Here is a 234,502-nt window from a genome sequence, read left to right on the forward strand (position 1 = left end):
TAGACCTCCCCGGACACAGCTTCAGACTGTGTCCCCTTCTTCTGTTGCTGCTTGCCTGGCAGCAGAGCCCAACCCCACCTGGCTACAGCCTCCCTGCAGGCAGCTGTAGAGAGCAATGAGCTCTGCCCTGAGCCTCCTCTGCTGCAGGCTGCACACCCCCAGCTCCCTCAGCCTCTCCTCACAGGGCTCTGCTCCAGGCCCCTCACCAGCTTTGGCGCCCTCCTGTGGACACCTTCCAGCACTGCAACATCTCTCTTCAATTGAGGGGCCCAGAACTGGACACAGCACTCAAGGGGTGGCCTGAGCAGTGCTGAGCACAGGGGCACAAGAACCTCCCTTGTCCTGCTGCCCACACTGCTCCTGAGCCAGCCCAGGATGCCATTGGCTCTGCTGCCCACCTGGGCACACTGCTGCAGTGTAAAGGAAAGACAGAAAAGCTTCACTCCATCCTTGTAGTCCTTTGCTGTATTTTATGCTGTTAGCAGGTGTCAGTACATTAATGACCTTTCTTCAAGTCACAGTTCAGTAGCTGGAAAAGAAGATTTAGCATAACATTGCTCCTCTTCTTAATTTTACAGACCCAAACCTGCTGGGTAGGCTAAAGGAGTATCTGAAAGGCTTCCAGAGGCAGCTTGTTGTTAGCAGCTGTGCAGTAATGATGGCAAGAATGTTCTTAGAGTCCGGAGATGCTGATTCCAGTGTCAGAGGTTGGTAAGGAAAAGCAGGAGGCAGGTGGTGGGAATGTTTACCTCTTGGTTTGCTTGGGCTGGGGGGTGTGTATGTGTGTTTCACTTGCAGTGTTTTGAGGCTTGCTAGTTACCAAACACAAGAATTCAGGTGGTTCTTTGCCCTCCAGAGTCCCTGTCGACATTGCTGCGAGCATAATGCAACACTTTGGTTTGTATACAGCAAAATATTTGGGGTTAGAGGGGAAAGTGGTTGGGAATGGACAGAACTAATGTAAATCAAAGCACCTAAATAACAACGACCTGTGGTGATGACTTAGATCTTCCTGAGCTCTGCTTTCCAGGGAAAAGCTTAACACTTCTCCAGTGTTCACTTTCCTTCTTTCAGTCAAAATACTCAGCTGTGAAGAAGCATTTTTAGCTTGCTGTTATACAAGAGTAGATGGTTTCTGTTGACAGTCAGATGATATGAATCACATTACTGCCTCCTGAGTAAGGCCATAGAAGCAACAATTTATCTCACATCAAAATTTCACCCAGAGGTCAAACATTTTGACTCAACAGTGTCATGGCAGCATCTCAGAAGGCAGCTATTAGGGTTCTTGCTGCATTTCATCTCCTCATGGATCTACTCATTGGATGTGGAAGCCAGCTCCCAGCCAAAACTGGCATGGTCAGTTCTTACTCAGGAACAAATGTGTTCAGAGCTGTCCCTAAAACTTTGGCCAGCTGGCTTTTTGAGCACAGGAAGGAGGAAACTCATACTCCTTGCTGGTTTGGTCGTAGCATCATAGAATCAAGCAGGCTAGAAGAGACCTCCAAGCTCATCCAGTCCAGCCTAGCACCCAGCCCTAGCCAAGCAACCAGACCATGGCACTAAGTGCCCCAGCCAGGCTTGGCTTCAACACCTCCAGACACAGTGACTCCACCACCTCCCTGGGCAGCCCATTCCAATGCCAGTCACTCTCTCTGCCAACAGCTTCCTCCTGACATCCAGCCTTGTCACTTGTCAGTGATCATTTTATCTCTGCCCACTGCAGACTGGCTCCCAGGCATAAAACCTTTGGCTGAACTGTTTGGGTTTCAGAGGAGCTGTCAGGCAGCCATTTAATTTCACCCTCTTGACTTAAGTTAATCAGGCTGACCACAGTGGAGTCACCCACAGCACAGCAAGGGCAAGGCAGGAAATACACTTCCAGCTGGTACTCAGCTGGGTCCTTTGCCCAGAAACATCCTTAAAGGGAGCTGTGCTCAGGGTGGGGATATCACAAACGATGGCAAATGCAGCCCTGCCTGTATGTCTAGGAGCTAGGGAAGGATTTTGAAGAGGGATTGCACTGTGATGCTCTTTTGTGTGGTCGTGGGGGGTCCACAGGTTGCCACGGGAAGAGGCAGGGTGCTAGCCTCGAGGTGGGGGGGGAGATGCTTCTTACACATCTCCCTGCTGTGGCCTTTCAAAAGAGTCATCTTAGCACATCTGGGTCAGGAATCTTCCTGCTTTTGTTTTCCCCCTTCCACCTGCGGGTTTCACTCAGGAGAGATGTTTTTGCATCCCTGCCCTCAGGTGTTCTACAGCTGCCAGCAGTGTTAAGTGATAATGAGTGCTAAGCCAGTTTGCACAGCACTGGAGCCAGAACTTAGACAAGCACTTAAGCAAATGTTTTATTCCGTCCTCCTTCAGAAAAGCACTTAGGGCTCATGTTGAACTGGCACCAAAACTCACATTCTTTTCAACAGGCCTGCTATGAGCATATTGAAGCCCCAGTGTCAAAGGGGAAAGCTTTCTTAAAGCAGGACCTGCCTGACAATATTCTGTGTCTGGTGCTTCATAAATGTTAAGACACCCACACACACACCAGGTGTATGCTTGTGACATGTATGAAAGCCTTAATTGTGCAGATCTGCCTGGCTGTCCACACTGCTGCTCACCTCTCTCTCTCTTACGTGACCTCAGTGCTGTCTGCAGCTACCTGAAGGGAGGCTGTAGCCAGGTGGGGTTGGGCTCCTCTCCCAGGCAAGCAGCAACAGAGGGAGGGGACACAGTCTGAAGCTGTCTGTGTCAGGGGAGGTCTAGGCTGGATGTTAGGAGGAAGTTCCTGGCAGAGAGAGTGATTGGCATTGGAATGGGCTGCCCAGGGAGGTGGTGGAGTCGCTGTGCCTGGAGGTGTTGAAGCCAAGCCTGGCTGGGGCACTTAGTGCCATGGTCTGGTTGCTTGGCCAGGGCTGGGTGCTAGGTTGGACTGGCTGAGCCTGGAGGTCTCTTCCAGCCTGCTTGATTCTGTGATTCTGTGATTCCAACGAGTAAGATTAAACCTCCTAGTTTGTAGCTTTGAGCCAAACGAGTCCCATCCTGAGCATTCTGCCAGCCCTCGGTACTGCTGTCTGCTAAGCTTGGGTTCTGGAATGAAATATGCGGGATTCAGATGGCAGGGATGCAGCAGAGAAGGGAAAAGCAGCCTGCAGGGAGCAGACAAGGAAAACCAAAACCCTCTGGTGCCCTCTGACGAACAAGAGCTCACACACATGGTTGCACAGGCTCGCACCGTGACTGCCACCCGCAGCACCTCCTGCGCAGGGACGGTGGCCGCAGGATGGTGAAGCTGTGAGAAGGGCACCCTTGGCAGTGAGCTGATCTGGTGTCTCTCCAAGTTCTTCCTGTCCTGTCACCTCTGGCTTTTTCTCTTCCCATAGGGAGTAGTAGAAGGGGGAAGTGTTCACCTTGCTGAGACTCATCTTCACTCAGACTGTGCTGCAGGATGAAGCTTGGCCAGATGTAGCCTGTGCTCCGAGTGGCCTTTGGTTCTCAGAGCTTTCACTCAGCTGCCTGCCCAAAGGTCTGGTCAAAAGGTAGGGCACAGAAAAATGTTACATGGGCAGAATTTTGCACTCACAGGTGACCTGATGTGTGCATGCAGCTGTGCAAGGCACCAGCTCTGTATCCATTCCCACAGCTGACCCATTCTGGTGGGCCCCCAGATCTGGCACTTAGAGTCATGGAATAGAATCATAGAATCAAGTAGGTTGGAAGAGAGCTCCAAGCTCATCCAGTCCAACCTAGCACCCAGCCCTAGCCAGTCAACCAGACCATGGCACTCAGTGCCTCATCCAAGCTTTGCTTCAACATCTCCAGGGACTGCAACTCCAGCACCTCCCTGGGCAGCCCATTCCAATGCCAATCACTCTCTCTGCCAGCAACTTCCTCCTGACATCCAGCCTAGACCTCCCCTGCCACAACTGGAGACTCTGTCCCCGTGTTCTGTAGCTGCTTGCCTGGCAGAAGAGACCAACCCCACCTGGCTACAGCCTCCAGGTAGTTGCAGACAGCAATGAGCTCTGCCCTGAGCCTTCTCTACTGCAGGCTGCACACCCCCAGCTCCCTTAGCCTCCACACTGTGTCCTGCTGGCCACACTGTTCCTGAGCCAGCCCAGGATGCCATTGGCTCTGCTGCCCACCTGGGCACACTGCTGCCTCATCTTCAGCTACTCCCTGCCAGCACCCCCAGGTGTCTCTCTGCCTGGCTGCTCTCAGCCACTCTGTGCCTAGCCTGTAGTGCTGCTTGGGGTTGTTGTGGCCAAGATGTAGAACCCTGCATCTAGCCTTGTTCAGTCTCATCTCATTGGCACTTGCCAAGGTTGAGGGGACCTCTTGTTTTCTGACTGCTTTAGATGCTCAAAAGCAGCAGGATCAGAAGCACCATGGCACTGCAGTTGACTCTTCAAGCACTGTCTGGGATTAAATTGCCATGTGTGCATAGAAAAATACCTTGGTTTGGCTATGGAGACTGCATTGTAGTGAAGAGAGAAGCAGGGGCTATTTTTAGGGATTTTATGTGAGGAGGAGTGTGGCACTGAAGAAAAAGACTTTACAGAGGCAGCTTGAAAGAAAATGTTATTGAACTCACATCTGATGAGAGGCCCCTCAGATCTCACTGCTTTAATGACCCCTGGATCAGATCCAGAGGAAGTCATTGGCAGAAGGGCAGTGCTTCATCTCCTGCTGAATGACTCGTTTGGGACACCTTCTTATTTTAGTAACAAAATGAAACTGAGCACCAGAGATGGATCCAGCTCTACATTAATTCCTTCTCAGAGAATGTGCACTTTGTGACTCAAGCCTGGCATTGGTTTAAGCACCACCCCTTTTCCCCACCTGCTAAGTACAAAGAAGTGCTCATCCAATTTGGAAGAGGTGGTGGAGTTACCATCCCTGGAGGTGCTGAAGCAAAGCCTGGCTGGGGCACTTAGTGCCATGGTTTGGTTGATTGGCTAGGGCTGGGTGCTAGGTTGGGCTGGATGAGCTTGGAGGTCTCTTCCAACCTGGATGAGGCACTTAGTGCCATGGTCTGGTTGCTTGGCCAGGGCTGGGGTGCTAGGTTGGGCTGGCTGAGCTTGGAGCGCTCTTCCAACCTGCTTGATTCTATGATTCTATGTCTAGCTCAGAAGCTGCTGCCTACAGCCAGGTAGCCCTGGCAAGTCTCTGCAGATCAGCTCACACTTCTCTGTACTTTTAGTCACCAGTACAAGACAGGAGTGTTTTATTTGCCATTCTTGTTAAACCCAGAGAGCAGCCATCATAGAGCTTTTGCCATGGTTTTTGCCTTACAGTTTTCTTCCTCTGACTACATGCCACAGCCTTTTGAGTAGAATATGTGATTAAAAGGCAAAGCTTGGGGCACAGGGCTTTCTACATTCATCTCTGGACTGCAAGTCCTTGCTGTGACAATTGGTCTGTACTGAAGTGATGGCAGTGATTCTGTGTAACAGCCAGCTGGGGATCTCCCAGGCTTTGCTTATAAGAGGCTTGTTCCTTCATGGGCTCTGCCTTTGAAAAAGCTCCTGACTAAGCATCCAGTTAGAAGTCAGCCAGAAATAGGAACTTATAAGCAGTGCAAACTAAGAAAACTGGGAGTCGTTTCTGGATTTCTGTTTGTTAGCAATAACAGATTTATTTTTAACCATTGGTTGTGGATCCCTGTCTTGGGGCCAGAGTTACCACTCTGCTAGGAGTAGAGGCCAGGACAAGCTGGCTCCCAAAACAGAAGAGGGAAGAGTTGTTTTGCTGTTGGGATGCACCATTTTGCAGGACTGTACCTGCAGAGAGATCCAGCCCCTCTCGTGAGTGTTTGTTTTAGTGTTGCAGGAGAAGGAGACTGTGGGATCAGACTACAGTTGTGCTGTTTCCTCATTTGCATTTCATAGAATGATAGAATCAAGCAGGTTGGAAGAGACCTCCAAGCTCAGCCAGCCCAACCTAGCACCCAGCCCTAGCCAATCAACCAGACCATGGCACTAAGTGCCCCAGCCAGGCTTGGCTTTAACATCTCCAGGGATGGTGTCTCCACCACCTCCCTGGGCAGCCCATTCCAATGCCAATCACTCTCTCTGACAACAACTTCCTCCTCACATCCAGCCTAGACCTCCCCTGACACAACTTTAGACTGTGTCCCCTTCTTCTGTTGCTGCTTGCCTGGCAGAAGAGCCTAACCCCACCTGGCTACAGCCTCCCTGCAGGGAGTTGCAGACAGCAATGAGCTCTGCCCTGAGCCTCCTCTGCTGCAGGCTGCACACCCTCAGCTCCCTCAGCCTCTCCTCACAGGGCTCTGCTCCAGGCCCCTCACCAGCTTTGTTGTCCTCCTCTCTGGACACAGCACCTCCTCTCTGGACACAGCACCAGCACCTCAACATCTCTCTTGAATGGAGGAGCCCAGAACTGGACACAGTACTCGAGGTGTGGCCAGAGCAGTGCAAAGTCCAGGGGCAGAAGAACCTCCCTTGTCCTGAAGTGTTTTAGGGCCAAGAGGAAAGGAGAGGGGAGGTGGAGTTCTCACAGAGCTTTTTAAGCAGGCACAATTGATCCAACCCAAGCACTTCTGTCATTTTATCAAGCTGTTACCTGAACTAATTGATAGTCTCTCAGTTGAAAGAGGAATGCCAGATGGACTTTTTAGTCTGGATTTGTTTGTGTAGCAGATGGCAGCTGCGGGCTGGGATGGAGAGTAAGGGAGAAGGTTGTCCTCTGCCATGCAGCTTCCCCCACTGGGCTGGAAACCTGCTCAGCTCCTTTGCTTTTCTTTGGCACTGCGTTCCCAAGGGAAAACAATCCACAAAAACCCAAACAACCGAGCAGGAGCTACACTTCAAAGGCAGAAACAGAGAAGAACAATGACTGAGAGATGTGGATTTTGAATGAAAATCCACATCTGAAATGTGTCTTGTCTCAACTGTTTCCACTGTGAATCAGGGCAAGGTATTTATTTCTGGAGTGAATTAAGGAGTGTATGAAGGAGGATGGTAAAAAAGGGAAAGAAAACACAGTCATAGAATCAAGCAGGTTCAAAGAGACCTCCAAGATCATCAAGCCCAACCTAGCACCCAGTTCTATCCAATCAACTAGATTATGGCACTAAGTGCCTCATCCAGTCTCCTGTTGACCACCTCCAGGAATGGTGACTCCACCACCTCCCTGGGCAGCCCATTCCAATGCCAATCACTCTCTCTGACAGCAACTTCCTCCTAACATCCAGCCTAGACCTCCCCTGACACAACTTGAGGCTGTGTCCCCTTCTTCTGTTGCTACTTGCCTGGCAGAAGAGCCCAACCCCACCTGGCTACGGCCTCCCTTCAGGTAGTTGTAGACAGCAACGAGGTCTTGAAGAGCTGTGACTCTGTCTCATGTCCGGAATGGTGATGATGATGTTATCCCTTCATGCTGCAGGATGTTTTAAGACAGGGAACGTCGTCTTTGGCTGTTTTCCATCAAGAGATGCTGCATGTTCTCCCTACATACATCCTACAGGGAGATTAAGGGAGGGAAGTGTATTGCCTTTTCACTCAGAAGAGAGTGGTCTGCCCTGAGCCTCCTCTGCTGCAGGCTGCACACCCCCAGCTCCCTCAGCCTCTCCTCACAGGGCTGTGCTCCAGGCCCCTCACCAGCTTTGGCGCCCTCCTGTGGACACCTTCCAGCACCTCAACATCTCTCTTGACTTGAGGAGCCCAGAAGAAGAAATAATAACATTTCCCCTTATTTGTTTCCTGATTCTTCAGGCCTATGTGGCAGTGACAACAAGAGGAAGATGCTTGTTGGCTCTGAATGTATCCCCCTATTTCAGCTGTCAAGTGGCTCCATGTTTGGCATGTGCACGTAATCCCATCCCTCTTGTTTCACATTGGGAACCTGAAATGGCTGTACCATTTTATAATTAGCCATGTAAAGAAGAGGACAGTGGGTGGGAGGGTCTGTTATTTTTGTAGCAAAATGTTCCTTGTATCTTGTGAACATTTGAAATGGTTTTGTACTTGTCAAAAAACCCAAACCAAACCAAAAACCACACACACACACACAACACAACCTCCAAACAAACATTCCATCCATTTCCAGAAGAGAATTATTCTTTATTTAGAGTAGTTGATAAGATAGATAAGTAAATAAATGTAGCATACCAATTGTAGGCAGTTCATGGACAGAGCAGAAGTGTCCTGCCTGTCAGTGATGTCCTCAACAGAGCAGAAGTGTCCTGGTTAAGCAAAGCCTGGATGAGGCATTTAGTGCCATGGTCTGGTTAACTGGACAGGGCTGGGTGCTAGGTTGGCCTGGAGGAGCTTGGAGGTCTCTTCCAACCTACTTGATTCTATGATTCTGTGATTGTAAATGATCACCTGAACAGAGCAGAAGTGTTGTGGCTGACAGTGATTTCCTCAACAGAGCAGAAGTGTCCTGGTTAAGAAAAACCTGGATAAGGCACTTAGTGCCATGGTCAAGTTAATTGGACAGGGCTTGGTGCTAATTTGGACTGGAGGAGCTTGGAGGTCTCCTCCAACCTTCTGATTCTATGATTCTATGGTTGTCAGTGATCTCCTGAACAGAGCAGAAGTGTTGTGGTTGTCAGTGATTTCCTCAACAGAGAACTGTCCTGGTTGTCAGTGATTTCCTCAACAGAGCAGAAGTGTCCTGGTTAAGAAAAGCCTGGATGAGGCACTTAGTGCCATGGTCTGGTTAACTGGACAGGGCTGGGTGCTAGGTTGGACTGGAGAAGCTTGGAGGTCTCCTCCAACCTGCTGATTCTATGATTCTATGGTTGTCAATGATCACCTGAACAGAGCAGAAGTGTCTTGCCTGTCAGTGATTTCCTCAACAGAGCAGAAGTGTCCTGGTTGTCAGTGGTGGCTCCAAAGCTTTTTTTTTTCCCAGCCACGCCAGCAAATGCCAGTGTTAAAAAGGGAGGAAAGCTCTCAGACTGAATAGAATCATAGAATCAACCAGGTTGGAAGAGACCTCCAAGAAATAAGTACCATACAGCTCAGTGCACAGCTTTCCCCAATCACTTCAGTCCACAGACAATGGTACTGCCCCATGGAAATTCTCCCCCTGCTCTGGCCACCAGGAGTGGGTTTACTGAGAGGCCTTCAGCCCTGCCTCTCCCTTGCCTCTGCAAGCTGGGGAGTGACAAGCTTGTCACACCTGCAGTGTCTCTGGTTGTGCTGCAGCTCCCTCCAGAGAGGAGCCTGGTTTTGGCTGATGCTGTTTTGCTGGTTAAAGCAGTCACTGGCTGCAAGAACTTCCTCCTAACATCCAGCCTAGACCTCCCCCAGCACAGCTTGAGACTGTGTCCCCTTGTTCTGTTGCTGCTTGCCTGGCAGAAGAGACCAACCCTGGCTTGTGTTTCTTCTGCCTGTTGGAAGCCAAGACTTCATCTCCATGCTGACAGAGTTCCTTTCTGCAGACAGCTGCACTTTGGTTAGTGAACCACCTAGTGAAAACCCTGCCCCAACCACGCAGTGGCGTTTGCACAGGCACTTCTTTTTCTTGCAGTTAGCTTCCCCCTTTTTGTTGCCCCCACCTGTGAGATGCTGCCAAAGCAGTGCAGTAGCAGTCTGTGAAGCCAGCCTGTTTTGCTAGCATAACTTTCTGTGCAGCATTTGCAAGTACACTTTAACTCCTTGCTGATGTTTTCTAACGCATCCATCTGCCCCTCCAATGCACTTTATCTCTCGTGGGACTCGGAGAACTGAGCATCTTAAAAGGGATTGGCCTGGAATCATGAGGCACACACTTTTAGTTCTCTTTCTTTTTCTTCTTTCCCTTTCCTTCTTGCTTTGTTCTATCCTGTAAATGCTAAAGAGCATGGACAGTGACTCAGCTGGGGGAGGGGGGGGCTCCCCAAAACGTTGAGGCTAACGTTTGGAAGCATTATTCAGTAGTACAACACGGCTATTTTTGTTATATAGAGGATTATAATGTAAATATGTGAGACTGTGTTGCTATGTACTAGTAAAATATTGCAGCTCCTCAACTCAAAAGGTGGTGAATTCCAACGAATTCTATTGCAAGGTTTGGGGTTTGGTTTTTTTTTTCTAATAAAATGAATCTGGTTACTGTGTGGTACATCATTTCTGACACAGAATCCTGGGATGGTTTAGGCTGGAAGGGACCTCAAGGATCATCCTGTTCAAATCCCCTGCCATAGGCAGGGACACCTCCCACTAGAACAGGTCTCTCAAGGCCTCATCCAGCCTGGCCTTGAACACCTCAAGGTGTGAAGTTCAAGGTCATCCAGTCCAACCTAGCACCCAGTCCTATCCAATCAGCTAGACTATGGCACTAAGCTCTGAGATGGGCTTTTGGGATGCCTCAGTGAGAAGGAGGATGAGCATCCGTACAAGATGGATTGAGCATCCCTTTCCTTGTTCCTCCCAGACAGGGGCAGGCTGCAGAGCCATATGGCAAAGCAGTGCTGCTGTGCAGGTGGGGTCATCAGAGATCTGCAGTCCTAAGAAGGAGCTATCAGAGAATCAACCAGGTAGGAAGAGACCTCTAAGAAATACCTCCCGTGATGATAGATGAGTCCAGTTGCTCAGCTTCAGACAATCAAAGAATCAAGCAGGTTGGAAGAGACCTTCAAGCTCATCCAGCCCAACCTAGCACCCAGCCCTAGCCAGTCAGCCAGACCATGGCACTAAGTGCCCCAGCCAGGCTTGGCTTCAACACTTCCAGGGACGGCGACTCCACCACCTCCCTGGGCAGCCCATTCCAATGCCAGTCACTCTCTCTGACAACAACTTCCTAACAACATCCAGCCTAGACCTGCCCTGGCACAGCTTGAGACTGTCCCCTTCTTCTGTTGCTGCTTGCCTGGCAGCAGAGCCCAACCCCACCTGGCTACAGCCTCCCTTCAGGGAGCTGCAGACAGCAATGAGCTCTGCCCTGAGCCTCCTCTGCTGCAGGCTGCACACCCCCAGCTCCCTCAGCCTCTCCTCACAGGGCTCTGCTCCAGGCCCCTCACCAGCTTTGGCGCCCTCCTGTGGACACCTTCCAGCACCTCAACAGCAGCTATGGGCAAAATCACACCCAGCTCCCCCAGCCTCCCTGTGTCTTCTGCTGCAGCCCTCCCACCGCTGACGGTGCAGGGACAGCTCAGTGCAGGAGATCCACGTGTGATCGAAAGTGGCTTCAGCAGAGACCCCTTCCCAAGCCTTGTCAGCCAGTTGGCGGCACAGTGTGGAGCTCCCAGTCCCACCAGCTCTTCTCCAGGGGCACCAAGACAACCCCCGGGCTGCTGTCCGAAGCAGTTTTCAGGGGCTGCTAGCCAGGGAACGTGGCCTCGCTCTTCCCGGCATCGCTTCCCTCCCTGCCCGCTGCTGCGTGCCCTGCCCTGGCCGAAGCGGCAGGCGGCGGAGCGAGCGGGGTCGGCTCTCCTTGGCAGGCAGCTGTGCGCCGTTGCTATGTGAGCTGCACACACAACACAGCTGCCGCCGGGGCTGCAGCTCTGGCGGCAGGCAGCAGGCTCAGCCGGCAGCAGCAGGAGCGCAGCGTGGAGCTGCTGGGAACGGCATCGGGCTATAAATAAGGAGGGGCGTAAGGCAATTCATTCCAGGATGCAAGCGCATTCTTAGGGCTTGGGTTACATCACTCACTGCTCTACTGTATAGAAGGTTCCTTTCTGCTCAGGATACAGGGGGGAAAAAGCTGGGTTGCTCTATGATCTTTGGGGTTTTTCTTCTCCAGAAGGAATAAGGCAAATCATACTCCTGCAACTCAAGGAGGTGACTCTAGAACCCATCACAGTCAATGGAGAGGGCTTGAGATTCAAAGGGAATTCATCTAGATTTAAACTGTGCAGTGATTTGTGCAGCCTGCAGAAGAGGAGGCTGTAGCCAGGTGGGGTTAGGCTCTTATGCCAGGCAAGCAGCAACAGAAGAAGGGGACAGAGTCTGAAGCTGTGTCAGGGGAGGTCTAGGCTGGATGTTAGGAGGAAGTTGTTGTCAGAGAGAGTGATTGGCATTGGAATGGGCTGCCCAGGGAGGTGGTGGAGTTGCCGTGCCTGGAGGTGTTGAAGCCAAGCCTGGCTGGGGCACTTAGTGCCATGGTCTGGTTGATTGTCTAGGGCTGGGTGCTAGGTTGGGCTGGATGAGCTTGGAGCTCTCTTCCAACCTGCTTGATTCTATGTTTCTCTCCCGTGGTACTCAAGCTGTGCTAGGAAAGACAGCAAGCTTTGTGCTGCACACTTGAGGGTACCTGAAAGGGAGCTGCAGTTGTCTGTGATGGGTCTTGGAAAGCCACTCTGGAAAAAAAGTACTCTGAGAAGGCAGTTGTCATGGGGGAATCAGGCCTGGAGGCAGGCCAGAGCAAATAAGAGGACTTCATGTCCCAGGAGAAGTGTAATGGCTCGGTGTGTTTGTCATAGATAAGCCATAGGAAATCAGTGCTGGGTAAGCCAGGGTGTAATTTTGCAACACACTCGTTCCCCAGTGCCTCATCCCTGTGCAAACAAGCTGCCAGCAAGCCCTGGCAGCGACAGAAGTGGGCAAAGGGTCACTGCACTCATGTGCCTGGGCCACTCTGCTGCAGGCTATCACATTGCTCCCCTGTGTACCCTGCCGGACATCTGCATCCCAGCGGCTTGGCTTTATGGTGCATTGTCTCACCTGAAAGCAAAGAGAGGCTTGCCCTGGAAGTCCAGAAAGGCAAGCAGTGACTAGTGGTGGCTGAAGCCCAAACAAATGTCCCCCCTGCTCCAGCTAGGAAGTGTGGTAGCTCCTGGCACAGGGACAGAGCAGACATCTGGGAGCGGCAACGCCTTAGATGTGTTGGCAGAGCACCAGAGCTCATCTGTCAGAGCCCACAGCTCAGATGAAGTTGTTGCTCACAGTCCCTCTTTGGGGCAGGAATGCTGGCTCAGCCCAGCAGCCTGGCCAGCCTGTGTCTGACTCAGCTGAGACTGGAAGCAGACACCCACAGAGGAGCAACAGCAGGGCAGTAGCTCCCCTCCATGGCCTTCCTGGGTTTGCAGAGGGCTCTTAGAGCCCTGTGGTGTCAGCACTTCCCTGCTCCACAGGGCAAGTTCAGTCACTCATGGAAAAAGCATGCTCAGAGGGCTCTTAGAGCCCTGTGGTGTCAGCACTTCCCTGCTCCACAGGGCAAGTTCAGTCACTCATGGAAAAAGCATGCTCAGAGGGCTGCAGCAGCTCCGCTATGAGGACAGGCTACAAGAGGTGGGGCTGTGCAGCCTGGAGAAGAGAAGGCTTCAAGGAGACCTTATAGTGGCCTTCCAGTATCTGAAGGGGGCTACAGGAGGGCTTGGGGGGGACTATTGACAAGGTCCTGTAATGAGAGGATGAGGAGGAATGGGTTTGAACTGGCAGAGGGGAGATTGAAACTGGATGTTAGGAAGAAGTTGTTTGCAGTGAGGGTGGTGAGACACTGGCACAGGTTGCCCAGGGGGGTTGCGGAGCACAGAAGCACAGAGGTTGTGTGATCACATTGGGTGATTCTGTGCTCTACAACCTCCCTGGAGGTGTTCAGGTCCAGGTTGGATGAGGCCTTGATCAACCTGTGGTAGTGGGAGGTGTCCCTGCCTATGGTGGGGGTTTGGAACTGGCTGATGCTTGAGGTCCCTTCCAACCTAAACCATTCCATGATTCTGTGTTGTGTGGGACACTGCTCCACACCTCAGCATATGCTCACTGCCTTTCTCCAGACCTCACCTATCTCTCCTAAGCCACATGGCACGGCAGGGGGTCCCAGCCAGAGCATTTGGCCAGGAAGGGAGGATGGAGACAAGCCCCATGGCAGGAGCACAGCCAAGGCATCACCCGGCACTGTGTCAGGAAACATTTCCAGCTCACAAGAGTTTGAAATGTTACAGAATCCGTCACAGAATTCCAGAACGATGGGGGTTGGAAGGAACCCCTGAAAATCATCTAGTCCAGCCCCCCCTGCTAGAGGAGGATCAGCTGGATTCAATCACACAGAAACACATCCAGGTGGGTTTAGAATGCACTGAAAGATGGAGACCACACAACCTGTCCTGGCAGCCTGTTCCAGTGCCCTGCCACCGTCAAAGGGACGAGTTTTAAACTCGTGTGGTGGAACGGCCTGTGTTCTTGTTTGTGTCCGTTGTCCCCTGCCTTGTCACTGGCTGCCACCGACAAGAGCCTGGCGCCGTCCTCCTGACATCCTTGCCGCTTCCCCCGCGGCCCGAGGTGCCAGCCCCTGTGCCGCCCGTTCTGAGGGTTGCGACCTTTGGCGTTTTCTGCCGTGCCTCAGCTTCTCGGGAGGCAGGAGCGAGGGTCAGGGGAGGCGAGGGCGGGGGCAGGTGGCAGCCCGGGTGGCTGAGGAGGTGTTTGCGTAGAGGGCGCTTGCGGCTGGGTGCTGCCGGCAGCCCGCACCTCCCCTCCCTTCCAGCAGGGGGCTCCCGGGCTCCGCGCATGCATCGCCCGCCCCGTCCGGGCGCCGCCGAGCGCCCGCGGCCTCTGCCCGCACCCCCCGTCCGGAACAAAACCTCCTCTGTTTGCTTAGGCTCAGGGAACTCCGAACGCCAGCAGCTGCCCGACGTCCCCAGGCCCGTCCGAAGAGTCCTTAGCACCGGCCGGGGGCGGCCCCGCCGAGCCGGCTGCGGCATGCTCCGCGGGCGGGGAGGGCAGGGGCTGCCCCTGGGTCTGGGCGTACAGAGCAAACCCGCTGGGGCTGCCTCAGGGAAGTGCTGCTTGTTTGGTTTCTTTGGTTTGCTACTCCCCAGGGGCTTGCTTTGCTGCCCTTTTGGTGACTGCAAAGGACTCGGAGCTGCTCTTCAGGGTGTGAAGAAAGGACTTGCCTGTGCTTTGGTAGGAAAAGATATTTGCCATAGAGCCATGGAATGCACTGGGATGGAAGGGACCTGTAACGATCACCTACTCCCACCCCTCTCCAATAAGAAGGGACATACTCCATTCAGTCAGCTTGCTCAGAGCCTGACCTGCAGTGTGTCCAGGGATGGGGCCACCACCACCTCCCTGGGCCACCTGTTCCAGCATTCCAGCACCCTCACAGCAAATCACTTCCTCCTAATGTCCAGCCTAAGTCTACTCTGCTCTGATTTCAAACCGTTGTCCTTTGTCCTGTTGCTACATGTCCTTGTAAACAGCCCCTCCCCAGCTTTCTTGTAGGTCCCCTCCACGTACTGGAAGGCTGCTATAAGGTCTGCCCAAAATCTTATCTTCTCCCCCAGCCTGCCATTGAAGGAGAGGTGTTCCAGCCCTATGGACACTCTCCAACCAATCCATATCCTTCTTGTGTTGTGGACTCCAAATTGGACACAGTACTCCAGGTGAGGTCTGGCCAGAGCAGAGTGGCAGAATCACCTCCCCTGCCCTGCTGGCCGTGCATCTTTTTGCCCAGGATATGATTGCTCTTCTGGGCTGTAAGAGCACATTGTTTGCAGCAACACATTTGTGCATCGTTGAACAAATGAGCTGTGAGGCTCGTTTGCCCTGCAGCTGGGTGTCCTGGCTGGGCTGGGCTGGGCTGCTCAGCTCGTGGTCTGAGATGTTCCTTGGGAGCACCTGCTGCATTGCTACCTGGAGCCCTGCACTTCACTTGGCTTTGGTGTGCACCTCCTGCTAAAAGGTGAGCCTTTTTTTCTCCAAAATTACTTTGCATGGGGGACTTTGTGGCACTGTTCAGGCCACACCTTGAGTGTTGTGTCCCGTTTTGGGCTCCTCAATTCAAGAGAGATGTTGAGGTGCTGGAAGGTGTCCACAGGAGGGCGCCAAAGCTGGTGAGGGGCCTGGAGCAGAGCCCTGTGAGGAGAGGCTGAGGGAGCTGGGGGTGTGCAGCCTGCAGCAGAGGAGGCTCAGGGCAGAGCTCATTGCTGTCTGCAACTGCCTGAAGGGAGGCTGTAGCCAGGTGGGGTTGGGCTCTGCTGCCAGGCAAGCAGCAACAGAACAAGGGGACACAGTCTGAAGCTGTGCCAGGACAGCTCTTGGCTGGATGTGAGGAGGAAGTTGTTGTCAGAGAGAGTGATTGGCATTGGAATGGGCTGCCCAGGGAGGTGGTGGAGTTGCTGTGTCTGGAGGTGTTGAAGCCAAGCTTGGCTGGGGTACTTAGTGCCATGGTCTGGTTGATCGTCTAGGGCTGGGTGCTAGGTTGGGCTGGCTGAGCTTGGAGCTCTCTTGAACCTGTCTGATTCTGTGCTTTAGTCAATCAGAAGGGTTAGGTGCTGGGCTGGACTCGATGATCCTAGAGGTCTCTTCCCCCCCGGTTAATTCTGTGGTTCTGCGAATCCCTGAGCGCAGGTGTGGGGCACAGCAACAGCGAAGCAGTGCGGGGGGTGGAAGCTGCTGGCAGGGCGCTGCAGGCAGGCTCCGCCACCGGCAGCCTCGCTTCGCTCTGACCGCCAGAGCTTCTCTCCGCCGTGCTGGCGATAACCGTATGCGGGGGTGAGATCATCTCCCTTGAGCTGGAACCTCGCCAGCCAGCGAGCGAAGCCGCGCTGCTGAGTGTCGCTCCTCAGGCGGCTGAGGGGTTGAATGGGGCTGTTCATAGCTGCAGTGACCCGCTCAGGGGCGGCAGCGCTGACTGCCGCACAAGCCGCACCATTGAGTGCAGCCTGCCTGGGGAGCCCAGACCTGATTCTGGCTTTCTAGTGGTTTGCCCTTGAGTGTGATGCCAAAACCTTCCTAAATGCTGTTTACTCTCGCAGGTGCCAGGAAATGTCCTCCCTCTTGTTTGTGCTCTGACTGGAGTGGAAGCAAAGATGACTCCTGCTCTTTTTGCTTTGCAGAATGCTTGCTGGTAGCCCAGGAGAGTCAAATGCTTTTCTGTTGCTTTAAATACCTGATGGTAAATGCGGTCATCCTTGTTACTCCTTTCTCCCTCAGGATCCCATTCCTCAGGTTGCACTTAGGTTTTCTTTCATTGCTTTACTTCTGCAGAAGCCCTGATGCTCCTCTCCCCACCTCCTCTGCCTGCCTTTTCTCTGCTGTAGTTCTTTGTGCTGACCTGAGCTTGTCATGTGAGAATGGATTATCACATGGAAAGAGCTGCAAATGAGTTCTGTCTTAAAGGAATGCTCCTTGTAAAATAGCTGCAATGGAGGAGGATAGTCAGAAAAATCCAATACATTCATTTTCTGATGTGGTCCAACCTGTGAAGCATTAAAAATGAGGAGAGGAAAAGGGAACAGGGCATGCAAATGGCAGAGAGGTGATGCTGTTGTACATGAGCTGCCTGGGAGGAAGATCAGGGTGTGATCTTGTGCAACCTGCTCCATGTGAACCTGGTTTAGCAGGAGAGTTGGACTGGATGATGCCCAGAGGTCCCTTCCAACCCCTACCATTCTATGACTCTGTAATGTCTTTGTGTGCACAACAGCTTCAGCAGGGAATATGTCTGATATCATATCACAGGATGTTAGGGGTTGGAAGAGACCCAAGGAGGTCATTGAGTCCAACCCCCCTGACAGAGCAGGACTCATACAATCTAGCTCAGGTCACACAGGAACACATCCAGACAGGCCTTGAAAGTCTCCAGAGAAGGAGACTCCACAACCTCTCCAGGGAGCCTGTTCCTGTGCTCTGGGACCCTTACAGTAAAGAAGTTTCCTCTTGTGTTGAGGTGGAACCTGCTGTGCTGCAGCTTCCATCCATTGCTCCTTGTCCTATCTCAGGGAGCAGTGAGCAGAGCCTGTCCCCTCTCTCCTGACCCCCATCCCTCAGATAGTTATAATCATTGATTAAATCCCCTCTCAGTCTTCTCCAGACTAAACAGCCCCAGGTCCCTCAGCCTCTCCTCATCAGGCAGTGCTCCAGTCCCCTCATCATCCTTGCAGCCCTCTGTTGGACCCTCTCCAGCAGATCCCTGTCCCTCTTAAACTGGGGAGCCCAAAACCACGACCACCATCTGGTGGTCAGGGCTGAGACTCAAACAGATTGTTCACCCATCCCTGAGGGTACTTGAAGTCTGGGACTGCCATATTCATCTTCCTACTGGTGTCCCAGCCCAAGGGAAAACATTCCCTGTTAGTCAGGCCTCCTGCTGCTGGGACACCAGATATATGTGAGCATCATCCAAACCAGTCCAGCAGGATGTGTGTATGAGCCTCCCTTTTCCCAGTCCCTTTTCCTTGCAGGGAGCAATCCCTGGAAAGCATTTTCTTTGATACCTGAAGGCAGAGGGCAGGCATTCTCTCTGTGGTGTCCCTCTGAGCTATCCTGGCCAGGAGCTGGCAGCAAATTGCCAGTAAAAGGCAGCGTGGTTGCTCTGATGTGTTTCTGCACTGCCTTTCTTTCTCCTACCATCTCATTACAGATTCTCAGCTGCTGAAGGAGGAGCTGTTTTCTGCAGCAACCCCTTTCTGTGTCAGCTGTGCTGATGTAGCTTTGGCCTGGTTTCTGCTCATCACAGAAAAGGTGGAGGAGAAGGTGGTTCCTGGTGGCTGGGGTGCACATGAAGGAGCTGGAAGTGTGTGGGGGGGGTTGGTTTCCTGTGACTGGGGTGCACATGAAGGAGGTTGAAGTGTAGGGGGTTGATTCCCTATGTGTGGGGTGCACATGAAGGAGGCTGAAGTGTGGGGGCCTGGTTCCCAGTGTCTGGGGTGCACATGTACATGCACATCCACAGCTAACAAATGTTCCTCATGGCACCACTGTCTTAGGCAGCAGCAAAAAGGCACAGCTCAATAGGATGCTGCCTAATGCTATTTCCTTTCCTTGCTTTTAGGCTCCAGATCTTTCATGCCTTTAGGTCAGGCAGGGGTGAACAACTGCAGGACAGTGGTGCCATGAGGAACATTTGTTAGCTGTGGATGTGCATGTACATGTGCACCCCAGACACTGGGAACCAGCCCCCCACACTTTAAGCTCATTCATATGCACCCCAGACACTGGGAACCAGCCCCCCACACTTCAGCCTCCTTCATGTGCACCCCAGACACTGGGAACCAGCCCCCCACACTTTAAGCTCATTCATGTGCACCCCAGACACTGGGAACCAGCCCCCCACACTTTGAGCTCATTCATGTGCACCCCAACCACACACTAGAATGAAAATAATGGCAGGATGGAAGCAGACAAACTCCTGAGGCTTAAAGCTTTCTACTGATCAATCGTTGGCTGGTGTGGTTCAGGAGAAAGCTTTCTGCCATCCCTGTGCACTGCTGCAGTGCCCACTCATACATGCCAGGAATGGTTTATGCTTTGCTCTAGAGCTGCCTGTAAGCTCTCCTCAGGAAAGCTGATGGAAATGGATGTAATGCTGCTGACTTTGGAGGCTGCTTGCCTGTGCTGGGGGTTCAGGCAGGTCCCTCCCAGCACAGCACTGGGAGGGATCTCATGCAGGCAGTGAAAACAGAGAATGTGCAAGGAACAGGGTGAGAAGTGAAGGAAAAGTCTGCTCTTGTTAGGGGGGAAAACAGCAGGCTGGAATCCTGGTCAGTGTCTTTACTGATGATCTGGAGCAGGGGATTGAGTGCAGCATCAGTAAGTTTGTGGTGACACCAAGCCAGGAGCAGGTGTGGAGCTGTTGGAGGGTAGGAGAGCCCTGCAGAGGGACCTGGCCAGGCTGGGTGGGTGGGCAGAGGCCAAGGGGATGAGACTGAACAAGGCCAAGTGCAGGGTTCTGCACTTTGGCTACAACAACCCCAAGCAGACACTGGCACAGGCTGCCCAGGGAGTTTGTGTCTGCTCCCTCCCTGGAGATGTTCAAGGCCAGGTTAGATGAGGCCTTGAGTGACCTGTTCTAGTGGGAAGTGTCCCTGCCTAAGGCAGGGGGTTGGGACTGGATGCTCCTTGAGGTCCCTACCAACCTAACACCCTCTCTGATGTGTTAGCTGTAGTTTAAAGTCTTGTTCTCAGTTTCAAGCCCTCATGAATAGCAACCAAGCAGAGCCACTAATTGGGTCTGTGAGTGTTTTCTTCATGGCAACAACTCACAGGTGAGAGCAATAAACTTTGACACAGGTGGGGAAGCAGGGGCTTCATTTCCCCACAGAACTGGCTGTGATAAAAACCCTCAGCGTTTCTCTCTCACTTGTTTGTTCAGGAGTGTGGGCACTGGTCAGGCTCCAGTTTCCTTCTACCTGCCCAGCAATGGGTGAAGAAAATGTTCCTGTGACAGCCAGGTAAGAGACTTTCCTTTCCAGTTCCTAGTATCCCCCTACATTGCTGTATCATCTTGTGTCACAGGAGGGCTCAGGCTGAAAGAGACCTCAGAGATCATCTAATCCAGCCCCTGTGCCATGGGCAGGGACACCTCTCAGCTAGCCCAAGTCACTTGAGGCCACATCCAACCTGGCCTTGAAGATCTGCAGGGAGGGGACACCCACAACCCCTCTGGATAATCCATTCAAGAGTCTTCACCCTCCTAGTGAAGAATTTCTTCCTCAGACCCAATCTAAACCTGTTCTCCTTCCATTTAAATCCTTTCCTCCTGCCAGTGGCCACCCTTTGTAAAAAGTCCCTCTGCAGCCTGCCTGGAGGATCTCCTCAGCTCTGAGGTCTCTCTGGAATCTTCTCCAGACTGAACACCCCCAGCTCCCTCAGCCTGTACTCATAGCAGAGGTGTTCCAGCTCCTGGCAGAGCTGGGCTTGGTTGTGTTCAATATCGTTATTGATGAGTGGGGACAGGGGATTGAGTCCAGCATCAGTAAGTTTGCATATGGCAGCAAGCTAGGAGCAGCTGTGGAGCTGTTGGAGGTAGGAGAGCCCTGCAGAGGGACCTGGCCAGGCTGGATGGGTGGGCAGAGGCCAAGGGGATGAGACTGAACACGGCTAAGTGCAAGGTTCTACACTTTGGCTGCAGAGCACTGGGGGTGTTGGTAGAGAGTAGCTGAACTAGCAGTGTGCCCAGGTGGGCAGCAGAGCCAATGGCATCCTGGGCTGGCTCAGGAGCAGTGTGGGCAGCAGGACAAGGGAGGTTCTTGTGCCCCTGTGCTCAGCACTGCTCAGGCCACCCCTTGAGTGCTGTGTCCAGTTCTGGGCTCCTCCATTCAAGAGAGATGTTGAGGTGCTGGAAGGTGTCCACAGGAGGGCGCCAAAGCTGGTGAGGGACCTGGAGCAGAGCCCTGTGAGGAGAGGCTGAGGGAGCTGGGGGGGTGCAGCCTGCAGCAGAGAAGGTGTATAGGGTTAACACTCCTGGGGGAGTGACCCTGAACCTGACCCTAGGGGTCTTGGCCCCTCCTCAGGGGTGGGCCACACTCCAGGTGATGGTTAGCCCACTCCCCCCACTTCCTGTGGTATAAAAGACAGGAGTTCTCCTGTCTCTTCCTCTTTTCGCCCTCTTGCTCACTACCTGCGTTCATGACCGCACACACACACTGATACTGTATACCAGCCACGAGGCAGAGACACCATCACACTACTCGGGTTGTATCCATCCCTGTTTTGTATTTTGCTGTTTTCCCTTCCTCATCCTTTGTAAACTCCCCTACCTCCAATCCCTTTTTTCTAAGTTATTGTTAAACTTTTCCCTTTTTAACTTCCAAAATCGAGTGAGATTGATTTATTCGGGGTGTCCCTACCTTTTATCTCTCTCCCTGTCTTTTGGGGAAAGGAGGGGGAGGAGGGGAGGGCACTCTATAAACTCTATAAATTCTATAAATTGTCATTGGGTCTACCAAATTTATAAGAGTCTCTGGGAACTTGCATTTGAACCCAAGACAATTTATTTGGCGTCTCAACGTGGGGCTAGGTAGAAAGAATTCTTTCAGAGAAGATTTGGAAGTTAAAAAAATGGATATTCTGAAAGTCTTAATCATTAACGCTTTTGGATGTCTGTTTTGGGGCTGGCTGTTAAAGTTTATAAGTTACCATGTCTTCTGGATTGTCATTGATATGCTCTGGGAATATTCTAAGCATTTGCCTGCCCGAGTCTATGCCTATTTCCTGAATTCTGTTAGTAATATCACTGTGTTTAGAAATGTTTCTGGAACATGGAATCAATCTGAGTATATGCATTGGAGCACAGAAGCTCCAGATATTTTGGGCGAGAAATGGTACTGGATAGCTGTTATTTCACTGTGTGTAAATTTGGGTTTGGGAATTAATAAGATAGCGGTGAACTGGGACACGTGGAAATATCGAGTGGGCGCCGCCATTAGGGTGCTTAGGGGGAGGGGTAGTCCTCACTGCCCGAGCTGCAGTTGCGGGGGTTGGGCGACAGGGCAGACCGGGCAGACCGCCCCTAGCGCGGCTCCGCCCCGAACTCCGCCTCCGGTCCCGCCCAGGGCAGCCCCCCGGACCCTGCCCCCTCAGCCCAGCTCCCTTCACCTGGCGCCAATTACGACGCGGCCAGCAAGATCAAACGCAAATCCTCCCGCAGATACCGATCCAGGGCAAGGGACCTCTTCGGGAACCAGCACCCCCCAGCAACAGCAACCAGCTGGAAATGGACCTGATAATGGAGTGATCCTTATCAGCTCCACGCCCAGAAAGGAAATCAGGCACATAAGGCAGGAGTATGCAAGGGCAAACGGACAGTCCCTTTTAGCCTGGCTTTTGAAATGCTGGGATGCAGGAGCAGAAACAGTGGACCTAGATCACAGGGAGGCGAAACAGCTGGGATCCTTGTCGAGGGATGGAGGTGTGGATAAGGAGCTGGGAAGGCTCGATGGTACCCACTCACTTTGGGCCAGGCTTCTGATAGCTGTGAGGTACAGGTACCCGACTAAGGATGACATGATTTTCCATCCCCTTAGATGGACAGATATGGAACAGGGTATCTCATACCTGAGGCAAATGGCGGTTCAAGAGATAATTTATGGAGCCGACCAGAGGCCCTCGGACCCTGATGATGTCCGCATGAAGCCAGCCCTCTTAAAGAAACTGACTCAGTGTGCCCCTTCCACATATGCCCCCACATTGGGAGCACTGCTGCTGGGCAGAGACCCCAACAACCTTCCCACAATCAGGGAGTTTGTGAATGACCTAAGACAGTTTGAAGACAGTTTGTCGAGGAAAACCTTAATTGCCACTGTAGAGACCCTCACCCAAGAAATGAACGAGCTGAAAGCCTCTTTCTCTGAAATGCAGAAGGCAGAGGATGACTGCTCTTCACCTTCAGAATGGGTGCAAGTCTCAGCTGTAAGGAACACACGCCGCCGTGCTCCTCCTCCTCCCCGCAGGAGACCAGCCCAGAGCAGACAGGGTACACACAGGGGGTCACTCTGGAGAACACTGTGTGACCATGGGGAAAACATGGATAGATGGCATGGCCAGCCCACCTCAGCTCTATCAGCCAGGGTAAGGGAACTGCAGGGGACAAACACAGGGAATAACTCCTCCAGAAGAGGGGTTGCCCCAGTGTCCCGCAGGCAGCGCTCTCGCTCAAGGGGTGGTGAAGCCAGTAACTCAGGTCCATGTGCCTCATGCAGCCACACTGCTCAGAATTAGAGGTGCCCTGTCTCCAGCCAGGCGGAGGCCAGGGATAACAGAGTATATTGGGACGTGTTTGTGAAATGGCCTGGCACTTCTGAAGCCGAGAAGTACAGAGCGTTGGTAGACACCGGTGCCCAATGCACTCTGATCCCCTCCAGCCACAGGGGGACAGATACTGTTACAATTGCAGGAGTCACAGGGGGGTCTCAGGAGTTGACTGTGCTGCAGGCTGAGATAAGCCTCACCGGGAATGTGTGGGAGAAGCACTCCATAGTAACTGGCCCTGATGCACCTTGCATCCTGGGGATTGACTTTCTCCGGGAAGGGTACTTTAAAGATCCGAAGGGAAACAAGTGGGCTTTTGGCATAGCAGCTGTAGAGACTGCAGACAAAGAGCAGCTGTCTATCATGCCTGGCTTGTCAGATGACCCTTCCGTGGTTGGTACCCACAAGGTGGAAGATGTCAAGTTACCTATTGCTTCTCGTGTAGTTCATCGCAGGCAATACCGCACCAACAGAGACTCCCTGCTACCCATACAGCAGCTGATTCGCCGCCTGGAGCAGCAGCTTGTCATCAGCAAGAGCCACTCGCCCTTCAACAGCCCGATATGGCCAGTGCGAAAGGAGACGGGGGAGTGGAGACTCACGGTGGATTTCCGAGGCCTGAATGAAGTGACTCCTCCAATCAGCGCAGCCGTGCCTGACATGTTGGAGCTGCAGTATGAACTGGAAACAAAGGAGGCCAAATGGTATGCCACAATTGACATTGCTAATGCTTTCTTCTCCATCCCCATTGCAGAAGAATGTAGGCCGCAGTTTGCCTTCACCTGGAGAGGAGTCCAGTACCACTGGAACAGACTGCCTCAAGGGTGGAAGCACAGCCCTACAATCTGCCACAGCATCATCCAGACTGCACTGGAGAAGGGTGGAGCTCCGGAACATCTGCAGTACATCGATGACATCATTGTATGGGGTGAGACAGCAGAGGAGGTCTTCCAGAAGGGTGAGAAGATCATTAATATCCTGTTGGATGCAGGTTTTGCCATTAAGAGAAGCAAAGTGAAAGGGCCTGCCAGAGAGATCCAGTTCCTGGGAGTTCGATGGCAGGATGGCCGACGCCACATCCCTATGGATGTGGTGAATAAAGTGGCCACTATGGTGGAACCCACTAACCGGAAGGAGACACAATCCTTCCTGGGGTTTGTGGGCTTTTGGAAGATGCACATTCCCGGGTACAGTCAAATTGTGAAACCCCTTTTTGACGTTACAAGAAAGAGGAATAACTTTGGGTGGGGACCTGAGCAGCAGGTGGCATTTGACCAGATCAAACGAGAGGTGGTCCATGCCATGGCCTTGGGACCAGTCCGAACCGGCCCAGAGATTAAGAACATTCTCTACACAGCAGCCGGAGAGAATGGTCCTAGCTGGAGCCTATGGCAGAAAGCTCCTGATGAGACAAGAGGCCGCCCACTCGGGTTCTGGAGCAAGGCGTACAAAGGCTCAGAGGCCAATTATACCCCCACAGAGAAAGAAATCCTAGCTGCCTATGAGGGAGTCAGAGCTGCCTCTGAGGTGATTGGGACGGAGTCACCACTCCTTTTAGCTCCAAGGCTTCCAGTCCTGACTTGGATGTTTAAAGGGAAGGGTTCGACTCCGCACCATGCCACAGATGCCACTTGGAGTAAGTGGATGGCTCTGATAACTCAGAGGGCTAGGATGGGGACTCTCGAACGTCCAGGCATTGTAGAGGTCATCACCAACTGGCCAGAGGGCACTGACTTTGGAAAGCCAGCAGAAGAGAAGGCAGTGACCCGTGCCGAGGAAGCCCCCCCATACAGTGACCTCCCTGAGGAGGAAAAGGCATATGCTCTCTTCACAGATGGATCCTGCCGCCTGGTAGGCAGCAAGCGAAGATGGAAGGCTGCCGTCTGGAACCCCACACGCAGGGTTGCAGAGGCAAGAGATGGAGAGGGTGAATCCAGCCAGTATGCTGAGGTGAAAGCCATCCAGCTGGCCCTGGACATTGCAGAACGAGAGCAGTGGCCAATGCTATACATCTACACTGACTCATGGATGGTAGCAAATGCCTTATGGGGGTGGCTGAAGGAGTGGAAGAGAAATGATTGGCAGAGAAAAGGGAAGCCTATTTGGGCTGCTGATCTCTGGCAAGACATTTCTGCACGCCTGGACAAACTGCCAGTTAAAATCCGCCACATCAGTGCTCACATCCCAAAGAGCAGAGCCACTGAAGAGCAGCAGCATAACCACCAAGCTGACCAGGCTGCCCACATCTGCCAGATTGACCTGGACTGGAAGCACAAAGGTGAACTGTTCTTAGCTCGGTGGGCACATGACTCTTCTGGTCACCAAGGAAGAGATGCCACATACCAATGGGCCCGAGACAGGTCCGTGGACATATCCATGGAGGCCATAACTCAGGTTATCCATGAATGTGACATCTGTGCCACCATAAAGCAAGCCAAGCGCATGAAGCCTTTGTGGTATGGGGGAAGGTGGTCAAAGTACAGGTATGGGGAGGCCTGGCAGATTGATTACATCACTCTGCCTCGGTCTCGTAGTGGCAAGCAGTATGTGTTAACCATGGTGGAGGGAAGCACGGGGTGGCTGGAAACCTACCCAGTACCTCATGCTACTGCCCGTAACACCATTCTGGGCCTGCAGAGCCACATCCTGTGGAGACACGGTACCCCAGAGAGAATTGAGTCAGACAATGGGACCCATTTCAAGAACCACCTTGTAAGCAACTGGGCAAAAGAGCATGGGATAGAATGGGTTTATCACATCCCATACTACCCACAGGCTGCAGGAAAGATTGAGCGACACAATGGTCTGCTGAAAACCACCCTGAAGGCTATGGGAGGTGGAACTCTCAGAAACTGGGAGAAGCACCTTGCAGAAGCCACTTGGCTGGTGAACAGCAGGGGATCAGTTAACAGAGCTGGTCCTGCTCAGTCTGCCCTACTGCCCATAGTTGAGGGAGATGGAGTTCCTGTAGTCTGTGAAAGGAATCTACTGGGAAAGACTGTGTGGGTTGCTCCTGCCTCTGGTGGGGGAAAACCTATCAAAGGGGTGGTATCTGCAGAGGGTCCTGGTCACACATACTGGGTGATGATGGAAACTGGTGTTATCGAGTGTGTCCCTCAGAGAAATCTCTCTTTAGCTGAAAAGGTTTTGAAATCTCAGAGTTGATTCCATGTGTTCCAGATACTTTCAGGTTATCTTGTATAATAGTTGTATCATAGTTGTGCAATACTTGTATCATAGTTGTGCAATACTTGTATTATAGTTCATAAGGGGTTACAAGTTGTTTTTGTAGTTATACCCTCACCACTACACGGCGTCCAACAGAACCTACATCACAGCAGCAGCTATCCAGAGTCCTACAACATCGCATCACACCACGGCGTCCAACCAGAACCCTGCATCTGATTTGTCACTGATGCCCTGCAGTGAGAGACTGTTCCTGATTTCCCTCCAGAGGATGTCTACAGCCAGCTCATCTACACCTGTTCCCCTGATGCCAGACACCAAGAGAGACTGTTCCTGATGTTTTTTTTCTTCACAGAGGAAAAAGACTTTCCTGAGTTCCAACAGGAACTGTTCCTGTTTCACTGACTTTTCTTCCGTTCCTGCCCTGCTCACATCTCAGCAACCTGCACCGGGCCAGAGGAGCACATCGCCTTGAGATACAGCCGGGGACCAAGAAGGACTTCACGAACTCTTAACCCATGGACACTTTTCCCATCTTTGGAGAAGAAGACTGTTCTTAGGAAGGTGGAAGTGGTCTAACCAAGGGGTGGAATGTATAGGGTTAACACTCCTGGGGGAGTGACCCTGAACCTGACCCTAGGGGTCTTGGCCCCTCCTCAGGGGTGGGCCACACTCCAGGTGATGGTTAGCCCACTCCCCCCACTTCCTGTGGTATAAAAGACAGGAGTTCTCCTGTCTCTTCCTCTTTTCGCCCTCTTGCTCACTACCTGCGTTCATGACCGCACACACACACTGATACTGTATACCAGCCACGAGGCAGAGACACCATCACACTACTCGGGTTGTATCCATCCCTGTTTTGTATTTTGCTGTTTTCCCTTCCTCATCCTTTGTAAACTCCCCTACCTCCAATCCCTTTTTTCTAAGTTATTGTTAAACTTTTCCCTTTTTAACTTCCAAAATCGAGTGAGATTGATTTATTGGGGTGTCCCTACCTTTTATCTCTCTCCCTGTCTTTTGGGGAAAGGAGGGGGAGGAGGGGAGGGCACTCTATAAACTCTATAAATTCTATAAATTGTCATTGGGTCTACCAAATTTATAAGAGTCTCTGGGAACTTGCATTTGAACCCAAGACAGAAGGCTCAGGGCAGAGCTCATTGCTGTCTGCAGCTCCCTGAAGGGAGGCTGTAGCCAGGTGGGGTTGGGCTCTTCTGCCAGGCAAGCAGCAACAGAAGAAGGGGACACAGTCTCCAGTTGTGCCAGGGGAGGTCTAGGCTGGATGTTAGGAGGAAGTTGTTAGCAGAGAGTGATTGGCATTGGAATGGGCTGCCCAGAGAGGTGGTGGAGTGGCTGTGCCTGGAGGTGTTGAAGCCAAGCCTGGCTGGGGCACTTAGTGCCATGGTCTGGTTGCTTGGCCAGGGCTGGGTGCTAGGTTGGACTGGCTGAGCTTGGAGGTCTCTTCCACCCTGGTTGCTTCTGTGATTTTTGTGGACTTGTTCCATGTTTACTTGCTTTCTGAAGGGCAGCCCTGACAGCAGGTGAACAAAAAGCCTTTGCCTGCTTTAACTCCCTTCCCCTCTCATCTGGTGCTTCAGCACAGCTTTGAATGAGGCTCCAGTATCAGCCCACAGGGACTTTGCAGGCTCCGTAGTGCAGTGCCTGAGTCATACTCTAAAAATAGGCAGGAAAATGTCAGTCCAGCCAAAGTCACTGGCTGGTTAACAATGAAGTTTCATGAATCCAGCTGCCTCCAGGTGAGCTCCAGATCTCAACTACATAGCTGAGCTTTTAAAAGGGAGCAGAAGGTGAAAATAAATTATGGGTAGGGACTTTGAAAGGGGGGAGAAAAACGATGGAGGGACTGCAGGAGCAGCTTTCTCTGGTCCTTTCCAGGGAGATTTGGAGCTTGTTGCAGGGATTAGGGAGCTGGCTGGCTGGAAATGCAGCGTGTCCCTTAGAGAAAGAAATGAAGAACCAGACAGGGCCAAAGATGAAGCAAATCTCTGGTGCTTGGAGTCTGTGCAGTGCTGTGGCTACAGTCTGCCATGCGAGTAGCAAGTGGTCTGAGGTGGTATGGGGCAAGCAGAGGCTCTGGCATCTGGTAGAGGAGCAGCCATGGTGTCTGTCTCCAGGCACAGCTGGGTGGGAGGGACTGGGCTTGCCCCAAGGGGCAGCTCTGCTTTACAAAGACCCAGTTAAAGTCTCCCTCCAGCACTGGTGTGCAGTGGATTTGTGGTGCCAGCTGGCAAACAGCTGGTCTCTAAGCTGGGTTAGACACAGGAGCATGCTCAGAGGTGCTGGTGGAGACAGAAGAGGACACCCCAGCACCCAGAATGTGTCTGCTGCAGTGGCTGAGAGCATACCAGAAAGAACATCTGGCAACAGCTCCTGCAAGAGCTTGGGAAAGAAATAAGCTGAAGCTAATAGCTCTGACAGCTGACGTAGTGCCAGTGCAGAGGCTGCAGTGCTGCAGCAGCACCTTGTGACAGCCACACGGCCCTTGGGCCAGGCACACTGAGGGGCTTACAGTCCAAACGTGGTACAGACAGGGCCCTGGGGAAAGGAGCTGACATGCCTCATCTGGAGAAGCACAGCAGTGAGTCACCAGTGAGCAGGTTGGGCACCAGTGCCTGGCAGCTGTTGCCAGATAGCTCTGCTGGCTGAGGTCCCTGCTCCTGGTTTAGTGCTCCTGCTTGTGGATGTCTCACGTGGAGGTTCAACCAAAGGCAGCTGTCTTTGTGGTGAAAGAAGAGGAGGAGGGCTCCAAGGGTGGTTAGGGGACTGGAGCTCTGCCTGATGAGGAGAGGCTGAGGGACCTGGGGCTGCTTAGTCTGGAGAAGACTGAGAGGGGATTTAGTCAGTGTTTTTAAACACCTGAGGGCTGGGGGTCAGGAGGGGGGGACAGGCTCTGCTCACTTGATCCCTGGGATAGGACAAGGAGCAATGGATAGAAGCTGCAGCACAGCAGGTTCCACCTCAACTCAAGGGAGAACTTCTTTACTGTAAGGGTCCCAGAGCACTGGCACAGGCTGCCCAGAGAGGTTGCAGAGTCTCCTCTGGAGACTTCCAAGGCCTGTCTGGATGTGTTCCTGTGTGACCTGAGCTGGATTGTGTGATCCTGTTCTGGCAGGGGGGTTGGACTGGATGATCTCTTTGTGTCCCTTCCAGGCCCTGACATGCTGTGCTCCTATGCTCAGGCATAACCAAGCTGTTGGAGACAGCAAGGACAAAGGTAGTGGTGGTGCTGACACTGCCCAGTAACCAATCTGCTTTGTGTGCCAGAGAGACTTGTTTTACTTTGGCAGTCCCATCACATCCCTCCGTGAGCTCACCACCAGTGCAGGGCCCAAACTAGGTACACTGGGAGCCAGGACCACAACAACAGAGGCATGAATGGACACACTGCCCCTGTGAGCAGTCCTTTAGTCATGCAGTCAAGTGAGTGTGCTGTCCTACAGCTTCTTTTGCAGGCAGTGAGTGCAGTAAGTGACAACAAAATATATCTGCTTGGGGTGAGGTGCTAAACCAAATTGGTATGCATGGCAAGGGAAGGCTGAGGGGAAGCTTTTAAGCTGATAGTTCTGAGGAGCTCTCCTTCAAAAGAGGAAGGAGCTGCACCTCCCTGCCAGACCTCATCACACCTGATACAGCCCAGCAGGATGCTTTCTACAGCAGCACACTGCAAATAGCTTTCCACCTCGGAAGTCATCACCTTCCTCCTGCACATCACGGCTCTGGTGGCCACAGGGGGCTGAAACAGCACAGAAGAAACAGTGCTGGAGTGGGATGCCCCTGTGAGAGGTTCTGGTGCTTCCAGGGTGTGAAAGTGCCTCTGCATCCAGGTGATGCTGGCATCACTGCCAGTGCTCACCCTTCAAAGCTGGGCCAGTGGCACTGCTGGGCTGGGCTGCAGCCACTGGGGAGGGAGCCTCATGGTGCTGCAGAGGTGTCCTGACAATGCCACAATGTCTGGGATGCAAATGCCAGTCCATGTTTTGAGCTGCAAACATCCTCTGCTGCCAACGTGGGAGCTTCTCCTTCCTCCTGAGCTCACTTCCTTGCTGCTTTGGCACTTAAGGTCACTGACACATGCAGGAGCTACCTCAGCCTTGTGGGCAAACCAGCACTGCCTCCAAGGCTTGGGGTGGGAAATTGCATTGTGCAGCACTTCTCTTTTATTGGGTTTTATTTAACCATAGAATCAGTCAGGGTTGGAAGGGACCACAAGGAGCAGCCAGTTCCAACCCCCCTGCCATGCCCAGGGACACCCTACCCAAGAGCAGGCTGCTCACAGCCTCATCCAGCCTGGCCTTAAACACCTCCAGCCATGGGGCCTCAACCACCTCCCTGGGCAACCCATTCCAGCCTCTCACCACTCTCATGCTCAACAACTTCCTCCTCACCTCCAGCTTTGTTCCATTCCCCCCAGTCCTGGCACTCCCTCACAGCCTCAAAAGTCCCTCCCCAGATTTTTTGTAGCCCCCTTCAGATCCTGGAAGGCCACAAGAAGGTCACCTGGGAGCCTCCTCTGCTCCAGCCTGCACAGCCCCAACTCTTTCAGTCTGTGCTCACAGCAGAGCTGCTGCAGCCTCTGAGCATCCTCCTGGCCCTGCTCTGGACACTCTCCAGCATCTCCACATCCCTCTTCTAATGGGGGCTCCAGAGCTGGATGCAGTACTCCAGGTGGGGTCTCAGCAGAGCACAGCAGAGGGGCAGAATCACCTCCCTGGCCCTGCTGGCCACACTTCTGCTGCTGCAGCCCAGGCTCTGCTTGGCTTTCTGGGCTGCAAGTGCACACTGCTGGCTCCTGCTGAGCTTCTCCTCCAGCAGCACCCCCCATTTCACTCTCTTTTTGTTATCTCCCTTTTCATTACAATAAGTACTGCTGTTGTTGTTGTATTTTAACTAATATTCCAGTTATTAAACTGTTCATTGCTCATCCCATGAGGTTTACTTTCATCCAGTTCCTCTCCTCATCCCACTGGGTGGATGGGGTGGGGAGAGAGGAGTGAGGAGCTGCCTGGTGCTCAGTTGCTGGCTGAGGTTAAACCATAAATGAAACAGAAATTATTAGGGAGAGGTTTAAATGTTCACAGGGCTATGAAATATTTAAACCTCTCCCTGCTGCTGCTTACCACTGAAAGGCATGCTATGAAACAGAAAGTATTTCTACCCAAGGACTTGTAAACATTCTTCCATGACCTCTGAGCTTCAGCAGAAGCAATTTTTGTCAGCTGGATGCATGCAAATTAGCAATAATGTTCCCCTGATTTGGCAGTCCTTCCTCTTGCACTGAGGACAACAGAGCCCCAGCAGATAGCAGGGTTATGTTTATCAGCATAAGGCCTCTTCCTTCTCACTAGTCAATGATTTCATGCCCTCTTGGTGTGGTAGTATGCTCTCAGCAGCTCTCAGCTTTCCCCTGCCCTGCAACCCCATCTGTCAACCCTCATAAATAAGTTTGAACAATGCCATCAGTGAAGCAGGCAGGGCAGCTGTGTCAAAGAAGTGTTTCAGGGGCACAGATAAGAGAGGCAGAGGGGAAGAAAATCTGCATGATGGGTCTCTCTTCTGGCTGTTTCCAAACCACCTTCCTGCTCAAACTAGATGTTAGGAAAGGGTTCTTTGCAGTGAGGGTGGTGAGACACTGGCACAGGTTGCCCAGGGAGGTTGTGGAGCCCTAGCCAGTCAACCAGACCATGGCACTAAGTGCCCCAGCCAGGCTTGGCTTCAACACCTCCAGGCACAGCAACTCCACCACCTCCCTGGGCAGCCCATTCCAATGCCAATCACTCTCTCTGACAACAACTTCCTCCTAACATCCAGCCTGACCCTGTCCTGGTTCAGGCTGAGACTGTGTCCCCTTCTTCTGTTGCTACTTGCCTGGCAGAAGAGCCCAACCCCACCTGGCTACAGCCTCCCTGCAGGCAGCTGCAGGCAGCAATGAGCTCTGCCCTGAGCCTCCTCTGCTGCAGGCTGCACACCCCCAGCTCCCTCAGCCTCTCCTCACAGGGCTCTGCTCCAGGCCCCTCACCAGCTTTGGCGCTCTCCTGTGGACACCTTCCAGCACTGCAACATCTCTCTTGGACTGAGGAGCCCAGAACTGGACACAGCACTCAGCATAGGTGTAAAATGAGAAAGGCCTTGGGTGCTCTATCTGTTGTGAAACCATTTCACACTAAGTCATACCTAGAAGAAAAATAATGAGAGTAGTGAAAGTGGCTTCCTGTTGTGGTTTGGTGCCACTAAAAACTCTCCTTCCAGGCTGCTGCGAGGTACAAGCAGCAGCACAGAAGCAGCGCTTTTGTGTGATAATGGAGCATAATCTATTAGTGTAGCTTAGTACAATACTGCTTTAAATGTGTATTTCTTTACAAATGGTTGTGAAAGGTTCATTTAATTCATCCCTCTCTTTTCTTCCTGTTTTCTTTCTTTTCATTCGCATGACAAGACAGAGATTTTAACAACAAGTGATTCAAGCAAGCCTGGATGAGGCACTTAGTGCCATGGTCTAGTTGACTGGATAGGGCTGGGTGCTAGGTTAGACTGGATGATCTTGGAGGTCTCTTCCAACCTGGTTGATTCTATGACAGCTATGGTATGCACATGGATCTTTTTGCTGCCTGTGAGCTAATGACTTCTCTCCATAGAATGGTTTAGGTTGGAAGGGACCTCAAGGATCAGCCAGTTCCAACCCCATGCCATAGGCAGGGACACCTCCCACTAGAACAGGTGGCTCAAGGCCTCATCCAACCTGGTCCTAAACACCTCCATGGAGGTTGTGGAGCACAGAATCACCCAATGTGATTAAAGATCACATTGAGTGATTCTGTGCTCCACAACCTCCCTGGGCAACCTGTGCCAGTGTCTCACCACCCTCACTGCAAAGAACCCTTTCCTGACATCCAGTTTGAATCTTCTCTCTGCCAGTTTAAACCCATTCCTCCTCATCCTGTCATTACAAGACCTTGTCAATAGTCCCTCCCCAGCCTTCCTGTAGCCCCCTTCAGATACTGGAAGGCCACTCTAAGGTCTTCTCAAAGCCTTCTCCTCTCCAGGCTGAAAAGGCCCAACTCTTGTAGCCTGTCCTCAGAGCAGAGCTGATGCAGCCCTCTGAGCATTTTTGTGGCCCTCCTCCGGACTGGCTCCAACATTTCCATGTCCTTCTTGTGCTGGGGGCTCCAGAACTGCACCCAGGACTGCAGGTGGGGTGTGAGGAGAGCAGAGCCAAGGGGCAGAATCTCCTCCCTTGCATTGCTGCCCACACTGCAATTGCTGCAGCCTAGCACAGGGTTGTGTCTGGGCTGCACTCACACTGCAGGCTCATGCTGAGCTTTTCATCAGTCAAGACCTCCAGGTCCTTTTCCTCAGGGCTGCTCTCAGCCGCTCCCCACCCAACCTGGAGCTGTGCTTGGGATTGCATGAGTTTAAGTAAGTTCTCCCACCACCAATCTGTCCTACTGGCTGCTTTTATTCCCTTCTTTCATCAGTTTCTTTCCAGCCATGCTTTTATCCATCCTGATACAAAACTCCTCTTGCACTGGTTCCTTTAATTCTTTGTTCTTCTGGTGCCTCTTCACCACCCTCAGTCGTACTCAAGCCCTCATCCAATCTATTTTTCTTACTTCAGTGCAATGACTCCTCCTCCAAACTCTGAGTTATGTATGCTGTCCAGATCACATTGTTTAACTGCTCTTGATGGATTGGTTTGGCTTTTCCCTTAGCCAGTATCATGTCTCTCATTCCTTTCTCTGCAATGGGCCAAGGATTATGCTGCTCAGATGAGGCTGATGCTGAACTGCAGGATTAATGGGGATAAGGCTTTCCCTGTGTGAAGTGATCTGTCATCAGAAGCTGTTTAGGGCTCTCTGGTTCATTTTGTGGTGGTTTTTGTCACTTTGGATTTGTGCACGTGGAGTGAGCCTGACCCTGCTGACAAGCAGCTGCTGTGCGAAGACATTAGGACCTTTAAGAGTGCCCAGAAGGCAGGCAAGTTGTGAGCTGAGTTCACCTGGAGCCTATGCAGCTCACAAGCACTTTGCCTGGGCTGGTTATAGCTCAGAACCAGGGGCTGGCTGTGGGATAGGAAGGAGGCTGGTGGAGAAGCTGGCCGAGTGCCCAGGCTGGCACAGCAGCCAGTCAAAGCAGGCATTTTGTGTGGAGACAGAAACCCTGACTCCAGATCCTCAGCAGCTGCTTGGTGGGCAGCCAGGAGGAGTGGGGTGGACAGAAAGCAGCAGGCAGGAGTCTGCCAAAGCGCTGCTGTTGTCTGGGCTGCTCAAGTCCTGTAACTTACTGTGGCTGAATTAACAATGCAGCTCAAATGAAGCTGAGCTCCCTGCAGCACCTGGGCTGCAGCAGCAGGACTTCACCCCCCTCACAAACAATGGTGGGAGTTGGCAGGGGCAGCAGGGTAGCACAGGCTGAGGCTGTGCTGCTTGTAAGCAGAACAAAATATCAGTGTTAGCTTTTTAACTGGTTGTTACCTTAAAATGAGAGCTTTCATTCTACCTTGGGGATACCTCAGTTGCAGCAGTAGCATGCATAGCTCAGAAGCCTCCCAATTCTTCCTTTCTTCTCTTACATCTGAACTTTGACCTTCCTCTTTTGTCTCAGTTTTTCTGAGGCAGCTAAAGCTGCAAGTGTCTCCTCCAAGTGTTGCAATTTAGGACTGCTGGAAATTCTGTCATGGGAGTGTGACCATAAGATGTGTAGTAATCGGTTCCTTCCAAAGTAGCAAATGATTCACTAGATATTCCTGTGCCTGGGTCGAGGCAATGCCAGGCACAAGTGCAGGCTGGGCAGTGAGTGGCTGGAGAGCAGCCCTCAGGAAAGAGACCTGGGGGTGCTGCTGGAGGAGAAGCTCAGCAGGAGCCAGCACTGTGCACTTGCAGCCCAGAAAGCCAAACAGAGCCTGGGCTGCAGCAGCAGAAGTGTGGCCAGCAGGGCCAGGGAAGTGATTCTCCTCCTCTACTGTGCTCTGCTCAGACTCCACCTGGAGTACTGCATCCAGCTCTGGAGCCCCCATTAGAAGAGGGATGTGGAGATGCTGGAGAGTGTCCAGAGCAGGGCCAGGAGGATGCTCAGAGGCTGCAGCAGCTCTGCTGTGAGCACAGACTGAAAGAGTTGGGGCTGTGCAGGCTGGAGCAGAGGAGGCTCCCAGGTGACCTTCTTGTGGCCTTCCAGGATCTGAAGGGGGCTAAAAAAAATCTGGGGAGGGACTTTTTAGGCTGTCAGGGAGTGCCAGGACTGAGGGGAATGGAGCAAAGCTGGAGGTGGGGAAAGTGAGGCTGGAGGTGAGGAGGAAGTTGTTGAGCAGGAGAGTGGCGAGAGGCTGGAATGGGTTGCCCAGGGAGGTGGTTGGGGCCCCAGAGGTGTTTGAGGCCAGGCTGGCTGAGGCTGTGTGCAGCCTGCTCTAGGGTAGGGTGTCCCTGGGCATGGCAGGGGGGTTGGAACTGGATACTTCTGGTGCCTTCCAGCTCTGACTGATTCTGTGATTCTATGATATTGGTTGTCACCTTTTGTTGTTGGCAAATGCCTCACCTGCAGATAAACTAATCCAACATAGGCATCTTCACAAATGTTCACGATATTTCAGTCTGAACTTTGCACAAGTTGCTGCAGCTCAAAACAGGGTATTCTGACCTCATCCAGGCTTTGCTTGAACACCTCCAGGCACAGCGACTCCACCACCTCCCTGGGCAGCCCATTCCAATGCCAATCACTCTCTCTGCCAACAACTTCCTCCTAACATCCAGCCTAGACCTCCCCTGCCACAGCTTGAGACTATGGTAATGATTGGGCTTGATCATCTTATCTCCCAACCAAAACGACTCCATCATGTTGTGATTCTATCTTTAAGCATCCCCTTCTGTGCTGAAACCACACTGAGCTTCCACCCTGCTCCAGTGTTTGCCAACAGACTCTTACAAAAAGACCTGGGCAAACTATTTCTTCATTGTACATTTTGGAGGTGGTTTTCTTTTTAACTCCTGTTCTCACTCACAGAAGTTCTGTGTCTTGTTCCCAAAATGCAGGATGAAAAAAGAAACTTCTGTTACAGAGGTGAACGTTTTGCATGGGGGATGAAAACCATGTTGGGTGTGCAGGAGGGAAGATTTGCCTTGTCTCCACCACAAAGGTCAGCTGTGATTGCACACCACTTACTTTTCATTACTGTGGGAGCAGATCTCTGTTCCATTTGAAGAATATCTTGATATTGTCCACCACACAGCAGCAAAAAGGACACAAAACAGCCTTGCTGGAAATGCCTTTTACTGGAGCAATGACATTTTGTTTCTTTCCAGTTTTAGCCAGACATTCTAGAATGCCTAATGGAAGAGAAATAGGAAGGATGTTAGAAGTTAGGCTTTTGGTGTTCTTTGTGCCAGTAACGTATGTCGCTCTAGTTGCATCTAAAATTGGCTAATTGGCACTAATAAGGCCTGGCAGCTGGGTTTGGTGCTCACACTTTCGCTTGCAGAACTGTGCCTGCTGCTGAAAAGCAAGTGAGGAACTGGGAAGCAGGAGGAGTTTCCAGCTTCTCATAATGCTCTCTCTCATAGAATCAGCAAGGTTGGAAGAGACCTCCAAGCTCATCCAGTCCAACCTAGCACCCAGTCCTAGCCAATCAACCAGACCATGGCACTAAGTGCCCCAGCCAGGCTTTGCTTCAACACCTCCAGGCACAGCAACTCCACCACCTCCCTGGGCAGCCCATTCCAATCCAACAGTGTTCAGAGCTCCAAGGGTACGAAACTTTGTTACCTTTAAATGTTTTTGGCATACCTGCCAAATACTCCATTTCTTTAATTTAGGCGCTCAAAAATTCCTCCAGCTATTAAGCAGCAGAGGTGAACTTTAGTTGTGGCACAGCAGGGAAGATGTAAATCAAGGAGGGGCTGGGGCAAGAGTGCAGTTCCCCCCACCTCTGGAACACAAGCAGAGCCCTCTCTCTTCAGCACCCAATTTCAGTCTTCTCTGAGCCATGGAAATGAAAAGGTCAGGCAACATAATTCCATTGCAGAATAGCTGAGGCTTAGAAGAGCCCTTTAAGGTCACCATCAGCCCTTTAAAAGTCCAACCATCAACCTAACACTGCCCTGTCCACCACTAAACCATGTCCCCAAGTGCCACATCTACCCATCTTTTAAATGCCTCCACCACTTCCCTGGGCTTAACAACACTTTCGGTGATGATTTTTTTTCCTGTTATTTAACCTGAACTTCCCTTGTCGCGACTTGAGGCTGTTTCTCTTGTCCCCTCTCCTCCCCGGCGGCCCTGGAGGTCAATGGGACAAACCTTGCAGGGACAGACTGTCAGACAGTGATGGCTTCCTGGGTCAAAACGGCGATGTGGGGCTGCGTGTTCCCGAAACCCGCAGGTAGGATCGGCCGCTTCAGTGGTGATGCTGAGGGAACGGCGGTCGGTGCGGGGTGAGCGGCGGCGCTGGGATAGCGGCGGCCGGCGCGGGTGAGCGGCGGCGCTGGGGTAGCGGCGATCGGCGCGGGTGAGCGGCGGCGCTGGGGTAGCGGCGATGGGTGCGGGTGAGCGGCGGCGCTGGGGTAGCGGCGCTGGGGTAGCGGCGATCGGCGCGGGTGAGCGGCGGCGCTGGGGTAGCGGCGATGGGTGCGGGTGAGCGGCGGCGCTGGGGTAGCGGCGCTGGGGTAGCGGTGATCGGTGCGGGTGAGCGGCGGCGCTGGGGGAGCGGTGATCGGTGCGGGTGAGCGGCGGTGCTGGGGTAGCGGCGATGGGTGCGGGTGAGCGGCGGCGCTGGGGTAGCGGCGCTGGGGTAGCGGTGATCGGTGCGGGTGAGCGGCGGCGCTGGGGTAGCGGTGATCGGTGCGGGTGAGCGGCGGCGCTGGGGCAGCGGTGATCGGTGCGGGTGAGCGGCGGCGCTGGGGTAGCGGTGATCGGTGCGGGTGAGCGGCGGCGCTGCCGGCACAGGCTCCGCTCCGCGCACGCCGCAGCCCCGCCCCCGTCGCGCGGCGGCCCCGCCCCCGTGCGCGCAGGTGCCGGGGGCGCGGGGCGCGCGCTCCCCACCCCGGCCGCGGCGCGGGCGGCGGCGCGCACGAGGCGCGGAGGCTCGCGGGGGCTCTCGCGCGGGGCGGCGCGAGCGCGGCGGGCTGCGGGGCTCTGGGGCCGGCGGGTGGCGGGGCCGGGCCGGGCGCTGATGTCACTGCTGCCCCTGCCGCCCTCGGCGCTGCAGCGGGCGCTGCCGGGGCCGCCCTTCCGCGCCCGGCAGTGGGCGGGCCGGCGGCTAGAACCGCGGGGAGTATGAGGCTGCCGCCCCTCCGTCCTGCGCCCACCGGTGCCCGCGGGGCTGCGCCGTCCGCCGCGACGGCCGGGCATGGTGGCGTCTGATGCGGCCGGTGCGTGCGTGAGTCACCGCGCCCCGCAGGCAGGCAGCCGGTCGGGCCGGCCTTTGTCTGCGCCGGGAGCATGTGGGTGAACCCTGAGGAGGTGCTGCTGGCGAACGCCCTGTGGGTGACGGAACGGGCCAACCCCTACTTCATCCTCCAGAGGAGGAAGGGGCACGGAGGCGATGGCGGCGGCGGGGGACTGGCCGGTAAGAGCGGCGGATGCGGGGCCGGCATCCCGGGGAGGACAGGGCGGGTCTGCACTTCGTGCCGTCTCCTGATCGGCTCCCCTGAGGTGGCAGCGGGTCCCCTGGCCGAGCGGGATGTCGGCGTTGAGGGCCGTGCCCTGTGTCCCCGCTGCGGCCGGGGGCGGCGGCCGATGCCTCTCGCGGTGCGGTGCGGAGCGGCGGCGGGGCCTTGGGCGCCGGGTCGGCAGCCAGGTGCTGGGCTGCCTGGAACTCGCTGAGCTTTCCTAGCGGCTTTACGCACTGTGGCCGTCACGGGGCTGCCGTGCCTTGGTACGCCAGGGTGTGACTTGGCTCGGCTCTACAGGGGGGTGTCTTCAATAAGACCGAGTTGCGGTTCGCGGATGCGGGCGAATGCAGCACCTTGGCTTTGGAGGCTCCCTGGTCTTGAGGATGTCCTTGTTAAGTATGTTCCCTGGATGCTTTGTTTTTGTCTGCTGGTAACCGAGCCCCTTTCGTGAGCGTTCGGGTCCCGGGCATCTCGGTCCTTGTGGTACTGTGCATACAGATTCGTCAGGACCTTTCGCCGTGCGCAGGCACCACGTACGCATCTCTGTGAAACTGGAGATGCAGAACGCGGTGCTGCTGCCCCTGCACCTTCCTGAATTGGCAGGAAATAGTCCATATCGTGCGCTGAAAAGCTCTGGTTTCTTTCTTACCCACTCGAATTGCCCCTGGCTCTTCAGGCTAATCAGAACAAGCATATGGACTACATCTATGTTTGGTTCAAGGTCCTGTGTGTATTTACAGAGAGATGAGTGTTTCTTCAGCTTCTGAATGCTCTATGGACTTGTAAACAATTGATAATCTGAGCTAACACACCACTGTAAAGGGTGTTTTGATGTAGGCTCTTGAGATCTTGAGGGTTCTTCGGTGTTGCGCTGATCACAGAATCATAGAGGGTTGGAAGAGACCACAAGGATCATCTAATTCCAACCCCCTTGTCTTGGCCAGGAACACCCTACCCTAGATCAGACTGCACACAGCCTCAGCCAGCCTGGCCTTAAACACCACCAGGGACAGGGCCTCAACCACCTCCCTGGGCAACCCATTCCAGCCTCTCACCACTCTCATGCTCAACAACTTCCTCCTCACATCCACTCTGAATCTCCCCACCTCCAGATTTGCTCCATCCCCCCTATTCCTGGCAGGTGTGGATCTGTTGGAAGGTAGGAGAGCCCTGCAGAGAGACTTTAACAGGTTGGAGGGGTGGGCAGAGGCCAATGGGATGAGACTGAACAAGGCCAAGTGCAGGGTTTTACACTTTGGCCACAACAACCCCAAGCAGCACCAGAGGCTGGGGACAGAGTGGCTGAGAGCAGCCAGGCAGAGAGGGAGCTGGAGGTGCTGGCAGAGAGTAGCTGAAGATGAGGCAGCAGTGCCCAGGTGGGCAGCAGAGCCAATGGCATCCTGGGCTGGCTCAGGAGCAGTGTGGGCAGCAGGACAAGGGAGGTTCTTGTGCCCCTGTGCTCAGCACTGCTCAGGCCACCCCTTGAGTGCTGTGTCCAGTTCTGGGCTCCTCCATTGCAGAGAGATGTTGAGGTGCTGGAAGGTGTCCACAGGAGGGCGCCAAAGCTGGTGAGGGGCCTGGAGCAGAGCCCTGTGAGGAGAGGCTGAGGGAGCTGGGGGGGTGCAGCCTGCAGCAGAGGAGGCTCAGGGGAGATCTCATTGCTGTCTGCAGCTCCCTGCAGGGAGGCTGTAGCCAGGTGGGGTTGGGCTCTGCTGCCAGGCAAGCAGCAACAGAAGGAGGGGACAGAGTCTCAAGCTGTGCCAGGGGAGGTCTAGGCTGGATGTTAGGAGGAAGTTGTTGGCAGAGAGAGTGATTGGCATTGGAATGGGCTGCCCAGGGAGGTGGTGGAGTCGCTGTGCCTGGAGGTGTTGAAGCCAAGCCTGGCTGGGGCACTTAGTGCCATGGTCTGGTTGCTTGGCTAGGGCTGGGTGCTAGGTTGGACTGGCTGAGCTTGGAGGTCTCTTCCAACCTGCTTGATTCTGTGATAAGTTCTGTGGGTGATAAACTCCACCTCTGACATGAGAGCTGTATCTTTATCTGACTGAAAGCAGAGAAACGGGGGAAAAAAGGAACCTTCTTTGTTTGGGCATACAATGGGTTTTGTTTGTTTTTAATATTGGAAGTTTTTTGGATTTTATTCATGTGGTGTTAGTTTTTTTTTCCCTTAATTGCCCTCTCTGTAGTGCCAGTGTGCTGAAATTGGCTCAGTTACCATCTAAAAGGTTACCCACTTGTGAATGTGGTATAAAATGAGTCCTGGGTGCTCTGTGGGAAATCAGATTCTGTGTCCTTGAAGTCGACTGCAAATATTGAGTGCAAGGTTTTTCACTGTGCTGGGAGTGGTCTGGATTGATTTATGCAAGAGAGGATGTAAATACAGCTGTCACTCTTCTGTGATCTGACTTCTACTGAGTTGTCCTCCCTCATTATTGAGATAATTTGTCTTCAATTGGAGAATGATAATTGACTTTCAGATTGATGAGACCATGGGTTTGCTGCCGTGAGGTGACTTCATCGTGTAACTTAAGCAGTGGTTGGCCAGCAAGGAGCATTGATTCTCTGGTACTGACCTCAAATCTAAGTTTGCTGTGAAACTAATCAGTGAGCAAACTCATCAGGGTTAAGTGTAATGTCCTTCTCTCCATCTGCAAACAGCTTCAGTTGGGGCCACACTGTGTTGGCAGGGCTGAAGGAAGAGATTCAGTGCTTGCCTATGGGTGAATTCGAATGAGGGGGTCTAGTTGCTTGGATAGGGTTGGCTGCGAGGTTGGACTGGATGACCTTGGAGGTCTCTTTCAACCTGGTTGATTCTATGACTTGGGGCAGAGCTCTTTGGACAGCGCTATGCCTGGATGCTGTGACTGATAATCACCCTCAAAGTGACTGCCAGGGTCTCTTTACCTGTCCTGTGGACATAAGTTATCATCACCAGAGCAGAAGGCTGGATCTTTTAGGTGTTTCAACAGTGTGAATCCTTGTTTATACTGAATACTACCTGAAGGGAGGCTGTAGCCAGCTGGGGTTGGGCTCTTCTGCCAGGCAAGCAGCAACAGGAGGGGCCAGAGTCTCAAGTTGTGGCAGGGGAGGTCTAGGCTGGATGTTAGGAGGAAGTTGTTGTCAGAGAGAGTGATTGGCATTGGAATGGGCTGCCCAGGGAGGTGGTGGAGTTGCTGTGCCTGGAGGTGTTGAAGCCAAGCCTGGCTGGGGCCCTTAGTGCCATGGTCTGGTTGATTGGCCAGGTCTGGGTGCTAGGTTGGACTGGCTGAGCTTGGAGGTCTCTTCCAACCTGCTTGATTCTGTGATTCTATAACTGTCTGGATATGTTCTGGTGTGATCTGCTCTAGGTGATCCTGTTCTGGCAGCAGGGCTGGACCAGATGTGCTTTTGAGGTCCCTTCCAGCTCCTGATACTCTGTGATTCTATGATTCTCCAGAGGTTTCCATGGCAGCCTGCATCAGCTGAGAGAATGCAATCCCAGTTCTGTCCCTGTCATTTGGGTGCGGTACCCTGTAGGACAGGATAACTCTCTTGCATCCAAAGACTTTGAGTGTGCCATAGCTTAGAATTTACTAAAATACTGGTGGATTTGTGTTGTCCAGTCTGTCTTGTACCCTGATGCAACACAATGGGTTAAAAATGTCTCTGTCTGCTTTCTTCCCTGCTGTGGTAATGCCTGCCAAACTCTTAGAGCAGCTAACAGTTGAGGGCAGAGCGATGTATTCCCTGCCAGCTTACAGGGAGAGAGTGGAGGGTGTGGTGGATCACCTTATGACTTCTGTGGGAAGTGAGGATGAGATTCCAGGTAATTCTATCTACAAGGCCTCCTTGCATCTCAAACCACACAGAAACATCCAGGTTGGAAAAGCCCAACATGGTTTTTATCCCCCATATGAAGCATTCACCTCTGTGCTCTGGAACTAGTTTCTTTTTTCAGCCTGGGTTTTGGGAACAAAACATAGACCTTCTGTGAATGATAATAGGAGTTAAAAAAAACCCTAAAACCATCTCCAAAATGTAAAATGAAGAAATAGTTTGCCCAGCTCTTTCTGTAAGAGAGTTTTGACAAACACTGCATCAGGTTGGAAGCTCAGGGTGGTTTTGACACTGAATGGGAGATTTAAGGATAGACTCCTAACGTCATGGAGTTGTTTTAGTTGGGGAATAAAAACCTTAAGATCATCAAGTCCAACCATTACCTAACCCACAGAATGGTAGAAACGTGCAGGTTGGCAAAGCTCCTCAGGATCTCCAAGTCCAAGCTTTAACCCTGCTCAACAAGATTCACTTTAAACCATAGCCCTAAGCACCACATCCAAACGACCCTTAAAATACAGCCAGGGTGGGTGGCTCCACCACCTCCCTGGGCAGCTCATTCCAGTGCCTAACCACTGGAACTGCTTAGGTAAACAAGTTCTTAGTTTGAAGGAGCTGCTGAAAAGAGTTGGGGCTTTCAGCTGCTCTGTAACTGCTGCAGCCTCCCAGAGTTTCATCCTGTGCATGCTGCAGTGGGACTCATTTGCAGGAGCAAGCAGGTGATGCTGAGGGATGCATTCATTTCCTTGTGGTGTCTGCATCTTCCAAAGTAATACCAGTGCTGAGCCCTTCCCTGAAGGGGTAGGTGTAAGGGATGGTGGTGTTAAGAAGGACATGGAATTGTTGGAACCAGTCCATAGGGAAGGCCAAGAAGATGCTCAGAGGGCTGCAGCAGCTCTGCTATGAGGACAGGCTACAAGACTTGGGGTTCTGCAGCCTGGGGAAGAGAAGGCTTTGAAGAGACCTAAGAGTGGCTTTCCAGTATCTGAAGGGGGCTACAGGAGGGCAGAGGAGTGACTATTGACAAGGTCTTGTAATGAGAGGATGAGGAGGAATGGGTTTAAACTGGCAGAGGGGAGATTGAAACTGGATGTTAGGAAAGGATTCTTTGCAGTGAGGGTGGTGAGACACTGGCACAGGTTGCCCAGGGAGGCTGTAGATCAGAGAATCCCCCAATGTGATCTTTGATCTTTGGGTGCTTCTCTGCTCCACAACCTCCCTGGAAGTGTTCAAGGCCAGGTTGGATAAGGCCTTGAGCCACCTGTTCTAGTGGGAGGTGTCCCTGCCTATGGCAGGGGAGTTGAAACTGGCTGAGCTTTGAGGTCCCTTCCAACCTAAACCATTCTGTGACTTACTTTGCAGCTAGAATATTTATGCTTACTGCAGGGACAGTCCAAGATTGTGAAAGATTCAGCACAAGCCTGTAAGTCTGTGAGATGTTGCAAAAGATGATTCAAATGATCATGCAGAAGAGAACAGATGGAAATTTGCTGAATTCTGGAGGGAAAAGAAGCTGATGAAGTAACTGTCTTCTTCCCCAGATACTTTGCAGAAGGGGTTATCATGGTGATTTCTGTGTTGGAAAGGCAGAAAGGAGAGGTTTTGAGCTCAGCTGGGTGGTGCAAGGCTTCAGTGTCACATCTGATGTATTTTTTGTTAGTACTGTGGCAGTGTTCTAACTGGCAACACTTTGCTGCAGCCTTGCTGGACTACACAACTAATACCTGAAGTCATGGAATGGTTTGGGTTGAAAGGGACCTCAAAGATCAGCTAGTTCCAATCTCTAGCCATAGGCAGGGATACTTTCCACTAGAACAGGTCACTCAAAGCCTCATCCAACCTGGTCCTGAACACCTCCAGGGAGGTTGTGGAGCAGAGAATCACCCAATGTGATCAAAGATCACATTGGGTGATTCTCTGCTCCACAACCTCCCTGGGCAACCTGTGCCAGGGCCTCACCACCCTCACTGTGCAAAGAACCCTTTCCTAACATCCAGTTTCAACCTCCCCACTGCCAGTTCAAACTCATTCCTCCTCATCCTGTCATTACAAGACCTTGTCAGTAGTCCCTCCTCAGCCTTCCTGTAGCCCCCTTCAGATACTGGAAGGCCACTCCAAGGTCTCCTCCAAGCCTTCTCTTCCCTGGGCTGCAGAGTCCCAACTCCTGTAGCCTGTCCTCAGAGCAGAGCTGCTCCAACCCTTTGAGCATCTTCATGGCCCTCCTCTGGATGGTGAAGATAAGTTTCTGCCTTGCTCTCTGCTTCTCATTTCAGAGGGTTAAGGAAGAGATGGCTTAAAAATGTGTATGCTGAGGATTTAGAAAAGCTTTTGGCCAGTTTAGCTTCTGCCTAAAAAAAAAGGAGGGTGTGTGGTCTGTGCTTTACCCACCCTTAGCATGCCTGACACTTTCAGTCCATGCTGACTCAAGCAGTCAGGGGAATAATTTGTTTTTCTCCATGCCTGTGTAACCCACATGGGAAGAGAGTTGTCACTTAAGTATTTAGAGGTCATTTTGCTTTTGGTTTATCTGAACATATAACCCACAAACCCAAACTGTATACCCCAAAGGTGCTGTGTTCACAATGAGGTGATTGCTTTCATACTCCTGTGGATACTATTCCCAGGGTTTAAAGTTTATTGTTGTCATTATTTTTGGGTGTCCTATGGTATTTACTATTCATTTAGGCTCCCATGCAATTAAATCCTTTAAAAGGATTTGCCCATGGAATTCAGAGTGTTGCTCCAGGTTGAGTTTTGACAAGTAATTGGATGACCTCAGCCTGCAATAACAAATGAGAGAGCAAATCACAGGATGCTTTCTCAGAAATCAGCTGACCTCTACAAACAGGTCCCTTGGATGTGTCAGGTTCATGACTGGGGCTCATTGTACGTCTGTCTTACTTCAGTGGAGAGAGAAGGGCTAATTAACACACTTCATTGGCAGCCCTCTGAGCAGTGTTGTGTTTCCTTCAGGGCTGGAATGTTACAATGCCTGTTTGGAGGAATTCTGACTAGTGGCACACGTGGCATTGCAGGGTGTCCTAGCTGTGGTAGTGAGCTCATGCACAACAAGGCTACTGACACCCATGGGACTTCCTAAGTGATAACTCATGAACATAGAATCAAACAGGTTGAAAGAGACCTCCAAGCTCAGCCAGCCCAACCTAGCACCCAGCCCTGGCCAATCAACCAGACCATGGCACTAAGTGCCCCAGCCAGGCTTGGCTTCAACACCTCCAGGCACAGCAACTCCACCACCTCCCTGGGCAGCCCATTCCAATGCCAATCACTCTCTCTGACAACAACTTCCTCCTATCATCCAGCCTAGACCTCCCCTGACACAACTTGAGACTCTGTCCCCTCCTTCTGTAGCTGCTTGCCTGGCAGAAGGTTGGACTTGATGATCCTAGAGGTCTCTTCCAACCTGCTTAATTCTGTGATTCTGTGATGTGGCAGGGCAGGGCTTGGCTCTCAGCAGCCAGATGATTAACAACAAGTATTTGTTATCTGAAGGGTGTCCCTCGGTGGCGGGATCAGGCAAAACACTGGCATCAGCTACAGAATGACCTCCTTCCAGCTCCAAGCAAGTTTTTGATGCAAGTTGCCTGTGACAGTGAAAAATGGATGTATCACAGGTCACTGGTGTGTGCTGAAAGCCTCCTGAATCTGAGGGCTGCTGAGGGCTGCCATTGGAATGGGCTGCCCAGGGAGGTGGTAGAATCACCATCCCTGGAGGTGTTCAAGAAAAGCCTGGCTGAGGCACTTAGTGCCATGGTCTGGTTGCTTGGCCAGGGCTGGGTGCTAGGTTGGACTGGCTGAGCTTGGAGCTCTCTTCCAACCTGGTTGATTCTATGATTAAAGCTGCAGGGCTCCCCAACTCTCCAACAGCTCCACACCTGCTCCTATCTTGGTGTCATCTGCAAACTTACTGATGCTGGACTCAGTCCCCTGGTCCAGACCATCAGTAAGGATATTGAACAGGACCGATGGGATGTCAGGCTTCGTGTCAGGCAGGGACACCTCGCACTAGAGCAGGTTGCTCAGAGGTCCATCCAGCTTAGCCACTCCTATCTCTGGGAGAAAAGAAGTAGGATGGGAAACTCCTTTTAGCCTGATGTTGCTGCACAAGTCAGTAGGTTTGTTCTCCTTGACCTGTGTATCCCAGTGTTGACAGCTGCAGCATCCTCCTAGAGCTAGTGGCAGAATTGGTTGGCAAGGCCACCCACACGCCAACAGATTTGGAACTACAGCAGGAGGAAAGAAACCAGCATGTTTTAAAAGATTACAGGGACTGAACACTGTCTGTGTACCTCAGAAAAGATTGCATTTGGCCAGCATACAGCTTTATTTAGCTATTACATCATGCCTGCTGCACATTCAGTGCTGTCAGTAGCCTTGTGAATCTGCAAAACAGGAAAAAGCTTTGCTGGTAGCCCTGCTGCATGTTTGCAGCAAACTCAGGTGGTTAAGGCAGCAGAGTACCTGCCTTGGTCTGCATCCCAGCTGAGCAGCTCTCTTGGGTTCACTATCACTATTAAGCAGTTGAAGAGCTTTGCCTGTGGTTGAAGCACATCTACTCTCTGGACCAGAGCCATGCTGCTTTTGTGAATCATCATAGAATCAAGCAGGTTGGAAGAGACCTCCAAGTTCATCCAGCCCAACCTAGCACCCAGCCCTGGCCAAGCAACCAGACCATGGCACTAAGTGCCCCAGCCAGGCTTTGCTTCAACACCTCCAGGCACATCAACTCCACCACCTCCCTGGGCAGCCCCTTCCAATGCCAATCACTCTCTCTGACAACAACTTCCTAACAACATCCAGCCTAGACCTCCCCTGACACAACTTGAGACTCTGTCCCCTTCTTCTGCTGCTGCTGCTTGCCTGGCAGCAGAGCCCAACCCCACCTGGCTACAGCCTCCCTTCAGGGAGCTGCAGCAATGAGCTCTGCCCTGAGCCTCCTCTGCTGCAGGCTGCACACCCCCAGCTCCCTCAGCCTCTCCTCACAGGGCTGTGCTCCAGGCCCCTCACCAGCTTTGGCGCCCTCCTGTGGACACCTTCCAGCACCTCAACATCTCTCTTGAATGGAGGGTTTAAGATGTCAGTAAGAACAACCAAGGCTGGTTAGACTAATGAAGTTAGGGATATCTACCATTAATACTTCATGTTTCTCTCCTGTTATCAGCAGACAGCTCTCTAATTCTGCTTAATAATGCCCTGGTGTTGTGAGAAACAAATCTCAACACATGTTTCACTTGAGGAGGAAGTGAGACCATGACACCATGAGAGTGGTGAGAGGCTGGAATGGGCTGCCCAGGGAGGTGGTTGAGGCCCCATGGCTGGAGGTGTTTCAGGCCAGGCTGGATGAGGCTGTGTGCAGCCTGCTCTAGGGTAGGGTGTCCCTGGGCATGGCAGGGGGGTTAGAACTGGCTGATCCTTGTGGTCCCTTCCAGCCCTGACTGATTCTATGATTCTATTCTATGTTTCAGAATTCTTAGGTGAAAAAGTGGAGGATATGAAAGCATCAGGCAGGAAGAGATTTCTCTGATCTGGCCTGTGAAGATCTGTGCAAAGTAAAATAGAAATAGGAAAACCTAGAGCAGGAGAGGTCACTGAGAGGTGAGGTATTTCCACATCCAAGTTTCAGTTCTGCTAATGTGGAAAATGGGTAGCACTTTTCTACCTGTGATGTATAAAGCAACTCTGAAAGAAGAACAGCAGTGGAAAAAGCCTTCTCCAGCAGTGCAGAGTGAGAAACTAATACAACTCTGACAGTGAAAGATGAAAGCAGCCACTTTGATGTTATCAGGAGTGGGTTTAAATGTGGGTGGGGTTTTTTTTTGGTGCATGCATTTTGTTTCAGCTCTTACAAACAGGCAAACAACCAACCAAGTTTCTATCCCAGTATTTGTAGAAGAGGTCTGTGAAAGTTCATCTCTTTTCAGCGTTTGAATTTGCTGAGGGCTTCAACAGGAGGATTTAAATCTCACATCTCTGCAGAGGAGATAAAAGTTCTTTGTGGAGGTGAAAAGGGAGGAGGCTTTTGAAAATAATTAGGACTTCTTGTGGGAGAGTGTGTTAGGTTGGGACTAGCTGGAATACTTTGGTGAGAAGAATTAGATTATAGGCTGTGAAAAGGAAACAGTGGTGATATCTGCTTCACTCCTAGACTTGCTGAGATGTATAAAATGGGATGAGATTTCACAAGGCAAACAACAGGCTGGTATCCTATCCAGTATCTTTATCAATGATCTGGACAAGGAGATTGAATCCAGCATCAGTAAGTTTGCAGATGACACCAAGCTAGGAGCAGGTGTGGAGCTGTTGGAGGGTAGGGGAGCCCTGCAGAGAGACTTTAACAGGCTGGATGGGTGGGCAGAGGCCAATGGGATGAGATTGAACAAGGCCAAGTGCAGGGTTCTATGGTTTGGCCACAACAACCCCAAGCAGCACTACAGGCTGGGGACAGAGTGGCTGAGAGCAGCCAGGCAGAGAGGGAGCTGGGGGTGCTGGTAGAGAGGAGCTGAAGATGAGGCAGCAGTGCCCAGGTGGGCAGCAGAGCCAATGGCATCCTGGGCTGGCTCAGGAGCAGTGTGGGCAGCAGGACAAGGGAGGTTCTTGTGCCCCTGTGCTCAGCACTGCTCAGGCCACCCCTTGAGTGCTGTGTCCAGTTCTGGGCTGCTCAATTGCAGAGAGATGTTGAGGTGCTGGAAGGTGTCCACAGGAGGGCGCCAAAGCTGGTGAGGGGCCTGGAGCAGAGCCCTGTGAGGAGAGGCTGAGGGAGCTGGGGGTGTGCTTGGGGGGGAGGGGGCATGGGGGCAGAGTTTTGGTTTGTGTGCCCTTCCTTGCAAAAACAAAACCTAGATTTTGTGGAAATCCAGTAAGGAATTATTGGTGGCATTTGTTCTGCAGCTGTCCATGGCTCCCCTCAGCAGCAAAGAATGTTCAAAGCTGCTTCAGGAACAGTGTGGCTTTGTCTTCCCTCGCTATCCTCTAAGGTATTTTGATCCTTCCCACATTAAGGTATTGGCCCATTAAGTAGCATAATTATTTTCCCTGGAAGTCTTAGCTTTTCCTAGCTGACATTTGAGTTTTGGACCTTTCCAAGGTGTGTTGTCTGGGGGCTTTTGTTGGTGTTGTGTGGTTTTTATTGTGGCTGTGTGTGTTTGCTGGGCTCCAGCAGTATGTGAAACACAGGAGAGAGCCAAATGACTTCTAAACATGTTCAGTCTGGAGAGGAGAAGGCTCCGAGGTGACCTTATTGTGACCTTTCACTATCTTAAGAGGGACTACAAGAAAGCAGAGGAGGGACTTTTTAGGGTGTCAGGTAGTGATAGGACTGGGGGGAATGGAACAAAGCTGGAAATGGGGAGATTCAGACTGGATGTTAGGAAGTTCTTCAGCATGAGGGTGGTGAGAGCCTGGAATGGGTTGCCCAGGGAGGTGGTGAAAGCCTCATCCCTGGAGGTGTTCAAGGCCAGGCTGGATGAGGCTCTGGACAGCCTGATCTAGCATGAGGTGTCCCTGCCCATGGCAGAGGGGTTGGAACTGGATTATCCTTGAGGTCCCTCCCAGCCCTGACTGATGCTATGGTTTTATAAAACAGCTACTTTCTGGTTTGCTTCAATTCATCTGCCTTTATGCTGGAATCAATGCTTATTTGGTGGTTGATTGTGGAAACTGAAGGTTTCCAGTTCTGGGCTCCTCAATTGCAGAGAGATGTTGAGGTGCTGGAAGGTGTCCACAGGAGGGCGCCAAAGCTGGTGAGGGGCCTGGAGCAGAGCCCTGTGAGGAGAGGCTGAGGGAGCTGGGGGTGTGCAGCCTGCAGCAGAGGAGGCTCAGGGCAGAGCTCATTGCTGTCTGCAGCTGCCTGCAGGGAGGCTGTAGCCAGGTGGGGTTGGGCTCTTCTGCCAGGCAAGCAGCAACAGAAGAAGGGGACAGAGTCTGAAGTTGTGTCAGGGGAAGTATAGGCTGGATGTTGTTAGGAAGTTGTAGTCAGAGAGTGATTGACATTGGAATGGGCCGCTCAGGGAGGTGGTGGAGTTGCTGTCCCTGGAGGTGTTGAAGCCAAGCCTGGCTGGGGCACTTAGTGCCATGGTCTGGTTGATTGGCCAGGGCTGGGTGCTAGGCTGAACTGGCTGAGCTTGGAGGTCTCTTCCAACCTGCTTGATTCTATGATTGGGTAGGGCTTGGTGTTAGGTTGGATTGGATGATCTTGGAGGCCTCTTCTGACCTGGTTGGTTCTATGATTTTCCTTTGTTGAGGCACTTGACTTCTTTACAACAGGAGGCAGCACGTGTTGGGATGAGTACACAGGTCAGCACTTTGCTGTGGAGGGTGAAATGGGAGTGGAACAGTTACGTGGGATGCCAGACAGGGACACTTTACACTAGACCTGCTTGCTCAGAGCCCCATCCAATCCAGCCTGGCCACTCCTATCCCTGGGAGAGAAAAGTAGGAAGGGAAAAAAAGGTGCTGTGGGATTTGGGATGATGGATTACTGTGTACTCATCAGAATTTGCTGTCCCATAGGTCTCCTTGTGGGTACTCTGGACGTTGTGTTGGACTCCAGTGCCAGGGTGGCGCCGTATCGAATCCTCTATCAAGCACCAGACTCCTTGGTCTATTGGACTATTGCCTGTGGTAAGGACAAACATGCTGATGTGTGGGGTTTTGTTCTTCCTGCATACTGTGCTGCAGCACTAATAGAGCATCCTGCCTGCTGAGCACAGTCATTTCAGGACAAATAAACGGGTCAGGATGCAAACCTGTTCTAATGGTTAGAGGTGAAAAGCCTCAGAGCTTCTAAATGTTCACACCTTGGATGCCAGCCTCTGTGTGTGTTATGCACAGTGAGTAACACTAGAAATGGCTGTGGAGCAGAGACAGAAGCTTCCCAAAGATGTTCTTAGATAAGGAGTCTGCTATCCAGCCTTCCTCTTTGATTATCATAGAATGGTTTATGTTGGAAGGAACCTCAAGGATCATCCAGTTCCAACCCCTGGCCATAGGCAGGGACACTTCCCACTAGAACAGGTTGCTCAAAGCCTCATCCACCCTGGCTTTGAACACTCCAGGGAGGCTGTGGAGCACAGAAGCACAGAATGTGATTGACTTTTCCTCCTGGGAAAGAGAAGAGGGATGGATGAAAGTTTGCCATGGATGTGATAATTTTAGCAGTTCAAATGTGGCTCTATTCATAGAATCATAGAATGGTAGGGGTTGGAAGCACATGATTTATGTCTGACAAAGGTGATGTCAAAGCTGTACCATCTTCTGAATACAATAGGAGGGTTTTTAATAGCTCATCTTAGCACAAGGATTTCTGGCTACTTCTGATGGTATCAGACCTGATAGAAGGCAGGGATTTCAACAAGCATCTTTTTTCCTCTCTGCTCTTATTAGTACCAACTCCCTGACTCTTTTGATGTTCTGGTAACAGAATTTACCCTTGGTGACAGCTAATAGTAGTAACCTGAAGGGAGGCTGTAGTCCGGTGGGGTTGGGCTCTTCTGCCAGGCAAGCAGCACCAGAGCAAGGGGACACAGTCTCAAGTTGTGGCAGGGGAGGTCTAGGCTGGATGTTAGGAGGAAGTTGTTGGCAGAGAGAGTGATTGGCATTGGAATTGGCTGCCCAGGGAGGTGGTGGAGTCACCATCCCTGGAGATGTTAAAGCCAAGCCTGGCTGAGGCACTTAGTGCCATGGTCTGGTTGATTGGCCAGGGCTGGGTGCTAGGTTGGACTGGCTGAGCTTGGAGGTCTCTTCCAACCTGCTTGATTCTATGATCAGGTTGCCCACAGCCTCATGCAGCCTGGCCTTAAACACCTCCAAGGATGAGATTAATGTATTTGTCTCTGCTTCCTTTTTGTGGGGTGAAGTTATTTCTTTCATTTTCAATCTCCTGATACATATTTGGTGGATTGGTTTAGTAATTTGTGTTAAATTGTAGGACTGCAGTAGCTTGATCTCATCACCTGGGGGGATCAGTGTGGCTCTCCCTGCAGGGAGCTAATATTTTACAGAGAGCAAGTTATTTATCCATGCAACCTTGAAGCTGAGCAGCCCTGTGTTGCCTCAGGCTCTGCACTGTGGTTTGGTTATGGATTTGCAACTGAAGCAATTCCTTCTGAATGGGTTCAAGGGCTGATAGGCTTGCACAGGTTGCTGAGGGATTTGGCTGCCTTCAGCTCTGCAGCTCTGATTTGTCCTGCGTTGTGCAGCTGTCCCTCCCCATTCCCTAGGCACAGAGTGCTGGTTCTTTGGCACTTGTAATCTCGTCTGTGTACAGAAATCTGCTTTCCATAAAATAAGAATCATCTCTGCCTTTAGTAAGTGACTGTACAGAGTGACAGAAACGAGTCTGTGTCCTACTTCACTCACAGAATGGTTTAGGTTGGAAGAGACCTCAAGGATCATGCGGTTCCAGCCCCCTGCCATGGACAGGGACACCTACTAGAACAGGTCACTCAAACCCTCATCCAACCTGGCCTTAAACACCTCCAGGGAGGTTGTGGAGCACAGAATCACCCAATGTGATCAAAGATCATGTTGCCTCTCTGGGCAATCTATGCCAGTGTCTCACCACCCTCACTGCAAAGAACTTCTTCCCAACATCCAGTTTGAATCTCCCCTCTGCCAGTTTAAACCCATTACTCTTTGTCCTGTCATTACAAGACCTTGCCAGTAGTCCCTCCCCAGCCTTCCTGTAGCCCTCTACAGATACTGGAAGGCCACTCCAAGGTCTCCTCAAAGCCTTTTCCAGGCTGCAGAGTCCCATTTCTCTCAGCCTGTCCTCATAGCAGAGCTGCTGCAGCCCTCTGAGCATCTTGGTGGCCTCCTCTGGTCTGGCTCTAACAGTTCTGTGTCCTGCTTGTGTTGGGGGCTCCAGAACTGCACCCAGGACTCCAGGTGGGGTCCGAGGAGAGCAGAGAGGAGAGTTTATTGGCTAGGGCTGGGTGCTAGGTTGTACTGGATGAGCTTGGAGGTCTCTTCCAACCTGGTTGATTCTATGATCTATTTAAATTGCTTTTTAGTTTTCTCCCTGAAGTTGGCAGAGAACAGCTCAGTCCACCAGTACTGCTGACCAACATTACAGCGTTTCAGCCATGGAGTCCAACATAAGCTGAGCATCTGGGTCGAGGCAATGCCAAACACAAATCCAGGCTGGGCAGTGAGTGGCTGGAGAGTTGACCATGAGAGTGGTGAGAGGCTGGAATGGGTTGCCCTGGGAGGTGGTTGAGGCCCCATGGCTGGAGGTGTTTCAGGCCAGGCTGGCTGAGGCTGTGGGCAGCCTGCTCTAGGATAGGGTGTCCCTGGGCATGGCAGGGGAGTTGGAACTGGCTGATCCTTGTGGTCCCTTCCAACCCTGCCTGATTCTATGTTTCTATATCATCTAGAGGGGGCAGGAGTGATTAGCAGCTTTCTGCATGCATTGTAGCCTTTTCCCCTTTTATTTCCTGCTAGTCTTGAGGGCTTGTTTCCCCCCCAAAGTGCAGTGGTTTAACTGTGATTCCTTTTTTTTGTCATTCCCTGGGAGTTTTATCTAAATGGTTGATAATGGCAAAATGCTTCTAACACGCTCAGATAGACAAAGACTTGCCGGCAGCAGAGTTAAACCAGACCTGTAGCTCAAAACACAGCAGCAAAAGCGTGTGGGTTTGTTTTCTTTAATCCTGAGTGAACAAAGTAAAGAGAAAGATCTGGGCTGTCATGAGAAATTGATGAGAACCGAGGGGTGGGGTTTGGCCTGATTGCTCCATCTGCTCTAGAGGAGGCTGGGGGAGTAAACAGTGAGACAGCAGAGACAAAAAGCAGCAGGAACAATGAGCGGGGCTGTCAGAGGCTGAGAATAATCAACCAACCAAAGCTGCCTCCTAAGAGGTGATGAAAAATAATTGACGAGCTGCAAACAAGAAGCAGACAGCTTTCAGAGAGAGTTCCTCTGGGTAGTGTTGTCTGCAGTGCTCGGCACTCTTCTGCTAGAGGAGCCACTTTTCTTGTGACACTCCAGTCTTGGATTTCATCATTGCTCTTTACAGCAGTCTAAAAGCCAAATTATGTCTTCAGACCACCTTCTGAGCTCCAGAAAGGTCTGGTTGCATCCAGTGATTTGAAGGAGAAGCAGCAGAGGTAATCACTTGTGGTTCTTGAAATGTGGGCTCCATATGCAGGCTGTTCTGCACCATGATTTATGTCTGTGATGGTTTGGGAGTTACTTACCCCTCACACACAGAAGAAAATCTAAGATCACATTGGGTGATTCTGTGCTCCACAACTTCCCTGGGCAACCTGTGCCAGTGTCTCACCACCCTCACTGCAAAGAACCCTTCCCTGACATCCAGTTTAAATCTCCTCTCTGCCAGTTTAAACCCATTACCCCTCAAGGATCATCCAGTTCCAACCCCCTGTCATAGGCAGGGACACCTCCCACTAGAACAGGTCACTCAAGGCCTCATCCAACCTGGTCTTGAACACTTCCAGGGATCTTTGATCACATTGGGTGATTCTGTGCTCCACAACCTCCCTGGACAACCTGTGCCAGTGTCTCACCACCCTCACTGTCAAGAACCCTTTCCTAACATCCAGTTTCAACCTCCCCTCTGCCAGTTTAAACCCATTCCTCCTCATCCTGTCATTACAAGACCTTGTCAATAGTCCCTCCCCAGCCTTCCTGTAGCCCCCTTCAGATACTGGAAGGCCACTCCAAGGTCTCCTCAAAGTCTTCTCTTCTCCAGGCTGCAGAGCCCCAACTCTTGTAGGCTGTCCTCATAGCAGAGCTGCTGCAGCCCTTAGGAGGATATTGACATTGGTGCATCATTTATTCTGTGCCTTTTGGGGTGGTTTGGTTTTGTTTGATGGGTTTTCTTGTTTTCTATACAGGCTGCTCAAGGAAAGAAATCACTGAACACTGGGAATGGCTTGAACAGAATTTGTTGCAGACTCTCTCAATCTTTGAAAACGAGAATGACATAAATACATTTGTCAGAGGAAAAATACAGGTAGGTAAATATCTGTCTGGAAGTGTTGTCAGTGGTAAATGTGACTGAAAGGAAAGCTGCTGTGAGTTCTAACCAGATTTGAGCTGGCTGCTTCTCCTTTTTGATGGCAAACCAGATGATTGCTCCACCTCCTTTAAAATGGGTGCTGCACCTCCCACCTGCCTTTAGCTGGGTGCTTCACCTCCCACCTCCCTTTCTGCTGGGTGCTGCACCTCCCTTTCTGCTGGGTGCTGCACCTCCCTTTCTGCTGGGTGCTGCACCTCCCTTTCTGCTGGGTGCTGCACCTCCCTTTCTGCTGGGTGCACAGGTACCTACCTTATATATATATATAAAAAATAATGTTAAAAGCAATACAAAACTAAGGAGCAAAGTCCTCAGAAAGACAGCCACAAATAAACAGCTGCCCAAGGGAAAGAATGACCAGAAGAATTAGAGATAGGCAGAAGAGTTGCTTGCCTTAGGAGTAGGTGTTGTGGCTGTGGCCTGGGTAGTGGTGGTAGGGAGGATGTCTGCTAGCCCATGGCAACTAACATGTTATGTCCTTCTTTCACTCCCTACTAGGGCATCATTGCTGAGTACAACAAAATCAATGGCATCAAGGAGGATGATGATACAGAAAAATTTAAGGAAGCCATAGTGAAATTCCACAAGCTGTTTGGAATGCCAGAAGAAGAGAAATTAGTGAACTACTACTCCTGCAGTTACTGGAAGGGGAAGGTTCCCCGCCAGGGCTGGGTGTATCTCAGCATTAATCACCTTTGCTTTTACTCTTTCCTCATGGGCAGAGAAGGTATGGTCTGCAGTGGTGGGGGGGGGGGGGATCTGTGCACCCCAGAGCTGTTAGGAAATGTTCACCTACTGAACTGCTGTGGGTGCAAAGATGCTGCTGAAGAGAGGAGGAGCAGGGAGTAATTCCCTGCTTGCTACACTGCTTACCTCTGCACTTGTTTCGTAGAATCAACCAGGTTGGAAGAGACCTCCAAGCTCAGCCAGTCCAACCTAGCACCCAGCCCTAGACAGTCAACCAGACCATGGCACTAAGTGCCACATCCAGGCTTTGCTTCAACACCTTCAGGGATGGCGACTCCACCACCTCCCTGGGCAGCCCATTCCAATGCCAATCACTCTCTCTGACAACAACTTCCTCCTAACATCCAGCCTGTACCTCCCCCTTGCAATCATAGGATCAGTCAGGGTTGCAAGGGACCACAAGGATCATCTAGTTCCAACCCCTCTGCCATGGGCAGGGACACCTCACACTAGACCAGGCTGTCCAGAGCCTCATCCAATCTGACCTTAAACACCTCCAGGGATGAGGCTTCCACTGTCTCCCTGGGGAACCCTTTCTAGGCTCTCACCACCCTTGTGCTGAAGAACTTCTTCCTAACATCCAGTCTGAATCTACCTATTTCTAGCTTTGTTACATTCCCCCCAGACCTACCACTACCTGACAGCCTAAAAAGTCCCTCCCCTCCTCTAGTCCCACCTCTCTCCAGCAACTAGGGACATACTCAGCTTGCTCAGAGCCTGACCTTGTATGTGTCCAGGGAACGGGGCCACCACCTTCTCCCTGGGCAACCCATTCCAGGGTCTCACCAGCCTCATGCTTAAGAACTTCTTCCAGACATCCAGTCTGAATCTACCCATTTCTAGAAGAGGAGAGATGCTCTTCCATAGGTTCCTTTTTTTTTTACTGACTCTGTGTGTGTTTGTTTGCTTCTGTCCAGCCAAGTTAGTTATTCGCTGGGTCGACATCACTCAGCTGGAGAAGAACGCAACGCTGCTCTTCCCAGACATGATCAAAGTGAGCACCAGGTCAAGTGAACATTTCTTCTCAGTATTCCTTAACATCAATGAGACCTTTAAACTGATGGAGCAGTTGGCCAACATAGCTATGAGGCAACTTTTGGACAACGAAGGATTTGAACAAGACAGGTCCTTGCCCAAACTGAAAAAGAAGTCCCCCAAAAAGGTGTCCGCGCTCAAACGGTAGGTAGCACTGCCTCCCGCTCGCTCCTGCCTCCTCAGGCCTTTCTCTTGCAGCAGCTTTTTGTCCAGATGTTTCCTCATCTGGGGGTCCTGCTGCATACCAAGTTAGCCATGGCACAGCAATGTGCCCTTGTGGCCAAGAAAGCCACTGGGATCCTGGAAGAGTGTGTCCAGCAGATCAAGGGAGATTCTCCTCCTCCTCCTCTACACAGCCCTGGTGAGATCTCATCTTGAATACTGTGTTCAGTTTTGGGCTCCCCAGTTGAAGAGGGACAGGGATCTGCTGGAGAGGGTGCAGCAGAGGGCTCTGAGGATGATTAGGGGACTGGAGGGCATGGCTTGGGAGGCTGAGGGACCTGGGGCTGCTTAGTCTGGAGAAGAGAAGACTTAGAGGGGATTTGATAAATGTTTCTAAGTATCTGAAGGCTGCCAGGAAGGGAGGACAGGCTCTGCTCACTGCTCCCTAGGATAGGACAAGGAGCAATGGGTGTAAGTTGCAGCAAAAGAGGTTCTGCCCCAACACAAGGGGGAACTTCTTGACTGTAAGGGTCCCAGAGCCCTGGCACAGGCTGCCCAGGGAGGTTGTGGAGTCTCCTTCTCTGGAGCCTTTCAAGGCCTGTCTGGATGTGTTCCTCTGTGATCTGTGTTAGATAGGATGGTCCTGCTCTGGCAGGGGGGTTGGACTGGATGATCTCCCTGAGTCCCTTCCAACCCCTAACATCCTGTGAGCCTGTGATCTGTGATCCAAATGTTGCTGCCATTTGCTCCAAAAAAAAGAAGTGATTGATTCCAGCAGTGGCAAAAGGTAGGGAATGGTTTAAATGGGTTTGCTTGGGTTCTTGTTGACATCACAGCATTTCTTAGATTGGAAAAGACCGTTCATTGACAGTGATAACTGAGTTGGATGTGAGCCTTTTGGAATTCAAACCTCACCAATTAAGTGGGAAAGGAGATTAGCTTAGGGCTACCTTTAGCGTGAAGCGTTGCTCTACAGGGAATAAACCTTCCCTAGATGCTCTGGAGGAAGCAGTGAGTGGTCTCCTCCTCCTCACAGAATCACAGAATTTCTTAGATGGGAAAAGCCCTTCAAGGTGACTGAGTCCAGTCATTAGTTTCACACTGACAAGTCCTTGACTAAACCAAATCCCTCAGCACAACATCCAATCACTATGAATTGCTATGGTTGGAAAGCACCACCAGGATCATCCAGTTCAACCTTCATCCCAGCATCCTTCATCACTACACCATAGCCTCAAGTGCCAAATAGAGAAAGGGGAACCATTTGTATATCACAGAATAAGAGCTGCTGCAGCCATCTGATCAAAATCTAGATGATGAAATCTGCCCAGAGCTTTTTTTGGTAACAGATAGAATAGTATCATAGAATCAACCAGGTTGGATGAGACCTCCAAGATCATCCAGCCCAACCTAGCACCCAGTCAATTAGACCATGGCACTGAAATTAGAGATGAGAAATGAACCTGGCAAATATTTTCTGCTTCTTCTATAGCTCCCATACTGTAATTTGATAGTCCCTTGTTAAGTTCTTCCTTATTTTGTATGTTGATCCTGTTAGAGAATCATACAGGATTGCATCCTGGTTTGTATTTCTCATTGCTAAGTGACCTCTGCCAAACATTACATCACTCAGCTTTGCCTTTCAGTTTGGTGTTGTGCACTGAATGCATTATTAAGACTTAAGCCTTCAAATTGTTAACAAACTACAACCCTGAAGACTTAATCATGTTAATAACTAAGCTACAAAGAAGCATTTTGGGTGTAATATTACCCAAATGTGTTAAGGGTGTGCTGTTTGATGTGGTATTTAGTAATACATGGAGCCACTGTATATATGCTTTCCAAGTGAGGCTGGATGATAAAAACTCAGCCTGCTGAGAAGTCAGGATCAATATATTGAAGTTATTTGTGACAGAGTTATTTTTCCATGTTGTTCCAGAGTCTTCTAGCAGCAGAGGTTGTACATCCCCTGCATGCAGACTGTTTCCACTCTTTCTCAGAATTAACCATGTTGGAAAAGACCTCTAAGATCATTGAGTCCAACTTATCACCTGACCCTTCTTATTCACTAACCCATGGCACTAAGTGCCTCAGCCAGGCTTGGCTTCAACACCACCAGGCACAGCAACTCCACCACCTCCCTGGGCAGCCCATTCCAATGCCAATCACTCTCTCTGCCAACAACTTCCTCCTAACATCCAGCCTAGACCTCCCCTGGCACAGCTTGAGACTGTGTCCCCTTCTTCTATTGCTGCTTGCCTGGCAGAAGAGCCCAACCCCACCTGGCTACAGCCTCCCTTCAGGGAGCTGCAGACAGCAATGAGCTCTGCCCTGAGCCTCCTCTGCTGCAGGCTGCACACCCCCAGCTCCCTCAGCCTCTCCTCACAGGGCTGTGCTCCAGGCCCCTCACCAGCTTTGGTGCCCTCCTGTGGACACCTTCCAGCACCTCAACATCTCTCTTGAATTGAGGAGCCCAGAACTGGACACAGCACTCAAGGTGTGGCCTGAGCAGTGCTGAGCACAGGGGCAGAAGAACCTCCCTTGTCCTGCTGCCCACACTGCTCCTGAGCCAGCCCAGGATGCCATTGGCTCTGCTGCCCACCTGGGCACACTCGTGCCTCTCTCCCAGCACCCCCAGTCCCTCTCTGCCTGGCTGCTCTCAGCCACTCTGTCCCCAGCCTGTAGTGCTGCTTGGGGTTGTTGTGGCCAAAGTGCAGAACCCTGCACTTAGCCTTGCTAAACCTCACAGCTTCATGGCATTTAGCTGCAGCCTGAGTAGTTAACCTGAGCTGCATGTCACAGGGAGCTTGCACTGATTGTGTAAAACACCTCTGTGAGTGTATGATATGTTTCATAACACGAGAAAAGCTTTCTGTGGGTGGTTGTGTTTAAGCTTTCTGTGGGTGGTTGTGTTTAAGCTTTCTGTGGGTGGTTGTGTTTTCCCCCCCTCTCAGGGATCTCGATGCCAGAGCAAAGAGCGAGAGATACCGTGCGCTGTTCCGGCTGCCCAAGGATGAGAAGCTGGATGGACACACAGACTGTACTCTCTGGACTCCCTTCAACAAAATGCACATTTTGGGTCAGATGTTTGTTTCTACAAACTACATTTGCTTCACTAGTAAAGAAGAGAACTTGTGCAGCCTTATTATCCCTCTTCGAGAGGTAAATATTTGTGTCTGTACGTAGAATCGTAGAATGGTTTAGGTTGGAAGGGGCCTCAAGGATCAGCCAGTTCCAACCCCCTGCCATAGGCAGGGACACCTCCCACTAGAACAGGTTGCTCAAGGCCTTATCCAGCCTGGCCTTGAACACTTCCAGGGAGGTTGTGAAGCACAGAATCACCCAATGTGATTAAAGATCAGATTCAGTGATTCTGTGCTACACAACATCCCTGGGCAACCTGTGCCAGTGTCTCACCACCCTCACTGCAAAGAGCCCTTTCCTAACATCCAGTTTCAATCTCCCCTCTGCCAATTTAAACCCATTCTTCCTCATCCTGTCATTACAAGACCTTGTCAATAATCCCTCCCTAGATACTGGAAGGCTACTATAAGGTCTCCTCAAAGCCTTCTCTTCTCCAGGCTGCAGAGCCCCAACTCTTGTAGTCTATCCTCAAAGCAGAGCTGCTGCAGTCCTCTGAGCATCTTGGTGGCCACAAGGATCAGCCAGTTCCAACCCCCCTGCCATGCCCAGGGACACCCTACCGTAGAGCAGGCTGTCCACAGCCTCATCCAGCCTGGCCTTAAACACCTCCAGACATGGGGCCTCAACCACCTCCCTGTGCAACCCATTCCAGCCTCTCACCACTCTCATGCTCAACAACTTCCTCCTCACATCCAGCCTGAATCTCCCCACCTCCAGCTTTGCTCCATTCCCCCTAGTCCTGGCACTCCCTGAGAGCCTAAAGAGTCCCTCCCCAGCATTTTTGTAGGTCTCTTTCAGATCCTGGAAGGCCACAAGAAGGTCACCTATTATCCAAGAATAATTTTGTTTTAGTTGATTCTCTTAAAGAAAAGCCTGAGAGAAATAAACTGAAGTGGTGCAAAGAAGTTGAACTGAAGCCAGCTTTTTGAGGGGTGACAGGCTTCATCTTGTCAAGTCTTTGTATCCCAATCCTGATTTCCCATAGAAGAGATGTCCATGAGGATTAGAGCTAAGGGGGAAGGGGACATTGCATTAAGATATCAGACCAAGCAAGCTGAAGAACTAAAGATTTTAAGCTGTAGCTGCTGTTTCTCCCTAGGTGACAATAGTGGAAAAGGCAGACAGCTCCAGTGTGCTGCCCAGCCCTTTGTCAATCAGCACCAAAAACAGAATGACTTTCCTCTTTGCCAACTTGAAAGACAGAGACTTTCTTGTACAGAGGATCTCAGACTTTCTGCAGCAAACCACTTCAAGAATATACTTGGAAAAGAACATTTCTGGAAGCTGTATCAGCTCAGATGATGAGGTATGTGGAGGAATGCTTCACAAAGGGCAGTGGATGTGAACTGCAGCACAGGAAGTTCCACCTCAACATGCTGGAGAACCTCTTCACTGTAAGGGATCCCAGAGCACAGGAACAGGCTCCCCAGAGAGATTGTGGAGCCTTCTCTGGAGGCTTTTCAGCCCTGTCTGATGCATTCCTGTGTGACCTGCACTAGATTCTATGGTCCTGCCCTGGCAGGGGGGTTAAACCTAGAGTTATCATTACCTTAGCCTTTCTGGGTGCAGGCTTTGATTACTTGGAGGGGGACAGCTATGGAGAAACTGGAAATCATTTCACTAGTCTGTTCTGGTTTAATTTTTGCTGTTCCCTGCTCAGCCTGTGAGTGTACTTGGCTGATTTAACTGTCTCAGTACCGGTTAGGCTGTCAGCATGTCTAAACTTTGAAGTAACATGAAGTAAAGAGTCCAGACTGTGGCTTAGCCCCGTGTCTGTATTGCTTGTGACTGCTTTCTGCAGGTGTTTACAAGATCAAGTAGTTTAATTTCTGCCAGCCCTCATAAGAGCCTCAGCTCAGAGTCGGAGGGAGAGCGCCAGTTCAACCTCAACGACAACGGCATTCCCACGGCCACTCAGGCTTTGATGACCATGTATCGGCGGAGGTCACCCGAGGAGTTCAACCCCAAGCTGGTAAAAACACACCTTGGAGTGCTCAACGAGTTGTTAAACTGGGTTTTCTCTGAGTCCTGTGTGTCTGGCCCAGAGGCAGTGTTGTTCTGCCAGCGAATGCTCTGCTTTACCATGGCAAACGGCTTCGCTACACCAAAAGCAAAGCTGGGTGTGTGCATTGGTTGTAGTTTCATCTTCCCAGAGACTCAAAATACAGCTAACAGAGCCAATACAATAAGAGGATGACTTTCCCTCTTCCCTCCCCCAGCTGTTGGAAAGAAAGGAATTAGATGTAGAGGGGAAAGGGGTACAAACACCCAAAGAGTAGTCTTGCTTCCAGTTGGAAGTTCAAAGGAAAACTTTAACAGTGAATAAAAGGTATTTAAAGTAGGGGAGTTACAAAGAGGTATGGGGAAAGGAAACAAGATGCAAAAATATCTATACAACCAGATTGATGGCAGTGGATGGGGGTAGAATCAGGAAGGGGTTGTCCACCATGTGGTAGGGTGGCCACGTGGCAAAAGAGGGCCAGCAGGAACAAGGGTGGTGCTATCAGGGAGGCAGGGAGGGAAAAGAGAGAAAGAAGCAGGCAGTTCCTCTGTTTTATAGGGGCCCTAGGCAGGAGGTGAGAGTGGGCTAACCACTACACCTGGGATCAGGTTCAGACCACTCCTAGGGAGGAGTCAGGAGGACCTGGGGTTGGGTTCAGACCACCCCCAGGAGGGTTAACCCTTTACAATGTAAATCAAGGAGAGGTTGTATGCCTGCTCTTCGGTACAGCTGCTTCAACAATGTTCTTACATTGTTGTTCTTCTGTGCCGCAGGGACAGAAGCTAAGAAATGGGAGGATGCAGCCCATGAAGAAGGGAGCTGGATTTTAGCCAAGATGATTTCCTGGTCACTTAGAAAGTTAGGATGTTGCAGGCTTTGTATCACTTAGCATTTCAGTGGGGCAGTGTTAAGGAAGAGAAGCTGCACCTTTATGCCTGCCTGTCTTTGCTTTTAGGCTAAAGAGTTTTTGAAGGAGCAGGCCTGGAAGATTCACTTTGCTGAATACGGCCAAGGAGTCTGCATGTACCGTACAGAGAAAACCAGAGACCTGGTGCTGAAGGGCATTCCAGAGAGCATGAGAGGGGAGCTGTGGCTGCTCTTTTCAGGTAGGTTTTCATTTGAATGTGACTGTGGACTGAGGAAGAGTATGAGGGAAGAGAAACTTGCAAAGGGTGCAGATAAGAAGTGTCTGAAAATATTTAGAGCAAGCAAAGCTGTGATTGTTAGCAAGTGCCAGACTGGATATTAGGGGTTGGAAGGGACCCAAGGAGATCATCAGCACTGGTTTAGGGAAGAGCTCTGTTTAGACTTTGTCCAACAGGCTCAAATAATTAGAGATGAACATCAAAAAGCAGCACACACCCTTTGCTACCAGAAGCCAGCAGTCTAGCACCTTCTGGATGCTCAGTAATCACACCCAGCCCTACTGCCCATTTGCTTAATCATTTCTGAATCCAGTGAAGCTTTTGATCTTCACAGCAAGTGGTTGCAAGGAACTTCAAAATCTAAGCATGTTGCATGGAACAAGTATCCATTTTCTTGTGGGGTTGGGTTTGGATTGGGTTTTTTTGGGTAAGTAATAATAAAGAAGTGACTTCACACTGGAGGCAGCTCATATGAAAAATGGTGAGAAAATATTTCTGTCCTCCACCTGTGCCATCAAGGATTCTCTACATCCCCTCAGGCTTTTCTTTTCTTCCCCAAAGTTGAAGAACTTTATTAATTTTACTGTTAATTGTGGAAATCAGTCCACACCTCAGGCTTTTTTCCTCACCTTTCACTTACTGTCTGTACTCCCAAGGAGGGTGCCACAGCTACCTACACCACTTAGGATAGGAGCAGACCATGGGCTCTATGTCATCACCTAACAGTGGTTTCTGGTTTGTCTTCTATTTGATCCCTAATAATGCCTAATCTTGCACATATTTTCCTTGCTGCTGGACTTGAAGCAAATAAATGCTTTCAGAAAACAAAGACAGGAGTGCACAGATTTTGCCCTCTGATGGTGCAGGAGTTGTTAGCATTTTCCGTGTGCGCTGCTGTGTGCTACTGACGCTTGATTCTCTTTCCTGCTGAGATTTGCATTTCCAGAGGAGTTTTCAAGTCAGCAGTGGAATCTCACAGCAGCTCTGTGCTGGTGTCCCTAGGACAGGCTAAGTGAGATGACAGACATTTTCAGAAGCAGGCACAGACCTCAGGAGAGCCTGTCTCTTGCTTTTGGCTGAGATATCCTACTTTGTGCAACCAAGCACTAACCTCCTCCCTTCCTAGGGCAAGCAGCTTTCTCAGAGGAATGTTTTGTGTTATTTAGGATCATCAAACCCAGAGCCAGCTACAGAGAGAGCTCATGATGCCATGTGATTGCACAGCTGGGTTGTTCTTCATGCCTCCTGTTTCTTTCTGCCTGAAAGAGAAAGAGGCTTTATCTTAATCCTTTCTTTTCAACCTCATTATAAAATGCCTCTAGAGAAGACAAGAAGGGGTGATATCTCAATCACCTAATCCTTCCTTTTTCTTTTCCCATCACCTTTACAAAAACAGCAGTTCATATTTGCTTGCCAAGTGCATGTTGGTGCCATTCAAGATGAACTGGTAGCAGAAGATGGTTGTGTTGGGGTCTCTATCTGCTAACCCTTGGGGTTTTTTTTGTCCTTCTGGTTTTAATGCTGTTCTCCCACTCCCAGGAGCCATTAATGAAATGGCCACTCACCCTGGCTATTATGAGGACCTGGTGGAGAAATCCATGGGGAAGTATAATCTGGCTACAGAAGAGATAGAGAGGGATCTGCACCGCTCCCTTCCAGAGCACCCTGCCTTCCAGAACGAGATGGGGATCGCTGCTCTAAGGAGGGTCTTGACAGCTTATGCTTTTAGAAACCCAAACATAGGATATTGTCAGGTAATTGAAGCACCTTGGCACTGTTTCAGTTTCTGCAAGTCCAATTCTTTCCTTATAGTCTACTCCTTCAGTCATAGAATCATAGAACCAACATAGAAACATAGAATCAACCAGATTGGAAGAGACCTCCAAGATCATCCAGTCCAACCTATCAACCAGCCAGTGGAATCATGGAATGGTTTAGGTTGGAAGGGACCTCAAGGATCATCCAGCTCCAACCCCCCACCATAGGCAGGGACACCTCCCAAAAGAAGTGACCTCATCCAACCTGGCCTTTAACACCTCTAGGAAGGTTGTGGATCACAGAATCACAGCATGTGATTGGACAGGGCTGGGTGATAGGTTGGACTGAATGCCATGGTCTAGTTGATTGGACAGGGCTGGGTGATAGGTTGGACTGAATGCCATGGTCTAGTTGATTGGACAGGGCTGGGTGATAGGTTGGACAGGATGCCATGGTCTAGTTGATCGGGCAGGGCTGGGTGAGAGCTTGGAGGTCTCTTCCAACCTGGCTAAGTCTATGATTCTATGATATAATTTAGAAAACCCAACAAAACAAACCTAACTACTTTTTGTGTGTGTGGTTTATTAGAGGCTTTCTTAAACCTTTGTTTTAGCACTGGAAAAAGACTGCCTTCTGTTTTTGCAGGCAAAGACCTGAACAGTTTGCAGTATACAGAGGGAGATGTAGCTAATTTCCTAACTGTTATAACCACAGATGTGTTACTGGTCAGGTATGGAGTTAATGGGTTTAACAACTTATATTTCTCTTTCTTTTAGGCAATGAATATTGTCACTTCAGTACTCCTCCTTTATGCAAAAGAGGAAGAAGCTTTCTGGCTGCTGGTGGCTCTGTGTGAACGTATGCTGCCTGACTATTACAACACCAGAGTTGTTGGTATGCATGGGGGCATTTTCTACAGTGACTGGACAAAATGTAACCAAATGAATTGTTCTTATTTGCATTCAAAAGAGCTTATGTGTAGATGTTCCTGTGGCATGGATGCAACTCAGTGCCCAATGGCAGGACAGCTTGCTTGGGAGCATAGGAAGCTGAAAGAGTTGGGGCTGTGCAGTCTGGAGAGGAGGAGGCTCCCAAGTGACCTACTTGTGGCCTTCCAGGATCTGAAAGAAGCCTACAAAAAAGCTGGGGAGGGACTTTTTAGGCTGTCAGAGAGTAGCAGGACTGGGGGCAATGGAGCAAAGCTGGAGGTGGGGAGAGTCAGAATGGAAGTGAGGAGGAAGTTGTTGAGCATGAGAGTGGTGAGAGGCTGGAATGGGTTGCCCAGGGAGATTGTGGAAGCCCCATGGCTGGAGGTGTTTAAGGCCAGGCTGGATGAGGCTGTGGGCAACCTGATCTAGGGTGGGTGATTCTGTGCTTCACAACCTCCCTGAGGTGTTCAAGGCCGGGTTGGATGAAGCCTTGAGCCACCTGTTCTAGTGGGAGGTGTCCCTGCCTATGTCAGGGGGGTTGGAGCTGGCTGAGGTTTGAGATCCATTCCAACCTAAAGCATTCTCTGATGGAAAGCCTAAGAACATACAGAATGCATCTTTCTCTCCCCTAAATGCTGCTGTGGTCACTTGTTCCTCGTTTAACAGACATCCACTCTCCCTTCTTCCCAACAGGAGCGCTGGTGGATCAGGGTGTCTTCGAAGAGCTGGCTCGTGACTATGTTCCCCAGCTTTATGACTGCATGCAGGACTTGGGTGTGATATCCACCATTTCCCTGTCCTGGTTCCTCACTCTTTTCCTCAGTGTCATGCCCTTTGAAAGTGCAGTGGTGGTTGTGGATTGTTTCTTCTGTGAAGGAATAAAGGTGATATTTCAGTTAGCGCTTGCTGTCCTCGATGCTAATGTAGACAAGCTGCTTAACTGTAAAGATGATGGAGAAGCCATGACAGTCTTGGGAAGGTATTTATTACAGAAAATCAAGTCTCTTCCTTTTATTGCTCTGATTTTTTTTGGTTTGCTTACTTCTCTTACTTGTGTTCTACTCAAAAAAGTACAACACATCTAAGTCTTTTAGACACAGTCTCCTGTCACCCATACGAGTTGCTCTTTCTATCATTAAGTGACCAACAAGAGATAAATCCTTCTTTCAAGGCATTCAAATGAACTTCCCAAACCTGGTTTTAGAAATTCCTTTTGGGTGATCTAGTTGACTGCTTGTTTTTTGTTACTTCTTCTTTTGCTTGCTGCCTTTTAAATGCTCTTAAGATAAAGCTTTGATCTCTAGGGAAGCTGTTTTGGGAGTGGACTAACCAGGAGTTAAGAGAATCAGGTGGGCTCTTGAATGAGTAGATTTCAGGAGGGTGCTAATCAGACTGGATTGAGATAAGTACAGAGGCCAATAGGATGAGATTGAACAAGGCTAGGTGCAAGGATCTACACTTTGGCCACAACAACCCCAAGCAGCACTACAGGCTGGGGCCAGAGTGGCTGAGAGCAGCCAGGCAAAGAGGTACCTGGGGGTGCTGGTAGAGAGGAGCTGAAGATGAGGCAGCAGTGTGCCCAGGTGGGCAGCAGAGCCAATGGCATCCTGGGCTGGCTCAGGAGCAGTGTGGGCAGCAGGACAAGGGAGGTTCTTGTGCCCCTGTGCTCAGCACTGCTCAGGCCACCCCTTGAGTGCTGTGTCCAGTTCTGGGCTCCTCAATTCAAGAGAGATGTTGAGGTGCTGGGAGGTGTCCACAGGAGGGCAAAGAAGCTGTTGAGGGGCCTGGAGCATAGCCCTGTGAGGAGAGGCTGAGGGAGCTGGGGGTGTGCAGCCTGCAGCAGAGGAGGCTCAGGGCAGAGCTCATTGCTGTCTGCAACTGCCTGAAGGGAGGCTGTAGCCAGGTGGGGTTGGGCTCTGCTGCCAGGCAAGCAGCAGCAGAAGGAAGGAACAGAGTGTCAAGTTGTGGCAGGAGAGGTCTAGGCTGGATGTTAGGAGGAAGTTGTTGGCAGAGAGAGTGATTGGCATTGGAATGGGCTGCCCAGGGAGGTGGTGGAGTTGCTGTCCCTGGAGGCGTTGAAGCCAAGCCTGGCTGGGGCACTTAGTGCCATGGTCTGGTTGATTGGCCAGGGCTGGGTGCTAGGTTGGCCTGGCTGAGCTTGGAGGTCTCTTCCAACCTGCTTGGTTCTGTGGTTCTGTGATTTAATACAGACTAACAGCACTAAGTGTAACCTCTCATTGCCTTGTGTTTGGTGGTAGTGTTCTGTTTTCAAAGACACTCATGAAACTTGGGAACCTTTTTTCTGCCCAGTATGTTTCATTAGTATAACCACAGTGAAATCTGGGTTTAGTTTCTTTGGGATTAAAGAAGCCTCTGGCTGTGTTTTCTCCAAAGTAAGCCTCAGTCCTTGCTAAAGATTTAAGTGTCCTGCAGCTACATAGTAAAAGACAGGTAATCTAGAGTAGAAGGAAGCCCTTGGCTGGGCTGTGGTAGGCCAGTGGGATATGTAGGCTGAAGCACCCTGACCTTTATTCCCGTGGTGTCACCAGTCCACTAGCAGATTTCAACAGCTAGAAGCAACGAACCTGCTCAGTAAGCCACTGGTTTGTGCCTGTCTGTATCTGGGCTATTTCTTGATGTGGATAATGAGGTTGCAGGGCTGAAATTTGTCAGGTTAATCTTGTGACATAGCAGGTAGCTCATTAGCAGAGAGCAGCTTCATGTTTTTACACTGGGTAACCCATATGTAACCCTTAATCTGTTAACCCTCTGAAGGGAGGGGGTACAAGTGCAGCTGGGGTTTCTAATTCTCCTTTTTCTTCCCCTTCCTCTCAGGTATTTGGACAGTGTAACTAATAAGGACAGCACTCTTCCTCCCATTCCTCACCTTCACTCGCTGCTCAGTGACGATGTAGAGCCTTATCCTGAGGTGGATATCTTCAGACTAATCAGATCATCCTATGAGGTAGGTGGGGTAGGTTTCCTTAACAGCAGCTTGCCAACCCACACTAGTTCTGCTCTGCAGAGGAATTGGATATTCTATAGTTTGGCTTTGCTTGGAACTGAGAGGCCATCAAAGAAATACAGACTCGTCTCAGAAGTCTGAAATGAGGCAAGCCAGAGGGGTTGGTCTCATTTTGTTTTAAGCAAATCTTCTAATTGGAGTGGTTTGTGCAGAAGCCTGGAATGGGTTGCCCAAAGAGGTGGTTGAGGCCCCATCCCTGGAGGTGTTTAAGGCCAGGCTGGATGAGGTTGTGGCCAGTCTGATCTAGGGTAGGGTGTCCCTGGCCATGGTGGGGGGATTGGAACTAGATGATCCTTGTGGTCTCTTCCAACCCTGACTGATTCTATGATACTATGATTATAAGCCTGCAGCATCGAAAGAGAGCAGCTCACAAACAAGAAGTGATTTACAAACCACTGTACTCAGCACTGCTCAGGCCACCCCTTGAGTGCTGTGTCCAGTTCTGGGCTCCTCAATTCAAGAGGTGCTGGTAGGTGTCCACAGGAGGGCAACAAAGCTGGTGAGGGGCCTGGAGCACAGCCCTGTGAGGAGAGGCTGAGGGAGCTGGGGGTGTGCAGCCTGCAGCAGAGGAGGCTCAGGGCAGAGCTCATTGCTGTCTGCAGCTCCCTGAAGGGAGGCTGTAGCCAGGTGGGGTTGGTCTCTTCTGCCAGGCAAGCAGCAGCAGAAGGAAGGAACAGAGTGTCAAGTTGTGTCAGGAGAGGTCTAGGCTGGATGTTAGGAGGAAGTTGTTGTCAGAGAGAGTGATTGGCATTGGAATGGGCTGCCCAGGGAGGTGGTGGAGTCGCCGTGCCTGGTGGTGTTGAAGCCAAGCCTGGCTGAGGCACTTAGTGCCATGGTCTGGTTGACTGGATAGGTCTAGGTGCTAGGTTGGGCTGGTAGAGCTTGGAGGTCTCTTCCAACCTGCTTGATTCTGTCACCTTTGAAATTAAATGCAAGTCAGTATTGAGGAAAATAAATCCTAGGATTTATTTCTAGAGGCTTTTAACTTTGTACTGTGTTAAAAATAGACCTTAACAGCAGGATTTGAAATACAGACTTAGTGGCATAGCTCGTAATTAAATTACTTTTGAGGCATGGGAAGCTTCATGTAAACAGGAGGAGGAATTATTTCCCAGTGAGACTGACAGAGCACTGGAAAAGGCTGCCCAGGGCTTGTTGTGGAGTCTCCCTCTCTAGAGATACTCAAAACCTTCCTGGATGTGTTCCTGTGTGATCTGCTATAGGTGATCCTGCTCTGGCAGGGGCGGTTGGACTGGATGAGCTTTGGAGGTCTCTTCCAGCCCCTGATATCATGTGGCTCTGTGATTCTTTCTCAGATACATGAAAGGCAAGCTCAGAATTCCAAATATTAATACCCCCCAGGCTGTCCTGTATCTCTTTTTTCTTTGTCTTCTTAGAAATTTGGCAGCATCCGAGCAGATTTAATTGAACAAATGAGATTCAAACAAAGGCTCAAAGTTATCCAAACCCTTGAAGACACTACAAAGCGCAACGTGGTGAGTGCTGAAACAATGTTCCTGGCAAAGATTAAGGTCCAGTTGGTTTCTGGGGTGTGATTTCTTCTCCAGGAGAGGTGGATTTAAGTGTGTAACCCTTCGTGTTCTGTTCCAAAAGGTGCGAACTATCGTGACAGAGACGTCTTTTACTATCGATGAGCTGGAGGAGCTGTATGCTTTGTTCAAGGTAAAGATCATTTGCCTGCAGGCAATGCAGATGCTTCTTTCTGATATGGGACTGACCAGGTTGAGTCTGTGAGTTGCTTTCTTTCTGTCAGTTATCTTAATGCAGACTGGAATTAGCTACTGTGATATCAAACATACACAAAACACCCAACCAGGTTTTGAAAGCTTAGGAAATCAGCAACTCACAAAATGATTTGTCCATGGGAAAATGAATGTGATGAAGAAAATCGTTATAATAAAGGAGTAAATAGAGATTTCTGATTAGTCTTGAGAATATTAAAGAGAGAAACATGGAATGGTTTAGATTAGAAAGGACCTCAAAGCTCATCCAGTTCCAACGCCCCTGCCATAGGCAGGGACACCTCCCACTATAACAGGTCGCTTAAGGCCTCATCCTACCTGGTCCTGAACACCTCCAGGGAAGTTGTGGAGCACAGAATCACCCAATGTGATCTTTGACCACTTTGGGTGATTCTCTGCTCCACAACCTCCCTGGGCAACCTGTGCCAGTGTCTCACCACCCTCACTGCAAAGAACCCTTTCCTAAGATCCAGTCTGAATCTCCCCTCTGCCAGTTTAAACTCATTCCTTATCGTCCTGTCATTACAAGACCTTGTCAATAATCCCTCCCCAGCCCTCCTGCAGACACCTTCAGATACTGGAAGGCCACTCCAAGGTCTACTTTAAGCCTTCTCTTCTTTTCTCCATGCTGAAAAGTCCCAACTCTCTCAGCCTGTCCTCGTAGCAGAGCTGCTGCAGCCCTCAGAGCATCTTCATGGCCTCCTCTGGACTGGCTCCAACAATTCCATGTCCTTCTGGTGTTGGGGGGCTCCAGCAAATATATGTTGCTACCTGACCCAAGTGTTGTAGTTGAGCACAGAAATACCTTCATTCTCTTGCCTTGGACAGTTAATACTTCTGTATTAGGGCAGCTGGGCTTTGCCATCGTTAATGCTTCAGTCTGTGCTCTATTGACAAGGCAGTTGTGTCCCAGTTGTAGTTGTGTCTGGGTAAGTTGGTATTACAGCAGTGCCATTGGGTCCACAAATTTCAAGGTGAGCAGTTAAAAGGCTTTAGCTTTGCTTTTCATGCACCATGCCTCAAACCAAGATAGTTTCTTCCTCTGTTTCATGGTCACAGATTTTTCTAGGGTACCATGAGAAATTTCTCTCCATTTCCCATCTATAATGTCATATCTTACATTGTCCAGCTCCTGCAGTGCCTTCTTTCAGGCTTCTGTGGAATTAGCCAGGCTGTGAAAAGACCTTTGAGATCATCAAGGCCAACCTGTTACCCAACACCATCTAATCAACTAAACCCTGGCACTGAATGCCACAACCAGTTTCTTCTTCAACACTTCCAGGGATGGTAACTCCACCACCTCCCTGGGCAGCCCATTCCAATGCCAATCACTCTTGCTGTGAAGAACTTCCTCCTAACATCCAGCCTAAACCTGCCCTGGCACAGCTTGAGATTGTGTCCTCTTATTCTGTCTCTGGTTGCCTGGGAGAAGAGACCAAGTCAAACAGTCATAGAATCAGAGAATCAGCCAGGTTGGAGGAGACCTCCAAGCTCATCCAGTCCGACCTAGCACCCAGCCCTAACCAGTCCCCTCAAGCTACTCACAGTGCAGTGCTAAGATTTCTTTCTCTTGATTCAGACCCCACCAAAACCAGCTCCAGAACATTCACTGGCTTCAGTAAGACTGAAAGTGTTGGACTTGAAACAGCAGTTTTGAAGCTGCAGAGTTCAGCAAAATCTTTCAAATAAAGAGCTGTTTTCCTATGCATGAAAGAGTTCCTGAGTCCCCTTTCTGCACTTACTGTGTGCCAAGGCAGAAGAAGGGTGACTGAGCACGAACAGCCTGTGTGTATGTGCAAGTCACAGCTGCTTACTGTGCTCTTCAAAACAGCTATCTCATGTTTCACCTGCCTGGGAGGCAGAAAAAGGATTTGCTTTCTCTTTTTCTTTGCAAAGGGATGTCTTTTTGTGCTGTTAGAGGAGAAACCTCTTGCACTTGTGCAAGAACTGGGAAATGGAAGCACATCAGCTGCTCTTGTCTTGCTTTAAGAGTGGGTACGGTTCTGGAGCCCCCAGCACAAGAAGGACATGGAACTGTTGAAGCTAGCCTAGAGGAGGGTCACAATGAGGCTCAAAGGGCTGCAGCAGCTCTGCTATGAGGACAGGCTACAAGAGTTGGGGCTCTGCAGCCTGGAGAAGAGAAGGCTTCAAGGAGACCTTGGAGTGGCCTTCCAGTACCTGAAGTGGGCTACAGGAGGACTGGGGAGGGACTATTGACAAGGCCTTGTAATGACAGGATGAGAGGTAATGGGTTTAAACTGGCAGAGGGGAGGTTGAAACTGGATGTTAGGAAAGGGTTCTTGACAGTGAGGGTGGTGAGACACTGGCACAGGTTGCCCAGGGAGGTTGTGGAGCACAGAATCACCCAATGTGATCAAAGATCCCATTGGGTGATTCTGTGCTCCACAACCTCCCTGGAAGTGTTCAGGACCAGGTAGGATGAGGCCTTGAGTTACCTGTTCTAAGTGGGAGGTTTCCCTGCCTATGGCAGGGGGTTAGAACTGGATGCACTTTGAGATCCCTTCCAAACCTAAATCATTCTATGTTTCTAATGTGTGCATGAGTGGTTTGGTTGGGTTTTTATCACTGATAGGTGTGAGGTGTTCAGAGAGGTGAACTCACAGCACTTCCTTTCCATGCACAGGCAGAACACCTGACCAGCTGCTACTGGGGAGGAAACAGCAATGCTATCGACCGGCACGATCCCAGCCTGCCTTACCTGGAGCAGTACAGGATTGACTTTGAGCAGTTCAAGGGGATGTTTGCTCTCCTCTTCCCCTGGGCCTGTGGCACCCACTCAGATGTGTTAGCTGCACGCTTGTTCAGGCTTCTGGATGAGAACGGAGACTTGCTCATCAACTTCCGTGAATTCGTCTCTGGGCTGAGTAAGGACAATGCACAGCACTCTGGTGGTGATCACTTTGTTCCTAAAGGGGATCCAATCCTGCAGAAATGGAGATGTCAGGTTGGCTGCCAGTCTGTGTATGCCACTGTCAGGACCTGGCCTCAGAGGAAGGAGTTGGGGGAGGTTTGGTAGAGATACCCAAGGAGCGAGGTGAGGCAAAGTGATGCTGATTACAGATGGAGTGATTGATTAGTTACATGTCTGTGCACATCACTTGGAGCAGATCACCAGTACCAGGAAAGTATGGCCAGCAGGACAAGGGAGGTTATTCTGCCCCTGTGCTCAACATTGGTCAGGCCACCCCTTGAGTGCTGTGTCCAGTTCTGGGCTCCTCAATTGAAGAGAGATGTTGAGGTGCTGGAAGGTGTCCACAGGAGGGTGCCAAAGCTGGTGAGGGGCCTGGAGCAGAGCCCTGTGAGGAGAGGCTGAGGGAGCTGGGGGTGTGCAGCCTGCAGCAGAGGAGGCTCAGGGCAGAGCTCATTGCTGTCTGCAGCTGCCTGAAGAGAGGCTGTAGCCAGGTGGGGTTGGTCTCTTCTGCCAGGCAAGCAGCAATAGAAGAAGGGGACAGAGTCTGAAGTTGTGCCAGGGGAGGCCTAGGTTGGATGTTAGGAGGAAGTTGTTGTCAGAGAGAGTGATTGGCATTGGAATGGGCTGGTGGAGTTGCTGTGCCTGGAGGTGTTGAAGCAAAGCCTGGATGAGGCACTTAGTGCCATGGTCTGGTTGCTTGGCCAGGGCTGGGTGCTAGGTTGGACTGGATGATCTTGGAGGTCTCTTCCAACGTGGCTGATTCTATGATCATACAGTGTCTCTTAAAGCAAGTGAGGTGATTAACTAGTACATGTTGGAGGAAGAAGAATGGAGAGAGAAATGAGATGAGACCAAAGGTAAGAGGAAAAAACTATAACTGGGTGCTAGGTTGGACTGGATGGTCTCGGAGGTCTCTTCCAATCTGCTCAGTTCTGTGATTACCACTCTGAGTTCCAGCAGCATTTCACATGGTCAGTGTGTTCTTGGTGGTGGGTGCACCCCCACAGCTCTTGGGTTGCCTTTGCCTGAGTTCTCCTTCATTCCCCACAAAGGGGTGGTTGGTAGAGGTGGTGCCAAAGCAGGGCATGTCAGATGCCAGTCATGTGATGGTGCAGGCATGGTGGGACCCCAGTTTAGCTGAGTTATTCTTGGGGTGCCTACACATGGCCTGGTGGTGGTCAGAGAACAGTGAGCACTTCTCAATATTCCATCTGACAGCTGTTTCACCTTGGTTTGCACAGGCTCAGTTGTGAAGGGGACTGCAACTTCCTTGAGTTGGCACAGGTGCGGGCACCCAAGCAGTACCTGAGCCCCAGGGTGCTGTTCCCAGGAACAGGTTGTCACAGTTGCTTGAACACAAAGAAAGGAAAGCAAAGAAGCAGTCTGTGTTGGGCACACTTCTGTGGCAGCAGAGAAGTTGGTTGTTTGAGAGAAACTTCTATGGCAGCTTTGCTGCAACCGCCTGTCTCCATCAGGACAGGTTTTTGTCCCTACCTAAGTCCATTTTGTAGTCTGCATGGTGGTTTAAGCAGAGCCTCATCCACAGTTTCAGCTCAAGAGGACTGTGAAATGTAGTGCACACGAGTGCTGCTCCCAGCTCTAGGGGAATGGGTGGGTTAATACCTAAGGCATCTTTGCTCTCTGGCTGTCCCCTCTGGCTTGTGTAGATGCTGAAAATTAGGTTGGATGAGACCTTGCTCAGTCTGGTGTAGTGGAAGGTGTTCCTGCTGATACCAGAGGGGTGGAACTAGATGATGTTTAAGGTCCCTTCCAACCCAAAACCAGTCAGCAAATGTATGGATCTCTGACTTTGTGACTTGGCACTCTCATGGGTGCATAACCTAAGGCACAGCCTGAGCAGAAAAGAAAGCATCACCTGCACTCTGTGCTACACCAGAGAGCAGCTAAGGAGGTTTCATGCTTACAGAAGACCCAAGATGAAAGGCAAATGTCTAATGCAGATGTATAAGTTCCTTAGCCTAACATCTGGATTTATTATGGCCTTAAGCTTTACAGTCAATGTTGATAAACCTTTGTGCAAGCTAATTAATGAAGGTTAATTAATTTGTTTGCTAATTGCATGTCCTAAGTAAGGTTTACAAAGAAGTCTGATTACTGCTTATTTCAGTACTTGAAATGTCTTGAATTTAACTACTTAGGAGGAAAGGCTACTATAGACTCCTTGGGTTTCAGACTGCTAATTGTAGTGTAGATCAGAAAGGAAGAGTGGTTGGGGTGGATAAATCACTGCAAAGTGTTGCCTGAACATCAGCTTGGCCTGTGGCTAAGCTGTGATAAATGCTGTTTACTTGAGTTTCTCTTCTTATTTTTGGTAAATATCTCCCCATGTGATGCTATTATTGGAGCCTCAGAGCAGGAATTTAGAAGGCCACACAAAAAAGGTCTTATTAACTTTCAGCTAGAGGCCTTTCTGAGCAGTAATGTGATGATCAGAGATTGTTTGTAAGCACTACAAAAAAGGCATTCAATACAGGACTCGAGGTTGAAGCACAGAATTGAAGGCAAAGGTGGTCTGTGTTTCCTTGCTGTTTCTGCTGCAGACTGTATGATTGTAGAGATCAAGTGACTGCCTTGTGATCTGAGCTGTAAAGGCAGTAGAGTGCTTCCCAGAGTGATTGTGGCAGCTTCTGAGCCACAATGTTGTACTAATAACAATGATGGCAGTGGGTGCTGAGTGCTAACGTATGTCGTGCTTCCAGGTGCAGCATGCCATGGAGATCTCACAGAGAAGCTGAAGCTGCTGTACAAAATGCATGTTTTGCCTGGTAAGTGTTGAAGTAGTTGTTGTCTTGTTGAGAGCAGAAGTTTGGAGCAGAGCAGTTGATGACTTACACTTCAAAGCTTGGGGAGGACATCACTACTTGAAGGACATCTCCTCTACTTAGTGCCATGGTCTAGTTAACTGGATAGGGCTGGGGGATACGTTGGACTGGATGATCTTGGAGGTCTCTTCCAACCTGGTTGATTCTATGATTCTAAGTGGGCTACAAGAAGGCTGCAGAGGGACTGTTTACAAAGGCCTGTAGTGATAGGACAAGGGGCAATGGTTTGAAACGAGAGCAGAGTAGGTTTAGATTGGATGTGAGAAACAAGTTCTGCACCATAGGGGTGGTGGAACAGTGAAACAGGTTGCACAGAGAGGTGGTTGTGGCCCCATCCCTGGAGATACTCAAGGTGAGGTTTGGCAAGGCTCTGAGCTACCTGATCTAGTGGAGGATGTCCCTGCTGACTTCTTGGCCTTTAGAAGTCTCTTCCAACCCAACCCATTCTGCGTGCTTCAAACATGTCTGTGACTGCTCCCAGCTAGGTTTGGTAGAGTTAGTCTTGAGTCTTCATTAATTTACCTGGGAGGGGGGGAAATGACTGAACTTATTATAACAGAGGAGGTCCATTATTAAGGATGCAGCTTCTGCATTCAGGGAAAAGAATAACAGAAGGAGACTTGGGCTGATGCACAAAGCAGCCTCTGAAGGACTGTGTTAGACAGTCTTGGGTGTTTGGGAAGAGACAGAACAGGTCCAGTTGTTCTCCTCTGAGCTCCAAACCCATCACATTCCCATGCTTTTACTTCTAGAAAGCAATGCCCTAAATATGTTTTAGTTTTTAATTAAAGGGTGGCATTTTGAATGAAGAGACTTTATTATTTCCCTTAGATCCATCCCCTGAGCAAGAGGAGCCAGACTCTGCTTTTGAAGCTACCCAGTACTTTTTTGAGGACATCACACCAGAATGCACCCATGGTAGGCATCTTCTGTCTCCAGCATAAAAAGCTGTTTTGAACAACATGTCTTTTTAGGAAGCTTCACAGGGGCCTCAACTTCTGGAGCCCCTATGACAGAGGGATGTGGAGGTGCTGGAGTGTGTCCAGAGCAGGGCCAGGAGGATGCTCAGAGGGCTGCAGCAGCTCTGCTGTGAGCACAGACTGAAAGAGTTGGGGCTGTGCAGGCTGGAGCAGAGGAGGCTCCTAGGATCTGAAGGGGGCCTACAAAAAAGCTGGGGAGGGACTTTTTAGGCTGTCAGGGAGTGACAGGACTGGGGGGAATGGAACAAAGCTGGAGATGGAGAGATTCAGGCTGGAGGTGAGGAGGAAATTGTTGAGCATGAGAGTGGTGAGAGGCTGGAATAGGTTGCCCAGGGAGGTGGTTGAGGCCCCATCCCTGGGGGTGTTTTAAGGCCAGGCTGGATGAGGCTGTGGGCAGCCTGATTTAGTGAGGTGTCCTTTGCCATGGCAGGGGAGTTTGAACTAGATGTTCCTTGTGGTCCTTTCCAACCCTGCCTGATTCTATGATTCTGAAATCGGCTGTGCAGTGCCAGAGGTCTGTGTGGGGCTTTACACTCCTCAGTACAAATGTGATGCTTATCCTTGACCCCTGAGAGACTGTGATGGCCCCAGAGACATTCCTGAGGAGAAGGCAGAAGGAAAGTTGTTGTGGTGTTAGGTTATGGGCTGGAACTGGACTTGATGTTCTTGGAGGTCTTTTCCAGCCTCAGTGATTCTGGATTAAAGATTGTAAGTGAAGTATTCTCCCTAAGGGTGATCTGCTCTTTGTGTCTGTTTGGGATTAAAGATAGTAAGTGAAGTATTCTCCCTAAGGGTGATCTGCTCTTTGTGGCTGCTTGGGATTAAAGATAGTAAGTGAAGTATTCTCCCTAAGGGTGATCTGCTCTTTGTGGCTGCTTGGGATTAAAGATAGTAAGTGAAGTATTCTCTCTAAGGGTGATCTGCTCTTTGTGTCTGTTTGGGATTAAAGATAGTAAGTGAAGTATTCTCTCTAAGGGTGATCTGCTCTTTGTGTCTGTTTGGGATTAAAGGTTGTAAGTGAAGCATTCTCACTAAGGGTGATCTGCTCTTTGTGTCTGTTTGGGATTAAAGATAGTAAGTGAAGTATTCTCTCTAAGGGTGATCTGCTCTTTGTGTCTGTTTGGGATTAAAGGTTGTAAGTGAAGTATTCTTTCTAAGGGTGATCTGCTCTTTGTGGCTGCTTGGGATTAAAGATAGTAAGTGAAGTATTCTCCCTAAGGGTGATCTGCTCTTTGTGTCTGTTTGGGATTAAAGGTTGTAAATGAAGTACTCTCCCTAAGGGTGATCTGCTCTTTGTGTCTGTTTGGGATTAAAGGTTGTAAATGAAGTACTCTCCCTAAGGGTGATCTGCTCTTTGTGTCTGTTTGGGATTAAAGGTTGTAAGTGAAGTATTCTCCCTAAGGGTGATCTGCTCTTTGTGTCTGTTTGGGATTAAAGATTGGAAGTGAAGTATTGTCCCTAAGGATGATCTGCTCTTTGTGTCTGTTTGGATACCCTTAGAGGTGCAGGGATGTGTACACTAAGAGCTGCCCTGGTTGTGCAGCACAGAGGTACTGTCCATATAACATTGTCAGTGTGTAGCAGTGGAAGGACTTGTGGTAAGTGCATCATATGTGCCTTGATGGAGAAGGACAATAAACAAGCATGTCTACTTCCAAAGATGTATTTGGATCAGAATTTAGTATAGTTTAAAGAAATTTGAGGCCAAAAGATACACCAAAGTGAGATCTTCCTGCACCCTAAGGAGAACCTGGGTTGTTGTTGTCTAAAATGGTATTTTCTTCTCTGTGGGATTGATGTTAAGTTTTTCTCTCTGATTCGAGGAAGGTATTTCCCATCCTTCAGGTGAGTGGGGGAGGGAAGGCTGTGTGAAAATACAGGCAAGAGATGGCAATGTGAAGTCCTGATAGACTTAAGAAGATGGACTAACAGCACCATCAAGCTTAGATCCTGCTGGAAGCTGTGCTGCAGTAACACAGACTCATCATATTACTGCACAAAAAAACCCTCTTCTCTTAGTGTTTCTTAATTCTCTGGAACCTGTCAGCAGATGTAAGGATAAGCAGAAATCGTTATTTAAGCATGTGGGGTTTATTCAGCATTTCCTGCAGCATAAACATTGTCTTTGTTGTGCACTGGACAGATGAATTTTGTGTGTGTCCAAAACCTCACTGATCTCTCTCTCTCTTCCCTCACCTCTCCATTTCCTAGTTGTTGGCCTGGACAGCAGGAACAAACAAGGAGTAGATGATGGGTTTGTGACAGTGAGTCTGAAAACAGAGAAAGGTATGGATGGTGTCTCCATTTGAATGACATCTTTCAGTTCTGGTAAAGATGCTCCTTTTGAAAATGAAAAACAGGAAAACCCCAAAGAGTTACCAATGTTAAGGTTTCTTGATGGACTTTCTTTGCATTTCTGGGTAATTTCTTGACAACAGGCAAGAAGAGCTCACAAGACAACCGAAATTACCTGAGGATGTGGAGCCAAGAGAATAAATCCAAAGCCAAAAACACAAAGGACTTGCCCAAACTGAATCAGGTACTTCAGCTGCCACTTAACTCAAAACTTCATGACCAAGTGGAAATTCAATTCCTTCCCATGGAGTAAAAGCTCTTTTGAGGCAGATACTTTTTCACCTGAGCAGCAGTCAGCTGATTGCAGAAGTTAGTTGTTTTTAACATACTGAAACTGGCATTCAGCTCCCAAAACATGCTAAAAGTGAGGTATACGCACAGAGAGGAATGACAGTGTGTTCTTCTGGGCTCTAAACAAGGGCTGATAGGAACTGAGTAGCACCAGCTAACTCAAACTCCCAATGCACATCACCTGGAGGGAGCAGTTTATGCTGTCAGTCTCATTGCCCTTAGCTCCATAGCTGAGGAGGAGACCACTCACTGCTTCCTCCAGAGCATCTAGGGAAGGTTTGTTTTAGCTTCATAGCTGAGGAGGAGACCACTCACTGCTTCCTCCAGAGCATCTAGGGAAGGTTTGTTTTAGCTTCATAGCTGAGGAGGAGACCACTCACTGCTTCCTCCAGAGCATCTAGGGAAGGTTTGTTTTAGCTCCATAGCTGAGGAAGAGGAGACCACCCACTGCTTCCTCCAGAGCATGTAGGAAAGGTTTATTTTAGCTCCATAGCTGTTTGACTGGATGATCCTGGTGGTCCTTTCCAACCACAGCGATTCATAGTGATTAAATGTTGTGCTGAGGGATTTGGTTTAGTCAGGGACTTGTCAGTGTGAAACTAATGATTGGACTCAGTCACCTTGAAGGGCTTTTCCCATCTAAGTAATTCTGTGATTCTGTGAGGAGGAGGAGACCACTCACTGCTTCCTCCAGAGCATCTAGGGAAGGTTTATTCCCTGTAGGGCAGTGCTTCTTGCTAGAGGTAGCCCTAAGCTAATCTCCTTTCCCACTTAATTGGTGAGCTTTGAATTCCAAAAGGCTCACATCCAACTCAGTTATCACTGTCAATTAAAAGAGTGCTGCGGGTCTCTTGTTTAACATATCAGTGCTTCTCATCAGCTTCCTCAGGCCCTTGGTTACACTGAGCATCACTCCTCGGTTACACTGAGCATCACTCCTGCGAAACAATGCAGCAGAGTCAGTGCCGTGGCTCACTGCTGCCCTCCTGTGGCTGCAGAGAAAGGAATTCGTCGTAGAATCGTTAAGCGGTTTAGGTTGGAAGGGATCTCAAAGCTCAGCCAGTTCCAACCCCCAGCCATAGGCAGGGACACTTCCCACTAGAACAGGTTGCTCAAGGCCTCATCCAACCTGGCCTTGAACATCTCCAGGGAGGTTGTGGAGCACAGAAGCACCGAATGTGATCTTTGATCACATTCAGTGCTTCTGTGCTCCACAACCTCCCTGGGCAACCTGTGCCAGTGTCTCACCACCCTCACTGCAAAGAATCCCTTCCTAACATCCAGTTTCAATCTCCCCTCTGCCAGTTTAAACCCATTCCTCCTTGTTCTGTCATCACAAGACCTTGTCAATAGTCCCTCTCCAGCCTTCCTGTAGCCCACTTCAGACACTGGAAGGCCACTATAAGGTTTCCTCAAAGCCTTCTCTTCTCCAGGCTGCAGAGCCCCAGCTCCTGTAGCCTGTCCTCATAGCAGAGCTGCTGCAGCCCTCTGAGCACCTTGGTGGCCCTCCTCTGGACTGGCTCAAACAGTTCCATGTTGTCCTTGTGTTGAGGCTCCAGAACTGCACCCAGGACTGCAGGTGGGGTGTGAGGAGAGCAGAGCCAAGGGGCAGAATCCCCTCCCTTGCCCTGTGCCCACACTGCTCTTGCTGCAGCCCAGCACAGGGTTGTGTCTGGGCTGCACTTACACTGCAGGCTCCTCTTGAGCTTTTCATCAGCCCAGACCCCCAGGTCTTTTTCCTCAGGGCTGTTCTCAGCCATTCCCCACCCAACCTGGGGTTGTGCATGAGATTGCACCTACCCAGGACCTTACACTTGGCCTTGTTGAATGTCATGAGGTTGGCCTGGGCACACCTTTGCAGCCTGTCCAGGTCCCTCTGGATGGATCCCTGCCCTCTAGCAAGTCACCTGTTGAGAGAAAACCCCAAACAGTTTATTCTTAGCTGTGAGAGAGGCAGCTCAGCTGGCTGCCCAGGCAGAGGCAGTGCTTTCTAGGCTGCACCCAGCAGTTGTCCAGTTTAGTCACTAACACGTGTGTCATACCTCTCTGCCAGACCAAAACTGATTTAGTGGCTGTCAGCCCAGTTTGTTTCTTGCTCTCTCATCAGAGTTTCCTCCCTCTGTGCTCAGGGGCAGTTCATTGAACTGTGCAAGACAATGTACAACATGTTCAGCGAGGACCCCAACGAGCAGGATCTGTACCACGCTACCGCTGCTGTGACCAGCTTGCTGCTGGAGATAGGTGAGGTCGGTAAGCTGTTCAGCGTGCAACCCGCCAAGGAGACAGACAGCAGCAGCAACCAGTGCAGCAAAGCTAGCCAGGGCGAGCTGTTTCAGAAGAAGGAGCCCCAGCAGTACCCCCTGGACCAGCACAAACCCTTCCAAAGCAGCCTGGGCACCAACGACGAGGAGGCCGTTTGCAGCGACGGCGCCTCGGGCATGCAGATGGAAGACATCAAGCTGGAAGACTCTTCCCCCAGGGACAACGGCGCCTGTTCTTCCATGCTCATTTCCGACGACGACACGAAGGACGACAGCTCCATGTCCTCCTACTCGGTCCTGAGCGCCGGCTCGCACGAGGAGGAGAAGCTGCAGTGCGAGGACATCGGCGACGACACCGTTCTGGTGCGGAGCGGGCAGGGCGCGGCTCTGCGGCGGAGCACCAGCATCGACAGGGACTGGGCCATCACTTTCGAACAGTTCCTGGCCTCCCTTCTGACTGAGCCGGCGCTGGTGAGGTACTTCGACAAGCCTGTGTCCATGATGGCCAGGATCACCAACGCCAAGAACGTGAGGCTGATGGGCAAAGCGCCACCCTCGGCCAGTGACTATGAGATCTCTACTATGTCTGGATAGCAGGGCAGGACAGGTTTGTATTTATCTGGGCTGGGGGTTGTGGTTTCTTTTTAGCCTGTATTTATTGGTACCTGGCACACACGGGCCAGGTGGCTGTTTCATTTCCAAACGTGGATGTGAGGAGGAAGTACTTCACAGAGAGAGTGATTGGCATTGGAATGGGCTGCCCAGGGAGGTGGTGGAGTCGCTGTGCCTGGAGGTGTTGAAGCCAAGCCTGGCTGGGGCACTTAGTGCCATGGTCTGGTTCACTGTCCAGGGCTGGGTGCTAGGTTGGGCTGGCTGAGCTTGGAGGTCTCTTCCAACCTGCTTGATTCTATGATTGGTGGTTTGATTGTTTTTAACCCCTGCTGTGAAAACCTTGGGGTGCAAAACTCCAAAAGTATAATCACTCTTTCTTGGGGGGGGGGGGGAGGGAGGGGGTGGGAAGGGGAATGTTACACAAATGCAAATTTTATTCATCAATATAGAGGAAAGAAGAGGAAACAAAAGAAGAAAACAGTTGTCAGTGAAGTTGTGTGTGTTATATTATTATTAACCTTGCTGTCCATATAAAATGGTAAAGATTAGTTCTTCCTTTCTAAATGTCAACTCAATGCCAATATTTATGTGCATTTTTAAAGCAGTCATAGGTAGTGAGCTGATTCTTGGGGGGAGGTTGTCAAAAAAATCAAATCAGGATGTACCTAAAATTTCAAGGGATGCTGTAAACCTGAAGAGGACCTTGGGTGAAGGGCGTTTGTATCCTATATAGGTGTTTCTTCACAGAGGGTAACATGGGTTTAACCTGTGCTTCAGTTTTGTGGGCTGGAGTATGTGAAAGATCACTTCAGTGACACCTGTCTGGCTGCTGACTGCCTCTGTCTGAGGCTGCAATGCTCGTCTGGAAGTGGGAATCCCATCCCAAGCTTAGCTGTCACAGCAGGCAAATGTGGTTAAAATGGGCTGCCCAGGGAAGTGGTGGAGTCACCATCCCTGGAGGTGTTCAAAAGAAGATTGGATGAGGCACTTAGTGCCATGGTCTGGTTGATTGGCCAGGGCTGGGTGCTAGGTTGGACTGGCTGAGCTTGGAGGTCTCTTCCAACCTGCTTGATTCTATGTGTCACTGCTGCTCCATCAGCAAGCAGAGTCTGTTTGCCTATCATAGAATGATAGAGCTAACAGAGGGGCAGTTCAGTCCTGCACCTACAGACATCATATGATGGCTTTGTACTTAACTAATATAAGACCTCTCAGCATCACCTGTGGCTGTCTGCAAGGGTTTGAATTTGCTTCAAGACTTACTTATGCCTTAAGCAGGCCAGGGAGAACCATTTGTAAGGCCAAATCAGAGAATGGTTTTAGTTGGAAGGGATCTCAAAGCGCTCAGCCAGTTCCAACCCCCAGCCATAGGCAGGGACACCTCCCACTAGAACAGGTGGCTCAAGGCCTCATCCAACCTGGCCTTGAACACTTCCAGGGAGGTTGAGGAGCACAGAAGCACAGAATGTGATCAAAGATCACATTCTGTGCTTCTGTGCTCCACAACTTCCCTGGGCAACCTGTTTCCCTGAGTTACAGCAGCCTTTGGCTCCACCAAACCCAGCAGAGAACAAACCCTTTCCCCCTCCGTGAAGCCACCAAGCAAAGACCTGCCTGGAGCTCTCTTTCTAACCAGTGGACTTGAAAGCTTTTGTGGTGCACTCCAAAGGCAGAATTTGCAGGTCCAGAACAGGTGGCAAATGTCTCTTTTTTAATTAAAATAAAATAATTGAAAGCTGTTTTTGAGAGCTTAAAACAACTAAATCCAAATCTCTATAGCCTTCCAAGGCTGTGTCTGCAGCACCTATAGCTTAGCTCTTACCAACTAACCTTTACCACCAACCTATTATCTCCTTGTTAGCTTAAAGCCAATAAACAAAACCTGTATTGCATTAAGTCTTCATTTACAACAGTGTAAAAGTAGCAGTAATGAAGAAGCTCTGCAAGCTCATGTAAGTGAATGTTTTAAAGTCTTAACTGAGAACACTCTCTCCATCAATTAATTCCTACCCTGTATCAACCTACCGAGCAATGTGTGAAACCTGAGAACTGGAGCACCTGCACTTTGAATCTTTACTTTTATCCAGCTCAGTCAGCATTTTTTTTTGGGGGGGGGGTGTGAAGTTTCACTTCTTTTTGTGTTTGAATCCCTACTCGTTTGGTTGAGGACTGAGCCTGCCTGCCTAATCTTTATTTTGCTGTTCGTTTGGAGAACGTTTTCTGTTGGAGCGTTGTTGATTTTGGTTGATCTGGTTTGGTTTGTTTCTTGCATCTCTGTAACTTGCAGATAGATATATATTTAATTTCATTTTGGTTTTTTAGCAGAAGCTTTGTTTTGGTTCTTTTTGTTTTAAACTGTCAGATGAAGTGGGGTTTTGAACCACAACTAGGTAATGTGAACAAATAAAGTACACTCTGCACAGGTTTGGGTTTTAACTATTAAAGTCATGCTAGAGGGAAAAGTAGCTGCTGATGTTTTCTTACACAGCATCTTCAGCACCAGGGTTCAGAACAGTAAAAACATTTGTATCTTCGTTTTCTCCTGTTGTTGGGAGGTCTCTCCCTTAGAATTTAACCACACACAGGCTGCAGCTAGCAGCATGCAGATGCACTACAGCCTTTCTGCAGGTGAGAGTAGGTGGAGTGGTTTACATGTGTATCAAATAATGATGCTCATTTGAAGCTGTTTTGGCAAGCATGACTTTAACTTAAGATGCCAGGGCTGAGCAGGGTGCTTTATGGGCATGCCTGGCAGCTGAATTGGTTATTACAGTGGTCTTCAGCACTGAGGCATAACATCATTCAGTGGGCTATTAACTTCTCGAAGACTGCAGATGCCTAAAATACTTCTCTTGTAGGTATTAGTCGTGCTAAAGGAAGTGTAAGCCTCTCAGCAATCTTACACAGGCCCCCTAGAAAGAGAGAGAGACCACAGGTGAAGATAATTTCTTCAGCACCAAAAGGGTTTGCCTGCTTTACTCCACACCCTGCCCCAGGGCAAGGGAGCTCCCACGTTGTGAAGAAACTCGGTTTGCTGTTACAGTCTTAACAAGAGGATTTTGCTGTTACAACCTTTGTCAGAGGTATCTAGGTGTAGGGGCTCTGGGCTAACAGGAACCATTTCACAAGGCCAACTTCTTGTTTTGCTCCAGTAGCCTTCCTCCCCTTCCTGAGCACAGCAACAAAGCTCCTCGGTGTGAGCCACCTCTAAGAATGGCTTTGCTGTGGGCAGCAGCCAGGTGAGCTATGTTTCCTCCACATCTTTTGGATAAGGCTGCTCACCTGGGTTAGGGCCACACCAAACGGCCACCTGGCAGTTGCCTGTTTGAGGGCAAGATCTGCTGTGTCCTGCTTCTTCAGGAGGGAGATGGGAGCTGGTGAGAGGAAAGCTGCAGAGGACTTCACTGAGCAGCATGCAGCGGTGTGAAACCTTGGAGGAAAGGTAAGTGAATACTTTTAAATCAACCTTTCCTGTGTGTGTAAGTGTACAGCACTGGTTGGCAGGGTTTTAGACGTGCCTGTGTCCTGCTTGCTTTCAGCTAAGAGTTTGGTAACCTTTAGTCAGGTCTGTTAGTCTCACAGCTAAGGAAGAGAGGTTCAGGTTGGTTATTAGGAAAAGCTTCTTGCCACAGAAGGCTGCCCAGGGAGGTGGTGGAGTCACCATCCCTGGAGGTGCTTAAAGTGCATGGATGTGGTGCTGAAGGATACAGTGCTGAGAGACATGGCATAGTGGCAGTGGCTCAGCAGCAGTGGTAGATTGTGAGCTTTAAGTGAGTGGTTGGATTTGATGACCTCAAAGGTCTCCAATCGTAACAGTTCTATGGTTCTATATTTTTCCTCTTCAGAGGTGAGATTTGTGGCTGGATGCTGACCTGTGTTGTTTTTCTGGCTTGGTAGGAGGCTGATGGTGACAGGGAGACAGCAGAGAATGGAGATGTGGGAGACTGCTCTGTGGAGCTTCCTCCATTAAAATAAACCAGAGCCCTAAAGCAACATTCTTCTCAAGTGTTCTTCCAGTCTGCCTTTCAAGGGGACACAGTCTCAAGTTGTGGCAGGGGAGGCCTAGGCTGGATGTTAGGAGGAAGTTGTTGGCAGAGAGAGTGATTGGCATTGGAATGGGCTGCCCAGGGAGGTGGTGGAGTTGGCATCCCTGGAGGTGTCAAAGCCAAGCCTGGCTGGGGCACTTCGTGCCATGGTCTGGTTGATTGGCCAGGGCTGGGTGCTAGGTTGGGCTGGATGAGCTCTTCCAACCTGCTTGATTCTATGATTCTAATTCAGGTGCTGCTAGCATCTGAAAGTTAAGTGGCACTGAACAAGTGGCCTTTGGTGTAGCATTTCACAGCTTCTGAATGCTCAGCATTGGAGCTGGTGGTTGTTTAACCCTTGTAAAGGTCTGAGCCTTGGGAAAGCACAGAAAGCTCATGATGGGACCTGGTAAAGCTACTGAAAATCTGGTGTCAGAGCTGTTGTAACAAGCACCCTGGGGGCTCTAACAATGATGCTTGGAGCTTCTCTTACAGCAGATATCCTCAGTCAGGTGTTGTGCTGGAAGTTAAGATGGGAGAGACTCGTGTGGTATCCAAGAGGGCTGTAGGAATCTAAGGGAATAGCTTTTGTATTAAAGTACCTGAGTGGGAGCAATCCCAAGCACAGCTCCAGGCTGGGTGGGGAATGGCTGAGAGCAGCCCTGAGGAAAAGGCCCTGGGGGTCTGGGCTGATGAAAAGCTCAAGAGGAGCCTGCAGTGTGAGTGCAGCCCAGACACAACCCTGTGCTGGGCTGCAGCAAGAGCAGTGTGGGCAGCAGGGCAAGGGAGGGGATTCTGCCCCTTGCCTCTGCTCTCCTCACACCCCACCTGGAGTCTTCTGTGCAGTTCTGGAGCCCCAACACAAGAAAGACGTGGAAGTGTTGGATTGAGTCCAGAGGAGGGCCAAAAGAATGCTCAGAGGGCTGCAGCAGCTCTGCTATGAGGACAGGCTACAACAGTTAGGGCTCTTCAGCCTGGAGAAGGCTATGAAGAGACCTTGGAGTGGCCTTCCAGTATCTGAAAGGGACTACAGGAAGGCTGGGGAGGGACTACTGACAAGGTCTTGTAATGACAGAATGAGGAGGAATGGGTTTAAACTGGCAGAGGGGAGATTCAAACTGGATGTTAGGAAAGGGTTCTTTGCAGTGAGGGTGGTGAGACACTGGCACAGGTTGCCCAGGGAGGTTGTGGCTTCTCCCTCCCTGGAGGTGTTTAAGGCCAGGTTGGATGAGGCCTTGAGCAACCTGTTCTAGTGGGAGGTGTCTCTGCCTGTGGCAGGGGGTTGGAACTGTCTGATCTTTGAGGTCCCTTCTACCCTAAACCATTCTATGATGGTACTTGTGATTGGAAAGCTGTGCAGCTGGAGCTGGTTCCTCAGCTGGGTGTTTTCCAAGCTTCTGGAGCCCTCCTGTCACAGGGTCTTCAACACCAATCTTCAGTGCAGCAGCATTTTGAAACTGTGGTGACTGGGTGTCTGAAGAGTAGGTGTGGCAGAGAATTAGAATTGCATCTGGATACTTAGAGCACCAAGAAAGAAAGGTGGTGTGTACAAACCTGACCCCAAGCAAATTCAAACTAGATGTCAGGGTAAAAACTTCCTCTTGTAGCACAGTGCAGGAGCTGAGAACCACAGGTTGCTTTTGGCTCACTGGATCTGGTGGCAGTTTGTGGCAGGTTACAACAAAACTACTGCAGACAGCAATTTGGGATAACTTTTATTTGCTACCACTGTAATCATCCCTTCCTATTACACAGACAGCACACTTTACATTATTGCTTTTATACTGTGGTAAACAGAAGCATCTATTAGTAGGCAGCTATCTGTGCACAGTGTGATCAGAAGAAACTGCCCACCGAGCTGTGCTGCGTGGGCTTTGTTCCCTCTTCCCTAGAGAAAGACAACACAGAGACTGGCACAAGGAACATCAGCCCAAAGATTGATCACCACTGTACTACAGCAACACAAAGCAAGGATGACAGAAAGGAACAGCAGGGTATGTTTTGCCAGGCAGTCACTAGCAGTGTTGTCAAAGAATGCTGACAGCTCAGTTCCCACCTCACTACATACAAACGTTTCCAGCACCACAACCGTAGAATGGTTTAGGTTGGAAAGGACTTCAAAGCTCAGCCAGTTCCAACTCACCTCCCACTAGAACAGGTTGCTCAAGGCCTCATCCAGGCTGGCCTTGAACACCTCCAGGGAAGCTGTGGAGCACAGAATCACCCAATGTGATCTGTTACAGTAAAGAAGTTCCCCCTTGTGTTGAGGCAGAACCTCTTTTGCTGCAACTTACACCCATTGCTCCTTGTCCTATCCCAGGGAGCAAAGAGCAGAGCCTGTCCCCCAATCCTGGCAGCCTTCAGGTACTTATAAACATTTATCAAGTCCCCTCTCAGTCTTCTTTTATCCAGACTAAGCAGCCCCAGGTCCCTCAGTCTCTCCTCATCAGCCATGCCCTCCAGTCCCCTATCATCCTTGTAGCCCTCCACTGGACCCTCTCCAGCAGATCCCTGTCCCTCTTCAACTGGGGAGCCCCAAACTGAAACAGTGTTCAAGATGAGGTCTTAGCAGGGCAGAGTAGAGGGGGAGGAGAACCTCCCTTGATCTGCTGACACACTCCTCCTAATACACCCCAGGATCCCCTTGGCCTTCTTGGCCACAAGGGCACATTGCTGTGCCATGGCTAACTTGGCATCCACCAGGACCCCCAGGTCCCTCTCCACAGGACTGTTCTCTAGCAGATCACCTCCCAGCCTGGACTGGTGCAGTTTGTTATTCCTCCCCTCAAATCACTTTCCAGTCAATTTGGAGACTTGTGAAGCAATGTGTTTAGAGTCAGAATGGGTTGAGTTGGAAGGGACCTCCAAAGGTCATCCAAGTCTCACCCCTTGCAGTCAGCAGCAACATCCTCCACTAGATCAGGTTGTCCTCACCTTAAATATCTCCAGGGATGGGGCCTCAATTAGATTCCTGGGAACACTGGTGCCAGCACCCTCATGGTGCAGAGCTTTGTTCTTCTTATCCAATCTAAACCTTCTCTAATGTCAAACCATTGCTCTTCCTCCTATCACTGCAAGTCTTTGTCAACAGCCTTCTTATATGCTCCCTTCAGGTACTGGAAGGCTGCTGTAAGGTCTCCCTGGAGCCTTCTCCAGGCTGAACCACCCCAGCTCCCTCAGCCTGTCGAGGTTTACTTATCCCTTATTCATTGCAGGACTACATTTTATTAGTATGTTAAATGTCTCCTGCAGTTAATTTTGTTCTCAGAGTGGCTGCATGCTCCAAGCACCTACTGAACAACTTGTGGAGGTAGTTTGTTAAACAGTTGCTACATGAACACCACCCAAATTTCAAGGACCACCTTGACTCAGGTTTAGGTTATTTAATCTAAACTGACTATTGCATAAAAGCTTTTCACAGAGTGAATGCTTTAAAGAGGCAGCAAGTTAGAAAGCAAACAGTACCTGTGAGTCCCAGTTAAAACAAGACATACTATAAGACGTGACAGTTCATACATAACCATTTACCAAGGTGTTAAAACTCTTCAGAATGAACAGCAAGCACTAAATTCTGATACTGAAGAGGTTGGATCAGCTTGCAGCAAGGTGGTCTACCTCCAGCTGGAATCTTCCAGAACCTTAGGACTGTCATTCTGCAAAGGAGTTAGTATGAAGTACCACTGCCTAGTAAAACATTGTTCTTCCCTGAACACAACTTGACCTAGCTACCACCATAACACACTTAGCCTGCCTCTGGTGCAAAATGGGGACACCCACTACTGGTCTACATGCAGTGAGTGACTCCCAGACAGAGGGACTGGGCTACCTGGGTCATACAAAACCACATGCAAATGCTAACTGTTCACTGGGAAGGTGTAGTGAAGCCTAACACACAGAAACCTTAATTACTACATGCAAGCTAATGCACTCTCAAGTAGCATCTGATGGGGGGTGGGGGGAATTTCCTTTGCTCTGTCACAGCTTACTACCAGCTCACACTTCTATATTAAACAGCAATAAAAAAGCTAAGGAAGATGCATCTGGCTTCAGACCCACTCTGTGTTCTACACTGAAGTGTCTTAGGTGTGTGATAGGAAACCCTGGGCTTTAAAAGCCTCAACAGAAGCTTCAGCTTCACTCTGTGTTCCACACTAAGGTGACTTAGGTGTGTGATAGGAAACCCTGGGCTTTAAATACTCAACAGAAGCCTCAGACTCACTCTGTGTTCCACACTAAGGTGACTTAGGTGTGTGACAGGAAACCCTGGGCTTTAAAAGCCTCAGCAGAAGCTAAATGTCTCTTAGTGATCAAGGAGCCAAGTGAAAGTTTCAAGGCCAGAAAAAAAGTGTAGATCATTTCTGCAGCTGTTGTCAAAAACCCCAAAGGTTGCAGACTCTATCCCAGGGGAGTATTTAGAGAGATGGCTCAAGCAGTTTTGTTACTCGTTGGCAAGCAGTAAATGAAAATAAACAATGGGAATCTCCTTTCTTTGTGCTGCTAAAGGTACTGAGGTCACTTCTGACACTGCAGATGCAGAACCATGTTGCAGATCTAAGAGCAAAATGAACAGAGGCAAACATGACAGAAGCTGGGGCAGGAAAGTGACAGACAACTAACCTCTCAGCACTGGCCAGTCTGCTTTCCACTGCCTTCCTCAGCTCTTGGAGGGGGAATGTTCAGTGTCTGAGAGCCAGAGAAACAAAGCTCTAGCACAGGACCTGAATCCCAGAATGCTCTCCACAGGATCTCAGCTTTTTTAGTGGTGAGAATTGCAGGACTCAGGTACCTGGGAGCAGCCCAAGCAGTAGGCAGGTTTGAGTCAGTTCAGAAGCCATGGCATAACCATAAACACTCTCTCTAGGAGCATCTAAACATTACTTTTTCTTTCCTAGTAGACTACATAAAACACAGCACAGATGAGATAACTTTCTCCACCCTGCAAGTGTTACACTTGAACTGTTTCTCTATACCTAAGCTATCACAAACAGAAAACAGAACTGTGTTACCTCCTACACATACACTGTCTACCCTGATCAGGAGCCTACCCACAAATAAGAGCTCACCCATATTGAAGGGATCAAGAGCAATAGGGTGGATGCAAGTGCAAGAAGTCACTAGTTGTACAGAGAGAGAAATCACCTCTGGAGATCATCCTGCCCAAAGCAGGGTCACTTGCTTAGGGCTATGTCCAGTTGGGGTTTGCTTCTCTCTAAGGAGAAGCTGTAGTGTTCCATATAAGAGCTCATTTAATACTTATGTAGTGTAACATCACTCATTACCAAAAGGGGTTTGTCATTTCTTCTTGAGTTGAGTATTTGTATCCTTGAGGAACCTCTTAATGCTTAGTCACTGACTAGAAGTTAACTAATTTACCTGAGATGGTTCCAAAATAACAAAAGGCATGAAAGCTTCTACTGGCATACAAATATTGTGCTACATAGGTACTTACTGAAAGAGGCTTTCCCAAACACCTCAAGCTTCTAAGGCTAGGATCTGGTTACAGCAACAAAATAAACCACTGATTGAACAAAGCAGAAGGCACTTCTTGAATTGCAGGCTTTAGAAAAGGAAGTGATAGTCATACCAAACCTCTTTTAAAGATGCTTTTAAGCACTGGTTAGTCACAATCTAGAAATGAAGTCACATGGACTGGATTGTCTGAGGATGCCAAGATTCAGGAATGTGTCACAGTTGCATCCCTTCCATGGAAAATACCTCTCTGAGGCTTTTGTTTTCACAAACTAGGGACTGCAGCTGCAAGAAAAGATTTGCATGAGTCAACTTTATAAAAGGGCTAAACTAAGTCTCTTGTACTTCCCACTGAGAATACACCATTGAGCTGCTGAAAGAAAAGGCTGACAACAAAGTCAAGCAGCTGAAGTCAGACTAGAAAGAATTTAAGCTTTGTACAGCAGGAACATGCTCAGAAGTAGCTTCAGGCTGAGGATCTGATCCTTACACTGATGATTTGTGATTCTTTCTGCTGGCTTGCAGAGTTAAGCTTCTTCTAGACCTAAGAATTTGCTGGTACAAAACCACAGATTAAAAAACCCTTCCCTACCTAGAAGTAATTTCTAGTAAGTGTGTCAGTATGTGGATGGATTAAGCCTCTTCTCCATAATCATGAGCAACTAACACAACCCCTTCACACACACACCCCCCTCTGCTTAACCAGAGAAATCTAACATCAGGTGAACAACTGACTACATGTACAACAAGAACACAAAAAGCCTAAAACCACAGAAATCTCAACTAAAAGAAGTGTTTTAGAAGACAAATCAACAGTCAAATAGAAAAACATCATGAGGCATAAATACCTGCTTGGTGTTTCTGCAGCCAGAAGTATAAAAGGAATTGTGAGAACAAGTGATCCAGAGGCTCTTGAGATGGATAGGTTGGGGTTTGGGTTGGTTTGTTGGTTGGGTTTGGTCTTTTGATTTCTTTTTTTTACTAGTTAAAAAAAAAATAGCTGTCCTTTGGAGAATAGCATATAAAGACCTGTAAACAGAGGTTGATTGTCCAAGCTTTCAGAGCTGAATTTTGATTGATAATCTTTTTCTAATGCAAAAACAACAAAAAAAACCCTCCCAAAACCCCCAAAGTTTCTCTTGTTTAATCCAGTTTTTGGTGAAACCTGCAAAATGCTCACCCCAATGAGTAATTCCTTTTTTGATGTTGATGCAGAACCTCCCAGGCTTGCAGAGCAGCTAAGGTTTCTTTGTGTTTTGTAAGGTTAGCATCACACTGTAATCCAGGAGAAGGCTCTTAATTTTCTCATGGAATTTCTCCCTGTAGTGGTTGAAGTGCATAATGCTTTCTGGTTCTTCTTCAAACCAGAACTTGTCAAACTCATAAACCAGGTAACCTGTAAAGGAAATAAACCACAAGACTCTTCTTGCAAAAAAAAACCTCCACAATTTTCTGCCTTGATCTAGCTAGACCTAGAAATAGAGCCCCTGAAAAGAGAGACTCTCTCATCCTGCTCACAGCAAGCTCTTGGACTCTGTGACAATGAACAGATCTGAAAGGGTGTCACACATCAGCCTGTAATATGTAGAAAGCTACACAAATTTCACAGGTTTACAGGATGTTAGGGGTTGGAAGGGACCCATGGAGATCATAACCCCCCTGCCAAAGCAGGACAATGCTACCTAACACAGATCACAGAGGAACACATCTAGATAGGCCTTGAAAGTCTCCAGAGGAGGCTCCACAACCTCTCTGAGGAGCCTGTGCCAGTGCTCTGGGACCCTTACAGTAAAGAAGTTCCCCCTTGTGTTGAGATAGAAGCTTCTGTGCTGCAACTTACACCCATTGCTCCTTGTCCTATCCCAGGGAGCAGTGAGCAGAGCCTGTCCCCCTGCTCCTCACCCCCAGCCCTCAGATATTTATAAACATTTATTAAATCCCCTCTAAGTCTTCTCTTCTCATGCTCCAGTCCCCTCATCATCCTTGTAGCCCTCCACTGCACCCTCTCCAGCAGATCCCTGTCTCTCTTCAACTGGGGAGCCCAAAACTGAAGGCAGTACTCAAGATGGGGTCTCAGCAGGGCAGAGTAGAGGGGGAGAAGAACCTCCCTTGATCTGCTGGACACACTCTTCCTAATGCCCCCCAGGATCCCCTTAGCCTTCTTGGCCACAAGGGCACATTGCTGTGCCATGGCTAACTTGGTATCCACCAGCACTCCCAGGTCCCTCTCCACAGGGCTGCTCTCCAGCAGTCACCTCCCAGCCTGTACTGGTGCAGTTCATTATTCGTCCCCAGGTGCAGGACTCTGCACTTGTCCTTGTTGAACCTCACTTGGTCCCTCTGTGCCCAGCTCTGTCTGTCCAAGTCTCTCTGGATGGTTGCACAGCCTTCAGCTGGATCAGCCAAGCCTCCCAGCTTGGTGTCATCAGCAAACCTGCTGAGCAGACTCTGTCTGTCTGTCCCCTCATCAATGTCATTGATGAAGATGTTGAATAGGACTGGACCCAGCACTGATCCTTGGGGGACTCCACTGGTTACAGCTATCCAGCTGGACTTGGCACCATTGATCGTGACTCTTTGAACTCTTATCTTGAAACCAGTTCCTCACCCACTTCACTGCCTGCTCTTCCATCCAACACTTCATGAACTTGCTCACTAGGATGTCATCTTTGATCACATTCTGTGATTCTGTGCTCCACAACCTCCCTGGGCAACCTGTGCCAGTATTACACCAACCTCACTGTAAAGAACTTCCTAACCTCCCTCTCTTCCAGTTTAAACCCATTACTCCTCATCCTGTCATTACAAGACCTTGTAAATAGTCCCTCCCCAGCTCTCCTGTAGGTCTCCTTTAGATACTGGAAGGCTACTACAATGCCTCCTTGAAACCTTCTCCTCTCCAGGCTGATGAGCCCCAACAAATAAAGAGCTTGCTCTGGCTAACAAGAGCAGACTCCAAAACCCCTAACCTCTGGGTTGTTGCCCCATACCCACCCTGGCAGCCTGTACTAAAGCAGCTCCAGATACTTACAGTAAAACTGATGGAAGTGCTCCATCTGTGGCAATCCAGACACCATGTTGTACAGATGAGACTTCAAAGCACCATCCTTAAGTAAGCTGTAGGCCATTTCTGTTAGATTGATCCCAACTATTGCATAAGAATATCTGCAACACCAAGTGTAGGTCATGTTTTTACCTTTTGGACTGAAGAACTTGAAAGCTTCCCTGAAACTCTGCATTAGGATAACTTTAAGAGCCATTTTTATCTTACCCAGCTTGTTGACAATCTGGCTGCAGCCTACAGACCACTCCTTCCAATCCTTGGTACAGGCAACCAGGAAAAAAGTTAGTTTAAAATGGGCTGCCCAGGGAGGTGGTGGAGTCACTGTCCCTGAAGGTGTTCAAGAAAAGCCTGGATGAGGCACTTGATGCCATGGTCTGGTTGACTGGATAGGGCTGGGTGCTAGGTTGGGCTGGAGGAGCTTGGAGGACTCTTCCAACCTGGTTGATTCTGTGATTCTAAAAGCTTTGGTTTCTAAGCAATAGTGTGGGTAGTAACCTCTGTCAGGCAGTAATGGTTAGGCCTTTAACCTCAATTTGCTCATATATCATTAAGTCTGATGCAGTGTTAAAAACTGGACATCAGAAACATTGCTACAGTATAAATGGAAGGGCCACCTTAGCATCATCCTGGAGCTGAAAAAACTCTGGGTTCCTATTGTATGGCATAGGAAGGACCACAGCAGAACTTCTTAAAGGACCTTTTAAATGAGTGTTTCTGAAGGAAGGGAGTAAAAAAGGGATTATTTCTATCAAAGAGGTAGGTATTTCATATAATCAGCCAGGTTGGAAGAGACCTCCAAGCTCATCCAGTCCAACCTAGCACCCAGCCCTAGCCAATCAACCAGACCATGGTACTAAGTGCCTCATCCAGGCTTTCCTTGAACATCTCCAGGCACAGCAACTCCACCACCTCCCTGGGCAGCCCATTCCAATACCAATCATTCTCTCTGACAACAACTTCCTCCTAACATCCAGCCTAGACCTCCTCGGACACAACTGCAGACTGTGTCCCCTCCTGCTGCTGCTGCTTGCCTGGCAGCAGAACCCAACCCCACCTGGCTACAGCCTCCCTTCAGGGAGTTGCAGACAGCAATGAGCTCTGCCCTGAGCCTCCTCTGCTGCAGGCTGCACACCCCCAGCTCCCTCAGCCTCTCCTCACCGGGCTGTGCTCCAGGCCCCTCACCAGCTTTGGCGCCCTCCTGTGGACACCTTCCAGCACCTCAACATCTCTCTTCAATTGAGGAGCCCAGAACTGGATACAGCACTCATGGGGTGGCCTGAGCAGTGCTGAGCAGAGGGGCACAAGAACCTCCCTTGTCCTGCTGCCCACACTGCTCCTGAGCCAGCCCAGGATGCCATTGGCTCTGCTGCCCACCTGGGCACTCTGCTGCCTCATCTTCAGCTACTCTCTACCAGCACCCCCATTATCTAGTTGCACAATATTATATTACTCACAACTGAAATCATGTAAGCCTCCCACACTTGGTAGGTGATTAGTTAACTGGAGACTAGATCAGGTTTACCAACTTTCCTCTGTATCTGGCTAGTTTTAGAGCATATTGCCCTGCAAAATGAGTTCAGTGTTTTAATATACAAAGCTTTTTAAGCAAAGTTAAAGCTGAATGACAACAAAACATCTACTTGCACTTAGTACAGAACACCTAGCAGAAATCAGGACCTTAAGAGAGGTAACTGATACTATCCCAACACAGGATTAGCATCAAGGCAAAAGATAAGTGACTGTAAATCTAAGCTAACTCTAAATAAATCTAGCTGTGATGTTAAAGATGTTCACTGTGTTAACCAAAGGCAGCACTTTGCAACATTTTACTCTCAGCAAATACTCTGGCAATAAAAAAGCTGCACATAGATCCCCCCCAAAAGAGCTTTCTGTGTTTGGTTTCTCACTGCTTTCTACCAAGGCACTTATTTTCATCCTTTAGTGGGGAAAAAAAATCTGTATTTTCTTCTTTATATTCAGGACACAGAGTTGGCAATCTTCACATGAGCTCTTAGACACAAGAAGGAGGAAAATGTCCTATAGTGAGTGACTTACCCCAGCTTTGGGTGGTTGGAACGGGAAAGGATCTGCCGAGCTTCGTCGGTGTAATGCTTACTGAAATACCTGCCAGTGTAAAACACATCTTCCATGAGTGCTTTTTAAGCTCACATAACAATAGATGAATGTGTTCAGCATCAAAATGGGCAGCTTTAAAGCTGGCCTCTGTTCTACAGGCAGGTGAGGCCACAAATGAACTTAGGAAAGTTAAGCAGAGTTGGTTTATTTTTCATGGCAGTAATTAATTCAGCAATCTGAAAAGCTTTTGCCAAGTCACTTTAAGTCTTGACCTATCAAATCTATTTTATGACAGCAAACAAATAAGGTGTTTTGGGCAACTTCCTGTTCCTCCCCTTGCTTTTGGTGGTCTCTACCTAGCCATGTGTTTGCTGGTGTGCAGCTGCTATAAGAGTTGACTTAGCACAGTAACAAGAGCATTTTCCACATCTCTACTCCTATCCAGTCTTGATCAGAGGCAGCACTACCCAGAGAGAACACAGAGACACTGAACATCAGTTACAACAGAACCCAAAGGCTTCTTTTCACTTACACTAGATTCACTAATCCCAGCAGGCCCATTCCTCTGAAGTCTGTTTTGGGATCGTCACCTTGGAAGCCAATGTCACACCACTGCTTGGAGATTCTGGCCTTCAGATTCTCATGAGGCATCAGCAAATTCCAAAGCTGCACAAATATGCTTCCAGGTTAGGCACAGCTGCTAAAGTATTCCAAGTCACATACATGAGAACATTTGCTGCTGGCACTCCAGAAACCATGCCCCGTGGAACAGTGAGACAGTCTGCAGGCTGATCTTCCTCTTAGCAGCAACCTGAAGTCCCAGCACAATGGCTCATTGCAGCAATAAGGGAAATGATTACAATTAAACATTAAATGGGATAGCTTCCCCTCACAGACAAAGCCTGTATCAACACTGAAGGAACAAAGACTCATTTCACTTTCATTGATGCATCATTTTCTGATAGCAGAGCTACAAACTGCGACAAATTCTCAGTGACTGCTCACTTAATGTGGCAGTGTTGGGACTTAGCAAGCTGAGATGAGATAATTATGACATTTACATGCCAATAGATTTGCACAGCAGAAGCTATCTGATAAAAGTCTCAAGCAGTATTATCCTATTGGTTTGCTCTTCTGTTTGTTACCAGAAGTACATTACTGATAGTTTTTATCTCTCAGCACTAGACTCCCCTTTTTGATATGGGTGCTCTTCTCATTAGTGCATCCCAGTCAATGTTTGTTTATTTAGTAATGCCTGGTTTGCAAAGCTAAACATGCATAAGGGTAAATATCTTTTCAGAGAAGATCTTTCAGTGCCCTGTGGCAAATTACTTTGCTGTTTACACCTTGTTGTGTCTGATTTCACAGAAAGTAATCCCAGCTTAAGTAACTCTAACTCACTAATTTGGTTTGCTTTGCTGATGTATTTCAATGTAGTACTTAGAAGCATAGAATCAACCATTTAGAACAGACCTCTGAGCTCATCCATTCATAAAATCAACCAGGCTGGAAGAGACCTTGAAGCTCATCCAGTCCAGCCTAGCACCCAGCCCTAGCCAATCAACCAGACCATGGCACTAAGTGCCTCATAAAATCATAGAATCAACCAGGTTGAAGAGATCACCAAGATCAATCCAGTCCAACCTATCATCCAGGCTTTGCTTCAACACCTCCAGGGATGGCGACTCCACCACCTCCCTGGGCAGCCCATTCCAATGCCAATCACTCTCTCTGACAACAACTTCCTCCCAACATCCAGCCTATACTTCCCCTGCCACAGCTTGAGACTGTGTCCCCTTCTTCTGTTGCTGCTTGCCTGGCAGAAGAGCCCAACCCCACCTGGCTACAGCCTCCCTTCAGGCAGCTGCAGGCAGCAATGAGCTCTGCCCTGAGCCTCCTCTGCTGCAGGCTGCACACCCCCAGCTCCCTCAGCCTCTCCTCACAGGGCTGTGCTCCAGGCCCCTCACCAGCTTTGGCGCCCTCCTGTGGACACCTTCCAGCACCTCAACATCTCTCTTCAATTGAGGAGCCCAGAACTGGACTCAAGGTGTGGCTTGAGCAGTGCTGAGCACAGGGGCACAATAACCTCCCTTGTCCTGCTGGCCACACTCTTCCTGAGCCAGCCCAGGATGCCATTGGCTCTGCTGCCCACCTGGGCACACTGCTGCCTCATCTTCAGCTACTCTCCACCAGCACCCCCAGCTCCCTCTCTGCCTGGATGCTCTCAGCCACTCTGTCCCCAGCCTGTAGTGCTGCTTGGGGTTGTTGTGGCCAAAGTGCAGAACCCTGCACTTAGCCTTGTTCAATCTCATCCCACTGACCTCTGCCCACCCATCCAGCCTGGACAGGTCCCTCTGCAGGGCTCTCCTACCCTCCAACAGATCCATATCTGCTCCTAGCTTGGTGTCACCTGCAAACTTACTGATGCTGGACTTAATTCCCTGGTCCAGATCATCAATAAAGATAATGACTAGGACTGTGCCCAGCACTGATCCCTGGAGCACACCACTAGTGACAGCTGCCAACTGGATGTGGCACCATTCACCACCACTCTCTTCTCCAATGGCTCAGCAGCTCACAAGGTCAAAAAAGCTTTAAATAATGTAGCTGGTAAGACTACTACCAATAAATCCAGTCTAATCATGCTGTTTGGCTTGGAAAGAAACAAATAGCTCTTGCACTCCAAAGATTATTTTCACCTGAATTAACTGTTCCTCGTGGTCTCTGTTATCCGAATCGTATGGGACCTTCCTCAGATTTTCCACGTTCAAATAAAGCTTCCTGTACCCTGATATCTGCAGTAAGGACATATGCAGGTTTGTCTTAAACCTGAAAGAACAACAGAAGTTATTACAGAGGTGTAGTTAGCTGTAAGTTCTTGCTAGAGCTACCAGAGAAGACTGTTCTTGTCTTAATGTAGTGTAAGCTCTAGAATGAAGAAGTGCTTTATTCTGTCTTTCAGAGTACAGCACATTGGTTAAACACACAATGTAAGGGGTTGGAAGGGACCCTGAAAGATGATCTAGTCCAACATCCCTGCAGGACCACCTAGAACAGGTCACACAGGAAAGCATTCAGGCAGGTTTTGAATGTCTCCCCTGAAGGAGACTCCACAACCTCTCTGGGCAGCCTGCTGCAGTGTTCTCTCACCCTCCCAGTGAAAAGAGGCCCATCTCCCTCAGCCTTTCCTCATCAGGGACATGTTCCACTCCCTCAATCATCTTTGTGGCTCTGTACAGGACTCTTTCAAGCAGGTCCCTGTCCCTCCTGACCTGAGGAGTATACAGCTATATGGATTTTATATCTACCAACCCCCCCCCTCCCTCTATTCAATTCAGTGCTGCACAGTCAGGCTCCACTCACTTCAGTTAGGGAATTAAAACCCAACTTGGCTAAAATCTGTGAAGACAGACTAAAACTTCATTAATCATCCTGACCCCTGTAGCTTGATCCATACCCCAAAACTTGTACATCTTAAAGGGACACAGTGTTAAAAATAGCTTCTTTAACATTTTGACTAGTCTCAAGCTTTCCTTTCAATCATTCAGAATCATGCAGATGAATGCAAGCATTCATCAGATGTTATTGTACTCTCTCTAATATATCTAAGCAGTTACATAGTTCATGTAACGAACCTAGGCATGAATTATCTTACTGAGGAATAAGGAGCAGCAGCAATTGATTTTCTAGAACTGACAGGACACAACTTTCTAATTTCATCCCCAAAATTTGTGCTGAACAGCCAAAATATTTCATCAGATTAAGCAACTGCAAGAATGTGCCAAGGAGACAGAACTGTCTACCAGAAAGGACTTGTGTTGGGGTTCCAAACGTACTCTGTGTTCTTCTGTTCAATTTTCTTCTCTTGCATTACATCTTTGACACACTTCTCCACATCAGCTTCCTCAGCATGTACAGCATTCCTTAAAACCTAAGAAGTCAACACAGTAAAAGACTTCATGAGGACTGCAGAAATCTGTCACCTGCTCTATTCTGGTCTCTCAGAAGTAACCTGTCATGGAGGCATGCTGTAAAAGGAGAATAATCCATTTATTGCCCATGTGTACAATAAATGACCTCAAACTGCACATAAAAGCTCTGCAATTATTACAGGAAAGCAGCATTTCTAACTGCCAAGTTTGTAAACAGCATCATTTGTAACTGTCAGGTTTATAAACAGCACCATTTACACAGGAGTCCCATAAATAACAGATAAAAAGCTGAAGAGTTGCCTAGTCTAGGTTCTAATTTGCTTCCAGATGCTTAAATGGACCTTTTTTTCCTGATCCAGTTGAAAGAAATGGAACTCCTGAGGAGCAGAGGTGATAGAATTTCAGTCAGAAAACTGCTTCAGATTTAGGAGACAGTGAACTAACAAAGTTGAGGTTTCAATGCTGGGGTGAAAGAACTTCATGTAAGACACTGCTGCTCTGCAGCAAAGGGCAAATACCAGTAATAATAACTATACACAGCCCACCTAAAATCACTCCACAATTTAACTTCACCTCCTGAACTTCTTATGCTCCCAATGCATCAAAACAATTCCTGCTAGCACTGACACAGCTCCATTTCAGTAAAGCACAAAGGATAATAACTCTCTTAAAACTGAATACTGTGATTTAAGAGATGCTAAAAGATGCAGCCACACTCAGCTCTACTGCAACAAAGATGCTACTAATTCTCTCAACATCACATTGCAGTGATCAGCCAGAAATAGGGAGAGTAAGTCACATCAATGTCCAAAGAGGAAGATACTTGTTTGAGATACACAAATCTGCAGGTTTCAAGTGTCAGCTTAAGTCTAAGTAATGTAGAGTAACTGGAACAAGCTTGTCAGCTGTCTACCTGCCAACTTCAGCAATTCAAGGCACTATTGTACACACTGCATTTAATTGTTTTACCCTCATTATCTACCTGTATCTTGTGGTTTCTACAAAAACAGCAAGATACTGTTGTGACAGGGAGAAGTGACCCTCTCCAGAAGCTTAGCACAAGGACTTGTCTGAGTTGCTGCTAAAGAGCTGGTAATCTTTAAGAGAGATGGAAACAAAGGACCCAGGGTTATTTTTCACTAACCCTAACACCCAGAGCCCAAAATGCTGTTCCCTTCTCTCCTGCCTTTTACTCCTGTACTTTCCTCCACCCTCAAAAAGTAAATGTGCATGTTCTTTTCTGGAGTCTGTCTCTGAAAGGTTACAGTTTAAACTCCAGTACTAATCTCTTACCTTATTCTTTGATGATTCCAGTGAATGTTCTGCAATAACAAAAAAAAAAAAGAAGTCAATGTGACAGTTGAATTGGTTTTAATAATGGCCAATCAGTGTACTTATGGCATCTAAGCACTCTGCAACCCTTTTAGACATTAAACTAACTGAAAATTACTCAACCTTTAAATCAACAGGAATGAGGTAACTGAAAATCTTAAATATATATATTTTCAAAGAATCCTCTACTGCAATACTAAGAATAGACTCAGGAGTTTTATAAAACATCCATCAGTTACTTGGTTGGGCTCTTCTGCCAGACAACCAGTAACAGAAGAAGGGGACAGAGTCTCAAGCTGTGTCAGGGGAGGTCTAGGCTGGATGTTAGGAGGAAGTTGTTGTCAGAGAGAGTGATTGGCATTGGAATAGGCTGCCCAGGGAGGTGGTGGAGTCTCTGTGCCTGGAGGTGTTGAAGCCAAGCCTGGCTGGGGCACTTAGTGCCATGGTCTGGTTGCTTGGCCAGGGCTGGGTGCTAGGTTGGGCTGGCTGAGCTTGGAGGTCTCTTCCAACCTGCTTGATTCTATGAGTCTATGATACTTGTACAAACCCAGACAAATCTGAAAGGGTGTCAAGGTAAAAAAAAAAAGTCTCTTGATATTCTTCCATTTTTTGAAATGGCTTTTTTTTGTGTTTATTACTACAGAATAAGGAAGTAAAGTCACTTCCTCAAGCTATTGCTGAAACAGCACCAACTAAGTAGAATTGCAGGATCAGTCAGGGTTGGAAGGGACAACAGGGATCAGCCAGTTCCAACCCCCCTGCCATGCCCAGGGACACCCTACCCTAGAGCAGGCTGCCCACAGCCTCAGCCAGCCTGGCCTCAAACACCTCCAGCCATGGGGCCTCAAACACCTCCCTGGGCAACCCATTCCAGCCTCTCACCACTCTCCTGCTCAACAACTTCCTCCTCACCTCCAGGCTGACTCTCCCCACCTCCAGCTTTGCTCCATTCTCCCCAGTCCTGGCACTCCCTCACAGCCTCAAAAGTCTCTCCCCAGATTTTTTGTAGGTCCCCTTCAGATCCTGGAAGGCCACAAGAAGGTCACCTGGGAGCCTCCTCTGCTCCAGCCTGCACAGCCCCAACTCTTTCAGTCTGTGCTCACAGCAGAGCTGCTGCAGCCCTCTGAGCATCCTCCTGGCCCTGCTCTGGACACTCTCCAGCATCTCCACAGCCCTCTTGTCCCAGCGGCTCCAGAGCTGGATGCAGTACTCCAGGTGGGGTCTCAGCAGAGCAGAGGGGCAGAATCCCCTCCCTGGCCCTGCTGGCCACACTTCTGCTGCTGCAGCCCAGGCTCTGCTTGGCTTTCTGGGCTGCAAGTGCACACTGCTGGCTCCTGTTGAGCTTCTCCTCCAGCAGCACCCCCAAGTCCCTCTCCTCAGGGCTGCTCTCCAGCCACTCACTGCCCAGCCTGCAGTTGTGCTTGGCATTGCCTCGTCCCAGCTGCAGGACCTTGCCCTTGGTCTTGTTGAAGCTCCTGAGGTTGGCTTGTGCCCACCTCTGCAGCCTGTCCAGGCCAAGTAGTTTCTTAAATAGTTCTTTTAGATGAAAATTCTGCATCAAACAAAACTGTACATTTAATAATCTTTTATCCCTCCCACCAAATATATCTATATATATATCATACAGATATATCTTTTAGATATATATATATATATATATATTTCCTGCTATCTGTTTTGCCTTTTCTAGTAACAGAAAGGTTACCACGTATGAAGCGGTGGCAGACTCAGAGAACAGGACAAGACTTGCAGCTGATGAAGCTGATTGGCTTTGCCTTATGGATGGGGCACAGCGCCAGCGCTGCCGTTCCGGTCCCCAGCCCCTGGGCCGGCCGGGAAGAGGGGACCCCCGCCCGGGCACGCAGGCTGCGCTGGGGCCAGGTAAAGGTTCCCGACCGGCGCTCTCGCTGTGGCGTCCCCCAGGGCCCCAACCCGCTCCCGGTCTGTGTCCCCTCATTACCTACGCTCAGCGTGCGCCGGGCCCCCGCCGCCGAGCCGTCCAGGAGCCGCTGCAGTTCGCATTTGCGCGTCAGCAGCCTCAGGATCCACTTCAGCCAGAAGCGGAGGTAGTTCCTGTACAGGAACCCCCAGAAGTGCACCAACATCTTCTGCGAGAGGAAAGCCCCGCGTCAGCCCGAGGGGCACGGCGGCGGCGGCAGCCCCCTCCTTGCGCAGCCTTCCCGCCCCGCCGCCGCCATCGCCGCCCGAAACACCCTGCCCGGGGAGGGGTCAGCTACCCGCGCCGCTCCCCACCGCCCCCGCCCGCCCCCGGGCCCTGAGGCGCCGTCAGCCTGAGCGCCTGTGAGGCCGGGCCGCGTGTCGCGGGTACCTGCCCCGGCAGCGCCCGGGCCCACCGCGGCGGCGAGCTGGCGGCGCTAGGCCGCCCCCGCCTGCTCCCGCCGGAAGCCGCCTGCCGCCTCCGCCGACCTGGAAGCGATCCGGGGCGGAAGCGCCTCTGGGGGCTGCTTCCCCGTCCCGGCGGCCCTGGCCGGCTGCGCCGCGCTCCTCGGAGCCCGCAGCGGCACAGGCAGCGCCGGTTCCTCTCCCGCGCCCGGCGGTGGCGTCTGCCTGCCCGTGCTGGCCTGGAGGAGCGCTGCCTCCCCTGGGGCGCCCCGCGGGAGCCCGGGGCGAAGCGGCCGCCGGCGGGTGCAGCTGCTCTCCCGCGGCAGAAGCCTCTCTGTGCCGTGCGTGGCGGCCAGGCGCAGAGGGCGATCGGAGAGCAGGCAGCGCAGCGCCGCCTGTGCCGTGTTGGGGCGGGCGGCCTGGGCTGAGGCGCCTCGGCGCCGTGAGCTGTGAGGTGCGGGCCGAGGTGGCTGCCATGGCGCCCTGGGGAGTGACCCAGAGTTGCTCTCCTGACGCCTTAGCTCCTCACAGTGCTCGAGTTTGGCGCTTGGGATATACAAGGCCTTAGTTTTTCCAAGGAGGATGAATGACGCTGGGCCAGGGTTGCTCTTCTGGGACCCAGGCATGGACAGTGGGAGGAAGAATGGTGTCGCTGGGTTTTACCTTCATTGCACTGACCAGGTGCTCCTGCTGGCTGAAGAGAAAAAGCTGCCAGCAGGCAGCAGGTGTCACAAAGTTTACCCTCTGCCACTGCAGCCAGAGTGTGGCCGATAGGTCGAGAGAGGTTTTCCTGCCCTTGTCCTCTGCCTTGGTGAGGCCACATCTGGAGTACTGTGTCCAGTTCAGGGACCCCAGTTCAAGAGAGTCATGGAACTGCTTGAGAGTGTCCAGTGCAGAGCCACAAAGATGGTGAAGGGAATGGAACATCTCTATTGCAAGGAGAGCCAGAGGCAGCTGGAGCTCTTTAGCCTGCAGAGGAGCAGAGTGAGAGGTGACCTCACACACACAGAATCACAGAACTTTAGAGGTTGGAAGGCACCTCCAGAGATCATCGAGGCCAACCTCCCTGCTGAGGTAGGAGCCAGTTTACTGCTTGCCCTCCAGGGCAACTCTAGAGTCTCCTTTCTGCTGAAGCAGAAAGCACAAAAAGAGAGCAGAGTAAACAGAGCCAAAGGAAAGACAATCACAGAGTGGTTTAAGTTGGAAGGGACCTCAAAGATCATCCAGTTCCAACCCCCCGCCAGGCAGGGACACCTCCCACTAGAACAGGTCGCTCAAAGCTTTGACTACAAAGAGGATTTTCAGACCATTTACTCCCAAACTGGTATCTGTGGGTTTCCAGGGCTGCGTTGTGTTCCAGACAGTACCCACAGCACTTGGAGCACCTCATCAATGTTTGTAACTGCAGGGTGAGTGCCAGCAGGCTGGAGCCAGGCACTGCTTGGTGATGCCCGATGGCAGGACAAGGGGCAATGGTGGAAGCTGAGGTATAGGAAGTTTCATTTAAACATGAGGAGGATTTTTTACCCCATGAGGGTGACAGAACCCTGGAAAAGGCTGCCCAGAGGGGTTGTGGAGTTTCTCTCTGTGGAGATACTCAAACCCTGCTTGGATGCATTCCTGTGTGATCTGGTATAGGCAGGGGGACTGGACTAGATGATCTTTGAAGGTCCCTTCCAGCCCCTAACATTCTGTGATTCTGTGTTAGCAGGTTCTTGATTTCTGAATCACCCCTAAACTTTGCAGGGTCTGCAATGCAAACCAGCACAAAGCCTGCTAACTGGGACACATCACAAAGGCCTGGAACACAAACCCTATGAGGAGAGGCTGAGGGAGCTGGGGTTGTTTAGCCTGGAGAAGAGAAGGCTTAGGGCAGACCTCATTGCTGTCTGCAACTACCTGAAGGGAGGTTGTAGGCAGGTGGGGTTGGTTTCTTGTCCCAGGCAACCAGCAACAGAACAAGGAGACACAGAGTCAAGTTGTGCCAGGGGAGGTCTAGGCTGGATGTTAGGAGGAAGTTGTTGTCAGAGAGAGTGATTGGCATTGGAATGGGCTGCCCAGGGAAGTGGTGGAGTCACCATCCCTGGAGGTGTTCAAGAAAAGCCTGGATGAGGCACTTAGTGCCATGGTCTAGGGCTGGGTGCTAGGTTGGATTGGATGATCTTGGAGGTCTCTTCCAACCTGGTTGATTCTATGATTCAGGACTGACCCCATTGCTAAGGGAAAAATTGGCATACAGGCAACCCAGCTCCCACCAGAGCCAGCAGAGAGTGTGCTATCTTACAGTTTACACCTCCAACTCATTTGTGTGCTAGTTTGAAACTAGCTGGGATATTTTAGTGAGAGGAATTAGATTATAGGCTGTGAAAAGGAAGATGATGGTCTTAAGTGGAGGGGGGTGGGTAACACCCAACCCATCGCAATTTGTGATGCCTTACAAAATACAGTTGGGGATCACTTGTGCTTAAGTGTTCACAAAACCTCTCAAAGACCTGTTGCTTGCTTTGAGTATAGCTGAAGGCAACGCTAATCAGAAGGCTCAGGCTCAGATGCTAAGGAGGGGTGCTTTGCCATGGACCCTGCTTTGCTGTTGCTGAGTTCAGCCTAAGTGTCCTCTAGTTGCAGCCAGTACTTCCATTATGCTGTAATTAACGGTTGTTTCACGAGTTGAACAGTTCCCTTCGGGGCAGCAGAAAGAATTCCTGTTCTGTTAAATTGTCTGCAAAGCCTGGAGGGTTGGAAGGGAGCTGGCAGACTTGCTCGACCACGTTGTGACAGGTTTTTGAACGTGAGGAAATGGAAGTACCTTTTACACAAGAATCAAAAGCCACGCAGCAGGTCTGGTGGCCCCGTGGGATTTCAGAGGGTTGACCTATATATTTGGCATCCTCCCTATGGATTTCTATACATTTAGGGGTGCAGAATTTCATGCAGGGTAATCACTGAGCTGTGAGCTTCAATTGTTTGCAGATCTGATCCCTACACTTAAACTTTGAAGGGAGATGGTGCACATTGAGAGGCAGCAGGAGGTAATTTTTATTCAGTGTAACTTTTGAAGTGAATAATCTGATTTTAAATGTGTTGGGAGTGCTACTGGATGAAAGTAAGTTACAGAGTGTTTCTCTCTATTGAAAAGGAGTCTTATTTGGTGACAGGATGGCATGGTGGTTCTGTCACACTACCTACATATAAGTTGGTCCAGGGTAGTCAAAGAGTGTAACTGTTGAAGTGAATAATCTGATTTTAAAAGCCTTGGGAGTGCTACTGGATGAAAATTACTCAGTGCCATGGTCTAGTTGATTGGACAGGGATGGGGGATAGGTTGGACTGGGTGAGCTTGGAGGTCTCTTCCAACCTGCTTGATTCTATGTTTCTGTGATTATTTGGTGACTGGGTGAGCTTGGATGTCTCTTCCAACCTGCTTGATTCTGTGTTTCTGTGATTATTTGGTGACTGGGTGAGATTCGATGTCTCTTCCAACCTGCTTGTTACTATGTTTCTGTGATTATTTGGTGGCAGGATGGCATAGTGGTTCTGTCACATTACCTACATATAAGTTGGTCCAAGGTAGCCAAAGAGCGTAACTTTTGACATGAATAATCTGATTTTAAAAGCATTGGGAGTGCTACTGCATGAAAATAACCTACAGAATATTTCTCTCTGTTAAAAAGTATTCTTATTTGGTGACAGGATGGCATGGTGGTTCTGTCCAGTGTGTAAGAACTGACAAACTGGAAGTCAGAAGTGTGTCTGTGTGACAGATCCTGGGTAAGCTGCAGCTGCCACCCAGCAACTCTGAGGAAATCATCTAGACCAGGGAAAAAACACTGTGCTACACCTCCCACCTGAAGATCTGGCAGAGCATGAAGCAGCAGGGTGTTGTGGCAGGTGGATGTTGGGAAGGCAGAGTTGTTAATGTGAAGAACTGTGAGAGTGATTGGGCTTTGGATCTTTGCTGTCAGCCTTTATGCCCACATGGGATTGCTGTGAGATAGTTACCAGGAGCATGAGCTGCCAGAATGACTTAGAACATCCAGCAGGCGCACCTCTAAGGTGTGGGTCTATGCACACAACACTGAGACACTTGTAGCCAGTGAGACTTTTGCTGGTTTGTACCAAAGTTAATTTGTCTGCTTCTTCTGGAGTTTCTGGTGTGTCTCTTAATGGATTAAATAGCTTCATATCAATGTGTTGGGTTTTTTGTTCCTGATATTTAAATAGAAATTCCTTTTTGTAAGGATTGTTAAGAACCAAAGTTTTTTTTTTGTTAAGAACTACAAGTTTTGGGGTTTGTTCTGCTGCCTGTTTTGGTTTGTGACTCTCCCATCAGGTTACCATGACAATAAATGTAGCAGATGATTTCTGCTCCAGTCTGCAGGACTGACATGTAGAGAGAGAGTATCAGGTGTTGCCAATTCGTTGCACCATACTTCTCTATGCTATAATTAGACTTCATGAGGTAAACCTGAACACTTTTTATTCGGGTCTTAAAGCACTTCTGAAATGTGAGAGTTTAAAAGATGCAAGTTTTAATCTACCTGATATTTTTTTTCTCCTATTCTAAGGTCTTAAAGCACTTCTGAAATGTGAGAGTTTAAAAGATGTAAGTTTTAATCTACCTAATTTTTTGTTCTCCTGTTTTAAGGTCTTACAGCACTTCTGAAATGTGAGAGTTTAAAAGATGCAAGTTTTAATCTACCTGATCCGTTTTTCCCCTCCTATGGCTTTTTCTTTATTTAGATCTGTAATTTAAAGTAAAAACTGCAACCATTTGCACCTAACTGAAAAAAAAAGTATGCCTTTTTCACAGGTTTTTCAGTTTGTATAGCTCATGAGTAAAAAGATATGGAGGCAGGAAATAATTACACCACACTTGGTAATTTCAGGTGTATTCATTTCTCCTTAGGTTCCAAACTTGATCATCATTTTAAGCATATAACAAACAAGTTGAGACACTCCCATTAATGCTTCATTGAATTCTTTATGGAGCTGAGTGCTCCAGCAGTGAGCATGTTTGATTTTACACAGATGTTAGTGGTTAAATCACAGGCTTACACGATACTAGGGGTTGGAAGGGACCCAAGGAGATCTGGCAGGACCATACTGCCTGATACAGATCACAGAGGAACACATCCAGACAGGCCTTGAAAGGCTCCAGAGAAGGAGTCTCCACAACCTCTCTGGGGAGCCTGTGCCAGTGCTCTGGGACCCTTACAGGAAAGAAGTTCCCCCATGTGTTGAGGCAGAACCTCTTTTGATGCAACTTCCACCCGTTGCTCCTTGTCCTATCCCAGGGAGCAGTGAGCAGAGCCTGTCCCCCCGCTCCTGGCAGCCTTCAGATACTTGTAAACATTTATCAAATCCCCTCTAAGTCTTTACTCCAGACTAAGCAGCCCCAGGTCCCTCAGCCTCTCCTCATCAGCCATGCCCTCCAGTCTCCTAATCATCCCCATAGCCCTCTGCTGGACCCTCTCCAGCAGATCCCTGTCCCTCTTCATCTGGGGAGCCCAAAACTGAGCACAGTATTCAAGATGAGGTGTCACCAGAGCAGAGTAGAGGGAGAGGAGAGCCTCCCTCAATCTGCTGGACACACTCTTCTTTATGCCCCCCAGGATCCCCTTGGCCTTCTTGGCCACAAGGGCACATTGCTGTGCCATGGCTAACTTGGTATCCGGCAGGACCCCCAGGTCCCTCTCCGCAGGACTGCTCTCCAGCAGATCACCTCCTAGCCTGTACTGGTACAGTTTATTATTCCTCCCCAGATGCAGGATCATCATGTTCAGTTAATTAATAAATTATTTTAGGATAGTCAAAAATATAAAGCAGTAGCTAATTCTAGGTTCATTTGTGTGTGTGTGTGTGTGTGTTCAGTATTCAGCTTCCATTATTGCTTTCACAGAGATCTTGGTAGAAGGAAAGATAATGACCTACTGTTTAACTCAGGAGATAGCAGGGCAAATAAAAGGGGACTTTAACCAGCAATATCAGACAGGAGACTTTCCATGGGAGTGATCATTACCTGTTGCTCTTTGTTTCTTTGCCCTTGCAAATGAAGGACGCAGCTGCAACCCACATGCAAAATAATCCAGTGCTTGTTTCACTCATGAGCTTATATTTTGGTCAAATGTTTAGTTTAATCTTATCTCCACTTTTGCTTACATACAGATGTGTGAAACCAGTATGGAAAATGTGACATAATCATCATAGCCAGAAATTCAGTTATGGAGCCTAAGGACAAGCTGCCTTGATGGAACTAGTCCAGTGAACAACTTGCTGAGTGTAAGTATTAGAGGTTTCTCAGCAACTGTGTTTTCAAAGCTGACCAGTTTGCCACAAATGCAGGTGGTCTGCTGCTGGGATGTAAATCTGGTCTGAAACATCCAACCTCCTTCCAAAACCCTTGCACATCTTATACCAGGTGTTCTTAATCCTGAAACACCTGGAGGTGTTTAAGGCTAGGCTGGATGAGTCTGTGGCCAGCCTGATCGAGGCTAAGGTGTCCCTGCCCATGGCAGGGGTATTGGAACTGGATGAGCCTTGTGGTCCCTTCCAACTCTGACTGATTCTATGATTTTAAGAAGTTAGCATTAAGTAAATGATACCACAGCTCAGCATGTCTGAGTAACTGTGGCTGCTTTAGAGTCAGCTGTAATAAATAACATGTAATGCATTCAGTGGCAGTCTCCACAGATGTTCCCTGTACAGTACAAAGGTTTGTTGCTAGTTTCTGGAAATATGTGATTTTTAAAACAGCTTTTTTCTTACTGGCTCTGAAAATAAGCTAAAATTAAGCACATGTTACATTTCTGCTATTCTTATCTTCAGCAGCTCTTCTGCTTGACCACATTGTTTACATGGTTGGTTTGGTTTTGTTACAGATTATAACACCAGCCAGTTGATTAAAAGGCTTTTTTATTCATTACATTTGACACACTTCATGTTGATTTGTACCTCTTCTTTTACTGCAAATGTGTCAAAATGTACATTGTTCTTTCTTCAAAAGCAGTGAGCTTTTAGTTTAACTTGAAAACAAAAATGGTGATGGGAAGGCAGTAACATGAGTGGATTCAGTCACAGAATCATAGAATTAACCGGGCTGGAAGAGACCTCCAAACTCATCCAGTCCAACCTAACACCCAGCCCTGGCCAATCAATCAGACCATGGCACTAAGTGCCTCATCCAGGCTTTGCTTCAACACCTCCAGAGATGGCAACTCCACCACCTCCCTGGGCAGCCCATTCCAATGCCAATCACTCTCTCTGCCAACAACTTCCTCCTAACATCCAGCCTAGACCTCCGCTGCCACAACTTGTGACTGTGTCCCATTGTTGTGCTGCTGCTTGCCTGGCAGAAGAGACCAACCCCACCTGGCTGCAGCCTCCCTTCAGGTAGTTGTAGACAACAATGAGGTCTGCCCTGAGCCTCCTCTGCTGCAGGCTGCACACCCCCAGCTCCCTCAGCCTCTCCTCACAGGGCTCTGCTCCAGGCCCCTCACCAGCTTTGGCGCCCTCCTGTGGACACCTTCCAGTACCTCAACATCTCTCTTGAACAATTACAAATGCATATTCAAACTGTAACTTCAGATTAATGAATAAGAACATCAGAGGCTGTCAGAAATATAAGGAAGAGGGATGTTTGGAGTGAACAAGTATACATCAGGAATAGAGAGCTCTTAACTCAAGGTTTCACAGTGGTTTATGGATCCATACTCAGATTTTTAGTTCTCTCTTGGTATACTGATTGAGTTTACTAATGGCCTCCTGAATTATTAGTGAATAATAACATTGCTAATTCTGAGTAATTAGTAAGCAGAAAAGTAAACCCATCCATATCCTCATTCAAACACAGCAAGGTGACATGAACCTGGCAAGAGCAGCCACTCTAAGATAACTTTCAAAAAGGACATAGTTCCACTGCTGGTGGTGTGAGGAATGGCACCTGAGGGCAGCAGGCACAGGAGGACTCTTAACAGTGCCTGGGCACCAGTGTTGTGGGATTTTGGTTTGCTTTATGCAATACTCTTCCAATTGATTTAGGGTTTTGGTATGAGATGCAGTTGTTAGGTGAAAAAATAGAGGGAAGGGGGGAAGAGATATTGCATTAATAATAAAAGCATAGTGTTATAAATCAGATTGTATAAAATAGTACAAATAAGGTAATAAATTCTATATGGTAGTAATAAGAAAGTAGGTAACAGCAAACAGGTTACTGTTTTTACCAGCTGACCAGTGTGATTTCTGAAGTTGTTCTTTAGATCATAGAATGGTTTGGCCTGCAATTGATCTTAAAAATCATCTAGTTCCAACCACCCCTTACCATATGCAAGGACACTTTCTAATAGATGAGGTTGCTCAAAGCCTTATTAAACCTGACCTTAAGTACATCTAAGGATTGGGCATCCACAGCTTCTCAGGGCAACCCATTCCAGTGTATCACCACTTCCATAGTAAAGAATTTCTTCCTAATATCTACCCTAAATCTACCCTGTTTTGATTTAAAGCTATTACTCCTTGTTCTGTCACTACAAACACTTTTACAGAGCCTCTCTCCAGCTTTCCCCTTTATAGCTACTGGAAAGCTGCACTAAGTTCTCTCCAAAACCTTCCCTTCTGCAGGCTTAATCCCAACCGCCTCAGCCTGCGCTTGCAGGAGGGGTGGGTGCTGGAGGCTTCCAGATCTTTGCAACATAGAATGAGACACTGTGTACTTGATTTTTTTTCCCAGGTGTGGAACAGGGAGAGTTGTTGGGTAGATGTGTGAGCAAGTAGAGAAGGTGCAAAGTGAAAGCCACCTTTGATCATGTGTTAGAAGGAGTGCCTTTTTTTCCCCTGAAGCAGCGGGTGGTTGTATTTAAGCTGTACCAGACTCTGGGAAGCTCGGTAACTATGATGGCCCTTCCCTTTATAAACTCTGCTACAGAAGATGTATTTTGAACAGTGACTGATATTTCTGTTTGCTTATAGATTGCTGAGGACCTAAAGAGGTGTGCCCACCACAGTGGGAAGGCACCTGTGTGCAAAGCAGGGCACGATGGCCGGTGTAAATACCTTTACCAGTGTACATCAGAGTATCATCAGGTTAGATTTGCATCTGCTTTCCCTACTTTTTCCTTTACAGATGACCTGAATAGCTTTGTTTCTTTATCTGACTGTGCTGCAGGCATGTATTAGTTGTACACTACAGCTTAGCTGCCTGATACAATCTTAGGAACAATATGCAAGCAAACACACCATTGGCTTTGAATAAAATACTGTTAACTATAAGGGTGTATGATTTGGGCTAAATGGTACCTGCATAAGTGTTGAGGTGGGGCAGTTTTTACTGTAAAAATAGAGCCTTTACTTGCTGCAGTTGAGGGTTTTCAGTTTGGCTCCTGGAAAACTGGTGAAACCTTATCTGGTATAGTGTATCCAGTTTTGGGTTCCCTACTTCCAGAAGGACTAGGAACTACTGGAGAAGGTCCAGCAGAGAGCCACTAAGATGCTGGGGGACTGAAGCATCTACCTTATGAGGAAAGGCTGAAAGACCTGGGGTTGTTTAGCTTGGTGGAGACTGAGAAGGACTCTCATTAGCATTTATCAATATCTAAAGGATCAGGAGAATGGAGCCAGACTCTACTCAGCGGTGTCTATCGACGGGACAAGTAGCAACGGACAGAAACTGGAACACAGGAGCTTCTGCCTAAACAAGACAAAAACGTCCACAGCACTGGAACAGGCTAACCAGGGGTTGTGGAATCTTTGTCTCTGGTGGTATTCCAAACCCACCTGGAGCTGTTCCTCTGTGATTTATTCCAGGTGAGCTTGCTCTAGCAGGGTACTTAGACAAGAAGACCTTCAGGGGTGCCTTCCAACTCTCAGCATTGTGTGACTGACGAGGGCCACTGTCCTGGGAGGGCTCTGCTACGGGAATGGACCCCGCACAGCAGCTCTGCCCTAGTGGGGAGTGGGGCCCGTGGCGTGCCACACAGCCCCGGCTCCTCGGGGCTCAGGGGGCGGGCAAGCTTGGCTCAGCGCGGACACGCCCGGCCGCCGGTTGCCCGGGCGGTGGCAGTGGCCGGGCGGCAGAGCCGTGGCCGGGCGCGGAGGCGGCGGCGGGCGTAGGGCTGGGCGCCCCGCCGGGAGATGCGGCTGCGGGCCGGGCAGCTGCTGATGGCACTGTGCCTCGGTGCCGTCTGCCCCCTGCTGTGGTACGCGGCGTGGTCCGGGACACAGGGTGAGAGCGGGCAGCGTCCGCGGGGGCCAGACGAGGCGAGGGCTGCCGGGGCGCGACGGACGAGCACCTGCTGCCTCCCTCTCACCGGGCCGCCGCGGGCACCGCCGCGCCCTGCTAGCCGGGGTCCGCCCGCCTAGAATGATCACCTAACGACCGGAGGAAGCGGGGCCGACACGGCGGGCAGCGGTGATGGGGCGTCGGGGCGCCCGGTCCCCGCCGGCAGCTGCAGGTCCCCGCGGAAGCAGGGGCGGTGACGGCGGCGCTGGCGGCGTGGGGCGCGGAGCCGGTGCCCACGTTCCGCGGCTTATCCTCCCGCGTCGAGACGTTAGCGTGGGTCCGGGCTGCCTCGCAGGAGCCCCTGGGTGTGTTGGAGAAAGAAGGAGCCGGGCGCGGCGGGGGCGGCTCGGTCAGGAGCGAGGCTACGAGCGCAGGTCTCTCCCCTTCCCCGCCGCCGTGCCTTGTGCGCACCCAGCTCCAGGCTCGGTAACAACGCGCGGGTTTGGAGCCATCAGACGTGTTGAGAGGGACCCCAAACTGAAGGAGATGTTAATGCAAGTCCTTAAGGAGCTCCCTGCCCTGGGATATAAAGAACAAGGCTAAAGGTGATGAGCGTGGCTGTCCCGTGCGGAGTGGCTTTGAGCGTTAGGGAGGGCAAAGTCGCATTATCTGTTTCACGGTTGTGTTGGTGCCTTCGCTACAGTCACTTTTCCACGTGTATGCTTCTAGTACCAGAGTGCAGTGTTCCGTGCAGAAAAAAAGCAGCTGTTTATAAACTTCGAAGTTGCATAATAGCTTTGTGATGGCTTCTGTAGGTGGCATATGTTGGATAGATGTACAGAAAGCCGTGTGGAAGATTGTTTGAGCCTACAGAGGAAAGATAAGCCTGCTGTTTCCCAAAACGGTATCAGCAGGTGTCTGCAAATAGTACCTCTGGGTCTTGCAGATGTGGGGTTTCTGTGACAGTTTGTTTGCTGTGTGAGAGAGAGGTTCTTCAAGTGCTTCCTATATACACCTCGGCAAAATATCTGGATTTATAGATGCAGAAGAATTGCCATAAGCCAAGCAGTCGTTTTGGAGATGAACACAGAACTTAGAGTAGCTGTTAATTTATTTATATCAACTGTGCCTGCAACAGGTAGAAGCTGCAGTAGAGATTTTGATCCCACAGAGGAATATTGGGTAGAATCAAGTGCTGAGCCTCCTGCCTATAGCGTTTCTTGTTCAGCCATATAGTTATTTATCTTAACAACCCTTGCCCCTTTTCTCAGTGGCAGTCCTGCTAGGAGTGGGGCAGGAGAAACAGAAGTAAAAGCAGGGTGTGTCTAAGAAACCAAGATCCAAGAGATGATAGAATTGAAGTGTTTGTCCCATCTGCAGTTGCCACCCTTTTCACCCTGTTATCTTGTGACTCCTCCTTGCTGAAATTCCATTGTAATTTTGCTTGCTTTCTGACCTTTCTCGGCTGATATTCTCTGCTGGGGTGTTTTGCTTTGGGTTTGGGTTTTTTTGGGGTGGTTTTGGGGAGGGAGGAGGGGTAATACCCGTAGTGATATTTATGTTGTGTTTGAACTTTTTGCCTTCCACAGTTGTGTCCTCTTCCACAGTAAACAGAGCAGCTAAGTCTTCTCAGGTGGTATTATTTTCCTCGTTGTAAAGATAACAGGTGCTAGTAATAAGCTTTTAAGCTTTACAAATGCAAATGTGTGGTGTTCAGAGACCCATTCTCTCTTCAGCTTGGACAATTTCACCGATGTGTACATAAGAGTTGATACTAGTAATGAAGGGAGATAACAGCAGGTGGTGAGCGACTTTGTACCAAGGGTTTTTTTCACTGTAACGATAGTCTTGACTCCTGAGTGGTGGTACAAGACACATCAAGGACAGCCCTGTGTTGTTACTTTTCTCACAGAGGAGTGAGAAGTACTGGGAGCAAACCAGCTAATGCTCTGGTGTGGTCAGAGTTCTGTTTGAGAAGGTGGTTTGAAATGAATCTTTATATCTTTATATCTGCTCATATATTGTGTCCCCACTGCTGAAGTTGCCTCACTACTGACATTAGAGGATTTGAGGTTATTCTGCCCCTGTGCTCAGCACTGCTCAGGCCACCCCTTGGGTGCTGTGTCCAGTTCTGGGCCCCTCAGTTCAAGGGACATGTTGAGGTGGTGGAAGGTGTCCACAGGAGGGCGCCAAAGCCGGTGAGGGGCCTGGAGCAGAGCCCTGTGAGGAGAGGCTAAGGGAGCTGGGGGTGTGCAGCCTGCAGCAGAGGAGGCTCAGGGCAGAGCTCATTGCTGTCTGCAACTACCTGAAGGGTAGCTAGGTGGGGTTGGGCTCTGCTGCCAGGCAAGCAGCACCAAAAGAAGGGGACAGAGTCTCAAGCTGTGCCAGGAGAGGTCTAGGCTGGATGTTAGGAGGAAGTTCTTGGCAGAGAGAGTGATTGGCATTGGAATGGGCTGCCCAGGGAGGTGGTGGAGTTGCCATACCTGGAGGTGTTCAAAAGAAGACTGGCTGGGGCACTTAGTGCCATGGTCTGGTTGATGGGGCTGGGCGCTAAGTTGGACTGGCTGAGCTTGGAGGTCCCTTCCAGCCTTCTTGATTCTATTATTTCCCATCTCAAACCGTGCTGTTTTTATTGTTTACTGCTATCTGCCTAAACTTGTGAGTTTCTGTCTCTTTCACTTATTTGTCAGACGTTCTCTGGCTCACTTCCTTCCATACCTATCTTTTATTTTCAGTGCCTTGCTCATTTTTGCTGCTGCCTTCTAACTGTGGTATGCTGGAGTCAGTGTTCCCTTTGATTTCCATCCAGTTCTTGCTTCTTGGGCTGTAGAGATGCTGGGCTAGCAAATAACCTTGTTTGTTTGTTGTACAACGAGGACATGGCATCCTAGCTGAAAGCTGCTTAAGTACTTCCCTAATGTGAAAAGTAGATAATATCCCTTGAAAATATTGTTCAGTTTGTCTGTACTTTTGGGAACCTCTCAGCCCTTGAGTATTGTCTTGAAGTGTAAAACAGAGTAGTGTCCTGATTTCAGTGCAAATAAAACCAGCTTAAGCCAGCCTTATGCTGAGGGGCTGGTTAGCTTGGGAGATTGAGCTGAGGTGTTTGCTGCCAGTGGCAGCAGTAAGTCATGGGCCAGTTGGTTGGTGCAGCCTCAGTGTTGATTTGTGGTTGTGGCTCTTAACTTGAGGTAATTTGAACTGGCATGGCAGGGAAGATGCTCCTGCATCACTCAGGCACTGAAAAATGAAAAGCTCAGACTCTAGCAAACAGCTGTTGCAAGGACATTTAAAATGTATATATCATCCACACAAATGTTTCCACAGCCACTTTTGCCATTGCTTTACATGTGCAAGCAGAGGTTTCATTTTAGATAGGCTGCTCTTTTTCTGGTGTCAAGGAAAAGTAATTATGGGGGACAACAGGTAATTGCCAGAGCTTCAGCAAACCCTGTGTGTTGGTCTGACTGAAGCTTCCCAGAGACCCAAATACCTAACAGAGCAATACATTAATAGGATGATTTCCCCTCTCCCCCTTTTGGAAAGAAAGGAAGAGGGGAAAGGGGCAAAACACCCAAAGAATAGTTTTGCTTCCATTTGGAAGTAAAAAGAAAAGACTTCAACAATAAATAACAGGTATTTAAGGTAAAAGGAGTTAAAAAAGCTACAGGGAAGGGAAACAAGGTACAAAATATATCTATACAACCAGATTGATGGCAATGGATGGAGGTAGTTTCAGGAAGGGGTTGTCCACCACGTAGTAGGATGGCCATGTGGAAAAAAGAGGAGCAGCAGGAACAAGGGTGGTGCTATCAGGCAGGTGAGGAGGGCAAAGAGAGAGAGAAACAGGCAGCTCCTCTGGTTTTATAGGGGGGTCTAGAGAGGCAGTGGAAGTGGGCTAACCACTGAGAAGTGATGCCTGCTCCCTACACAACACTTGCTCATGTGAGCAAAAAGTACCACTACACCTGGGGTCAGGTTCAGACCACCCCTAGGGAGGAGTCAGGAGGACCTGGGCTCAGGTTCAGACCACCCCCAGGAGGGTTAAACCCTTTACACCCTGATAAAGTCTAAGCTTGCCTAGGGATTCCTTCATCATACTCTTGTGAACACAGGCTGCTATTAGCAAGCAACCAGCTGGCCTGCTGCAGCAATACCTGTTCCACCTCCTGCATGGTTTTGCTGTGAGCTTTTTGGTCCCTCCCCAGGCCTCAAGCAAAACCTGTCTGAAGCAAACAGTTTGCATCTAAGGATGATGCAGGTGTTCCTACTGTTACGAAACTGAGTTACAGTCCACTCATTAATCCACCTGGTCAAAAGTATTTGCTCTCATAGAAATACTCTTCATGTAGATTTGTAGTTATGGAAAGTAGTACACAACTTAGAGTGTATGTAGTGATTTTTCTCACATAGATTTAGCTACTCTTTCCATGTCAACAAGAAATATCACAGGTATACAAAACCAGGAAAGGAAAAGGAAGTAGGTAGCAAATTTACTTGACTTTTTGCCCCACTTGAAAAAGAGTAAAGGAGAAGGCAAGAGTGCATTGTGAACTCATTCCAGATTTCCATGATGTTTCTTCAGAGGAAGGACTATTCCTCAATGAAAGGAAGCTTTGGTGTCTTGGTTGAGTAACAGTTTTTAAGTCACAGTAATGAGGAAAATCAGATCATCAGGCAGGGACGCCCTATCCTAGATCAGGCTGCACACAGCCTCAGCCAGCCTGGCCTTAAACTCCTCCAGGGCTGGGGCCTTAACCACCTCCCTGGGCAACCCATTCCAGCCTCTCACCACTCTCTTGGTGAAGAGCTTCCTCCTCACATCCAGGCTGACTCTCCCCACCTCCAGCTTTGCTCCATTCCCCCCAGTCCTGTCACTCCCTGACAGCCTAAAAAGTCCCTCCCCAGATTTTTTGTAGGCTCCCTTCAGATCCTGGAAGGCCACAAGAAGGTCACCTGGGAGCCCCCTCTGCTCCAGCCTGCACAGCCCCAACTCTTTCAGTCTGTGCTCACAGCAGAGCTGCTGCAGCCTCTGAGCATCCTCCTGGCCCTGCTCTGGACACACTCCAGCATCTCCACATCCTCTTGTCCCAGGGGCTCCAGAGCTGGATGCAGTACTCCAGGTGGGGTCTCAGCAGAGCAGAGGAGGAGAATCACCTCCCTGGCCCTGCAGGCCACACTGCTCCTGCTGCAGCCCAGGTTCTGCTTGGCTTTCTGGGCTGCAAGTGCACACTGCTGGGTCATGTTGAGCTTCTCCTCCAGCAGCACCCCCAAGTCCCTCTCCTCAGGGCTGCTCTCCAGCCACTCCCTGCCCAGCCTGGATTTGTGCTTGGCATTGCCTCCCCCCATATGCAGGACCCTGCACTTGATCTTGTTGAACCTCACAAGGACTTAAGCATGTCAATATATATGTGTTGAGTCAAACACTGTGAAATTAGGATTTCTTTAGTTATTCCTTTGAGGTGAAGTGAGTAAGAGAAACTGTTCCCACTCACTTGTATTCACAGAAATACACTTAAGGTTTATCAAAACAGCACATTGCATTTTGCATCAGTTCACAAAACTTCTCACCAGGAGGAAGGGGCACAAAGTGTTAAAAAGGTACTGCTGAAATTCTTCTGCCCAAACAACTCATGGCATGTGTCTTTTATTTCCTATAATCTGCTTAGGATGTGTTGCATGGCTTGGGCTGGCCAACCTCTGCTCCTGCTGTGCACCCAAGCGCAGCTCTCGGGAGATGCTATCTTTTGTTGTGGAGTTCTCTGCAGGTTTCCTGTCCAGACCCAGCTGGCACACTCTGGCTCAAAGCTTCAATTAACTCACGGCAAATTGACAGATGTGATAAGGAGTCTTGAATTACACTGTTGTCATTTCAGCCAATGCAGCCTGTCTAGGTTTATGAACTTGCAGAAGCCAGTTTTCCTGCCTTCTTGAGGCTGTCTTTCCCCACCATTATCCCCAGCTGTCCCAGATGGCTGGTAGGCTATGCCTGCCCTCATTGCCTTCATAGAATCAAGCAGGTTGGAAGAGACATCCAAGCTCAGCCAGTCCAGCCTAGCACCCAGCCCTGTCTGGTCAACCAGACCATGGCACTAAGTGCCCCATCCAGGCTTTGCTTCAACACCTCCAGGAACAGCAACTCCACCACCTCCCTGGGCAGCCCATTCCAGTGGCAGATGTCTCTGTCTGTATTTCATGTGTATGTTTCCTTCCAGTGGACCTGACAGCATACAGAGAGGGTTTTGCACACCCAGAGTTTGCCCCAGCATGCAGGATGTGGCCAAAACACAGTGTGGTGAGGGAAGGTTTTCTTCAGGCATCTGATTGCTTGCTCAGTTTCTGTGCATAGTTCTGCATTTAAGTACTAGAATCAACATCCAATAACCTCATGTGGGACTTAAGCCTTAGTTTTTGCTGATCCTAAGTTTTATATCAAAATTCATATCCAAGACTTACAAAAGCTGTGTAGTTTTACAGGCTTCTAATGTGTAGTTTACTGAACTTAGAGTCTGCTGCTCCTTGCAGTTACTTCAGGCAGAATAGTGGCTGCCTTGTGCTCAAAAGTAGAGGAACTGAGTCATAAGTTCTATAAAGATTCAGGTACAAAATAAGACTCATTACTGTTGGTTTTTGTAGAGGAAGGGATAAGGAACATTTCAGACCTCTCTTTGTTTGCTGGGCACTGTCTCATCACAACCTGTACTTAAGCAAGTGTAAACAGATGACCTTCACACTTTCCTAGTGTTGCACACTGGGTCTCACAGAACACCATTTTAGCTGGGCATTTAATTAAACATGTGTACAAATGAGTGATTGTTGTTACATCAGGCAGAACAGTAAAAGTATTTCACATACTAAGCAGGATGAGGCAATAACTCTCTCTGGGAGTGAATGGGTGCTTTTTATTTACCTGATAAAGGCCATATTCAAATCAGAATTTTCCACTGCTCTTAAGAACCTGTGCCCTGTTACTACCATTACTGTGGTAGAACCAATTATGGGCAAACACCCTGCAATATCCATTCAGTTTATATATATTTTCCACTTACCTTAATATATATTATCACTTGTCCTACACATTGACATTCAGACTGAATGTTCTAAGGTGATTTTTTTGTTGCAGTCTGATTTAGGATAAGGCTTGGATCTAAAATGAGGATTGTTTGTCAGCATTTAAGAAAATATCATTGGAACTGAGGTTGTATTTGATTTGAAACAAGTTTTCAGGTAAAAGGGTGACAAAGGTGGTGAGGGCCTTGGAGCACAGCCCTGTGAGGAGAGGCTGAGGGAGCTGGGGGTGTGCAGCCTGCAGCAGAGGAGGCTCAGGGCAGAGCTCATTGCTGTCTGCAGCTGCCTGAAGGGAGGCTGTAGCCAGGTGGGGTTGGGCTCTTCTGCCAGGCAACCAGCAAGAGAATGGGGATGCAGTCTGAAGTTGTGTCAGGGGAGGTCTAGGCTGGATGTTAGGAGGAAGTTGTTGTCAGAGAGAGTGATTGGCATTGGAATGGGCTGCCCAGGGAGGTGGTGGAGTCGCTGTCCCTGGAGGTGTTGAAGCCAAGCCTGTCTGGGGCACTTAGTGCCATGGTCTGGTTCATTGGATTGGGTTGGGAGGCACCTCCAGAGGTCATCAAGTCCAACTCCCCTGCCAACAGGATCATCTGGGACAGGCCACACAGGAATGCATTCAGAAGGGTTTTGGAAATCTCCAGAGAAGGAGACTCCATAACCTCTCTGAGGAGCTTGTTTCAGTGCTGCCTTGAAGAAATAGATAAAGCTGATTCCAAATGGCAGCTTCTTTAAGCACACTCAGTGATGGCTGTGTCTTGGCCTTTCATTTGCCAGCACCATGGATGATATTTTGGTAGGCTCCCCTTGAAGTAAGCAGAACAGAATTACAATTACTGGATGCCTACCAAAATACCAACCTGATGGTGACACTGGTAGTTTTGAGTCACTCTGACACTGGATAGCTGAAAGAATTGTGAGGAGAAGGGAGTACAAGGTTGTTATTCACCTGCAATTTCTCCACTGAATGCTTCTGTAACACAGTTACAGGAGGCCACAGTACTGAGGCAGGGGTTGGTTTGGTTTAGCAAAACCTTATGCAGTTGCAGCACTGGAAATCGTAGAATCAACCAGTTTGGAAGACATCTCCAAGCCCATCCAGTCCAACCTAGCACCCAGCCCTATCCAATCAACTAGATTATAGCACTAAGTGCCCCATCCAGGCTTTGCTTGAACACCTCCAGGGACAGCAACTCCACCACCTAAACTCTGCTCCTTAAACTCTTCCTTTAATACTCTTCCTTTAATACACTTCCACACTTCATTGTTGCATGACTAAACTTTGAGCAGCCACTTTTAATATTGTTTATACCCATCTGGTCACCTCTTCTTCCAGACTGTTTCCTATTCTTAAGCCTTCTCTTTTATTCCCTCATATAATTCACCTCTTTGAAAAACTATTATATTCTCATTGCAGGAAATGACTTTGACATGTACCAAAACCACTTTCTGGAACTTCAGCAAAGACTCTTGTATGCTGAAAAGGAATATAAAAAAAGATCACATGAGCTGAGTGGTGCCCTAGATGAAATTAAATGGATGCTTGAAAAAAGAACACCCTTGACAGTAAATCATGCAGGTTTGTATGTGTAAAAACGTTCTGTGCTGACAGTTCAAAGTCAGCTCTTTGCACAACTGAGAAAGTGTTTGGAGGAGGCAGCCACTGAAGCAGGAGTTAAAGAACCTTTCTATTTCTTCAGGGCAAAAGACATACACATTGTAGGTAAAAAGTAGAGTATAAGGAAAAAAATGTATATAAAAAGATACAGAAAAGAGATATAGATACATAAAAGGTATAGAAAAAGATACAGAAAAGAAATATAGATAGATAAAAGGTATAGAAAAAGATATAGAAATAAGATATAGATATATAAATGGTATAGAAAAAGATACAGAAAAGATATGTAGATATATAAAAGGTATAGAAAAAGATATAAGATATAGATATATAAATGGTATAGAAAAAGATATAGAAATAAGATATAGATATATAAATGGTATAGAAAAAGATACAGAAAAGAGGTATAGATATATAAAAGGTATAGAAAAAGAGATAGAAATAAGATATAGATATATAAATGATATAGAAAAAGATACAGAAAAGATATGTAGATATATAAAAGGTATAGAAAAAGATATAGAAAAGAGATATAGATATATAAAAGGTATAGAAAAAGACACAGAAAAGAGATATGGATATATAAAAGGTATAGAAAAAGACACAGAAAAGAGATATGGATATATAAAAGGTATAGAAAAAGATACAGAAAAGAGGTATAGATATATAAAAGGTATAGAAAAAGATATAGAAATAAGATATAGATATATAAAAGGTATAGAAAAAGATATAGATATATGAAAGACATAGAAAAAGTATAGAAAAATAAAGATAAGAGTTCAGAGGGTGGTGATCCATGGTGGCAGGTCCAGCTGGAGAGCTGTAACCAGTGGTGTCCCCCAGGGATCAGTGCTGGGGCCAGTCCTGTTCAACGTCTTCGTCAATGACATTGATGAGGGGACAGACAGACAGAGTCTGCTCAGCAAGTTTGCTGATGGCACCAAGCTGGGAGGCTTGGCTGATTCAGCTGAAGGCTGTGTGGGCATCCAGAGAGAGCTGGACAGACAGAACTGGGGACAGAGGGACCAGATGAGGTTCAACAAGGACAAGTGCAGAGTCCTGCACCTGGGGAGGAATAATGAACTGCACCAGTCCAGGCTGGGAGGTGATCTGCTGGAGAGCAGCCCTGTGGAGAGGGACCTGGGGGTGCTGGTGGATACCAAGATAGCCATGGCACAGCAATGTGCCCTTGTGGCCAAGAAGACCAAGGGGATCTTGGGGGTGTATTAGGAGGAGTGTGTCCAGCAGATCAAGGGAGGTTCTCCTTCCCCTCTACTTTGCCCTGCTGAGACCTCATCTTGAGTACTGCCTTCAGTTTTGGGCTCCCCAGATGAAGAGGGACAGGGATCTGCTGGAGAGGGTCCAGCAGAGGGCTATGGGGATGATTAGGAGACTGGAGGACATGGCTTATGAGGAGAGGCTGAGGGATCTGGGGCTGCTTAGTCTGGAGAAGACTGAGAGGGGATTTGATATTTGATTATTCACTTCAACGTGAATAATTCTCATTAATTCATCTTTATTTTAAACTAGTAAAAAAATAAATATTGCAAAAGTCTACAGTAGTTAATAAATATTAACTACTGCAGACTTTTGTTTCTCAGTTTCTAAAGGCCTGGATCTGCTTTTGCCTTTTGCCATAGGGTTTTTTATAACCTGAGAAATCAAGCTGTGGCAGAGAAGGTCTAGGCTGGATGTTAGGAGGAAGTTGTTGGCAGAGAGACTGATTGGCATTGGAATGGGCTGCCCAGGGAGGTGGTGGAGTTGCTGTGCCTGGAGGTGTTGAAGAAAGCCTGGATGGGGCACTTAGTGCCATGGTCTGGTTGATTGTCTAGGGCTGGGTGCTAGGTTGGAGTGGCTGAGCTTGGAGGTCTCTTCCATTCTATGATTCTGTGTTTGAGCCCTGAAAACCACCTTGTGTCACATTGAAGCTTAATTAAGAAAGTGATTAATGAGGATCTGTGTTTCTTTTAATTTCAGTGGTTTCTTGCCAGCTGTGCAAAAGTCCTCACCATTTTTGTTCTCCCTCCAGCTTTTAATAGTAGCTGCTTATTGTGTTTTGAGATGGCTGAGTCCTGCAGCTGTTCAGGCAGAGGGGAAATGCAGGTGGCATTCCCAGGACAGTCAGGTTTGGAGCTCTGTGGCATTGCCTGGGGGAAGGGTGTTGTAGTGGGTGGTTCTCCATTTATTGCCACAGGAAGGTAATATAGAATCATAAAAGCAGTCAAGGTTGAAAGGGACCACAAAGATCATCCAGTTCCAACCCCCCTGCCATGGGCAGGGACACCTCACACTAGATCAGGCTGTCTGCAGCCTCATCCAGCTTGGCCTTAAAACACTTCCACGGATGAGGCTTCCACCACCTCCTTGAGCAAACCCATTCCAGGCTCTCACCACCCTCATAGTGAAGAAATTCTTCCTAACATCCAGTCTGAATCTACCCATTTCTAGTGTTGTTCCATTCCCTCCAGTCCTATCACTACCTGACAGCCTAAAAAGATTTTTTGTAGACCCCTTAAGATACTGAAAGGCCACAGTAAGGTCACCTCAGAGCCTTCTCCTCACCAACTCCACCAGTCTTTCCTCACAGGAGAGGTTATCCAGCCATCTTATCATCCTTGTGGCTCTTCTTTGTACAAGCTCCAGCACATCCATGTCCCTCTTGTAAAAAGGCCTCCAGAACTGGACACAGCTGAACTTCATGAGGTTGGCTTGGTCCCAGCTCTGCAGCCTGTCCAGGTATATAGGGCATAAAATCACTCCTGAAAAGTAGTTCTGATAGAATTATTCTGTGTGTGGTTAACTGCTAGATTCTAGTTGAGGGAAGCAGCTGCAGTAAGAGGCTTCACTGCTGCCTCTGTCATTTATGTGTCTGTTTGGGTTTGTTGTCTCTTTAAGATGATGTGAAGTGGAAAGAGTTAAACCTCACTAGGAAACTGCCTGTGCATCTTACAAATATGTACTACTATCTACCTCACCTTCAAGAGCATGAAGATGGCATTTCCCCAAATGTTATTTTGGGGCAACAGAGAACTGGAGGTAGGAACTAAAATTTGTCTCATCTTTTCTGTCCATTTATAGTTAATGTTAAGTTCTCCAAGACTGGAGTGGGTTTTCTTCCTAATCTTTATAATGTTGTCACACAGAATAAATTTCAGTGGGATGGCAGAAGCATTTTCCCACACTTACCTCATTTAAAGTCTACAACTCCCTGAAGGGAGACTGGAGCCAGGTGGGGTTGGGCTCTTCTGCCAGACGACCAGCAACAGAAGGCGGCAACAGAGTCTGAAGTTGTGGCAGGGGAGGTCTAGGCAGGATGTTGGGAGGAGGTTGTTGGCAGAGAGAGTGATTGGCATTGGAATGGGCTGCCCAGGGAGGTGGTGGAGTCACTGTCCCTGGAGGTGTTGAAGCCAAGCCTGGATGAGGCACTTAGTGCCATGGTCTGGTTGATTGGCCAGGGCTGGGTGCTAGGTTGGCCTGGCTGAGCTTGGAGGTCTCTTCCAACCTGCTTGATTCTATGGTTCTATGAAAGTCTTTACCCCAAAGTATTCTGGTAAAGCTTTCCAAGTATCAACCAAAACCAGTCATAACTGAAACTCAATATTATTGGGGGGGGTTAGGTTTATATTCTTATGGCTGAGATGCAGTAGCTGACATTTTCTCACACAAAATCAGTATGAATGAGGAAGCCAAAGAGAATTTGTAATGCACTCAGTTTGCTGGCTTGAAGCAAATGGAAATGTCATGTGATCATTTAAAGGGTGTTAATAAATCTTCAGTGTAACTTTTTCATCCATATGAGGATGGCTTGAGGCCCAATCCCTGGAGATGCTCAAGGTGAAGCTCCACAGGGCTCTGGGCAATCTGATCTAGTTGGGGATGTCCCTGCTGACTGCAAGCTGGGCTGGTCTAGATGACCTTTGAAGGTCCCTTCCAGCCCAGCCCATTCTATGAAATCAGCTGACACCTGCACAAATCACAATGAATTGCAGTGGACTGTGGTACAAATGATGAAGTTTATTCATCTTCTGTCCTGTGATAGGTAAAACATTCAAAAGCTCAAAGCACACAAAGGATATAGGTAATCATTTTGTTGGGTTTGAAATTTTGGCTTTGCTTGAGGGTGCTTTAATATAAAGAAACATTGGCAGTACTTTTAGCTGTAGAAACCAACTTGGCCATGCCCAAGATAATGGGTAACTTTCTGCAGCTTTCTCAGTAATTGGTGTAGTTGTAGCACTGTGATCTAGTGCTGTAGTTGCTCGCTACAGCTGCCTGAGAGGAGGTTGTAGCCAGGTGGGGTTGGGCTCTTCTCCCAGGCAAGCAACAATAGAACAAGGGGACACAGTCTCAAGTTGTGCTGGGGCAGAGAGAGTGATTGGCATTGGAATGGGCTGCCCAGGGAGGTGGTGGAGTCACCATCCCTGAAGGTGTTGAAGAAAAGCCTGGCTGGGGCACTTAGTGCCATGGTCTGGTTGATTGGCTAGGGCTGGATGATAGATTGTACTGGCTGAGCCTGGAGGTCTCTTCCAACCTGCTTGATTCTGTGTGCCCATAGATCAGTGTCAATCACAGATCAGTGTGAGCCTGCAAAAGGCCAGAGGTTGTCAGCCAAACGACAGCCAAAAAACCCTCAGAAAACCAGATGCATTCACTAGGAAGGAAAAAAACAGATCCATTCACTAGCAACCAAAAACCCTCAGGAAACCAGATACAAGCAAGGGGAAAAAAAACCCAACAAAGGAAAATCCCAAGGCAAACACAGGAAATGAAGGATTAGGTAATAAAAGAATGCTCCATGTTTAATTTTCGTTTCTTTGTACATGAAAATCACAATAGCAAGACTGCAGTTGCACAAGCACAGGTTGACCTTCAGCATATGTAACCAAACAAACCCCCAATGGTTTTGCAGGTTGTGTGCTGGGAAGGAACACTGCAGCTTTGTCAGCTGACACTGGCACATGCTGGGTCAAGTCCCTAACTGCGCCTACTCCTTTCCTTCAAAATCTGCTGCTTCCTTACCATCATCAGGAGGTTTTGGTGAATAGGAATCATCTGCAAGGACGAACAATTCCACAGGTTTACTGAGCTGTAGTAGCTCACTGATTTAGGTAGTGTCCACAGCAATGAGAAAGGAAATGTCCTGCTTAGAATCTAATCATGTAATGCAGCACAAATTTGCCAGGGACAGTTTCAGTTCCTTTCTTCTTAATAGAAGTACCATCCAAGTTCCTTTCTTCTTCTTACTGCTCACATCAAAGCCATTGATTCATGTCAGTTAAACTGCTGAGAGAGAATTTTGAGTTGGGCTGCTTTTGGAGATACACAGAGCTGTGGGAGCCTGCTCACTAAAGCAGGGTTGGTTTAACTCTTACTACTCAGCTCTGCACAGCAAGTGCAAGCACTTACTTTCACAGAATCACAGAATTAATCAGGTTGGAAAAGACTTTCAAGATCATCAAGTCCAGCCTATTACCCAACACCATCTAATCAACTAAACCATGGCACCAAGTGCCACACCTAGGCTCTTTTTAAACACTTCCAGGGATGGTGACTCCACCACCTCCCTGGGCAGTCTTTCTGTGAAGACATCCTAACATCCATCTTAAACCTCTTCTGGTGCAGCTTGAGTCTGTCCTCTTGTCTGTCACTGGTTGCCATATTTGTGTATGTGCTTTACAATACTCCCAGTGGAAAGGATAAGAAACCTTTTATAAGGGTTGTAAAATCTTCTAGCTTTTTCAAATCCTAGAATGTTTGAGGTTGGAAGGGACCTCAAAGATCATCCAGCTCCAACCTCCCTGCCATAGGTAGGGACACCTCCCACTTGAACAAGTTGCTCAAGGCCTCATCCAACCTGGCCTCGAACACCTCCAGGGAGGTTGTGGAGCACAGAATCACCCAATGTGATCTTTGCTCCCTGGACAACCTGTGCCAGTGTCTCACCACCCTACTGCAAAGAACCCTTTCCTAACAGCTAGTCTGAATCTCCTCTCTGCCACTTTAAACCCATTCCTCCTCATCCTATCACTGGAAGGCCACTATAAGGTCTCCTCAAAACCACCTTCTCTCCAGGCTGCAGAGCCCCAACTCCTGTAGCCTGTCCTCATAGCAGAGCTGCTGCAGCCCTCTGAACATCTTTGTGGCCTCCTCTGGACTCACTCAAACAGTTCCATGTCCTTCTTATGTTGGGGGCTCCAGAACTGCACACAGTATTTCGGTTACATTCCTCATTTGTTCCATCAAATGTTTCCCCAATGCATGGCATGATTAGCAGCTACCTCTGAAAATCAGATTAACTTCCCAATACCTGGCTTGGAGTAGAGGAACTCTCTTGAGCATCCTGGTTGATCCTACTCCTCTAGCTCCACTGGCTTCTCAATACATTGTCTTTAATTTCTGTTGGATTTACTGGAATCAGGTTTAAGCAAAGTTTCTTTCTTTACTGTCTGTGTTTTGCATTAGTATAGACTGAGGTATTCCTTTTCAGGTTCTTATCAAATATGAGACCTGGCTTTTTGATCTATCTCTGCAGGAAACAGATCATACTGAACATGTATCCTATTGCTAAAGGCATTCATTCTGGCAGAATGATATGAGCTGTTGAAGCTCTACTGTCTTGAGTGTAATAAGAGAAGTCCTACCCACTACTCACTTTTGAAAGTCAGTATCAGATACCAGAGGTAGTAATATCTCCAAGTGCTCAAGTGCTGACAAAATGTAAACCTGGTGCTTGTAGCACAGGCAGAAGTGTCTTGAACTTGAACTTAGCTGCAGGTATCTTCTTCCACTGCTGTCACAGTGCTGTAGGGCTATGGACTGGCACCAAGTCTTATGGTCTCATCAAATCAAGATGAAAATGTGATTTTAGTTCCCTTTTAGCTGACTTAAAATGACCTGGCATCTGGACTTCTTTCTTTGCAGTCTCACTGGTGATGGGTATTCCTACTGTGAAAAGGCAGAAGGAGCATTACCTGATCAAGACCCTGCACTCCCTTCTGTACGATCTCTCTGAGAAGCAACAGAGTGACTGCTTGATAATCATCCTTGTAGCAGAGGTAAGTTAGCATGTAAAAGTGCAGCATGCTGGTAAAAAAGTGATCTGGAGTTTTATGAGAGGCTGCAAAGTAAAGACAGCTGTGTCTGTGGGAGGGATTTGGCCTGGGTCAGGAACAGTGTGGCCAGTAGTAGAAGGGAGGTTATTCTACCCCTGTGCTTAGCACCGGTCAGGCCACACCTTGAGTGTGTTCAGTTCTGTGCTCCTCAATTCAGGAGAGATGTTGAGGTGCTGTTTACTTTCCAAACATAGAATCATACCATAAAGCAGGTTGGAAGAGACCTCCAAGCTCAGCCAGTCCAACCTAGCACCCAGCCCTGGCCAAGCAACCAGACCATGGCACTAAGTGCCCCAGCCAGGCTTGGCTTCAACACCTCCAGGGACGGTGACTCCACCACCTCCCTGGGCAGCCCATTCCAATGCCAATCACTCTCTCTGGAACAACTTCCTCCTAACATCCAGCCTAGACCTCCCCTGACACAACTTCAGACTCTGTCCCCTTCTTCTGTTGCTGCTTGCCTGGCAGAAGAGCCCAACCCCACCTGGCTACAGCCTCCCTTCAGGTAGCTGCAGACAGCAATGAGCTCTGCCCTGAGCCTCCTCTTCTGCAGGCTGCACACCCCCAGCTCCCTCAGCCTCTCCTCACAGGGCTGTGCTCCAGGCCCCTCCCCAGCCTTGCTGCCCTTCTCTGGACACCTTCCAGCACCTCAACATCTCTCTTCAATTGAGGAGCCCAGAACTGGACACACTACTCAAGGTACTCAAAGTAGGTTGATTGTGCTGACGTGAGGGGTGATAAGAACCCCTTACTTATGAGAGAAGGGCAGATGTGTTTGCTGATCATGACTCCACACCTTCCTTTTTCCCATAAAGCTTCAGATGACCAAGTGAAATGTTTGCATTGTGGGTTAAGTCAGAGTAATTTACTGACTGAAAGTGAGTTGCAGCCCTCTGAGCATCTTGGTGGCCTCCTCTGGACTGGCTCCAACACTTCCATGTCCTTCTTGTGTTGGGGGCTCCAGAACTGCACACAGGCCTGCAGGTGGGGTCTGAGGAGAGCAGAGCAAAGGGACAGAATCTCCTCTCTTGCCTTGCTCGCCACTCTGAATGTAGAATGCTGCTATAACACAGTGCTCTTATTTGGAGGGAATTGCAGAACAAACATGAAGTGTTTGCCTATAAATGCTCCCTGCAAAATGTTACTTAACAGATGACTTGAAATGAAATTCCCTATCTTTTCTTTAGGTGGATGCAGAATATGTTAAGAGTGTTGCAGAAAGTGTTAAAAGCAGGTAAGTCCCATGGAGTTAAACGCTCAACAGAGCGTAGAATGCATTTTGAGCTTCTGTGGAAGGAACTAGAGCGTTTCAGGAAGAAATTACAGCTCTACCATAATGAACTTTGAGGAAATAAGGCAATGGTGCCCTGTGAGGAGAGGCTGAGGGAGCTGGGGGTGTGCAGCCTGCAGCAGAGGAGGCTCAGGGCAGAGCTTATTGCTGTCTGCAACTCCCTGAAGGGAGGCTGTAGCCAGGTGGGGTTGGGCTCTTCTGCCAGGCAAGCAGCAACAGAAGGAGGGGACAGAGTGTCAAGTTGTCAGGAGAGGTCTAGGCTGGATGTTAGGAGGAAGTTGTTGTCAGAGGGAGTGATTGGCATTGGAATGGGCTGCCCAGGGAGGTGGTGGAGTTGCTGTTCCTGGAGGTGTTGAAGCCAAGCCTGGATGAGGCACTTAATGCCATGGTCTGGTTGCTTGGCCAGGGCTGGGTGCTAGGTTGGACTGGATGAGCTTGGAGGTCTCTTCCAACCTGCTTGATTTTATGATTCTTAATATATGTGTCATAACACACTGAAGGAAAATCTATCAATGAATTTTTCTCTTCTTATTTCAGAAATATGCTTTAACTTATTTCAGAAATATGCTTTAAGGTCTCAGCTTAGGCCTCTGATAAATGTTTACTTCCCCATGGAATTAATGATGCAGTTCAGAGCACCTGAGGGTACTTGTATTATGTCCCCACTGACTTCAGGGCCTGCAGTGTGTTCTGCATTCAGGTGTCTTTGTTTCCTTATTGGCCTCTTTTTCATGGAAGTGAGTGGGGTCTAACTGAACTTCTCTTCACAGCTTCCCCAGAGAAGTCCAGTCTGGGATCCTAGAGGTTATATCTCCTCCTGCTTCTTATTATCCAGACCTTTCCAACCTGAAGAAGACATTTGGGGATTCAGAGGACAGAGTAAGGTAAGACAGCATTATAAAAGCTAAGAACTTTTATTCATAAGAGTTGAAAATTTTGCAAGAGGCAACTGTTTGAGCTGAGAAATGGGTTTGTGTTTCAGAACTAATGGACATCAAGTACACTTAAAAAAATCCCCACCACCCTATTACATTGCAAGGAGATCTTGGGTGAAGCTCTGCTGCACACCAGCTTCAGGGAGAGAGCCAAGGCTTCTCCTTTGGGTTTTGACTTGAAGCACCCTGCTGGTTTTAAACCAGCTGGCCAAGAGATGATCTGATCATAAAGGGGAACAATAGGAAAATCTTGAGTGTGACAAATGAGGGAGAAGCTCTGTAAACCAACGAAGGAAATCTCATGTGGCCCCTTAGCTAACTAATAACAGCTACTGTAGGTTTAGCTAATGACCTGTCTTCTGGTGGTCAGGGATTTGTTTTATACTACTGTTAATAATATCTCCTAACTGGTCATTCCATTGGCACATGTGCCCCAGTTCACTGAGACAGAAACTAGAGCATAACAGAATTGGTTTCTTGGAGAAAAGTAGTTTTCTTTCCATCAACAGCAACTCATTTATCAGAAGCTGTCCCAGCAATGCAGCAAGAAAGGTGCAGATTGAGAATTTAAGTTGGAGGGAATCAGCAAGGTGAGGCATCATAGAATCAGCCAGGTTGGGAGAGACTTCCCAAGCTCATCCAGTCCAACCTAGCACCCAGCCCTATCCAGTCAACCAGACCATGGCACTAAGTGCCCCAGCCAGGCTTTGCTTCAACACCTCCAGGCACAGCAACTCCACCACCTCCCTGGGCAGCCCATTCCAATGCCAATCGCTCTCTCTGCCAACAACTTCCTCCTAACATCCAGCCTAGACCTCCCCTGATACAACCTGAGACTATGTCCCCTTGTTCTGTTGCTGGTTGTATGAATATGTAAAACGATGTCTGCATGATTATTTGGGTTATAGGTAAACCTTATAAACCTCATAAACCTTAGACTGAAAGAGTTGGGGCTGTTCAGGCTGGAGAAGAGGAGGCTCCAAAGTGGCCTTCTTGTGGCCTTTCAGTATCTTAAGGGGGGCTACAAAAAGGCTGGGAGAGACTTTTTAAGCTCTCAGAGAGTGCCAGGACTAGAGGCAATAGAGCAAAGCTGGAGTGGGGACATTCAGCCTGGACATGAGGAGGAAGTTGTTGAGCATGAGAGCGGTGAGACGCTGGAATGGGTTGCCCAGGGAGGTGGTTGAGGCTCCATGGCTGGAGGTGTTTCAGGCCAGGCTGGATGAGGCTGTGTGCAGCCTGCTCTAGGGTAGGGTGTCCCTGCCCATGGCAGGGTGGTTGGAACTGGCTGATCCTTGTGGTCCATTCCAACCCTGCCTGATTCTATGATTCTAAATGTGGCACAGATGCTCAGCAGACAAAAGGGCAAGGAAAGGGTTGTCTGTTGAGCAGATGAGCTTCACTGGACAATGAAGTATTATTTTTCTAATCAAAACCACATTTCCATACTTACACCTACGTTTCAGGTATGGTTAGATTTGAATTAGACTCACTTTGCTGTTAATTAAATATTGATAACTTCCTTTCCAGTCTTTTAGCATCAATTGTCAAACCTCAGCTTCATCCTCTGGTAAAATGAGAGACTGGACTTTGTAGAGGGGGAAAAAACCTGTGTTTACACTTAAACCTGATCATGAAGCTTATCAGCCTGTTTTCTGTGCTGCTCATCAGTAAAAGCAGCTAACTGTTGTTCTTTAACTAATTACTTTGTGTTGATCTCTGCTGTTCCTAACAAGAGTAGAATCTGGAAGGCATTGGAGATGAATATATTTGTAGGCTGCATTGATAGAGGTCAATTATTTATTTTGCTAAGCTAATGGTAACTTTCATAGGGATGCCAAAGTAGTTTTAAATGCATGCAGTGATGACAGAGGCATTTTTATTCCTGTTTGTTGTATTCATGTACTCAACCTTTCTGTTTTACTGTAGAAAAAAACACTTGCAGAGCATACAGAATGCTTTTAGTATCAAAAGAACTCTTGCAACACCCCTGAAAAGCTTACCAGAATTTGCTGCTTTATGTTTAGGTGGAGAACTAAACAGAATTTGGATTATAGCTTTCTGATGCTGTATGCCCAACCTAAGGGAACATTTTATTTACAGGTATGTTCATCTTATCATTAAGGAGCTGCAATACCTCTGTGCTGGTTATTATTGGCTTTGATGATTTTATTTTAGAGGCCTCAATAAAACCAGCAGCAACTCCTCTGGAGGTGTTTAAGGCCAGGCTGGATGAGGCTCTGGCCTGCCTGATCTAGGGTAGGGTGTCCCTGCCCATGGCAGGAGGTTTGGAACTGGCTGATCTTTGTGGTCCTTTCCAATCCTGACTGATTCTGTGATCACTTTCAGTGTGTTTTCCCCTGTGCTCTTCACAAGCATCCACGTGTTTCTGTGCTTAAGTACATCTTGCTGCCAGCTATTATTTGGTTAAGTCCATCTGTACCTTCCTGTCATTTGTGAGGTTGAATAACAAGGTAACTGAAGCATGAAACCCTTATTTGATTAAGTTAAGGAAGTCAGGGTTTAATGTGTTTTCCCCTTGCTACAGCAAGACAGAGCAGCCATGGTAGATCCAGGTGATGGTTCAGTTCACAGTGAGCAAAAAGCCCTTACAGACAGGGAGGCACAGCAGTAGAATGATACTGCAGGCTGGTACAGATCCTATGTTCTCCAGAAGATTTTGACTATTAGACTTTTAAGGTCATCCCTTCAGGCTCAGGTTTAGCCATCATTGTAGATCTGTGCTCATTTCCACTCCATCAGGGTGATAGCAGGAAGGCTGGAAAGGGACTTTTTGTAAGGGTGTCTAGCAACAGGACAAGGGGGAGGAGCAGGCTTAGAGTGCATCTTAGCAAGAATCAGAGAATCAGCCAGGATGGAAGAGATCTCCAAGCTCATCCAGCCCAACCTAGCACCCAGCCCTAGCCAATCAACCAGACCATGGCACTAAGTGCCCCAGCCAGGCTTGGCTTCAACACCTCCAGGCACAGCCACTCCACCACCTCCCTGGGCAGCCCATTCCAATGCCAATCACTCTCTCTCTGCCAACAACTTCCTCCTAGCATCCAGCCTAGACCTCCCCTGGCACAGCTTGAGACTCTGTCCCCTTCTTCTGTTGCTGGCTGCCTGGCAGCAGAGCCCAACCCCACCTGGCTACAGCCTCCCTTCAGGGAGCTGCAGGCAGCAATGAGCTCTGCCCTGAGCCTCCTCTTCTGCAGGCTGCACACCCCCAGCTCCCTCAGCCTCTCCTCACAGGGTTTGTGTTCTGAGGTGGATTTTTTTATCACCTCAACTCAGTGCCCAGAGCTCAGAATCTCCTCATAGGCATTCATCTTTATCAGCTCATATCTAATCTATGTATTTTTTTGTTACCTTACCATCAGCAAAAGCTGACAGGGTCAAACCAGGTCTCTTTGTCTTGTCTTTGACACGACATTGTACTTCCTCCTGGGCTCACTGCTGACAAGGCATTTCTCCCCTGCCAGCCTTGCACTCACAGTGATGGCCAAATTCAGCTGAAATCTGTGGGTGTGCTCTCTCACACACTTGATGCTGACTCTGCACTGGTTCAGCTGAAGATGCAAAACCAGCAGGAAATGTGTTTGGGTTTTGGGTGTTTTATTTCCTCATAGCATTCATTTTTTACTGATTTTGCTTTCTGAACCTGATTGCAGAACCACCAGACAAGCATGAGGGCTAAAGAAGTACAGCAGTTAGATCAAATTAACTGTGTCATTGCACTGCACCTCGTCAACATTCCCCTGAAGGCTTAGAGACTCCTCCTCCTCCTGTGTTTATCACACCCATACTGAATTCACAACCTGAATTACTCCTTGGTTATTTCTTTTGAGTTTTATTTCCTTGTGTCACTGCTTCTAAACTCCTTCTTTGGATTCATTATCTTCAGCTTCAGTGACTTGAACAGCTTTTGTCTGTTCAGAGCTCCCCCTGAAAGCTGTACAAAAATGCAGTTAAGGCCCTTCCCATTTCTTTGATGGATGTCAGTCTCCTTTTGTGACTATCTTTTTGCTGGCTCTGCTACTGTATTCAGTGTCAGCCTTTACAACACCTTGAAAGCTCTGTGTATCTGTATCCATCAGTGTGACTGGCAGCACCTTCCTTATTTCATGGCTAGTAGAATCATAGAATCAACCAGGTTGGAAGAAACTTCCAAGTTCATCCAGCCCAACCTAGCACCCAGCCCTAGCCAGTCAACCAGACCATGGCACTAAATGCCCCATCCAGGATTTGCTTCAACGCCTCCAGGGACAGTGACTCCACCACCTCCCTGGGCAGCCCATTCCAATGCCAATCACTCTCTCTGGCAACAACTTCCTCCTAACATCCAGCCTAGACCTGCCCTGCCACAGCTTGAGACTGTCTCCTTCTTCTGGTGCTATGTACCATTGTACCTGCAGGCCTTTGCAGACAGTCCCTCTGCAGCCTTCTTGTAGCCCCCCTTCAGGTACTGGAAGGCTGCTCTTAGGTCTCCCTGGAGTCTTCTCTTCTCCAGGCTAAACAACAGCAGCTCCCAATCAAACACAATGCAGTTGCCAATTAGATGTGGCAACATCACTGCCTCCTTTGCAAGCAATAAACACATCACTTGCCTTGTCTTTTTTTTGTTGCTTTTCTGTTTTGCCCAGCTGGAAGATGATATTATAGCCAAGCCTGGTTATATTGAAAGCATAAAAACCTTTGCTTTTGAACAGTCCCAAGACTGGATGATTCTTGAGTTCTCCCAACTTGGATTTATTGGTAAGTGTGAAGACCTCAGCAGGGTCAAGTGGGTTTGAAGCTGTTTAGATTGAGAAGGTCTCACTCAGAATTACATTTCAAAGCATGGAAGGACTTCCATATCAAAACTACTTTGGTTCTTCAAGAAAGCTCCCCCTGAAAGTCTTCTCCTTTTTGTGCTCTTTAAAACTGTCTTTTCAATGCAGGAAGACTGCAGAGGGACTTTTCATAAGGGTGTCTCATGACAAGACAAGGATTTGAATGGTTTGAAGCTGAGAGAGAGTAGACTTAGACTGGATCTTAGGAACTTCTTTAGTGTGATGGTGGTGAGACTCTGGAATAGGCTGCCTCCTTCTTGGGGGTGTTCAAAGGCAGGTTGGATGAAGTCTTGAGCAGCTGAGTCTAGCTGAGAGGAACCCTGCCCTTGGTGGGGAGGTTGGAGTAGATGATCTCTGAGTCCCATTTTGCATACTAATGCCTTTATTTCCAGAAGCAGAACTTAAGTGTTTTGCTTTCAATCTTTTATTATCTGGAGAGGGAAACAATTGATTGCTGGCCTGAAAATTCTAATGTAGATTGAGGAGAGACTATTTACAAGGTCTTGTAATGACAGGAGGAAGGGGTAGTGGGTTTAAACTGGCAGAGGGGAGATTCAAACTGGATGTTAGGAAAGGGCTCTTTGCAGTGAGGGTGGTGAGACACTGGCACAGGTTGCCCAGGGAGGTTGTGGAGCACAGAATCATCCAGTGTGATCTTTGATCACACTGGGTGATTCTGTGCTCCACAACCTCCCTGGAGGTGTTCAAGGCCAGGTTAGATGAGGCCTTGAGCCACCTGTTCTAGTGGGAGGTGTCCCTGCCTGTGGCAGGGAGGTTGGAGCTGAATGATCTCTGAGGTCCCTTCCAACCTAGGCCATTCTATGATTTTTCATCTCTAGGTCTTAAAGTTTACAGTGTAGTAGTGCAGTTGCATGTCTGGCACTTTGAGGAGTTGCTCAGACTTGGTTTCATCTGACACACTGCTGGAGGTGCCTGCCAGATTGTGTTCGCAGCTAGGAGATAACAGCAGGCTTTTATTAGTCAACTGCTTGGCTATGTGAGAATATCTGCAGGCATGGGATGGGCATCTCTTCAAAATCCTAACAAGCTGGGGTGGGGGGGGAATAAGCAGCCCTCCAAATCTTAAGTCTGTGTGAAATGTCCACTAAAGATCAGAATTACATCCACCTGTTTAAGCCTGGAGTGAACATAATGCTGGTGAGTTTTTGCACAGCCACAGAAGTATCTGAATATGCAATTTCTTTTCTTGCTTTCAGGAAAACTGTTCAAATCAAAAGAGTTGCCACTCATAGTGGAGTTTTTTCTCATGTTCTATAAAGATAAGCCCATAGACTGGCTTATAGACCACCTGCTCTGGGTTAAAGTGTGCAATCCAGAAAAGGATGCAGTAAGTATGTCTGTGGGTTTGTGTGAGTCTCAGTGCCACAGTTACTGCTATTGGGAAAAAGGGAATGGACATCTATGAAATCTGGCTTCCTTGGGTGGGAACAGATCACAGGCTCACAGGAGGTTAGGGGTTGGAAGGAACCCAAGGAGATCATTGAGTCCAACCCCCCTGCCAGAGCAGGACAATCCTATCTAATACAGATCACAGAGGAACTACATCCAGATAGGCCTTGAAAGTCTCCAGAGAAGGAGACCCCACAACATCTCTGGGGAGCCTGTTCCACATCTGCTGCAGGTCTGTATGGTGGCACTGCTTAAGGCCATTAGAGAGGCCTGACCTGGAAATGCAGATTTCCACAGCACAGCTGTTTTGCTTTCATCAGCTCAGCTTCACAAGAAGGACATGGAACTGTTGGAGCCAGTCCAGAAAAGGGCCACAAAGATGCCCAGAGGGCTGCAGCAGCTCTGCCATGAGAACAGGCTATAAGAGTTGGGGCTCTGCAGCCTGGAGAAGAGAAGGCTTCAAGGAGACCTTATGGTGGCTTTCCAGTATGTGAAGGGGGCTACAGGAAGGCTGGGGAGGGACTATTGACAAGGTGTTGTAACGACAGGATGAGGAGGAATGGGTTTAAACTGGCAGAGAGGAGATTGAAACTGGATGTTAGGAAAGGATTCTTTGCAGTGAGGGTGGTGAGACACTGGCACAGGTTGCCCCGGGAGGTTGTGGAGCAGAGAATCACCCAATGTGGTCAAAGATCACATTGGGTGATTCCCTGCTCCACAACCTCCCTGGAGGTGTTCAGGGCCTTGAGCAACCTGTTCTAGTGGGAGGTGTCCCTGTCTGTGGCAGAGGATTGGAACCAGATGATCCTTGAGGTCCCTTCCAACCTAAGCCATTCTGTGGTTTCTATGTGGACAGCAGAAGCTCACATCTGCCTGCAGCTGGTCACGTAGGCAGCCCTGCAGCAGCAAAGAGAAGCTTGAATATGGAAACCTATATGGAGTATCACTTCTCATAACCTCTGCTAGCTTTCTAATAGGAAAGGCAGTAAAGCAGACACAGTTTTACAGTCACATTGGTCAGAATTTTGCATACCAATGGCTTTATTTACAGAAGCAGAACTTAAGTGGTTTGCTTTCAGTCTTTTATTATCTGGGAGGGGAAACAATTGATTGCTGGCCTGAAAATTCTAATGCAGGGGACCATGTAGATTGAAGAGGGACTGTAGCCAGGGTCTTCTAATGACAGGATGAGGAGGAATGGGTTTAAACTGGCAGAGGGGAGATTGAAACTGGATGTTAAGAAAGGGTTTTTTTTCCAGTGAGGATGGTGAGACACTGGCACAGTTTGAGGGTGGTGAGACACTGGCACAGGTTGCCCAGGGAGGTTGTGGAGCACAGAAGCACCCAATGTGATCAAAGATCACATTGGGTGCTTCAGTGCTCCACAACCTCCCTGGAGGTTTTCAAGGCCAGGTTGGATGAGGCCTTGAGCAACCTATTCTAGTGGGAGGTGTCCCTGCCTGTGGCAGGGGGTTGGAACTGGCTGAGCTTTGAGGTCCCTTCCAACCTAAACCATTCTACGGTTCTAAATGCAGATGCACTCACAATGAAAGAGTTGGTTTAATGCAGTTGCAAAAGGTGCCAGTTCTGGCACTACTATTAACACATGTAGATTTGAGGTCCATTTTTATTACTTGGAGTGGAGGTGTAATTTGACTGTATGCAGTGCAGAAATCCCTGACTTAGTGGAGGTTCAGCCTTCAAATCTACACAGCACCACGAATGGAATTACAAATTCAGATCTTGAAACAGTGGTTTTGAAATATGGTTGATTGAAGGATTGCTCACTTCAGGATGAACTCAACCCTCAAGCAGATAATGGAAGTGCCTCTGGAATTTAAGTTGTCTTTTTTTTTTTGTTGAAATAGAACTTTACTGATGTCTTTTACTTTCTTTTCAGAAAGACTGTGAAAAGGAGAAGGCAAAGTTACGGATCCGTGCTAAGCCATCTCTCTTTCAGCACATGGGGATTCATTCCTCCTTGCCTGGGAAGATACAGAACTTGAAAGTAAGGATAAGAAAAGAGAGCCAATGGCTTCCTGGCCTGGCTCAGGAGCAGTGTCATCAGTAGGACAAGGGAGGTTATTCTGCCCCTGCACTCAGTGCTAGTCAGGCCACACCTGGAGTGCTGTGTCCAGTTCTGGGCTCCTCAATTGAAGAGAGATGTTGAGGTGCTGGAAGGTGTCCAGAGAAGGGCAGCAAGGCTGGGGAGGGGCCTGGAGCAGAGCCCTGTGAGGAGAGGCTGAGGGAGCTGGGGGTGTGCAGCCTGCAGCAGAGGAGGCTCAGGGCAGAGCTCATTGCTGTCTACAATTCCCTGAAGGGAGACTGTAGCCAGGTGGGGTTGGGCTCTGCTGCCAGGCAAGCAGCAGCAGAAGAAGGGGACAGAGTCTGAAGTTGTGTCAGGGGAGGTCTAGGCTGGATGTTAGGAGGAAGTTGTTGTCAGAGAGAGTGATTGGCATTGGAATGGGCTGCCCAGGGAGGTGGTGGAGTCTCTGTCTCTGAAGATGTTGAAGCCAAGCCTGGATGAGGCACTTAGTGCCATGGTCTGGTTGCTTGGCTGGGGCTGGATGCTAGGTTGGACTGGCTGAGCTTGGGGGTCTCTTTCAACCTGCTTGATTCTATGAAATGAACATTTTATTAGAAATAGGTTACCTATGTTTTGACCCTATGGTGCTTACTTTCTGGAGTAAGTGAGGCAATTCAGGATATTGAAGCACTTGAATTTCACTCACACAATTAAAAATACCCCAACAAACACTTTTCCTTATTTCCAATAGGACAAAGATTTTGGTGTAAATGTGCTACATAAAGCCCATAATAATCCCCCTGCAGAAGTGGATACAAGCCTAAAAATATACCAACAATATACCTTGGAAAAAGTTTATCAGGGAAAAGACTGTTTCTGGGCTTCAGCTCCAGTGGCAGGAGACTATATCCGCTTCACCTTCTTACACCCAGTAACAGTTGAGAAGTAAGTATTGCATAACTTGGAACAGAGAAACTTGCATAGATCCAGGCTGTTCAGAATCACCTCTGCTCAGCTGTTGGCATAAATCACAACCTTGTTAGTAAAAAAATGAAGTCCAGGATTTGCTTGGGGCAGTGTGACTGCAGAGCTGCCTGGCAGAAAGGGATCTGGGGGCGTAATAGGCAGGCAGGTGAATAAGAGGCAGCAGTCTGCCCAGGCAGCCAAGAAGCTCAGTGGCATCCTGGCTTGCATTAAAAATGCTGTGGCCAGCAGGAGCAGAGAGGTGATTGTCCCCTTGTCCTGTTCAGTATCTTTATTGGTGATCTGGACAAGGGGATTGAGTCCAGCATCAGTAAGATTGCAGGTGATACCAAGCTAGGAGCAGATATGGATCTGTTGGAGGGTAGGAGAGCCCTGCAGAGGGACCTGTCTAGGCTGGATGGGTGGGCAGAAGCCAATGGGATGAGATGGAACAAGGCTAATTGCAGGGTTCTGCACTTTGGCCACAACAACCCCAAGTAGCACTACAGGCTGGGGACAGAGTGGCTGAGAGCAGCCAGGCAGAGAGGGAGCTGGGGGTGCTGGGAGAGAGGAGCTGAAGATGAGGCAGCAGTGTGTCCAGGTGGGCAGCAGAGCCAATGGCATCCTGGGCTGGCTCAGGAGCGGTGTGGGCAGCAGGACAAGGGAGGTTCTTGTGCCCCTGTGCTCAGCACTGCTCAGGCCACCCCTTGAGTGCTGTGTCCAGTTCTGGGCTCCTCCATTGCAGAGAGATGTTGAGGTACTGGAAGGTGTCCACAGGAGGGCGCCAAAGCTGGTGAAGGGCCTGGAGCAGAGCCCTGTGAGGAGAGGCTGAGGGAGCTGGGGGTGTGCAGCCTGCAGCAGAGGAGGCTCAGGGCAGAGCTCATTGCTGTCTGCAACTACCTGAAGGGAGGCTGTAGCCAGGTGGGGTTGGGCTCTGCTGCCAGGCAAGCAGCAACAGAACAAGGGGACACAGTCTCAAGTTGTGGCAGGGGAGGTCTAGGCTGGATGTTAGGAGGAAGTTGTTGTCAGAGAGAGTGATTGGCATTGGAATGGGCTGCCCAGGGAGGTGGTGGAGTCACCATCCCTGGAGGTGTTGAAGCCAAGCCTGGCTGGGGCACTTAGTGCCATGGTCTGGTTGATTGGCCAGGGCTGGGTGCTAGGTTGGACTGGATGATCTTGGAGGTCTCTTCCAACCTGGTTGATTCTATGAAGCTTACCTTGCTTTGGCCTTACGATGACAGGAAGGAGCATAGATCAAATATACCTTGGCCATTTAAACCTGGAAATTTAACTTACTTGCACCTTGAGCCCTGAAAACAAGGAGCATTCACCTTTGTAGTTCCAAAGATGGTTTTAATGCTTGTTCTGCTTAAAGTAAAAGAGCCTCTAGTATGGTTTGAGCACTCATTGGAAGGTTTCAATACCTATTTCTGTTCTCTGTAGCCCACAGCTAAGTAAAGAACAGATATTTGAAACTTGGCCTTTGAAACTGGAAAGAATCACCTCCCTAAAGTACAAAATAACTGGAAAGAGTCAACTTTTATCACCAGGTACATCTTCAGAAGTGGAAATATGGAGCACCCTGGTGATAAGCTGTTTAACACTACTGTGGAAGTGCTGCCAGCAGATGTAAGTCTCTCATTTCCATCTGAAGCCCACAGTGCTGTTTCCTTTTAAGACTGATGCTCAGCATCAAATGTCACTGCCTCAGGAAATATCTCTGGAGATTTCATTTTGTTTCTTTACAGGAAATGCTAAGGAAAGAACTGGTTGACAATGGAAGTAAATTTAACTACCAGGCAACTAAAGATGGATATTTAAAAATAGGTAAATTACTGACACTTTGAAACCAGAAATGTTGCTGTTATGGGTAAAATACTTCTGCATTGGAGCATTTCAGTACCTCTGTAAGAAAGAGAACACTGCAAGCTGAAATAAACCCCTTGTGCCACTGCATATCCATGTGATCAAGGACTGTCATGGTTTGCTTACAACAACAGGGAACCCTACCAGCAGTAGCAAAAGCCAAGGTACTTCATTAGAAGGGAAAATCATTGCAGTCCCTGCAAGGTCTTAGCAGGAGAACTGATTCTGGTTTGGATTGTGCAGCCTTAGCTGAAGACAAGGATGTTGTTATGATTGTGACAGTGTTAATTTGTGCTCCAGCCTGAAATGAAGATGGGTCATGAGGCAATGCAACCCTCCCCCTTTTTGCCCCTGCTTCTCTCTCTCTCTCTCCCTTCCTCAGGGTGGTGTGTGACTTCTCTTAAATGAACTGCAGGTTCTCCACATGCTTGCCAAGACCTGGTTTTCGCTGTCACCCAAAGTAAAATTAAACTTTATGAGCAAAAATGGACTATGGAAGATCTGCTTTCCTTGCTGCTTTCTTCTGTCTCTTCTATCACAGCTGCTCTTTTCTTCACATGAACCACTTCCAGCTCACCTGTGCTGCTTGTTTGCTGCGATTTGCACCTCTCTCCCACCTCCTTGTGGCTGTTTTGCTCTAGAGATCCAAACCAAAACGCTCTCAAGAGTTGCACGTGTTGATGAATGGCATACCTGGGATGTGAGGTTCTGTTTGCCTGCAGTGATTTCATGCCTGTGTAATGAGGTTAGTTAAAAGAGCATTGAAATAGTGAAGAAATATGTCAGAACTGGTCCATGATCCCTAACATATATTTTAGAAGAGAATTATACTTCTCAGAAAGGCACTTTTAGGTTGAACATGACTCATGCAAGCCATGTGGATATGATCACCACTGCCACATTTAGATGTATTTTTAAACACTGATATTAAATGTATTTTAATTTAGTTTATTTTTTAATGCCTTGTTTAAACATCATTATGTTGTGGTATTCTTCTCCAGCTCTGAGTTGCTGGAACTGAGTGAATGCTGCTTCTGCTTCACAGCTTGGAGTTGCTGGAACTGAGGAGTGAATGCTGCTTCTGCTTCACAGCTTGGAGTGGCTGGAATTGAGGAGTGAATGCTGCTTCTGCTTCACAGCTTGGAGTGGCTGGAATTGAGGAGTGAATGCTGCTTCTGCTTCACGGCTTGGAGTTGCTGGAACTGAAGAGTGAATGCTGCTTCTGCTTCACAGCTTGGAGTTGCTGGAATTGAGGAGTGAATGCTGCTTCTGCTTCACAGCTTGGAGTGGCTGGAATTGAGGAGTGAATGCTGCTTCTGCTTCACAGCTTGGAGTTGCTGGAATTGAGGAGTGAATGCTGCTTCTGCTTCACAGCTTGGAGTGGCTGGAATTGAGGAGTGAATGCTGCTTCTGCTTCACAGCTTGGAGTTGCTGGAACTGAGGAGTGAATGCTGCTTCTGCTTCACAGCTTGGAGTGGCTGGAATTGAGGAGTGAATGCTGCTTCTGCTTCACAGCTTGGAGTGGCTGGAATTGAGGAGTGAATGCTGCTTCTGCTTCACAGCTTGGAGTTGCTGGAACTGAGGAGTGAATGCTGCTTCTGCTTCACAGCTTGATCTTGCAGTGGTTACTGTTTGACCTTCTCTCTGATGTTGTATCCCTGGAGTTGATTTGTGATTCAGAGCTTCTGCATGAGCTCACCTGGAAGTGTGTTTCATTCTAATGTGTGTCTGTGTGGGCCTTGCTTTGTTTTTCCTTTAGGAGCTTTTGCAGATGGAATTGCAGCAGGCAGAGTACATCAGTCCATAGGGAAAATTGGAGCTATTCGCTTATCAATCCACTCTGATTCTCCTGTGTGGGCAATACTTAGTGAGGTAAGCATGGAAATTAAGGCATTTTAATTAAAGCTTTGTTGAAAGAGTTTCAGGTCTTTCTTTCACATAGTAATTAGTTAGTATTTAATTCTGAGTGGATTTTTGTGTAGAAGAACTCACACAAAAAATATGGAATATTATGTTAATTGTCTTGGAGGCCTCTTCCAACCAGGTTGATTATTTGATTCTGTGGTTCAGGAGAGAAGTTAAATCTGCTTCAGGGAAATGCTGGCTCTGCAGTGCTGCTCTGGCAGGGGAGTTGGACCAGATGATGTTTTGAGGTCCCTGCCAACCCCTACCATTCTGTGAGTCTGTAGTGCTGGCCTGCATCAGGAAGAGTGTGGCGAGCAGGACAAGGGAGGTTCTTCTGCCTCTCTGCTCAGCACTGCTCAAGCCACACCTTGAATGCTGTATCCAGCTCTGGGCTCCTCCATTGAAGAGAGATGTTGAGGTGCTGGAAGGTGTCCAGAGAAGGGCAGCAAGGCTGGGGAGAGGCCTGGAGCAGAGCCCTGTGAGGAGAGGTTGAGGGAGCTGGGGGTGTGCAGCCTGCAGCAGAGGAGGCTCAGGGCAGAGCTCATTGCTGTCTGCAGCTCCCTGAAGGGAGGCTGTAGCCAGGTGGGGTTGGTCTCTTCTGCCAGGCAAGCAGCAGCAGAACAAGGGGACAGAGTCTGAAGTTGTGGCAGGGGAGGTCTAGGCTGGCTCTTAGGAGGAAGTTGTTGTCAGAGAGAGTGATTGGCATTGGAATGGGCTGCCCAGGGAGGTGGTGGAGTCGCTGTGCCTGGAGGTGTTGAAGCCAAGCCTGGATGAGGCACTTAGTGCCATGGTCTGGTTGATTGGCTAATACTTGGTGCTAGGTTGGACTGGATGAGCCTGGAGGTCTCTTCCAACCTGGCTGATTCTATAATTCTATGAAATACAACCTCAATAATTAGGCTAATGACAAACTAACCAACCAAAGGAGACAGGAGAGCTTTTCTCTATGAGATAGTGATTAACATATGCAGACATTTTCAGATCAATATGTGATCTTTTGTTCATTCTTGGAGTTTCTCCTGAGTGTCTGGATGGGTGTGAAGCCACAGGGAGAAAATACTCAGCAGAAGTCAGAGTGGAGAATTACTATAATCTTAATTTGTAGCCACGCTTAGAGGGAGGGAAATGTGAATGTCTGAGGCAATGCTTCTGTAGAGTTTAGAAAATAATGTTTTTTGGTTGTTTTTTTTTTCAGGTACTTATCAAGACATCTGAAAACTGAAAAGAAAAAAAAAGAATAATGCATTGTGGACAATACATGTGGAATAATACACTGTAACAAGCCACAGGTTGTTTGAAAACTTAGCTCAAGCTAACAGCAACAAAAAAAAAACACCATCTGGCTGGGTAAAAAGAACAAAGTCATTTCATTCTTAATACTGTGTACTGGGAACGAGTTGAGATCGCAGGCTCACAGGATACTAGGGGTTGGAAGGGGCCTAAGGAGATCATCCAGTCCAACCCCCTGCCACAGCAGGACAATACTAGGTAACACATATCACAGAGGAACACATCCAGACAGGCCTTGAAAGGCTCCAGAGAAGGAAACTCCACAGTCTCTCTGGGCAGCCTGTGCCAGTGCTCTGGGACCCTTACAGGAAAGAAGTTCCCCCTTGTGTTGAGCTGGAACCTCTTTTGCTGCAATTTACATCCATTGTTCCTTGTCCTGTCCCAGGGAGCAGTGAGCAGAGCCTGTGCCCACCTCCTGGCAGCCTTCAGATACTTATAAACATTTATCAAATCCCCTCTCAGTTTTCTCTTCTCCTGACTAAGCAGCCCCAGGTCCCTCAGCCTCTCCTCATCAGCCATGTCCTCCAGTCCCCTCATCATCCTCGTAGCCCTCTGCTGGACCCTCTCCAGCAGATCCCTGTCCCTCTTCAACTGGGGAGCCCAAAACTGAAGGCAGTACTCAAGATGACGTCTCAGCAGGCCAGAGTAGATAGGGAGGAGAACCTCCCTTGATCTGCTGGACACACTCTTCTTAATGCCCCCCAGGATCTTCTTGGCCACAAGGGCACATTGCTGTGCCATGGGTAACTTGGTATCCACCAGCACCCCCAGGTCCCTCTCCACAGGGCTGCTCTCCAGCAGATCACCTCCCAGCCTGGACTGGTGCAGTTTATTATTCCTCCCCAGGTGCAGGACTCTGCACTTGTCCTGCCCAGCTCTTCAGTCTGTCCAGGTCTCTCTGGATGGCTGCACAGCCTTCAGCTGTAAAGCCTATAAAGAACTTTGATTATGTTAGTGATGACTACAAAATGATCTGGAGTAAGGCATCATAGGTCACCTTTAGCTTGGCAACATTCAGCATCTGTTGTTATAAGCAAGCATTACAAACTGTCTCAGGGACTAAAGCATAAAAGGCTATTAAGTTGCACCAGAAGTAAAAATCTAGATGCTTGTAATGTTATTAAGGACATTGTGTTAAACACCACTGAGAACGTTTTTCAGTTCTGGAGGGAAAGTAGAACTCAAGGGAAGGTTGTCAGTATTCATCACAAGTATTTTGAGCAATCCAGACACAGGAACAACTTGATGATAAGAAAATGAATCTCAGACCTCATAGAAGTCTTGTTTCAGCCTTCAAGAAGGACATGGAACTGTTAGGGTGAGTCCAGAGGAGGGCCACAAAGATGCTCAGAGGGCTGCAGCAGCTCTGCTGTGAGGACAGGCTACAAGATTGAGGCTTTTCAGCCTGGAGAAGAGAAGGCTTTGAGGAGACCTTAGTGTGGCCTTCCAGTATTGAAGGGGGCTACAGAAGGGCTGGAGAAGGGACTATTGACAAGGTCTTGTAATGACAGGACAAGGAGGAATGGGTTTGAACTGGCAGAGGAGAAATTCAACCTAGATGTTCGGAAAGGGTTTGCAGTGAGGGTGGTGAGACACTGGCACAGGTTGGCCAGGAAGGTCGTGGAGCACAGAATGTGATCTTTGATCACATTGGGTGATTCTGTGCTCCACAACTTCCCTCGAGGTGTTTAGGACCAGGTTAGATAAGGTCTTGAGCAACCTGTTCTAGCGGGAGGTGTCCCTGCCTCTGGCAGGGGCTTGGAACTGGATGATCCTTGAGATTCTTTCCACCCTAAACCATTCCATGATTCTATGTGGCATAAGTTATGGTTTATATTGTTTTAAAATGGGAAGTGCCTATGAAGTTGCTGCTTTGAGTAAAGTGAAACTTGCAAAAAGTATTGCTCAGAGCCTAGCAGTGAATTGTGCATTGAATTAATTGCAGGAAATAATAAGGGTGTTGTGTGTGATTCTATTTTTGTAAAAAGGAAATCTATTTAAATAAAATGTTGGCTCTTCTAATCTGACAATTGGTTTAAATCCTGGTCACAAGGCAAAAAGCTCAATCTCCATCTGAAAATAAAAGGTGAAGCACAGCAGTTTCATTTGAAATGGTTTGGACACCTGCCTGTTAAGAGTGCACAATTCATGGATCACTTGAGCATGTGTTCTGATTCTCCTGCATGTGATCTGCACCCTAGCAGCAGGCAGAAGGAACACTGCCCTGGCCACTTCAGCAAAGGTGTGCATTAACTGGGTTAAACTCCTATAGAATTGTGTTTTGAGGGCAAGAGTGTACTCAGTACTTGTTAAGCCACAGCTTGAGTGCTGCGTTCGGTTCTGGGCTCCTCCATTCAAGAGAGATGTTGAGGTGCTGGAAGGTGTCCACAGGAGGGCGCCAAAGCTGGTGAGGGGCCTGGAGCAGAGCCCTGTGAGGAGAGGCTGAGGGAGCTGGGGGTGTGCAGCCTGCAGCAGAGGAGGCTCAGGGCAGAGCTCATTGCTGGCTACAACTCCCTGAAGGGAGGCTGTAGCCAGGTGGGGTTGGGCTCTTCTGCCAGGCAAGCAGCAACAGAAGGAGGGTGAGGGGACACAGTCTCAAAGTTGTGTCAGGGGAGGTCTAGGCTGGATGTTAGGAGGTAGTTGTTGTCAGAGAGAGTGATTGGCATTGGAATGGGCTGCCCAGGGAGGTGGTGGAGTTGCCGTCCCTGGAGGTGTTGAAGCCAAGCCTGGCTGGGACACTTAGTGCCATGGTCTGTGTGACTGTCTAGGGCTGGGTGCTAGGTTGGGCTGGCTGAGCTTGGAGGTCTCTTCCTGGCTGCTTGATTCCATGATATCCCAGCTTCCTGCAGTAGGGTTGGACTAGATGACCACTGGAGGTCCCTTCCAACCCACAATCACTTATGCCTCTGTGATTCCATGAAGGTACTGTCATAAATAACAGGCATAAACTTGTGTTCATGCAAGTTAAGGCTTTAATAGAGTTGCAGGAATGAAGCAGTGTACAGGCCTGGGTGTGCAGGGAGACTCTGCTCTACCTTAAGGCACACCTTTTGTTTTTAGTGTTCCCTTTTTATATCCTGTTCTATTACAGATTCATTACTAATTCTAAGCACAGGTTGGGTTTTGCTTATCAGTTCCAAGAATGGGAGGTGTCTCTTCCACGCATGTCTCTTTTTACTCGGTGGTCCCTCTGGTGGTCTTCAGGGATGAAGTAAGGGGTCTTCAGGGATGAAGTAAGTGGTCTTCCTCAAGTGTCCGCTCCTTGAACTCCAAACTAGTCCTCTGTTTGCTCATGCGCAAAGGCTGTCTCTTCCACCTGCCTCACTCCTCCACCAAGCTTTCTAGCTTCTAATTATTTATTGCTGTTATCTTAAGCCAAGTGTATGCTTCTGTGATGGCTGTGCAAGGACGAGTGCAGCTCCATTCAAACCCCCCCTTCCTCCCTGTCCTGGGCCTCCTGCCACGAATTGATCGGATCAAATAGATATATTTCTCACAGTCCCGCCAGAACCTGACCGGACCCACGCGCGGAATGGTGTCGCCGAGGCGGCACCGCAGGGCAGCGGCCGCCGGGGATTGGCCGGGGCACCACGTGCGCGGAGGCCAGCACCCGCGGGCCGCGCTGCCATAGGCGGACGCCGCACGGAGCGCACCCGGGTTGGCGCCGCCGCCCGTCCCCGCCGCCGCCGCCCGTACGCTGCGGCTCGCCGGGGCCGCGGCTCGCGTAGGGGTCGGGCACGGCCGCGCCTGCCGCGCTCTGATTGGTCCGTGCGGGGCGGCCGCACCTGCTCCTCGGCGGCCGCATCCCCGCGAGCGGCGGTGCGCGGTGCGCAGGCGCGGCCGGGGATGCGCTGGGAGAAGCGGGGCGCGGAGGGCATCTCGCTGCAGGTAAATCCGCCCGCCGCGGGCAGAGGCTGCGCGGAGCGGCCGCGGCTTGCGTCGCAGCGTTGGGCAGCTGGGGTGTGGGGAGCGGCGGCTGCCTCAGGCCGCTGCAGCGGTGGGAAGGTGCGTGTCGGTCCTCTTGCGACGCCCGTGCTTCTCTCCGCCGCCCCTCAGGTGCCGAGGCGGCTCTCCGTGTGTGGCGGGGAGGGGAAGCCGGCCCTCCTCCTGGCAAGGTTCGTCGCCGTTCCCCGGCCGTTACTGGCCGCTGGGCTGCTGTATCGGCGGGAGGGCGGGAAGCGCAAACCTGAGCTTGGTGCCTCTGTCTTTCTCAGGCGGCGGCGGGGGCGCGGAGCGGAGGCAGCAGCCGCGGGGGTGGGAGCCGGGCCTGGCCTGGCCTGGCCTGAGAAGAGCAAGAAGCCCTCAGAGGAGGTGCGCGGCCGCTGCGGGCGGTTGGGCGGAGGGGCGGCCGGGGTCAGCGTTGCTGCGGCCCGCAGCCCTTCGCGGCCTTGCGGAAAGCGTCGCTTGGGGCCCTGTCCGAGCACCGAGGGGCTGCCGGGCTCAGGCTTCGTTTCTCTTAAGCGACAAATACCCCTTCCTTGGGGGGATTAACTCGGTGAAGTGTAGCAGCAAGGGGGCTTGAAAAGGCACCTGCAGGAGCTTGCCTGGGCTCTTCTCCGGGGTGCCCAGTGACAGGGGAAGGGGCAGGAGGCTCCGCTTGAACTGAAGGAGGAACTTCTGTACTGTAAGTGTGTCAGACCTCTGGAACAGGCTGCTCAGAGAGTCTTCTTGTCTAGAGACATCCAAAACCCACCTGGATGTGTTCCTGTGTTGCCTGCTCTAAGTGATTGGTCTGGGTGATCTCCAGAGGTTCCTTCCCGGCCCTGCTGCTGGCTGATGCAGTGAGCACTGTGTGGTGCCTTCAGTAGCTGCTTGCTTACACACCTGCCTGTCACTGCAGGCTGATGCTCTCACACTCGGCTCACAACAGGTTGTCACCAGGTGCCCTTCTGAAAAACCCCTCTCCACCCTTGCTGTAGGATCCCTTCAGGTGTTAGAAGAGAGCTGTAAGGTGCCCTCAGAGATCCTGTGAGGGTTCACTTGTGCAGTCAGTGGTATAACAATGCTGTTCGTTAAATGGGAGGTGTAGAATATGCTGAGGACCATGGTATAGAGATCTGAAGGCTGACAGGCTTGCATGTGCCATCATAGAATCAGCCAGGTTGGAAGAGACCTCCAAGCTCCTCCAGCCCAACCTAGCACCCAGCCCTGTCCAGTCAACCAGACCATGGCACTAAGTGCCTCATCCAGGCTTGGCTTCAACACCTCCAGGGACAGTGACTCCACCACCTCCCTGGGCAGCCCATTCCAATGCCAATCACTCTGTGAAGAACTGGCATAAAAATCAAATCTCTAAGTTGGGAAGGGGCCCTTCTGCTCCAACCTGCTGTCCTCTCTGCTCCAGCCTGCTCTTTGCAGCAGGGTCAATTTGGAGACTGGTCTGGGTTGCTCAGAGCTTATCCAGTGGGTCTTGGAAAACCTCAAGGACTGAGACTAGGCAGCCAGTACCATTGCTTGCCTTCTCTCGTCATGGAAGCAATGTCCAATATCCAGTCAGAATATTCTTGTCAGTTTATGCCTGTTGTGTTTCCTAGCAGATGTCTGAGAAACAGTGGCTTTAGTTAGGGGCAGCTTAGGGCTGATAGAATCATGGAATCAAGCAGGTTGGAAGAGACCTCCAAGCTCATTTAGTCCAAAAAATCACCCAGCCTTAGCCAATTGACTAGACCATAACACTAGATGCCCCATCCAGGCTTTCATTGGCACCTCTGAGGACAATGACTCCACCACCTCCCTGGGCAGCCCATTCCAATGCCAATCACTCTCTCTGCCAACAACTTCCTCCTAACAGCCGGCCTAGACCTGCCCTGACACAACTTGAGACTGTGTCCCCTTGTTCCATTGCTGGTTGCCTGGCAGAAGAGCCCAACCCCACCTGGCTACAGCCTCCCTTCAGGGAGTTGTAGACAGCAATGAGGTCACCCCTGAGCCTTCTCTACTCCAGCCTAAACAACAGCAGCACTGTGGCTGGTCCCAAGAGCATGCTTTGCAGCAGTACTGCTGGCTCAAGGGCCTGTTCTGAGGAGTAGGTTTGCTGTGTTTAACCCCTGCTCCCTCAGTAAAGAGTGAGGAAGCTAAGCAAAAACTCAGTTTAAAGTTACAGACCTGAAGTCACACTGACAGAACTGTCAATATGTTTATCTCAAGGAACATTCCAAGAGGAACTATTTTTCCTTCTTTAACGTTTTTTGGTGTTTTCCAATAATAGCCACTGGTGCCCAGATGATTGTGAAAAGCTGCAGATGGGAAGCAGTGTAAATTTCCCATCAAAGAGATGGTTCAAATATACTTTCAAATGGTCAGATCTCACTTTTTTTGACAGTGTGAAAGAAAGGATCAGGCATTGAAAAATAAATATGACCTATTCTACGCTGTGCTAGGTGAATGGGAGTAACAGACTGAACAAGGCCAAGTGCAGGGTTCTACACTTTGGCCACAACAACCCCAAGCAGCACTACAGGCTGGGGACAGAGTGGCTGAGAGCAGCCAGGCAGAGAGGGACCTGAGGGTGCTGGGAGAGAGGAGCTGAAGATGAGGCAGCAGTGCCCAGGTGGGCAGCAGAGCCAATGGCATCCTGGGCTGGCTCAGGAGCAGTGTGGGCAGCAGGACAAGGGAGGTTCTTGTGCCCCTGTGCTCAGCACTGCTCAGGCCCCCCCTTGAGTGCTGTGTCCAGTTCTGGGCTCCTCAATTGAAGAGAGATGTTGAGGTGCTGGAAGGTGTCCACAGGAGGGCGCCAAAGCTGGTGAGGGGCCTGGAGCAGAGCCCTGTGAGGAGAGGCTGAGGGAGCTGGGGGTGTGCAGCCTGCAGCAGAGGAGGCTCAGGGCAGAGCTCATTGCTGTCTGCAACTACCTGAAGAGAGGCTGTAGCCAGGTGGGGTTGGTCTCTTCTGCCAGGCAAGCAGCAACAGAAGAAGGGGACAGAGTCTCAAGTTGTGTCAGGGGAGGTCTAGGCTGGATGTTAGGAGGAAGTTGTTGTCAGAGAGAGTGATTGGCATTGGAATGGGCTGCCCAGGGAGGTGCTGGAGTCACTGTCCCTGGAGGTGTTGAAGCCAAGCCTGGCTGGGGCACTTAGTGACATGGTCTGGTTGATTGGCCAGGGCTGGGTGCTAGGTTGGGCTGGATGAACTTGGAGGTCTCTTCCCACCTGGCTGATTCTATATGCAGGAGTAACTCTTGGCTGGATAGTGATACATCCTAAATCTATCAGTTTTATTTCCCCTAATGAAAATGTTGCTCTGTAGAGGTTGATTCATTTTGATCACTTCTGTAGATTGTTAAGGAATGACAAAAATAAAGCAGTCTGTCTTAGTTCTTAAAAACCATGTGTAAGCTGCAGTCAGATTCTTGCTGGATTTGTGGCCTGGCAAGATAAAGGAACAATCTACAAGCACTTCCCTTGGGACAATAGGAAGGGAAAAAGAGCCAGAGACAGGGCAGTGTAGTAAGAGAGTTTTCAGATTGTCACTACAGTGACAGCACTTTGTGATCTTTATTTCTTATCATCTTAATGAGGGTGGGGTAAAATAGCAGTAGTGTTGCTAATATCCTTGCAGTGAGATTTACCTTTCAAGCCTTTCAGTTCCTCAGATAACCAGCATGCACTTCCAGTGGGACTGGCTGTGTTTGGGTGTCCTGATCATCAGCTCAGTGGCTGCAGACGTGGACAGTGACGAAGCGCTGGATGCAGACGTTGAAGTGGAGGATTTTGATGAGCAGTCTCAAGCAGCTGATGTTGACAGAGAGAAATCTTCCTTGGAGGTAGGATTACAGAAGAGTGTAGTCAAAGTTTGTTTTATTGAAATAAACCAATATTGTTTTATTACATTGTTATATGTAGGGGAGAAATTAGTGGGCAAATGGTGGTTTGAAAAGAGCAAGTTAACAGTTAGCAACTGAGTGTCAAACTCCCCACTCTGAGGTTTTCACTTGGTGCATGTGACATGGAGATCAAGCTTAATGAGTGAGTCTGCTGAGCCTAAGTACAAAACCACATCTGCTGCCTCTTGTGGAGAGTTCTGAAGAAGGGTTTGTAAGTCTGTTCTGCAATCTAGGTACAGAACCTTTTCAGTCTTAACACCATTTCTAGAGAATAGAGCAGAGGGCATCTTGGCCTTAATGGGATTTTGACTTCAGAGCAGGTTGTTGATTTCATTACTCGCAGCTGCCTATTGGTAGTGCTTTCATTCCCAGCAGATCTTTTCTTCCTGTGTTATGCTGCACTTCATAATAGCTGTGGGTAGTAGGATAAACTATGAGGACAGGCTACAAGAGTTGGGGCTCTTCAATCTGGAGAAGAGAAGGCTTTGAGGAGACCTTGTAGTGGGTAGTCTGAAGGGGGCCTACAGGAAGGCTGGGGAGGGACTATTGACAAGGTCTTGTCATGACAGGATGAGGAGGAATGGGTTTAAACTGGCAGAGGGGAGATTCAAACTAGGTGTTAGGAAAGGGCTCTTTGCAGTGAGGGTGGTGAGACACTGGCACAGGTTGGCCAGGGAGGTTGTGGAGCACAGAAGCACAGAATGTGATCAAAGATCACATTCTGTGCTTCTGTGCTCCACAAACTCCCTGGAGGTGTTCAAGGCCAGGCTGGATGAGGCCTTGAGCAACCTGTTGTAGTGGGAGGTGTCCCTCCTTATGGCAGGGGGCTGGAACTGGATGATCCTTGAGGTCACTCCCAACGTAAACCATTCTGTGATTCAACTTTATGCTACGTAGAGCAGCTGTAGTGTGCCACTTCAGTAGGAGAACAGAAGAATGGAAAACATTTAGATAGAAATGGGAGTCAAGCAGAGAACTGATGTGGGTTCAGTGAATTTTCTGTATGTGACTACTCTGAACACAACAAACAGCTTTTCACAGATGGGGAACGACTCAGAGAGGTGCCCCCAGTCTGTAGATGTGAGGGGGGCATGGTAGGGCAGGGAAAGATGTTTGGTTTATGCTGCTAGGTGTCTAATGAGCAAACTCTGATTGTCTGTCTGGGCTACTGCTGGATTTCACCAGAAATACTCTTAATCCATATTATCTGTCCACATGTTTTAGGTTGTGTACCAGACTCCAAAGCCAACTGGGGAAGTGTATTTTACAGAAACCTTTGATGAAGCATTGACTGGGTAAGTTTATGTCTTCAAGTTATAAACTTTTACTTTTCATCAGTTTAATTTATAGTGGAAAGATCTTTGAGGTCCCTTCCAACTATCTGGATGTGTTCCTCTGTGATCTGTGTTAGTATTGTCCTGCTCTGGCAGGGGGGTTGGCCTCAATGATCTCCTTGGGTGCCTTTCAACCCCTAACATCCTGTGAACTTAAACCATTCTATGCTTCTAAGATTCATTTTGTGTTTGTTTTTCTGATGATAGCCTTTTATAAAGTGATTTTTACAAGGGTTAGAATTGGAAGGGCTGATAATGCTTACTCTATGTCTATCAGAACATTAGTTGGGCAGTTAACATTTCAAGTATGTTGCTGTATTTTTGTGATTTAAGGAAGCTTTTACTAAAGGTTTAGCCAGTTGAGTTAACCAGCTACAAGGTGAAATGTGTAGCCATTACACTGTAGTAGCAAACCCTTCCTCTTCACATGCACTTTGGTATGTATAAGAAGGCAGCAGCTTCAGCATTACAGATAAAACCTTTATTAGTGTTTGTTATTGTTATTATTATTAAATCTTTATTAGGAAGATATTTTTTTAGCAGATTTTAAATGCATTTATTCTACTGTTTTCTAATCCTCAATAAGAATTAGGTATTTGAAGCTACTGAAGTGTTCCTAAGTAGTTTGACCTTAATGTATTGATGCTTTAGGTTTCTGTCTACAATTCTTAAGCCAGAAATTCCTGTCTTAGAATCATAGAATGGTTTAGGTTGGAAGGCGCATCAGGGATCGTCCAGTTCCAACCCCCTGCCATAGGCAGGGACACCTCTTTGTAGAACAGGTTGCTCAAGGCCTCATCCAGTCTGGTCCTGAACACCTCCAGGGAGGTTGTGGGGCACAGAATCACAGAATGTGATCAAAGATTCTATGATTCTAAGGCTCATCCAGTTCCAGCCCCCTGCCATAGGCAGGGACATCTCCCACTAGAACAGGTCTCTCAAAGCCTCATCCATCCTGGCCTAGAACACCTCAAGGGAGGTTGTGGAGCACAGAATCACCCAATGTGATCAAAGATCACATTCTGTGCTCCACAACCTCCCTGGGCATCCTGTGCCAGTGTCTCACCACCCTCACTGCAAAGAGCCCTTTCCTAACACCTAGTTTCAATCTCCCCTCTGCCAGTTCAAACCCATTACTCCTTGACCTGTCATTACAAGACCTTGTCAATAGTCCCTCCGCAGCCTTCCTGTAGGCTCCCTTCAGATACAGGAAGGCCACTCCAAGGTCTCCTCAAAGCCTTATCTCATCCAGGCTGCAGAGCCCCAACTCTTATAGCCTGTTCTCACAGCAGAGCTGCTGCAGCCCTCTGAGCATCTTTGTGGCCCTCCTCTGGACTGGCTCCAACAGTTCCATGTCCTCCTTGTGTTGGGGCTCCAGAACTGCACACAGGACTCTAGATGGGGTCTGTATCTTGCAAGTTCTCTTCCAGCAGTGTGACAGTATAACTGCTAGTGGGTGACTTGTGTTGCTTGCTGATAAGTTGCGTATCATGAGCTACAGACAATTCCTTTTACATGTTTTTGGTGCCTTCACTTTGATAAGCTGAGTTTGTCTTGCTCATAGTATCAAGGAGATCAGGAATTTGTCTGCTCTGTTGGGGTTCCCTCTGTGCAATACATTTGCACCCTCTTCAGTGCCTAATTAGATTTGTCACTGGGACATTTTTTCCTCTTCCTTTTGTTCTCTGATGTGTGTGTTGTTACTGTCAGGTAGTGCTGAGGATTCTTTGAGTGTTTGGATTTTTGGTTGTTTTCTTTCTTTTCCTTACACTGAATATTTTTGCCTTTCAACCTTGCTCTTTTCCATGCATTTTTGATGTTGTATACTCACACAATGTGAGATCAGTCACTGTCCCTGGATCTGTTCAAGAAAAGACTGGGTGAGGCATTTAGTGTCATGGACTAGATGGCTGGATAGGGCTGGGTGCTAGGTTGGACTGGGTGAGCTTGGAGGTCTCTTCCAACCTGCTTGATTCTATGATCAGAGGGCTGCAGCAGCTCTGCTATAAGGACAGGCGATGAGAGTTGGAGCTCTTCAGCCTGGAGAGGAGAAGGCTTCAAGGAGACCTTGTGGTGGCTTTCCAGCATCTGAAGGGGGCTACAGGAAGTCTGGGGAGGGACTATTGACAAGGTCTTGTAATGAGAGGATGAGAAGGAATGGGTTTAAACTGGCAGAGGGGAGATTGAAACCAGATGTTAGGAAAGGGTTCTTTGCAATGAGGGTGGTGAGACACTGGCACAGGTTGCCCAGGGAGGTTGTGGAGCACAGAATGACCCAATGTGGTCAAAGATCACATTGGGTCATTCTGTGCTCCACAACCTCCCTGGAGTTGTTCAGGAGCAGGTTGGATGAGGCCTTGACTCTCCTATTCAAGTGGAAGCTTCCCCTGCCTATGGCAGGGGGTTGGAACTGGATGAGCTTTCAGGTCCTTCCCAACCTAAACCATTCTGTGATTTTACACTCTGTCCAAGTCAGCTTATATACAAAACTGGAGCTTGTTCAGAACAATTGGGTTACTTTAGAGCTATAATAATATATTCCTTTACCTTCTTAGGCTAACAGGTTGGGCTGGATGATCTTGGAGGTCTCTTCCAACCTGATTGATTCTATGAGTCTATAAAGTAATTAGAAATTCTTTAGTGGATGAAACTATCTGAATTTTTCTTTCCATGTTCTTTGAACTACACCAAATTCCATGATGCTGTCAAAATCATTGTCACAGGTTCACAGCCTAGAATTGGAAGCAGGTTTTCCTGTGCTTGTTAAATGATAGCTTTGCACAGATAGTTCAGTGGCTGCTTCACTTCTTGTTGTAGGTGGGTGTTGTCTAAAACCAAGAAAGAAGACACAGATGAGGACATCTCCAAATATGATGGTAAGTGGTTTTGATGTCTGTGTCTATTTAGATAGCTTCTGCTGTGCTGGGAGCAATAACTACCCCTCACACCAAACTTAACTTTGAAAATCTAGATGGCAAAGGTCAAAAGGTAGTTTATATAATTGCTGTTATCCTGACACTAAGATGTCAAATGTTGTTCTTTGGGTTACTTAACATGAAGATAATTTGTTTTGTCATCCCAACAATCTGTTGCAATGAATGATGCTGGAATACCCTCAGGCCTCTGAATATTATAGAATCATAGAATTGTTTAGGTTGGAAGGGACATCAAAGATCATCCAATTCCAACCCCATGCCATAGACAGTGACACCTCCCACTAGAACAGGTTGCTCAAGACCTCATCCAACCTGGCCTTGAACACCTTCAGGGAGAGAGCAGCCACAGCCTCCCTGGGCATCCTGTGCCTTGATTGCTTTATCATTGAGATTTGCATTTGACTTAAACTCCTAGGCTAGAGTGAATCATAGAGTAAACCAGGTTGGAAGAGACCTCCAAGCTCATCCAGTCCAACCTAGCACCCAGCCCTATCCAGTCAACCAGACTATGGCACTAAGTGCCTCATCCAGCCTTTGCTTGAACACCTCCAGGGATGGCAACTCTACCATCTCCCTGGGCAACCCCTTCCAATGGCAAATTGCTCTCTCTGTGAAGAACAAATGGCCTGCTTGGATGTAGTCTTAAACTGTTTGACGAGTATGTCATCTGTGGCAATGATTTTGCAGCCTGAGTTTAGTTCAAGAGAAAGTGTGAAGAGTGAAGTTTCCGCTGTGAAATTATTGCTACTGCTCTTATGTCAAACAGAAGCCATCAGTGTTGATAGAAAGGGATAAGCAAATGTAGCTTGGAGGGCAGTGGGTGGAAGCCGAAGCACAGGAAGTTTCATGTAAACATGAGGAGGATTTTTTTTCCCTGTGATGGTGTCATAATGCTGGTACAGGCTACCCAGGAGCATTGTCAAGTCTTCCTCTCTGGAGATAGTCAAAACCTGCCTGGATGTGTTCCTTTGTGATCTGGTATAGGTGATCCTGCTGTGGCAGGGGGGTTGTACTGCATGAGCTTTTGAGGTCTCTTCCAGCCCCTGACATTCTGTGAGTTTGGTATGCAGACCAATGCAGAGCAGATGCTTCTAGGTTTAGCAGTTACCAGAACTAACTGGGATAAATAAAGAAGCTGCAGAGGAGATACCCACACAGTTAGAGATACCCATGCAGGTGAGATGCTTATAAGAGCTGGCATGTCTCTGATCTCTTGGCCTCTAATTAGATAGACATCATCTCTGCTCTCAAAACAGTCAGATTTGCTTAAGGTCACCCAGGCAGTTCAACAAAAGGCCTATCTGAGCTCTTTTCCAGTTCATCTACTTTTGTATCTCTTGCCTGCCATTGCTGTTTGATCTTAGTTTCCAGTAGGAGACACTCCTGAAGAGGAGGGAATTTTCCTCCCTCCAGTTTAGCAGGCTAGGAGAAAGTAGGGATTTTTATTTTACACATAAACCCAAGGATTAGATAACTCCTTCTTTTTGCTCTGACAGTTAGGAAACTGATTTTTTTCCCCACTTGTGTAGAAGCAGCTACTTGAGCAAAGATAAAAGATACAGCTTGTCACTTCTTGTTACAACTACTTGCATTTCCCCCCCGCCCCCGAGCTTTCTTTCCTCCTTGCTGTCTGAGCCAGCACATTGGGTTAGGTGGATCTTTGGCATGACACAGTTTTTAGTTTGTTATCTAACTCTGGAGCTGGAATTTTTGTGGTTTCTAGCTGCAAAAGTGCTGGTTCAAATGTTCTGCCACTGCTTTGACAGATGTGAGCAGCAGATTGGTATCCCATGAACATTTGGGGATTTTCTTGTACTTGAGTGCTGCAGGGCAATTGGTCTGGGGAAGTGTAAGCTGTGTTTGAGTGATGCTTTATATCCTCCTGTGATTTTTGGTTTGAATTCTTTGATATGAGCTGTCAGGATTTCTCCCTTACTTTTGCAACTAGTCTTTATTTGCTGTTAATTATTTTGCTTTCAGCAAGGCTCTGATTTTTTTGTCCTTCAGCTTACAGTTTTTGTTTAAAGGCTCTGTGTGTGTATATGTGTTTTAGGGAGATGGGAAGTGGAAGAGCTGAAAGAAAACTCAATGCCTGGAGACAGAGGATTGGTGTTAAAATCGGTGGCAAAGCATCATGCAATATCATCTATGCTGACCAAAGCATTTATCTTTGATGATAAGCCTTTGATTGTTCAGTAAGTAATCCCTCAGCTGGTTTTTATTGCTTCATATTTAAGTCAAGAAAGTCATGTAGATCCCTGTAGAAAAATACTGGCTTCTGATAGAATCACAGAATCAGTCAGGGTTGGAAGGGAGCACAAGGATCATCTGATTCCAACCCCTCATACTAAATCAGGCTGTCCAGAGTCTCATCCAGCCTGGCCTTAAACACCTCCAGGGATGAGGCTTCCACCACCTCCCTGGGCAACCTGTTCCAGGCTCTCACCACCCTCATGGTGAAGAGCTTCTTCCTAGCATCCAGTCTGAATCTCCCCATTTCTAACTTTGTTCCATCCCCCCTACTCTTATCACTACCTAGCATTGGTCTATCTTGATAGGTCTTTTACCTCTACTGAGAGGGGACTTTTGAACTTGGATTTCAAAGAAGGGACAGGAAATGTAGAAGGAGCTGTTGAAAGCTTCCCAGAGAGGTTATGTAGTCTCCTCCTCTGGAGACTTTCAAGATCTGTCTGGATGTATTCCTGTGCAACCTGTGCTAGATTCTATGGTCCCACTCTGGCAGGAAGATTGGACATGATCTATGGTGGTCCCTTCCAACCCCTAACATCCTGTGGTTATATCCAGAGCTATCAAAGCTCAGCCTAGTTCTGTTCAATATCTTTATTGATGATCTGGACGAGGGGATTGAGTCCAGCATCAGTAAGTTTGCAGATGACACCAAGCTAGGAGCAGGTGTGGAGCTGTTGGAGGGTAGGAGAGCCCTGCAGAGGGACCTGGCCAGGCTGGATGGGTGGGCAGAGGCCAATGGAATGAGACTGAACAAAGCCAAGTGCAGGGTTCTACACTTTGGTCACAACAACCCCAAGCAGTGCTACAGGCTGTGGACAGAGTGGCTGAGAGCAGCCAGGCAGAAAGGGAGCTGGGGGTGCTGGTAGAGAGTAGCTGAAGTTGTGCCAGGGGAATTATAGGCTGGGTGTTAGGGGGAAGTTGTTGGCAGAGAGAGTGATTGGCATTGGAATGGGCTGCCCAGGGAGGTGGTGGAGTTGCCGTCCCTGGAGGTGTTGAAGCAAAGCCTGGCTGGGGCACTTAGTGCCATGGTCTGGTTGACTGGCCAGGGCTGGGTGCTAGGTTGGACTGGCTGAGCTTGGAGCTCTGGTTGATTCTATGAAAACTCTTAAGTATGAATACCTCAACAATCAAGGTTGTAGTACAAATGCTAAGAAGTTAAGTCTTAGCTCTGTCCAAAATTATTTTGAAGTATTTTTTTGAGTAAATCCTAATATTTTACCAGCTGGAAGAAGCTAATTAAATTGTAATTAATTTTAATCTATTTAATTAGAGAATTAATTAATCTACTTGAAGATTTCAATCCCATGTAGTTTGAGCACAGTGGTTTTCAACTTGTAGACTGCTTCTGTGTAGCTCTGTATTAGCTTGTGTGGCAGTTAAAACCTTTTTGCTCATGTTTTGACTGTTGAGTCTACTACACAGCCTTAACATTTTCACATGTAGAACTGCAGCTTAAAGTTCCTTTGTATTTGTCTGCTCTACTTGGAATTTACTCTTTGTAACTTGCTCTTTGGCCAGATATGAAGTGAATTTCCAAAACGGCATTGACTGTGGTGGTGCATATGTCAAACTTCTCTCCAGTAGTGATGATTTGAATCTGGTATGGCCTCTTCCTTAACATTTGCTATCAGTTTTTCCTTTGGGGAACACATAACTGTTCTGTTGAAACACCAGGAAGAAATTAGTTCTGAATGCATCCTAAATTCTTTAAATCTTCCCACATGCCTAAGCAGAAGATTGGGCAGTGTAATAATGTGCATATAATTGATTGTGCATGCACAAAACCTTTGGAGTGGTGCAAGTTTTAGTGGTGGAATATTTGTTAACACTGTTCTTGGTATAACTTCCATTTGTCTGAATGAAACTTAGATAATCTGAAACTTAATTGCTAAAAATCAATATTCACACCAAGCTCCAGGGGGTTAGGATGAAGAGTTTGCTGTGATTAACTTCTCTTACTTCTGCACAAACAATGTCTTATATCCAGGGTAAAGGACTTTGAGAGAGTGATTTGCCTTTGGAATGGGCTGCCCAGGGAGGTGGTGGTGTTGCCATCCCTGGAGGTGATCAAGAAAAGACTGGATAAGGCCCTTAATGCCATGGTCTGGTTGATTGGTTAGGGCTGGGTGCTAGCTTGGACTGGCTGAGCTTGGAGGTCTCTTCCAACCTGCTTGATTCTATGTTCATGAGTTATCACTTAAGAAGTCCCATGGGTGTCAGCAGCCTTGCTGTGCATCAGCTCAATACCACAGCTAGGAAAACCTGCAGTGCCACATATGCCAGTAGTCAGAATCTGTGATTCTGTATTTGTTTAGTCTGACTTTCTGCAGTAAGAGAAGCCACAGAATGTCAGCTGCCTGGCACAAACCCTGACATCTCAAAGGGCCTGTCAAGGTCCAGAGAACAGAGATTAAGAATATCTCTGTCCAGAGGAGCAAGATCTGTTCTTAGAGATTTCCATGTTGTGAAATTAAGGTGCAAGTGAGACCATATTTCACCACAAAACTATTTATTAAAGGTTAAAGTTGGACAAAACAGAGGGAGAGAGAAGGAGGGGGAGAGATACTGAGAACAAGGAGAAAAAGAGAAGAAGCAGGGAAGGAAAAGAGCTGGGATCATATTGCCATCAGCTGCAGATAGCAGGAAGAGAGAGACGTTTGTTGGCCCAGGGATGATCCATGGAGTTGGTCAGGAGTTCTGGTGGTGCTCTGGTGGAGGTGCAGCTCTGGAGGTCCACAGGACCACAGGATGTTAGGGGTTGGAAGGGACCCAAGGAGATCATTGAGTCCAACCCCCTTGCCAGAGCAGGACAATGCTATCTAACACAGATCACAGAGGAACACATCCAGACAGTTGGAAGGGACCTCAAAGATCTTTCCACTATAGATTAAACTGATGAAATGATGCTAACTTATCCATTGTTGCCATTCTGTGGCCTATCCCTAGAGTGTTCACCTCTCCACTCAGAGCTTCCACTTCTAAGTTTCTCTGTTCCAAATTTGTTCATGTCTGAGCTAGAAATCCAGCTCAAATGGCCACATGATCTCTGTGGTTAGTCCATCCTTGAGAACAGCGAGCACCCAGCAACTCAGGATGGGGACTGTTCATATCCTTTCCATGATTTACTCTATCAGTTTTCACCTGCTCTTTGCACAATGAAAAGAAGCACCCAAAAGGATCATAGAATCAGTCAGGGTGGGAAGGGACCACAAGGATCAGCCAGTTCCAACGCCCCTGCCATGGCCAGGGACACCCTGCCCTAGAGCAAGCTGCCCACAGCCACATCCAGCCTGGCCCTAAACGCCTCCAGGGATGTGGCCCCAACTGCCTCCCTGGGCATCCTATTCCAGGCTCTCACCACTCTCATGCTCAACAGCTTCCTCCTCACATCCAGTCTGAATCTCCCCATCTCCAGCTTTTTTCCATTCCCCCAGTCCTATCACGCCCTGATAGCCTCAGAAGTCCCTCCCCAGCTCTTTTGTGGTCCCCTTCAGACACTGGAGGGACTTGATGAAATGTGCAGTATAACACATGCTCAGCTTTCTTGCTCCTACAGGAATACTTTTTTGACAAAACACCTTATACTATTATGTTTGGACCAGATAAATGTGGAGAAGATTACAAACTGCACTTTATCTTCAGACATAAGAATCCCCAGACTGGAGAATATGATGAGAAACATGCAAAACGTCCTGATGTGGACCTTAAAAAGTTCTATTTGGACAAGAAGACACATCTGTATACTCTTGGTATTGCTTATTTCTTTATGTGGGAAAGGAGAGATGAAAAAAATGTGTTCCTACTGAAGCTTTGCATTTGAGACTGCTTCTTTTTGTTTGTAATAGTTCTGAGGGGTGGTGGCTTAAAGAAGAAGATGTCAAACTGTTAGAGCAAGTCCATAGGAGGCCACCAAGATGCTCAGAGGGTTACAGCAGCTCTGCTATGAGGGCAGGCTACAAGAGTTGGGGCTCTGCAGCTTGGAGAAGGCTTCACTGCAAAGAACTCTTTCCTAATATCTGGTTTGAATCTCCCCTCTGCCACTTTAAACCATTACTCCTCGTCCTGTCATTACAAGACCTTGTCAATAGTCCCTCCCCAGCCTTCCTGCAGGCCCCCTTCAGATACTGGAAGGCCACTCCAAGGTCTCCTCAAAGCCTTCTCTTCTCCAGGCTGCAGAGCCCCAACTCTTGTAGCCTGTCCTCATAGCAGAGCTGCTGCAGCCCTGTGATACAGGAATGCATTTGATCCTGTTTTTGGGCTGTCCAGTAGAAAAAGGAAGATTGAAGATACTTTGACTCAGCTTTCATTTACTCTACTGTAATTGTTCAAACAGATTCCACAGAGCTATGTGTTTCTAAAGCATTATGTGCCCGTGTCAGGGCCAGGTTGGATGTGCTTTGGAGAGAGTTATGTGGAAAATGGATGCTTGCTTGCTTTATTTCAATACAAATTTCTTCACTCTAGTGCTGAAACCAGATGATACATTTGAAATATTAATTGACCAATCAGTTGTCAGTAAAGGAAGTCTTCTTGAGGATGTGGTTCCTCCAGTAAACCCTCCCAAAGAAATTGAGGATCCTACTGATAAGAGACCTGATGACTGGGATGAGAGACCAAAAATACCTGATCCAAATGCTGTCAAACCAGATGACTGGTAAGGAAGGCATTTTTCATCTGTGCAATAGCTTTTGCCTGCAGTTTATGCATCTGAAAGGTTTGCTTGGCTTGATTTTGTGTTTTGTTAATGCTAGGTGGGATATGTTTCACTGAAAAAAGCTACTGCTTGTATGGCAACTCAGGAAGAGGAGAGAAAAACTTAATGGGAGGACCTGACTGGTGTCTTCCAGTGATTTCTAGACTAAGTAAATATAATTAGTGTAATGCACATGATTACAAGTAGAGAATTTGCTGTCTTGGTTCTCACCATCAGTGTGTTCAGTTCTGTTTGGAACTTTGGAAATCATCCCTGCCAGTTGCAGTCCTCTGAAGAGAACACTGGCACAGAGTCAGGCTGCTGTATTTCTAACCTAAGTCTGTAATTGAAGGGATGAAGATGAGCCTTCCAAAATAGAAGATCTTGATGCTGTTAAGCCTGAGGGATGGCTTGATGATGAGCCAGAGTTTGTTCCAGACCCTAATGCAAAAAAACCAAAGGACTGGTAAGAACTTGATTGAATTAAGTGCATGCAGTTCACACATCCTGCAGATAAACCCATCTGTCCTGGGTGGAAACAGGAGTTTGTGGATCAAAAATCAATCCAAATCTCTTTGTATTTTGAGATAGGAAGTTGGGATGTAGAAGGGATGGCCAAATAATTGTTTTTGGGGGGGGCTTTTGGTTTCTGAAGGTACAATATGAAAGACCTCTTCAAAAGAACTTGCTACAGAGTTAAGCTATGAAACAATTAACTTGAAACTTTGATAGCTCAAACCTATCATCTGATAGTCTCAAAGAGATCTCTTGAGCATCTTCTGGAGAAGCATTTCCAACTGTCTGCAGATGGGTAAACATAATTGCATTCTCTCCTGCTCTGATAGTACTCAGCCTGTGACCCTTGCTGAACAAAAAAGGATTCATTGAAAGTGTTTATACACATGGGCTAAATTCTGTGGGCTAGGCAAAGTTCTGAGGCTCTTACAGCAAAATATGCTGCTGCTCTACACACCAGTCCCATCTGGCAGAGTCACAGAATTTCTTAGATTGGAAAAGCCCTTCAAGATCATGGAGTCCAATCATTAGTTTCACACTGACAAGTCCTTGACTAAACCAAATCCCTCAGCACAACATCTCATCACTATGAATAGCTACGGTTTGAAAGGACCACCAGGATCAGCCAGTCCAGCCTTCATCACTAGACCATAGCCTCAAGCACCACATCCACTCTCCTCTTAAACACCTCCAGGGATGGTGACTCCACCACCTCCCTGGGCAGCCTGTCCCAGTGCCTGACCACCTGCTCAGCAAAGAACTTCCTCCCAACAGCCAACCTAAACCTCCCCTGATGCAACTTGAGGCCATTTCCTCTTGTCCTATCATTAGTAATTTAGGAGAAGAGACCAGCTGCAGCCTCACTACAACCTCCCTTCAGGTAGCTGTAGAGGGCAATAAGGTCCCCTCTCAGCCTCCTCTTCTCCACACTAAACACCCCCAGCTCCCTCAGCTGCTCCTCATGGGTCGTGTTTGCCAGACCTCTCCCCAGCCTCATCGCCCTTCTCTGCACCCACTCCAGCACCTCAAATCAGTTGTTTGTGGTTTTGATGAATTGAAATGTTTGGGTTTTTTTCTCTGTAGGGATGAAGAAATGGATGGGGACTGGGAAGCTCCTCAGATTCCTAATCCAAAGTGTAAAACTGCACCTGGTTGTGGACATTGGGTGCGCCCCATGAAGAATAACCCAAAATACAAAGGAAAATGGAAGGCACCTCTGATAGACAATCCTAACTATCAGGTAACAGCAATGTTGTAGGTTGTTGTTTAAGGGCAAGTCAAAGGATTTATATTAGGCCTTTTTACAGTCTATTTCTACTGTAGAGTGAGTCTCACACTCACTGGACAGATTTTGTCACACACTCACTGGACAGATTTTGTATTGAGGAGTTGGTTTTATTCCTTTCAGTGTCCTAGACAATAGAAATGTCCCTTTATTAAACCCATTTCTTTAAAAAGCTGCTTTTGCAATGATTTGCACTATCAGATATTCCTGTATTCCTGTATGAAGCAAAAATAACTTTAAGAGGTTTGCCTTAAACCAGAAAATTGAGACCCATCTGCAAAATCCTGTCTGGTTTTATGTAAATTAAACTCTACTGCTTTTCTTTCTGAAGGAATGCACTGAAAACAGCCAAAGAGTCTCAAGTTGTTTCAGAAACTCTTCCACAATTTGTTTTTCAGTAAGATCTAGGTGATGTGATTTTATATATATAGATATAGAATCATAGAATGGTTTGGATTGGAAGGGACCTCAAGATCTAGATGGTGTAATTATATATATATATAAAATCATAGAATCATAGAATCATGCAATGATTGAGGTTGGAAGGGACCTTAAGATATAGATGATGTGATTATACATATATATATAAAATCATAGAATGGTTTAGGTTGGAAGGGACATCAAAGCTTATCCAGTTCCAACTCCCTGCCATAGGCAGGGACATCTCCCACTAGAACAGGTTGCTCAAGGCCTCATCCAACCTGGCCTTGAACACCTCCTGGGAGGTTGTGGAGTACAGAATCACAGAATGTGGTCTTTCATGATCAAAGATCACATTGGGTGATTCTGTGCTTCACAACCTCCCTGGGCAGCCTGTGCCAGTGTCTGTCCACCCACACTGCAAAGAACCTTTCCCTAACATCTAGTCCGAATCTCCCCTCTGCCAGTTTAAACCCATTCCCCCTCATCCTGTCATTACAAGACCTTGTCAATAGTCCCTCCCCAGCCTTCCTGTAGATCCCTTCAGATACTGGAAGGCTACTCCAAGGTCTCCTTAAAGCCTTCTCCAGGCTGCACATCCCCAACTGTTGTAGCCTGTCCTCATAGCAGAGCTGCTGCAGCCCTCTGAGCATGTTCATGACCATCTTCTGGACTTGCTCCAACAGTTCCATGTCCTCCTTGTGTTGGGGGCTCCAGAACTGCACCCAGGACTCCATATATGTATTTATTCTTTACATATATGTATATTTATATATGTATTTGTTATTTTTTTCCCTTCAAAGGGCATCTGGAGTCCTCGGAGAATTCCTAACCCAGACTATTTTGAGGATCTCCACCCGTTCAAGATGACCACTGTCAGTGCTATTGGTTTAGAGCTCTGGTCTATGACATCTGATATCTACTTTGATAACTTCATTATCTGTTCAGAAAAAGAAGTAGCAGATCGTTGGGCAGCAGGTGGCTGGGGCTTGAAGAAGTTAGTAGCAAGTGCTAACGAGGTATGAACTTTACTGTATTCTTGGTAGCCAAAAGCAGTGAGGAAAATGTGCTGCTGGAAGGATTTTCTGTCTGTTAACACTGACATTGTGGGTTGTAGTTTGCCTTGATACCTTCCCTAGATCAAGATCCTCTTGGAATTAGGAGTACAACACCTTAGAATCAAAATTAATCAGATTGGAAAAGATCTTCAAGATCATCGAGTCCAATCTATCACCTAACACCATCTAATTAACTAAACTGTGCCACTAAGTGCCTCATCCAGCCTCGTTTTGAACACCCCCAGGGATGGTGACTCCACCACCTCCCCTGGGCAGCCCATTCCAATGCCAGTCACTATTTCCAAGAATAACTTCTTCCTTACATCCATCCTAAACCTGCCCTGGCACAGCTTGAGGCTGTGTCCCCTTCTTCTGTTGCTGCTTGCCTGGCAGAAGAGACCAACCCCACCTGGCTACAGCCTCCCTTCAGGGAGCTGCAGACAGCAATGAGCTCTGCCCTGAGCCTCCTCTGCTGCAGGCTGCACACCCCCAGCTCCCTCAGCCTCTCCTCACAGGGCTCTGCTCCAGGCCCCTCCCCAGCCTTGCTGCCCTTCTCTGGACACCTTCCAGCACCTCAACATCTCTCTTGAATGGAGGAGCCCAGAACTGGACACAGCGCTCAAGGTGTGGCCTGAGCAGTGCTGAGTCCAGGGGCAGAAGAACCTCCCTTGTCCTGTTGGCCAAACTCTTCCTGAGCCAGGCCAGGATGCCACTGGCCTTCTTGGCCAACACTTTCTTCAACAGCTAGTGAGGCATTGGCTTAATTATAGTTAATGAGTATTCTGCACTTGGCAGCAAATGGGAGCTGAGTTATTTACACTCAAAGAACTTTTGGTCGTTTGGGATTTTAGTGTGTGTTTTGTCCTCTTTGCTTGTTGCTGTCCATGACATATGTTCTTCTGATGTTTCCCTCCCATGAGAAAGGTCTAGGTCCTTGCTGCTTAGGTGTCTGTTATGCAGCTCTGAAAACAGTGCAGGTACGTTTGTGGAGCTACATCTGCTCTGTTTCCGTGTGTATCCTGACATACGGGATTGGGAGCCCCTCTAGTGGCTGCCTTTACTGACTGCAGTTCTTCCTAACCCAGATTTGCTTTCACTGAGTGGGTAAGAGCCAGCCTACAGGTGTAAGGAAGAAGCTCTAGGTTGGTGAGACACGAAACTGGTGAGGGACCTGGAGCAGAGCCCTGTGAGGAGAGGCTGAGGGAGCTGGGGGTGTGCAGCCTGCAGCAGAGGAGGCTCAGGGCAGAGCTCACTGCTGTCTGCAGCTACCTGAAGGGAGGCTGTAGCCAGGTGGGGTTGGGCTCTGCTGCCAGGCAAGCAGCAATAGAAGAAGGAGACAGAGTGTCAAGTTGTGCCAGGGGAGGCCTAGGCTGGATGTTAGGAGGAAGTTGTTGTCAGAGAGAGTGATTGGCATTGGAATGGGCTGCCCAGGGAGGGGGTGGAGTCGCCGTGCCTGGAGGTGTTGAAGCCAAGCCTGGATGATGCACTTAGTGCCATGGTCTGGTTGCTTGGCCAGGGCTGGGTGCTAGGTTGGGCTGGATGAGCTTGGAGCTCTCTTCCAAGCTGCTTGATTCTGTGATTCCGTGGCCAGTTCCCGAGGGCTGCTGTTTGTCACAGGATGAACAGCACCAGCACATGTGCCCATGCTTTTAGGAAAGGCAGCTCCTCACACAGCCTTGCCCTGTTCTGAAATGCTTTGGTTTCTGTCTGGAGCTGCTTCTCTACACACAACCGCAGTGAATACTCCCTCAAGTCCCCCTCACTCTGCTGTGCCTCTCATGCTTTCCTGCCTTTCTCAGGCTCACAGGATGTCAGGGATTGGAAGGGACCCAAAGACATCAAGTCCAACTTCCCTGCCAGAGCAGGATCATACAGTCTAGCAGAGATCACAGAGGAACACATTCAGACAGGCCTTGAAAGGCTCCAGGGAAGGAGACTCCACAGCCTCTCTGGGCAGCCTGTACCAGTGCTCTGGGACCCTTACAGGAAAGAAGTTCCCCCTTGTGTTGAGGCAGAACCTCTTTTGCTGCAACTTACACCCCTTGCTCCTTGTCCTATCCCAGGGAGCAGTGAGCAGAGCCTGTCCCCACCCCCAGCCCTCAGATATTGATAAACATTTATCAAATCCCCTCTCAGTCTTCTCTTCTCCAGACTAAGCAGCCCCAGGTCCCTCAGCCTCTCCTCATCAGGCAGTTCTCCAGTCCCCTCATCATCCTCCTCGCCCTCCGCTAGGCCCTCTCCAGCATGTCCCTGTCTCTCTTCAACTGGGGAGCCCAAAACTGAAGGCAGTTCTCAAGATGAGGTCTCACCAGGGCAGAGTAGAGGGGAAGGATCTGCTGGACACACTGTTCTTAAAGCACCCCAGAATCCTCTTGGCCTTCTTGGCCACAAGGGCACATTGCTGCCCCATGGATGTTCTCCACCCGCACTCTCAGGTCCCTCTCACAGGGCTGCTCTCCAGCAGATCCCCTCCCAACCTGTCTTGTTGAACCCTTTCCAGAGGCCTTATTGGACCAGACATGTGCCCACCTCCCTCTGCCATGTAAATCATAGAATCAGCCAGGTTGGAAGAGACCTCCAAGGTCATCCAGTCTGGCTGGGAGGATATTTTACTCCCTAATTGACTGTCAAAGGAGAGAAGGGATAGCAGAGAAGCAGCAAGACTTTGCTCCTCAGGAGAACTAGCTACATTTCTCATCTTCATGCTTTGGGAGCTTTCAGCTGAGTTAAACACAGTGTGAGGTTGCCAAGACTCCAAATAGCACTTCACAAAATTGAGATGTGCCCAATCTTGTATGTTTGGTGGCCCAGCTGTGTTCAAGTTGTTACTTTACTAGTATTGAAATCCTGTGTTGTTTAAAAAAGCAAAGGTGAAGAAGGGTTTTGTTGGGTCAACATAATGCTCAAAATACAGAGTGTGCATTTCACAACCTCCCCAAAGTGCTGAGAGGGATCTAAATGCAAAATGCTTTGTTTCTTTCATTGTTTTTAATGCAGCCTGGCATGTTTAGTCAACTGGTGACAGCTGCAGAAGACCACCCATGGCTCTGGGTCCTTTACATCCTGACTTTAGCCCTCCCTGTTGGTCTAGGTGTGTTGTTCTGCTGGCCAGCAAAGGTTAGAGACATTTAATGCATCTTTGTGATTATTCTTTGCAAACTTGTAGCAGCTGTGCACATTTAATGTGCTGTTGATAGCTTTTAGTTTAGAGGTGATGATGTGCTTTAATTCTTCATCTGAATTTAAATGTCAATTGGTTTCTAATTTGTTGTAGAAAGCAGATGAAGATATTGACTTCAAAAAACCCAAGCCAATTACCAAGAGAGGACTAAATGAAGAGAGAGGTGAGCTTGCTGGTGAAACAGGATTAGAAGAAAGAGCAGCTCTGCTATGAGGACAGGCTACAAAGGTTGGGGATGTGCAGCCTGGAGAAGAGAAGGCTTTGAGGAGACCTTGGAGTGGCCCTCCAGTATCTGAAGGGACCTACAGGAAGGCTGGGGAGGGACTATTGCCAAGGTCTTGTAATGACAGGCTGAGGAGGAATGGGTTTAAACTGCAAAGGGGGAGATTGAAACCAGATCAAAGATCACATTGGGTGATTCTCTGCTCCACAACCTCCTTGGAGGTGTTCAAGGCCAGGTTGGATGAGGCCTTGAGCAACCTGTTCTAGTGGGAGATGTCCCTGCCTATGGCAGGGGCTTAGAACTGGCTGAGCTTTGAAGTCCCTTTCAACCTAAAACAAAGGTACTGCTGGAGATGGAGAGATGGGCAAGGCAGCTTGAGGTTTCTGTCTCCTGATGATGACTGTTTTTTCTTACAGAGAGAGAAGACTTGGAGGAGACAGGTGATATAAAGAAGATGGGGATGGAGGCTCCTTCTTCAGGTACTGGGGAAGGGCTAGGACCTGAATTTGTGCTAGGACATGAAAATGGGAAAGCCAATTTTTTTAGTCTCAATAATTGATAGGAATTGTTTGTCTCAGCTTACAGCTATACTGTAGGCAAAGATTTGGTACTCCTACAGAAGTCTCAAATATTGTAATAAATGAGGATTTCCTAGGTTTTAGTCACCAAGAATGAGGGAAGTTGCATCTTATGTTGTAAAAATACCACCTGGCATCCTTTCTGTCAGATTTCATAGAATCATGGAATGGTTTAGATTGGAAGGATCAGCAAGGATCAGCCAGTTCCAAACCCCCACCATAGGCAGGGACACCTCCCACTCGAACAGGTTGCTCAAGGCCTCATCCAACCTGGCCTTGAGCACCTACAGGGAGGGTGCAGCCACAACCTCCCTGGGCAACCTGTGCCAGTGTCTCACCACCCTCACTGCAAAGAACCCTTTCCTAACATCCAGTTTCCATCTCCCCTCTGCCAGTTTAAACCCATTCCCCCTTGTCCTGTCATTACAAGACCTTGTCAATAGTCCCTCCTCAGCCTTCCTGTAGCCCCCTTCAGATACTGGAAGGCCACTATAAGTTCTCCTTGAAGCCTTCTCTTCTCCAGGCACCAGGGCCCCAACTTTTGTAGCCTGTCCTCATAGCAGAGCTGCTGCAGCCCTCTCAGCATCTTTGTGACCCTCCTCTGGACTCAATCCAACAGTTCCATGTCCTTCTTGTGTTGGGGGCTCCAGAACTGCACCCAGGAGTGCAGGTGGGGTGTGAGGAGAGCAGAGCCAAGGGGCAGAATCCCCTCCCTTGCCCTGCTGCCCTCACTGCTCTTGCTGCAGCCCAGCACAGGGTTGTGTCTGGGCTGCACTCACACTGCAGGCTCCTGTTGAGCTTTTCATCAGCCCAGACCCCCAGGGCCTATTCCTCAGGGCTGCTCACAGCCATTCCCCACCCAGCCTGGAGCTGTGCTTGGGATTGCACCCACCCAGGTGCAGGACCTTACACTTGGCCTTGTTGAATGTCATGAGGTTGGCCTGGGCACAGCTCTGCAGCCTGTCCAGGTCCCTCTGTTACGATTTGGTGTTTACTCTTGATAGAAAGTATTGCAGAGGATGTTCAGTTTCTAGACATTCCCACTTCAAGACCTCAGTTTGAAGTAAAGGAAGAGACTTGCAAACCCCTGACCTCTGTATTTTTTCCTGAATCATGCTGTGGTTGCTGAGGTTTAGTTCTTAAAATGAACCTGGGTACCTAAAATAAAGGCATGGGAGTGCCAGCTTGGAAGTATTGAAAGCCAGAGTGGAAATCAGACCAGTTGGGTGTGTGGCCTCCTTTACAAATGATGCAGAATATAGAGAGCAGGTTAGCAGAGGAGGGCAACCTGTGTGCTGAGCAGAGAGCAGCCTGGAAGTCACAGGACTGGGTGCATGCACTGCTCTGGCAGGGAATTTAGGTTGAGTTTTTCTTTGGCTCTTGTTGGCTCTTTGGGCTTTTTTTGTTTGGTTGGGATTTTTTTCTCACTCTGTTTTTCACTTTGTTTTGGGGTTTGTTTGTTTTGTTGTTGCTTTCCAGTCCCTGTCAATCCCAAGTTCTGACTGACAGCAGGTCACATAGAAAGCTGGCTGCATTTGTGAGTGGCTTTATCCTAGCAGTGCTTGCATACCACAAGTGTGCTGAGGGGAGTACAGCACTTTGCTGATCACTTCCTGCACTGCAATCATGCAGAAGAGGGGGGGTGGTAAGCACACAGCTGCTTATCCCTCAACCAGAACAGCATGCCAAGAGAATTCCCTGCTGAAAAGTGGAGTTCCCTTCAGCAAGTGGATGTCCCCAGTGGTGGGTAACTGATAACTGCAATCCTATGTTTGGTTTTAGTCAGGTGTGGGATGCTTGAGCTGTCCTGTTTTGGGCTGTGGTCTCAAAACTATTTACTGTAACTCATGGATTGAAGGATTTACCTAAAGAAATCTGACTTAAGGTCTTCATTTTAGTCACAGTTCTGCAGAGTTGTTAGTAATGAGTGAGAAGAGGTGAGGCTGAAGGTGTTTAAATTGGAGTTTTAGGAAATTGTGAGGGTCTGTGGAGATACTTTTAGGGGTTATTGTAAGCAGGCATTTCACTCTGAGATTGAAATTGGCTTCTTTTCCTTACTAGTATGTCTGAATATGGTGCATTTTTAACACAGTTCTGTTCACCAAGTCAAACTAATTTCTTCTGCAGAAGAGGAGGGTGAAGGTGGAGAAGATATTTATGATGATGAAGAAAACGAAGTTGCAGAGAGAAGTCAAGAAGAAGGTTCTAAGGCAAATAAGTCTGGCTCAGAAGATGAGGTGAGTTTGGGGTTATTTTTCTCTGTTTTTCTTCTCCCTCTTGTCCAATACTGCACTTCATAGAATGGGTTGGGTTGGAAGGGACCCTCAAAGGTCAGGTGGCTCAGAGCCTTGTTGAGCTCAACCTTGAGTATCTCCAGGGTGGGGTCTGAGGGGTCTTCCTGGGCAACATGTTCCAGTGTTCCACTACCCTCATGGGAAAGAACTTATTCCTAACATCCAATCTAAATCTACTCTTCTCTAATTTCAAACCATGTCCCTGCAGGCCTTTGCAAACAATACCTCTACAGCCTTCTTGTAGCCCACTTCAGGTACTGGAAGGCTGCTGTTAAGTTTCCTTAGAGCCTTCTCTTCTCCAGGCTGAACAACTCCAGCTCTCTCAGCCTGTTACTGTAGGGGAAGTCCTCTTGCCCCCTGATCATTTTAGTGGCCCTCCTCTGGAGCCAGTTCATCAGGTCCATGTCCCTCTTTGTGTTGAGGGCTCCAGAGCTGGATGCAGTACAGCAGGTGAGGTCTTACCAGAGCAGGTTAGCATTGTGGAATTAAGTGTCCTGTCCTTAAAGTGTTGTATTTAGTGATAATCTGATTGGAGGGGTCTGGAAGATGATCAGAGGCCACGAAGATGCTCAGAGGGCTGCAGCAGCTCTGCTATGAAGACAGGCTACAAGAGTGGGGGCTTTTCATCCTGGAGAAGAGAAGGCTTTGAGGAGACCTTATAGTAGCCTTCCAGTATCTGAAGGGGGCTACAGGAAGGCTGGGGAGGGACTATTGACAGGGTCTTGTAATGACAGGATGAGGAGTAATAGGTTTAAAGTGGCAGAGGGCAGATTGAAACCAGATGTTAGGAAAGGGTTCTTTGCAGTGAGGGTGGTGAGACACGGCACAGGTTGCCCAGGGAAGTTGTGGATGACAGAATCCACTGTCATCCAGGACACACTGGCACAGGTTGCCCACATCCACAACCTTCCTGGAGGTGTTCAAGACCAGGCTGGATGAGGCTTTGAGTGACCTGTTCTAGTGAGAGGTGTCCCTGCCTATGGTGGGAGGGTTGGAATTGGATGATCTTTGAGGTCCCTTCCAACCTAAACCATTCTGTGATTCTATGGAGGAGCAGAAGATCATGCCAGTTTCAACAATTAATTGAGAACTGGGTTTTGATTTGAATGCTATCATTTCATTTTACTTCCTTGCTTTGTTTTCCAGCTGAAGGAAGATGATGAAAGCCCAAGTTCTGGAGATGGCTCCCTGAAATCAGTGCGCAAACGACGAGTACGGAAGGACTAAGTTACTTCCAGCTACTACTTCTAGGTCTGGATAATAGTAACTTCTATGCCATCTCAGAGGGGTAGCAACATGCAACTTCCTGAGATTTGAAGGCTAAACAGGGGACTCTTTGCTACTTAACCTCTTACTTCAATTATCCATCTTCTTTTAACTTTCCCAGACTTCCTCAATTCCCCTTTTTCAAGGAGCAATCCTACCTGCAAGGCATTAACTGATGCTTTCAACTCCAAATAAAAGTGACATTTCAAGCTGTCCTATTGAGTTTAAAGGGAAGATTCTTAAGCTTTCAAGATTCTAGCAATTAGTATTGGCTGGGGAGAAACTTAACTCTTAACTATTTTGTAAAGAACATGACTAACTTCAAAGATTTTTGCAGCTCTAGCACAAAATTAGCTGTTTACAGTTGGCAGCTGAAGTGAGGATGACAGCTCAGCTGCAGTTCAGAGTCATATATATATAGCAGTATGTATATATATATAGCAGTATAACAGTTCACATGGCTATGAGAAAAGCCTTTTCTTTCTGTGCAGAGCTAAATGCAATAATTATTGTCTGGGGTTTGCTTTTTATATGCTAATTTAATGCTAGCAACCATTTCTGTTGTAAATGATTTCTTTTTAGTTGACCTTGTTCCCAAGGGTGTTCTCCCATTCGTTTTAGGGTGATCTGTTTTGGAGAGATGTTTTTAAAGTAAGAATATTCACAGGACAAGTAGTAACTGCTGTGATTTGTTTTGTATGCAGGTATCTCAGATCTCCAGAAGTGATACACAGTGATTTTATGCCAACTTTTGTAATAGTTCTTCACATTCCGACCTGGGGTGGTATAACCTCTTGTTTATAGACTGTTTGCTAAGTATACATTGCCTCCTAAATATATTGACTAATTCTTACTTAACAGGAAATTTATTAACAGAGATAAGAATTTTCTTTTTTGCTGGATGAAGTTTTTTACAGATGGGAGTAACTTGGCATTCTGATAGCTTAAATAAACTGCATATTGTAAAGGAAACTTTGTTCAAAGTTCAGCTGTGTATTAAGACAATAAAACTGCAGAAACCTTGCTGCTTGGCAGCTCTCTGTAGGAATAGAATCATAGAATCAGGCAGGTTGGAAGAGACCTCCAAGCTCATCCATTCCAACCTAGCACCCAGTCCTGGCCAATCAACCAGACCATGGCACTAAGTGCCTCATCCAGGCTTTGCTTCTACACCTCCAGGGACAGCGACTCCACCACCTCCTAAGTGCTAGCGAAAGTAGCCAAACATTTAGGAAAGGGTTCTTTGTGGTGAGACACTGGCACAAATTGCCCAGGGAGGTTGTGGAGCACAGAATCACTGAGTGTGATCACATTCTGTGATTCTGTGCTCCACAACCTCCCTGGAGGTGTTCAAGGCCAGGTTAGATGAGGCCTTGAGTGACCTGTTCTACTGAGAGGTGTCCCTGTCTGTGGTAGGGGCTTGGAACTGTCTGAGCTTTGAGGTCCCTTCCAACCTAAACCATTCTGTGATTTAAAAGCCAAGTAAAACTACTTTAATTCATAAGGAACAAAACTAGAAGTGGGTAGATTCAAACTAGATGTTAGGAAGTTCTTCACCATGAGGGTGGTGAAACACCGGCACAGGTTGCCCAGGGAGGTTATGGATGCTACCTTCCTGGAGGTGTTCAAGGCCACAATGGGTGAGGCCTTGAGCAACCTGTTCTAATGGGAGGTATCCCTGCCTATGGCAGGGGGGTTGGAACTGGCTGAGCTTTGAGGTCCCTTCCAACCTAAACCATTCTGATTTAAAAGCCAAGTAAAAATACATTAATTCATAAGGAACAAAATTAGAAGTTTGTAAACTCAGACTGGATGTTAGGAAAAAGTTCTTTACCGTCAGCGTGGTGAGACTCTGAAGAGGCTGCCCAGGGAGGTGGTGGAAGCCTCATCTCTGGATGTTTTTAATGTCAGGCTGGATGGAGGCAGGTTTTAGCTTTGACAACACTGGCTGCAGCCAGCCAATCATTTTCCTTTAACCACAACAGAGAAGTAAACCTACATCTGGGATTCATGGGTGAAAATAGCAAATGACCCCCAAACTGGGGATTTGCTGAAAATGGATTAATTAACCCAGCTTTAATATTTGCTAATTGCAGCTAGTTTCTTAGACACTTCAGCTGTGTAGAAACAATTAAGACGAAAGCAAACCCAGCCTTTGCTTGCAGATAGTTAGAAGTTTTAGGATTTACAAATGTTAAAAGCAAACTGAGACAAATCCAAAGATTTTATTTAGTGTAAAGTCATAAATACAACATCTTTAAAATGTTCATAAGTTAAATGAAGGCCACAGTAGTGGGATGCAAAAATGGATGAGATGAGATGACTACTATATACACACTGATGGATAAAGTATCACTACCCAGTGTTACAATACAAAACCATGGGATTAAGGTTGCCTGATCTCGGGGAACTGCTGAAGTCTAACAAGCGCATGCTGTGTTACCACTTGATCTCCTACCGTGCAGATGGAGGTGTGCAATGAGATGGCTTTAAAGCTAGGATGGCTGCAATGCAATCTTTACAAGTCAAGTGCTTGGTGTGATTTGTTCTTCAAATGCTCAAACCCTGGGCTGTATGATCTACTCTACTTATCAGCAATTCTTGGGTGAGTTTGTAGAGTTTCAGGCAGGCAGTCATGGGACAGCATTGTCCACTGAGGGTGAAATCATTTTGGATGTTTACAGGACCCTGTGACACAAATGGTATCAGCTATTTGTGCCTTGGTAGGTCAGCCTTTTTGTCATCAGGTTTCCTAGCTCAGACTTGTAAACAGCCCTTAGTCAAACTGTTAGTGATCTGCAGTCATCTGACCTTGCTGCTGCTCCAGGGAGCATTGTGCAGTCTCTTCAATGGGGAGAAATGGGAACCTCCTCCTTTGGGAGGGAGGAATCTCACAGCGTCAGCTTACACTGGAGACACAGCAGTGCTTAGCTGCCGAGAAATGTGGGGGTGGTGGTGAGGAATTTATTGCACTATTTCATCTATTCTTTCAGCTCCTGCAGCTTCACTTTATAGAAGTCCTCACAGCAAGGCTGAGAGAGATCCTTGAACCTAGTGGTTACCATGTGTTCAACAGCTTCATTACTGAAGAGACAGAGACCTCTCTTCTAGGTAACATCCATAAATAAGCCTGCACTGCCGCTCTACGGCCAGACAAAACATGCAGCCAGGTACTGCTAAAACCTACATCACTCTTTGCTTTCCAGCTTCTGCTCTCCCTTAATACTGCTTATGCTAGACCTGCTGCCTCTGTGGGAAGAGCTCAGACCCATAATCTGGGCTGAGCTCCTTTGCAACACCTGCTAACGAGCAGCCAAGCCTGTGAAAGCAGTGCACCTGCACACCAGGCATTGCTCAGAGCAGCACAGATTTGAAAGGCAAAAGCCACCACTGCCCCACTGCAGCTTTCTGCCTCAGATGGTTTTGTGCAGTGCCTCGAGGTACTTCACAAGCTCAGGCCCTGGGACAGAACAGCTGCTCTAAGGCCTGAAGCAAAGACAAGTTTGGCACTTCAGGAGGGAAATAAAAGGTGGCAAGGAAAGGCTTGTTCTCAGTTCCTCACTGCAGACTGTTCACACTGAGCAAGAGGAACATTTACTGACCTGTTTCTGTAAAGCTTATTACTCAGGTTTTTACATAACTCTTCATCACACAACTCAAAAACTTGAGGAAGCTCATGCATCATGATGCTGTGCCTGATCATTCCTTGAGGAAAGTGAAAATGGTTTGAAGTGTACATCCTGTGAAGTACAAACACCCTGATTCTGCATCAGTTTGGCATTTCCCTGATGTAAGCTGCTTTTCCTTGTGCCTTTTCCCTCACCCTCCCCCTTCCCCCAAAAAATCTTAAGTGCTTTTCTGTACATGAGCCCTGCAAATAATGTCACACTGTTATTTACTGGATAGAAACTAACTGCTTTACAAGAGTTTAAAACTGCTTTGCAGAGCTATGGACAGTACTAGCCAGTCCTTCATTAAATGTGAGGTGAAAAAGGTGATGCTATTAGAGTACTGTTATCAAATGAGGCTTCAACACCATCATTTTTCAGTGTTATTCATCAAGAACACTACTCCTAAGAGCTTAGAGAGTGCCAAATTCTGTTTCACCTGACAAACCCAACCCCATTTTGAACAAGATATGCTCGTTTTTAAAAACAAATATTAAAGTTTAGTAAGTCTCTACACTACATTTGCACGTTGCTTCATCTCAACAACACATAAACTTACTTCTCCTGTTCATGATGACGCTCTGAATTCTGTTTATCACCAAAGTTTAGAATCCAGGTACCCAGCAAAGCCACAAACTGAAAGTATTTTAGCTCATGTAGCCTATGCCAATTAAAACAAACAAACAAACAAAAGACAGCAGCAAAACAATGGCATCGTCTGTCAGTCACCCCTTACTTCCTCTTGCTTTTTGTGTCAGTGGTTTGGAAAACACTAGATGCTGACATCAGATTTTCTATATACTGTCCAAGAACTTGGTTTTCTGATTTCAGTTTCAAGTTTTCTTCCTTAACAGCATCTACTCGTGCTGAGAGATCTGCAAAGGTGACATTAGAAGAAAGATATTAGACAGGGTTGCATACCACAAGGAGTATGTTCTGTGTGCCTACATACTTTTAATGTGGGAAACACTGCTAGGGCAGGATGCTAGGGGTTGGAAGGGACCCAAGGAGATCATCGAGCCCAACCCCCCCGCCAGAGCAGGACAATACTATCTAACACAGATCACAGAGGAATGCATCTAGGCAGGCCCTGAAAGGCTCCAGGGAAGGAGACTCCACAAGTATTGCCTTATTGTGCTACTCGCAGGTTTTAGCTACAGCCCGTTTCTCCTGCATTAGTTTGTACAGTATCTTGACCAACTTGGATTTACTGCTCTTATCTTTATCCTTTGCTTGAAGCTTTGCATCAAGCTATTGCAAACTAAACTATCTGGAGACCAAAATTCCACAATGAGCTAACTCAAAGATGCACATCAACTGATATGCCTGAACATGAACCCTACCACTCGTGCTCCATGGGTATTACAAATGCTTAGCAGACATCTCACACGGAGAGGAGGAGCAAACAAGTGGTTCTGAGACCTTGCTTATGCACCTCCAGCTGCCTAAGTGGTGGACTTCTGAACGCTTAGACATTCAGTGTGTCCCTTCTGGGGCAGGACAGTTCTCTTCTTGTGCTTGTTACTGTGTGCTTGTGAAAAATCTGGCGTGTCAAACTGCTAACCTTCGAGTGTGTGCTGCAGTTCCAAAACTTGATTAATAAGCCGTGTTTTCTCTTCTAATTCCACCTGATTCTCAGCCTCAACCGCTGCAATAAATCAGAGGAGTTATAATGCAACCTCTGCAACAGCTGGCAATTGTATTAAGTAGGAAGAAAATAGCAAGATCATCAAGAACTTATACCATCCATGTCGGCGTTCATCATTGTGGGCTGGGCTCTTTCCACTTTCGAAGAGAGTATTCTTCTTGAGTGGTGTCCTGCTTAAACAAAAAGGAAAAAGAGGACTGAGGCAGCTCTTGGTGTAACTGCCTTTAAGATGCTCTTTTTTTGCAGTGGGTGCAGAAAAGCTTTCACTGGAGCCCAGGGCAAGAAGAATGCTTTGAAAGAGGATTCGATTACGCTTCCCAAAGCTTTGCGTGGCACATAAAACACCACTGACAGGGCACAGCTGCTCCGGGGTAGCTTCTAACGCACGGCACAACCCGACGTTTCGGTGATGCGGTTCTCGGCACCGATCTTTCTGGAATGGGCTATTAACAGAAATGGAGAAGAAGAGCCCCTGCATTGTCCGCACCGTTCCGCCGCGACACGGCCATCAGGCCTGCAGGGATGTGCCTGCTTCCTCTGCGGCCCCAGCACCTCGCAGCGCGTCCCCCGCCGCCCACCGCTGCATCCCTACCCTGGGCTGTCGAACGGGACAGGAAGGGTTACGGGCAGCGCCGGGGCGCCGGTCCCGCTGCCGGGGGAGCGGCAGCGCTGCCGCGGGCTGCCCAGCAGGACCCTCCGGCAGCCGCCAGCAGCTCTGCGGCCCTGCCCGCGCAAGCTCCCCTCGGCACCTGGCAAGGCGGGCGAGCTCGGCGGCCCGGCGCGTTCCGCGACACACAGACACACACCCCCACGGCCGCCGTGTCCCCTCCCGTCCCGTCCCTTCTGCCCCTCACCTGCCGCCGCCTCCCTGCGGGCTGCGCCCCGGCCCCGGCCCGGCCGCAGCTCTGCGCCTCGCACTGCGCCTGCGCACCGCCGCCCTGCGCGCGCAGCCAACGGCCGGGCGCGGGCCCGGGGCGCGCGCGGCGTGCCTGTGGGGGCACGTGCGGGAGCAGGTGCGGGGCGCGGGGTGCGGGCGCTCACAGCCCTCCTGAGGCGCTCACAGCCCTCCTGAGGCGCTCACAGCCCTGCCGCCTGCGGAGAGACCCTGCTCGGCCTTTCCTTTCGTGCTCCTTCAGCCTGTAGCTTTTGAGGTGCTCGGTTAACGCGGAGCAGCGCGCCCTGGACCCGCGTCCCCCTGCGCTGCGTGAAAAGCTGCAGCAGAAGGCTGGGCCCGAGGAGCGGTGGTGAGTGGAGACAAACCTGACTGGCGGCCGCTCACCTGTGGCGGCCCCCGGGGTGTGTGCTGGGCCTTGTTCCCTGTAATGGCGCAGAACAGCAGGAGCACGGAGTTCACCGGGTTGGAAGAGACCTCTAGGGTCATCGAGTCCAACCTATGATCTGACCCTTCTAATTAGCCAAACCACGGCACTAAGTGCCCCAGCCAGGCTTTGCTTCAACACCTCCTGGGACGGCAACTCCACCACCTCCCTGGGCAACCCATTCCAATGCCAATCACTCTCTCTGACAATAACTTCCTCCTAACATCCAGCCCAGACCTCTCCTGGCACAGCTTGAGACTGTGTCCCCTTTGTTCTGTTGCTGCTTGCCTGGCAGAAGAGACCAACCCCACCTGGCTACAGCCTCCCTTTGGCGCCCTCCTGTGGACACCTGGCAGTACCTCAACTTCTCTCTTGAATTGAGCCCGGAGCCAGACACAGCACTCAAGGTATGGCCTGAGCAGTGCTGAGCACAGGGGCAGAAGGACTGCCCTGGTCCTGCTAGTTACACTATTCATGATCCAGGCCAGGATGCCATTGGCCTTCTTGGCCACCTGGGCACATTGCTGCCTCATGTTCAGTCGGCTGTCAACCAGCACACTCAGGTTAATGGCCTGGATGAGGGATTAAGTGCACTCTGAGTTTGTAGGTGACACCAAGGTGGGTGGCTGTGGCCATCTGTTACAGGGTAGGGAAGACCTGCAGCAGGATCTAGATGAGTTGAACCAATGGGCCAAGGCTAACTGAAGTTCAACAAGGCCAAGTGACAGGCCCTCTACCTGGGGTCATGCCACCTCCATGGTAAGTTATAGGCTTGGGGATGTGTGGTTGGAAAGCTGCGACTTGGAGAGGGACCTGAGGGTATTGATTGGTGACTGTGAGTCAGCAGTGTGCCCAGGTGGCCCAGAAAGCTACTGGCATCCTGGCCTGGATTAGAAACACTACAGCCAGCAGGAACAAGGAGGTGAGGCCACACCTTTAGTACTGTGTTCAGTTTTGGGCCACTCATTACAGCAAGGCCATCCAAGTGTTAGACTGTGTCCAGGGAAGGGCTGCAAGGAGCAGCTGAGATTGTTCAGTTTGCAGAAGAGGAGGCTGTGGGGAGACCTTATCATACGCTACAACTACTTGAAGGGAGGTTGGAGTTAGGAGGGGGCCAGCTTCTCCTTAGTGATAAGCAACAGGACAAGAGGAAATGGTTTCAGGCTACACCAGGGGAGGTTCAGTTCAGGCTGGATGTTAGGAAATATTTCTTCACTGAAAAGTTTCTCAAACATTGGAATGGTCTGCCCAGGACAGTGCTGGAGTCACCATTCCTGGGGGTGTTCAAGCAGTGTGTGGACCTGGCACTTAGGGACATGGTTTAGTGTTGACCCCTCAGTGCTGGACTGGAGGACTTTTGAGGTGTCTTCCAACCACATCTGTGCTGTGTAATACTGTTATCTGTATCAAATTCATAGGAATAACAAGTTTCACTTGAGAAATCTATCTGTAGTTCCTTCTATCCTGAGCTCCAGTTAAGCAGATGATACTGCTGGCAAAAGGAATTAATCTGTAATTTCACTGAAAGGTGTCCTTTTTTGCTTAAAATAGCACCAGTCTCCCTAGAATATCAAGCAAAGGGTATAGTTTAGCTGAATGCATGTATCTGCAATTACAGACCTAGAAGAGAGAATTTGTTGCTCTGGACTCAGTTTCTGAGCCCTTGGTGCTGGTGTTTTCAGATGTTTGCTTTCTAAAGCCCTGGTGTCCAGCCTGTTTTCTCCACGGCTCAGTCAATGCACACCAACAAGCATTTCACTTCCTTTTGGCAGCCTTACAGATGCCTGCGTAAGCTGACTGCTGACAGAGGCTTCCCTGTTCACCACCAGAATAGAAATGTGCTTTCCTTTTCCTAACAGAAGAAGCTATTGTCTGTGCTTCTGAGGTGAGTTTCTGTTTGAACTGTACTGTTTTCACCTTTAATTAATTATTGCCACAAAGGAAAAGGTACAAAGAAATAAAAAAGGCTGAATTGCAGGAGGGTTTGGGACTAGATGATCTTTAAGGTCACATCCAACTCAAACCATTCTATGAATCAAGTGCTATGAGTTTCTAAGTAAAAAGGTATTTCTTTCATTAAAGGTGATAATGGTTTCACAAATGCTGTTAGTTCTTTCCATCGTGGAATCAACCAGGTTGGAAGAGACCTCCAAGCTCATCCAGTCCAACCTAGCACCCAGATCTATCCAGTCAACTAGACTGTGGCACTAAGTGCCTCATCCAGGCTTTGCTTCAACACCTCCAGGGATGATGGCTCCACCACCTCCCTGGGCAGCCCATTCCAATGCCAATCACTCTCTGCCAACAACTTCCTCCTAACATCCAGCCTAGACCTCCTCCGTCTTCATCTTGATGTACACAGAAGTGATTTATTTTTAATACCTGCGTGCTTTAAAAAACAGAGAAATGCTCCATTTTGAAAGGGCAGTAGCCTTTAAATATTCAGTGTTCTCAGTTAACCAGGCTCAGTAACCCCTGTTGCTCTGCCGCAAGGGCTTTTCACTCCACTAAGGAAACTTGCAGATGAAGACTGCATTCCGAGGGAAGGGATGCCATCCAGAGGGAGCTGGACAGGCTGCAGAGCTGTGCCCAGGCCAACCTCATGACATTCAACAAGTCCAAGTGTAAGGTCCTGCACATGGGTGGGTGCAATCCCAAGCACAGCTCTAGGCTGGGTGGGGAATGGCTGAGAGCAGCCCTGAGGAAAAGGCCATGGGGGTCTGGGCTGATGAAGAGCTCCACAGGAGCCTGCAGTGTGAGTGCAGCCCAGACACAACCCTGTGCTGGGCTGCAGCAAGAACAGTGAGGGCAGCAGGGCAAGGGAGGGGATTCTGCCCCTTGGCTCTGCTCTCCTCAGACCCCGCCTGGAGTACTGTTTGCAGTTCTCGAGGTCCCAGCACAAGGACATGATACTGTGGCCACACTCTTCCTGATCCAGGCCAGGATGCCATTGGCTCTCCTGGGTACCTGGGCACACTGCTGGCTCATGTTCAGCTACTATCTATCAGCACCCCTAGGTCCTTCTCTGCCTGGCTGCTCTCAGCCACTCTGTCCCCAGCCTGTAGTGCTTCTTGGGGTTGTTGTGGGCCAAGTGCAAAACCCTTCACTTGGCCTTGTTAAATCTCATCCCATTGGCCTCTTCCCACCATCCAGCCTGGCCAGGTCCCTCTGCAGGGCTCTCCTACCCTCCAACAGCTGCTCCTAGCTTGGTGTCAACTGCAAACTTACTGATGCTGGACTCAATCCCCTCGTCCAGGTCATCAATAAAGATACTGAACAGGACTGTGCCCAGCACTGATCCCTGGGGCACACCACCAGTGCCAGCTGCCAACTGGCTGTGGCACCATTCACCACCACTCTTGAACCAGCCAGTTCTTGACCCATATCAGAGTGAATCTGTCCAAGCCAGGAGCTGCCAGCTGTGCCAGGAGCTTGTTGTGGCAGACTGTGTCAAAGGCTTTGCTGAAGTCCAGGTAGACTACCTGACGCTCTGGCTAGCTGAGGCCCTGGTCAGCCTTATCTAGGGTAGGGTGTCCCTGCCCATGGCAGGGTGGTTGGAACTAGATGATCTTGGTAGTCCCTTCCAACCCTGACTGATTCTTTAACTCTGTGATTTTACATCCACAGCCTGCCCCACATTCACCAGGCAGGTAACCTGATCATAAAAGGAGCTCAGGTTGGTCAGGCAGGACCTGCCCTTTCTAAACCCATGCTGGCTGGGCCTGATCTCTTGGCCTTCCTGTAGGTGCTTTGCGATGGCACACAGGACAACCTGATGAAGTGTCACAGGATACCTTTGGCTTACTGTTCTACACCTTGCTACAGGGAATGAAATTTACTGTCAGGAGAACCCTCCACAGCTGCACAACTTGGACCGAGCTCGGCCAGTTATCTTGTAAATAGTTTGCTGGACCACAACTCGGTGTCCCTGGGCTGTATGGACAAAGCTCAATCAAACAGCCAGTTCAGCATCACTACACTCAATGTGAAGTAGCTAGAAAACTGTCTGCTAGAAATAAAATCAACTCCACGTTCTTTTTTTTTCATATAGGAGGTAAAGATAATGTGCCAAGACATTCTTAACACTCAAAAGAAAAGGGGGAGGGGAGAAGGAAATACTTGTGTTACTCATTAATAAGTAATCCAGATTCCTGGTGTAAATTAGCAGAGCTCTGTGGCAGCCATGCTGACACCATCAAGTTGATACTCTGGGCACACCTTTCTGAATAATTTATGATCAATTTACATTAACTCTTGGTATTTTTTCCAGTATGTAGAACTATCCTACTTCCAAAGCATTTCTGTGGCAGAAGGTGGAGGCAGGATGGGAGGCACAGGCAGGCTTGGGTTTTGTAGTTTCTTTTAAAACAATTAAATGCTTACTAGAGAAGGTTTACATTTATCAGCCTCTTCCCATTACCAGTTCATTTTCATCACTTCTTGTGTGCCCTCTCTAGGGTGCATCGGGCAATTGTTGTTCTGTATTCAGGAGGAAGGGCCAGCATTAGCTCTATAGGGTAGGGTGTCCGTGCCCATGGCAGGGGGGTTGGAACTAGATGGTCCTCGTGGTCCTTTCCAACCCTGATTGACTCTATATTCTTTGATAGCAGCAGCTGAAGAGTTAACATTTCTCTAACCACTCCTGCCTAGAGGCTGTATCTGCTCAGATGACAAATGTACGCTACCATATGCTGTCATGTGCAAGCTCTGGTAGCCTCCATACCCCCAAGATCTCAACTCTCAACTAATCACAAGGCTTATTCGACTACACAGCTAGAAAAGTTTACTGGAGGGGATGTGCTAAAAATACTTTTTAGCTGGTAGGCAGGACCTGCAGAGTTGAGTGCTCCCCCAGAGCTGTTATATATCCCACAAGCTGCATGCTGTCAGTAGGTTACAGTAGCTGCTTACCTGGATCGTCTGTCAAAGAAATGTTGGTGAAAGTGCCGTCCTCCTCATCCAAAGGTAGCTCCATTTTTCTCTCTTCTCCCCAAGTTTCTGAGCTGTGCATTAAGCATGGCAGCTGCCAGCCATTTCTCCTCTGGTTAAATCTTTAATGAGCCCAGCGCGCAGGTGTCGCCCTGTGCTGTTGGCAGCTCCGCGCGCTCTGCTCCGCCTGGGATCTCTGAACCTTGAGCTCTTTTCCGGAAACTGATCAGCTAGAAGGTGTCTGAGCTCTAACTGCTTCGTCAGATGTGTGCTGAGCAAACATTCTGCAGGCTTCTGCGGGGCAAGAACTGTGCGTTCAGCCCCAGCTGCCTGCTTGAGCTTGCTGTGCTTGATCGCCTTGAGGGCTGTTTGGGGAGCATTGGGGGTGGCATTTCAAAGAATCATAGAATTAAACAGGTTGGAAGAGACCTCCAATCTCATCCAGTCCAATCTTACCACCCAGCCCTATCCAATCAACCAGACAGTGGCACTAAGTGCCCCTTCCAGACCTTTTTTTTAATACCTCCAGGGATGGCAACCTCCCTGGGCAGCCCATTCCAATGCCAGTCACTCTCTCTGCCAACAACTTCCTCCTAACATCCAACCTAGACCTCCTGCAGCACAACTTGAGACTGTCCCGCTTTGTTCTGTTTCCGGTTGCCTGGCAGAAGAGCCCAACCCCACCTGGCTACAACCTCCCTTCAGGTAGTTGTAGACACCTCAACATGAGGAGAAACTTCTTTACAGTTAGGGTGATAGAGCACTGCAGCAGGCTGCCTTCAGATTTTGATAGAGGAAAGAGAGAAAGCAACTTTAAGGGGTCCAAAAATGTTATTTGGAGTCCAAGCAAATGCAATGGACAGATCATGTCCAGAGAACAGTGACAAAGCTGGTGAGGGGCCTGGAGCACAGCCCTGTGAGGAGAGGCTGAGGGAGCTGGGGGTGTGCAGCCTGCAGCAGAGGAGGCTCAGGGCAGAGCTCATTGCTGTCTGCAACTCCCTGAAGGGGAGGCTGTAGCCAGGTGGAGTTGGGCTCTTCTGCCAGGCAAGCAGCAACAGAAGAAGGGGACAGTGTCTGAAGTTGTGTCAGGGGAGGTCTAGGCTGGATGTTAGGAGGAAGTTCCTGGCAGAGAGAATGATTGGCATTGGAATGGACTGCCCAGGGAGGTGATGGAGTCTCCATGCCTGGAGGTGTTGAAGCAAAGCCTGGCTGGGACACTTACTGGTATGGTCTAGTTGATTGGCTAGGGCTGGGTGCTAGGTTGGACTTGGTGATCCTAGAGGTCTCTGCCAACCTGCTTGATTCTGTGATCTGGGATCAGCAAAATGTAATCTTCAGGTGCGGTAGGATATGAAGTCATTTTACTTACTGGAATAGTTGTAAGTGCTCAGGTCATGTGAATAAGTTATAGAAGTGAACATGCAATGTTCTGTGATAACAGGCAGCAGGGAGGAAGGAAGAGCAATCAAGTTCAAAGAAAACCTCACTTTAGTAGCCTTGATTTGCTTCTTAAAGAAAAAAGCATAGCTTGAAGATGAAAACTAGAATTTCACCAGCAGAGAGGGCTGAGGTTTAATGAAGAGGACTCTACAGGCATGCTCCAGGCTTTTTCAGTGTTTAAACATACACCTGTGTGCTAGAATTTGAAGGCACTGCAAAATTTTATCTGTACCTTGCTTGATTTTGTGAGTGCTGTGGTGAGAAACATTTTCTTTGGTGGCCTGATATTTTTTTTGTAGTGAAATAAGGGGTTTGGGTAAGAGATGCCATGTAAATATAAAGTAGAAGAATCCATTCCTTGCTGTTGTGGTGTTTGTTTTGTAAGGGAGAAGAGAAAGGAGGTGCAGCAGACAAAGGAACTCCGAGCAGCTTAAAAGAAAGCTGTGTGATGGAATTAAGTGTCAGAGCACAATGGGTTTAGCTCTCTCCATGTGTGAATTATTTTCACTGGAGTAATGGACACTAATGTAAAAGTTAATTACGTTATAAAATATCAGTTCTTCTTTCTGAGGGTTTCATTACTAAGTTGAACAGAGGTTGTGGAGTACCTTAGGGGCTCTCTGACTGCCTTTTAGAAAAGGTGACATGAACTGTCAGGGAAGGATGAGGGTAGGGGAAGTATGGGGGCAACCTCTCCTACAACCACTCCTGACAGCCTTTTCTTTGACTTCATGGTTGATACAGCCCTGTGCTAGCTCCTTTTTGCCAGATGTTGATACCAAGCACATTTTCAGATCACTGTCTTGATATGATGGTTGTGAAAGCAGTGGATAAATACCCAGGAATGTCTTCAGGTTTGGCATTGAAACAATTCTCCCAGCCCAGGATTTTGTAGTTGGCCAAGTGCACAATTGTAGGAGAGTTTAGGTCCTTGGATTTGGAGCACAGCAGCTAAAGCTGCCTGCTAGTAGACTCACATTTATTACTATGAGTACCATGTAACTGTTTCCTAATTAAAATGATTTAATAGTGACCTGAAAAGGAAGTTGGTTCAGAGTTAAGTACAGATGTATGGATGGTTTCAGCTAAACCACAGCATGTGTTGTGACTCCTGTTTGTACTGACAGTGCTCACAGCGCAGCTGGGGCAGACTTCAATGCCACTGCTTCTTTGTAAGGTTCAGCCTTGCATGTATCAACTGAGCTCTGCCACCAAAACACTCACCAGCCCTTTTCACCTGCTTCCCTTGTTTCCTGTCACCCTGTTAATTTATCTCTGGGAATCCACAGCTGCAGTGCCTTTCAGAAACGCTTTTCAGTGGCTCCATTTCAAACATTCGTCTAACAGGGAAAGGAAGGAGTGAGGAGTGGGGTCAGAGACAGGAGGTTATTAGTCAGTTGAGAGATCTTTCTGTCGTCTGCACCACTGAGCAAAACCTCACTGACCCCTTGTTTCAAAAGTGTAAGGTGTTTGAAGATCATAGAATGGTTTAGGTTGGAAGGGACCTCAAGGATCAGCCAGTTCCAACCCCCTGCCATAGGCAGGGACACCTCCCACTAGAATAGGTTGCTCAAAGCCTCATCCAACCTGCTCCTGAACACCTGCAGGGAGGTTGTGGGTCAAAGATCACATTGGGTGATTCTGTGCTCCACAACCTCCCTGGGCAACCTGTGCCAGTGTCTCACCACCCTCACTGCAAAGAACCCTTTCCTAACATCTAGTTTGAATCTCCCCTCTGCCAGTTTAAACCCATTCCTCCTTGTCCTGTCATTACAAGACCTTGTCAATAGTTCCTCCCCAGCCTTCCTGTAGCCCCCTTCAGATACTGGAAGGCCACTCCAAGGTTTCTTTGAAGCCTTCTCCTCTCCAGGCTGCAGAACCCCAGCTCTTGTAGTCTGTCCTTACAGCAGAGCTGTTGCAGCCCTCTGAGCATCTTGGTGGCCTCCTCCTCTGGACTGGCTCCAACAGTTCCATGTCCTTCTTTGTTTGGGGCTCCAGAACTGCACCCAGGACTGCAGGTGGGGTCTGAGGAGAGCAGAGTAAAGATGCCTGCTTGTTGCACTGATCCTGAGTATCAATAATAGAAAAAATATGGGTTTTGTTTTAAGTCAGAAAAGCACTCAAGTGAAAGGAGGTTTCTGTGTATTTCAGAGAGTACTGGGGCAGGACTGGGGAGGTCTTTGGGTAGAGGCAGTGGCTGATCTTCCATCAAACTGTGCCGTACAACCTTAATGCATTTCTCTGCTTGTGTTAAGTGCTAGGTTGAGCAAGAGACTAGTCTGAGGAGAAGCTTTCTTCAGCATGAGAGTGGTGAGAGGCTGGAATGGGTTGCCCAGGGAGGTGGTTGAGAGCCCATCTGTGGAGGTGTTTAAGGACAGGCTGGATGAGGCTCTGAACAGCCTGATCTAGGGTAGGTGCCTCTGGGCATGGCAGGGGGGTTGGAACTAGATGATCCTTGTGGTTCCTTCCAACCTTGACTGATTCCTATGATTTACAAGCATGGATGTATATGATGAAAGCAAACAGCATTATTAGGGAAGGCTCTAGAGGATTCTGAAACAGGAAAAGATTGGTTTGCACCTTTGGGATTTACTGTGCTCTGCTGCTTTTAGTCAGCATGTTCAAAACCAAATCCCAACCCATTGCTTTTGATGTGCATTACTTTCAGGTAGACCAATGAGCTCTGAGTAAAGAGCTGAATCCAGCTCTGAGTGCACAGCTGGGTAAGACACATTTCTGTAGGTTTGCCAGGACACAACAAAGTGGTGGTGTTGTTTGTTTGTTTTTTCTTACAGAAAACATGATAAAAATGCATCCAGTGTGTGAGTTTTATGCCTTCTATCATGGAGAGCATTTAAAGAACCTGTGTCTCGTTAGGAAGTGACAGCTGACAGCACCTTTCTGTTTTAATGAACTTTGACAGAGGAGCTGTGGCACGTGTTTAGTGCATGCTAATAAAGCAGTAATGGTCCCAGTAAATTCTCAGCATGTTCAAAGCCAGCCTGCCTGACACTGCATGACAGTAACCTCCTGGCAGAGCAACAGTTTACTAAGGTGGTGACAGAAGTGCATTAAATGTGTTGTTCACAGCTCTAACTAGTAAACCAAGGTATATTTGTACTTGTCAGCAAGTCCCCTAGGTGAATTTTCTCTTCCCTCCCTCCCAGCCTCCCTCCTTACTCACCACTTGTCAGTTTAAAGTACTCACAAGCCACGTTGTGGCAGAGATAGTCTAGCAAATCTTGAGATACACTTTGAGGCCATGCTGTGCAAATGGGCATCAGTGTTTGCAAATGCTGCTTCAAAGCTGCAGCCAAGATCTTCCACCTGGAGAGCACAGAATCACAGATGGTTTAGGTTGGAAGAGACCTCAAGGATCATCCAGTTCCAACCCCCTGCCATAGGCAGGGACACCTCCCACTAGAACAGGTCACTCAAGGCCTCATCCAACCTGCTCCTGAACACCTGCAGGGAGGTTGTGGATGACAGAATCACTGAATGTGATCTTCTATCACTGGGCACCACTAAGAAGTGACCATCACCTTCATCCTGACACCCATCTCTCAAGTATTTATAGACATTGGTAAGATCCTCTCTCAACCTTTTCCTCTCAAGACTGTGCAGCCCCAGGTCTCTCAGTCTCTCTTCATAGGAGAAATGTTCACCTGATGCATCATTTCGTAATTCATAACTAGGTGACTCTGCATGTGCAGGGTGCAGCAGAACAGGACTCTTCCTTCACTGGATTTTGGAGTGAAGTGTTTTTCCTACTGCAGTAGCAGTCAGTCAGGAACAGCCCTGGCTCAAGCCATTTCTACATCTCTTGTAATTTTCCCTTGTGCTCATTAAAGACACTGAGAAATTATTGGTTAGCTCACTGGAGAATCCCAGTGTAGAAACTAATAAGACAGTGGGATTTTTCATCACTCTATAGCCATAGTAAATGTTTCCTCCAGCTTTTTATACCCTATCCCAGGGCATCTGTTGTTATGCCTTTGCCAGTGTCTGGCCTCTGGCATCCTTCTGGAGTGGATGTAACTTGTCAGAATGTAGCAGCTTCCCCTTCTTGTTGGTCCTTCCTAGAGCCCTTCAGGTCTGCAGCCAGCCAAGCTCTGCAGTTCTTTTCTGCAGTGCAGCTAAATGCAAAACACTTCAGATTTTAACTGTGCAGTCATTAGAACTGTCACTGGCAAATGAATGGGGGGGGATTTAATCTAATCAAAGTTTGTTGATTAACCAACAATTAAATTCATACAATACTAATAGATTTTACTTGGCAGAAAACATCTCTTCAGCCAGAGAAGCTTCCTGCAGGATGGTTCAAGTGCTGACATAGCTGGTTTGAGTACTTCAGCAACATAGATTTTCTTGCTAGCTTCAGGAGCACAGCTAGTTTGCTTTCATGAGCCCTGAGCAGCAGTGGCAAGGTGGATGCTGGTCCACAGTCCAACAGTGTGTCAGCCCAGCAGATCTTCTGTGTCTGAGCATTTAACAGAGGAAAAAAAAAAGTGAGATGTTTTATTTGTATTGAGCTCAGCATCAGTAAGTTTGCAGATGACACCAAATTAGGAGCAGATGTTGATCTGCTGGAGGGTAGGAGAGGCCTGCAGAGGGACCTTGCCAGGCTAGATATGTGGGCAGAGGCCAATGGGATGAGATTGAACAAGGCTAAGTGCAGGGCTCTGTGCTTTGGCCACAACAGCCCCAAACAGCACTACAGGCTGGGGACAGAGTGGCTGAGAGCAGCCAGGCAGAGAGGGAGCTGGAGGTGCTGACAGCTATTAGCTTGTAAGGGTTAACCCTCCTGAAGGAGTAGTCTTGACCTTAATCCCAGGTCCTCCTGACTCCTCCCCGGGGCTGGGTTCGAGCCTTGCTCCAGGTGCAGTGATGAGCCCACTCCCTCTTCCTGTGTAGCCCCTACAAAACAGAGGAGCTTCGTATTTTGCTCTCTCTTGCTCTGCCTGCTAGCAGCACCATCCTGTTCCTCTTTGTATAACCATCTGGCCATCAGTGCACAAGGTAAGTAAAACCAATTGTCATCAATCTGGTTGTATATATATATATTTTGTGTCTTGTTTTTCCCTTCCCTATGCTTTTTTTGTGACTCCCCTACCTCAAGTACCTTTTATTTACTGTTAAACTTTTCTCTTTTAACTTAGAAATCAAAGTGGGACTATTTATTTGGGTGTGCTTTACCTTTTCCTCTCTACATCTAATTCCTTTTCTTTGAAAAAGGGGCGGAGAGGGAGAGGCATCCTATAAATTCTTATTGGTTCTATTAACTATATTTGACTCTCTGGGAAAATTTAAACTAGAGACATAGCAGTGTGCCCAGGTGGACAGGAGAGCCAATGGCATCCTGGCCTGGATAAGGAAGAGTGTGGGCAGCAGGACAAGAGAGTTTCTTCTGCCCCTGTGCTCAGTACTGCTCAGGCCACACCTTGAGTGCTGTGTCCAGTTGTGGGCTGCTGAATTTCAGACAGAAGTTGAGGTGCTGGAAGGTGTTGAGAGAAGGGCAGCAAGGCTGGAGAGGGGCCTGGAGCAGAGCCCTGTGAGGAGAGGCTGAGGGAGCTGGGGGTGTGCAGCCTGCAGCAGAGGAGGCTCAGGGCAGAGCTCATTGCTGTCTGCAGCTCCCTGAAGGGAGGCTGTAGCCAGGTGGGGTTGGGCTCTTCTGCCAGGCAAGCAGCACCAGAACAAGGGGACAGAGTCTCAAGTTGTGTCAGGGGAGGTCTAGGCTGGATGTTAGGAGGAAGTTGTTGTCAGAGAGAGTGATTGGCATTGGAATGGGCTGCCCAGGGAGGTGGTGGAGTCGCTGTGCCTGGAGGTGTTGAAGCCAAGCCTGGATGAGGCACTTAGTGCCATGGTCTGGTTGATTGGATAGGGCTGGGTGCTAGGTTGGGCTGGCTGAGCTTGGAGGTCTCTTCCAACCTGCTTGATTCTATGAAGTTAGCCACTCTTCTTAGAGCTCTGCAATGTGTAACTGGTGCAGTGGGCTGGGCCTGGAATACCAGGCAGAATTCTACACCCCCCCACTCCCCCCAGCAATTTATTAGCTCAACTGGTTTTGGCATTGGTCACTTTCTCTGCTGCTGCCTGCCTATGGGCTGCCACTGTCTGCAGCACTCACCACAGTGCCTAAGCAGGCTGCTGCACTTGACCCGCTGAGCAGCCTGGGGAGTGCTTTGCAGAACAAAGTGTCACTTTAGTAATCAGGCACCAAAAGGCTGCCGAGGAGAAGGACAAGCTCTGTGCATATTTATTTTTTGTCTTTTGAAAGCCCTATACTTTTAACAAAGATTAGTGCCTTTTGCATGTGGTTGCTTCATTTGAAGATCTTGCCTTTCCTGCTGTCATATACCTGTTTTTTAGAGCTCTGAGAAATCCCACTGGAATCTAATCATGTTGCCATTGTTTGTGCCTTGCTTAGTCTTGGACATTGTCTACTTAAGCTGCTGCTCTGCTGGCTTATCTTTAGTACAAGTCTCATGGAAGGTTATTGCTGATGGCATCTGTGGCCAAAGCTAGTCTAGAGAGATGAATTATTTAAGGTGGCTAATGCTTTTAATGGGCTTGGTGATCAATAATGCTTATAGTAATACAACAGAAGAGAAATCTCAGTTGAGAACACCCTCATGTATGGAAAAAAAAAACAATTTCTGGAGGAAAAAGAGGTCTTTGGGCACACTTTTTGCTCCTTAAAATGTGGTGGTGAAAGCCTCATCCCAGAGGTCTTTAAAGCCAGGCTGGATGGGGCTGTGGGCAACCTGATCTAGTGGGAGGTGGGAGGTGTCCCTGCCCAAGGCAGGAGTGGTTGGAGTTGAATGATCCTTGAGGTCCCTTCCAACCTTGACAATTCTGTGGTTCATTAACACAGCCCAGGACACTGCTAGTGACAGCTGCCAACTGGGAATGCCTGCTAGAAAATATTCACCCAAAGCCAAGAAACAGAAACACTGCCTTCAGATGTTGCAAGTCTAGAGGTGGCATTACCTGGCATTGGCCAAAACTGAACCAGGAAGCTATTCTGCTGTAGTGGAGATGGGGATGGTGGTAGCCATCTGTTGGCTTCCTGTGGGCTCCTCTGTTTGACTTCAGGAGATGCAGTTTTAGCCACTGAGGGGAGTTTGACCCTGAATGCAGTTTTGCAGGATTAATGACAGAGCACCTTAGGTATGTGTCTCAGGGAGGAATACTTCTGCAGACTAAAGCAAAGCTGTGACATCTTTTTGTCCCATCCTTGCCTCGTTCTGTTGCATCTTTCCTCCTCAGTAGCCCAGCTTCACACTTCCTCCTCGGCTCTTCTCCAACCTTCTTTCTGTACTTCTGCCTTTTCCTGCCTTCTCAGCCCTCTGCTTGACCCTGCTTCTGGCATAAGTCCTGACCCCTGTAGAATTCTGGCAGGCCCAGTATAGTGTGAGCTGCACAGGAGGAAATTATTGTTTGATGGATAGTAGCTCACCTAGGTGCTGTGGTTCACAGTGCTCTAGTAAGAGCCTAGAACCTGCTCAGAGGGACAAGGATGGCTCTGGCCTTATTTATAGGGAAATGATAGTATCATAGAATCAACCAGCCTGGAAGAGACCTCCAAGCTCATCCAATCCAACCTAGCACCCAGCCCTGGCCAATCAACCAGACCATGGCACTCAGTGCCTCATCCAGGCTTGGCTTCAACACCTCCAGGCACAGCAACTCCACCACCTCCCTGGGCAGCCCATTCCAATGCCAATCACTCTCTCTGACAACAACTTCCTCCTAACATCCAGCCTAGACCTCCCCTGGCACAGCTCGAGGCTGTGTCCCCTTCTTCTGTTGCTGCTTGCCTGGCGGAAGAGCCCAACCCCACCTGGCTACAGCCTCCCTTCAGGGAGCTGCAGACAGCAATGAGCTCTGCCCTGAGCCTCCTCTGCTGCAGGCTGCACACCCCCAGCTCCCTCAGCCTCTCCTCACAGGGCTCTGCTCCAGGCCCCTCACCATCTTTGGCGCCCTCCTGTGGACACCTTCCAGCACCTCAACATCTCTCTTGAATGGAGGAGTCCAGAACTGGACACAGCACTCCAGGTGTGGCCTGAGCAGTGCTGAGCACAGGGGCACAATAATCTCCCATGTCCTATTGGCCACACTGTTCCTGATCCAGGCCAGGATGCCATTGGCTCTGCTGCCCACCTGGGCACACTGCTGCCTCATCTTCAGCTCCTCTCTGCCATCACCCACAGGTCCCTCTGTGCCTGGCTGCTCTCAGACATTCTGTCCCCAGCCTGTAGCACAAAATGATGCCTTCAGAGTGGAAAATGAAGAACTGCTTTATAATTATAATATATTTTGAGGTTTGTGCTTTGAGAATGAAATGCAGGAGCTGCAGAGGTGGCATCCAGTGGAAGAATTTCAGGCAGAACCTGAGAACTGAGTCTGCCTGTAAAAGAAATTAATGGATAAACAGCTATCCTAAGCTCCATAGATCCTTTGTACACAAGGCTTATTAGTTCTTTACATCCAGCTAGTGTATGAAGAGCCACATCTAAGACATGTGCTCAGTTTTCCCTTAGACAAACTCAGAGGAGGGATTGTTGTTTAAATATCAGCCAAACACACACAAACCCATCAGAAAACCCACGCAAACAAGCAAGCCCCATGTAAACAACCTCTCAGGATGTGGCTCTCAGCAGCACTTTCCTCCTTAGTCAGATCAAATTGTCAGAGGGTTTATTTGCATTACCAGGGGAGGAAGAAATGTTGTTTTTTCCTTTATACTTTTGTCTCAGAATGTTCCCCTTCATCTGCAACTCTCCCAATAGGCTTCGGTCCCTTTCCTTGTATTAGTTCCCACTGGAGTGGTGGCTCCACACTCCAGCAGTGTTCTGATTCAGCAGCCAGTCTTCAGTGATGAGTTTGACATTCATTAATGCTAATTATTCCTGTGCTATGTGTTGTATGCTTATCGTGTGTATGGAAACCAGAATATCTGCAGCTATTTGGTTTGATTAGCTGAGAGTCTTACTACATGTTTCCTAAAAGCCATTACTGTGGGAGCAGTCACCATCCCTGGAGGTATTGAAGCAAAGCCTGGATGAGACACTTATTGCCATGGTCTGGTTGATTGGATAGGGCTGGGTGATAGGTTAGATTGGATGAGCTGGGAGGTCTTATCCAACCTGGCTGCTTCTGTGATTCTATGAGAGAGGTTCTCCTGCCCATCTACTCTGCCCTGATGAGGCCACTGCTTGAGTATTGTGTCCAGTTCTGAGCTTATGAATTCAAGAGAGATGTTGAGGTACTGGAATATGTCCACAAGAGGGCGCCAAAGCTGGTGAGGGGCCTGGAGCAGAGCCCTGTGAGGAGAGGCTGAGGGAGCTGGGGGTGTGCAGCCTGCAGCAGAGGAGGCTCAGGGCAGAGCTCATTGCTGTCTACAGCTGCCTGAAGGGAGGCTGTAGCCAGGTGGGGTTGGTCTCTTCTGCCAGGCAAGCAGCAACAGAAGAAGGGGACACAGTCTCAAGCTGTGGCAGGGGAGGTCTATGCTGGCTGTTAGGAGGAAGTTGTTGGCAGAGAGAGTGATTGGCATTGGAATGGGCTGCCCAGGGAGGTGGTGGAGTTGCTGTCCCTGGAGGTGTTGAAGCCAAGCCTGGCTGGGACACTTAGTGCCATGGTCTGGTTGATTGGCCAGGGCTGGGTGCTAGGTTGGGCTGAATGAGCTTAGAGGTCTCTTCCAACCTGCTTGATTCTATGATTCTAAGGCAGTTGAGCAGCAGAGAAATCCATCAAGGAATCACTGCCTAATATCTTTCTCGCCTCTGTGAGTAAAGCCTGCTGCTCTTTTAATTCTCTTCTCAGCCTGATTGATAGTGGGGTAAAGCTGTATTCATAGCTTAGCCTTTTCCATTTCCTGACTTCCTAAAGCTCTAAATTTGTCCATAACATCCTTTGAAGAATTCCTGAGCAAATTAGAATCTGTAAATAAACCTAAACTAGTTTTGTATCTAGTTTGGGGGCAGAGGTTTTCAGGGAAATAAAATAGTTCTATTTTTATAATTCCTAGCTCAGCCACATTAATTCCCTGCTTCCACAGCAGCTGTGTGCCTTTTAGCTAAGATTTTAAACCATAATGATGTATATGTATTTATTACCTATTGAGCCCCGATAGTTGCTCTGAATTCTAATCAAGTTAATTATAGTTTAACTAGCTTCCATCTCTCACCTGTTTTTTAATGGCCTTACATAAACTGTTGTCATTTACATCTAGAAATAGCAGTCACCAATTCTGAGCCATTGTGCCATTGCCTTTTCTCTTCAGCCATGCCTACAACTTAGTAAAAATCACAGAATCAAGCAGGTTGGAAGAGACCTCCAAGCTCAGCCAGCCCAACCTAGCACCCAGCCCTGGCCAACCAACCAGACCATGGCACTAAGTGCCTCATCCAGGCTTTGCTTCAACACCTCCAGGCACAGCAACTCCACCACCTCCCTGGGCAGCCCATTCCAGTGCCAATCACTCTCTCTGACAACAACTTCCTCGTGACATCCAGCCTAGACTTCCCCTGCCACAACTTGAGACTGTGTCCCCTTCTTCTGTTGCTGGGTGCCTGGCAGGGCTGTGCTCCAGGCCCCTCACCAGCTTTGGCACCCTCCTGTGGACACCTTCCAACACCTCAGCATCTCTCTTGAATTGAGGAGCCCAGAACTGGACACAGCACTCAAGGTGTGGCCTGAGCAGTGTTGAGTCCAGGGGCACAAGAACCTCCCTTGTCATTGGTTCTCAGTGTGTCCCAAAAGCAAGCCCAGCAAGCTCTCTCACTTTTGGCAGCAAGCTGCAGTGTAGTTGGGACTATTCGGGAACGAAACGTGGCTACAAGTTCTCTTCCAAGATGGAAGACACCTTAAAGAGGAATTTGCTAAATGAATACCAGCACAAGGTATAAGGAGTAAAGGACAGCAGACTCTTCTCCTCCAGAAAAGCTTCTCCTGTTGCATTGTGATGTGCAGAACCTTAGTGTCTGATCCAAAGGAGGGCAGTGTTTTCCTTATTTTCAAAGGGAAGCATTTCTTTTGAAAGAGAAGCCCTGACTGAGAGGCTTTCAACTTTTTTTTCTTTCCCCTTTTTTTTTTTTTGTTTAATTGAAGTTGCTGTGACAGTTGTTGCAGGGTCAGCAGAGAGCACAGGCAGCTTCCAATTACCAGCAGCTAATGGAGAAATACATTTTCCTAAGTCATTGTCCTGATATAGTGTCATTGATTTTAAATTATGGATGAGGCAATGAGTATTTTCATGTGCTCACAGAGCAGTTCAGAAAGGTGAGGGAAGCTAACACATTCTGCAGCATGGTTATGGTATCCTAGGAATGCAGCTATCTGGTAGATAGGAGCTGAAAATGAGGCAGCAGTGTGCCCAGGTGACCAGGAGAGCCAATGGCATCCTGGGCTGGCTCAGGAGCAGTGTGGGCAGCAGGACAAGGGAGGTTCTTCTGCCCCTGGACTCAGCACTGCTCAGGCCACCCCTTGAGTGCTGTGTCCAGTTCTGGGCTCCTCCATTTAAGAGAGATGTTGAGGTGCTGGAAGGTGTCCGCAGGAGGGCGCCAAAGCTGGTGAGGGGCCTGGAGCACAGCCCTGTGAGGAGAGGCTGAGGGAGCTAGGGGTGTGCAGCCTGCAGAAGAGGAGGCTCAGGGCAGAGCTCATTGCTGTCTACAGCTCCCTGAAGGGAGGCTGTAGCCAGGTGGGGTTGGGCTCTTCTGCCAGGCAAGCAGCAACAGAAGAAGGGGACAGAGTCTCCAGTTGTGCCAGGGGATGTCTATGCTGGCTGTTAGGAGGAAGTTGTTGTCAGAGAGAGTGATTGGCATTGGAATGGGCTGCCCAGGGAGGTGGTGGAGTTGCTGTGGCTGGAGGTGTTGAAGCAAAACTGGATGAGGCACTTAGTGCCACGGTCTGGTTGATTGGATAGGGCTGGGTGCTAGGTTGGACTGGATGAGCTTGGAAGTCTCTTCCAACTTGTTTGATTGTATGGTCAGTTATCACAGCGTGGTTTGGAGAGTCATAGTATCATAGAGTTGTCAGGGCTGGAAGGAACCTCAAGGATCGTCCAGTTCCAAGCCTTCAGCCATGGGCTGGCACACCTCACACTAGATCAGGTTGCTCACAGCCCCATCCAGCCTAGCCTTAAAAATCTCTGGGGATAAGGCTTCCACCACCTCCCTGGTAACCTTTTCCAGCGTCTCACCACCCTCTAGTGGACTACTTATTCCTAACATCTAGTCAGAATCTGCCCTCCTCTAACCGCACAGTAAAAGGATGCCCAAGTTAGCAAGGGCTTTGAAAAAGGACTCGTGGGTTTACAGGACTTTGGAACAATTTCTGTGACAGGAGACATTTTATTTGCAGGTCTTCTAAAGCTATTTGAGAAATGTTTCATCTGACTTTGAACTGACTCCTGAACTAATATATCTTAGCAGATAAGATGTGAAGTCATGGACAAAAGGCTGTGCTTAGTAGCTGTCTGGTTTCTTCCTGAGCAAAAGATGAAAATGATGGATAGGGAACATTAGCAGTATTAAAAAGTTGCCTAAACTTTAAAGAGCATTGGAAACATGCACCAAGGGGCAGTCATTCAGCATCCTTTCTCCTGAACATCAACAAGAGGCAATCATTGCTTGTCTTTGTACAGTGGAGCTCTCTCCAGAGAGGACTTTTTGAATGGAATTGTGGAAACAACCCAAAGCAAACTCAGCCTGCATGTTTAAAAACCAAGTTTGGATGTTTTAGTTGTCTGTTTTATCTTGATGTTCTTCTAAATGTGCCTGAACTAGATAGCTAAAAATCACAAAGCAGAGCAGCTCTACTGTTATCACTGATGATCATCTCCCATCCCTCAAACTCTTGTCAGCTTTATTCAGACTTCATCATTTTATAAGAGGTGCTTTCCAGAATGATCTGACCCTGTGATCCCCACTAAACAGAAAGGGATCTAGAGATTGTCTCTTCGAGTTGAAGACTAGGAGCTTAACCTGAGTTTCCTGTGTCCTAGTCAGAACTAAATCCATAATGAAACTTCCTGGATGAAATGATAGGAGATCAGAGAATCAAGCAGGTTGGAAGAGACCTCCAAGCTCATCCAGTCCAACCTAGCACCCAGCCCTAGCCAATCAACCAGACCATGGCACTAAGTGCCTCATCCAGGCTTATCATAGCATCAAGCAGGTTTGAAGAGACCTCCAAGCTCATTCAGCCCAACTTACTCAGTCCTGTCCAGTCAATCAGACCATGGCAGTAAGTGCCTCATCAAGGTGTTGTTTGAACACTTCCAGGGACAGTGACTCCACCACCTCCCTGGGCAGCCCATTCTAATGCCAATCACTCTCTCTGCCAACAACTTCCTCTTAACATCCATCCTAGACCTCCCCTGCCCCAACTTGAGACTGTGTCCCTTTGTTCTGTTGCTGCTTGCCTGGCAGAAGAGACCAACCCCACCTGGCTACAGCCTCCCTTCAGGTATTTGTAGACAGCAATGAGATGTGCTTTGGGGTAGGGCTGGGTTGTGTAAGTGGCTGTATTAAACTCAATGTGGAACAAAGAGCAAGGAAAAGCTCTACAGATGGACAGGTGAGACAGGCTGAGGGAGCTGGGGGTGTGCAGCCTGGAGAGGAGAAGTCTCCAGGGGGACCTGGCTGAGGCACTTCATGCCCTGGTTTAGTGAATTAGCAAGATTAGGTGATAGGTTGGACTCGATGATCCTAGAGGCCTTTTCCAACCTGGTTTATTCTGTGAAATACTTGAACTCATGAGGCACAGACTGGGGGGGAAATAAAAGGGTTTGTAATGCTGAGTTTGCCTTCAGAGTAAAACTTACCTCTGGCTTTAATATAGCCTGCAGTCATTTGTGAGGCTCTTGCTTACAAACTGTGCCAGCAGCCCTGTCAAACTGCTTCTCTTTTTTTTTTTTAACTCTAAGCTATTTTTTCCTGCCAAAATGTATTTTTAAGTAAGCTTTTTTTTTTTTTCTCCCCAGAAATATTACAGTGTCCTTTGCAAATGTAAGAGTGTGCCAGCACAATCTACATAAACGTAGTCCTCTTTACAAACGTGGTTCGAGTTTGCTGGCAGCTCTGCCCTGCAGTATTTCCTCAAAGGAGCTCTGACCCTCTTTAGTCTCGTTGCTTGTTTGTGTTTGTGCTGTGTACCTGATCCCTAGCGGCCGGATGGGGATTTCACCCTGTTTGATGCTGCAGAAACGCAGAACAAAAAGATCAGCCCCTCCGAAGAGGCTGCAATTAAGGCAAAACTCAGAGGAGGAGGAGGAGACAATGGGATAATATTGGCCATGTGCCAGGCAGTGTTTTCAGCGCGCTGGCAGTCAACACTTTTTTTAGGGCATTAAAGGAAAGAAGGTTCTGAAGGGAATTGTGGAGAAAGGTAGCAGAATCAGAGGAACATCCAGCTTGGCAAAGCCCCTCAGGATCACCAAGTCCAACTTGTAACCTTACTCTACAAGATTCACCATATCCCTAAGCACCACATCCAAACCACCCTTTAACACAGCCAGGGTGGGCGACTCCACCACCTCCCTGGGCAGCTCATTCCAGTCCCTGACCACTCTCTCCATGAAAAACTTTTTCCTGATGTCCACTTTAAACCTCCCCAGCCTCAGCTTGAGGTCATTCCCCTTTGTTCTTGTCTCCAGTGACCTGTGAGGAGAGCCCAGCAGCAGCCTCTCCACAATGTCCTTTCAGGTAGTTGTAGACCGCACTGAGGTCTCCCCTCAGCCTCCTCTTCCTCCCACTAACCATCCCCAGCTCCATCAGTTGGGAGGGACTCAACGGGGCAGTGTTGCCCATTTATTGCAGCTATCCTTAGGGGATTTCCTGATCACCAGGGGCAACGTGGCAGAAAGCTGGGGAATGTGAGGATTAGGCATGCAAAGCTTGTGTGGCAGTGTGATCAGAATGGAGCTGCTCTGTCAGGCACGAGGGAGGAGGAGAACTGGGAAGCCTGAGGATTCCAAATAAGTGAGCTGGGTTTGTAGTAGAGAAGCAGCTGCTGTTTGAAAAATACAAGGCAAGAGATGGCTCAGTCTAAAGAATGAGCTAAGAGGAGATCTTGTTAATGTCTGTAAATATCTGAGGGGTGGGTGTCAGGTGACTGGGGCCAATCTCTTTTTGGTGGTCCACAGCAGTAAGACAAGGAACAACAGCTACAAATTGGAACATAGAAGATTTCATAGAATCAGCCAGCTTGGAAGAGACCTCCAAGCTCATCCAGTCCAACCTAGCACCCAGCCCTGGCCAATCAACCAGACCATGGCACTAAGTGCCCCATCCAGGCTTTTCTTCAACACCTTGAGGGACAGAGACTTCTCCACCTCCCTGGGCAGCCCATTCCAATGCCAACCACTCCCTTTGGCAAGAACTCTCTCCTGACATTCAGCCTAGACCTCCCCTGGCACAACTGGAGACTGTGTCCTCTAATTCTGTTGCTGGTTGCCTGGCAGAAGAGACCAACTCCACCTGGCTACAGCCTCCCTTCAGGGAGCTGTAGACGCCATAACATAAGGAGGAACTTCTTTACAGTGAGGGTGATGGAGCACTGGAGCAGGCTGCCCAGAGAGATTGTGGAGTCTCCTCTGGAGAGTTTCAAAACCCACCTGGATGCATTCCTGTGCAGGCTACCCTAGGTGATCCTGCCTTGGCAGGGAAGTTGGACTCCATGATCTCTGGAAGTCACTTCCTGTCTCTAAGGTTCTGTGATTCCGTGTGTGATTCAGAGTTCTGGATGAAATAAGACAGACAAGATTGCATCTGTCAAGGCCAAAGAGAAGGATGTTGAGGTAATCAATATGAGAATGAAAGTTTCAGCTGTGTGGATGGATAAGGAAAGGCAGGGCTTTAGATCTGCTGTACAGCAGGAATGTACAAGAGGCACAGGTAGTCTGCTGGTGCTGAACAAATTAACTCTCAATAGAAAGTGCAGGTCATCTGTCTTGTGCAAGACTTGATTAAAACAGTTATCAAACTGTTCATTTGAGAACAAGTGGGAGGAAGGGTGAAGAGAGAGATGAAAGAGGCAAACAGTAAACTGTAACAAGGTTTTTTTTCTGGGCATTGCTATCATGATGGCAGCGTACTGCAGCCAGAGCTGGTCTGCATAAACCTGACTCTAAGGTCAAAGCTGCTCTTTCTCTGTCACTGGTCCAGTGCTTCTCAAAGCAGCAGCCTTGGCACCGTAATCTTGCAAAAGAATTTTGTGTCCACCCTTATAGGTGATGATTTTTGTGAGCTAAACTGAAATATAAGGGCCTGCAGGACTGAATGAACACCCAAGTGTAAGGTCCTGTGTCTGGGTCAGCACAATCCCAAGCACAAATCCAGGCTGTGTGGGGAATGGCTGAAAGCAGCCCTGAGGAAAAGGACCTGGGGTGTTGAAAAACTCAACAGGAGCCTGCAGTCTAAGTGCAGCCCAGAGAGCAACCCTGTGCTGGGCTGCAGCAAGAGCAGAGTGGGCAGCAGGGCAAGGGAGGGGATTCTGCCCCTTGGCTCTCCTCTCCTCAGATCCCACCTGGAGTCCTGTGTGCAGTTCTGGAGCTCCCAACACAAGAACATTGAATAGTTGGAGCAAGTCCAGAGAAGAGCTAGGAAGATGCTCAGAGGGCTGCAGCAGCTCTGCTATGAGGACAGGCTGAGAGAGTTGGGGCTCTGCAGCATGGAGAAGAAAAGGCTTCGAAGAGACCTTATAGTGGCCTTCCAGTATGTGAAGGGAGCCTACAGGAAGGCTGGGGAGGGACTATTGACAAGGTGTTGTAATGACAGGATGAGGAGGAATGGGTTTAAAGTGGCAGAGGGGAGATTCAAACTGGATGTTAGGAAAGGGTTCTTTGCAGTGAGGGTGGTGAGACACTGGCACAGGTTGCCCAGGGAGGTTGCAGATGACAGACTCGCCAAATGTGATCAAAGATCACATTCTATGATTCTGTCATCTGCTCCCTCCCTGGAGGTGTTCAAGGCCAGGTTGGATGAGGCCATGAGTAGCCTGTTCTAGTGGGAGGTGTCCCTGCCTATGGCGGGGGCTTGGAACTGGCTGATCCTTGAGGTCCCTTCAAACCCAAACCATTTTATGATTAAAATAGACCCATCAGATATCAGGTACTGGAAGGGACCTCGAAAGCTCATCTGGTCCAGCCCCCCTGTCAGAGTAGGATCACCTAGAGCAGATCACACAGAAACACATCCAGACAGTTCTTGAATGTGTCTAGAGACTGCACAACCTCCCCGGGCAGCCTGTTCCAGTGCTTCTGTCACCCTCTCAGGTTCACATGGAACCTCCTGTGCCTCAACTTCTACCTTGTCCTGTCTCTGGGCATTACCAAGAAGAGGCTGACTCCATCCTCCTTGCACTCACCAGGAGGTGCCTCCTGACACTCAGACATGAATGAGGTCACCTCTTAGTCTCCTTCTCTCCAAGTTCCATGCCCCTGCTGCCTCATGCTCTCCTCATAAGGAAGATGTTCAACTTGCTTAACCATCTTCCTGGCTCTGTGCTGGACTACCTCAAGCAGCTCCCTGTCCTTTTTGAACTGAAATAATGGTGTTTGATTCTTTTATTCCCCCTACTGTGGGGACAAACAGGTTTTTGCATCGTATTCATTTGTCTGTTGTTCCTGGCAGTCAGGGAAGGCCATAGCCAATGTGATTTCAGGTGAGGAAAGCCTCTGCTCTGGAAGGGCTACTCAGTCACTGTCTGCAGAATGCTCCTTGGCTTTCACAGTCCATATGTGCTGCAATAATGTAGTATCCTGCTTAAAGGTTTATAACTTCTGTCTCTCTTTAAGATGCTAAAAAATCATCTAACTTGCCATGCAGGGGTACAGAGGACCTGATACCTCTTTTTTTCTTAAAGACTGTCAGGTTAAGATTTAACAATCCAAGGAGGCAGACAAGGTCTTGTGCAATCATCAGAGGAATTAAATTTCCTTTGCTGTCAGTTGTGTCACAGCAGAAGATGTCCTGTTGTGAATTATCTTCAATAATCTCAAGATCTATGATGTTGTTCTATTCTTTGCCTAGGTAGCTCATGGAAGGAAAAGGAGAAAAAAAACCAAACAGCTTTCATCAGGTGAAATAACCTTTGTTTGGTTAATATTATTTGTTCCTTCTGGAGTGGCACATTAATTGCACCCATAATTCCAACACCTCTTGAGAGACCTGAATAACATTCAGCTCTTGCCTTGGGGTCATTTTATATCTGACTCTCCTATTTCAATAGGAACAGCAGTTACAATCAGAGAATCATAGAATGGTTTAGGTTGGAAGAGACCTCAGGGATCAGCCAGTTCCAACCCTTTGCAATAGGCAGGGACACCTCCCAGTAGAACAGGTCACTCAAGGCCTCATCCAGCCTGGCCTTGAACACCTTCAAGGAGATAGAGGATCAGAGAATGTGTCATTTGTTCCTCCACCCCAGAGAGCTGTTCTTCTTTTACCTAAAGAAATTCCATACCTTGCTACACCTACCTTGTAAACATGTGTTGGGTTTTTGCCAATTAAAACACTCAGTGTATTAGAGTTGTGGTGACAAGTGGGTTCGATGCTTCTCTTGTCATCTGTGCTGCTGTAGAAGCAGGAAAAAAGGAATGGTGAATGTGAGACTAGGAAATCAGGAGACAAAAACTCAGCCTGCATCACTGATTAAAATGTCTAGTCTGAGTTTGGCCAAGGACATTAATGTGTCTTGTGCTCCTTTTCCTTTCTCTAATTTGGGAATATCTCTTCTCCTCTCGCCTCTCTGGCTCATCAGTTTTGTCTCTTAGTCCTCCTCTGGAGAACTGTGCAATACCAGTTTTAGTTGGGGTCAGTCTATCCTACCACTCATCTCTGTTCCCGTTTAGTGTTTGGTTGCTTCTCCTTGTTACCAAATACTCCTTGCATTTGTTTTCTTTTAAAAAGTCTTTACCTTTTCCAGAGAAGATGTCTGCTTGGATTAGCACATATTGAACCCTGAGCATGCTTTTCTTTAGCAGCTCACTTCCTTGACCACAGGTAACAGAATCTTTTAAAAGACAGGTTTCCCATGTCCAGTGTCTGAAATCGGCCCACAGGAGGGCTAGGGAGGGACTGTTTCCAGATGACACCAAGCTGTGTGGCACAGTTAACTTGCTAGAGGGCAGGCATCCATCCAGAGGGACCTGGACAGGCTGCAGAGGTGTGCCCAGGCCAACCTCATGACATTCAACAAGGCCAAGTGTAAGGTCCTACACCTGGGTGGACACAGTCCCAAGCACAGCTCCAGGCTGGGTGGGGAACAGCTCCATCACTCTGAGCATCATGGCTTGCTATTACAAAGAACAGGAGGAAAATGTGTCTCTTGTCAGCTGTTTGCTTCAGTAGGTTATGGTGACTTCTGTTTTTTGTTGAACAACATAAATTAGGTCTTCATCACTGGGGAGCATCCAGAAAGTTCTTAAGTAGAATTGTTTATATTGTTCTTTTTCTTTAAAAGTAATTAAAATCTCCATTCTGCAGAGGCAGATGAGCAAGCAGAGCAGTGCAGAATTATCTGTCACAGTGTCTGTTTGAGTGCCTGCTGAGGAGAAATGCTCTTTAAACTACAGGATTGCATTGGAAGAAATGGGTGAGGGCTGGGAGTAAAGAAGTTGTTAGTTTGAGCTGAGCATTTTGGTCTGGCAGTATTTTTGTGCTCACTTGCCTGAAAAAAAAACAAACCTCAAACAGAACACAGAAACACAGGAACATGCAGGTTGGCCAAGCCCTTCAGGATCACCAAGTTCAACTTATAACCTTACTCTACAAGATTCACCTTAAACCATAGCCCTAAACACCACACCCAAACCACCCTTAAACACAGCCAGGGTGGGTGACTCCTCCACCTCCCTGGGCACCTCGTTCCAGTCCCTGACCACTCTCTCCATGAAAAACTTCTTCCTAATGTCCAAGCAAAATCTCCCTAGCCTCAGCTTGAGGCCGTTCCCCTTTGTTCTGTCTCCAAGGACCTGTGAGAAGAGCCCAGCAGCAGCCTCTCCAGAATGCTCCTTCAGGTAGCTGTAAACAGCAATGAGGTCTGCCCTTGGTCCCCTCTGTTTTACACTAACCATCCCCGGCTCCCTCAGTCCACTCCTCATAAGATTTATTCTCCAGGCCCTTCCCCAGCTGAGGAATTCCCCTTCCCCTTTTCACTGGACCTACTCCAGCCACCTCCACATCTCTCTTGTATTGTGGTTTCCAAAACTGAACACAAAACCCAACCAAACAAAGACTCCCAAAACCCAACCCCACCCTGCTGTAGAGGGTGCTAAGCAAAGGAAGTGCATCTGAGTGAAGAACATTTGCTGCTTAGAAATGTTATATTTGGTCCTCTTTCTCTTTCCCTGCCTCCTCTTCTTCTGGAGACAAATGTGTATGACTTTTGCTCCAGATCTGTTTGTTTCCCAGTTATTAATGCTCCAGTTGTCCATTACCTTGGTGTTGCCTCTTTATCAGTGCATCTTTGGACACTGGAGAGCATGAGAGCTCCAATCAAAGCAGCGACTTCACCCTGTGTTCTAGGGCACTGAAATGCTTTGGTTTCATCTCTCTGCATAATATTCCTCCTCTTCCCTTGGAAGTAGCAACAGGTGGGGTTACACCATCAAACAGTTGGCTTTATTTTCTGTACAAATTGTGGTTTAAAGATATGTTCTTGGAGCTCTCTTCCAAGCTGGTTGATTCTATGATATATGGAATGTGAATTGCTTTCTTTCAGTGATTTTGATTCCTAACCTCTAACTCAGATATATTCTGCTCAGACCAAAGTCACTTCTGCTTATGTGAGGAACAAAAGAAAACCTGTGGGGGGTGGAGTGGTGTTTCACAAATGAAATCTGATCACTTGGGAACTTGATCATTTGCCTTTGTGCTGTTATTTGCCCGCCTGTGACTGTCACACGAGCAGCACAGCTCCAAAATGCTTATTTGCAGATGTCACTTTAAATATTATTTTCCAAGAGTTTATTTTTCTTAGAAAACAGATGTCTGTAATTATCTCCTTTGACCTTCCAGACTTATCAAAGTCAAATAGGTAATCATCCAATCAGACGGGCTATCATTATCAGAAGAAAAGTAATTACAATCTGAATATGTTTGAACATGATTATTACAAGCCTTAAACAGTTACACTTCTGATTGGGGGGCAGAACTAAAGACATTATCACTTCATAATTCACATGACATAACTTTACTTAGCCTTGTAATTTTGGAATATGAAGAGCTATATTTACTAAATGGTGTAGTTCTTTAAACTTGGGAGGGGGGGAAAGGTATATTACCCTCTCTAAAGCCAGAAGTAGGATCCTCAACATCTTTATCCTTGAATTAAAGGAAGCTGTATTTAAGATGAGAATTAACATATAGTGTTAGAGGAATCTCTCAAATGGATGAGAACTACAAGTGTGTATTTGTGTACCAAAGTAGGCTGAACATAAGCTAGCAGTGTGCCCAGGGGGCCAGGAGAGCCAGTGGCATCCTGGCCTGGATAAGGAAGAGTGCGGCCAGCAGGACAAGGGAGGTTATACTTCCCCTGTACTCAGCACAGGTGAGGTCACACCTGGAGTGCTGTGTCCAGTTGTGGGCTCCTCAATTCAAGAGAGATGTTGAGGTGCTGGAAGGTGTCCACAGGAGGGCGCCAAAGCTGGTGAGGGGGCTGGAGCAGAGCCCTGTGAGGAGAGGCTGAGGGAGCTGGGGGTGTGCAGCCTGCAGCAGAGGAGGCTCAGTGCAGAGCTCATTGCTGTCTACAACTCCCTGAAGGGAGGCTGTAGCCAGGTGGGGTTGGGCTCTTCTACCAGGCAAGCAACACCAAAAAAAGGAGACACAGTCTGAAGTTGTGCCAGGGGAGGTCTAGGCTGGATGTTAGGAGGAAGTTGTTGTCAGAGAGAGTGATTGGCATTGGAATGGGCTGCCCAGGGAGGTGGTGGAGTTGCTGTGCCTGGAGGCGTTGAAGCAAAGCCTGGCTGGGGCACTTAGTGCCATGGTCTGGTTGATTGGCCTGAGCTGGGTGCTAAGTAGGACTGGATGAGCTTGAAGGTCTCTTCCAACCTGCTTGATTCTATGTCTAATTAAAGCAAAGGAAAAGGCAATCACTGTGTAAAGAGAGAAAATGCCACAGACATTACCAATGAGACAAGAATTTGCTTGAGGTGAGGGGTCAGGGAAATTCTAACTCCCCCAGAACTTGCAGGTCTGCAGATTTTTAAAGGGCTTCATTCCTATTACAGGAGGTCTGTCTAAGCTTACCCATATTTCAAACCAACTGCACTGGCTGGATGAAAAAGGGAAACCATTCTGGGAGTCAGCAGTGTGATTTAACGTTTCTCAGAAGTGAAAAGGGAGTTTCTGGCTCTTTCAGCTCAACCATGTGTCAGAGTTTTGATGTTGGACTCTGCTCCCAGAACTTCCTAGCTGACACAGGACACAAATGATGTTGCTGGTTTGCTACAGGAAAGATCTAAACTTGACAGGGAGAGATGACTTGCACTAGCTGAAATTTACAGCAGTAATTAAACCTACAGAAATTTTCTTCCTGCCTACCAGAAGAAAGTTTGTAGGCAGGAGATGGACTGCATTACTGTGATGGGCACTTTGGATTCAGGAGTTCAAAGAATTACAGAATGAGTCAGGTTGGAAGAGACTTCCAAACTCATCCAGTACAACCTAGCACCCAGCTCTATCCAATCAACCAGACCATAGCACTAAGTACCTCATCCAGGCTTTGCTTCAACACCTCCAGGAACAGTGACTTGACCACCTCCCTGGGCAGCCTGTTCCAATGCCAATCACTCTCTGCCAACAACTTCCTCCTAACATCCAGCCTAGACCTCCCCTGCCACAGCTTGAGACTGTGTCCCCTTTGTTCTGTTGCTGCTTGCCTGGCAGAAGAGCCCAACCCCACCTGGCTACAGCCTCCCTTCAGGGAGCTGCAGACAGCAATGAGCTCTGCCCTGAGCCTCCTCTTCTGCAGGCTGCACACCCCCAGCTCCCTCAGCCTCTCCTCACAGGGCTTGTAGACATCAATGTTATCAGAATTTGCTGGCCTTGGATGGAAGAATTAAATACTGTAGTGTTGTTGCTATGCTGAAGTCTAGGCATAAGCAAAATGCTGCTGGTGGTGTCTGCAGACAGTTGTGTGTGGGAGGCTGTAATCTTTCCATGCAAGAGAGAAAGGAAGTGGCTGTCCAGTGAAGGATGGGGCTGCTGATAAAAGCATGGTTATCATTTTTCCTTCTGCCCTGTCAGAAGTAGAAATATCCTAGTCCCCTTGAAGGAGGAACACAGAAACCAGAATTAGTCCGTTTTGCATTTAAAGGCTTCCATGAGACTGGAATCATGTATGAGTTACAATTTTAGCTCCAAGTAACAAATTAGAACAACAAGTTTGTATTCTAGGCTGGCTGCTCCATGCCAGGAATGAACCAGAAACTTTTTACTGACAGAAAATTCAAAGACAAGGAAAAAAAATCCAAGTTCTAGAGTGTCATGGACAAGATGGAGGTCGATTTGGAGTTTGGTCATGAGAATATTCTGATAAAAACTAGGTGACTTATTCCTTAAGCCACCCCTTGAGTGCTGTGTCTAGCACTGGGCTCCTCAATTCAAGAGAGATGTTGAGGTGCTGGAAGATGTCCACAGGAGGGCAACAAAGCTGGTGAGGGGCCTGGAGCACAGCCCTGTGAGGAGAGGCTGAGGGAGCTGGGGGTGTGCAGCCTGCAGCAGAGGAGGCTCAGGGCAGAGCTCATTGCTGTCTGCAGCTCCCTGAAGGGAGGCTGTAGCCAGGTGGGGTTGGGCTCTTCTGCCAGGCAAGCAGCAACAGAAGAAGGGGACAGAGTCTGAAGTTGTGTCAGGGGAGGTCTAGGCTGGATGTTAGGAGGAAGTTGTTGTCAGAGAGAGTGATTGGCATTGGAATGGGCTACCCAGGGAGGTGGTGGAGTCTCCATCCCTGGAGGTGTTGAAGCCAAGCCTGGCTGGGGCACTTAGTGCCATGGTCTGGTTGATTGGCCAGGGCTGGGTGCTAGGTTGGACTGGCTGAGCTTGGAGGTCTCTTCCAACCTGCTTGATTCTGTGACTCTGTGTTGAATTGCTTACTTTTTTCCTTGCTGGGCTAAGTCACTCTCAGAACTCCAGCTGGGGAGTGTCTAATATCGCAGCCAGTCACCAGTGAAATTATTTGGCATGCAAACCATGTTCTGCATGTGCAATGGCAGAAAAAGAATCACTGGAAGCTGTTACCTGTGGTAGCATGCTCCTGGTGGTGCACAACTGTGGCAAAGCCAACACAGGAGATGAGAGATTTCCCCGTTGCTGATTGCTGATGTCAGTTCTGAGGCACTGAGCTGGAGATGTCAGGGACTGTATTGCAGAAGCAGCAAGTGAGAAAACCAGTGAGGTGTGGGTTATTTGAGAGGCAAGAGAGACAGCTCGTTAGAGCAGAGGGCTGATTAGAAGGCAGAGGAGGATTTCTGAGCCACTGCTCTTTGTTTCTAATACATTCAGAGAGTCACAGTTTTACATATGCATATATTTGTAGCAGAGAAATCTCTCCTGCCAAATGCTCACCTTGTCCTGTTGCTTCTGCAGCGGCCCTGGGAAGCACTTGTGGTGTGGTTTGGCCCAGGAGAAAAGGGTAGCAATGTGACTGAGCAGCTCCTTTCCTCTGGTTTATTTTTCTGTATTTGCACTGATCTTGAGTATCTTGAGTTTGTTTTATTTAATGCCAGCACTTAACAAGTGCAAGCTGCCATAAGCTCAGAGACTGAGTGTTTTCAGGGTTTATCCCATGACTGCTAGAAGATGCAATCAATAAAGTTGGGCTCTTCCTTCTGATTTCTTTCCTGCCTCTGCATCAGTTTACTTTAGAGACAATCTGTAAAATGCTTGGGTGAAAAGGAGGTCTCCCCAGACAATTCACTCCTCACAAAGAACCTAAACCCACGTTAGCAATTTGTTACATAATGAAGCATTTCCTGCTCCTTGTCCATTTTCCAGCCACTTAACTCCTTGATCAAGCTAGAGAGTCAAAGCCAGATGGGACATCGCCTTTCGAAAACAGACTCATAAATTCTTCTTACATTCACCTTTCCAGGGTTTCTTGAGCTACAAAAGGACAAAATCTATTTTGCAATTTTACTACACTTCAAGTATTAAGCAATGCTGTGTATATGGAAGCAACTTCCTATGAGGAGAGGCTGATGGAGCTGGGGGTGTGCAGCCTGCAGAAGAGGAGGCTCAGGGCAGACCTCATTGCTGTCTGCAGCTACCTGAAGGGAGGCAACAGAAGAAGGGGACACAGTCTTAAGCTGTGTCAGGGGAGGTCTAGGCTGGATGTTAGGAGGAAGTTGTTGGCATTGGAATGGGCTACCCAGGTTGGTGGTGGAGTCAATGTCCCTGGAGGTGTTGAAGCAAAGCCTGCCTGGTGCACTTAGTGCCATGGTCTGGTTGATTATCTAGGGCTGGGTGCTAGGTTCTACTGGATGAGCTTGGAGGTCTCTTCCAACCTGCTTGATTCTATGATGACTCTAAAAGGACAGGGTATTTCAGCCTCTCTGCCTCCCTTCTCTCCTTCCCCTAAATCCATTTGTTTAAAGGGGAAAAAATGCAGGATTTTCTCTCTTTAAAAGCAGCCTCCTTGCTGCCAGCCAGCACAGTCTACAGCAAACTGAAACAGTGTCTGAGACTGGGGGAGATCAGGTGGATACAGATGGTGCAAACTGCCAAACACTGCTTTGCAGTTAGGGAGGACTGAGCTCACAGGACACTTAGGTGCTATGATTTGATGTTAGCAGGTTCTTAATGATTTCTAAACTACCTCTGCAATGCAAACTAGCACAAAGCCCAGAGAGGTGGTGGAGTTGCTTTCCCTAGAGGTGTTCAATAAAAGCCTGGATGAGACATTTAGTGCCATAGTCTGGTTGATTGGACAGGGCTGGGTGCTAGGTTGGACTGGATGAGCTTGGAGGTCTCTTCCAACCTGCTTGATTCTATGATTCTAATTGTTCATTATTTCACTTCAGTCTTACTTGGAGCATTTTTCCCCCCACATTTCTTACAAGCCCATGAAAAGATTAAAGAAGAAAACATTTGGGTTATGATTGAGTGGATGGCAATTATTTTACTGACAGTCCTTTAAATGTTTTGTTGTTAACAGCTCAATTCCTGTTCCTACCTTTCAGGCATTTTAGATTTCCTTCATGTGCAGTTTCTTCCCTTGCCTCTCTCTTCTATTTATTGAATTAAATCACACAAGTCTTTTGCAAAGAGTCCCCTTGACAACTCACTGCAGCCTGTGGCTTTTCTTACTGTTCTGCCTCACTACATGTCCATGAATTTATTTACCTGAACTGAGCTTTATCTTGTTGCAGGTATCAGTCTTTCTTTTCCTTCAATTTCATTGTCTTACATGATGGCTTAGGGCTGCTTAGCGAGGATTTTCTTCCACAAAAGAAGTGCTTTAATCTGCTCTGCAAGATTCCCCTGTTTTTATCATCTTCCCCATTCCTTTTTGCCTCCAGATCTACCTGTGGCCACACACTTTCCTTTCTAAAGATTCCTTCTGGGCACATCAAGGGAAGTAACTTTAGAGATTTACTAGAAACAGTCCTCTAATTAGAGTGACTCCTGGTTTGAATATATTATACCACAGGCAGCTGTTGAACTCCCCTATATGGTCCTTCTTACAGCACAGATGATGTAATTAAGTAAGAGATACCTCTTTTTACTTTTAATGCTGACAGTTCAGAGCCCTGACCCATGGCAGCACATTGCTGTTTGAAGACAGCCAAGTGTATTCATGGGGCTCAGTTAATTGAATAATAAAACTTGTATTTGTCTCTGCAAGGGAGATTTAAACTAGATATTAGGAAGAAGTTCTTTATAGTGAGGGTGGTAAGACACTGGCACAGGTTGCCCAGGGAGGCTGTGGCTGCTCCCTCCCTGAAGGTGTTCAAGGCCAGGTTGGATGAGGCCTTGAGCAACCTATTCTAGTGGGAGCTGTCCCTGGGCGATAGGAGCTTCAGGGCTCTGTCACCCTCACTGCAAATAAGTTTCTCCTCATGTTGAGGTGAAATCTTCCCTGTTCCACTTTGTAGCTGTTGCTCCTTGTCTTGCTGCTGCTGACCTGTGATAAAAGATTGACCCCAGCCACTTGACACCTACCCTTCAGGTATTTGTGCATTTAAAGCGAACTAATGGAAGCTACAGCACATCTTGTGAACTCTGAGAAGCTGTTGTTGCCACAGACCAAGGTGTCATAGAATCATAGAATGGTTTAGGTTAGAAGGGACTTCAAAGCTCATCCAGTTTCAACTTATTACCCAGTACCTCAACATCTCTCTTGAACTGGGGGGCCCAGAACTGGACATAGGACGCAAGGTATGGCCTGACCAGTGCTGAGTCCAGGGGTAGAAGAACCTCCCTTGTCCTGCTGGCCACACTCTTCCTGAGCCAGGCCAGGATGCCATTGGCTTTCCTGGCCACCTGGGCACACTGCTGCCTCATGTTCAGCTTCTATCTACCAGCACCCCCAGGTCCTTTTCTGCCTGGCTACTCTCAGCCACTTTGTCCCCCAGCCTGTAGCACTGCTGGGGGTTGCTGTATCCAAAGTGTAGAACCCTGCACTTGGCCTTGTTAAATCTCATCCCATTCCTGTGCAGACTAACCTGGGTGATCCTGCCTTGGTAAGGAGGTTGGACTGGGTGATCTCTGGAGGTCCTTTCCAACCTCTGAAGTTCTGTGATTAACTTTGGAGCTGGATGTCTGTAGCATTGCGAGCACAGATAGTGTTTCTAAAAGAGGAGTTGGTTTGACTCAGGATGAGTACGTGTGGATCTTGGCTGAAATCCCATAATCTCTCTTAAAACATGGGCTCTCTGTTGAAGTGTGCTTGTCTCATTACATCCTCAAGCTTCCAGACATCTTCATCTTTCACTAATTGGGCAGAATCTTCTCCTGTGACCAAGTTTGGGCCAACAGGATTTGAACCTCTCTTATATATTCTACTATCAATACCCTTGTCTTTCTCATGGCATTTACTGACAGCTCTTCAACTTAATGAGGATTAAGAACCTGTTTCAAGGAGGCCCTTGTTGCCCTGATATGTGTAGCTGACAAATAAGACAATCAGTTACTTTGGAATAATTTTCAGCTTTGAGAATGATGAATATTTAGTAAATAGTTAGCATTAATAAGCCCAACACTTGGTTCTTCAAAATAAAAGCTTTTTATTTTTTTTTCATCCTAAAAAAATATAAAGATGGAAGAACACCAAATAAATAAGTTCATTTAATGTTTGAAGCTCCTGGTTTTAAAATCACTGCATTGAGCAGACTCAATGGTGCTCACCTATGAGGTTCATTGTGTGCACACATCTGTCCATACTCTAGCCACACACAGTTGTTTTGGAGTGACATTCTTATGGCTGCAGCATCAAGTGTTGAAAATGGAGGAGTCTCATAACTAACACCTTGTAATAGACCTATTTAATGTTCTCCTTTTTGTGTTTTCCATTGTGGCAGACAACAGGAATATGATCTTGGAGGTCTCTTCCAACCTGGTTGATTCTATGATTCTGTCATCTGTTCTTCACAGAAAGAGCAATTTGCCATTGGAATGGGCTGCCAGGGAGATAGTAGAGGAGGAGGCTCAGGGGTGACCTTTTTGCTGTCTACAACTACCTGAAGAGAGGCTGTAGCCAGGTGGGGTTGGTCTCTTCTGCCAGGCAAGCTGCAACAGAAGAAGGGGACACAGTCTCAAGTTGTGGCAGGGCAGGTCTAGGCTGGATGTTAGGAGGAAGTTCTTGCTAGAGAGAGTGATTGGCATTGGAATGGGCTGCCCATGGAGGTGGTGGAGTCACTGTCCTTGGAGGTGTTGAAGCCAAGCTTGGCTGGGGCACTTAGTGCCATGGTCTGGTTGATTGACTAGGGCCGGGTGCTAGGTTAGACTGGCTGAGCTTGGATGTCTCTTCCAACCTGCTTGATTCTATGATCTCTGTGTTCTGCTGGTTTGGAAGCTTCTTTTCCTGTTGATCTGTTTCAGTCTCTAGCATAGATAGTGTGAATTGGAAATAAATCTGTGCATCAAAATACAAGTCTGTAACCTGGAAGCTACAGCTAACACTGACAGGCGTGTAAGAGTGCCAGTTGCAATGCAGCATGACCTAATTTTGTGCCTAGCCTCACAGTCTGGCACTGAACCCTCTGCCACAGTTCCATGCAGGGTTATGGCTGTGCTTGTGATACAGCCACATGCTCCTTTCACAGTAAAGACTTACTCAGATTGTTGGCTGGGGAGTTTAAAATGTTGTGTACAGTTCTGGAGCCCCCAACACAAGAAGGACATGGAACTGTTACAGAGAGTCCAGAGGAGGGCCACAAAGATGCTCAGAGGGATGCAGCAGCTCTGCTATGAGGACAGGCTACAAGAGTTGGGGCTCTGCAGCCTGGAGGAGAGAAGGCTTCAAGGAGAGACCTTATAGTGGCCTTCCAGTATCTGAAGGGGGCTACAGGATGGCTGGGGATGTCTAGTAATGACAGGACAAGGGGTAATGGGTTTAAACTAGCAGAGGGGAGATTCAAACTAGATGTTAGGAAAGGGTTCTTTACAGTGAGAGCTGGCACAAGTTGCCCAGGGAGGTTGTGGTTGCTCCCTCTGTGGAGGTGTTCAAGGCCAGGTTGGATAAGGTCTTTAGTGACCTGTTCCAGTGGGAGGTCTGCCTGTTGGCAGGGGTCTGGAACTGGGTGATCCTTGAGGTCCCTTCCAACCTAAACCATTCTATGATGCTCTGATTTTATGATTCTGTGATTGTGTATGATGCCAGATGTACCTGAATTGTTCCTTAAATGCAAACCTGAACAGCAAAGAATGTCTTAAAGTTCTAAGTGAGTATAAGCCACCTGTAAGGGAGCTAATAATGAAGTACTTCAGCTCTGCCTTAGTTGGACAAGTCTTGCCAGCATTACGTGCTGGTGCTGGCTGTATGGGCTCACTAATTGTTTTGGGGAGGTAGGTTGGTTGGGTTTTTTTTCAGGAGACCTTTCACCATGCCTAAGTGAGGGGGAAAAAGGATCACTGTGTCTAGATTAGACATTCTTCTGGTGACATTTACATGATAAAAGAAGCCGGTATGAAATGTAATGGTAGGGTTTGTGAGGTTTTTAACCTCAAAGCATTTGTCAACTTCAGCCTTCTATTGAACTCCATGAACTCCATTTTGTTCCTCTTTAGGGAAGAGCTGTTCTTCTGTTACCAGTAGAGACACGGTGTGCTTAGCCTAAAAACTCTTTGGGGAGAAAGGGAAACAAATTACAGTGTTTAAAGCACTGCAAGCGTGAAAAAGAAATTGAGGATCTGGAAAATATTTTCCATTCCTATGCCACCTCCTTTCCCAGCATCCAGAGTGTTACAGTAATGCAGCACAGGCTCACAGTATCCTCATAAATTGTGTGCTGCTACCTCCACTTTCTTGATGGGGAGCTGAGATACAGAATTATCTGTGCTTTCTCAGTTCCTGCAGGAAGCCAGTGAAAAAAAATGCTATTCATCCCTCATTTTTTTTAATGAATCCTAATTGTATTTGAAGCAAAAGAGCATCTTTTGTTTGTTTGTTTCATAAAATAATAGCCAAAAAAGAAATGAAAGCATCTCTGGCAGTCACAAAGTTCATCCTAAGAGTTGCACTCTGTTTATGTCAGTCTAGAAATATGTTTGTTTAACTTGTTCTCTAGTGACAAATATACTGCAGGCTCTCCAGGCAGTATGTTTCAACATCTTGCTGTGCTTATCACTTAAAAAAAAAAGTGGGGGGGGGGGGGAAGAGTTTGCTGCAGTTTAAATCTATTACTTCTTGCTCGTGATAGTCATGGAGGACAAATTACTCCTTCCCTTTGATTTTTTTTTCAAAGGAGCCATCCTCCTCCTCAGTCTTCCTGCCTGGAGATTAAACAGTTGCAGTTCTTTTGATCTTTCATTGCAGGTCGTGTTTTCTAACCCTCTGATCATTCCCATTGCTCTCTGCTGCTCTCTCCAGTTATGGACATCACTCTCGAAACGTGGTGCCAAAAACAAGGCGCTGCACTTGAGGCTGAGTAGTACAGAACAAAGCAGAAGGATTACTTCACTCATCTCACGGAGCAGCTTCCTGTTACACCCCACATCTGATATTTGCCTTTTCCCCCAGAGAATAACACTGCTGATTCATACTGCTTGTGCTGCAGGTTTGTTTCTCTGCAGAAAGCCTGCTTCACCACTTGCACCCAGCCTGCTCTCTGTGTGCCCATCTTATGTTTGTCCTGTGTGTGAGCAGGGGCTCTCTCCCCTTCTGATGTTTGCATTGTGCCTCTTCATCAGGGGAGTGTGCTCAAGAGACATTTGGTTAGCTGGCAGAATAGGGGTGTCTCATCCTTTCTAGACTAGATACATCCTTTCTAGACTAGATACAGAGGCAACAGGAATGTCAAAGGCTAAGTGCCGGGTTCTACACTTTGGTTACAGCAACCCCAAGCATTGCTACAGGCTGGGGACAGAGTGGCTGAGAGCAGCCAGGCAGAGAGGCACCTGGGGTGCTGGTAGAGAGCAGCTGAAGATGAGGCAGCAGTGTGCCCAGGTGGGCAGCAGAGCCAATGGCATCCTGGGCTGGCTCAGGAAGATTGTGGCCAGCAGTGCTGTGTCCAGTTGTGGGCTCCTCAATTCAAGAGAGATGTTGAGGTGCTGGAAGGTGTCCACAGGAGGGCGCCAAAGCTGGTGAGGGGCCTGGTGCAGAGACCTGTGAGGAGAAGCTGAGGGAGCTGGGGGTGTGCAGCCTGCAGCAGAGGAGGCTCAGGGCAGAGCTCATTGCTGCCTACAACTCCCTGAAGGGAGGCTGTAGCCAGGTGGGGTTGGGCTCTTCTGCCAGGCAAGCAGCAACAGAGCAAGGGGGCACAGTCTGAAGTTGTGTCAGGGGAGGTCTAGGCTGGATGTTAGGAGGGAGTTGTTGGCAGAGAGAGTGATAGGCACTGGAATGGGCTGCCCAGGGAGGTGGTGCAGTTGCCCTCCCTGGAGGTGTTGAAGCAATGCCTGGATGAGGCACTTAGTGCCGTTGTCTGGTTGATTGGATAGGGCTGGGTGCTAGGTTGGACTGGATGATCTTGGAGATCTCTTCCAACCTATGATTGATTCTATGACTGAAGCTGAGATGTCATTATGGCTGCCAAAAGCAGCATGAAGGAACTACTTCGATAAATTCTGCAAATGTAAGCTAATCCCTGCCTGCACTCTTGGAAGTTCACTCTGGAACCTCAGTCATCACTGAGGGTGGTTCAAATATTTGCTCAAACATCCAGTTGAACAGCATTCACTTGTTCTCTTGGCAGAACATTCTCTATGGTGCTGATCCTTGTACACAGAGCAGCCCTGTCCTCTCTTTTGCTAGGTCCTGTAAGCCGAGACCTTCAATCTCCTTTCATGTGACCAGGGCTGTGATTGTGGAGGTCATCCCTGGCACTCCTGCATGATCGACTTCTATTGTTCTGGACTGAAGTAACTGCAAACAAGAGAAAAGGGCAATCTGCAGCATCTGGTGAGTTGTACACAGATGTTGCTTTTTTACCCAGTTTTGGTTTATTTTCATTTGTTCTTTTTAGAACACTTTATGTGGAGTTTTGCTCCAATGAGAGCTAATAAGTACAAGCTCCTTCTGGTGAGACACAAGAGGGAAGTTGTTCACAGTGACAGACAGTGTTGGAGTCCCCAACACTGGACACCTTTAGGATTCAGCTGGGCCATCTTGTCTAGACTGTGCTTTTCCCAAGGCAGGTTGGTGTTTGAGGATTGTGTAGGTGTAGCGCTTCAGGATATAGTTTAGTGGCCATGGTAATTGGGTTACAGTTGGATTTGGTGATCTTCCAACCTTAATAATTCTATGGTTCCATGACCAGCTGATGTTTGAGGCTCCTTCCAACCTGGGATTCAGTGATTTGAATCCTTTTCCAATATATACAGCCACAGCATTGTTTTGGTTGGAAAAGACCTCTAAGATCGAGTCCAACCATCAATGTCAGACCACCGTGGCCATTAAACCATGTCCCAGTGCCATGCCCACGTGTTTTGTATGGTGTATTGCATCCTGCCTTCCCACACTGGTTTCAGGGTGCCAGAGTGTTACAGCAGCTGCAGCCAGACCTGCTCTGCCTCTGCCTGCTCCCCCTTACAGAAAAATAGAATCAGCCAGGCTGGAAGAGACCTTCAAGCTATCTAACCCTCCTCTTCTGCAGGCTGCACACCCCCAGCTCCCTCAGCCTCTCCTCACAGGGCTGTGCTCCAGGCCCCTCACCAGCTTTGTTGCCCTTCTCTGGACACCTTCCAGTACCTCAACATCTCTCTTGAATTGAGGAGCCCAGAACTGGACACAGCACTCAAGGGGTGGCCTGAGCAGTGCTGTGTCCAGGGGCACAAGAACCTCCCTTGTCCTGCTGGCCACACTGCTCCTGAGCCAGCCCAGGATGCCATTGGCTCTGCTGCCCACCTGGGTACACTGCTGGCTCCTGTTCAGCTCCACTCTCCCAGCACCCCCAGCTCCCTCTCTGCCTGGCTGCTCTCAGCCACTCTGTCCCCAGCCTGTAGTGTTGCTTGGGGTTGTTGTGGACAAAGTGTAGAACCCTGCACTTGGCCTTGTTCAGTCTCATCCCCTTGGCCTCTGCCCACCCATCCAGCCTGTCAAGGTCCCTCTGCAGGGCTCTCCTACCCTCCAACAGCTCCACACCTGCTCCTAGCTTGGTGTCCGCCTCCGCTCCTGCCTCTCCCCATGGTGCTCCCCGCCAGCTGCTCGGGGGAAGCGGGCAGCGGGACGGCGCAGGTCCGGGCTTCCCGTGTGGGCTCGGTGCACTGCCGCGGCCCGGCCCCTAGGTGGAGACCTGCCGCAGGCCTCGGCGGCAAGGAGGCGGTGCCAGGTGCCCAGTGCTTGCCCCCGCCTGCCCCCGCCGCTCGGCCCTAGCGCTGCTGACGGCGGCCGGGGAGGAGGGAGAGCAGCTGGGGACAGAGGCGGCGGGCACCGCGCCAGCCTTTTGCGCGCAGGCTCGGGAGCAGCTCCCCTCCTGCCCTTGATAGCTGCGGGCTGGCAGCTCCTCCTTCTGCGGGCGCCGCGGTGGCAGCAGCTTTGTGCCGGGAGGCAGCGGGCGGCGCTAAGTTGGGGATGGAAGGGGCGAGCAGGGGCTGTTAGGGACCCGCTGCGGCGCTGAAGTGCGAGAAGCGGGGCTGCGCTCCGGCGGGAAGCGGGGCGGGAGAGCCTCCGCTCGCTGCGTCTGAGGACAGGCACTGCAAGTGGAGAGCATCTTGCAGCTCCCGTGCAGACCGCTGCCATAGTGCGGTGACTCCTGCAGGCTGAAGCTAGAGTTCAGCTTTCTGTGGCGATTGTCCAGATCTTCAGCTCCCAGCCCTGGTCCTGCCCTGCAAAGAAAACACGATTTGACAATTTCCCAGCGCCTTGTCTCCTGCCCAGCGGGCCTTGCCTGTAGTGCCCTGGTAGGTTGCTCCAAAAGCTCGCTTAAGTTTCCAGCCCGAGCGTACCGCAGATAGGTATCACTGCGGCTCTGAGTTCACTGACGCCAGGACAAGCTCGCACGCTGGGATGTGAAATGCAAGCACCTTTCCAGGCACCTCTCTCTTAGAAGCACCCCAGCGACGAGCCCGGGCTTGTCAGATTGAGAGATGAGCGCAGCTCGCTCTCTGCCGCGGTAGAGCGCTCAGCCGCTGTGCCCCGGGGTCCCTCCGCAGGCTGGATGCGGCTCTTGGCTAGCGGGGGCGTGCTCAAGTTTTGTAGCTTGGCGGTACTGCAGCCCTTTGATACGATATTTGGAGGAAGTTCTTCCCAGAGAGAATGATTGGCATTGGAATGGGCTGCCCAGGGAGGTGGTGGAGTCGCTGGCCCTGGAGGTGTTGAAGCAAAGCCTGGCTGGGGCACTTAGTGCCATATGCTGGTTGATTGGCTAGGGCTGGGTGCTAGATTGGGCTGGATGATCTTGGAGGTCCCTTGGAGGTCTCAAATTAACCTGCTTGATTCTATGATTCTAATTTTGGGTGACAGCATTGGTGTTCTCCTTGGCAGTGCTTGGGCAATGGGCAGGGTGCACAGCCCTGCCAACAGTAGAGAAGACCCTGAAGAGTCAGGGTTCTCCGTGAATTTCCTGATGGACTTGCTAGGCAGACCACCACTTTGGGGAAGGGGACTGTTAGAGAGGCTATGGCTACACCTGCATTAGCAAGTAGAGCAGTGCAGGGCAGCAGATTTGTGCAGTGGATCTAGCTGGTGCTCACGATCATGCTGAGTGCATTTCAGGATGCTTCACTTTCTTCTACCTGTGGTCTGGAGCTTCAGACCTCACCACTGGTAATGGCTGGAACACGTCCTCCAGTTTTTAGCTTCATCTGAAAGTAATTCAGCTTCAAACTGCTCCATGGCACGAAGAAACCAGGGTGAAACAATCAGGAGCACTCTTGTACACACTGAAATGGTAATGCTGATGCACTCTGTGCACAGGTTTGGTAATACATCTTCACCCAGACCTATTCTATGGAGTTAGATGGACTTTTGGCACAGCCCTTGCTACTCATAGAATGGTTTAGGTTGGAAGGGACCTTAAGGATCATCCAGTTCCAGCCCCCTGCCATAGGCAGGGACACCTCCCACTAGAACATGTTGCTCAAGGCCTCATCCAGCCTGGCCTTGGAAACCTCCAGGGCGGTTCTGGATAACAGATCTTTGATCACATTCTGTGATTCCTCTTCAGATAGTCGAAGGCCACTATAAGGTCTCCTTGAAGCCTTCTCTTCTCCAAGCTGCAGAGCCCCAACTCTTGTAGCCTGTCCTCATAGCAGAGCTGCTTCAACCCTTTGATCACCTTTGTGGCCTACTCTGGACTTGTTCTAACAATTCCATGTCCTTCTTGTGTTGGGGGCTCCAGAACTGTACACAACAGCATTTTACCCCCCCAAACAACAATCTGGATCTGTGATCAAGTCTGATAGAATGAGAGCTTGTGAAGAACAGTGTGTGTCTATAGATTTCAGAGGGGCAAATAACTGCAGCTCTCTCCAAACCCAAGATCAAGACCAGGCAGTGTTTTTTTTAAGTGAAAAGAGTAAGATTTTCCGCAAGTTGGTGTAAAATATACCACCACTCTCTCCCCCACCCCCTTTTTTTTTCTTTATTCCTAAAGCTTTAGCTCAAAAAAACCCACAGAAAGTTTAAAAAAAAAAGTAAGCCTGCTTTTGAAAGCTCAGAGATCCTCATGCTGAGAACATTGTAAGAGTACCTCCAGAATCTACCTCAATTGAGTGGTGTCTGTACAATTTCCATCTGAAATTAGGGAATTTTAATGTGAGTACCCATGTTGAGCACATCTGATCCCTGCTGGAAGTACAAACAATGACTGTTCACATTTTTAGTGTGTTTTACTCCCCTCCTAATGTAGGCATATTGATATGAAAAAAGTAACTTAAGTCATGGGATCTGTTTCCCTTTCTGAAGAGCATTTGCATTCTGTGCTGGGGCGAAGAGGTAAGTTATTCTGCAGCATTTGCATTCAGAAGGGGATACTTGCAGTTGATGTTGGATTTATTGGTATTTGAAACTAGAAGTGGCCTGTGGAATTATCACTGAGTCACAGAAAGCAGAGGAGATGGAAAAGCTCAGTTAGATCATCTAACTTTTCTCTTTCCTGGTGTAGGGTTGTTGCGTACCAGATTGTAGAATCATAGAATCAAGCAGGTTGGAACAGAGCTCCAAGATCATCCAGTCCAACCTAGCACCCAGCCCTGTCCAATCAACTAGACCTAAGTGCCTCAGCCAGGCTTTTCTTGAACACTTCCAGGGACAGCAACTCCACCACCTCCCTGAGCAGCCCATTCCAATGCCAGTCACTCCTCTTGGCAAGAGCTTCCTCCTAACATCCAGCCTAGACCTCCCTTGACACAGCTTGAAACTGTGTCCCCTTGTTTTGTTGCTGCTTGCCTGGCAGAAGAGCCCAACCCTACCTGGCTACAGCCTCCCTTCAGGGAGTTGCAGACAGCAATGAGCTCTGCCCTGAGCCTCCTCTTCTGCAGGCTGCACACTCCCAGCTCCCTCAGCCTCTCCTCACAGGGCTCTGCTCCAGGCCCCTCACCAGCTTCATTGCCCTTCTTTGGATGTGTTCCAGTACCCCAACATCTCTCTTGAATTGAGGAGTCCAGAACTGGACACAGCACTCAAGTTGTGACCTGAGCAGTGCTGAGTGCAGGGGCAGAATAACCTCCCTTGTCCTCCTGGCCACACTCTTCTGATCCAGCCTCTCCTTGACTATTTTTTCCCAGCACAGCTTTAAAAGCCTCTAGGGATATGCCTTGTGTCTCTTACTTCAGGCAGATATTCCATAACCTTCTGTACTTCATTGTTAGAAATCTTTTTCCTGAGATTTGACCTAAATTTCTCCTTTCTCAAGTACATTGCATTTGCTGAAGATTTATTACCTTGAACCATTGTAAGTAATTCCAGTCGCTCTTTGATATTGACATCTCTAACAAGCTGTGCTCTTTCTTTGTGCTTTGTCCCTTAATCAGAGCAGCCATCCACACCTAACCTGTCTTTGCTCTCTTCCACCACCTCTGCTTCGGCCCCTGGGCTAATAAGGAGTTTTGCTGTATTCATTGCACTTCCATCTCGTGTTCATTTTCTGGAGAGTGACTTTGATGACACTGACTTCTTTTTTTTTTCTCTCCATGATTAACATGCCTGAAATGGCAGTTTTCCTCTGAAGGAAAATTGCAAAAATGCTGTTGCTGGCCACTATGGTTATTATCTTTCAAAGATGTACTGATAGAAATAAAGGATTATCTCTCATTAGCAGGCCTGCAGATTTAGCCAGGAGCTATCTGCCATGCCACACAAGCACATTCAGATTTCAAGGCAAGTTAGTAACTATTTCTTGATGCAAAAACAGTGTAAAACTATTTGTTTAAAACTAAATTCTGCTGTGCCAAAACCTCTCCTGTGAGGAGAGACTGGGGGAGTTGGGGCTGTGCATCCTGCAGAGGAGAAGGCTCCGAGGTGCCCTTATTGTGGCCTTGCAGTATCTGAAGGGCGCTACAAGAAAGCTGGGGAGTGACTTTTTGGGCTGTGAGGTAGTGATAGGGCTGGAGGGAATGGAACAAAGCTAAAAATAGGTAGATTGAGACTGGGTGTTAGGAAGAAGTTCTTCACCATGAGGGTGGTGAGAGCCTGGAATGGGTTGCTCAGGTGATGGAAGCCACATCTCTGGAGGTGTTTAAGGCCAGGCTGGATGAAGCTCTAGAGAGCCTGATCTAGTGTGAGGTGTCCCTGCTCATGGCAGTGGGGTTGGAACTGGCTGATTCTTGTGGTCCTTTCCAGCCCTGGTTGATTCTATATATTTTTTTAGGAACTCAATTTTTTTAGGGTTCCAAAAATTTTTAAGAGCTCACATTTTTAAGTTCTTTAACTTTTATTTAGAGCTCAAATTTTTCAGAGACTTCAATTTTTGAGGTTTCCAATTTTTTTAGGAACTCAAAACTTTTCAGATTTCTAATTTATTTTTTTTTAGAGCTCAGTTTTTTAAACTTTCCACATCACACATGAAAAAATAATAAGACTAAAAGATTTCAATGCTTCCATCAAGTGTCCAAAAGTTACTTTGCTGACTGGTCAGGATTTTGCAGCTTGCCTTTAGTAGCGCCCAGAAGGTTGGACTCTTGTGTCACACACACAAGTTCTTAACCACTGCAGCGTTTTGGTGTGTTGGTGAATATAAAGTAACTTAGTTGCTACCCATCCCAGTGATTACTGAGCAGGCAGGAGAACACAAAGAGTATACAAATGAAGCAGACAAACAGAATCCTTTCTGAAACATCTAGATAATGAACCTGCAACTCCAGTTAGATTGATAGCAAAAGGGGAGTGGGACCTATTTGTATGTGTTGAGACTGAAGACCTTTCACGTTTGAGGTTTGTGTTCCTAGACCTTTTCTGATGCCATAAATGATCTAAACATCTGCTGGAGGGATGTAAAGAAGGGAGAGCCATATTATTGTCAGTGACAGGACAAGTTTTATTCTTACCACTGCAATAGAATCATTGGATCACAGAATGGTTTAGGTTAGAAGGGACCTCAGAGATCATCCAGTTCCAACTCCCTGCTATAGGCAGGGACATCTCCAACTAGAACAGGTCACTCAAGGCCTCATCTAACCTGGCCTTGAACAGCTCCAGGGAGAGAGCATCCACAACCTCCCTGGGCAACCTGTTCAAGCATTTCACCACTCTCACTGTAAATAACCCTTTCCTAAGGGTTCTTTTGGGTTGAGTCCTTTTGATCCTTTCTTTTACTGTTTTTTTCCTTTCTTTCCCTTCTTTCCTTATCCTTTCTTTTACTGTTAGCCATTGCACATGGATGCAGCCAATGCAATGCTCTGCTCAGGAGCCCTGATTGTATATGCCATGGGTTTAGGGGAAGCTTTGAATTCTCCTCCTTTTGCAGATATTTCTGTTTGTGAAGCCTTGTGAGGGCTCCCTCCCATACCCCCCGTGAAGCTCAGCACTCTGTGAGGGGAAATCCAGGATGATTTTATTTGGCATGGATTCTTTCACATGAGTTGTGTCTACCTGTCTCTACAGGCTGAGTCTGCAGCTCTGTCTATAACCACTGTTGCTATCTAAATGCTCTAATTCCAGCATCCCAACAAGATCTAAGGGTAAGAACACAAGTTTTGTTATCCCCAGCTCCATCACAGATTGTTCTGTTGTGTAAAGCAAACTGTTCAGTGCATCTGGTATGGCTTTCTTTAAGTCTGAGTTTGATTTGAAGACAGAGAGTTCATCAGCACCTAAGTGTTCTGTGAGCTCAGTGCTCCCTAACTGCAAAGCATTGTTTGGCAATTTGCACCATCTGTATCCACCTGATCTCCCCCAGTCTCAGACACTGTTTCAGTTTGCTGTAGATTGTGCTGGCTGGCAGCAAGGAGGCTGCTTTTTAAGAGAGAAAATCCTGCATTTTTTCCCCTTTAAACAAATGGATTTAGGGAAAGGAGAGAAGAAAGGCAGAGAGGCTGAAATACCCTGTCCTTTTAGAACCATCATAGAATCAACCAGGTTTGCCCCTTCCATTATCTTTCTGGCTAAGTTAGCCTGTCCAAATCTGTTCTGATAAACTCTTTATGTGGCTCCACAATATATAGAATCAACTTCCAAGCTCATCCAGTCCAACCTAGCACCAAGCACTATTCAGTCAACCAGACCATGGCACTAAGTGCCCCAGCCAGGCTTGGCTTCAACACCTCCAGGCACAGTGACTCCACCACCTCCCTGGGCAGCCCATTCCAATGCCAATCATTCTCTCTGCCAACAACTTCCTCCTCACATCCAGCCTAGACCTCCCCTGACACAACTTCAGACTGTGTCCCCTCATTCTGTTGCTGCTTGCCTGGCAGAAGAGACCAATTCCACCTGGCTACAGCCTTCTTTCCAGGTAGTTGTAGAGAGCAATAAGGTCTGCCCTGAACCTCTTATTCTCCAGGCTGCACATCCCTCAGTTCCTCAGCCTCTCCTCACAGGGCTGTGCTCCAGGCCCCTCTCCAGCCTTGCTGCCCTTCTCTGGACACCTTCCAGTACCTCAACATCTCTCTGGAACTGAGTAGCCCAGAACTGGACACAGCACTCAAGGTGTGCCCTGACCAGTGCTGAGCACAGGGGCAGAAGAACCTCCCTTGTCCTGCTGTCCACACTCTTCCTGAGCCAGCCCAGGATGCCATTGGCTCTGCTGCCCACCTGGGCACACTGCTGCCTCAGGTTAAGCTGCTCTCTACCAGCACCCCCAACTCCCTCTCTGCCTGGCTGCTCTCAGCCACTCTGGCCTCAGCCTGTAGCAATGCTTGGGGTTGTTGTGGCCAAAGTGTAGAACCCTGCCCTTGGCCTTGTTCAATCTCATCCCCATGGCCTCTGCCCATCCCTCCAGCCTGGCCAGGTCCCTCTGCAGGGCTCTCCTACCCTCCAACGGATCCACACCTGCACCTAGCCTGGTGCCATCTGTAAACTTACTGAAGGGGGGAAGCTTGTTGCTGTCTCTTAACTTTTCCTAGAAGCATGTGGAATACTCCTTGAGAGTGTCACTCAGCAAAGCCTAGGGGTTGGCATCTGGGCAGGAAGGTGCAGCCTGTCATGCTCTGGCAGCCTCTAGCAGCTGGTTTTGATTATCCACTGCAGTTTCAGAGGAAGTCCTGGCTGTGGGGAGCGTGCAAGGCTTGGCTGCAGACCCGCTGCTTTTAATGGTACAGTGGAAATGGAGAGAGTAAAAGCAGTGGCACAGAGTGAAGGGGAGGGTAAAAGCCTAATTATCCCCCACTTGAACTAGCTGCCTTGTTAAATCATTACATATTTCTGGAAGTCCCTTGATAGATGTATATCCTAAATGAAGTCAGATGAGGGAAAGGCCATATTCAGTTGCCAGGAACTCCTGCCACAAAGGACTAAAGCTTTAGGAGCAACAAAAAAAAAAAAACATTTACAACTATCTGGAGAAAAAATATTTATTGTTTATTTTACTACTATCTAACCCCTCTTTTTTTTTTCTTTTAATTGATTTATGTCTCTTGGAAAGAAAAAGTAGATCCAGCTGACATATTGCAATGACTATTTTTGGTCTTGCCATATAAAATTGTAGAGTTATAATAGAGCAGTGCAAAATGCAGCTATTTTGATTCTCACTGGGGTTGACACAAACAGTTCCTTTGGTTGCAATCACTGGATTCAGCCCTTGACTCAATGCTGCTGCTTTGAATGCAGAGGATCCCTGGCTTCTGATTCCTTTTAAACAGCTGAAGAGGTTTTGGTGTTGAAGAGATTTGTGTTGTTCTAACATCTCTGGGGTGATTAAAAGCTCAACAGGAGCCTGCAGTGTGAGTGCAACCCAGACAGCAACCCTGTGCTGGGCTGCAGCAAGAGCAGTGTGGGCAGCAGGGCAAGGGAGGGGATTCTGCCCCTTGGCTCTGCTCTTCTCAGACCCCACCTGGAGTCCTGTGTGTGGTTCTGGAGCCCCCAACACAAGAAGGACATGGAACTGTTGGATTGAGTCCAGAGGAGGGCCACAAAGATGCTCAGAGGGCTGCAGCAGCTCTGCTATGAGGACAGGCTGAGAGAGTTTGGGTTCTGCAGCTTAGGGAAGGATTCAGGGACACCTTGGAGTGGCCTTCCAGTATCTGCAGGGGACCTACAGGAGGGCTGGGGAAGTACTGCTGACAAGGTCTTCCATGTCCTTCTTGTGTTGGGGGCTCCAGAACTGCACACAGGACTCCAGGTGGGGTCTGAGGAGAGCAGAGCCAAGGGGCAGAATCCCCTTACCCTGCTGTCCACGCTGCTCTTGCTGCAGCCCAGCACACAATGCTCCTCAAAGCTGGAGAGAAAGGGTCTCCAAACCTTTAAGGCAGAGTACTAAACGTTTCTGAATGTGCTTTTAGACCTCATTTGATATTTGAGCATCAAGGAAATACATACAACTATGCATCAATGGTGTTTCCAGCTCAAACTCATTGCACGTCTTGTGGTGTTTAATGCTTTTAGCTTTTCAGGTCTCTTGCAGAGACAAGTGGAGAGTTAAGAGTTGAACATTTAGGGCTCTCTGCTGAGGAGGTGGATCTAAGCACAGTGCCTGTTGTACCATTGTTTGTTTCTTTCTCTCACTCATACAATAAATACATAAGAAAAAGTATTAGGTAGTGCTGATGAACCAAAGTCTCCTTGGATTTACCCAGTTTAGGAATACCTATTTTTATAGATGGATTTGAATTCTCTAAGAACATATTCAGTGCCTTCAGTAGAATTGCTCCAGAGAATCCTAACTCCAGAGCCCACTGTG

The 234,502-nt window shown here is 48.6% G+C and overlaps 6 protein-coding genes across 11 annotated transcripts; 3 read left to right on the forward strand and 3 right to left on the reverse strand.

Moving 5' to 3' along the window:
* Positions 1 to 36,801: 36,801 nt before the first annotated feature.
* On the reverse strand, positions 36,802 to 38,986 carry LOC135179066 (uncharacterized). Its single transcript, XM_064150435.1, has 2 exons — positions 37,845 to 38,986; positions 36,802 to 36,874 (listed from the first exon to the last, which is right to left on the reverse strand). Exon 1 carries the CDS (start codon positions 38,984 to 38,986, stop codon positions 37,862 to 37,864), a length of 1,125 nt encoding a protein of 374 aa, XP_064006505.1. The 3' UTR covers positions 36,802 to 36,874; positions 37,845 to 37,861.
* TBC1D9 (TBC1 domain family member 9) lies at positions 38,712 to 84,576 on the forward strand. Its single transcript, XM_064149501.1, has 21 exons — positions 38,712 to 39,111; positions 51,500 to 51,610; positions 55,847 to 55,965; positions 56,527 to 56,755; positions 57,693 to 57,954; positions 60,927 to 61,134; positions 62,216 to 62,422; positions 62,918 to 63,088; positions 64,074 to 64,224; positions 65,803 to 66,017; positions 66,798 to 66,915; positions 67,644 to 67,929; positions 69,786 to 69,915; positions 71,373 to 71,471; positions 71,590 to 71,658; positions 74,383 to 74,623; positions 77,391 to 77,456; positions 78,345 to 78,431; positions 80,705 to 80,779; positions 80,932 to 81,032; positions 83,269 to 84,576. The coding sequence occupies exons 1-21, from the start codon at positions 38,985 to 38,987 to the stop codon at positions 83,992 to 83,994; spliced, it is 3,798 nt and encodes a 1,265-aa protein (XP_064005571.1). The 5' UTR covers positions 38,712 to 38,984; the 3' UTR covers positions 83,995 to 84,576.
* Positions 84,577 to 86,779: 2,203 nt separating this feature from the next.
* Positions 86,780 to 148,833, forward strand: MGAT4D (MGAT4 family member D). The gene is made up of 19 exons (XM_064149520.1): positions 86,780 to 87,454; positions 110,819 to 110,856; positions 112,419 to 112,532; positions 115,218 to 115,331; positions 115,846 to 116,469; positions 124,946 to 125,107; positions 128,042 to 128,182; positions 132,068 to 132,201; positions 133,446 to 133,492; positions 134,320 to 134,433; positions 136,509 to 136,584; positions 139,128 to 139,239; positions 140,534 to 140,664; positions 142,627 to 142,734; positions 143,504 to 143,697; positions 145,266 to 145,344; positions 145,464 to 145,542; positions 147,341 to 147,453; positions 148,682 to 148,833. Exons 5-19 carry the CDS (start codon positions 116,379 to 116,381, stop codon positions 148,706 to 148,708), a joined length of 1,608 nt encoding a protein of 535 aa, XP_064005590.1. The 5' UTR covers positions 86,780 to 87,454; positions 110,819 to 110,856; positions 112,419 to 112,532; positions 115,218 to 115,331; positions 115,846 to 116,378; the 3' UTR covers positions 148,709 to 148,833.
* Positions 89,739 to 106,464, reverse strand: ELMOD2 (ELMO domain containing 2). 3 transcript variants are annotated; one of them, XR_010303624.1, is made up of 10 exons: positions 106,240 to 106,464; positions 105,871 to 106,018; positions 103,872 to 103,900; positions 102,483 to 102,577; positions 101,346 to 101,475; positions 99,179 to 99,312; positions 98,626 to 98,694; positions 96,538 to 96,671; positions 94,687 to 94,902; positions 89,739 to 94,535 (listed from the first exon to the last, which is right to left on the reverse strand). XR_010303624.1 is itself a non-coding variant. In XM_064149518.1 (9 exons), exons 2-9 carry the CDS (start codon positions 106,013 to 106,015, stop codon positions 94,745 to 94,747), a joined length of 894 nt encoding a protein of 297 aa, XP_064005588.1. In that variant the 5' UTR covers positions 106,016 to 106,018; positions 106,240 to 106,464; the 3' UTR covers positions 89,739 to 94,744. The 3 variants fall into 3 exon arrangements, 1 of the variants encoding a protein (XP_064005588.1); XR_010303623.1 differs by having other exon boundaries at positions 89,739 to 93,791; positions 94,355 to 94,902; XM_064149518.1 differs by having other exon boundaries at positions 89,739 to 94,902.
* A 3,772-nt stretch (positions 148,834 to 152,605) lies between the features above and the next one.
* Positions 152,606 to 179,599, forward strand: CLGN (calmegin). Of its 4 annotated transcripts, XM_064149514.1 has the most exons (17): positions 152,606 to 152,664; positions 156,355 to 156,533; positions 157,818 to 157,888; positions 160,745 to 160,803; positions 162,917 to 163,058; positions 164,632 to 164,713; positions 166,670 to 166,862; positions 167,578 to 167,767; positions 168,159 to 168,272; positions 169,406 to 169,562; positions 170,831 to 171,046; positions 174,083 to 174,202; positions 174,360 to 174,429; positions 174,906 to 174,968; positions 177,195 to 177,304; positions 178,508 to 178,612; positions 179,332 to 179,599. In XM_064149514.1, the coding sequence occupies exons 2-16, from the start codon at positions 156,372 to 156,374 to the stop codon at positions 178,586 to 178,588; spliced, it is 1,830 nt and encodes a 609-aa protein (XP_064005584.1). In that variant the 5' UTR covers positions 152,606 to 152,664; positions 156,355 to 156,371; the 3' UTR covers positions 178,589 to 178,612; positions 179,332 to 179,599. The 4 variants fall into 4 exon arrangements, with proteins under 4 accessions (XP_064005584.1, XP_064005582.1, XP_064005585.1 ...); XM_064149512.1 differs by having other exon boundaries at positions 178,508 to 179,599; XM_064149513.1 differs by lacking the exon at positions 152,606 to 152,664 and adding an exon at positions 152,764 to 152,781 and having other exon boundaries at positions 178,508 to 179,599.
* A 1,234-nt stretch (positions 179,600 to 180,833) lies between these two features.
* On the reverse strand, positions 180,834 to 184,876 carry SCOC (short coiled-coil protein). Its single transcript, XM_064149519.1, has 4 exons — positions 184,798 to 184,876; positions 184,039 to 184,113; positions 183,860 to 183,943; positions 180,834 to 183,170 (listed from the first exon to the last, which is right to left on the reverse strand). The coding sequence occupies exons 2-4, from the start codon at positions 184,058 to 184,060 to the stop codon at positions 183,028 to 183,030; spliced, it is 249 nt and encodes an 82-aa protein (XP_064005589.1). The 5' UTR covers positions 184,061 to 184,113; positions 184,798 to 184,876; the 3' UTR covers positions 180,834 to 183,027.
* Positions 184,877 to 234,502: the final 49,626 nt, after the last annotated feature.

This window comes from Pogoniulus pusillus, chromosome 10 (assembly GCF_015220805.1).
Source record: "Pogoniulus pusillus isolate bPogPus1 chromosome 10, bPogPus1.pri, whole genome shotgun sequence".
NCBI classification, from domain to species: domain Eukaryota; kingdom Metazoa; phylum Chordata; class Aves; order Piciformes; family Lybiidae; genus Pogoniulus; species Pogoniulus pusillus.

Coding starts and splice junctions, on each gene's coding strand:
- TBC1D9 (XM_064149501.1), top strand. CDS start 38,985: ATGTGGGTGAACCCTGAGGAGGTGCTGCTGGCGAACGCCCTGTGGGTG. Junction 71,659..74,382: donor AGCTGTATGCTTTGTTCAAG/GTAAAGATCATT, acceptor TTCCATGCACAG/GCAGAACACCTGACCAGCTG. Junction 81,033..83,268: donor ACTTGCCCAAACTGAATCAG/GTACTTCAGCTG, acceptor CTCTGTGCTCAG/GGGCAGTTCATTGAACTGTG.
- ELMOD2 (XM_064149518.1), bottom strand. CDS start 106,015: ATGTTGGTGCACTTCTGGGGGTTCCTGTACAGGAACTACCTCCGCTTC. Junction 99,313..101,345: donor ACGAGGAACAGTTAATTCAG/GTGAAAATAATC, acceptor ATATTTGTGCAG/CTTTGGAATTTGCTGATGCC. Junction 98,695..99,178: donor CTGGGATTAGTGAATCTAGT/GTAAGTGAAAAG, acceptor TTACACTGGCAG/GTATTTCAGTAAGCATTACA.
- MGAT4D (XM_064149520.1), top strand. CDS start 116,379: ATGCGGCTGCGGGCCGGGCAGCTGCTGATGGCACTGTGCCTCGGTGCC. Junction 136,585..139,127: donor AGGGAACATTTTATTTACAG/GTATGTTCATCT, acceptor TGTTTTGCCCAG/CTGGAAGATGATATTATAGC. Junction 145,543..147,340: donor AGATGGATATTTAAAAATAG/GTAAATTACTGA, acceptor TTTTTCCTTTAG/GAGCTTTTGCAGATGGAATT.
- SCOC (XM_064149519.1), bottom strand. CDS start 184,060: ATGATGAACGCCGACATGGATG. Junction 183,944..184,038: donor GATGAACGCCGACATGGATG/GTATAAGTTCTT, acceptor GATTTATTGCAG/CGGTTGAGGCTGAGAATCAG. Junction 183,171..183,859: donor ACTGCAGCACACACTCGAAG/GTTAGCAGTTTG, acceptor TCACCTTTGCAG/ATCTCTCAGCACGAGTAGAT.
- LOC135179066 (XM_064150435.1), bottom strand. CDS start 38,986: ATGCTCCCGGCGCAGACAAAGGCCGGCCCGACCGGCTGCCTGCCTGCG.
- CLGN (XM_064149512.1), top strand. CDS start 156,372: ATGCACTTCCAGTGGGACTGGCTGTGTTTGGGTGTCCTGATCATCAGC. Junction 166,863..167,577: donor GACACATCTGTATACTCTTG/GTATTGCTTATT, acceptor TCTTCACTCTAG/TGCTGAAACCAGATGATACA. Junction 169,563..170,830: donor TAGACAATCCTAACTATCAG/GTAACAGCAATG, acceptor TTCCCTTCAAAG/GGCATCTGGAGTCCTCGGAG.